Raw genomic sequence first — 288358 nt, forward strand, 5'->3', positions numbered from 1 at the left:
GAATAAAGGGACGCCTTTCTGCGTTGCACGGCGGCTTGGCGGCTCGGTGACTCGCTCACAGGCAACGTGGACTGTTTCGTTTGCGGTTCTGCAGACCAGGTGGGACATCTTCATTATTTTACCTCAGTATTGGAAGTTGAACAGGATTGCCTTTCAAACATTTGCTAGTATTTGTATATCATTTCAATTTTGCTACATTTAAAGGCATTATTTGTCTGGTCATCATGTTGAGAAGTGATTGAATGAGTACGCACAATGGCAATAGGTGGATTTGGCCAGGGGCTATTTATTTTCCACAGCTGAGGGTGAAGAGAACAGAAGAAAAATAACTCAATACAAAGCCCTCTTATCGTGGAGGAGGATGGCTGTCCAGCAGCACTGGCAAACAATGTGGGCTTAGTGCGAATACTGACTCACAAGGTGGGTGCAGGCTTATCCTCCCATACAGATGCAGGAAGTGCCTTTATACAGGGCGCTGATGAGGCACTAAGCAGCACATGCGATGACTGGTGAAGAACAGCAGCTGCTGCCATCCCGGTGAGTGTGGCCAGTGCTGTCCACAGTCTGCAGTACTTGTATGAGTAGAGCTGCTACTGTCCACGGGCCTACAGCGCCACAGGTCCTGCTGATGCAGCCGGAGAACTGATTGGATGGCATCAGGTGTCTCAGACACAAGGAGCAGCCCTCTGTGCACTTGTGCCACCCCTCCCGGTGTCATCGTCTCTCTTCTGAACAATGATGAAATCAAGTCCAATCAATGTCAGAAATCAAGTGTTGAGGATGCCCCCCCCCCCACTTTCTAAGGACAATCATTAGATCCACTCCTCCAACCACTCAGGTCCTCCTAATGACCCTCTTCTCTAATCAGCCTCATTCCTCCCCTCTCCCTTCAAGTGATCTACCCACACCTCCCCCAGTATCCAGGGTTATGACATCTTCAATAGCCACTGACATCGCCCTCAGTGTTTTCACTTTGGCCCCATATACCCGGCCTTGTACATTACTCCACTATAATAATGTTACAGAAGGAAACACTGCATCAGTGCCAAAAGAGAATATGCAGATGTTAGTAGCTAAGTTCAAGTGTTTTAATGTGTAGCCATATGAATTTGCCTCTGACGTCTCTGTTCAGATGAAATTGGACATAGATTGTTCACTCAGATTGTTCAATGGCATTACAACTGATTTTTGAGCAGGCAACTCTATATAAAGACCTACTTTAAGGGAAAAAAAAAACTCCAGGGGTAAAATTACATTGTTTCATGTCTTTCATGACTAAAAGGAAAAAAAAATATTTATAACAGCCCAAGGCTCTGGAAAAATGCCTCAGGCCATTTGAAAAAAAAGACAGTAAACACACACATAGGGTCTATGGGTGAGAACTTCAACTCCTCACAGTCTGTGCACCAGAGGCATATTGGATAAGCAAGGCAAAAAAAAAGAAAAATGTCTGCACACACTGATATTTTTGTAAACTGCAGCCAATGAAATTTTCACACTAGTGAATTCAGCCTGCCTTTCCATTCTGCTTCAGGGGAAAGGGATTCAGATACTGCACCTTCCAGGCTATTTAAAATTGTGACAGGAATTCCTTGTTAAGTGCTTTCATTGGAATATACTATATCCATCACCTAAACTTGAATACGTTGGATTGGTCATTGTGTGATTATTGAAGATTTAGGAATAGATTAATCTAGATAGGATAAACTAGACTTGTGAAACTCTAGTCTGTTTTCCAGCTTCACCTGAGCACACAGTTTCTTAATCCAGTGTTTTAATTCATTTGGAGAAATGGATTACCACCCTAAGGCCCCAAAGCATCACATCATATCACCTTCAGTCCCATCTGAGAGATTTACCTGTTTCTGTCCAAAAGGTGATCAAGGCATGTGAATGATCTTGATATCCTCGTGTTCTGTCCTCACAGTAAAAGTAACTTAACAGTAAACTTATTTTTTGAGGAATCAATTCATTGAGTGGACGCCTTCCAAATATAGGTTTCCATTTCTCAATCAGATAAGCACACTCAACATCTTGTGATTTTTTTTTGTTCAGTTTTTTTAGTATGTGTGTGATATTTACCCAGCAGAAGCATGGGGAATACTGTGATGTTCAAAAGAAGCAAAATCACGAGGACGGACTGACAGAAGTCCTGCATTTCCAATTAAGATAAAGTTTGTTCCTGTTTATATCTCCCCCGTGTACCTCATTTCAACACACTGAACAAAGCCGCTGCAGTCATCCACTGATATTGTAAAGAGCTCCAACTGATATATTTGATCATTTACTACATAGTCTTTTTTTGGTCTTAAATGCTTGCCAGACTGGAGCAACCAGCGTCAGAGAGAGAGAGCGGGCCTGAAATGTGATCCGTCGGAGGCGAACCCAATTAGCGCGCCATGGCGGCAGAAATGAACCCCGTAACAAAGATGAATACTTATGCTTCGGGATGATTGGATTAGCCCGCCATCCAGGAGCGGGAGCAGGAGCAGGCGGAGTGCTCGGTCGGGCCCTGAACTCCGCTGCCCGGTGCTCCGGGGCACGTCTGTAATGACGGCCACCACTCACCTGCTGGAGCTTAACCTCGTTCGGTCGGGGCTTTCATTTCTTCACAAAAAGCGGTGTCGTGGCGAGTGGTCCCCGCCCGGCGGGGTCACTGTGGGCGCTTTTTTTTGTTTTTTTTTTTCAGAAAGCCTAATACTGCAGCTATTTGGAGACGCCATGCAGAGCTTGTCCCTTGAATAAAGGCAGAGGTGAAAATTTCATGTTCACAAACCCAGAGGGGAATCACTGCCACGGTCTGTGGCGTTCAGAGGACCGGTATGGTAAACGTGTACCTCGGGTAAAACAGTCTGAGTTTCATTGAATAATGTGACAGAAACAGAGCCGATAGCTTCCTCTGTTTCCCATGATATTTCTTCATTCAATTGTATGCGATTCTGCAGTATTGAATGGAACTTTGTGAATATTTTCTTTGGCATTGCCTCACAAACTTAGAGCTAGGGCCTCTATCAGTATACTGGTTTCTATAAAAGTCAGTTACAGTAAGGTTTTTCAAAACACGTAGCGCCCTCATGATTTTATCCTATGTGGATTTAACAGAATGGCTCATTGCTGTTAGCTTTGTCTCTGGGCTTTTCATTTTCCATGTGCAGGTGTTTATTTTCAGTAACACAGAGTCCACACTTTAATTTAGAATCACAGTGTGATCATGCCTATGTTTTCATTGATTAATCAATGAAGCAAACTGAACCTCTTTCTTAAGGCGTTACTTGCCACAGGGCACATTACTGAAAATGAATGCATTAGTTGCCTAAGTTCCGAGTGACTGATGACCAAGTCCTTAAATGAAAATGGGACAATAATCATTCGTAACATGCAAATTTCTGTTTATGTCATGCAGTAGTATTCCCTTAAAAGACAAATCTCTCTGAGTGTGTATTTCAGATCAAAACACCTGGTTGAACTGTAGTTATGGATGGAGGAAAACCCATAATACACAGAGGGCTGACTGTAGGAAGCACTCTTCCACAGGAAGTGGAGATTTTGGGAGGCATGCTCAGTTCTTTGGCTGAACCAAAATCCTGCAAACACATAAGCCCTCTGGGGCAAGGAGGCTTGAAGGGGGGGTTAGAAGTGAAGGACAGCCTTATGGTTAGGAAGGTGTTTATTAATCTTCTCCAGATAGAATGCTTCCAGAGTCCCCCTGTTCATGAGACAAATGGCTGCAATTATGAAGGAAGACGTGCTGCTTCATTACACCGGCTGGGATATTGGTTTTCTGAGCTCCGTGTGCCGCGGCTCGGAGATCAAAATAATTAATCAAGTTTGAATAATAATAAAGTATGGCTCTTGATTAGTTCATTGACATTAGTAAATTGCTCCACAGCCCTAATCAGCTTGAGATGTGTAATCTGGGAACCTTTTTTATGCTGGCAAAGGTATGCAGCAGACTGCAGTTGCTCTGTGTGGTAATCAGACAATCTGAGTTCAGTTCATTCAAACACAGGATTGAGTGGCATTTGTATGGACACAATGCCATTGATATTGTCACATTAATTTGAAAGAAATTTGAAAGAATGTGCTCTACAGATAGTATTTTAAATACAAAAATAGAGAGGGACACATCACTGCTGTGTGATTCCCCTTCAGAATAGCTACTGTCTCCATGAGGCCATTAGGCAGTATACAGTAGATGTAGAAATTCTGTACGCTCTTTCAAAGCTTCTTGTTTTTGGTACATGTAAGACTGAAGTCAAGTGAAGTCAGACTTTTTTTTAGCTTTATTTATTCACATATTCTAACCAGCAATATCTAAGAGAAAATCATATGCCTCAGTTTTTCAAAAAAGTATTCAAGATGAAAAACTTTGAATCTCTTGGTTGCATAGGGCTGCACACCTTTAAATTAATACTTGGTGGAAGCACCTTTTGCTTTGATAACTGAAGTGAGTCTAATTGGATAAGTCTCTACCTACTTTGCACATCTAGATTTTGCAATTTTCTCCCATTCTTCTTTGCACTAGAGTTCGAGTTCACTTAAATTTGTGAGGGGGCCGCTCATGAACAGCTCTCTTTAGGTCAGTCCAAAGATTAATGTGGCTGGGATCAAGGCTCTGACTGGCCCATTCTAGGACATTGATCCTTCCTTTTTCACTTTTTCACTTCTGCACTATTCATTTTCCCCCTCTAACCTCTCCAGAGCTCCTGTCCCTGCTGAAGAGAAACAGCCCCATAGCATGATGCTACCATCACCATGCTTGGCAGTATATTGCGATTGTACTGTACATCGGGACTGTGTTATTAGACTAATCGACTGTTTTGCCTTTACACCAAACAACATTTGGAAGTAAGGACAAGTTCTACTTTAGTCTTGTCAGATCACATTACCTTTATTCCACACGGCAACAGGAGATCCACAGTGTCTCTTTGCGTAATTCAGATGAGACTGGGTCTCAGAATTGTGAAGAAAATATAAAATTGTTGCTATGTGGATATCGTGGCCAGTTCTTGCCATAAAGCACTGCAGCTCTTTCAGTTTTGCCGCTGGCATCATGGTGGCCCCACTGATGACTGATCTTGGAGGGACAGCCTGATCTAGGCAAGGTCCTGGTGGAACCATATTAAAGTAATTTCTTGATTATGGTTTTTACTGTGTTCCATGATATATTTAAGGCTTTTGATATCTTTTTTTATAAACCTTATCTGTACCCTTCAACAGTTTGATCCCGCAGGTGTTTTGGGAGCCCCATGTTGCTCATAGTTGTTTCTGTACTCTGGCCTGCACTAAGAAACAAGGACATGTGCTGATAAAACCTAAAGGAGCAGCTGATTTTAGCCTGACCTGATAAGAAGCACTTAAATTGGTCACAGGTGAAGTCTGTTAGCTTTGGGCATGGTTTGGATGGTGAATGGTTAGACCTGAGCACAGCTATTACAACTCCCATTATAAAGGGTGTGTAAATGTATGCCACCAAGGTATTTTAGTTTTTCTATTTTAAATTAATATTCAGAAATGTGATGCCTTTTTTACATTAAAATATAAACAGCAAAAACCATAAATTGTGAAAGGCTGTGTAGACTTTCTAGATCTGCTGTATAATGCATCATATCAGGGTATTACACATGCTAAAATGATTTGTTCTTCCTCTCACAATTTTCCCTCATTGGCAATGGAGAGATGCTTCAGACCAAAATTTGTGGACTGAATTGTGTTTGAAGTACATGACAGAAATATATACAGTTAGCGGGAGTGCAATGCACATACAGTGTTAAGTACTAGAAAACATAAAAACACCTCAGTTAAGGCCTTATTTGCTAAAACTGTACAGCAGAGTAAATCTTGCGCATTATCCAGTAAGCATCTCACAGATATCGCTTCAGTGATTTGGCAGGGTGTCAATGGGATTTAGTGTGGATAGCAAATAAGGGATTTGACCCACCCAGTGGTATTATCCCACAACATTTTCCTGGGCTCTTCGAAAATGACAGTGACAGTGTTGGTGACCGGGCTTAGAAAATGCTCATGGTCATGTCACTTGTTTCAGGTATTTTTGTGGAAAACCCTGATGCTATTGCAATAAATGTTTTGTCGTTATACGTTATAAAAAGTATGGAAGCAGCCTCAGGGCTGTGAATATAATAAATAATAAACTTTTAAGTTGAAATTTTAAAATCTCCATACTTATACTCCATATACCCAAGTAGTGTTTAATTAAGATTGCTTAAATTAATGGGTGGTGATGATGGATTTCAGGAGAATCCTTAGTCTCCATGTATGAGTTTACCCATTGCATATCTCCATTATCAACTTCATTTCCAACAGACGAGTGAAGAAAGGCAGCTATTGACTAATGAGTTACATCTGTAACGCTGAAAAGTTTAAATGCAGGTGTGTGACTGGGAATGTGTGCAGTTAATTTTGTACGTGTGAACCCTCTCTGTGGTCAGACAGCGGTCGGATTTGTGTAAGTTCCTTCGGCTGTTTTTTTTTGTTCTATGGGTGACGCACCGGCCAGCACAATATCAATTGGTTTTCATTGTGGATAATAAACCTGCAATTTGGTGTGGGCAACTTGAGTGCAGATATGATTATACCCTAACTGAATTTGCTCCCAAGCAGGACACAGTGATTCATTCTCTGTAGTCTCTTAATCCATCTCTGCACTTCATCCACCACTAAAATGCTCTTTTGTGTCACATGCCTACACTGTACCACACTCGTTTTTAGACCAGTATTGTAGGGCATACAGCAGTGGCGGATGGAGCCTTCAGAATCTGAGGTGGCAGTATACCTCACACATAATGGAAATCTGCATTTACTTCACTACAATGAAGTGAAAATATATCTCTCAATAAAGTACTCAACACTTTCTAATGTTCATAGGTAAACAATTTTATCAATTTCCTTTTGTGTTGTGCCTGTCATGGAGTCAGAACATAGCTAGCTAAATTGGCTACTAGATCGAATATCTTTACACATAGCAGTAAATTCAATTCAGTTTCGCAGTGTTTGGGTCTCTGTGCTCACTTTGGCAATTTGAAAGATGCTTAAATCCACATAGGCCATGTTTTCTTGTCTCTGTGGATTAGCAGGACTTTACAGGGGGAGTCTTGGTCTCATTTTTGTCAGCAGGAATGGGCTGAATTTCAGTCATTACTGCTAGCAAACATTAGCTGGGTAGTTCCTGCAAACCTCCACCTGCTTCCAGAATACCACTCGTTTGTACAGTTGCAGAGAAACCACAGACCTCTGCACTCCTAAATTATGTTTCCTTTTGTAACAGATGCCTACATGAGATTCTGAAAACAAGACACAAGTCCATAATATAAAATGCCTAAGATAAGACTAAAATACATGCAATTATGAATTAAATGTCTTGAAACTCGATTGATTTATATCTGTTTGTTATCTGTGTATTCTTTGACAGGTCGGTCATAAATCACACTGTGTACCATGATTCCTGTGGGGCTCACATTTTGAATACCACTGGTGTAGAAGAGAGAAATGGAGGCCTTGCACTTGTCTCAAGCCTCATCAATCTGGGTTCATTTTCTTTGCAAATTCTCAGGTCAGTCCCGGGTGTGGCAATCAGGTGGGCCATCCCCTGCTGTGGACTTCCCCTCTCGGCCGCCGTGAACGTTGCTCTCCTGAGTCACCCAGGTGTGAGGAGGCCTCCTGTCCACCCTCCCTGTCCTTTCCGAGGCGAGACACGGGTTTTGGATTAAAACGGCCGGATCGAAGACCGAAATGAGCTTTATTGATCTGGCGGGAAGCCAGCACTCCAGTGTGAACTTCTCCCACGACAGACCGAACAGCGCACGCAATAAAAATCGACGTTCACGACTTCTGAGAGCACCACGCAAGCCACGGTCAGCTCCCACAACAACAGCTCACTTCTCCCCGGAAACACATTTTTTTCAGTTCGTATTATATTATTAAGCAGCATTAGTCTGAGAGAATCCATACACAGCCAGCAGGAAATTAGGACATCAATGGTTATTAAGATGTTAGGGGGGTGGACGAGGCTAAGCCATTGTGCTTACAGAATATGATATATATATATATATATATATATATATATATATATATATTATATATTTAAAGGAAATAATGTTATGAGTCGACTGTTTGTGTGTCTGTGTATGATTTATTCTGTCAAGGTTTATCTTTCAGTGCAGAGAATTAATTAACTTTTAAGAAACAAAATTTAATGATCTGCTCAAACTGGCTGGGTACATACAACCGGTTTCCAGCACATAACGAACATTGTTTTTTTGTGCGTCACATTGTTATCCATGTGCTGTTGACTTAATCCAGCCTCCTGTGAAAGCACCACGTCAGTCTTTGTGTTAGGACACCATCCCAGTTTCTCTCGCACTAGACTGGTGTGATGGCTGCGCACTCCAGCCCACAGCTGAGTAACAGTGACATCACCCTCCTTGCTTTGTGACATCACAGCTCCTTGCAACCAGGGATCTGCTTGACAAAACTGAGGTTTCTGTTTTTGTAGTTCTGCTGCATTAGTGAGTACTTCTGACTCAGGAACACCAATAATGAGGAAAAACTATGTGAGTCAGTGAATCAGATGCAATTTACTGATGCTGCAAGATGAAATTGGGTAAAGTCTGTGTTTCTTTGAGTAGTTTTTTTGATCCGTTGTTTCCTGTACATTGCGAAACAGTGTAGGGGAAGTTTTTCCAAACTTCTGCTTATTGCTTGATGTATATTCCATGGCTCTAAATTATACACAGTCATTTTCATCCTCAGTATAGAGAAGTTTCACTGGGGAGATCGTGTTTTTGGAAAATTCCTGTTTGCAGCCCACAAATGATGTAGCCAGGGAATCTTAGAGAGAGAAATTGATATTTTCTCTTGAATTTGCAGTCCCTCCACAGATTCCTTGTGATGTGAATGAGCGAAAGGGATTGAAGTGAGTTTTAACAGAGCCTGTTGAGGCTATGATGGCAAGGTGAAAATGAGACTAACGCTCCAGACATCCCTGAAGGACTAACCCAATACCATACCTGTTTTGCTGTGGAGTACAGGGACTCCATAATCATCCTGAATCCTCTGACATTAACCCTCATGAACTCCTGCACAAACTGCACAGGATCGGCATTTTTGCTGCAAATATATGGCTAAGTATGGCTGAGCATTAGAAACTCACTAAAGACCAACAATCTCACACTACAGTAGCCATAGATGGAGTTTATCAGTTAGCCATATCTTTCTATTCGGACATTACACAACGCACTGCTTAAAATGAAGGCAACCTGAAGAACGGTGTGTTACCGTGTAGCAATAAAATGCACCGTTTTCCTGTTCACCCGGCTGTGCTTTGGAGTGACAGTCAGCGACCGCACCGGCGAGTTTTATTTGTTTGTTTATTTTGGGACTCACAGTTGACAGTATCAGTAATCCCCTTATCAGGCTTCCCTAAGACAAACAGTGCAATCCAAACAAGTGGGGCCGCCTGCAAAGCACTCTGCTCGCATTTAGCGGATCCCATGCAGGGGAAGATAAGGCCGGCAATCTGATAGCGCCCGACCGCTATCCCCCCCTCATCGGAAGGAAGCCCAGTACCCCCAGGATGTGTGGCCCGGTCATAAAAGTGAGAAGATATTCATTTTCTCTCAGACATGGGCAGCGGTGAGCTGCCGTGACACCTCCAAACTGGGGCCGACCTGCCCGGTGCCACACTGAGACCGGGCACTCAGCTAATGCACTGAAATAGCCAAGGTTCGAGATAAGAATGACAAATCACATAAGGGCTGGCTCCATTTTAACAGAGCGATGCCGAATCAACCTAATCATGAGATACGCATCTCTGAATCAATCCCTGGCTAATTCTTCCTCTAACGTTCATCACTCCTGATGGAAAAGTTGAAAGACGGTAGTGGAGTGACATTGTCTTACTGAAGAATCTCATACCACAATCTCTAACTTATGTAATCAAAGGGGCGCAGTAAATTATATGTGCTGATGTTCTGAGAAATGTACATTTCAGAAAAATATGTATCTTTAAATCTGAGAACACTTGCAGCCCCCAAATGTAAGTTCATCCACTTAAACAAAATATTGTTGCACTATGCTGAAACAGTGGATTGAAGGAGCTTGTTAGCCCTGTAATTATTTTATAATAAACTGCAATTAATCCAGTAGAGATGTAATACATGGGAACATGCATAATTTTTCCCTCTTGTGTGAATAATAGCTTTGGTCTATCGACTGTAATTCATACAAGTGCATGCACATAACATGTGTCTCCCTGCAACCTGACAGCCAAATATATGTTTTATCATTCTTGGACTCCCCTGAATCCTGCTGTACTTACATTTCTGAGCCTCATCCGCACTGTTGACAGACTTTTGCACTGTACATAGAGGACCTCTCATAGAAGAGCAAGGCATTGTGGGGCAGCGTAATAGGGGTGAATGCCGGGGACAGCTCCCCTCATGTAGAATGCATGATTGGCCGAGGGAGATTCCCTCGGGAGCCTCCGGGTAATGGCCACTTCAAGGGCTCAAAAAGAGGAGCGAAAAGGTCTAATGATGTGGCTACCTCTGAAGAAAGGGCCCTTCTCCTCCGGACTCTACAATGAGTGAAGGAGTCCCTTCAAAGAGCTCCGCTGGTGTCATTAAATGGTTTGTTTATAGGGAATGCCTTTTTATCCCGGATCAAACATAGCGGCAGTGGGGCTTAGTCATAGAAATACAGAACAAAAAAATGTCTCACATCACAGGTTCCATCCTTGAGTGCAGGCTTATCAATTATTACTGCACCATCCTGATACTGAAGCTCTTTGTCCGCGTCTGAAGCTTTGTGCTTGAATGGAAAGAAATGCTTCTTTGAAACACTGCTGTGCCCTCTGTTGCAGACAACAAAGGTGCAGAAAGCTTTTTAGTTTGGAAAAAAATATCCTACAAATATTGTAGATTCCTGTCCTTCCCCCAAAACAAGAAACGATAATGAATTCATGACACGAGCCTGATGATGTTTTGTAGTTTATGTCTGCGAGGGAGATGGGTGGTAATTAAGACAAGACATCAGAGTAAAACTGTGCTGCCAGTCTTTTTGTACTTGGACGCGTTCTGACCTTTCTCAGGCACATTTTACGTAACAGAGAACTGCAAATATATGCCAAAAAAGTCAGGAATCGTGCTGTCTCTGTGAATCAGTAATTGCTAAAAGATTGCTAACACCTTTAAATGCGGACAGGGGGGACAGAATGGGACCCACAACTGTACAGTTGGCACCACTTCCAGTGTTTACACACATAATATTTTCTTGCTATCTTACTCAGACGAAATGGCGTCATTCTGTCTGCCTTCTCTTTGCCCAATGTGGTGGATGCTCTCTGGCTGCTTTTCTGATATACCTGTCGCTGGTGTTTGTGCTAACCTTTCCTCCGCATCAGAGTGAGGAGCGGTGGTCTGCCGCACACTGTCTGCCAATGGACCGCTGAACTGGCTCCAGACGGCATGCTGCCCATTTCAGGGCAAGATGCTTATCTGCATCTTAGACTTTCACAAAATACCAAGCGGTTGTACTTGCCCTGATGTCAGAGAAAAGGGTTGAATATCTGAACAATATGGACTGATTTCCATTCCCTGTGTATTTCATGGCTTTTACTCTAACACCTCTCTGTTCCTATCTGTCCCCGCTCTGTAGAGCTGTAGTGCTCTCTTAAGAGGGCGATTTGAGCCTGACTTCATCTTGCTGACCTGACCTTGACCCACACACAGTTGTAGTGGTGTGCAGCCTTAGTGCAGCAACAGGACCTGTGACCAGAGTGCTGCAGATTTGTATTCTGGGTTGGGCATTGGTGCTTTGCCTTATAGGGAGCTTCACCTAAATCGCCCCCGTGAAATATTCAGTTCAGTAAATAGTAAACACGTGTCCAGGCTTCCTTTAGTAAGTATAGGGAGTTGCTCTTATGGCAGCAGCAGTGACATCGATAGGCAGAAAACCGTGTAGCCTTGGATAGCACAAATACTCTATGAAATGATGGTAACGCCAGCAAGGAAAGACCTACACGTCAGGTCAACTGCTTATGTCCGTGTGTGCGTGGGCGTGAGCTGTGCGGAGCTCGTGTGTTGGCGGTCCACGTACGGTTCTTCCACGAGGCAGAGCTGTCAGTCTGGTCCTGCACACAGGGCGTGCTGATGGACGGGCAGCAGGTGCTGGGCCATCCAGGGACCCACGGGGGGCATGGGGTGCTGTCGGTTCGCATCAGCGGGCCCCACTGCAGCCGCGGGCGTGAGTACCGCGGGACACCAGGGGAAAACACTACGGCGAGGAGGGTGTCGAAGCCGCAGTGCCTTTGGAACAAATGTACCGACGTTGAGGGAGATTATGTGGAAAAACCTTATGTGGACAATTACCTCTTTCGGGAGTCTTTCTCCAGCTTCCGGTAGACCATGAGGGCCAGGCTAACTTTTCTGCTCTACCCCCGTAACTTTAACAGGGACGTGGTAGAGATATGAGATGTGAGATGACTCAACCTCTGGGAAACTGATGAGACATAGAGCCGGCGGAAAGGGTCAAAGACGTGAGAGCGTTGATTAATCGCTCGTGTCTCAGAGGGCCCCCGGAGGCGCTCTGAAACATTTACTCAGCGAAGAGGCTTTTCGCTCTCACCCCACCGGCACACCCTCCCCCCTCCCCTCCCCTCCCCTCCCTCGGCCAGTAATTGCCCTTTCAGAAACGCATTAGCTCGAGACTGTTGTTTGTGGACAACCTGCAGCATGAAACCTTATCCAAACAGTTTCTCCTGTCGGCAGGGCCGCGGCCGCCTTGCACTGTTTACTCGTACCCGTGGATTGAAGTGCTGCCTTCACCTTTAACATGCTGGGTTTTTCTTCTCATTGACTTTTACGGTGCTAAGGCTGGGTTGTTTGGGGGGAGGGGGGGGGTTAAAGCTTGCAGCAAAGGCCACTAGTGTCATAAAAGGATCTGAAGTGCTGGGGGGGGGGGGGTTGGGAGTCTGCCGTTCCCCCCGTCTGGGATGACGAGACTCAGATGGAGATAGCGGGGTGCGAGGGGAGTTAGTCACGCTGACGGAGGGCCGCGGACGTCAGAGCTCCTGTCACACTCGCCCCGCGCCGGGCGGCAGCTGCCAGCATCGGCGGCGCCGGGGCTGCGGCGGTGATGGTGACGGGTCTTTATGCGATCGGAGCTGGCATCGGTGTGTGGGAGGCAGAGGGGCTTGTTTTCTGGGAGAAGGGAGGGGGGGAGGGAAAACAGCAAAACCCCCCTGTACTGTGGGTGCTGCTCCATGTTTCACGGTGGCCTCTCACACACATTCAGCTACAGACAGGCACCCCGTGGGGGAGTATTGGCGCTCATGGGACTCAATGGTCCTGGAACGGTGTGATATTACCTAACAACCTGCACCACTACACATCTCAGAAAAGTACTTCAGCGCTTATGAGAATTCAGTGTGCTGTTTAACAAGGCTCCAAACCTCTCTGATCTCCCTTTCCGGGACTTAATTTGGCCTGTTAGTGAAGCACCCCTGAAGGCTCACTACTGTGGGCACAAGTGACCCTTCCGGGATGTTTCCTGATGTTGTAAGGCTGGAGCTGGGTGACACCCAGAGAATGGCTTCGGTGTCACCCTCTCCCTCTCATCCACAGTGAAAATTCTAGACAGACAGGTGCACCTTATACTAAGATCTACAACACTGGAACTGAGGCCTATGTGACCCCCCCCCCACCCCCCCCCCCCGCCCCAGCCCCACTCAAATTTTGAGTATAGCTGTAATGTAGGCTGACTTCTTAAGTACTGCTGTATGCCTTGCTGAAAACCTCAAGGGATCCTAAAATTTCAGTGGAACCATGGGTAATCCATTTACTAACAGTCTGTGCTAACAAATATCCAATATCTTTCCAGCTCAACCAGCACAAGCCCACTAAAGTGTAGCACTTGAGGAAATTCTCCTCAGGTTCAATGCAGTTATCTACTTACCTGGCATGCAGTGGACCACCTGCCCGTAACATAGCACTGCAGTGTCTCTTATTGCTCTGAGTGAATTTCCATGGCCTCATGGAGAGGTGTGCATAATAATAATAAGGGCATTTAAAAACACACAGCAGAATGGAGGATCAGGGTGGGTAGGTGTTGTTTTGACACAAGGGCATAGGTTTTTTTTGTACAAATTTCCCATCGAACAGGGGAGCGCAGTGTAAAATTGGCAGCAATGGTCAGGGCAATTGTGACAGATTATTTCATGTTGCCGCTGCTTTGACATATGAGGAAATTACCGCGGTGCCGGCAGAGGGCTGACAGCAATCGATGTGTTATGGCAAAGGGAGTGGGGGTAGGGTCGGCAGCATCGCCGTATTTATTTATTCTCCTCGGGGAGCGGAGTGGATCTGCAACCACAGAATTTGATTGCGGCTCTCGTAAATGAGTTATCAATAAGTGAGGCTCGATTTGGAACAGAGGACAGGGAAGCAAACACTGGGAGCAGACAAACTTCTGGGTTTTATTGCCCCCTGGTAAAAGGCAGGCTGGGAGCGTGAAAGCAGAGGCAAGGTGACACCCCCCGCCGCCCCAGCGCACGGCTGCACGATCCTCATTCCAGCTCCACCGGGGGTCGCCTCTTCCTAGGATGAGTGACAGAAACCTGACCTGGCTGGAATGGTTCATAATATTCAGAGACCATATCCCAGCACTTTGTGGTAATGCAGGTCTCTATGTGGAGATGTGGAAAGTACTATTATTACATAGATAGGAATGGAAGTCAAAGTGAGTTTGCTTTATATAGGGCACCAAATGAAAAGCACAAGACAAAAACAATATCAAATCATACGGAAAACTGTAGAGCCACCTTCAGTCCAGACACTCCTGAATTTTAAGGGCTTTCTGGCACCCTGAACATCAGAACTGGAAAATGGAAGTCAAATTGGTTCAATCAAGACAACCATTAGTTACATCAAGTTGATGAGTGCCTGGAAGGAACAGAAAGCTGCAGACGCAGCTGCTTTGAGGACCAAAGCCGAGCACCAAATCAGCAGAACCCACAGCTAAGACCAACACCATGGCTAAACACTGAGTACAGTACTTTGACCCCTGACCTTATACCACCATTGGGGACTGTCAGACTTTTCTGGTTCTGTCATGGAAGTCAAATGTTGTGCCATTATAGCCTGCCATGAGATTTTCCCCCATTGTCATAAAGATAAGTGATGGTGGTTTTATAAGGCTTAGCTTTCAGCATTGCTCAGTTTAGCTCAAAGATGACATTTTACGGCAAATTTACGATTGGCTATGTCCCTCTGAGGCGCATTATGGGGAATTGGGAGGGGTGGAGCGACAGGTTGTGAGCGTGGATGGTACTTGGATGTGTGGGTGGAAGGGTGAATGCCTACAGGTGAGCAAATCAAATATAGCATGGAGTGGTGCATGCTGGGATTGATAGCCAGAGGGATTTTAAGGCAAGGGACCATTCATAACAGACAACTGAGACAGACAGAGCAATTGCTTTTTAGAAATGTGATCACCATTCCAATTGTAACATTACATGACAATTACACTTTCCATCTACTATGTAACACAATACTGGATGATTTTGACTGCTTCATTTACCTTTGTATAAATTGCAGGATAGATGTCGCTACAATCAGAAAGTGAGAGATTCCCATAAAGGATTACAATTCATATTGGCAGCTGAACTCTGCTGAAGGTCCAGGGCAACTGGCTCATCTTTTCTTTAAAAATATTTAGCGGTCATTAGCTAAATTATTCCTCAGTCATCAGATATTCCAAAGACTGGGAAACCGCATCTTTTGGAACAAAATGCATCTGACCAAAGTCACTGTGCCTTGCAGCTCTGTTTCTAATTATTTTATGAATGCATTTAAAGCAATTACAAATATGAGCAACAAGACACCAACGTCCTGGATAAATGTATTAAAACCCAATCCAGTCCTCATTTGCATCCTAATTTTCTGCTCTGATACTGAAATATGAGATCATGAATTATTATCATCTTCTTGAACCTCGAATGTGGATGTGTTCAATTCAGCACACAGCAGACACCAACATGCTTGTGTGTGCTTTTGGGGTGCAGGAACCAATGGAAGCCCTGTATACCACAGGGGGTTATGAGTGATGGATGACCCTGAGGCCAGCAGCAGCTGAGAGAGATTAGGGCGGAACAGCGCTTTATTGACATGGCAGTTACCGCATCAGACACCGGCATTGGTATCGATGAGAAAATTAGGGCTTTGAGCGCTTTCCCTCACGACCCACCGCTGGCATTACAAACCTGGGGGTGCTTCGGCGCTCTGAGCAAATCGGCGAGGGATCAAATCCCGCTGAAAATCCTTGCAGCTCTCGATCAATGTCCCAGTAGCCAAGGATTGCTCTTACCTGGAATCGGAGGGAGCGTGGGGGGAGGGGGTGTTTCTGACGGTATGGCCCAATCCTTCGGGAACTGGGGCTGGCTATATTGAGGTTGCTGGTATTTCAGGCAGAGTGACGGCCAGGGCTGTATTTGCGTCATGCTTTGATGGGAGGGGAATTAGACCCCTGTGTGTGGATGGAGTGCAGGGGTGAGGCGGCGGGAGACTGGAGGAAGCCTGGCTGTGGAAGGGATAGATTTCTTTGTCCTGGGCAGACAGTGGCAGAGGGGTGAATCCCTGGAGGACGAGCCATGGGAGAGGTGGAGCGAGGAGACCTTGAAAATGCCGCTGTTCTGCCACACAGCCCACAGGTCTGTGCCAATTTATAATTATTAAAACTACTGGGTCACTTAGCACACGCCCTATTCAGACATACTGACTTCTGATACACTCCAGAAAGTAACACCAGAGATAAAATCAACAGCCATTAGGTCCTGCAAAGTGTAACATTCCCATATTGCACATTTAAATACACCGCAATTAATCAGGAAGAAGCACTGTACAGTGTGTAAGAGGTTTTCTTAACTACACACTGGCATTCAGTTCCCAGTACCTTAAAGGGGCTCATACTCATTTTAGTTTTGTAGGCTGTAGTACTGGATCCTGGAGTTCCATATTCCTGAGGGTTTCAGAAATGCCCCATAACCAGCATCTCACTGACACCTGCAACGACAGGTAACATAAATGAGCAACTAACTGCATCCAGCAGTCAGCCAACTGACATTTTTTCCCCTTCACAGAATTGGAAAAAAATGACAAATACCCCCCAGAAAAGGTCACAAACAGAAAATAGCCTAGGACTGGGCTTTTCCAGCCTAATATTGTGACAAGTCAACTGATGCTGTGGCAGACTGCAGAACTGAGGGTTCTGGGAGGAACTACATGTCTGTGCCAATGGATGCGTCTAGCCAAAAAGACATCAGAGCCATGCCTCCTTACAGGCCCACTGGGGAGGCAACAAGCAGGATCTTCACTGACTAGTGACTTGCTGCAGCCGGTGCTAAGTGCGTGAGCAGGCCTGGTGCTGTCCGGGTGTTGCAAGAGAGTGCAGAGTGCTGGAAAGGTTTGTGGTGTTGTCATAGCATTCAAAGCGAATGTCAACTGCAAAGATACTTTGGTGAAGAAAAGATGAAAGTATGCCCTTCGTGAAATACCTATGCAAGTTTATCCCATGTCCCCTATTCAGCAGAGTGGATTACTCATTACTGAAGTACTCACTAAATTAGAGTGTAAAAGGCTTATTTAATGTGAAAGGACCCCCAAATTTTAACACACTTCTCTCTCTCTCTCTCTCTCTCTCACACACACACACACACACATATTGTGAAAACAATGGGGAAAATAACAAATATAGGATTACCCAACAAACTGTCACATGAATGATTTAATCAAATGGATGTAGCTTTGTGTGAAGTTTAGCCCAGGTGCCAACTGGCCCTATCCCCTCATGCATCTGTTTGGTGTGGCATCTCCTGTCACCATATTACAATGATGCATGTCACACCATGTGTGTTCAGTGGTTTAGTTCCTGTTGTTGGCTCTCTGTGCCACTGTACAATAAGCCAACACTATGCAATAGGTGATGTAACAGTTCTGAATAGTAATATACACCCCTTATCCCTTGTGGTTTGATTGTCATGATTTTATCACAGGTGTAACTGAGAATTAAGTGTATTGTACCCACTTTTTACCAGCCAAAGTAGTGATTTTGAATACACAGAACAAACCACCCACTTCAACATGCTCTGGCACTTTAGTCGCCTGATCCTGCGATAGAGATTCAATTAAATTATCTTTTTTTCCGATAATTACCCCTCCCCTGACATTGGCAGAGGTCGATTCCTGCTATCTGACTGCTTTGATTACAAATGACTGCAATTAGAACGACATCTTATCCTGACCCTCGGCTGCTTTTGGATCCCGTGAGAAGAACTTCTGATTTCCGACCACCTCACGCTCCCACCCCATTCCCTTATTGATACAGCAGGCCCTCATTACGTGTAATTAATGGCGAGTGATTAATTTCTCTCTCATTTTCTCTCGCTATCGCAGCCCCCCTCGGATTCTAGCGGAGCGCGAAGATCTTTAATAAACTCTGTGAGCAAACGGGAGTAGGAGTATGGCCCACTGTTCCCTGCGTAAAGGTCTGGTACGTGGAACCACTCCAGTGCAAACATAAGAGACGCAACTGACGAATTAACATTCCACAAGCTCCTTTGTTCGCAGTACTACGGATGAGCCAAAAGCCGACTCTTTCTAAGTCAAACAGTCACAAATAAATGCTTCCCAGTGGTGAAAATCCAAATAGTTTGTTGTATTTGAAAAACTAGCCTACTTGCTATAGTTCTTTTTCGCCCGCGGACCATCAAAAACAATCTTGTCATTGCACTGGTTGCATTATGGTTAATGCGCCTCAGGCACGGCGGAGCTCTGAGAGGGTCGAAATTATCATGAGGTATGTCAGAGCCGAGGCTTTTATTAGATTTTTTTTCTCGCAAAGGCAGGGCCAAAACCTTCAATGGGAAATCGAAACGTTAAGGCCACTGACTCTCGGCTATTATAGAAGACGATGACTGCAAAGCTCAGATAACTAGAGACGAGAAGTCACAAAAGCAAACAAAAGATAAGTTGTTTTTTGCCTTCTCTTTAAAAAACACTCATCTCAGCGATCAGAATTGTTGGCGTGAATTGCTATTCAACGAGCCGTCAGGGGCACACATACGCGTCTACCTTCTTTTTCTTTGTCCGTCCTGTCACTTATTCAGCTACAGTATCTTGCCTTCTGAATGAATGAAATTGCCATGCACTTTTCAAGACAGAAAGAAAATGCCAACTTGGTTGATTTTCCAGCCAGTCAGAGACAAACCGTCGATGTAAATATGAATAAATAATGCATATATTTTTATTCTGTTTTTTAACTGGTCTAAACTGACTGATTCAATGAAGAATCGGTCTTTCCGTCTATCTGAATCTCCCTTTCTTAAGTTAAAAAAGTTATTGGCAGAACGGTCTGACTACTTGGTGAATAAGTCAGGGTCTCCCAAAGCAAAACCATACCCCCAACCAAAAAAAAAAGAAACGCCATTATCCGTATCACGTGTCATTACCCGCGTCGCGGGTTCACATAGAGTGCTATGAGTATTATGAGCCGGTAAATAACGCGTGCGGTTATATTATTGGATAAGGTTAGCCATCGGGTATTATTTGTAATGCGTTAAAAGAGCGCAGCAAATTTATGTCATTCCAAATGGTTATACTTAACATCCAGATCATCTCAGCTATTTGTCAAAACTGTTACTTGGGTTTTTGCCTGCCTCCTACGGAGATTTCTTATTTCAGTGGTATGTTATAACATTGCGCCCTCCGTGGACAGCCACATGCCTCTTTCCTTCATCAAAACTGTTACATTCCGCTAGGATCCGGTGACAAGTGTATAAAAGGAATCTGCTACACAACAAACTGCGACATAGCAACATCATTAAATGTCCTGAGGCACAGGACCTTCGGGTTCAGTGCTCTTCTCTACTCCAACCACCTCAGACACGACAGATGCTGTCACTGTACAAATTTGTCATGTTTATGAAAAGATTACGAATTCGCGATTGCATTTGCTAATCATTTTCATTGGGCGTGGCAGTGCAATATCACGCAGAGGTATGTCGAAGGGGAAATATGAAAATAAACCCCATTTTGAGTGTAGGCCTGCATTAACGGCCGAACAACAGCGGCGTATTTCTACAGCTCATAATGACCTGTTCCTTTTCGAAGATCCTGAAGTATGAGGCAGGTTGCATCTGATCCCTGCTTGCATCTGGCCAAATGCGGGCATTTGTGGTTTATGATGCCACCTGGCGGTGTTTATTGACAGCTGCAACATTTTTTTCAGTCTCGAATGACTGCACATATAAAACAGAGTGATCTAATCGCTGAAATTTGGAGTAACATTTAATTTACATCCTTACAGCCCCCTTTATATCAAAACAAACCTTAAAATATTTTTCTTTATTTATAAATTTTCTCCAGCGCCTCCCGATTGACTTTCATCAATCATTTTCTGCTTTCTAACCCACACGCGTTTTCCCACGATTGCTGTGGCGCAGCATGAACAGAAGTTTAGAACTGCTGAATTTCTATATGGTTGCTTAATGGTTTTGCGGGGGCCTTGTTGCTTCGTGATATAGAAATTCGTTGTTATACCCAATACACCAGTCGCTAATATTATTTATCTACTGTCAGAATCCAACTGAATTATTTTGAAGTTATCTTTTAAGATACCATAATACTTCAGATTTTGCTAAAAGAGCCGATGGCACATCACAATAATCCGACTGATTCCATTGCATTTGATAATTATGTAAAATCGTCGTGGACTTCTGTCTTTTGCTGGAGTGTTTGTTTTCTGTTTTGGGTGCTCGAGATATTAAAACGCAATGTCACTAAATTGTGCCATCATTTGAAATCAAAATATTATTTTATGCGACACAAAGAACGATTAACGCACAAACGACCTATGCTGCTTCCGTAGCTTGACATAAAAAGCGAATTGAGCGTTTCTGGTGCGAGTTTGGACAACTGAAGACTAAAAAATGGGGTGCGGCTTTCGACTACTCGACACTCTATCACCTTGTTCTCTAATTTGTTGATTTAATCGGTTGCCAAGTAGGTCACTTTTGAACATGTCCACATAACGTGTCGCCTGGGTCACACAGTAAAGAGATGCAAACTTCAACAGATAACTAAAACATCGATAGAAACTATTCACACAAAACGGCAAAAATACAATGGATGCGGATTTGGGCTATGGGTTTTACGGAACGAGTTTAATAAAGTTAAATACCCCATATTAAAACTAATATGATTATTAAGTAATATAATTATTATAAAGCTAGTGTTTAAAGTGGAAATGTGGACATTAATATCAGTTCCAAATATTGTTTGTGTGTGTGGGGGGGAGTACTTTGTTTTGTAAGAACTGAAGAGAAGCAAATTCACAAAATGCCTGCTGGAGACTATTGAATCTATTTTATAGGGTAATAATAACGGCAGAGAAATTAGATCCGGTCGTATAAGAGTGCCATCTCCATTTACCATAATTTCCTCCAGAAGTATGATCTCAGTTGTATTTGCAGAGTAAGCGCAAAGACAGCGGGGTTTTTGAGAGAACTTCACGCACAACAGATTTTCTTTGCTTCGAATGACAGCATAATGTACATCAACCACTCATTGCTCACCCAGCCAATCAATGAAAGGTCAGGCGCGGAGACTAATTTTCTTACTGTCTCATACACTTTCCATAGCGTGTGAAGGAGCTGGTAGGAGCTTTTCAGTTGTGAAAAATAGAACAGTAATATTCGTAGTACACGCGGCTCCACAAACCAAAATGTCTTACAGTTTACACAAGCAAACTGAAAGAAAACAACAGATGTTTGAAAAAGCTGTTCCCGATGCATCTCATAAATGTAGAAATATGACGCTGTGCTTCGGCTTCGAAAGAAAAATACATACTTTAATATCTGAAAATGCCCACTTAAACATGTTCTGTTTTTGAAAGCATCGATCGTGGCACGTCCAAGGACGTTCCAGATAACTGACGAGATAAAGGAACTTCAGAGTTTGATTTCTATAATGAATTTTGTCAAGTGATTTCTCGACAGCACAGAATCACTGTACAAGCGACCAAAAACATTAAGTTCACATAAAAACCCAAATCCCTAACATTAACATATGACTTTCAGTCGAATAAAATGCTTTTTAGTGAGTCCTGTTCTTGCATGATATAAATTCCAAGAGCAGTTTACTGTCTACACGTGCCCCATTGGAAATAATGAAGAAATAAATTAACTGAAGGGAAAAGTAATCGCCCCTGATTGCGCTATCACAAACATGTCATCAACTTCAGTGACACGCCGCGCTTTGTCTGCATTGGCAATCCCCATGGGTGATAAAGAGAAAATGTACCGTCGCTCATATGGAGGAAGAATAAAAGGCATCTCCTAAACGACACATAAATTAGCGTAGCCATTAAAGGAGAGATGGTCAGTATTTCATGATGGATATGTTTGTTGCATTTTCTGATATGCATGTTTAGATATGCATTCTATGCCTTTTATCATTATTTAAAAAACAGGAAAGAGTCAAAGTTATACAATTGCTTTAATTGCGTTCATCGGTTTCTGCGCGGGGCATGCATGTATGCACTGAGTGTATTACTAACATATTACTCATCAGGTGACGATGAGACGATGAGTGCACCCCCCCCCCCCCCCCCCCGCCCCCCCGCGAGCCGAAGGGAGGGACTGTCATCCCCTTCCCCTCTCCTTCTGGGTGTCTGCGAGATAGCAGGAGGTATATAAATCTCCAGGTCGGGAGGGAAGATACAGACACTGGCGATTGGTAGACAGACGAGAATAAAAGACGAAACTTGAGACGTCGAAGCAATACAATCCAGTCGGCAAGACACCAACACCCGTTGTCTTAAAACCACCTGTAGCGCAAATCATTCTTCCAAAAGTAAGTAAAATTGCATTACATTTAGTACGTTATATCGTTTGATTTTGTTTTATTGTAATGTTTGATGGACGCTCGAATGTAGTATGTTGTGCAATAGCATGTTGCATTTTGGAACTTTTTGCACTTTTTATTTCTTTCGGGATAGTAAAATCTGAGTAGCAATCAACAGGTGCCTTGCTTCCAAACTTTGCTGAACTATCATAGCGAATGGTCAAAGTGAAACGTACATTTCAGTAACTTTTGTCCCTTTCCGGTCCATCTCCGATGGGTTTAACGAGATTGTGCGTGATGGAAATCAGCACCACGGACAGAGCTAAGTTGTTCACTGTCCCATTCCGCCGTTGAAACTTTTAACTTCTCTTTTGTTTTCCTTCGCAATCGTGCTTTATTTTGCCAGTGGTATGTCACAGTAAATGACAAGGGCGTCGGACTTCGTGAATAATCCTGTTGATTTTCGCGTTAAATTCGTTAGTTCTGAATTCGGTGAAGATCCATTTTGCAAGTTTTTGAAAAGCCATTTTAGCTTTTACTCGGATTATTAACTCAGTACAGTGCTTTTCGATAAATTGCTACTCTGTGCATTTAAAAATAACCCGATATGTTAGTCTCTGAAAGCACATTATCAGCGCGTAATTATATCAGCTGAAATAAGATAGTCATAAAATCCAGCTTGCCGACGCCACATATCCGGGAAGTAATATGCAACACCATACCATAGTACAACACCCTCCCGATTGCTTCATTTGGCGTGTAAAAGGCCGTGTTATTCGATCGAAAACATCAGACACCGAAAGTCTTTAAATCTACATACAACAAGGAAACTTAACCGATGCTGCTGTTGTTTGTCAGTCGTATTATAATTTGTGTGTTCCATGGCTCTGTGATGCTCTGATGTTTTTCAGCACTAATTAATTTTCCTCCACGGTCGCAGAGAAGGATTTATGTACATTTTCTAAGGAAAAAAAAACAAACAACGAAACCCCTGTTGTTGAACAATTACCATATATTAATGTTATGCATGCCTTCATTACGTTGCTTAACTTTTAATGTACTGATAGAGAAATTACACGACTGATAATTCAATTGAACGCGTAAAAATGTCTCTGACTTGGCGGTAGGCATAGGGAGCCTTTTGTGAGGCATGTGTTACCGTAAGGAAGAGATATCAGAGTAATGCAATTAGTTTTACACGGATGAAAAAAAACACAGGAGTTTCAGAGTTTAAAACGCCACTGTCATGTTACTAAGTAATAAGTTACTGGCATAAATCAGAAATAACAGTTCCTTGAAAGCTTCGGTGAAATTTTGGACATGCATACATGCATTTCTCAAGATGCCGCTTCATCGCATTAGATTTTTCCTTACATATACCTACGGGAGACTGCGGGCGATGTGGAAATTTAAGACGACAGTAATGCAATGCTCCTGCTGTCCTCATTACAGATGGCCGCAGTGCTGAAACCCTGGACCGTTCTGGTGGCCCTCGTCCTGTGCTTGCTTGTGTGTCTCGGCACCTTCGTTGACGCCTACCCGCCCAAACCGGAGAATCCCGGGGAGGACGCGTCCCCCGAAGAACAGGCTAAATATTACACCGCGCTCAGACACTACATCAACCTCATCACGAGACAGAGGTAAGCGGAACTAAACCAAAAAAATCAACGTCCATCACAGGACCCTCACCATCCTATTCCTTGTCGCTCAATAAAGTAATTTATGCCTGTTTAAAGGTCACGATAAGATTAGATGAGACTCATGCAGGAAGGTGGAATTCTTTGGAAGGATGAATTAAGCCTGTCAGGTTCTAGACTTAAAAGCATATTTGATTTGCCCATTAAAAGGACATCTGATAGCAAGAGGAAAAGCCAAGCGAAGTGCGGAAGCCAGGCTTCCAAGCGCATATTCCGCGCTATCTGGTTCTATTAATCAACATATGCATGGTGTTTTAATGAATCATTGAAAATATTCCGATGAATGCATGGACGTTCGTACTCCATAACCCAACGTGAAAGGGTTCTATAAGTTGGACAAAGGGATCTATATGTTAGTGATGTAATTATGTAAATTTTTATTTGTACCATTCTAAACGTCATGATCTATCAAAGATAAGATTTTAAATTGACAACTAGTTGTAAATGATTTCCTACATAGCAGCGGAGAAGTGTCCCTAAAAACAAGGTCCACAAGATGTTATCATTTATTTATTTATTTATTTATTTTTTGTCAAAGCTTTCTTTTTTGGTCTTTACAGGCAGTAAACCATTACCTGTAAATAAGACATAAATATAATTGCATAAATGAAAGTAATTGCATGACTAATGCCACTCACACACACACACATTATAGCAAAAGGCAAATAATTTTGCAAATGACCAGTGCAGTGCACATCAAAGGGATCCAAAATTCAACCCTTTAGTTTTCATACTGATGTCATTTGAGACAGACGTCGGAAAACAATCTGAACCCCTTCTGCGGTATTCTAGATTCCCATGAAAAAGTACTTGACAAACACCTCAGGGAACTGCCATACAGAAATCAATCCACCGAGAGAGCTGCAGTGGCCCACAGAGAGGCTTTTATATGGAAACATGAGGCCAGCCACTGCCAACAGAAACACAAGACCTCATTGCATCGCTACACTGATCTACATCTACTTGGGCACAGGTGTGACAGTCTCAGGCCATCCAAGACGCCTGCAGTGTGATGTATTGGCGGTGGGTCATTAACCTTGCTTTCAGCTACCTGTAGGAGGGAAGTGAAGAGGAAAATTGTCTCGGTATTGCAAAGTCCATACAAAGCGCATTTTATTTCTTTTCTTTTTCTTATGTGGAAGAAGTATCCAATCACAATGGTTGAATGGTCACGTTCATCATCTCCTCCGGGGATGGCAATTATTCCCGGCAAGGAAAAGTAGCTCTCGTTCATCCATTCCGAACTGACATTTACAACCATGTACCATTCTCGCAGAGGATCCTTTAACCACTATTTGATTGTTTGAGGCCATACCCTCACTCTGGTAGCAAACCCCAATGTTCATCTTTGTGGATTTATGTTATGGGTGGGAGTCTCCCATCATCGGAGGCCAAAATGTCAGACGATTGCCCTCCAAAGCGCCCGTGGGTCTCGATATTGACCGGTGAAAACACACAAAGCCATAATGAGTACCACAGTTTGCGCTGCAGTTATTAAAACCAATAACACCTGCAGGCGTTCTTATTGTCCGCTGTTATGGCTCCCCGCGTTACTGATGAGGTGTCTGCACGTGGCGGTAGGCTGGTAACAGCACCTCAGGGATCCCCGGGGTTATTCAGGAGCCGGAGAGAGAGAGAGACACCCCAACTGCGCGGGGGCGTGTGCACGCGGGCCTGACTAATGCACGGTAGACAGGTTCCGCTTTTTATTTTTTTTCGCATTACGCCCATTACCTTAATTTCCTGCGGCGGAGGCGCCTCTTACTCATAAAGGCGTGGAGGTGAGGATGAGACCCGCTGCGCCGAAGATTGCATCGATATCACTCGCTCCCTCACCCGAGGCCTCTCTGGCAGGAAACAGCGGGAGTCAGCAGCGGAGGCGATCGGGGGAAATGGCGGAGTCTGGAGTCTGATGCCTGCTAGTACATGAACGTGTGACTGTGGAGTCCATGCGCTCCGCGTCCCGGGCTATCGGGCTGCATCGCTCTGTTGATTTAGGTTAATTTTGTACCTCCATGCTCAGGACCCTGTTGAAGGAGGTGGCGGAGCATCAGCTGGATTTGAACCCGTTAGATTAGAATCTTCACAGCATATAAGAGCTATCATTACACTATGCTGCTTCTCTGGCGTGTCAACACCAGTGATCCAGTCACAGGTGGGAGACCTCGGAAGATTCGGTACTCGATGAAGCTGAGGCAATGTAGGCATCCCTGATGAGTGAAGGGTGTAATCACAGAACCGAGACAAAATTGAGGCAAACAACATGCATACACTTGCATGCGTTAGCAGTACATCAGTGGCACTTGAAACAAGCCTGAGGTTTTCCACGGGATGTTTATCTTGTATTGACATAGGTGTCCTTCTGGCTGCTCAAACCACAGCTCATTTGGAAGTTATGGGACACAATAACTATAATTTGTTTATACCAACATAGACATAGCAAGCAAATAGACGATACCTTGGAAGAAGCACATGGTATTTTGGCTGCATGGTCTGTTCAAACTACCTTGGACAGAGCTTTGTGCGATTTGAAAATGTATGCCAAAATATCAAGCTCTGTGAAAGCAATGGGGTTGATTACAGGGACAAAAAAAATTTAAAAGTAAAAGAGGCTCGAAAACACAATGTGAAAATGACTACATAACTTGAGAATGTTATGGTTTAAGGGACAGTATATTGGCTTACTATATAATTTTAAAGGTAGCGGGGATAGCTACAGCAGCGCAGCACTCGCCTGGCAAGGTGCAATGGCAGCATCTCCCGGCTTACGGTGCTGTCATCTTTAACACTGGCCAGCACCTTCCCCATTCCACATGGCATCTTGCATTGATGTCAGGCTCTTGGCCATTTTACGGCCGCTCATTTACAGATGCTATCAAAGGGCACCAGGAAGGCCGTAAATATCTTTAATCTTCAGATGATTCGATTGATGGTGCAGGAGCAGATACTGGAAGTGAGACATTCTGGACGTGGCTGTGCAGAGATAAAAGCTCCAGGAGGCTCCATAACCATCACAGCTGAGGGAAATAGAGCTGCCTAATGGCATTGTGTCCCACAGCCTGGGCTTTTGTCCCAGGTCTGCAGAGTCCGCTTTAATTTCATTTAGCTGGCTACCATCTAACAGTTCTGGTGCCTGCCTGTATGCCGACTGACGTCTTTCCCTGCACTGGTACCTGAAGTGCATACCCTCTTCGAAACACTCTTCACAGCAGTGAAGAAGCATCACTGTGCTTCACTGTTCGAGTGTGAAAATAATAAGCGCACTAGTGTGTGTTAAACCGCACTGATCTGGTTACCTCCTGAGGCAGTCTAAAATTTAGCAAAGTGGTTTTGTGCAGTGAGCGGCGTCCGCTAACTCATACCAGCTTGTCTTTTATGTCGGTGCCCACCTGAGATTGGGACAAATCATTGTGGGATTAAAAGAAACATGACGCCGTGATTCCAATTACTTCTGGATTCTGAAGCCCAAACTGGTGATCTGCAGTGAGAAAGCCCCTGTCAATAGGCAGGATTAGTGGGGCTTGTCGTTAAAACAGATATACCAGCCACAGGTTCACAGGGGAATGATTTTCAGGCCTTTTGATTAAATTATGACTTAAACCCTGGCAAAAGGGTGATTCATTATCTTTCGTATCCTAGTACTTAATGTTTAATTTTTAATCATTAATCATCTTTCAATTAGCTTGTTTGATCTTCAGGTTTCAGTAGCACATAAATGAGTCACCTTACTCTGCTGTTGTATGCCCTCAGTTTGATTTTAGCTGACATCTTCCACTTCTTCCAGTTAATCAGCATTTGGGAGTAATTGTGAAGATATGATTAAAATGCAAAAAACAAACAACCTTTAGGACTGAGAACAAGCAAATGTGACATTTTCTTATATTTCCATATCAAAAGATCACATGTTTTCTGTCAGCGATCTTTAAGACATCCACACTTCATTTCATTGAGCAGCACTATATGGTTTTAGAGGGATCTGAAACCTGTACTCAACAGCTTCTAACAGCAGTGATTTTTTTTTTTTTTTTTTTTTACCAGGTATGGCAAGAGGTCCACCCCCGAGGGCGTGATGTCCGAGCTGCTCTTCGGGGACAGTTCAGAGCACAACCAGAGATCAAGGTGAGCTGGACGGAGGAACCGATTTGTGAAGTGAGGAAACACGAAAATGCAGACCATTGCTGTTGTCATTACATTCTTATCCAATGATCCAAAAAATGAAAAACACAGTTGTAACTTGCAACGTGAAAGAGCGAGTGTGCTTCTTAGTGGCACTGAATATGCACAGCGTTCCATATTAATCAAAAGTGACACAAGTGACAGAATAGGGCTGAATTAATTCAGTACATTATTCAGGGCGAGCACAATGCAAGCCGACCTGTATCATCTTTCCTGGCGGTGCCAGGGGAGCGCGCCATCAGAGGTGCTCAGAATCCAGTTTTAAACAGTCAGAAACTGTCTGGTTAGTTTTCCTCTTCTAAAGCCGAGATGAAGCAGTACTGAAAGCGAGGCATCAAAACAAATGCCTCCTATTACATCTGGCTCGTAGCCTGTCTCGTCCTATTCATCGCAATTATTGAGGCCTCCCGGCCCTGTGACGGAGCTCTCCGGAGGGAGGGCAAGGGAGGGGGAGCTGTGGAACAGGACCATCGGCGCGTTAATTGGAAAATGGAGCAGCTCATGAATTTTTCACACGTTGCGCGAAGCTGCGACGGGGCCGATCCCCCAGCTGCTTCAGAGCGCGTCACATAGGCAATTGTCTTCGGAACATGACTCACTCCGAAACGTTTTAGGGGGCCCGTCCTTTGCCACTCTCGCCCTGAATGAGACATCAAGGAATGTCTGAGTGTCTCAGTCATACTGGTAGGATATTGGAAATGAAAAAGGGCTTGAGTTGAGGGAACCTGCTTGTTAAAGGGCACCCTAGTGCTGTGTTTTGGAAATGGCTGATGGTTTAACTTACGTCTTTTTAGAATGTATTTCTAACTGGAACTTAAAGTAGATATTAAGTTTTTTACAAATAGTCAATAAATACTTTACTTGATTTTATTTTATTCCATTCACCTCTAAAACTCTGTGTCTTTCAAGTATTGGAGTGTTTCAAAATCAGGTCAGGAATATGTTATTCCTTTTTCATCAGCTGCTGTGGAGATTCAGAGAATAGTTCACTTTTTAAATGATTTATATAACTTAGCTATAATTTAGTCTCTCCCCTCTTTGTTTCTATTCTCCTTTATTTGCAATGCCAATGCCCTTATTTGGGTCATATACTAACTACAACATTTGATAAAGAAGCTCTGACTTGTTCCTGGGGTTTGCAGTGTGTTTCAGTATTCATTCAGCTTTTGATTTTCCACAGTGCCTGTGGAGGACTTTGACTCACTGCACCATGGCAAAAGCCTGTACAGATAATTATGTGAACCCATCTGAAAGACATTATTGGATAAACTCAAGGGTTGAACTGTAGTTTCAGGCCACTCTTCTTCAGTGTGGGCTTACTGTATGTGCAGTGGTGAGCAGAGACACACGCTCCGAAAGTCTCCATCAATCCCTCTGTTCTCTCTTTCAGATATGATGACTCTTACATGTGGTGATCTCCTCCTGCCTTCCCCTCCGAAACCATGTCCCCGACCTCATCCCGATCTGGTGTTCCTGTCCTGGTGTCCCCTGCGCTGAGGGAGTCCAAAGATGGCCCCGGCAGCAGCTCCTTCACAGCCAATGACCATCTGTGGACCACGGCCTGCCACCTGACGCATGCAACCTCTGTCTGCCTCTCCCTCTCCGTCTCTCTCTCTGTCTTCCCCTTCATGGCTCTTATCTCATTGTAGCTCCTCTCTCAATAACTTTGCTTTCTGTCACACAAAGATAATTGTACATAATTTATTACTTAATAACGATAGAAAACTCAATCAACAAAAAAGGAGAAATCTTGTGTTCAAGCACACTGTGTCCAACTGAGAATATTCTTTTTTGTTTGCACTGTATAAATGCTTATGTGCAATTAAAGTCTGATGGATGATTCAGATGGAGAGGTCTCATGTGGTGCTTTGAAGTGTTCTCACACATTTTTCTGAAACATAAAAAAAGACTTCTGCAGTTGGTTTAAATTAAAATAGATGCACGGTGGCTTACAGAAAATGCTGGACTCTGTTTGGGTTTTTGAGAGTTCTAAAACAAATTTCAGAAGTATTGACCCACTATTGAAAAAAGGTAAGGTGCTCATTGTTTAATAAATGAACGGCAATTTTAATCAGAGTAAAATAAATCATTGAACTATATACTTAAGATATGCAAGGAATAAATATTTTGCTAAAGAATACCCAGGGTTGCCACACCCAAAACAACAACACCAAGATGAAAACAACAGCAACAAATGTAATAACAAGAAAAGCAACTTTTTTTAGAAATTGGTTCCATGAAGTTTTAAATAAATGGTGCCATGGTATAGAGTACCCTCTGGTGGAGAATAGCACAAATGACTACTATTTTTTCCTCATGGAAGTGATGTAAACCCTTTCATTTTCACAACACTCTCACAGCTATAGAATCTGCACTTTAATATGTTACAAAAAATAGTTCTGACAGCAAATATAAACAGTTAGAACCACCATTTCAGAGCTAGCTTTTATAATATACAGATCCCTGTAGATGATTAGCTCCCAGCAAGCATAGTTCCTGGAGGTTACACTCACTGGTCAATCCGTTATGCTGAAGCTAAAAACCAAATAGGTGAATGAAGACAGTTTAAAGTAGTCCTTCTTGTGTCTTTCCTCTTATTTAACAGTTTTTTTTTCAGTTTGGGAAAGCATACTGTGGTGCCAAACTTGTGATCATTTGTGACAGAGTAAACAGACATTTGTTGAAATGTGTAAGCTACAAAAGTGGCCCTGGATAAGTGTGTCTGCTAAGCAAATTAGCTAATGTGACCAATGTGATGTCATTGTGGGATGTTAGGGTAGCACTGTGACATAGTGGTAAGGAGCAGAGCTTACAACCAAAAGGTTGCTGGTTCAATTCCCTGCTGGGGCACTGCTATTGTACCCTGGGGCAAGGTACTTCACACACAATAACCTTAAGAAATATCCAGCTGTATAAATGGATAAAATTGTAACATATGTAAATCCCTCTGGATAAGAGCATGTGCTAAATGACAATAATGTAATGCAATGTAATGTGTTTCTAACTTCTTTGTTTGTTTCTAATCTTATTCAACAAGAATATTAATAATAATGATATATACATAATTATTTTGCAGACTCTGATCCATAGAAATCTAAAAAGCTATTATGACACAATTATTACAAGAATTGTTCTGCCATGATCACTATACTCTGCAACCATGGGGCAACTGAATGTCCCTTCCTGACGGGGTTGCTCCCCTCAGACATGATCCCTATCTGTGCTGTCTCTTAGTGGTGGAATGAACTCACCACGGGGGTCTGGACAGCGAAATCACTGGCCATCTTCCGACATAGACTGAAGACCCACCTCTTCAGACTGTATCTTGGTTCCACCTCAATGCCCGCCTCCTGCTGGCAGCTCCTACTTCTAGTACTTGCTGTTTAGTTTATGTGTAGTATTGTGAAATGTTTTGGATTCTGTAATGTAGTGACTGATATATGGTAGTATACTTGCCCTCCCTTATCTAGGCAAGTTGCACAAGTTAACTTAGGATAGGGCTTTAATAGTGTTATGCTCACACTCACTGGTCTAGAAGTGTTGTTAGCCTGTTCTGGCACTGTTGCTCATTCATCTTGAATGGATACACTTGTGTTCTCTTCTGCTAAAAGTTGCTCTGGATAAGAGCGTCTGCTAATAATGTAACGAATGTAATGTAATGAATTATATTACATGTATTACTTAAATATAACATATATTATAGTATGTCAGAACAATATGAATTAAATATTATTTTGAAAACAATTATTCATATAGATAATAGAATATATATAGAATTTATAAGCATTATTATCAATTATTACTGGTATAAATATTATTTGCAATAGAGCATTGCTGCTGGTAGGCCAGCAGATGTCAGTACTGTCAGAGGATCAGGGAACTTACACCCATCACATAGCTGGTGGTATGTGGTGCTCTACATATTCAACTAACATAGTTACATAAAGTATTGAATACGCAAATATGACTTTAAAAGGTACAAAATTACTGCTTATACACAAATTTATTTGTATGTGTTTTCTCCTCTTTCTTGCTCAGAACAAATGAAATCATTGCAGTGCATTATTTATCAAGATGCACAATACAGATTTTACAGTTTTCCCCACAGAGATTGTCATGGCCTCAGCTGTGAAAAGGAAATTAAGATAAATGTAGAACTGTAATGAGGGAGGCTTGTAAATGATGATTTGGCGTGGAGTTTAAACTTGTTTATAGACAGAACTGGATACCGCGTAGTGATACCATTAAGAATTGGTTCTACTTGGACAGTAGAACTACACAAAGACTTACCAGCGACGGCAGTGTGTATGGTAAGACTTTTAAATATTGGAAATCGGTGTACGTGTAAGTGTAGCCCTCACGCTATACGGGTGTATTACTGGAGAATCATTGGAATATGGGGACATACAACAGAAGCGAGGAGATGTGGGAGTCCTGCTTTATGTCACCACCTTGCTATACACTCAGATTTATTAGCACCAGTAATGCCAAAGTTATTTTCCTTTCCTCTTGCCTGGAGCTTTTGAAGTACGGACTCATATCCAGCACATAGAAAATCGCCCACTCTGTCTACCAACCCGGGCAGCTGTTCCTTTCCACGCATTGTTCCTCTTTTGTTTGCTGCGGTGGCTAGGTGTCTACAGTCGGATTAAATAAATACTTGAGTTCCCACGACAGCTCAGCGGTTCCTTGTTTTATGCTGCTATCCAATGTGTGTTCCTTGCCTTGGTGTTGACCCGACCTGTTGCTATTATGAGTCCCCTGATGTATATTGCGGAAGAACAAACTGAACATTACGGTGTTCGGTAGCCTGGCTATTGGCAGTCCTTTGATGGTGCGACCTGACACTGCCATAAAATCTTACCAGGCAGAAACTGATCACAGCTTTTAGATCCTGGCACAAGCATTACCCTCTAGAGCCGTAGCGCCTAAAACCGAAAGATCTGGGCTGCTAAATTGGCGTACCGTTTCAACATGCACGCTTCTGATTTCACCAGTATATAAACTAACTCCTGATGGCTGGTTTTAGTTCTAAATCATGGCTAAAACATGAAGCATGTATGCTTCTATGCTCCAGCAGCTAACACTGAGAGGGAGACCGTTAGCACACTGTCTGTGACCGTACGTGTTCTATCAGTGAAAGGAGTTCCTTCAAGTGTACCTCTAAAACGCTGAACCATTAATCCCTTGCTGCACTGTAGGTTGAACTTTAAACACAATGTTGCCACACTATCACAGTTATGCGTGCTTTTCAGATGTTCACAATGTCATGAATGTTCGTGCAACTTAAATGTGACTCATTAGAAATCTCCACGTCTCGTTTTGAAATTCAGCACATTCATCGGAGGGGAAACCGTTTAACGATTTCTTTAAAAGCTACCATGTCCTTAAAAAGCTACCTGAATCTTGTCCACTAGGAGTTTTCCTAGCATAATGTGGTAGCTAAACATTTTTGTTAATAACATCGGTTTACAGAGCTTTTAATCTCGCAAAAAATTCAAATCGATTCTGAACCCGCTTTCGCTGAGAAACGAAGTCTTAAGCACCAACGGGCCGCGTTTATTTTGTTTAGTGATAAATAAAATGTACTACATTTTGTGCACCCAAAACATACGCTTGCGGAATGCCGATGCAGCAAAATATAATAAAAAAGTAACGTAGAAATGACAATCATTTCTAGTTCCTCGGCCTCACTAATTACATTTGTGAAAAGGGAAATTTTGAAAAGTGAGGTTTAGGGACATGATGATTGTAATGATGATTTTTCATGTCAAAAGGTGATGGACTTCTTTAAAATTTGGCTGAAAATGCATCAGTTTATGAGGGGAAAAAACATAGTGTTGGTTGGATCAGAGTCTGAACTGATCGATGAAATAAATGAATGGTGCCTCACTTCAAACGATTTCAGATTGCTTAGGAAGCGATGTGCGGCCTAGCCTTCAACAGAGTCATTAAGAGTCTATTTCTAATTAAACCGATGAATGAATGGATACATTAATGCGCTGTGAGTTTACTTTAATTTGCTTTCATTTCAATGACTGATATCTTTTTTTCATTCGCCGTTCGAGTGTGCCCATATCATTGAAAATGTTCGCCAAAAACATTAAAATTTTTCTAACGAGATAACATACGATGTTTTTCATTGTTTGTTTTATTTGTTATTTACTACAGCCACTTTCTTTAAAGAGCCAAGATACGAAACGCTTGAGATTGGAGATCTAAGTGCTAATTTCTGTTCGGTGGGGTCCGCGCCAGAGCATAGGATGTGTTGCCGCTTTAAAGCTGCGCATTGGATGGACCGTGATTTGACATTTCAGTAGCGGCAGAGACCTCCAATTTAACCGAGACAACGACCGGACCACGAGACAGAACAGGTTAGTTTGCTAGATTGAATTTTTGTTTTAAATGTTTCTGATATCAGATTTATAATTATGTCGCACCCCGTGATGTTGCCGTTCATTTCTACGTTGCGGTTTCATTTATGCCTCTTTTATTCACTGTGCAATAGAGGTTTGCGAGGCTGGTATGGCATTGTATAGGTACTGTGGGCTATTGTCAGTCTTTTCTTTGCTTCGCTATCTCGAACGCCTTAAAAACGCGAAAAGGCAAAATGCGCGTCATTTGCTAAATTATGCGTATAGTTTCCGTTCAACATAGCGTGCAACGTATGTCAGATTCGATGGAAACACGGAGCTATTGTTTGTGGTGTCGAATTATTTGTGTGCTACAACGGAAGCTTGTTGAACGCTTCGGTATAACGCCGATGAGCATGTGGAACAATCGTCTTCTCGATTTAATTATCGTCCGCTGAAGCAGTAACTTTTAAAATATTACTACAGCACTAAGACGGCAATGAGATTACATTTTTTTTTTTACCGAATTAGTCATTACAGACTGTTTGCATTTATATGATTTGATTACAGTCACGAGGGTTGTAAATTTCTTTTGAGGATAAGGCTTATTAAATTATGACATACACACACGCTCGCGCACTACATAGAATGATTGTGATTAAGGGGATGTCACTGGTCAGTGAAAGTGAATGGTGTGATGACCTCTCAGAGAGAAATCGGTCTGAGACATGCGTCAGCTGTTACCACAGCCACCTCTCACTCAAACAATTGGGAGTCTGGTTCACCTCAGGTCTAATCATTCACGTAGCGCTCCACGGCGTTTCTGTGATGCTTTCATGTCCTACTGTAACAGATTTATTTATTTTTTTGTTATTTGTAACTCAATTCCTGCATGGAAAAGGACTGCTGTAGCCCAGAGATGTTTTGCGACTTGTCTTTCCTCAGAATGTCCCGACTGCGTCCATCAGGGTTGATGGGGAAAATGTTTAGATGTAACAGCACAGACGTTGAAATGAAATTGCAATTCAATTAATTTTTTTTTTTCCCTGAATTGCACGTTTCATCTCGATTTCCTTTTCAGGATACGGCTTATCAACTTGAAGGCTGGTCAACTGATAAAATCATTTAGAGCAATACTCAATTACTCAATTACCATGTTTGTGTTGTGTTGTTGTGTGTTTTTATTTATTTATTTAGTTTCATTATTGACTTATTAGCCGCAAAGTCTTACGTTAGCCTGAAATGCCATGTGTGCTGCTGGTATGTAGGGCACGGCTTTGAAATGGAGGCGCGTATCCTCCATGCTCTGCATAAGCTCATTTGGCTGCTCTGTCTTGTATACCACTGCTGTACCCCCCCCCCCCCCTTCTCTTTCTCCTGCTGTCTCTCCCTTCTCTCTTGGTTTCTCTTTCTCCTTCACACACTTTTTTTCTCCTCACACAGACGCATGAGCATCTGTGCATGGCCCCCCCCCCCCCCCTCAACCCCCAACCCCCAACCCCCCCCATGCCATGCCGCGGTGCGTTGCGCGCGCACACACACTCTGTGTGACGTGTGAGTCTGCGTGTGCATGATGAGCAGCCAGTATTCTACACTCCCCATCACACGTGCACACGCACACACGCACGTGTGTGTCATGCCGTATTGATTCACACCTCACATTCACGCGTTAATCTGTGAAGCCTGAGAAATCGGCACATTAACGTGTATGTTAATAGTGCGCTCCTGTGCTTATGCCATCATATATTTTTTGGGAGTCAATCCTCTTTTCTACAGTCCAGAACTACCGTCCCTTTCCATAATGCAAATCAAGAATAACTGCACTGCCACTTGGGTGGTCTGCAGGAAGGTTCTCATATGCAGGAGCAACATTCTTGTTGTATGTGTGTAACTGCTCTTAGGTATTCATTAAAGGGCTGGGCGTGGCCAGCGCTGATGATGGCTGGGGCTTTAACAGACAGGGTGGGGGGCTGTTTAAAAGGCAGATGGAGTCCGCCTTTCTCTGCACTGGTGAAACTGGAGGGAAGCAGATGGAACGCAGAGAACCGTGTGATGTTGTTAGGGGCCTGGCGTGATGTCACGGGCTCGGGGGATGCGGAGCATCCTAACCGGGGAGGAGGGGGCCCGGTCTCGGAGTGGACACAAACTCCACGGGGCCCTGGCCTGTGCTCAAACGGTTATGGGTTGCCCGAGCGATGCACGGCATCTAATTGCAATGCTGCCTGTATGAATGGGTAACACGTGAGATGCCAGTTGCCCTGATTTTGCGGGATTTCACAGTCCCCTGTAGGTTCGCGGTCCTTGAGGAGTTCTCTTGGTGATTAAAGTTTTCCTCTTCACAGGAACCTTTGGTGCGTTTGACAGCTGCGCGCAGAGCTGGGTTCAAAGCAGCCCTCTATCCAGATCCAAGCCGAGCAGCTGTGTAAGCTGTCGTTCTCTGGCGGGAGCATAAACCGCCCCTCTTCCAAAAAAAAGCCTTGCCAGGAAAACAGCCCGAAAAGGGGCTTCGGAGTCGAAAAACAAAATGATTTTTTAAAAAATTCATTCTTCCGTATGTTTTGCGTAGGACCTCCGTTTCTGCCGTGAGTGGAGGTGTGAAGAGAGGGGGCTGGAGAGTTCGTTATCATTTATAACGAATCCCGTTATGTTTGTGCTGCAGGTTGTTGTGCAGCACTCGTGTCTCTGCTGCCTAGCACTTCAGCTGATGAGTGGCACCAGCGCTCTTTGAGGGAGGCGCTCAGGCCTGCAGCTGTATGAACACAGCTCAGTCTCGGGTAAGAGCTGTGCCTGTGCTCCCTGCTCAAGGGGTAGCCATCACACAGCAGAGCGCTCCAGCTACATCCACAGGGCGAAATAAACTGGGGCCTTTTTCCATGAAGGGGCGGCAGCAGACTTGGCTTGAGCTTGCCCGGTCAGCATGGAAGGCTTAGAAAAGAAACCACCCTGTTTGGGCTGTTTTAGACTTTTCCCTAACAGCGAGTTGCCTGTTTTTTTGTCAGACCTGGTAGATGTGGTACATTTAAGGGAGGAAGTGAAGCCATGTTGCCCTTTGTGCAAATTGTGTACCAGGTTCTGGAAACCAGAAAAATGATCAAAACTTTGGAAAGTTTAATCTGATCGACGTTTTTACATCAGCTGATGCTGCACATCCACATCCAGGGCGGCACAGCATTCAGTGAATGTAAGTGTGAGATACTGTAGTAAAGAGGTAACAAAGGGTGTAGGCTGAGCGTAAGGTGCCTGCACAACATGTATTTTCAAAGTGGTCAATTTTAATGCTTTATTTCATCAAAATCATGCAGGTTTTTATCTACCTTAACAGCAGTGGACTGCATCATTATCAAATAAATGTGTCGATTCACCACTCTCATTAGGAAAGCTGCTCCGCTGCCTTCTTTTTGTGTGTAGTAGAAAGTGTTACTTGAACTGAACCTGAAATGTGAAATTGTTCGTGCAGTAAAAGCACGGCATTTATATTGAATATAGATGCTAAAATACTACAATTACAACGGTGGAAGAATCTTAGTTTAGCGTGTGTGACTGGAAGAAGAGCTATGCATTACACTGGGTGAATTTTACAGGAGGGCTTGCTGTATCGGGCACAGGCTCTGAGCACACGGTGTACCAGTGTGCTGCCTCGGGCTGATTGTTAAGTGGCTCCAGTCAAGCTATTTCCCCCAGGATCATGTCTGAGTGGCCTGAGCTTGGCCTAAGGGGGAACAAAGCCCTTCCCTGCTGTAAGGAGCGAGGCGTGCTCCCTCCCCCCACACCCATCCCTTGTTTTCATTCCTTCCCCCCTCAGGAGTAATTACTCCTGCCGGGGTGCAGGTGCTCCAATCAGCCGTGGCCGTCAGCAGGCAGGGGCGGGGCCTCCATTGTTCCCCCGCTTGTCGGGCTGTGTGGAGATTAATCGCCAGCGGAGTCCGTTGGGCAGCCGCAGTGGCGGGCCAAGAACCCCCCCTCTCCCCATACAAACACCACCACACACCCTGAAACACACCCCACCCCACCTCCCACAACCCAGCCATACCCATAAACACGGTGGCCGTTAAAGTGTGTGACGCACGGGATTGCCATGGCGACTGCCAGTCGGAGGTCGGACCGTGGGACTGCCTACGCTGTGGTCACAGTGAATTGCTTTCAGCAGGGTTGTTTTTTTTTTCTTTCTTTTTGCGGAGAACCCACTTGATCGAAGACAAGCCCCCACAGTGCACCACGTTCGATGCCATGGTTTGGAGGAGTCCCTAAAGCTTCGGTGGATGTTAGACATCACAGTTATGTTTGAATCCAAGTGAGAGGCCCACAGTTTGCCTGATGTGTTAGCTGCCTCATGGTTAGTGGTAGAGGGACAGAAATTAAGAATGGGTGAATTTGGGATGTGCTCCAGCACCATCATTCCAGCACTCATGGTAGATTGCGAGACTACATGAAACCATGGCAACAGCACAAAACAGTGGCATCTCAGAGAAGCTTATCAAAGCCAGTGTTTCTGCTTCCTGCATTGGAAAATTTGATAGAATGTCAAAATTTCAGTGTTTTCAGTGTTAAATTTTCAGTTGCTATACAGATTACCATCACTATTTCTATAGCTAAATTCAGACATTTTGGTTTATTTTGTTCATGCGTTCAGACCAGCATGAATATAGATATCTGCTAGGGACCAAATAACTACCCCTACCCCTACAAATTGCCTCATCCTTATCATAAGCCAGCAGTGTTTTTATTCTTTCTATTTAACAAGCAATAGCTCTCTAGCTACTCACTTAGTGTGTTCTTACTTCACTAAGAGAGCAGGCAGTAACACAAGAAGAACCCTAGGATATCAGATTAACCTGAAGTCAGTGGAGGGGAAGTGAAAGCAAGTGAAAGTTGCTCACTCTGGATTGGGCCACCCTCAAACAGGTGACTCAGCAGTATGCTCTGCCATTCCTTAGGGGAAGTACTGAGGGCGAGTGAGCAAAAATGCAATTTGGGAGGGAGCCGAGGTCTCGAGTGCAGCATGTGTGAAGAGCACCGCGGGCCTCAGAGTTTGGCAGTGAGCTAACACAGACTCTGCATGCTAACATAATGCAAGCTGTGCTGTCTTTGCCTTTGGTGTGGCTGTGTTTACAAAGAGACTCCCCTGAGAGACTTTTTTCAGCAATATTTTTGGTGCAGTCATCAGGCGATGGCATATTCTGAAATCTGGTGTTTTTCAGTACAGTACAGAGACATTGTATAAATATTCCAACACCTCGGGTGCATTAATATTCACGATGATAGGAAAAAAGACACTATAACAGCATACAAAGTACTGCATGTGAGTGCAGCGTAATCTATTCAATCTACTCTATCTGTAATACCAATGAGGACCTTCCTGCTCTTAGCTTAGCTAGATATTCATGAGGGAAAATTAGCCTGCAAGAGCTCCCTTAAAATGCTCACATGTAGCTGAAGCAGTTCTTGCAGTGTTGCAATGTTGTTTTAAAGTTGGTGCAATAATGTTGTTAATTATTTCCCAAACTCTCATATCCGCTCATATCCGCTCTCATGAGAAATGGAAATGAAGAGATGAAATCATGATTTTGCCCTCAGCAGTCTATATTAATATTTCTGCTGATGTTTAAAAAAACAAAAAAAAAAACTACTCTTCCCTCCTTGGCTTCTTATAGGCTTTACCGCTTGTTTACTGCTTGGTTTACTTTCAGAATGTGCTATACAGTCCCATACATGCAGATTCATTAATCAGTGGATTGATCGGTTTTGCCTGAATCCCGTTAGGGCTGGTAATTGGTTTCCACAGTTCCCTGGGAAAAGGTTCCCTATTTACTGATGCTGACAGAGTGTGTAAAGGAAGCCTCCATGCGGGTAGATCACAATGCCATCTGTGCAGTTGAAGGGCAGAGTCTCGTCCAAGTTGCGCTTTGAGGTGTCCCGGCTGCTGGGGTTAAGGAATTGTCATTGTTGCATGTTGGAGGAGGTGTGTGGTTATCTAGTGTGCCCTCTCTGTACAGTGCTGATGGAAGCGGTGGAAAGAAAACCACTTTAAGCCGAACAGACACATGAAGCAGCTGTCAGGGGTGGCTGAGCTGGAGAGGTTAATTGGCCACTGGAGCCCGAGAGTTTATTTTAAGTACAGATTGAAGGCTTTCATTATGAGCCGCTGATTTGGCCCTTAAGCTACTGTTCAGTCCAGTTCTGCAGTTCTGGTGTTCCCTCTGTGTCATGTGATTGGGATTAGTGTATACTTTTTTGCTTTCTGCAGCAGAAGCTCATACCGTAAGGGAAGTGGGAAATCTTGAAAAATGCCTGTTTCACAAAAACCTCAAAGAGAAACATCAAAACATCAAAGAACCAAATACCTGCGCATCTGTTTGCTCCCAAAAGCGGTTTATTCTGGTAGTGCACACAGACGACATTTCAGTCTTTGGGTCTTCATCAGGTTGTTTTTCAAATACATACATGCCATATGCTTGTAATCCACACGTGGTCACACGCATACATACAATGAGAGAAAAACCTATATGGATGAATTTTTAAACCATTTCTGAAACAACCTTTTTTTTGTATGTCTTCCTGTGTTCTGACATGCATGATTCCTGCATGTTGCCATGGAGATCTGGTAGAGAAATAAAAGGTGCCCGAGTGTTTTCTGGAACGTGACCGGATCCTTCTATGACGTAATGAGCAGAGGAGGAGACGTCAGTGAAGTCGCCTGGTGGGGCTCGAAAATCAGCGTCTGTTTGAGCATCGTACACGCTTTCAGGGCAACGTTTCGATGCAGCCGGAGGGCGTTAGTTGCTCACAGCACTAAAGTTGCTGGCAGTAGACAAAGTCAGACAGGGCGGGGATCACATCAGAGCGGTAGGTTACACTTGTAGAAATGGACGGTAATGCTGTTTAAGGAGGACACCTGTGAATACCTTTTTCTGCATCAGACTTACCGTGACTCACTTAACCCATTGCATGAACCATTCCGCCGTAAAGGCCTTATTAATCTATCACAGCTTCGAGTAAAGTTCTCTCATTTCCAGCTGGAGAGGGAGTCAGTAGACATCGGAGTCCCAGTCATCATTTCAGTCCTGTCATCCATGCGCCTATACCTCAGAATTCTTTGGGCTGGGCGTGACTGGCATGTCATGAGCAGTAGTCCCAGCAGAAGCCGTTTTGGGAACCAGCATTGAACAGTGTAAGTCGCTTGAAGGACACCAGAGATTTTGACGCGTCGCGCACTGTCCTTCCTTCTCTCAGAGCCGCTGAAACTCCTGGATTACAGCTGCTTTGTATTACTGCTCCAGACGAGACAATGTTTTGTTAGCGTGTCTCTCGTTGTATTGGACAGCACCCTGCGTTGCCTCGCGACAGCGATGCTTTGAACCGCTGGATTGTGTCTGCTTTCAAGCGGTGGGACATGAGGACGCTTGGCACTGAAGCTGGAGTAAATTGCCGGAGAGAGCTTCTCTGCCTATCTGAGCAGAGAGGTCATGTTCTCCTGGCTGCAGTCTGGACCCAGAGGAGTCCTGCTGTCCCTTATCTTCCTTGCAGTGTCGCTCTGTGTAATTGATTCAAGGGATCTTAATTGTTTCACAATGTCAGGGTGGCAATTGCAGTGGGAGCCTCTGAATTTTGATTAAAGGCCCGCTGCCAGCCTTGAGTTGATCGTGTGGTATGGCGATGAGGCCTGGTGTCCTAACTGCACTGTAGTCTTTATCACTGTAAAGTCTGCCTAGCAGTGCTGTGTCATTGCAACTACTGTAAATGTGAGAGTGGGCGGTTAATCGCCATTCTGCATGTCTACCCCACTCCTCGCCCCAGCTTTAGCATTACATGGCATTTAGCAGAAGCTCTTATCCAGAGCGACTTACGTAGGTTACCATTTTATACATGTTACCCATTTATACGGCTGGATATTTACTGAGACAATTCCGGGTTAAGTACCTTGCCCAAGGGTACAACAGCAGTGCCCCAGTGGGGAATTGAACCAGTAACCATTCAGTTATGAGACCTGCTCCTTACCACTACGCTCCACTGCTGCCCCCTTTACCATGACATACAACAAGTTATTTGTTTTAGTTGCGGCCCAGGGGACTCTGTAGGTATCCGGGCATCCCTGGTGTATAGGTGTATTCACAGTGGATTTTGTCCTGTTTCTCCGGATAGGAGGATGGGCGTACGGAGGGGGGGGGGGGGGGGGGGGGGGGGGGGTTGATACAACATGGGCACATGTAGGGGGCAGGCTTTAATTTAGGGAAGAAAGCAGGGGCTTCCATTGAGGCTAAGCAGGGGGGGAACTCCATTATACTGTGTAGATGCAATGAACAGAAGTTGTGCGCAGAATGGTTGTGGCTGTATCCTTTGATACAGCTGCAGCAGCATTGTTTAACTGGTTCATAGATTTAATATAGTGTATTGCAGATTCTAGATTTTATTGTATGACATGTTAAAAATGTTGAGAAAGAAACGGTGGGAAAACATATTTGTATGTAAACAACTTCATCATGAAGTTTACAATGTGTAGTGTGCATTGTAGTTTTCAATGGGCTGCCTGGTGTTTGTGTATCATTTCCCAGGGTAAACACAGCGGGTGTTTGGAGCTTCAGAGCGAATCGGAGGGACCTGTGCGTGGAATTAAAGGCTGATCCACTTAAATCGGAGCAATACTAAGCCCTCGCCTGCCAACGTGTCCAGGAGAGTTCCTTAGAGTTACAGTGCAAATCGCATTTTCATAATGAAATTCAATCTCAGGCAAAAGCCACAGGGATTTAACAGCGACAGAGGTTATATCATTTGTCAACCCTTAATTGCAGGTACCACCCCTCTTCTTTTGAAACTTCTTGTATGTGTGTGTGCGTGTGTGTGTGTGTTTGTGTGTGTGTGCGTGTATGTGTTTGTGTCTTCTTCTTCATCTCCCCTCGTTTTTGGTCTAATTTAGGGGTGTGGTCAAGCGTGACATGGCTTCCTGCTTTGAACTAGTATTTTCTTTGATTGGCAAACCTGTTATCATAAGAGAGATTGGCCTCTACATTCACCCAATTAGGGTCCCATCGCCCTTATTGCTGAATGTTTTGTCTCTTTTGGATGTTGCCCTAATGCTGTGCTTCTCCTATGTAAATAGGCAAATTTACATGTGATTCCCCAACTATATCAATAACCCCCTCATTATAGTGAAAACACATGCAGGAATGGAAAGTGAAATTTTCTATCCTGTGTTTTTGTGAAATGCAAATAGAAGATTACCGCCTTCCACTGCATAATGGCTATTTTTTGGTGGGGTTGCCATACTCTGTTTGTATAGATTTTACCTCCCATCATCCTCATTACACAATGCTGACAAATGAGATTTCAGGAAAATAAGCTGCTTGCAGACCCTGTAAATAAATGACAAAACAAGATGGCTAAATGGCTTAACACTACTAACTTGGATAGGAACCTATAGGACAACTTGAGAAAAAAAGTAGGGATTTAATCCCATCAAAAGAGGCAGGTTCCTGGTCCCCATCTCCCTGGCTTTAAGATAAGCCTCCTTTTAAATCAAGGTTCTTTAGAAATTCTGAACCGATGAATTGACATTCGAGTAAAAGCTGGTCTTGGGGGATGGTCAGCACTTTTAGGTACATAAAATTGCCGTTCAGGAGTTGTATGCCTACTGCTACGCACGTTAGTTCATTCATTTTTGAAAAATTTTATTGACATTGGCTCTGTGGTCCAGTAATGAAGAAAACTGTTGCCATGGTACAATAGCCTCTGACAGCTCCAGGGAAAAGGGAGCAGGATTCACTCCCAAGGGTGAACCTCATGGTTTTATCACTTTTAAAGAGGCAGGTTCCCTCCATTTCTCCTCTACCTCCAATCAGATGTAGTCTGTAAAAAGTGGAACCGTCAGCAGAATACCCCCTGAACACTCCCAGCCTCCTGGTCTTAGTGTCCCTCCCCCATCTCATTGTGTCTGGGCCCCCCACCCCATTCACTCATTAGAATCTCTATTTGTTACTAAAAGAGGCACACCCCCTGCCCCCCCCCCACTCTCTTGCTATAGCCCTTTTCACCTACATCAGTAGCAGTACCAGTAGCAACAGTCATTCTTTTCTCTTTTCTCAGGCTTCTCTTCTCTTTCTCTTTTTTTGGCAGGGAAATGGCGTTGGGGAAATTGTTTTGTTCTTATTTTTGTTTCCATCTGCACTCCCCCCAACCCCATTTGCATTTTAAGCATTGCCATGGCAACCTTAAGTTAGCAACCTTGGGTACCCCCTCATCCCCCCCTCCTGTTTCACTCTCCCTCTCTCCCTGCCCCTCTTCTTTCTTCCCTCTGCCTCTCTCCATAGTTTGTTTTTTATTATAAGGATTTAGTTGTAATATTAGAATTATAATATTATTCAAAATGTAAGAAGGTGTCAGAGAGGGTATTATAGTGTGAAAGAATACAAAAGAGTTGACCGTGCTTTGCTACTCCATTATGAATGCAGTCTATTTTGTGTTAAAAAATAAAAATGTATACATAGTTAAAAAAGTCCCTCAAAGCAATATCTTTTGTGTTATGCATGCCAGCAACCTTTTGAAATCTCACCACATTAAAAAATCACTCCAGCCGGATTTTAATCACAGGATGTTAGACGTCTGTTTACCTTGGCTGAACACCAATTAAAGCAGGCCTTGAGGCCTAGTATATGGCTTCTGAGCTCATTAAGTGGTACCCTCTGGAGCAGGTCGATATGAGTGATCCACGCTCAAACATTAGCCGTTCGTCTCCCTCAGTCCCGGCTGAGGATGGGAATACTGAACACCCATGTACTCACTCCGCTGCGGTGAGGCTTCGTGAGCTCCATGGCTGGTGGAGCTGTGTGCTGTACTTTCAACACACCAAGTGGTACGAGCCAATCAAACGACTTTGCTCACTGTAGCAAAACATTATCATTAGTGGGTCACTGAGAGCACATAATAGCTCGGCCAATTAGGGTTGCGTAAAGCCTCACTCTCCAGTCACTACTTAGATGCCATTAGGTGCTGAGCTGCTGTGTACTGTGTAGTATATGTTGTCTCAATTGTACACATTTACTGCATGCGGTACTGTTTGTGAGTGATAGGACGTGGTGGAGGATGTCACCCAAAGATGAGAGAGCAATGTTATGCAGGTCTTCTATCTTGCAACAGCCACTAGTTGTTGCAGGAGCCTGAACTGAGCCTAACCCTCCCTCGAGCAAGCCATGCATAAATCAGATGCACCACATACTGTACATACATACAAACATACATACATTCAGTATGTCTTCTCTGTCTTTGTCAGTTGTCTGTTGTCTGTATTCTGCGTCTGCAAGGCCAGATATATTCAACTGAGTGGTGGACTCAAGGGCCACACCTATGGCAGAGGTTATGCACTAATACTGGATGCACTACCATTTTATCTTGTAAGTGATACTGCAGTTGCATTTAAAACACATTTTTTTCAGCACAGAGGGTGAAAAAGCCAAAAGCTGAGGTTGTCAGGCAGCACGGGTGAGCAGAGTTGCTGGTGTAGTTATTCCATTCATATAGGAGTGCAGCCTCCTGGAGGTGATCTTTGCGCTTTTTGCTTGCAGCACTCATACATCAAAGGCAGCTTCTGCACTGCTTAGCTTACTGAGGTCTGCTGTGTTGACCTCATGCTGTACGTTTTTGCCACACAGGAAAGGAGAGGAAGTGAAATATGTGGCCAGCGAGGTGTAATGCAGGTAGGGCTGGGGATGTAAACCAATGCAGTTCCATATGCCTTTCAGATGTTGCACATCAAAAATAGCATGGCTCAGGTGCATGAGGAGGAAACAAACGGTCACCTTAAAGAAAGACCAGCCTGTATTTATAAAGAAACAACTTTTTCACCTGTGCCTCCATCCCTGTTGGTGCAATTGTATTAAAAAAAACAGAATTTATTGTTTATACAAACACTGGCTTTACTGCTGACACCTTGGGGCCCGGGAGCTGCTCATGGCTATTGGCGCGGGCGCGCACTCTCGATAAAATACCTGATGAGTCACCAGCCAGTTCCCTGTCTGCCCCGAGTCCTCATGAATCTGCAGGTGTTGATGTGTTGACTTCGACCTTCATTTCCACCTCTTAAAGAAGACTGACTCAACCACAATGACTGTGCGCCAAAAAAAAAAGATGACAAGATGTTCACAGAACTAGGGGGGAAAAAAAGCAGGCATGACACGGGAGGGGGAGAGAGAGCTCGGTTTTAGCTGGGGATGCGGCCACGGCTGCTGTGGGCTTTGGGAGTCAGGAAAGCGAGCTTCTCTCCCCTGGCACAAGGGAGGAACATAGAGGATGAATAAACGCAGCGGAGAGGTCTCGCTCCATCATGCTGAAGGCCTTTGCGGGCGGATGCCTCTGTCAGTGACTGATGCTCCTTCCCTCTCTTCCCAGCCTATGTGGAGTGCAGGACTGCTGCCGTCTTTATTCCTACCAGTCCCCGGGGAGGGCAGGCAGATATATTTCCACTTCTCTCTTCCTCTCTCTCTTTCTGTCCCCTTCCCTTTCACATATTCTCTTTCTCTGTCTCGGTGTGCCTCCTTTGGAAATTCTCTCTATCTCTACATCTGTCTCTGTCTCCCTGTCTCTCTGTTTATCTCTCTCTGTCTTTTTGTCTGTCTCTGTGTCTGTGTCTGTGTGTCTCTTTTTTCTCCCTTTCTCCCCCTCTTTCTATCCCCGGTGGAAAGTGCTGACGCCGTTCCAGTTGCATCTTGGTGGAGAGCGTGTGTGTGTGTGTGTGTGTGTGTGTACGCACACGCGTGTGTGTTGGGAGGGGTGTTGACAGAAGGTGCTAAAGAGAGATGGAGCTCGCTGGCTGCTGGGAAGGAGAAGTAGTAAATGAAAAACAAACAGAGGCGCTGCAGCCAGCTGAAAGCCTCTTACAGTGGTGGGTGGCAGCATTCCCAGCAGCAGTACCGCATGGGCAGCTGTGCCGTGTGCTCCAGCTTGAGGTCATGCGCTGTTGTTGTGCATGCGCTTGCAGTTGGGGCTGAGTGTGAAGCACCATTAGCGCAAGGTTCATTTACCCGGGATCGTCTGGGGTTAGTGACTTTCAGTGACGGATTTTAATTTCAGTCCAAGCAGACTATGATCTTTCGGTCCTTTTCAACAAACCCATCCAAACCCACAATATTGATGAACACAGCCATTTCATAGCAGTACACCAAGGGATTGTTGTAATACTCTATAGTTCATGTTTTGATTAGCGTGGTCAGGAATGAGCAAGGTAATTTTCTTAAAGTTGCCTCACTGCAACATTCTGCAGTTTCTCAGGGCTGGGTAAGATGAATTGTAAGATCAGAGAATATGTCATAAATACACATATTACAGTTTGAGCCCAATTCAGCTGATAGCGTAGTGTAGCTTCAGTTGTATTTTTAAATTTGCCACGCCTATTCAAATTGTACATCACCGTAACACTGTTCATTGTGCTTTGTATCAGCAAGCTATTATAATTGTTCTTGGTGGCCCCTGCAACATATGAGTCAGTTTCTAGCTGGCTATCACAATATATCCTATTCACCATGGGATTTTACAAGCCTTGAGGGAGTACCAACAGCTGATGAAAGATAGCTATCCAATGGCAGGTGCCAACAGGAAGCAGCCATTTTTCTGCAGCCAATTCCTGGTTTCCTGTTCAACAGGAAACCAGACCTTGTAACAAACCTGGTTTTCTGGTTTCCTGTGATTTCCTGTTGAACCACAAGGTGCAGTGAAAGAAAAGATGTGAGGGCCAAGCCAAAAGTACACACTCAACAGGAGCGTAGGATGAAGAATGCATTGAGCTGTGTCGAGAACTCAAGTGCTCATTTGATCCATCTGGAAATGTCCACTGCCCAAACAACGGAATCACAATAAGTGGAAAGAAATAGCCGGGTGGGTTGGAAAGAACGGTTAGCTCACATGAATGATTTAAGAGCTCAGTTTGGGGATATCAGATCATGACGGCCTTAAGTTTCATTTGCTAGAAAATGCGGTCGGGTATTGTTGTTGCTCTGCAGATGGTACAGCGTGTGTGATATTTCGTAAAGTAATTATGGTTAAGTACAAGGCATGCAGCATGAAGCCATATGGAGTGCAAACATGTGAAGTCTGTCTGCTGTCAAATCTAATCCTACCTCTGTGATGATCTCAGTTCAGATTTCATTGTTTTTCTCCTTTTGTCTCTCTCTCTGCCTCTCTCTCAACAGCTGACTCTGCCAGGTTTGGGATAAATTTCGGGAGCCCCAGGATTGCAACATGCCCGTGGCGTCTGCCAGCTCTGACCCTGGTGAGTAGGCCACCTCAACACCACCCAAACATTACATTATCTTTATTTAGCAGACGCTCTTATCTGGAACGACTTACATGTGTTACAGTTTTCACGTTATCCATTTATGCACGTGGATATTTACTGAGGCAATTGTGGTTTGAGTACCTTGCCCAAGGGAACAGCAGCAGCGCCCCAGTGGGGAATCAAACCAGCAACCTTTTGGTTACATGCGCTGCACCTTATCACTATGCTACACTGCTGCCCAAACACCACCAACACTTCCCCCACCCTCCCAGTCCACCCTTACTCTCAGCTATGTTTGAACCCGCGGGCCACCGCTGTCAGCACCTGCCGCTGATTAATGACTCTGCCCTGTGACATCCCCATTGGTGAGGAACGGGGAGAGCCGGGGGACGGTTTTTCACGTCGCGCGTTGTGTCACATCCCGACACTGCTAATGCGATTTAATGAGGCCGTCTAATGGAAGTCCAAATGGAGATTGAGCTCGCTCGGCCCGCGCCGCGAAGGCGTTACATTTATCACCGAGCTTCCACCGCGTGGCTACCATCCCTCATCGCATTTATGTGCTCTGAGCGTCTCAGCTCAGGGACGGTCGCAGAATTAGGCTCGCGAGCAAAGCTCTCATTTTTAAAAACTTTCGAGGAGACGGACGGGTGGGAACAGAGAAGGGTGAATGAGGACATTGCGAGGAAGACTCTTTCTAAGGAAGGATGGCAGTGAACACCGCAGGACATGCATAGGTTACAAACCAAACCTGGCGAGGAGCTTTATGCCAATACCCTGAATGGATCAGTTTTTTCCTCCCTGTTGATACATCTGTGCCTGCTGCAGTGTTCGACACATTTCTTTCCTGAGCGGGAGAGATAGTCAGGGAGAGAGCAATGGGTGGGGATGCACACAAAGACAGGCAGTGCATTGCTAAGGAGGTTTTGCAATGGTCTCTTTTTGCAATGTTTGCATGATCCTCTTCTTGCAACAGTCGTGGACACCTGCAGGATGGCTCAATACATCAGCAGCCCCTGGGGGACGCATGGCCAAGGTTTTTGACATTATTTAAGACAGGTCCTCCCATCAACTCTGCATCTACCTGAAAGTTTAAGTGCCTTATAGCCTGGATTGAATACCAGCAAGGGCTAGGAGGGAGACATGAACTGCCAGAGCAGAGAGAAAGGGGATGGGAAGGGAAGAGGGAAATAACAGTTGGACCATCTCAGTCAGTTTAAAGGTAATTAAACCCCGATCAATACGTGTTAAGTGGATGTCAGAACGGATAAAAGCTATATAGACACAATATCAAAATAAGACCCCTGCTGTGGTTTAATGGTATATGGTCTGATTAGGTTTTCCAGCACACATTGCTTTGCTACTTGGTACAATACCATAGTTGGGTTCATTGCAGATATAGTAAGGTCCCTGATGGAGTTATTCAGAGGGGGATGTTGCCTAGGATTCAGAAGTGGAAATTGATCCATCTAGTGCATCATTCTACATTCTGTATCACAGTTTGCTGCAAAATGTATAAACTATAAACCAATAAACACTGTGTAAGTTAATACAATGCGATATGATGATAATTCATTGGCTGTGTACCCCTAACTGTGTTTTTTTCTTATAAGGCAAAAGAAAGTAGATAGGCTTGGAGTTTGTTTGTTTATTTCAGAAGTTTTTCTTTCTCCATATTCCCCTTCACTTTCTGACAGCTCTCATTAATTATTCATTTTGGCTTTTCATTTAGATCCAGTGTGTTCAATGAAGTTCTGAAGAAGGGTGCCAGGAAGTAGCGACTAATTCTCTCAGCCTGTCACCTGAAATGTGTCAGCGCAGCATAATCACAGATGTTGAGTCTATGACTGCCTTTATACCCAGTGAAAAAGTTTGCTGCATTCTTTTTGTAGACCAGAGCTCCGGTCATCAGCAGAAGCATTCATGACCACCTGCTAACATGTTTGACCTTTTATTTGCCGCTGGCTGTCAGTTCATTGTATCTGTTTGATAACTGAGGTGGACAGCTCGAGAAGGTAGCATGTGGTGAACGGCAATGCTGACAGGGCGTTAAAGGAGTCCTGTGACAAATCTTGTGTTGGACTTGACCTTTTCTCCAGTTGATGTCTTTTTTTCTGGACGGGTTAGTCCATGGTATGTTCAGTTAACGCTAGGTGATTGAAGTCTTGCTAATGAGCGTCTGTGAAAGGGCTTGAGGGTTCCAAAGATGGGGGACTATTGGCACAGTGGATTCAAAGCTTATTGGTGTGGTTGTCCAATGGGCTTGGAAAGGTCACACGCAGTACATTTCCATACTTATTATACACTGTGTGCCGAACGATTACCTTGAAAATGCTACACCTTTGCGTTAGCTGCGTATGCATGCATGAACTTGACTGAGCCGCTGTCTTTACTAAAGCAGAGACAGCCAAATAGTCAATGGCTTTATGGAGGAGATGAGGATACTGTATTAGCATCTCAGCAGCGGAGAATCATTCTCAGTAAAAGGAAGCTGTAGACGGAGTACTGTCTACAGTAAGTTGCCCCAGGGCCAGGGTAAGGCCATCGATCCTGTAAAGCCATTCCCACATGGAAGACGTTGAATCAATACGGCCGGTCTCATTTTAAGCTCCCTCTTATTTTTTACAGGCTTCTTGGTCCTCCTGGTCAGCTTAAATCTTTTAAAACAACACGGCATTAATCATGAGGAGATGTCATTGAGCGAAGATGCCCGCAGCCAGCAGCTGTGTTTCATTTATATAGCTCGCAACCACTTTAAGATTACATTTCACAGTCTGACTGGGTGGTCATTGACAAGTAATGACTTTAATGTGTTAATGGGCTTTTAGCAAATGGCCGTTTCATAACAATTCACGATTTTTAAGAACATTTAGGGTAAACTGAGCATCATAGTGATTTAGATTAACTTTTTTGTGTCATGGTATTTGTTAACTTTTAAAATTTTTTTCATCCTTACATTCATTGAGAATTGAATTAAACACAGCTATAAGGAATCGTCTGAAGGCTCCAAAGTTGTCAGAGTAGAGCATTGAGCTTGGAGAGAGTTCTCAACCTCATCATTATCCATTAGAAGGTCATAGGGGGCATGACTGCCTTCCAGCTCGCAGTAAGAACAATTTGACTGCTTAACAACCCATAAAATACGATTTGTTACATGCTCATGTCATCGAGGGCAGTTCATTGAAGTGCAATGTGAAAGAGCGACCCTTCAAATGAACGTGCGCTAGCAGAGGATTTTAATGAGGTGACATCAGGTGGTAAACTGCCTGGTGCTCTGGAAATGTATATTTGGCAACATAGCCACACCTCTTCCCCTTTTGCAGTTAACCTCAGTTAATGTGACAAAATTAAACTGTGAAAATTGGAAGATGCAGAGCTCTCCTTGTTAGCTCCTTGTCACAAAATAGGTGCTCATTAAAGCGGCAGCCTAGATTTTAATTACCGCTGTCTCCTCTGTGTCTTGTCTCTGGGCATGACGGAGGGGTCGGCAATAGAATTAAGAATCCTCTGTGGAACAGTGGAGCTGAAAGCCCCCTCCAGCAAGGATAGGCACATTCAGGTCAGCCATCATGTTCCCACCCCACCATGTCACATTACAAAGGTAAGAGCTGGTGAAACCAACAGGGTTCAGCGAAAAGGCGGAGCTCTAGAGCTTGGGGAAGGTGATTGGTGGGGGGGGGTGTGAGGTCACAGTCAGTGGGCAAGAGGTCGAGGGCGTGGCCTTGTTTAGAACACTGCCTCCTGTGCCTGTGAGCAGATGGCCCCTCCTCAAGCAGCCCCACCCCTCCCCTTCCCACAGAAACACCGCGGAGGCTGCTGTCATTGACAGCATCGCGGCTCGCCTCTCCTCCACCAGCGCTCTCCCCCCCCCACCGTGGAGCTTTCCCTCAAGCACAGCCAGACAAGACGCCCAGTAGAGCCTGGCATCGGAGCTGTGAGGGGCTACACACAGAAAGAGAGAGACAAAGATATGGAGACAGTGAGAGATATTTCATAGGGGGAAAAAAGGACAAAAGGTAGGAGAAGAGAGAGGCATAAATGAATAAATGGGAATGAGAAAGAGAAAAAATAGAGAGAGAGACGTACACACACGTACACAGCGAGTAATACAGAGTGAGAGACAGAAGGGGAGACAGGGACACACACAGATTAGGGAGAGGCAGCCACAGCCAGAAAGACACGGAGATATACTGTGTGAGAAAACAGAGAAGAGCTCCGAGTCTCTCCATCCTCACCATTGCCACGCAGCACTGGGTCGGGACATGGCGGGCAGCCTCTTCCATAGGTTGTCCCTGGAGGAGGGGGGATCCTTGCTCTCCTGGGAGGAACCCGAACTCAAACCAAGTGGGGACGGTAAGAGTCTGGTGGGTTGGGTTTTGGGGGTAGGGGTGGGGCTGGGTGGGATGGAATGGGACGGGTGGAGGAGTGATTGCGAGCCTTGGAAAGTAGTATTTAATTTAGGGTTCTCCTCTCAGAACTTGTAACTCAGAAGGACATTTGGACTGTTAGACAAGCTGTGCATTGTATAACTGAAACCAGGCATTCCTCTGTGAAGAGACGGTAAGTTGTGTCTGAACTGTGAGAGAGAGAGAGAAGCAGGTACAGGGGCACAGACCACGGATATGGCTTTAGAAGATAGCAGATTGGCACACAAAGCTCCTGTGAAAAGGCCCGTTCATCTGCTGCACTGTGCTGGTGCCACTGCAATGGATACTTTTGAAACGTTTGTTAAATATAGGCTGCCCAGACAAGGGGCTACCCAACCGATAGTCATGGTCCCATCTTGTCATCATGGGCAATTGTGGGGCTGTGCTTTGTACTGCCTGCACAGCTGAATAAGGGCTCAGTCGGAAAACAGTCAGTTGGCATGTAAGGATGAAAATGGTGTTGTCTGATGTTGCTGAGCAAAATCACCAAAGTCTTCCTCTGTCCAGATGCGCATCCCACAATGTCACAGTGACTTTACAGGACAACGTGAAGGAAATATAAATTGCTGGTGGCTGCAAGTGTACAATTGCTGAATCAAAAAAACACACACACACACACACACACACTCACTCACTCCATCAAAGAGGGCCTGAAAATCAGACGAGAGAAGGCAAGCTGTCATTTTTGGCAACCGTTGGTGTTGTGGAGAATTCTATTTGCAACACATCGCTAAACAAAAAAATAAATTGATAATTACAGCCATTTTCAGCACAGTTGCAGTTGTCAACATTGAGTTATCACACGCTTGCTTGTCTTGTAGTGTTGAGAGTTTAAATAACCTTGGATTGAGAGGGTGTGACTTAGAGGTCTTAGTTCAGGGTTTATATTTGCCTGTAATTCCAGCCTCAGTGTAATGAGGCCAGTTGTTTAGCCGTTTAAATGCAAAGCTGTTTGCGAGAGAAAATGGCGTTTTTGCTTTTTTTTCAATAAGAATTTTCGAAGAATTCAATAGTTTTGATTAGCTAATGTATGACACATTTTTGAGCTCTGTTTATTGCCTAAACATATTTTTTTGTTCGACAGATTTAATATTCCATGTATACACTGTTTTTGTTTCAGTTTTAAGATCTTGGTAGATGGACCTTTTAAAGAAATCAATGAAATTGAAAAATCACAGCCTGCTCTTCTTCTGGCTTTGAGTGACGATACAAGGTCCCAGCATGCCTTGCTCAGTATTGTTAAAGGCATTGAATTACTATCACCATAGCAATGTTGCTGCTTACAAGACGTCAGTGCAAAGCTCCTAATAAGGTTTACTGTGGTCTTGAGAAAGAAGATGTACGGTATGTTCCAGTCCAGCTGCTTGGATCATAACACACATCACCAGTCGGCAGAGATAAAGTGAGAAGTGACAGTAACACATACTCTGTGCTTTCTGTACCACAGAATGGGTCATCTTAGGTGATCCTGGAGAATAGAACCTGTTGTCAGTTACAGGAACTTATCAGCCGAGGTGTTCCAGCTGCACTGTGGTCCTCCAACGGTCCCGCTTCTGAGAGAATAATAATGTAATTACTGCACTCGTTAAAAGTTGTTCATGCATGGGAGAACCCATAGAGAAAGGTTTTGGATCTTGACTGCTCGTAGGGTTCCTGCTTAGCCCAATTTTGGGATGCTTTGCTGCTGCAAGTTAGGTGTCATTGTTGCAGTGCTTTTTACTGACAGACTTTTTTACTGACTTGCCCCATGATCTCTGAACTGTCAGGTTTGTCAGTGCAGAAATACTGAACATTGTCCTCTTGTGACAAAATTGAACACCTCTTTTTCTTCAAAATAGAATCAGAGAATTTTGAAAAATAACTGCAACATAACTAGTATGTAACAGGATATTGTTCAGAAATTCTTTCACTGAGTTTGCCACTCAGGTTCTCTTTTATGGGTGCTGAATACAGCACCTGCAGTAAAACAGTATAAAAGACCATCAGTCTTTTGCCAGCTCTTATCAATAATTACTGGAGCTTATATGATTACTGGAGCTTATATGATTAGATGTGCCTCTTTTTCAGCCAATTGTACCCACATATTCATGTGTATTATTTTGAATCATTTCTGTAAGGCACAGAGGACTACCTTTTTTCTTTGTCATATCTCCGACTGGTCAATCGAATCACCGAAATGTCATCCGAAAATAACGCCCTTCTTTCTAAACGATGACCTTCAGCTGCTTGATTGAGTCTCCCAAAGTGCCTCGCTGTGTATTGTAAAGGCTTTCTTGTTCTGAATTGAATGACCTGTCGCCATAGCGATGTTGTACCTGAGGACACGCCACCGTGACGAGATGCGACGTAAGCCTGGCGTGAGCCCTGAGAGCAGGCTGTCACCGGCGCTGGAGAGCTGTCGGCGTTGCCTTCTCAGCCCTCGCGGTGGATTAACCGCTCCGAACGAAGCCTCGGTTTCCTATTAACGTCACAGAGGGGCGGCGGCCACCTCGGGCGGGCCCGGAGAGCTGAGTTTTGAGGGGCTGCGAGTTGAAGACTGCCCCGTTTTTTTTTTTTTCTTTCTTTCAGAGAGGCGAGCGCGCCCCGCTGCTCGCTCAAGCTGCCCGGCTGTCAGCGCTCGCGTTAAACAGAGTGACGGGCCGCTGCGTGTCTGCCGTCTGTTCGCTCTCGTCGTGCGGAGCGAGCTTGTAAAGGCCGTCCCTGGGAGCTCAGCCTGTCAGTCTCGCCCCCACGCGGAACCGCTCTGAAGACTCCGCTCGCGCTCACACACACACACACACACACACACACACATAGACACATACACATACACACACACACCTGCACACAATAAATACAGTACACAAGCACACACACCTACACATCTGGAGATGACAAATACATATAGAAAAGCAACACATATTTGCACAAAAACTACATAAATACACATATAACCATGCCCACTGGCATTCTCATACAATGTACAATGCTCACGCACAGTGAAATGTATAATCTATAGTAATATAACCCCAGCAATACCCTGAAGGAATATGAATCTCATTTCGTAGATTGATGCTGTTGTACCATGCATACAGACATGCAGTGAAACTGCATGCGAGAGATATTCAGGAGTTTGTACATTGCAGTAGTGTGGTGCAGAGATTTCTGGACTTCTGCTTGTAATAGTATATGTGCAGTAGGGATTGAGGCATTGTAAATTGACCCCACACAGGGTCTCTGAAGGAGTAAATACATTATCATAATAGTAAAACACATTCTATTTTCCTCTGCCTTGTCTTCTTTTTTATTGATTGAATTTGTATTGGAATGTAATGTGAGTGCTTCATGCAGGGGCCAGCTCCTTTTATAGATTTTTTCATTCGCTGTCAGGTGCGTATTTTTCAGACGCATGCTTTCGCACAAGATCGTATGTCTTGAACTGACCAGCTAACATGTCTTATAGAAAACGCAGTCATGCAGAAACTGGAGGCACATACAGAGGTGAGAAGTGTCGTTATTGGTATCATTTCAAAATATTCACAAGGTCTCAGGGAGGGAGATATTTCTGCCATGAGAAACTTGGCGGCTGCTCAAATGACCCAGCAACATCTAGTTTCCAACTTCCATGGCAGATCAATGTGATGCTGAATATTTTTCTGCATCCATGGCTGTATGAGAGTTTGAAGGGAAGCCTTCAGCTCTCCCCCAGAAACTGAATGCTAATTAATCGATAGTTTGTGTTAATTGTTAAAATGTTAAACATTTAAGGGCCCTCTGTCTTCAATCCAATTCAAATCTACCAATAGAAGATCAACTTTTATCAATTGCATACAAACCTGTTCATTGTTAATTGTTTGTTTGTGATTTCCAGATGCAGATGTGAAACCAGTCATTGGGTAATGGGCCACACCTGCCTAATCTAGCCTGCCTAAAGCACATTAAATATAGGTGTTTGGCTGCTGCTCGAGGCACTTCTGTGAGCAGCTTGTGGCTGTGGTGCTGCTTGTGCTAAAGACTGGGTTTCTTTGCTTTTTGTTTACTTTGTTTAATTACTGGATTTATTTGTAAGCTCGTTCCGTCTGTTCATTTTTTGGTGAGAAGCGTTGGCCGGCTTTGTAACAGTGGGGAAGCAATTTTAATTGAGACAATGGTCACCAACGAGGAGAAGCGCCAAGCTCACAGTGACCATATTGAACAAACAAAGAAATTATTATCACAGATTGTTTTGACTCATCACCAAGAGCTGGGCGAATCCATTGGTTCCAGCATCGCTTTATTCTGCACGTGTAGCCGCACGTGCGCTCTAAGCAGCCGGGTCGAACCGGCGGCCTCTGTAGTCGCGCGGCGGCGGGTTCAGGTGAGACGCAGTCTGCTCGCTACACGAAAGCCCCACATCCCTGGTGCAGAGGGCTAATCGAGCTTTCATAATCTCTCCACAGGGGCGTGACGTCAGCATGCGAAGCTTACTCATAGCCGCACGGAGCTCTGCTACAGGCACACTGGTGCAAAAACCGGCAACGGAGTTGTACAGCTTGTGGTGGCCATGTTGATCGTGGTTGGCAGTTTTACCTTGCTTTTTTATTAGCTGTAGATAACTGTAAAATTTCACAAATATGCACCCTGCAGCGATCCATACTTAACCATTGTTCCCTAAGAAATACCCAACCCTTTCAAATGTCTGTTTTACTGAGGGAATTTCAGAATTACTATAGGCCATTTCTTTTCCCCTTACACTCGCATCAAAGCATTGTGGATCTTTTTTATCTTCTTAATGAAGTCTAGTACACAACAGCTTTGATGGGTCCCTGAGGTGGTCCACAGTTACATGCTGGATAGTGAAATAACTGGGGTTGCAGCACACAAGGCAATAAAATAACTCCCCACTTGGTTGTGGCGTAAAAAGGAATTGTGGAATCGCATGGCTACCCCTAGGGTCATTCTTGATCTCGGCAACTATAAAAGTTCCTCTCCTTTTATTAGAGTAAATTATGCTCCTGCTCAATATTGTGTTGAGGCGAAATTATGTGCATATTTTTCTTTTTTTATGATCATGTGCAAAATGCAATATACCGTAGGCCCTACATTTATTTGTAATGACGTGACATAGCATTAAACTAGACTTTTTTTTCCATATTTCTATCATGGTTAACACGTATTGGCTATTCTGCAGTGCTGTGTGCTGTTGCTGCGCACCCCCCCCCCCGCCCCCCCCCGCCCCCTTGGATCACATTCATCTAAACCGATTGTCACAGTTGATTTATTACTGCGTTTAAAGCGCGTATAACTTCTCATTTGCAAATCAAATGGCCCTCTGTATGACGGCTTTGATCCCTCCCCAGCAGGCCGGAGGAGCAGGAGGGAAAATGCGGTGATACAGCAGCGTGTTCAGGGCCGGATTTAATGCATGCAGCTAACTCACCAGAAGGTAGATTTGACTGTAATTTCTTTAAAGTCCATGCTGGACCTTTGTACCATTTCATCTGCTGAATTTATTGTCCTGTAAGATGCCAGATTGTTGTCGAGTGAGACCTGTGTCAGATGAAAGATTTTCTGGGGAGGATGTGTGTGTCTGTTTGGGTGCGTTTGAGTGTGTGTGTACGTGCATGTGCATATATTTGTGTGAGAATGTGTGCATCTATGGAAGGGGGTAGAGAATCAGGATAAAGGTTAGGGAGTGGTGGGAACACCTAACCAGTTTACTGTGGTAATATAGTGATGATTATGGTGACTGGATTTAGTTTCTGGACTCCCAGTTCCTGAACCTGGTTAATTATCTGTGCAGTTGATTGGATTCAGGTAGTCAGCAGGCACTGCAGTCTCCTTCTGATGTCTGAGGGAGGAAGACCAGACATCCTTTGATGTCTCTCCCCTGTGTCCTAGGTGCACAGTGCCTGACTCTCTGTGGTTTAAGTCCCTGGAATATGCGGAAGGCACTCCTCCGACTGCACTAGTACACAATCCAGACCTCCAGATCTCTTAGTACACTTTAATTTGTCCCAGTGAAACTTGAGAAAATCCATGCCCACTTACAGCTGCTGACCTCTATGGATCAGCGAATACTAAATACTTGTCTTCCAGCAAAGATGTGGCTATAGACCTGTAAGTGAAGCCGTCATGAGCAATTATTGTGCTGCAGTATGGGATGTAATATTATTTGCCGGTTTGTTTGTTGGCTGCAGCAGTGGTTAAACAGGTGTGGGGCAGCCTGCCTCATGGGAAATTAAGAAAATCTGGAGGGAGTACAGCAGCAGTAAAGTGAGCTATATTCAGTTAGGTAGTCTGAAATGGGCAAGACGGAAGAAGCGCAAGCAGATTTCTGCTGTGGGCTTACTGCCGTTAGTCTGCATGGAAGCACCGGTGGTAGTCAGCACTATAGTCATAGGAGGAAGCTGCACTCATAAATCCTGACTGATCAGATATTTGCACAAAACATCACTAAGGACACAGTAAAAGGCCTCATTCCTGCTGTAAGAGGATGAAAAAAGTCTGAAAGAAGATGAATCATTGATGATTAGAAGAGAGCAGTGAATTTCCGTCAGCCAGTCATTGGTCTTTAACTCTGAATGGCTGGTCGCCGCTGATAAGGAGGTGATTTAAACATTAAGGTGAGGTGTCACTGACGATTCGTCGTGGGGACTAACATTCTTGTCGTGGAACACAGGTGAACAGAACGGAGGCTTCGTTCAAAGTCTGGAGGTCCGAGTTCATTCCAATTTCCGTGGCATTAAGCAGCCAGACACATGCTCCCTGGAGCGGTAGTCTGTCGCTGGGCCATTACCCCATTCTGCTTCCATAGCGGCATGTGCTAAGCATTGACCTAAATGGCTACCACTTGTGCTTGTAGCCATCTGCCTTCCATAGGAGCACCCCACCCGTAAGGCCAATGCGTCAGCGATCATGTGTGGCAGTAGGCTGCTACTGGAGATGAGATACAAGGTGTGACAGGCTTGAGAAGGAGTCTTCTTTTGATGCCAGCTTGCGTGCGCAGTGTGTTCGGAGATGGTGACGGCAATGCCTGCTCTGCGTCACCAACAGGATCGCGAGGCACTGGCTATAGCGTGGAGCTGTGGTGTGATTTTTTTTCCTCCGTCTTCTGAATCTCTCTGTCTCTCCCTCTCTCACTCTCTCTCTTTGTCTCTCAGTGTTGTGAAGGCATGTGTCAGCGTGAGTGAGGCAGAGGGGCAGGAGATGACTCTATCCGCCCATGATGTAGAAACACAGAGACAGGTTGGGGGAGAGAGAGGCGAGAGGAAGTCGCTATGAAGTTTTATGCACCGACTGTAATTACTTGGCTGCCACCCACTGCTGATGAGACTGTGCTGTCGGGCTTTTAATTTTCTCATTGCTGTGGCACCTTCCCTCTTTCTCTGAAAACAAAGCTGCCTAAAATGGCACGTCCCCATTCCAAATGCCGCATGCTATCCTTTTAATCAATCACACCTAGTCTTTCCTTGCCATCATTTACACATCAGACAGAACAGGAAAGAGTTATTTATATTTAGCATATTTATTCTGCAAAAATTAGAGGCAGGTTTTGTCTGCGTCAGTTGGTCCTGGTGGTTTTTCCCACTCCTTTTACTTATTAATTACTGGCATACACAAATGCCCATGTTTGCCCACATCATTTCTTTTACAGGGAAGCAGGACCAACATGCAGTTTGCATTCTTTAAAACAAACAGAATGAGCCTACAAAATGAACTGCATACTGATCCAGGATCTGTCCCAAGACATTTTCTGGAGATTGATCCAGGCAATTTGATAGGCAAGCTTTTTGCAATTCAGGTCATGGTTACCAAGGTGCTTTCTTGTTAGTATGAATAATAGAATTAATTAATCACCAAGCACTCATGATTTGAGAAGTAGCCTTGTTTCCAGGGAATACTTTTTGCAGAATCCTCAGTACTTTTAAAGCTCTCCCATAGACTTAGTACAACAATGATCAAGCGAGGTTTGCTTTGTAAACCAAATCATTACTAATAACTATGCCAATAAATGCCCAGAGAAGATAAAACTGTGATCTAAGTTGAGCTAGTTGTGATGCAGGCTGCGTTGGATTGGAATGCGTTGACTGTAGCCGGATTGCGGTTTGAAGTTTGAACGCTGAGCCAATGCTAAGCAGCAGGCGCCTGAAGTAGCTCAGGTTGCGTACGACACCAAGGGCACACCATTCAAAATACCTTTTGCTGCAGGCAGAAGTTCCACAGCGGGCATTCCTCTGTCAGCAATGTGTAAGAGGCAGAGGAGGAGGTGAAGGGAGGAAGAAAGCAAAGCAGACTGGGTGCAGCACACGTCAACAGGGCTTCCAGGTAGGGTGGACTGACGGCAGCAGACAGGTGGACGGGGTATAGCCATGAGGCTGTAGAGTAATGGAAGATGTGAAGACCCTGCTTTGCCTTGCTCGGCGTGAATATCTCACAGCTTCATCTGTGTGCATGGGAAAGGGAGGGTGCGTTTGTACTAGATGAGAGGGATAGACAGGCCAGCCGTGCTGTCTGCGCTTGGTTTCTAATTGTCTCCTATCTTCAAAAGGAGGGTGTTTCCCAGTTGCAGAGTGTGGTGAGCTGCAGAGTGTAGTGAGTTCCTTTCCCCTCGGCTTGGAGGAGCAGGAATGGGCCCCGCGTTCTCCACACTCTCTGCCAGGCTGGCGTAACGCCGGGCCCGTCTGGCCGTGCAAGGGAAGCAACATTGATGGATTCCTTCTTGGAGCGGTGCCCACGGTGATAACAGAGCAGGTGAAAGGAGTCAAGGGTAAAGAGACAGATATGAATAACGACGGTCTGACCTTGGCGGAGAGGGGCCGCGCTGTGATGTATCTGTCTCCGGCGTGGAGCCCGGCCCTGTGACGAGAGATCACGCAATTTGCTGGAGCGGTACGCTTTGATGAGTGCCGTTTGAACCCCCTCCGGTCACCATACACCCCATTTCTCCTGTATAACATGCCCTCAGAGCAGTCTTACAGGAAGAGATAATCACATTTAAGATGTGCCAGAGACAGAAGGCTTGTTTCTTTAGTTCCAATCCTGTGATGTCAAAGAAAAGGAGAAAAATCTTGTTGCCCTTAGACTCCATTAACCAGATTACATGCAATGAAGACCTTCATCTCCTGCCTCCCACCCATAAATTCATTCTGCAATCTTTCCATTGTTATATGAAATGTCAATAGGTTTGTTTCAGTTGATCAATCCAATTGTTTAATTGAATGTAATAAAGGAGTAGCCTTCTCAATGAAATCAACTTAGTGCTAACAAAGATGAAAAAATGGCTCAATTATAGAAAATGCATTGTAGAGTAGTATAAAAAGCAGCAAGAAAAATGACTGTATCGAGAAAAATCTAGATATGGATTATAATTGGCGTGGTTGCTGTGCGTTTGGGTACCATGCCAATTACAATGCATGCCACCCAGTGGCAATATAGTTGTTAGATTCATCCAGTAAGATGGTGCAGACTGGAAAAATACAGCAGTTAAATGCATAGGTAACAAGTCTATCCGTTGACAATCCTTGGGCAAGTTTAGCAGCTGGAGTGAAACTGCAAATTCTGGTGAGACAGCAAAGCAGGCCCTGATATAACTTTAGCTTTGCTGACATTTTAGTGGAAACGCAATTATGAAATAACAGTGAATTTCTGGATTCAGCACAATTACTTAATTCAAGAAGACTCTGTAGTGCTGTTCATGACGTGTTTAAATCCAATGTGCAATTAATAATCAAGATTCATCTTTGCCGCCACTGCCTCAGGCTAAAGCTGCTGGTATCCCAGGGAGGTAAATGTGATGCGCAACAATAAAATACCTTTAGGTATATAGCTGCAATTACATTAAATGAAGAACTCAATAACTGTAAATCAATAGAATCTCTTTTGCCCATTCAGGAATTGAACACTGTGGGAGTAGAAAAGCATTCTTCAATAATGTTAAACTGTAATGATAAATTTCACCCCATTTTATCCGCAAAGTGAAAACAGGTTAAAGGAAAGCTGCCATTGTTTCCCAGCAACGCTTTGCCAGTGATTTTCCAAAGCCATGCTCTATATCTCTCTGTATTTGGTTGGGCACAGATACCTCTCCCCCCCAGCCCACCACTTTCAACTCAGTACTAATACCATAGATATTATATATTGTGTATACCATACCATTTTTCGTAATGTCTATGTTATGACTAGATATTTAGCTTTTTCCTTACATCCTTTGTACTTCCCTATATAGGAGGTGAGTGGTAATAGGAGGCTCTGGTGCTATTTGTGTTCTGTTTTCTGTTTTTGCCACTTTAGGAATGTTTTTAATAATCCATCAGATCAGAACAGTTGCAGCTCCAATAGGGCTGGGAGTGTAGCATAGTGGTAATGAGTAGCGCTTGTAGCCGGAAAGTTGCTGGTTCGATTCCCCACTAGGATGCTGCTGCTGGACTCTTGGGCAAGGTACTTAACCTCAAATTGCTCCAGAAGTCACTCTGGCTAAGAGCATCTGCTAAATGACAATAAATTACATTTTCAGGGTGAAACACACCAAGCTGACTATCTAGGCAATGTGTAGAATATCTGTGGTAATGCAATATGTATGGGAAGCAGATGACAGTGTCCTTGGGAACACGTGTGAAAAGGTTTGTCCTCCCAGGAGAACCCTTTCAGAGTGTTGTGATCTCAGAGTTGCGTTGCCTCATTTGTGGTCATGAACAGCAGTGCAGAGTAGGTGTCAGGGCACTGGCCTCAGAGGTCAGGAGTTCACATCCTGGATGACCCTCTGCTGCTGCAGCTTTGAGCGAGGTGCTTAATCCAATTTGCTCCTTAAAAGATCAGCTCTGCAAGCAGGGTTAAACAATTATTGTTTTCAAATATGTTTGGTGCCTACATTGTTTGTTGGAAGTGTGTTAATATTGCACTTTGCCCTTGGAGAGGTCACTATATACTATTCTACTTCCTCAGTGAAAATGAGTCTCATGTTGGCCATAGGAGAGGATGTTCTGCCACAGATACATGCAAAATGAGGCTGCAGACTGACAACAAAAGGAATAAAAACAGCAGTCTCAAAAATAACCAAATACTTCTGCTTCACTTTTTCAATGACACATTTCCACAGCAGGCTTCTCTCAGAATGCAAAGAACAATCCAAAATCTAAGCTTCTGTGATTTTTTTAAAGGTGTTATGAAGCCAATTTCATCCATTTACCAAAAAACCTCATACATTGGAACCAAATGAGACACAAGACATTCATTAGAAATTTGAGTCTCTACATTCTTGTTTTGTAGGAAGGTTATTATTTTTTTTTTTGTGGGTGGAAATGAATGAACAGTAGTTTGAATAGTTAAGCACATACATAGAACAATTAAGGAACATGCCCACAAGGAAACATTTGAAAAAAAAAAACGAGCAAGTTCAAATCTTAATAAAGTCTACACAATTCTCAACCTACTTTAATATGCATATTGCTTTAATATACGAGGAGATCATATTTATTACCTTATCAGTTCACAAAAAACGAGTCTTTTTTGATTTCTGATGTGAGAACTCATAGGTTTAATACACATGTCCAATATCCTCACATGCTCACTCTGTTTTAAGGCTGGATGAACATGTAGGGCAGCCAAGAAATTTAAAAATCAAGGTCCAAACCTTACACTTATGCCACGGATATTTTTAGACTTACTCCAAGCCGTTCTCATTCCAAAGATCGATAGAATATACATGTGAGCATTAAACCAGTAGGGTAACAGCCAAATGCCGGTAGTGAATGCCCTTAAGGTATAGGCAGGAGTCACTTTGCAGAGATATTGTAGAGCTGTTCATCTCCACAGCAGGCTTCAGCTGGATCCAAGGGGACTTGGCACGGCAGGAAATTGTAGCAGTGAGCTCTGGCTGTGTGAGAAAATTCTGCTGGCTTCTTTTGCAGGAACTCTGCATCTTCCACGCCCAAATGCTCTACCTGTGTTCTCATTACATTACAGTACATTACTGGCATTTAGCAGATGCTCCTTTATTTTTACATGTTACCCATTTACACAGCTGGATTTTTTACTGAGGAAACTGTGGGTTAAGTACCTCGCCCAAGGGTACAACGGCAGGGTCACAGCAGGCAATTCAACCGGCGAGCTTTCGGTTATGAGCCTTGCTCCTTACCACTGTGCTACACTGCTGCTGTCCTTCTATGATACTGAATAGCCTGCTGTCCTTGCTAGCTCGGTTGCAATTAAGGAATTTGCAGCAGCTGCCTTTGATTACATGCTGCAGGGCTGCAGTCAAGGCCCTATTAAAGGGTTTGCATTGGATTTCAGGAGCGACGCTGTCTGGCCCTAATCATCCGCCTCTTTTACGAACGCATTATGTGTCTCGTCTCCTTGAGGGCCATTTCAAAAGCCGGGCATGCTTTTGCCATCAGTCACAAGGTCATATCGCAATGCCTTTTAGCTATTAAATGGGGGGAAGCTCACAGTATATTGTGCATACAGTGTAGTGCATGCCAGCTGATGAGAATTTAGGGTGTACTCTATATTTGAAAAGGAATGGAAATTGCTCTCCCATTTTCAAACTCTGTCAGGTATCTGACCGTGAAATTGCGGTTTGATGTGGAGGGCAGTGCAGAAGACCGCTTGTCGAAAAAGGATGTTTACCATGTGGAATCTGGATTACTGGGCAGGATACTGCTCCCTGTTCAGAGGTTCAGCAAACACTTTTTGGGAATTAGTTTAGAATAGTGTGCTGTGCAAATCCACTTCTCTCTATGTCATCTGCAAATTATGAAAATATAATTATGGATTTGGCTTGATGACACAAAAGTAAAAAGCTATTTTTGTTGGTTTAGTGACCTACAGTGGCAGTGGATCCTTGGCACTGATTGTTCATGACACTGATTGTGTTTGAACGAAAGGTAGGCTTTGGTTTTTAGCTTCATGAAGAGCATGCAGTAAGAATCCGCTTGCAACCACAGATTGTCACGCAGCATGTGAATTCAGCCTTAATTTGATTGTGTCATGAAACCTCTGACCAGTGAAACTACCCCATGAAGCTCCTCCCCTCCCAGGTCATTTCCTGTGCCAGCCCCTCTGTTTCCACTTCGCCTGACCAGTGATCTCCGACCCCGCTGCTCACAGGGAAACGTCCGCATCCTCCCACAGCCCTGGTGTTTGTGCCGCTGCTGGCTGTGTGGATGGGATGGTGAGAGTGCAGTCCTCAGCTAACCTGAGTGGAACCCACTTGGTCTGGTAGCTTCCATGTGTCTCTCAGTGCCAATGACGAAAATTGTAGGACTACCTTCTCAAAAATTGACTGGAAAAAGCAGTTGAAAATGCAATTTTGGCAAAAGCGGAGTAGGATCAAAACAGTCTATCCTGTAGGTCCTTTTTTTGCAGAGGTAGGAGAGCTAAAGGGTCCGTGCTGAAGATCCCTAATAGCTGCAGTACGGGCTAAACGGCTGACTCTGCCAAAACGAAGCAGCTCTTCTTCTTACAGGTCCCCAGGCAGTATCATTCAGCCCAATGCCGACATAATGCTCTCAAGCTGACTGTACACTCAGACACCCTCATTGCAACAGAGGCACAGTCTGAATGGTCTCTCCTCTCCTGTCTGTCTGCAGCCGTGCAGCAGGTCCTGGACACCCTGAGTGACAGCACCAGCTCCACCACCGCCAATGACCTGGACCTCATCTTTCTCAAGGGCATCATGGAGAGCCCGGTGGTGAGCCTGTCTGCTCCGACACCATGCAGCACTCCCACTCACACATCCAGCAGCTCTCAGACACACACTGCGCCCAGTCTAGCAGCACACTGTCGACACAAAGCGACTTAAAGGGCACCGAAGTCCATCTGAAGCATCATTGATTGAACTCGAAACATCCTGCAGAATTTGGGTTAGGATTTGGCCCTGCGAGACGCTGCTGCAAACAGTTTAGTGTTAAGTCAGGCTGAAGTGTTTTCTTTCCCTTTGAAAGACTGCTTGACGGGGTACTGAAGGCATCAGCTGCACGTCGTGAACAGGGAGGGATGAGATCTAATGGGGACAGCTGATGTCAAGAGTAGCCGAGTACCTCACAGGGAGGTGAAGTTCTTTTCTGTGAGATTTTTGGAGCTGACTGTTTTTGAGGAAGAAGAAAGACGGAAAGTCTTTGTGAGCTTCTTCCTGCTGAGTACCTGACTTCAGACTCTGTCAGAACAGCTGCCTTTTTTTGAAAAAATAAAAAAATAAAAATAAATAAATAAATAAATAAAAATGCTACTATCGTCAAGACTGTGGAAAACAATTTCAAAACAGGTAACAATAAAGCTCACTTCAATTTCAATGCAGCAGGAAAGTAATGCAGCAAGAAATAACCTGTTATCAATAAATTAGGCCTGTATATGAACATTACAAAAGATAGGGCAAAATTCACTGAATGTAATTACAAGGAGACACTGGGCTTTTTTCACAGTAATGAAATATTGCTGTATGCTGTTTCAACAAGACGATGATCAAATCAAAGATTCTTGCCATCACTTTATGACTATGAATGTGGTATATAACTGTACAGCGTGGTTAGGCCCCTGAAACACGCAGGATGCAAGACAACACACAAACTACTGTGGTAGAGCTGTTATTCATTTCAGATTTTTCATTTTATTTGTGTTACGAGAACCACTCCACAGTGTACAAATATCTTGCAGGTTAATATTCCTGATGATTGCATTGTAAAGTGTTTCAATCTATGAGGCATAACATAGGCAGGCTTGCTAGGGTTTCAGTTTGGTACTCCACTTGCAGTTGTGTAGAAATTACCAAATTAATTTCATTAAATGTCATTATGTAGATTAGAGGTCACATTAGATGTCCTCGAAGGCAAAAAAAAAAAAAAACGCTGCACAATTACAATCCCTGTGGACGCTGGCGGTTTTTCTTACCATGCTGTTTCTCATGAAAAAAGGTGAAACTATCGTGGAGATGAATAATTAATATTGACGCGTCTATTGTCCAAGGGAAGAAGACCTGAGTGTGCTCAGCCACCAGGAAGGGCAGGAGTGTCTCTACCACACCGATATGCAGTTCAGCACTTTCTCTTGTGAAAGTCTCAGTCCTGTTTGTGTCAGAGCCTTTGCCTGGATCTCTGTGGCTCAATTCATTGACTGAGGCACCCAGGGCCTTTGGCCTCATCCGTGGGGGTCTTCTGGTGGTATGCAGGGCTGTCTCTCTTGATAAACTGGTACACAGTGCACCCCTGTAACCCCTTTCCCCCTCTGCCGATGGACATGAAACAGCTGAAAATAAAAGAAAACAGAACAAAAAGGATTTTTTTTTTTTAGAAAAGAAAGCACCACAGACTATGAAGTCCTCTGTGTCTCTCCTCCTCTTTTTATTGGCAAGGCTCATTTAATGAGTAGATGTCTTTTTGCCCTGGGTGCTCAGCATGATGGGTAAAATGCTACGAGAAAGGAGGAGGTGGGGTGTGGACAGGGTTTGAAGAAGGGCAGGGAGCTGGGACCGGTTGTCAGAATCAGTGGACTGTGAGTCCTGTGCCTCTAATTAGCCTGGACACATGGCTAATACTCATGCAGCAGAACGCTGTGGCGGCCAGGGAGGCCCAACCCTAACAGATGTGGGCTGGGATTTGTCACAAGGGGCTGCACCTCCAGCAGCTCCAGAGCAGCAGTGAGCTACCGTCCCTCTCAGGACCTCATATACAAAGCTAGTTGACAGAGCTCTCCTGGGAACCTTAAGCTGTGGTCGGGCTCTCATTTGAATCTAAGTCTGTGACAGGGCCTCTGGAGGCAGGCTTTTTAAATTGGGAAAGCCTATTATATGATGGGGGGAGTGGGGGAGTCAAGGCAGTGGGCCCTGATTTGGGATTGTCCATTCTCCATCTGAACTCAAACTGGGACTGATTAAAAACTGTGTTTTAAATGGAGTCGTGTAATTGGAACTGTGTATGGGGAGGCCAATTAGTGGCTACGTGAGTGCAGGGTTCCAGTGGGGTCTCCGGCAGTTTTAAAAGCTTCTGGTGCTCACCAAAGCCAATTGGTCATGTTTGTGCAGACAAGCCAAGACACGCCTTTGCCCCAACATATGCAAATTGCAGCGTAATTTGGAAAAAGTGAAAATAATTGCATATGAATGTTCTTTCCAATGGTGCAGAATAAGAGACAAGAATCCATCTCAACCAGTGATGTTTGTTTCATTTTTTAGCTTTGGTGCAAGTACTGAAAAACTAAATGGCACTAAAACAAAACTGACAATATGATTTCGAGTTGCACTCTCAGAGGCTATGCAGTATAACCAGGAAGGTCTTCCCTAGGCAAACCGCATGCTGAATGAGGCATGCACCTGAGCAGGAAACTGCTGGTAGAGCTGCTCCAGGCAGGAGTCCCTGCTGACACCTCATTAAGCTCTTCAGAACATGACAGAAACGCCGCCTTTTCTGTAAGCATTGTCACACAAGCTGAACGGCCCCCTGGGTTAATTGACCCATCTGGTCGGAGTGTTGCCTCTTCACCCGTTGCAGTCCGATTGGATGATGGCCCGGCTGCGCGCGTATATTCTGGCTCCGTAGACCGAAACCACCTCCTCCAAACACCCCCCCCAGCCCCTTTCTTAATTTTGCGGGTGTCAGACGTCTGGACGCGAGGAGGCCCGCGAGAGCAGGTGACGCAGGGTAATTATGCGCGCGCACATGTCTGACGCCCCAGTGCACCAGGTGTTTTCGTCCCTCACCCCGCGTGGAAGCAGCCTGCCACTCGGCGGGAAAATCAGGGGTGACAGGGAGGCCAAAAATAGGCGGGCGAGGACACCTGTGTCCTGCCATTTGTAGCCAGGGGCTGGGAAAAGCGGGGCTAGAGGCGTCGCGCTTTGTTTGGCCCATGGGGGGGCACCAGGTGGTGGGAGCCGCCCCCTCCAGTAGCGGCGTAATCCCCCGGATTAGCAGACTCTGCCAGCTCCGGCATCCAGAGTGAGTCTTCTTGTCTGCGGGAGAATGCTATTTCTGCCTCTCACTCGATGCATGAGGCAGTACTGAAATGGCATTCTGCCATGTCCCTGAGTTCTTTCAGAACGCACAAACCTCGTCTGAACTTTTCCTGCACGCCTCTTTCGAGGCTCGAATCGATTGACTGTTTTTTTATGAGAGCTTCAAAGGGAACGAGTGCATTAATAGACTACCCAAAGAGAAAAGCCATGGACAGAAATTGAAAGGGACATAAGACCTAAGTTGTCCAGTAGATAAATGTGTTCTAAAGCAAACATTATTCGCAGTCTGGGAAGATTCACTCTATTTCGGCTTGGGATACCATTTCATAATGGTTCAGCCGCAGCATTGCTTACCCTTGATAGGATGAACTTTCTGAGCTGCAGTCCAATCACAACGACTGCATTTCCTCATTTTTCCCTTTTCCCACCTTTGTGTCAAGAGACATGTGTAACTGAGATGAAAATTACCAGATGCCTCGCCTTGAATGCAAGCATAGGGTATGGAAGGCAAGCTGATTTAGCAGGACCCACTCCAAGCAAAGGTGTCTTGACACGTGACCTAAGTGGGGACAGGTTAGGTGAGAGCAGGTCTTATGCTTCAGGTAGGAAAGACACCTATTTTCAGTTCATCTATTCTGGAACTGAAATTTTCCATACCAGGTGAAATCTCACCCACACTTTCATGTTTCTGCAACTCAGTCAGCAAAGTTCTCTGTATTTTTTTTTTTTTTTTTGCAGTCAACACCTTAATCCAGGGCAGATAACTGTTTTTCCACTAAGATATGACTCTGCTAAGTGATGATTCTGTCTTTTGTGGAGATGGCTTTCTGCTGGGGCAATTGAGGTAAATTGAATATTGAGGTACAATAATAGGCAGAATAAGTAGGTGAAAGAGGAGAGTCCCACTCAAAATTAAAACTGGTGACTGTACAAGTTCAGTACCAAACTGTTTGATGTGTCCCTGTGTGTATGTGAGAGAAGCTGAGATCACAGACATTCTATTTATTATTACCAGATATTCAGCTCTTTGTGCTTGACTTCAAAAGTCCTGTGTCTGCCATTGTTGAAGTTATCAGCATTCTTTCTGACTTACTATGAACATTCTTGGTTGAACATAGTTTAGAAAAGAATGTCCATACCTAGAATAGGACGACAGCACTGGAAATTCAGGATTGAATTTACAACGATCTGTAGTGGAACATGGACTTAGTATTAGTGCTTACAGAGGGGCTGTGTTTAGTGCTTAGCAGATGCCGCTGCATTGTAAGCATATATTCTGAATGTGAACAATGTCTTTATTAATTTGTTGTGTTTACGCTTATGGCTGGAAAATGACTGTAGGAGTACTGGAGAATGGATAATAGATAAAACGTCTATGCTGAGAGTGTAATGTCTGTGATGACAGGCCCAGGAGAGCCTGGAGGAGACCAGGCTGGAGGCGGTGCGGGACAACAACGTGGAGCTGGTGCAGGACATCCTGAGGGACCTGACCCCGTTCGCCCACAGGAGCCAGGCGGCCGCCGAGCTGGCCCGCATCCTCAGCGAGCCTCACTTCCAGGTGAGCGGCCGGACGCAGAGGCCACAGAAGCACGCACGCATTCTCGCGCGCACGCGCAGACACGGACGCAGAGGCACGGGCAGACTCAGACACACGTCCATGCATTATGCACTTGCACATGCATGAAACCGCATGCATTTGTAATGACTGCATGTAATGTAATGTAATGCGTTTACACATGCATGAGGGAGGCGTAGACACACACACACACACACACACACACACACACACACACTTTGTTACTTGTTGGCATTAATTATAATCTTCAAACAAAATCAGTTTTAATTAAAAATGTCTTGACACTTCATTTCCCTGATAGTTGATTTACTCTCCGCTTCAGCCAGCCTCTGCAGCCTAGCTGTAAATGAGGCAGGCAGAGGCAGGCGGCTGCAGAGAAGGGCCCTCTGTTCAGTGTCTGAAGGATAAATATGGTTTCAGTGCACGCCTGAGATTTCGGTCTGCCCGTGTGATCACTCCACAGTCCCTCCTGGAGACGCACGACTGCGTGGCCTCCAAAAGCTTCGAGACCCCGCCCCCCAGCCCATGCACATATATGGACGCCGCCCTCAGCAGCCAGCCGGTGCCCCCCGATGCTGTCCGGATGGTGGGCATACGCAAAGTGTCTGGAGAACACCTGGTATGAGCACCGTCTCTGTCAGTCTACTGGCTGATCATTCAAGTGGGCTGGTCATTAGATTGTTCTTATGAGACTTACGATACCTGCAGTGTTCATTTGTGTTATTTTACATAGTCTGGAACCCACTGATTCAGCTGCACACACTAGCCCAAAATACCATCATTGACCTTTAAATTGTGGATGTCTTCTCATTGCACATTTGCCAGGAACTGCAGAATATATAATTCCATGATTCACTAATGTTAGTCTAATCCTGATGCTCTCTATACGACAACATACTGCTAGATTAAATTACTTGGTGCTGCTTTCTTCAATAGCTTCCAGTGTTGTTGTTCACTTGCTATGATTGGCAGATGCATTGTGGGAACTCTTGTAATACAGTAGTCTTTGACAAAAAGAGTGAGTACAGGGCATGTATCCTCTGGTGAATCTCAAGTCAGAATGAGTATGAACTATTTCAATCACAGAGAAAGAAGTGATACAGGCACTTCAGTTCTTGCTAGGTGTTATTCAGACACAGGCACAGGCATGCACACACCCACACAAACATACACAGACCCTTATATTACCTTAAAAGGAGAGCACTCTCTTTGCTGGGGAAATATCCTGAACATTGCATAGTAGTCATTTGTCATTTTCTAACTTGCTGATACGTGCTGGATATCACCTTACTTGTGTAAAATAAAATCAAATCCTGGACAGGTAACTTTGGCCACATTGTATCATTGTTACATGTTATATACTTATGCTAGTCACTTACAAGTAATGAAATGAAATTCTTATAATTTATAACTTATAAATTATAACATATAATGGTAAGTGAGCATTTTCTGACTTGCACACTGGGGCAAAATGAATGAATAGCAAGCTCAACTCACATTATGTTGTGAGTGCATTGATCAGGTGAGCATTTGGACCCCAGCTTCCACGGTGCTTGTTTGCCACGGCAGGGGGTGACGTTCCGCGTGGAGAACGGGGAGCTGGTGATCGCCAGGATCCTGCACGGCGGCATGATCGACCAGCAGGGCCTGCTGCACGTGGGCGACATCATCAAGGAGGTCAACGGCAAGGAGGTGGGCAACGACCCCAAGGTCCTGCAGGAGATGCTGCAGGAGGCCAGCGGCAGCGTGGTGCTCAAGATCCTGCCCAGCTACCAGGAGCCGCACCCCCCGCGTCAGGCGAGTCACAGCCCGTGCCACCTACTTACAGCCCCACCCGCTTACATTCCCATTAACCTGTATCCATAGCTGGCTTAGGGAGGTTTTTCTCCTGAGCACTGATCCTGGATCAGTTTCAGTCTGTCTCATGAAGTCCCAGGTGAGTTTCTCTCATTTTGCTCGCAGACTGAATCTGTCTGCTCCTGTAACCTAGGCGGAGGCACAGTGCTGCCCTGCGCTGCCTGTTTGTGCAGCGAGGCTAGCGAGCTAATTTAATGGCACTCTGTAGGCTATTATTGCGGCTTCCAGGCAGTCTGCCACAGACGTGAGAGATCGCTACTGCTGCTGTCCAGTTGCATTAACCTCTGACCGCTCCAGAATGAATGGGTAGGGGCCTTGAAGTGGAGGCTAAGAGAACTCAGGATGTATCAGTGACCAGACTAATCAGAGAAGAAGCATTGCTCCGGCAAAAGCTGTTTGCTTTGCGGAGCGCGCACATAAGGCTTTCAATGTGTTTTAGATTATGTATACATCCTACAAACAGAGAAAGTGGTGTACACTGAAATTGGACTTATTCCCAGAAGACTTTACCCCTGATGGGTACAATTTGCGAAGGGCTTCAGTGGTGCCTTGCAAAGGTGTCACGTTCTATCAACTGGACCTCTCACAGCTGGCAATTTAACACCTCCCCTTTTCATAACCCATCAGAGACCCCCGGTCTGATGCAGGCCAGCCTTGTAAAAAGGGCACTTCAGGGAGGTCTCTAACATCTCCCCTCCCATTAACCAGTCCAAGAAGTAGGTTGTCAAGGTAACCGCATCCCCTGCCCTGTCTGTGCTTGAGCAGTTGTCAGATCGCTGGGAATACAGTCTGAGAGACACGTGTGACTTTCCCAATGGCTTACTCACCTGCCCTAGTTGCATGGAGAGGACAGAGGAGGGGGAGGGAGGTGAGCAGGAGAAAGGGGGTGGGGGGGGAGTGGGGTGGGGGAGGGGGGTCTAGTAGGAGCTGTGAAAGGGTGGCCCAGTTTGCTGGGTGGGTGGAGCAGAAGACTGCTGGGCAGTATCTCATTAATAACAGATGGGAAAAAAATATGTGAAATAAAGACAGCTTGTCCCCTACCAGGATTACATTGGTTACATTGATTTAGACAACGGGTTGCAATGGAGAGTATAGTCCGCATGACAATTCTAACTAGGGAGTTGGGGGGCCTGAAAAGGATAGCAGTGTATCTGGCTGGATTGGTTTGCAGGGCATTCTGGGAAACAGACAGCCTGCACCCTTCATCTGAGGCTGTCATGTCTCCACCATCTGCTGAGGTGGAGCAGGAATATATGAGCTGGACAGCTGCCTGTTTGGCCTTTTCAAGGAGCAGTTGCATGCTGTTCCAGCCTGTAAAAAAATCACCCCTTTATAATGAACCGCATCGTTTGTTTTTTTTTGGAATTACATTTGGATAATTCCGGAATGATAACAGAATGCAGTGCCAGATAGGGTCCTGAAGGAGCCACGGAGCTCCCTCCTCTCACAGTGTGCAGCCAGCGCTCCGTAGCCTGACGTGCCCATCTGCAGCAGCAAACGCCATCTGTGCAGACGCCCGCACCCCAGCGCAGAAGAGCCTGCGCAGACATCGGGCTGGCGGGGAAAAAGGTGCATTGTCCCCACCCACCCCTCAAGAAAGCTGTGTCCGATGGATGGGGCAGCAGTCTCGGCTCGCTCCCCAGCGCCGTGTCTCCTCCAGGCACTGGTTGTCATGGATACCATCCCTGGGAGCCTAGCACCGCCTGCCTTTTTTTTTTTTTTTTTTTTTTCCCTTTCGCCCTTTCATTTCCAGTATTTCGCCAAAGCGGATGGACAGGGACGGGACAGACAAGGGTGTCTCGGAATGACTGAGACAGTGATGTCATCGCTAGTATAGATCCGGGGGGGCGGCACAGACACATTGCAGGGGTGTCGGAGTCAGGAGAGAGGCTGGAAGAGGCTGGGTCGCCCTCAAAGGCCGGGGTTCTTCCACAGATATAGATCTGAGGAAAGGTTCCTCGGTCACAAATGTAACCTGACAGCCGGCAATTTCCTCAGCACTCCTCCATTTGCTCGTTAACTCTCTGAAATCGAAATTCCTTGAAGCTAAATTAATGCGATTCGTCTGCGAGACCCATTTTAATGGTGCCGATCTGCCGATCTCAATGATTCTCTTTTGTCCCCCGTGTGAATGGTTCACCTATTAGAGGGAAAAACGTGTCCACTGAATGTGATGGAAGTCAGCAGAAGGGGCTAATATTCTAGCCCCTTCTTTTCACAGCCATTTCTGAAGGTGTCATGGGAAAGTGCTGTGTTAAAACATCACAGTGTCAGTGTACTGAGGTCAATAAAGATTACAGTGCTGTGCTGTGGCCCCATTGCTCTTAAACATCAGATTAAAGCTAAATCTCAGGATCAATAGCAATGAACCTAGGAGCAACAAATGCATTGTCAAGGGACCGGCTTTGATTTGATTTGAAGAGCTAATGTTGGACCGAGGTAAGTCACTTAAAGGTGTGCAAGGAATGGTGATGGTATTGGTGGGTGTGTGGTGCTAGTGGGATCCTCATTCAATGTCATTTCAGTTTGGGATCATTCTAGATTTCGATGTGAACGGGACTCTGGTTGGGTGTGCTAACTCCAGAGGGCCTGTGTTCTGCCCCCCCCCCCCCATTCAACAGGTGTTTGTGAAGTGTCACTTTGACTATGACCCCGTCCACGACAACCTCATTCCCTGCAAGGAGGCGGGACTCAGGTTCAACAGTGGAGACATCCTGCAGATTGTTAACCAGGAGGACCTCAACTGGTGGCAGGTAGGACCCACCTGCACAGTTCTTTCTCAGCTGATCGGTGCTTCCATACCAAAACTAATGTATACAGATTGGCTGAGAAAGGTCAAGGTTCACATTCATGAAGACTATGAATAGTGAAAATAAAAATGACACTAAAATTACACTTTGGAAATTTAGAATAAGAATAAACGTTATTCGAGGTGTTGGCAGCTTCAGAGTTGGGAACATTGAAGTAATGACTTGAGAGTATATTTAAAAGAGCTGACAGTTTGATGACAATCCTTCCTGGAGTTCATAAATGGCAGAAAAAACTCAAGTAAATGTCTTTGAGGTTCATTGCGACAATGAATTAATAAAAAGATACTGATTAGATTGGACAGAGATTCTGTGTGACAGATTTAATTACTGAGTCAATCAAATCAAAAGCACCAAGAAAAGGTGCCTTTTCAGAATTGTAAGAGATGACAATCCTGCAAGACTTGGCAAGTATGTACTCTAGCTCTAAAAATATGTACACTGTCAATATAGTTTTAGACTGGTAGACTGGTAGAGACAGTAAATATATCACTATCAAATCAATTTTACAAAGTGCTCAGATGACACAGTTTGCTTCAGTTATGCTACTAAGAAGCGAAAGTACATCCCTTTATGTGTGTGTGTATATGCACTCATTTAATCATCTGCTGATCTGAAGGCCTAGTGTAGACATTTGTGGCAGTGATTGAAAAAGATAAAGCATGGAGATATGGAGATATCTCTATGCTATTATAATGTCCTCACAGTTGATCAGACACAGATTAGTTGACTGCTAAATAAAAAAAGAAATGGCTTTATTCACGCTTGTAATGCAGAATCAGTATGCATGTTCACAAACTTCCCATAGCTTTCCTAGCAATGACGTAAGGCGCAGTTTGCCTTCTCAGAGTTCGTCCCCATTTCCTCTCTGTTATGCACTGTCCGTTAATGAATGCACATCTCAGTGACACTTTTAGGCTAGAGTGAATTTAAAGCCTTAAACTTTACACTGAGAATGTGTATGTATATGCCCCCCGGTGTCAGTCTAGGATAAAAAGGCTGGGATAAAAATCTGTGCTGGTCTACGTGTTAAAATCTAGGGAGGGACTCACCCCTTTGTAGTATATCACAGATTTTGATAATCAATAAGTTTGTATGTGCACCAGCATGCTTGAAGGTCCTTCTCTGAAAAGAAATGCCACACAGATAGCTGGAAAGAAGTCATTGTATATTTTCAGGTGGTCATGTAGTTTGTGAGCATACGCACGTGGCCTCTCACATGAAGCAAGTCTCTGTAGCACCTCTGGAATTTATATTGTGCTAGATATAGTGTAGCTGTGATTTAGTTTAGCGTAAGGTTTATTGTCAACCTTTTCAATGTACGTGATGTGATATGTTCTCAGTAGGAGGTTGCGAGGCCTCTGTGCATGAGAGTCTGGTATCCCCTGTAGGCGTGCCATGTGGAGGGGGGCAGTGCAGGTCTCATCCCCAGTCAGCTGCTGGAGGAGAAGAGGAAGGCTTTCGTGAAGAGGGACCTGGAGCTTGCAGCGGCAGGTACTGCCGGGCCCGGTGGCGTGAGGTTGGGTTAACTGAGAGGAGAGCTCGGGACAGTCTTTATTAATCCTGTGTATCGATTTTTTTTTTTTTCCCTAACCTTGAATCTTTCAAAAAATATGAAAACCTGAGAACTGCCCTCCCACCAGATGCTGGCCTACAGTGATGTATTTATAAAAAGACTAAAAAAGACATTCATTTTTTTTTCTTCTTTCAACACATACAGTGCCCTCCAGAATTATTGGCACCCTTATTTAATATGAGTGAAAAAGGCTGATGAAAATTCCCCTTACTGTTTACCAAATGATGTTGTTACCAAAAATATATAGATTCCATATGAGCCCATTACCACAAGAAAAAAGGCGAGAGGTGACAGGTGATCACAAAATAACTTTTATTCCGAAAAACATGTGTGTCGTAGTTATTGGCACCCCCTCATTTAGTATTTTGTGCAACCCCCTTTTGCCAACAGAACAGCACTGAGACTTCTCTTGTAATGTTTTGTAAGACTTGAGAACACAGAAGAAGGCATTTTCGACCATTCCTCAATGCAGAATCTCTCCAGATCTTTCAGAGTCCTGGGTCTTCTCTTGTGCACTGTCTTCTTGAGCTCAACCCACAGGTTTTTAATTGGATTTAGGTCAGGGGACTGGGATGGCCATGGCAAAAGCTTGATTTTGTGTTCGTTTAACCATTTTTGAGTGGATTTTGATGTGTGCTTTGGATCGTTGTCCTACTGGAAGATCCAGCCACGACCAAGTTTTACCTTCTTGGCAGAGGCAGCCAGATTTTGATTTAAAATCAGCTGGTACTTCCTGGAATCCATAATGCCATGTATGCGAACAATGCTGCCAGGGCCTTTGGAAGAGAAACAGCCCCACAGCATCACAGATCCTCTACCATATTCAACGCTTGGTATTAGGTGCTTTTCTCTGTAGCCATCTTTATTTCTACGCCAAACCCACCTTGAGCGTTTGGAGTCAAAGAGCTCAATTTTGTTTCGTCTGCCCATAGCACCCTGTCCCAGTTAAAGTTCCAGTGGCGTCTTGCAAACTCCAAGCACTTTTGCTTGTGGCGAAAAGATAATTAATTAAATATGCATGGGATCATACTTCATTTACATTTCCTTAATTCAAATTTCTTGGGGTGCCAATAATTGTGACATGTGTGATTTTGTTTTAAAAATATATTTTTCACTAATGGTTGCAATGGTATATTTTCAATATAATATTAAGATAAAATGAATTTTTTATAAGCCTTTTCAATCATCTTTAGCAAGGGTGCCAATAATTCTGGAGGGCACTGTATACTCACAGGAAATATTCATTGTTGGAGGCAGAGTAGGAATTGACGCATCACTGTGATTATGCACATTATGCCTATAGACTGCGTATCTCGTGTAATTTCCACAGATATCTTGTACAAAATATGCACTGTAATATCAGTGACAACCCTGCATTGTAATATTAGCGGCAAAATGTATGCCTTCTATTTGACCACGTCAAGTTTTCACAAGGGTTAACGGGATCGAAACGGGTAGAGCGTTTCACTCGTGCTCGCATCCAGGATCAGCCAGCGGCCGTGGGACTGATTACTTTTAATTGCCTCGCAGGCAGGAGGTGGATTAATTTGGAGAGGCTGTCAGCCTGGCGGAATCGGTGGGTGGAGGGGGTGGGCGTGAATCAGCCAGCAGGCAAATGGCCGCGCTCTGCCGTGCTACGTTTTCCTTTCCCAGAATTTCGTGCCTCCGGGTACCAGAAGCAGATGGCTGCCCCGTCTGATCACAAGGAGCTGCTTGTGTCAGACAGTTTTGACAATGCGACTGTGCCATAAATCATACATTTTTGAGTGCGCATGAAATATTCTTAGAAATTGTCAAATACCTTTGTGAGTTTCTGTCTTGTGCCAGTTGGCAAACTCACATTTTTTAAATTGTATTAAGCCACATATCAAACATGTTTCTGAACCTCAACAAACCTACCACAGCAGCACAACTGTCAGTCAGGTTATATTTGCTGTATAGATCAGCAGGCCCTTTCAAACGCTGCCACCTAGTGGAGACTTCATGTCACTGTTTACCATGAAAATGCTGTGATGGGCAGTAGCATGAGCCACTTCCAGAAGAATACCCTGCAACTGGCAGCATAACTATCAGGACCTGACTCTCAGTGTTATTTATTTGCATTCCTGCGCCTGCTTTTGTGGCTGGTTGAGAGTTTTATTGTCTGTCTCCGTGAGTGTCATACCTATTATACCTGTTTGTCCCTGGCAGGGGCTCTCTGCACTGGTATGGGTGGGAAGAAGAAAAAGAAGATGATGTACCTGACAACTAAGAATGCAGGTTGGAATTTTCAGTTTATCATTGAGGCCACTGTGTCTTTTTTGAATCCAAGCATATTCTTAAAGGAAGTGATTTGCACAACTTGTGTGGAGGAATAGTAAGCCAACTGATGAGTCATTTAAAACGTTTATTTAAAGTTCTTATGTCATTTTCATTAAATAGTGGTGTGTCCATTTTAGTTTTTACACTTCTAAATGCTATGTATCAGTGTGCCAGGAGCTGTTAAATGAAAATAAGGGGTTTTTCCCCTCTCATTCTGTCTCTCTCTCTCTCTCTTTCTCTCACCCTCTCCCCCCATCCCTCTACCCTCTGTCTCTCTGTCAAGAGTTCGACCGGCACGAGCTCCTGATCTATGAGGAGGTGGCGAAAATGCCTCCATTTCGCAGGAAGACGCTGGTGCTGATTGGAGCTCAGGGTGTGGGGCGGCGCAGCCTGAAAAATAAGCTGCTGATCTCGGACCCGCTGCGCTACGGCACCACCATTCCCTGTGAGTGCAGCACGGCCCGCGTCTCTCTGACGCCCTGTGCACAGCACTGACAGCCCCCCTTCTGTGGCGCTCTCCAAACACACAGCATTACTCCAGGGAGAAATACAATCTGAACACTCAAATGTTCATCCCTTTAGATGCTTCTACATCATTAAAAAGATTGAGTATTACATTGCAATACTAATATCATAAAATTACATTACATTACATTCATTTGGTCATACTAATTGTTTTAAATGTGACAAATTCATATTTTTCTTAAGTTATTATTTACTGTGGTGGCATATAGTAATTTTTTTGAGAGTAATACTTACACAAACCCCTGCAACTTAAATTGTCTCATTTCTCAATTTAGTGGTCATGACATTTAAAAGGGCAGAAAAGACAGTGTTATGACATGAGGAGGCATTGTGTGTGTAGATCGATTTGTTTGGTCTTAAGTCTTAAGTGTGATCAGTCACTTAACTGGACCATAAGCTATAGTGTACCCTCCCCCCAGACACCTCCAGGAAGCCTAAATCGAACGAGAAGAGCGGGCAGATGTACTGCTTCGTGTCCCGTAGCGAGATGGAGTCAGACATCAAAAACGGCCGCTACCTGGAGCACGGCGAGTACGACGGAAACCTGTATGGCACCAAGATCAGCTCCATCCACGAGGTGGTGGAGGCGGGCCGGGTCTGCATCCTGGACGTTAACCCGCAGGTTTGTGTCATCGATCCCTGGGGGCTTCAACAAAGGGACTTCAGAAAGCCAAGAGAGGGTGAAGAGATTACACATTCTCAGCGACTCACAGATTTGAACCGTTCATGGTGTCACGCTGTGGAGATCTAAGTCTTTTCCTTGCTTCATCCAAAAAGCAGCAAAATAGTAAAAGACGGCTGTTCACAGTTTTATCCTTTGCAGGATATCCTTTACTTCAAATGAGTCTGCAGAGAGTTATGGAAAGGATTTATTTTCTTTATTATCTTCAGTTGAGTTCATGAGGGGGAAAAGTAACTCCTTTTAAAGTGTTCCATATGTTACAATTTTTAAAAAAAATGTAAATAATCCTAGTGGGCTGAATCATGTAATGAAAGAGATCCAGCTGAAATCATTTTCATGCAGTTTCATCATGCTATAGCAGCTGAGTCGATAAACATCAAGAAAAGCTGTTTTGTTTACGTTTTTAAATTTGTTTATGCTTGTTGCCTTTGCAAGACTAGTTTCTTGTTCCAAGAGCCGGAGTTTCCAAGTCAACATCCTTGAAATGGTTCTCACGCAGTGAATCATCACAAATGTGTGGAAGCAGACTCTGCAGGGAGTTTACTGAAATGTGCTGAAAAACATTTGATAAAAAGGCCAGTAAAATGTCAGGAACTTTTTCTGACTGGCGCATTCACACAGCATTACCGTGTAGTTATCAGCTGGTGTACAAAGCTTGTATGTTTGTGCAGACCCTACGTAAAGCAGTCCTAGTGTTAGTGACACTTCATGGAAATTTTACAGTTACTCAGGTCATGATTTTCAACTCAAGGAGGAATGGATCCAACACCTCTTCAAACTTCTGTGAAATGTAATTCAGCTGCCTCTGTGAATTGCATTTCAAGTTCAGTGTAATTCAGTTGCTTCAGTTCATTCAACATCAAATAGAGATGACATTTAACAGACCCTATAGTTCATCATGAACCAGGGTAATGCATATATTCTTCACCAATAACCTTAACCCAGAAATATGATCTAAGAATATCTCAGAATGTATCATCTTTATAACTCTCAAGTCTACCATCTTTCTCCTCTCCACAGGCACTCAAAGTTCTTCGGACGTCAGAGTTCCTTCCATTTGTGGTTTTCATTCAGGCGCCCGACTTTGAAGTCCTGAAGGCCATGAACCGGTCAGCCATCGAAGCTGGAATTGTCACCAAGCAGCTGACGGTGAGCACAGTACTGTCATTGCGGTAGATAGGCTAACAATAAAACCAAGTTGGAGCTTAAGTAATGAGTCATATCACTGTTGAATCAGTTGTACGTGTATATGTTGCCAATGCCACAGTGTCGATGTTCTGATGGTGGCTTACTCCCCCTTGCAGGATAGCGAGCTGAAGAGAACTGTGGATGAGAGCGGGAGGATCCAGCGGGCCTACGGCCATTACTTCGACCTCACCATCGTCAATGATAACCTAGAGGGTGCTTTCCGGAGCCTGAAGGCGTCGCTAGAGAGACAGGGGGCGCAGCAACAGTGGGTCCCAGTCAGCTGGGTCTTTTAGGACCAAGAGCTTATTAAGGAGGGTGAAAGAAGGGAGGGATGACGGAATCCGACTTGGTACAGTGCAAGCCTCAAAGACGGGGGAGCCTAAAGGACACTCACAGTTTCCTCACAAAAAGAAGTGATCTGGATACCGTAAAACCTCTGAAGATGATATTGCTCCCCCTAGTGGCTGGATGTCCAAATTACCAGTCATATCTGTCTTTCCCTCAGGATTTCACCCTCAGACTTTTGTATAAATTCCTTTTTCAGACCTGGTTTTTAATTGTATTTTTAATTTTGTAAACAAAGAACATAATTCTCTATATCTGTACCTTAGCAAGACGTATCAAAAGTAATTTGAGGTACAATTCAGTACAGTGAGTGAGTGGGTGTGAGTGTGTGTGTACATGTATGCGTGGCTTTGATTCATATTTATTTACAGATTGTAATGAATGCCATGTTGTAAAATTAGTCATGTCTCACTTGTTTCAAAGATGGGAACTTCTCAAGTTTTTTTTTTTTCTGAAGCTGCCAATACTTCTTCTAAAAAGCTTACATGAACTGTGTTAGTTTAGTCTTGAAATGGTCAAAATAAATACAGCATAACAATTGTACAACTCTGAAATGTGCTAGATTAGGACTTACTTTCATGCATGTGTAGCTGTAAATATACACAGACACACAAACACACATACATTATCCCATAATGTAAGGCTGAAAACATGAATTGTATTGGTGTGATGTCACAGACTTCACATACATGCTTTTCTCACCAAGACTACATTCTCTCTGTAAGATATTTTTTATTTCATTGACCAAATTAGTAATAACCCAGCACTCAAATTTCTCCCCTCATTAACAGCATAATATATGCGTGTCGACACATGACATCTATTTCAAACACATACACATGCATGCTCAAAACACAGCGGAATGGCAAAAGTAAATGTTAAGTAACAAGTCAGAAAAAATATACATTTTATTTGTATTTGTTGCTGGTACCTACCTTAGAAGGTTTGTTTTTATAATACCAAATCGTATGATCCCACCATGTCTGTGTACTCGTTTACAATGATTTTGATCTGTATAGTTTACAAAAAGTCTTTAGTCTCCACTGGTTTCTCTGTCATAAATGAGAATCCCTTCTCCTGCTAGTGTCAGGACTAACAATGATAACTTGTCACAGAGTTGTGTCATTTCTCTTGTCAGCCGAATTCTATTTTTATAACTAAACACTGCTTGTCATTTGGTTCTGAGACACCGTAGGGGTTTTAGAAACAAAACTAGCATCTGCGATTCTGTTTTGTATTGTTTACAGTAGTTGTTCTTTCTGCAAGGGGAGTATCTTGTGTTTTTCTGTATCACTACTAGGTGTAACACTGGTGTGACAAGGTTATGTATGAAATGTAGAGGTGTGGGTGTGTGTGTGAGAAACAGAAAGAGACAGAAAGAGAAGGAGACAAGGAGGTGAGCAGCAATGTTCTACTGTTGATGCCAACATCATGTTTAACTTTGGGGCGAGGGGGGCACAACTGGAAGACCAGGGGAGAGAGGGCAAGAGATGAGTCATTAAAGATTCTATTTAAATTCCACACTGATGCACAAGTGGTCTGGCAATATGTTTTGTCAGATATATGAAGGCTTTTTTTTCCTGCTTCAGACATCTGTTTTAGTTAATGACAATGTAATAGATATCAGCACTGCAAAAATAGTCAATTTTTAATCATTTAAGAATGTATGAGATAATTATAATTATTGTTTCTCATTAACATAGAATGTTTTTGTTGATTTTTCATTTTAGGAGCAATATTCCTTTGAAAATATTACAACATTTTATGGGTCTGTGTCTTTGCAGGGATAGTGAATGTATTACATGTTATTACTTGCAGAATCTTTAAAATATTGTGACATTAGAATTTCTGTGAAGGTCAGTAAGGTCTTCAGACTGTCCTGAACTTGCTTTATAAGTGGAGGATTTGATCATGTTACAAATACACTGAACACAAACGCCATCCTTATTTATCAAGCTTTCATACTTCTGAAAGCCTCATTTGTGAAGCATTCTTACTCTACTAAAAGCTACCAGTGTTTTCACACAAAGGATATCTTGTTGCTGTTTACAGGATATTTGGTCCATTTTGATAGGGTCAGTTAAAGTCATTGCCTCCCAGTGCTGTAATGATGGAGTAAGTTCAGTAAGGGATGGAATCAAATGGCCAAATTCTTGTGGAGATTTTCAGTTTTGTCCAAGACATTTAGTCATTTAATCATTATAAACACACACGCGCACACACACACACACACACACACACACACACACACACACACACACACACACACACACACACAAAGTGTATACAGGCAGGCACATATATATATATCATATACCCTTGTAGTGTTCCTGCATTGTCGGTATGCGTTTTAGGAAAGCAGCAATACAGTATATTTAATGATATAATAAGACGACACATGGCCCATCATTTTTGGTTCGTCATGTTACGTGTAAGTCATCCAGGGGTCTTGCTGACCATTTCCCTTTTTTAACTTTTAAACCTAAGAAACTTACCATTGATATTACGTGTCACACTTAAATCATTCTTATTGAACATAACAAAACTGCTACAGCATTCATTTGCCAGTTTGAGGGGATTTTTGCTTTTGATTTCATCAGTCTGCAGTTTCCAAGCCTTGCTTACATCATGTGGTTCTCTTCACCTCTCTTGTAAGATTCAAATTAAACTGTTATAATTTTACACTTAATTTCTTTAAATAATAATCAGTACATGGTTTTCTTCCTGCAACAATTTCCTCTGATTCAGGCAGTGCAAATTGAAACTTACTTTCAACAAAATAATCCTCTCACACAGTGGTGTCGTTAGGTCCGATCATTAGGGGCTATAGCCCCGAATATTTTAAGCCTAGCCCTGAATATTTTCTCCCTGAAAAAGGAGGTGTTTATAACAAAACAACAGACAGACTATGTAACAGAGCAGAACTTGACTTGTAGCGTCCGAAGGTGTGATAATGTTTATTTAATATAAAGGTAGATATAACCTCCCCAACCTACCGATGCCGATCTCCTTTCAAAAAAAGAGACAAGCCCCAGGCAAACTTGACTTAGCCCCCGATCTTTTCAATAGCTAGAACACATTTAAACATGACAAAACACAGCCACATATGACGATTGGTGACAAGGTTCCTCTGGCATGACTGAATGTGTCTGATGGTCTGGCTTTGCACTGCATCCAGCACTGACTCAACAGAGCACCTCCAGGATGCTTTGGCTCTGGTAAGTGCATTGTTGTGACCACGCCCAGGTCGCTCAATGAGTGGAAAATGATTCCCCTGAAGAAAAATTGACATTTCCATGATTCCAGTGCCACACTGGACACAAGCATTGGAGCAAATGGAGTATACACAAGATACTGAACTTATTCATCGAAAACCACCTTTGATCTGAATACGGGCTCAGAAGCAATGTGCCATAAGTGCCCCACTATTTGCTCTGTATTTGTTCTCATTTAGTAAAAAACAAACAAAAAAAAAGAACCAGAAGCATTTGTTGTGTTTTTAATGCCTCTCAGTGCGTTATGTTTCAAGCTGAGAAAATCAGTGTCTGTAACCACAGAAAGTTCATCCGTTTCACTGGCTGTTTGCAAACGCTTATTTTTCGGCTTCAGTTCCCAGTGCTATTTCATATTTTTCCTGAACCAATTTCAGTACACCCACGCACCAACTGTGCCTCCTTAAATAATTGCTTAAAAGAACAGAACGGGTGCACATTTCTGGTGTCATGCTCTCATAGTCCTCCCCATTTGGCTGCAAGCACCATTTTAATGCCATTTTCACAGCTGACTACAATCTGCGACTACCAAATAACTTTCGCTTACATGTTGTGTCTGTGAGAGTTAAGGAGGAGAGCACCACTCATTTTTCTTCATTTGGAGGGGTATGGGGGTTTGGGGGTTTTCTTGACTGTTGTCATAGTTTATGCCTTCTGCCTCTTTTCTAAGTCACATGGAGAGTAATTCAGGATACTTGTAATGTGACTAGTGAAAGGTGTTTTTTTAAATAAAGGCATTCATTTCCTTGAAAAAGATGAATTATGGAGAACAATGGAGAAATATCGGGCATAAAAATTGGGCATACACTTCAGTCAGCTATCCCAGTATACTTCTTCGGATTGTTGCAATTCACAGAAAGCTAGGGGTCCAAATACCACTGAAGGATTAGCCTGGGTGGCTTATTTGAGTGTCAATTCTCTAACTGAGAATTTATATGATTAATGAATTCTATTGTCCATGTCTATGCCTTATGGTATGAAATATCTTCACTTGAACAGTTCCAAAAGATTTAAAGATTAACCTTTGTTGATGGTACAATGAAATCACACAAACACGAAAAGCATCACTCCTTATGGAGACATGACGGTGCATCCGTCCCACGGCATTGCCCAACATGCGTTTCCATTGTGATAGTGTTCCTGCTGCGGGCTGCCCAACATCTCTGCTTATTTCCTCCTGATATGGTGAATCACCATTAAGACCTTGTTCCTTTGCTCTACCCCTCGATGCAATGACCATCACCAGAGGATTGCTATGATCCAAGCTCCATTGTGGCCTTGTACGCAAGTGTACTACTTTCCAGCCTCAGAACAGTAGAGAGCTGTATTCTGCTTGACCTTGGAAAATTCCTACATACAGTTAGAAATAACACAGAGGGCATGCAGTGATGCAGGGCAATTAAACAACACACACACAAGAACTTTCCAGTCAAAATGTCTGGTAATAATGCTCGCGCAAAACATAGCTATAACGAAGGCTATCCCTAAACAGGACATTTGTGTTTTGACAGGGAGTGATGATGGCACTCCACGGTTATGGGGGTTTAACTTTTGCAACAGTGCAAAGTGCTCATGTATGAGTTCAGCGAGCTGTACCCCAACTGGGCTACACTGGCTAAAATTGCCTGTGTTGTGCCTGTGTCAAGTGTGCCAGCAGAGAGGGGCTTCTCTCTGCAGAATCGAATTAAGATGGCGCTGCAAAGTTATCTGGAGGACGAGATAGTGACACGGCTTATGTGCAGAAGACTTTGCCGCAATGAAAAAAGGAGAAAATAAAATGTTACCTGGTAGCCTATAGGTTACATTTGATGCCATGTAGGCCTAGCCTTTTTTTAAACAGGCTACAGATGTTACATGTTACAGATGTTTTGTAATAGCCTATATTTTAGCGGCCAATGTTGAGGTTTTGCTCAATCGTTACTGTTCATTTTGCTTAATCATTCCTGTTCATTAAATAGTCAAACTGATTTGAGGTCGTTGTCTTTCTTTCGTCAACCTAGGTGTACAATACATTATATTTGCATTTGTAACATAGACCGTGATTGAAATGTGACCGGTAAGTTTCAAATTTGTCCGGTAAAATAAATTCTTTCCGGACACCAGACCGGCAAGAAAGAATATATTCCTTTCTGAAAGTTCAAGCAGTTTATACTAGATTATATCTTCATTTTCTAATCAGGTTGGCAGTTTTCACTGTTATAAATACAGTAAACACAAACATCAACTCAGATGTAGGATTGTAATATGACTGTTTCTCAGTTTTATGACTAACCTGGGCGTTTGGCTTTGCATTTTATCACTGAAAGGTTTCCCTTATTACTTGTGAATATCATATTGTGCATTTAGCTAAATACACTAGAATGGAGTAGAAGGTCTGCAGTGGAATTTCCCATTTTAAGGGTCTTTCATTCAGCTTTAGTTGAAATGTAGCTTTTGTGTTCGAGAGAAGGTAACAAATGTGTCCCCATGATTCTGACAGCTGACTCCATTTCAAGGTCTTCTTAAAATGGCCTGATTGTTTAAACTCAGTAGGAGGAGGAGCTGAAGGGAAGGGCAGACTGGAAACCCACTGTAAAATCAGGCAGTGAGGGTATTTTCCCTGGTTTACATATTCTCCAGTGCCATCCCCTTCCAGTTTTCCTGCCCCCCACCCCACCCACTGCCAAATCTCTTCCTCATGACCAGGATGTTGCTATAAAAAGCACCTTATCGCTCCATCTCTGTCTCCTTCTCAGCTGTGCCGAACTCTCTCCCTGCCTCCACAGATTACCTGCATCAGTCAGAACTGTCGGAGGATGTGGCCACTGCTGGTGGGTGCTCTCACAGCCTTGGTTGTCCTGGCCATGGTCCTCTTTATCCAATACTGCAGCGCCAGACCCACCATCTTCTCCCTGGAGTCTGTGCGGCCGCCCGGCCCACTGGTGACGGACCAAAAGAAGCGAGATGAGGTGCTGAAGAGAGGTAAGATTTTTTTTGGAATGTAGTGAGAGTGCATTCTGAAACAAACTTCTCATAACTACTAGTTTATTCCCAACCCCATATCAGACGCCTGCTGCTCTCCATAGAACCTCTGCACCATTGGATCTTTGATCTTATAACGGGTATAATAATACAAAGGAGATCTTCCTAGCTACCATCGTTTTGAAGTGATATTAATTTTTTTTTTTTAATTAAAAGTGATTTAATAAGAGCTTTCTGAATCACTAACAAGGATCAGTCACTTGATTTAGTTTGTTGTATCTTAATGAATTGCGGGCCTCTGGTCAAATTAACCAAAACACATATTGTCTATAACTTGGACTTACAAATTCAAGTGCTACTTTTATCAGTATTCTTACCCAAAAGCTGTCATTAATTTCACTGATCGCCAAACTCATGTGGCTGTGCCAATATCGCTAAATAATAATGTGCATACCAAGTTTGGCCCTCAGAATTTAAAATATAAAGTGAATTGATGCTGTTTGGATAGCAGATGGATTGGATACAGGCCTTAGCTTGTCTTTCTCAGGATTTCACAAGCATGATAAACTGCAGACACTTCAGTGTTATATAAGCATGATAAAATGATATTGACATTCCTAAGGCTGTTGTGCCCTGTGCATTTTTTTTCTTGAACATCTTCTTAATTGATTAACTACCCACATATAATATGCCAACAGGAAATCCCCACTCTGATCATAATGAGTTCTACTGTAGTTTCTCAGTCACACAACAATTTTGATGTCATTTAAACCACACACCACACAAAGAGACATTTAAAGGAAAAGATGTATTTTTTTCATTATTATTTTCAACTCCTGTTCAGCCCTAGATGGCCAGTGTACTAGCTTCTTAGACTCCTCTTTTCATTTTCTCCCCTACATTTTGGAAATATCCCATATTTTTTCTTCTTGTATTTCCCAATAAGGCACTATAATAGCAAAAGATAGCTTTGGATTTAAATGAAGACAGAGGCTAAGTCACAGTCTCATATTTTTTTTACAGATTTTCAAAACTAAATTAATTTTTGTTTCATGTTTTGAAAACCGCATGCTTTTCGTATCTGTAAAATGCATTTGTGAATTTCGCTGTCATATTATATTGCACTGTAAGTTTTGACTGATCCACAGGGCATACTCTCATAATGTACCATACCCTCCCCAGCGCCTTGTTAATTGTTTGTCCTGCCTTGTGACAAAACAGTGGCAGCACTGTTATTCTCCTATTGCAATGGACAGGTTTCCGGGTGGACCGAGTGCCACAGAATCCGGACGCCATTGTTATTGGCAGCGGGATCGGTGGACTGACAGCGGCCGCGGTTCTGGCGAAATCGGGGAAACGGATCCTGGTGCTGGAGCAGCACGACCAGGCGGGTGGCTGTTGCCACACCTTTGAGAATCAGGGCTTTGAGTTTGATGTTGGTAAGAAACATGAGTTTGGGTGAGCTCATCGTCCCAGAACTGACTGCTGCAGATACCCAAGTCAGAAAGACATATATAGACAGCTTGCTTTGATCTTTTATTACCATAAATAATTTAAAGAGGATGGTAATTAATCCAAAAAAGGTATGTCGATTTTTATTAAGTACTCCACTATGCAGTCCAATAGGGAGTCTTAAAAAAGCTTATAGCTTATATCCACAAGGTCAGAGGAATGTGCAGAACAGCAGTCCCTTCAAGAGTCCTTTTGATTGACATTGATACTGTTATACTTAGGCCATCCATAAATGTCTTCCAGCTGGACATGTCCTGTGATTGTGATTTTAGAAGGAAAGACAGTACTTGTTACACCACATTTGCGTTTCTCAATAAACCATTAAATCATCTCACCCCACAACATTTGCTGCATGTTATGTGCATATCATCATGCTGTTGCAATATTGCAGACAATGTTAGGGGAATGTTACATTACATTATATTATTGTCATTTAGCAGATGCTCTTATCCAGAGCAACTTGAGTAGGTTACAATTTTAGCCATTTATACAGCTGGATATTTATTGAGGCAATTGTGAGTTAAGGACCTTGCTCAAGGTGGCAACAGCAGTGCTCTAATGAGGAATTGAACCACCACCCTTTCAGTTACTAGCCCTGCTCCTTACTACTACACCACATGTTATGGGAATGTTATTGGTCATCAGCTCAAAGCCTCTTTGCAGGGATTCACTACCTGGGCCAGCTGCATGAAAACAGCTTGCAGAGGGTAGCCCTAGACCAGATCACCGAGGGCCAGCTGGACTTTGTGGAGCTGGAGCAGCACTTTGACACTGTGATCATCGGGGATGGTGACGAGCGCAGGGACTATCACATCCACTCCGGCAAGACCGAGATGGCCGAGAGCCTCAGACGGCAATTCCCAGATGACACAGGGGCCGTGGACGAGTTCATGAGGCTCATGAAGGTAAGACACGTACATGCACTGCTGTCGTTTGACATGAGCCAGGAGTCACGTAGATGTCAATATCCTGGGTACCTGCATTACAGTTTATATCATTCCATTCATACAGCCGCACACTTACAGTTAAAGAGGTTAAAGAGTATGAGGTTAATTTGAAACTGTGATGTCTTTTTTCCTTTCCTTTACCGTAGGAGATGTCCACACTGTTCACAATGCTTACAAGCCAGGAGATACATAGATGTCAATTTCCTGACTACCTGCATGATAGTTTATATCATTCCATTCATACAGCTGAATTTACTTTACTGACACAATTCAGATGAAAGAATATTAGAAATTGTAATGTCTACTCTTCCTTTAACCCAGGAGATGTCTACACTTTCCACAGTGCACTGTGGAGTAAATTTGAAGTCCCTCTGTAGTTTCTTACCTCTCTGTGACCACAGGTTTCAGCTCGCCATACCCCCCTGCTGGCTGCTCTGAAGATGATGCCGCTGAGACTGTCCCGCTTCCTAATCCGCACTGGCGTCCTCGGCCGCATCTCACCCGTGTTCCGTCTGGCTTCCACCAGCCACTCTGGCATGATGGCCACCCTCACCCAGAACAAAGATCTCCACGCCCTGTCTGCCTACCTCTTCTATGGTCAGTGAGTCAGACTGCGGGTAACCGCAATGCATCTTCACAGTTAATGATGTCATGGCAGGCGATTGGGTAATTCTCCTGCAGGTTAGTCATAGGCACTGCTGGGTGTGGTCACTGATTTGGAAAGCAAAATGTGGATAGAAATGGTCTTAGCTGAAATATAGCAAGAATTGCGGTGAGTCATGTTTTAAACAATAATATAAACTGTAACTGCAGTTAATAGAATCCAAGAAAAATATTTGAAAATGTATCACATTTGATTTGCAAAATTTGCTTCCCACTACAAACATTGTTGTAATATGAATTTAGGTGTTATAGAAATGTTGCTTTACACTTCGCACTGTATGACCAAAATGAAACATTTCGCAGTGTTTCTGGAGGACTCCTGGATATCTTAGAAATAATGAGGGGTTAATGTAAGAGTTGGGGTTAAATGAGCACATTTTATTTTGCTAGGTGAATATGAGGACTCTGCCACTTGTGAAGTTCAGATTGTTGCCTGATTCTGGTCCTGCAGGAGTTCCCCCTAAAGACTCCAGTTTCCTCATAAATGCCTTGCTGCTGCACCACTACAAGCGAGGGGCCTACTACCCCCGAGGAGGGGCCAGCGAGTTCGCCTTTAATATCATTCCGGTCATCCAGAAGGCAGGGGGTGCTGTGCTTGTCAGAGCCCCTGTGCGGAAAATTCTTGTGAACCAGGAGGGTACAGCATATGGTGAGCTTCTATTTTTCAATCTCTCATCCTATACACATACACACACATAGCACAATCTCCTTGTAGTTTATGGCAAACTGAAGCCATAAAGTAAACATGGAACAGATAATGGCTTTGACCTTTGACTCTGTGATGCTTGCCCAGGTGTAACCATTAGGAAAGGCCAGGAGGATGTCAAGGTGCTGGCCCCAGTGGTCATCTCCAATGCTGGTGTGTTCAACACCTTTGAGAGGTTCCTGCCTCCAGAGATACAGGCCAAAGCAGGTGAGTATTGCCTTGGAATTGATTGTTTCCTCTGAAGCCTTCTGCCTAAGAGACAATAGAGACCTATGACAATGGAAACAGGTTAAGAATCAGTACAATATACTCTGTGGATTACATTTAACTTCTGCAAGGACTATTACCGAAGACAGGGCTGCAGGATACAATTTTCAAAGTGCATCATAATGCAAAAATTATCATCAAACTCTTGGTTCCAATAGTGAATATCTGGTAGAAACATGTTTTACAACTAAGGGTAACATATTTTAGCACTGGGGCAAAAAAGAATTTTAGAATAGAAGACTGCATAATGACACTATAAATGTATACTGTTGGATGGCAAAACTTGAGAACTGGTGTGAAGTTCTCGTATATAAAGTGGTTGTTTTGTTGTTTGTGTCCTCAGAAATCCAGTCTCAGCTCAGCATGGTTCAGCACGGCATGGGTTCCTTTCTGGTCTTTGTGGGTCTTGATGGCACAAAGGAAGAGCTGGGTATTGTCTCTACCAACTTCTGGATGTACAAACACAATGACTTAGACCAACTGTAAGTCATTTATCCCAAAGCCTACCCCTGTAGGACTTCACTGTCACTGTAATGCATGAATGAATGTGTTTATTCTTATTTAGAAAGCATGTGTAGTTTGTGAAGAAGTTCATTTCATGCATTGCACAACAACCAGAATTAATCAAGAGCTCATTTTGATCTGCAATCCCTTGGCAGGCTCTGATGAAATATTTTGTTGGCATGTTCACCAGTGCATGTTCCCCAACTTCAACAGCAGGGGGCAGTGTCTATTCTCACATGGCCAGCAGCTTTGCCCCCAGCCTGCTAGTTCTCCTCCCCCTGCTAATTTGAAACAGTTATGCACTTGTTCTGTTTGCCTTCATATGCAAATGAGCTGAAGTGGCATTGCTGTTCTGTTCCCAGGATGGAACAGTACAGTTCCCTGAGCCGGGAGGAAGTGGCCAAGAACATTCCAATGATGTTCATCACATTCCCCTCAGCTAAGGACCCCACTGCCAGCATCAGGCACCCAGGTAGCTCAGCGCAACAAGTGATTCTGTTGAACGCTTATGTGCTCCAAGTCTGCTGGAGCACTATTATAATGTCTGGGGCTGTCTTATTGTGTCAAAGAGAACTTTTCTCTATGCACATACCTCAACTGCACCTCAAGGTCTTGTCTCCTGACCTTATTACATTACATTATTGGTATTTAGCAGATGATCTTATGCAGTATGACTTACATAGGTTTAATTTTTTCACATTACCCATTTATCCAGCTGGATATTTATTGAGGCAATTGTGGGTTAAGTACCTTGCCCAAGGGTACAACTGCAGTGCCCCAGCGGGGAATCAAACCGGCAACTTTTCAGTTATGAGTCCTACTCCTTACTACTATGCTACACTGCCGCCCTATTCATTTATCCAAAGCGACTTCCAGCACAAAAATAACAGATGTTTACCCATTCAAGCTGAATGTGCAACCTGACTAGGCAAGAGAAGCCAAGTGTGCTACCATACATCACAGATCACAGAACCCAAAACACATTGCAATACTACATGTAAAATAAATCGTCCTTTCTTGTCCTTCCATTTAGTCTCTTTAATTTCTGTGAATGCTGTCACACTGAGTTGTGCTGGTCAGCACTGAAGCTCTGTCCTCATGCAGTTCTGATATCTATGTTTACGCGGTTTATGGGTTCACAGTGTGTGTGGCACTGCAGTGTTAGCACCGTCTTCTTCACCCAGGGAAGTCCTGCATGACCCTGCTGACCATGGCCAAGTATGAGTGGTTTGAGGAGTGGAAGGACACTAAGATTAACAGGAGAGGGACAGACTACAAGGACCTCAAGATGAGCATCGCTGGCGCACTGCTGGACTGGGCCTTGGTTATTTTCCCCCAGCTCCGAGACAAGGTAGCCTGAGAGTGGGACACAGCGGAGCACAGGCTGTTGTAGATGGTTGGTAGAGGGAGCCATTGAGTGGTTCAGAACAGTGTAAATCCATAAATTTTTATGAATTATTTAATCTTAAAATGATGCCCCTCAAAAGAAAATTGTCAAGCTTTGCAAAGTACAGTATGGACATGCCATTGCAAATGAATTGTATTTAATTACTTGGCATTACAACTACAAGGAACGCAATCACAGGGCAATCAGAATGAGAGAGATTGAAAACGACAGTGGTAGCTGAAATGAGTATGCAGTACAGAAATGAAACTACTTGATTTGCTCTCTTTGCTGCTATTAGTTGTGATGCCAAGAAATTGTAATTATATTTCATCCCTAAAGCTATTTCCTACAATCAGCAACTTTTTGTTCACATAGTGCCCTTCCTCTGGGCACTTCTTATAAATAAGGAGTAAGGTTTACTAACATTTTAAGTTTCAATTGCCATCGCAAGTCCTTATCTGTATATTGAATATGTTAAGTTAGACGAACTCCATCTAGTTTTACCTTTTAATTGACCATCAAATAAGCAAGAGCGGCCAACATTGTTCCAACATTGTTCCTGTTATAAGCCATAAAGCTTCAGGTCTTCCACAAGATTTTTGGTCAGCAGATCCTCCTTTAAGACAAGATATTCTGCTGTCTGCCTGTGATCAACTGCAGCTTGGATGATTTAGTAATGCTGGATGACCTGCTATGCCGTTGTGTCTGTATAGGTTGTGTTCATGGATGCAGCCACCCCTCTAACCAACATGCATTACCTGGGTGCCCCGCAAGGGGAGATGTATGGGGCCGAGCACAACCTGGGCCGCTTCAGCCTAGAGACTGTGGCCAGGATGCGGGCCCAGACACCAGTCAAGAACCTCTACCTCACAGGTGCTTTTCTGTGCAGCTGAGTTGTGAGAAGCAGTGTCAATATTGCATGAGATTACTTTATTGTCATTTCGCAGACAAATTGTTACATGTTTTCCATTTATACAGCTGGATATTTTAATGAGGCAATTGTGGGTTAAGTATCCAAGGGTACAGCAGCAGTGCCCCAGCGGGGAATAGAACAAAACAACCTTTTGGTTACAAGCCTTACTACTATGCTACACTCCCGGCCCACATATGGCAGGAATAATTCCATACACGTCTGAGGGAATCTGTACCTGTGGGGTTTTTCTGGCGTTTGTGAGCTATGTTGCTGTGTTGCAGGCCAGGACGTGTTCTGTAATGGGATGGCGGGGGCGCTGCATGGCGGGCTTCTGTGTGCCTCGGCAGTCCTGGACCGCACCGTCTACATCGACCTGCTGGCGCTGAAGAAGCAGCTGAAGTGGCGAAAGGCCCGGAAACAGGCCTGAGAGGGCCCTGCTCCAGCTATCCACACCCCCACAAACACAGTACTTTAAAGAGGTCCTCCTGCAGCAAACACAGCTTGCCCGAGAAGGGGCCTACCGCACACAATCCCGAAGGGGGGGGGGGGGGGGGGCCCAGTTTGCAAGCTTTCTGTTGTTGTTCAAGTGTCTTGACAAATTGGGGGTGGGAAGGAGGGGGGTGTAAGATAGACATGTTCTCACACTTCTTAATCTGAAGAATCAAGGAAGTGGTGAACCTCCAAAAATGAGATAAACTCTCCACCCGTCTATTGTTAGGCCTGATAGTTGTTGAGCAGCATCTATGTACTCTTTATCTTATCTTTTACGCTGAAATCATTTGTGAACCTTCCATCCAGACTGTCAAGGTCAACATCTCAACATATGATTTGGGCCCTGATTCAGGTCTTAATATAAAGTGCCTTAATACCTTAATACCATATTATAACAAAATAAATATTACAACAGTCTTACAGTTTCTAATTATGGCAAAGTAAAACAAAATCAACTACACAGGGTACACCACAACAAACAGTAAGCTTACTGTTAGTCTTAATGGTTTTTTTGTAATCTAAATTATGTCAGTAATAATGAACCAGGGTCCATATACGTTAAATGACATTCGTAATGTGAACTATTTCATTTCATTTCAGTTCATTTTTTATTTCAGAGAACAGCGCTAGATACTCCTTAAACCATTAATACTGTGCTAGATGACAGATCAGCTTGACAATTCATGAGATGTAATTCGTGTGGCAAGATTTTGCTTCTTCATACTTCATTATGGCTGAAACCCAGCTTTGCAGTGATTGCCCAAGCACAGGCTGTTTAAGGTGTGGATAGGTAATGAGTAACAGAGGCAGCTAGCAGTAAATCCTTTGTGGTACCGGTTCCAAAGATGGAAATCTCTGATTTCTTTTATAGTGCTGTATAGCACAGCAATATCATCCAGGGACTTTGGTCACTCCTGCTTGTAACCAAGAATTCACAGCGGAGTACAGTCAGGCAATTATGTCTAAGAAGCTAGCCAACATGTGGTGAAAGCTGCCTGATCACATGATATTTTATCATGAACGGTTTTCAGCGTTGTGGCATATATTTAACTCAATTGACAAAAACACCTATGAAAAAAATGTGGGCATAATGTGTTGTTGCCTCAGAAATCATGGTCCATCAGGATTAATGCACTAAGCATATTTTTTTTCAGATGGCCTTGTTTCATAAACAGGTTCAGCAGCATCCATAGGAAACTGTACAATGACTATAACACTATTTATGACACTTTACTGAACAATATATTTACACAACATACAAAAAATGGTACCTTGAGAACAGGTACTACAGCATATATTTCAGTCCCATAACTGCACCACCCATCCCCATCCCAAAAAATCCATTTAAGGTACAGAAAGTGCTTTGTCTTAAATGTGCAGCTGAAGAACCCACTACATATGATGCAAACAGACTTTTCTGTGCTTCCAGAGCCTCTTCAGTTTTTCATATTTTTACAACAGAAATCCGGTCCCTGCTCCTCACTGCACCTGTGCATTCAAAAATTTGTTGCGACATGTGCTTGAGTGTCATGGAATGGGACAGTGGGGGGTGGCAAGGGCGGCGGCGTGGGGGGTGAGGGTGCGGCGGGACTCAGTGTATATTCTGTGTAGGCAGGTGGAAGGCCTTCAGGTAGGGGGAAGAGGTGTGGCTTCATTTCAACCTGCGAGGAGGGTGGAGGAAAAACAATGAGCATCCTGTGTCTAACTTAGAGTTACCAGTCTTGTGACTTTCTGAAGAATTTACGACGTTGGTGCCATTATCATTGTGGCACTGCTTGACTTGCCAGCTCCGGTTCAGGAGGGCTATGATCCACTATATTATATGATCTCACTTTATGCCTCTCATGCTTTCAAAACAAGGATGGGCAGCTATATTGGTTCAGTTTAGACATTTGTTGAATTAGCAGTTAGCCTGGCATATAATGATATAAAAGCCTACAGACATTTCTGTTATCTAGAACAGTGTTTCTCAACCCTACTCCTCGAGGCCCACTGTCCTGCATATCTATCCTTGCTGCTTGATTGCATCAGGTGTGCTCAGCTAATCAAAAGTGCTACTGATGAGTTCAGTCAGGTAGGTAGAGCAGGGAAAGATGGAAAACGTGCGGAGCAGGGGGGGGCCAGGAGCAGGATTGAGAATCAGTGATCTAGAACCAGCAGGGGTAAGAAACCCTCTTATGTTAAGGTTTGTGGATATGAGATGATGAAACCTCAGCTGGAGGCATGAAGAACACTGTGAAAGAGATCACCTGTTAAGGACATTTGCTCAGCCAATAAATAACAATAATGTAGTAGGCACAGCAGTGCAGCATGATGGTTGATAAATTTGTACCCAGGGGGACTCTGCACCCTTAGGGTTAGACACTTGACCTGAAATGCTCCCAGAAAAATCTAAACATTTAATTGGGTCAAGTGTAAAAGTATTCATATACTGGTGGCTCAGGGTTCCATTAAACAGGTTTTTCAAATTAGACAGAAAGTCTTAGATTATAGCAAAAATCAGAGATCTGAACTCTCACGTGAACACCACTGAAATAGGGTTTGCAAGGCCACTCAGATCTGGTCCTGGCGCATCATGTTCCAGCAGGTTTTCCATCTCTCTAAACTACTCACACTCAAAGAACTAGGCAAGAGGTAGCTTTGATTAAGGCAATGATTTCCTAGTGCCTTGAAAGAAGGTTTCTAGACACTCTGGCTCTCCAAGACAGGGGGTGTTGTAAAGTATAAAGGCCTGTTGTAAAGTAATCTAAGCTGGTACCTCAGCATAAGGTGGGGGTAGCCCAAAGATTTCGGTCGTGCTGTAGCGGGGTGGACTGTCATCGGCCGGGATGGGAATGACAAAGACGGAGGGGCGGTCAGGGTGGTCAAGCTGCTCCTCCCTGGCATTGTGGCAGGCCTTGCAGAGGGAAGTGCAGCAGAGCACCGCGATGCCAAATGTCACAAACGGTATGATGATCCTGGACAGATTAACATGGAGCGAGTGAGGCACATGCTGATCACCAATTGGTCAGGATATGTCACATGGGATGCGTAGCCCAATCATTGTGTGTTAGAAGAAAAACATGTTTTCTCACAGAACTGAGATGGGAAACTAATTAGAGTTTAAATAACTATTATAGGTATTTGTATGAGGTGGTTTTGTGCTCATGTGGAGTGAAGGATCACTAGATTTCACAGGTTTGGAACCACACCTGAGCAATACTGGTATAACTACAGTGTGTATATGTCATGTGTAATGGAACACAGGGAGGCATGCTGGGAGAAGGCACTTACTGTAAAAATGGAAAAACGTCATTCACCATTTCAAGGATTGCAGCAGGAACCTGTGCAGAGAGGATAGGACATTTTGAGTTGTGCTGTGTATTTGAAGACAGGCTAGCTTTCATCTAGTCTTACCTCAAGGGCTTCAGAACAAATAATGACACTTCAAAGACCTGTGGCAAGTGATTCAAGTTACTTTGCCTGGTTGTGAAGTTGATATAAATCACTGTCTTAGATCTGAGGGCTGGACACAGGAACCAAGACAATTTGAGTACAGGAGTGACATTAGGACTGTGACCCCATTTGACAGTTCTGATGCATGGTGTGTTGTGTCTAAACACTGAATTGGAATGAGAACAAGACCATCCAAACACCAAACCCATTTTTTGACCAGTAAAATTTACACCACAAGAAAGCCAACAAGCAATCCAAGTTTTGAGACTCAATCACTGTTACCAAGCTCAGTGAAGTTATTGACCCAAATTTTAAGATGTTAGAGTAGTTCTACAGAAATGGCCTACATTTGAGTTGCTATTTTGGCAACTACTCAATCATTTATGAGTATCTTGTAACAATGTTGTTCAGTGACGTGCGGAAGTGTTGTTTATCTAGGGTTATAAATGATAGCCACATCTAGGTCAAAAAGTGTGAAAAAGCAACTTTGGAAGGGAATATCACCTTAGCTGGTTCAGGACTTCAGATCAGTATATTCACTGGATTGTATTAGTAATTACCAGGTTAAATGATTTTATTCAAAAAAGTATATGTTTACATTTTGCATTTCCAGTTACTTGGACATAAATTCAAATGTAGATTCACCAACAGGTTGAGGCCCACTGGTGCAAATATACAGTACTGTAAGTACAAAATCAAGCAGACGTTGTTACATATCTCAGAGATGTAAATATTTGGATTAATATTTCAACATTTAGATGGTTGGGATAAAACCAATTGATGATGTTAACAGGTTACATAGAAGACATGGGTATAATTCCAGTTCAGTTCTGTCAGTTCAAGAAATGAACTGAAATTTAATTAATTTATTAAAAAACCTTCACAGAAAATGCTAGACAATATTCGGTTTATGAATTGGATTTCAATCGATTAGCTGAATTGACTGAGCAACATGTTACAAGAGCACGAACAGCTAATGTGACACTTTGACTTTTTATTGGTGGCTATAAGGAAATCTGGATGCCATTTTCCTACAAATTATTTTTATTAGAAGCACAAATCAATACCACTCATGTATGAAGTTACTTTAGATCTCCTATCTTAGATTATTAATCTACAGTCATAGTGATAGTGGATCAGATACAGCAATCTGTGTCGACAGACATGGTCAGGCCGAATGACTACAGATTAATCAATTCACTACAAAATGTAAGGATATAAAGGTTTCATCACTGGCTTTCTACCAAGACAGGATTCCTATTCCTAATGGTGTTTTTTTTAACCCACAGGTTACTAGTCGATATTTATGGTTATGATTTCAATGAAAGAATTAAGCTCTTGTTAAATAGAAAGAAAAATATATATATATATCTCTCTGTTACCTGAATATCTGAACACTGTACATATCTGGAATCTATCTATAACTGAAATCTGTATATATCTGGTACAGAATTCTGCCAACACCAAAACAGTCAAATCATTTAAATGAAAACAGATTAGCTGACAGCAAGTATAAGCCATTAGACAAATGCTTGTGTTGGTGGCCATTGTTTAGGCCTGAAAGTAATACACTAGATGACAGATGATGTAAAATCTGGTATATTCACAAAATGTTGTAAAAAAAACAGTGAGATGTTCTCCAGATATGTGACTTGAGGTCTACGTGTCTGCAACAGCAGGGTTAATATTATAAAGCCAGTACATGGCTTGAAGCTGAGGGCTTGGTGTAGGACATCACGTGAACAGCGGACGACTTCCATGAAAATCAGCAAACAGCACAAGTCCCTTCACATTCATTACTCCTGTGAACACATACGTCTTCACAAATGCCTGCCATGGCTTCAACACAATTAAACAGACTGTTTGACAAACCTTTTCCATCAAATAGTTCTGCCCATACCCTGCTAAATGAATAAATGTAAATGTAAAATGTAAATACCCATCAGGATAACAACAGCAGTATACCCAAGAATCACTGAAAATGCTGCTGGGGAGACATGGTAAAACTGTAGAAAATGTGCACTCCTTACCTGAGCTACTCCAGAATAGCAGATGTGCCGGTGGAACTGCGACTTGCTTCGGCAGATACACCTCAACAAACACAATCCTCAAGGAAGTGTCCGAATATGCGTGCTAATGTGTCTTATCTACACTCAGGTGAAGGGTGTAATATAGGAGTGAAAGCAGGAATGGGAGGTTTTACAGCCACTTCAGGGTATTTAAAGACACAGCAGCTGCCATGTACACACAGGGATAACATGTTACTTTACACAAATCAAATTATTATATATATATATATATATATATATATATACATTCATTCCTAGAAATGTACTGTAGGCAGTGTATGGTAGCAAAAACTCCAGCCATTGCATAAATTGGGTTTTAGATTTTAAAAATGCAAAACACTTTGAAAGGAAAACATTGGTTCAATCTGTTCCACTGTGATAAATCAAACATAAATTTGACTAAGTGGTGACATGCAAATTCATAATAATACAATAATACACTGTCGCTACCTAATCACAGTTATTGCTATTGTCTCTCTATCTCTCTCTCACACACACACACACACACACACACACACACACACACACACACACACACACACACACACACACACACACACTCACAGGGACAATTTAATTTTATTGGGTTTAAACAGTTCCAATGTTAGAGGGACAAATTTGGTTTCCCGACATTAACTTGCGGGTTCAAAGATTAACCCACGCCCTTCCTTTGGCAGGTGGGAGAGGCAGGAGAGAAATCCAATGACTGCAAGAGGAGCAAAATACGTCATATCGGTGATGGTGATGCTGTCATGCGTCAGATCGCGTTGCGCCATTGCTATGCAAAGGTCACAACCGGCCAGATTTACAAAGTGATTTCAGAGCGGTCAGCATTATTGATGGTTTTTAAGAATCCACCAAGGATTTAAAATATTAAAAAAGGTTGTCAACACAAACATGATTTCTCATTATACCTAAGGCAGCCTAAGACAGTTTCACATGCAATCAACTGCTGGGATTAAAAGGTGGATGGAGAATAAACTTCAGGCATAACACAGACAAAAATAATGGACAGACGCATCTCTATGTTTTTTACTTGCTGTAACATCTCCATTAGACTTAAGGCAGAAGTGTGCATTGAAAAAGTGCATACACATTTCAAATGTGTCATTTTTCATACTGGAACCCCTCAATTAATTCACTATATATATTACTCAAAAATAATACATTTCCAAACATAAGGTTTTAACCTGACTTTTGTGCATACAGCCAACAGTAGAAAATGTTACATCTTTGCTATAAATTCACATTTTACTAAACATACTTGTATATATAAATATTCATAAACTGAATTGTCATTACTCTCTATAAAATCCATATATTACTTTGTCTCGGTTTATCTCGTTTGAATTCACAGATGTATTGTTAGTAAATCAAAATGAAATAAAAGTAAAATACAGCAGATCTGATTTGAAAAAAAAAGGAATCACACTAAGTACTTGTTGTTACACCTGACATAATTTATGTGCTATCTGATAAAGGCGTATGTTAGTTGGAGGGCCTCGCATACGTGCCCTTACACAGTAACAGGGCATTGCACTCGTTCTCCATTCACACCTCAGGCATATGAAGCAAAAACTGAATCAAAACAATAGGTCTCACTGTAGCAGCAGCCTTCAGGGGCATTTCAATCCTCTGTGAGAAAACCATACACAGAGAAAGTAGTTGGTTGGGCTAAAGCATTCATAAATCTCCCCAGAAAGGGCTGCTTACTTGTTGTTGTACTTGTTGTACTTGGTGCATCCAACCAAACGTTTTCCCTGGGTTGCCTATTCAAACACTTTTTGACTTTTTTTCAGAGGGCTTCATTCACACTCCAGTTAGATATGAACACAAAATTATTACTGGATGCGGAACTGCTGATGATTTCTCAACGAATGGCCCTTTACTATGTAATATTATAGATAAGTATGCTATAGGTAAGACAAATTAACAATGAATACTGCTTTCAGAAGTAATATAAGCAACTATTTGCCAAGTACGATAGCCGTGTTCAGGATGTTTTCTCCAACTGACACTGTAATAATAGTGATGCTGAGATATAGCCAGACACAGAGCAGGACTTTGTGAGTCTCACAGGTGAACAGCTGGAATGTTGTAGACAAGGTGAACATATTGTAACTCTCGGCCGTCATAGTCTCTGTTTCTGGATTTCAGTTCACCTTGAGTCTTGATTATTTAACCAGTCCCTTTTTGGAAAGGAAGTCTGCCACAGGCATAAACTAGCTGCTTATCTACCTGGGAAAGCAGCTGCCATTATATATTATTCACAACTGGCATCTGCAGGCATATGTGAGGCATGCTGCTTAAAAGCTATTGGTTTAGACCCTTTCATGGAAGCTATTTGAACAGGACAGGACACAATGGGGACAAAAGTTCTCCCAAAGCCTGAGGGAGGCCCTTGATAGTTTGAGAAGAGATGTGTTGTGCTGTGAACAAAGGTGAGTTTGGGTCGGTGGGGGACGGGGTCGTTGACCGTAGACCTCTGGGTCCAGTTAGCACCTCTCGGTTCAGGAGCGGTTAGCTGATGGACTCCACGTAGTTCCCTGGGAAGTAGCCCTCTACCCCATTCAGCACGCCCTCGCACCAGCCGCTCTCATTCCTTTGGGTGACGTAGATGACATCACCCACCTTGAAGGCCAGGTCTCCGGGTTTTTCAGCATTGTAGCTGTACAATGCGACCACTGAGGAGAGGAAGAGAGGAGTGACACTGCACTTACGCAGACCATTGTCCTAGCACAGCCCACATCCTATCTAACTAAGAGCTGCTTTGCCCTTCAGTCTAAATAACACAGTTAGGTGTTACAGGGTTGTTACAGGGTTGCAGTGCAGAATTAGTAGTATGGTGCAGGGCTTGTAACTAAAAGGTTACTGGTTCAATTCCTGCTGGGATGCTGCTACTGTACCTTTGGACAAGGTACTTAACCCACAACTGCCTCAGTAAGTACCTTGCTGTTTAAATCGATAAAATAATGTAAATGATAATATAAAAAATGTAACAAATTTAAGTTGCTCTAGAAAGGAGCATCTGGTAAATGGCAATAATGTAATGTAGCATATTTGTCTTACTGATTTTTTTTGGTTTATGTTCCATGAAACTTTTTTGTACATGCAGCCTCAAAGAGTTTACACTGAAATCTCTCTTTACCCACAAACCTAAGAAACGAGGCACATTATGTGGCCAAACACTGACACACACCACCCTGCTGTGTGTAAAAATGCAGCAGTTTAAGAACCACTCAGCTTTCATTCTGTTACTGTCAGACCTTAATATCAGTTACACTCTGCCACTTCCTCATTTATCTGTAATTTAACCACAGTCTACCTCTATTGTGTGTCTTTCCCTATTTTCTCAACACAGATTTGACTGTTGGGACAGGAACGGCTGTAACATACTTGGTTATTTCTGCTTTACACTGGACACCAAACCAGGTTCTAAACTGTACCTTTCTCCAGATAGTTAGGAGGGGCAGCAGGGTCATAATCCACCGGAGGAGGGAGGGGCGGCATGATGTCGTCAAAGCCTCCCATGACATCCGGTGGAGGGGGTGGGGCATGGAACTCTAGGTCTGGAAGGCGGAACACTGACATGAAGGTCCAGTTCCACACTGACTGCCAGGGCCCACGGCTGACAGACAGCGGGCCATTGTCACATGCAGAATAAGTGTGCGCAAACCTTTCTCCATAAGAAACACGTAAACACGTCATACAAAAAAGCTTAACTTGACTCAGAATTCAAGCATATATTTCAGACATGAGGCAGCAGAAACAATGGCAGCATGCTAGCACAGCTCCTGGCCAGCCACTGCCTCGGCCAAAATTTAGCGCTGGATGACAGAGCTGACAGCCGAGGCACCATGACAGTCAGCACCCTGCGTGATACGCCCACTCACCCAGGTGCTGCAGGCGGGCAGGGAGGCTGGACAGAGGGCTCAGCGTAGCCAGGGGGGCTAGAGGTGGGGGGTATGGAGGGGGTGGGGGAATCATGACTGGGGGATGACCACAAGAAAGCACAGATGATTGACGGACCTCATATCCAACAGCGATCAAAACACAGGCATGGGGGTGGAAATTGGATTGTATGCTACTGATCTGTGTTTACACTGATTTGAGCTGGTCAGGGCAGGTCAGCTGTCAAGTCTGTTATGGTTAAAATACTGAGCATTTTTATTAGTTAATCATCTTTGCATGGCTGCAGGGGCCTTCTTCATTCAATTAAATACAGCTCCGCAAGGTCTGCTGAGCCATAACAATCTTACAAGTGGAGCACCAGCCTTCACCCGAATTAGTATGGAAATCCACAGCAAAGAGTGATTGCATGGAACAACCTTGGTACGTGGCTAACCAAGAACTTAATCCCAGGGTTGAACTGGGAGAGGCAGTGTTGCCTGTACTGCGGGTATCTCGGACGGCGATCAAAGGGCTAGAGGCCGGGGCGACACTGGGGCCTTACGTGAGTGGGACGAGGGGAGGCAGAGGGACAGAGTGTGCAGGGAGCGCGTGGAGGGCCCCAGACGGGCCCTGAGGGACCCCGAGCGCGAGCTGGGGGGGTGGCGCAGCCCCCGAGAGCGTTTGGAGCGCAGAGCCGTGCCTGAGAGGGAGATTCAGGTGAGCAGTCGCAGAAAACAAGCACTCAAATCAAAGAAATAAGCACAGTGCTTAGGCAAGTCAAGCAAAGCCCCCACAGTGAAACAGCAAATGACAGAATATGGACATATCAGTGATGGCCAGCTGTAGTGCCAGAGACATGTACTATACACTTCCTGGTTGGATCTATACATGTAATAAATTACATTGGATCAGTAACAGATTAAATAAGATAATGTCGACTTTGGGTCCATTTAAGTGCCTTTTCCCGGGGTCAGGGAATAATGTTTCAGCCTGGGTTTCCTGATCTTTTCATTCCCTCTGGAAAATCCACCATGTATAGTGCCTTCTGAATCTCAATTGTAAAAATACACTATAACAAATAAAATTTGATTGATTAACTGATTGATGTGGCTTATCCTAGACTACAATATTGTACCTGCTGTAAACCCATCACTTGGGAGAGGGGGTGGGGCTGGAAGTTCGAAGCCGTCGCTGACTGGAGGAGGTAAGGCAGCATCTGATATCGGGGGCGGGAATCCATTTTCCTCCGCCACTAAAGAAAAAAAAACCCACTGACATTATGTAATCTTGCACAACACACTGTTAATGGAAAGTTTTGTGGGAATGCTTTTCCTCTTCATTAGGAGAACCAAACGCGGGCACGGCTTTGTAAATGCTCACAAACAAATTAATCTTCCGAACCCAATTACAATAAATCTAAACCACATGCAGAGAAATTCCACTTAATTATGCAAAGCTGGCGTATCCTTAAATCCATTCCTACTTTTTTAATAACCAGACCCAAATTAATTAACATGAACTCTGTGACAATGTCTGAATGATAATTGCTGCTCGGACCAAAGCCAGCAGTTCTTTATTTGTGGTTTGCTACTTCTGCAATGAATAGGAATTTAAGGTTCTCGTCTCGCAGTCTTCCGCAAGGAGAAGTAGATCAATTTCATTTCCTCTGGTAAAAAAATGAAAGTCTTAGACACCAGAAAAGATGACTTGTCTTTGATGAAGGAACAAGAAAATCTAATTTTGTCTCAATGACCCTGAGAGAAAAGAACATTTCAAAACCATCTGGCTACATAATTTAACAGAGGAACATTTCTCATAGAGTTTGAGTACATGACATTTACCATTTCACTCTTCACAATCTAAGTTAAATGCACATCAATGATCCTCCACCCCACCTCTGTTGCCATGGGGTGCTCTGTTGCTAACATACTGTAAGATATTTTGTGCAACAAGGATTTGACATGTTTTGATCGCTGACCAGCTTGCCTTTAGAATATGCATACCATAAAAGTTCTTTAAATGTTACCATTTTACATTGCCACAGTACTTCAAATGCCAAAGAACTGATGGCTAATACAGCACTTCCTCATGAAAACAGGAGACGTGAGGAGTACTGTATTTGGGGCCACACAGGACTTCTCTTCAGAAGTTTATTTTTGGAGAGACCAAAAAGTTACAAGTCCAGCGTGTATAGGGGAACTGATTTATTTTTCTACAGTAGGCAGTCACCCATGACAGAGTACTGACCGGTTTCCAGGGGGGGTGCTGGGGGAGGAGGGGGGACAGAAGCCAGACTGGGGGGTGCCGGGGTGCTGGCTGTGGGGGGCGGAGGAGGGGGCGGAGGGATGTCCACAGAGATTGGCGGGGGAGGCGGTGGAGGGGGCATGTCAGTTTCCGTTGACGGTGGAGGCGGGGGAGGCGGGCTCTCCTCCATCAGGGTTGAGGCGATATCGGGCACCGTCCAGCTGGGCACCACTGGGGGCGCCACCGCTTTGCCAAAGCTGGACCTGTGAGGGAGACGCTGTTATGAAAAGATTCATTTCCCAAAAACACCAGACCTCAGGGTGCTCATGAAGAATGGGAGGTATGCTTAGGTTAAGTAATGCTGTGTGAGTGGAACTTCTCTGGATTAGTGCAGGGTGAGCAGCAGGGGTCACCCTAGCCCTGTTGCTGTGACCTACCCCACAGAGCGGTCATTGAGCGAGGAGAGGGACGGTCCTCGAGACATTGAGGGAGCGGTGGGACAGGGCACAGGTTCCGTGGGGCGTTTGCTTCGACTGCAGTGGCACAAAATACACACACATGCACACACACACAGATATACCCCCCACATCCACACAGACACACACGCGCACACACAAACACACACACAAATATTCAAATGTTTATGGTCTCTATAAGGGATGTACATTTTGATGTGCAATTAAAGAAATTTGTATTTTGTCACTGTATGAAGATTTGAACATATTCTTCAAAACCACTAAAAATACAAAATGATCAAAAATTTGAAATTATTGGAAGGTGCTTAGCTGACAGGAGCTGTTTTGCCAAAACTTTATCCTACATCTTCAGGGGACTAAGGAGGTTTACATCAGTAAATTTCATCTCTTTATTTATTTCTTAGTCATTCACCCTCTGCCATTTAAAAATGTTTTCTACAGCTCTGTCTGCTTCTGAGTAACAGTAATATGGACACTGCCCTTATCATAGCCCTTGTGCTGCATAATGTTACCACTCCTGCCAGTGGTCAGTGCATCTTCCTGTGCTGACTGTTGCCAGCGCATCAATGAGATTTTATCTCTGAGGCCACTAGCACACATATTCTGAATCACCCCTTGCACTCTGACATGAGCCCAGGACACTCTGAGACTTCAGCTACACTGACATTTACAGTAAGGAGCACAACTAACCCTCACCATGTTGCAACATTTTGAGATCACCTCTCAGAGTTTTTATGATCATCCATGAATGTTGATCTTTCAGGTATGATGTACATTTAGCTAGAGACAACAGTGGGAATGAGTGTAAGAGCTGTGGGCTTTTGATTAGCCACTGTGTCATATAATGAGTGAATCAGACCTGTGTTTTACAACACAGTTGTAAAGCAAAGATACATGATTTGAAAATGTGATTTTTTTTTAATTCATAAAAACTGATCATCGATAAAGAACAGTTAATTGCATTGGTTGCATATTTTGTAAAGTATTTGTTGATCATAAGTGGTGTAATAGGACAACAGATCCCTTTGTAGAATAGGACTGGGAAAAAAACACGGCATGCTAATTTTCCAGAGACTAAATTCATTTAGAGCACAACAGAACCCTGCCCAATTTCATATGCAAATCAGCTGTTTGATGTTCACATAAAGAGGAGGGTCAAGGGGTGTGGCATGGAGAAAGGAGGATGTAAACAGTATTAATCTACACTGAGCTGAGGGACTTGGCCTCCCACATTTTTCAGGGGCTGCTAGTGTAAACACAAATATTTACTCAAGCTTGCATTATCATTCGCATAATACATGAACCAGCCGGGGAAGCTACCCTGCTGTTGGTGATATCTTGCGCTTGGAGTTCAGCGGTGTTCCTGCGGTGGAATTACTCTGAACACAAGCAGGTTTGGGAATTTCGCAAGCTGCTGTATGCTGGAGATAGCCATAGAATTATTATTGTAATGCAATTATAATATAGTGTCAGGTGGGTGGCCACCCTACTGAGGAGGTGATATCTAAGAGGGGAGAGAGAATGGGAACTGCTGACCCAGGTTCAGGGGTTCACTGGGAGGGCGTCCTACACATACCTCAGAGTGCCACCTGCCTCCCGCATGCTTGGTTTGTGAGTCGCAGGCTCGGGTTTTCCCGTCTGCTTCCCAGATTCCTGGCAAGGGAACAAGAAGATGCAGTTTGAGGGAGCTCCATTTCAGCAACACTGCATGGCCGCAACATTACGCAGTTATGCAACTGTTTTTGCCCACGCTGTACTCTCTGCAGTGTGGTGCCAGTTTTGCTCAATATTCACTGTTAAATTATGTTGAAATAAAGCAGGTTGCTGTGTCTCCAAATACATTTCAGGATACACACATCCCTCGTGCAGTGGAAAAGAAAGGAAGAAGAGGAACTGATGTAAGCTTTTTCTGTTTAGATTTGTACTACTAGTTTGTTTCAGTTTTCAAAGAAACACCCTTGTCTGCTCTTAAACAGCGTTATACTGTACACCAAATAGAATCTTAGCTTTTCTGGAACTCACAGCTTTCAACTTCACCAGTAATTGTGCATTCTTTTAGTGCCCCTTTGGTTTTTCACTCCATAAATCTGAAGCCCCCTCCCCACCCCCCCACCCCCGCCTCCCCACCCATATTGCCCTCTGTGTGCCTGCACTGTAGATTGAGTTGTGGATTTGCATGCAGGCCTCGGTGCGATGGCTTGGCCTTGGCGATCTCTAATTGGTGCGTCTCTTTGCGGTTCCCACGCTGCAGCAAGACTGACGGTGGGGAGGTGTGAGTGTGTGTGTGTGAGTATGTGTGTGTATGTGTGTGTGTGTGGGGGGGGGGTGTCTCTCCTTGCCGACGGCTACGCTAAGTGCTAATTGAGGTCAGCTCACAGTGACAGACAGCTCTTCCTTGGAAGGCAGGAATGCGGTGGATTGTTGTTGGTGTTGCTCAGCTCCGCTCAGTTATGTTTCTCGCAAAGCAGCCGCAGATGCACAGAAGCACAGGGTGCGAGCTGTAAGCTACAGCTGCCAAAATGGGGACACAGCCGACACGCTGCATGCATCGCTTATTCTGAGGGGAAATCAGAGTCTTTGCACTGTACATCCATCACATCCATACGACTGCCAGCTCCACAGACAGTATAATATGGAGTGGGTAGATTCTGCATTTGTTCTCCTACATGATGGTGTGACCATTTTGGGTCTGCAAAGCTATAATTATACTATTGACACCTTAAAGTGTTATGTTCTTGTATTAAAATACAGGGGTGTTTTTTGTCAACTGTATTGGGTGACCTGAATCAGAAAAATGGATCTCTCTAATATGTTTTTTATTTAGATATTAAGTGTTCCACTTAATTATTTGGCATTACCTTGGTCCAAAATGACATACCTGTTCTTTCCTGCAATAGCACCCTACTAATTGAAAGAGTCTTTTTTAAGGAACCCCTCAAAAACGTGAGTTGCCCCAAATGTCTAATGTTAGCATAAAGGACTTCATTGTGTATAAAAGAATATCAGTTCTTGCCTACAACCAAATTTGGGTTAACCCAGGCCTTCATTCAAGCTTACCAAAATGTTTCGTGCTACAAATTTAGCTCAATGTTGCTTTGTTTTTCATATCACATTTTTCATTAATTTTAGCAACCACAGGACTCATGATGTTGCGTAAGTACTGAAAACAATAACTAACATAAATCATACTATTTCAGGACAAAGTGCATTGTGCTTAGATTGAATAATGGCCTATAATGATGCGGTGCTCCAAATCAAGCCTTTCAAATGATTGGCTTGATTTGGTCTCCATTTCCTCACACATAGACTGGGTGATGATTCCTGGGGCGTCTGAGAGTTAAAGCAAGGCATGACCCGGGTGCAGGATAAACCAGCGAAACCCCGCCCCTGACCAAACTCTCACCTTCATGCCATGCCCCAGGGTGTCTAGGGCTGAGTAGGTGATAGGGGTGCGAGAGTATTTCGGTTTGGGTTCCTGGCTGGCCACTGGCGGAATGATCTTGTGGTTGCGGGGTACCCTCTTCACTGCTGTGAACGCGCCGATCTCTCTTCGCGCCACTTTCTCACGGTGCATGTCCACCGTCTGGGCAAAAAAAAAAAAAAAAAAAAAAAAAACTTTGTTGTGTTAAAGGCAAGGAGGGTAAGAAAAGCACTTCCTTTATCCTACTGCAGTTTATCACCTTCTGCTTATCAGACCCTACAAGACATATTCTGCCTCTCCTCATTCCCCCTTTCAACCGGGTGTTCATCATTTTAACCCTCTTCCCCCATAATAAAGCAGGCAAATCAGGGGCTAAAAAGGCCTCTTTCTTTGCTACGCTGTTGTCGGGGTCCTTCCTGAAATCCCTCCAGACAATGAGGACCATCAATCAAGGTTAGTCTGTCCAGCAGAACACTGGCCTCTTATTCGGAGGCGCACAAAGCACAGGGGGCAGGGTCAGAGGTCACACTGCCACCCCATTACCCCAGGTGACCTAGTTAGAAATGCCGGGCACGAAGCGGGCAGGAATGCCAGGGAGAACTGCCAGTGAGACTGTGGGGAGGGGGGAGGGGGTGGGGGCAAAGCCTGAGATGGGGGATTGGGAGCTATTCTGCAGGCAAAGGGGCCCCACAAAAGACCCTGGAAGCAGGCCCAGAGAGAGTTTAATACACTGATCACAGGCACAGAGGGATGAAGGGGAGGGGTGGGGGAGGGGGGTGTTCACTGCCACTCCACTGCCTGCTGAATGGGCGATGTTCAGGCTGGCTGCCCGAATCTGCCCCTCTGCACCTTCGACAGGGAGCTGGCAGGAGCGCAAAATCAGATACTGTCTTTGTGGCAAAAACCGACATTTTCTTGTGCAGCCCACGGTGCTTGCTAAAACTGAACTGCTCCAACCCGACACACACACACACACATGGGGCACTCAAAGCAACCACTCGCTGTTGGGTTTAAGTGAACTTCCTTTTTCTCCCTGTGGATGCAGTTTCTCCCTGTTAATGCAGTCTCTTTCTGATAATGTCAGTGGCCAATTGATTTTTTTGTAAACATATTGACATTTATTTGCATTTACATTTACTATTAAAGATCTCACCCTGCAGGCGTGCTCCCCAATTGCATCCTGTCACTTAGATTGTAGGTACAACTGGACTCATCTGTGTCCATTATTAAATATTACAAAGTTGTGAAAACTGCACGAATGTCTCAAAAACTCAGAAATGACCAAAAAGGAATGCTTGCCTCAACACGTAATAAAGATTATCAACAGAATTTCTGAAACAATCTTTTAATCATCTTATCAGGCTCTTTAATTGAACATGGCAGGACGGGCCAAAGGTGGGTGATACAGAGGAAGGGTGTGGAGACTCCACACAGGAGAATCCCTGTGTTACCTGGGCAATAAGGTTGACAGAGGACTCCATCTGCTGCAGCTGACTGGTCTGTGCATCCAGCAGCTTGAGCACACTGCTGGCCAGGGTGTTGATCTGATAAGCCACGCTGGCCAGGGACTGCGTGGTGAGGGCCTTGGTCTCCTCTAGAGCCTTCCTGGGGTCGTCAACCTGGAGGAGAAGGAAACGGCGAGCACCCAGTTAGGGATTAAAAGACCTAGGGGGTGCTCTCTGCAAAATTATGTGTAGTTTTACTTAAAGTTTTTCTTCACTTGCATTTCTATCTCAAGGGTAGAAAATTATTTTGGGTTTTCTAGAACATCATTACATTTTTTACATTACTGTCATTTAGCAGACACTCTTATCCAGAGTGATTTATAATAGGTTACACTTTTTTACATGTTATCAATTTAAACAGCTGGATATTTACTGAAGCCCCTCCATCACTTCCAAGGTTATTTGGTCCCAGGAACAGATACGGAGCAGGTCACTTATCATGAACTAAACATCTGGGGACTTAGCAATTCTACCCAACAAAAACAGCTGTTTGGCAGGGCTAAACCTCGTCCTGGACTGCTAGAGATATTTCAAATTTTTCTCCCACTCAAACCTGTAATTACACCATTAGAAGAATTATTAAGATAAATGAATGCAGTTGGCCATCTGTTCCACTAAGGCAGTGAGGCACTCTGGGACACGTTATACTAAATAATTTGACCCATATTACCTCACAATTGAACAAGCACTATTCCAAAGCGATGTTTTATCAGCCACCATCTGCAAAGAGGGCAGCCTTTCAAGCTTTACATGTCTCAGCCACATCAGCAGAAAAAATAAACAACAGTAAAAACTATACTGCATGTGTGACCAGATTTTACCAATCTTCTGCACTCTTCACCATAAGGTAGCAGATATTTTTGTGTTGTATCCAAAATGAGTCTGTTGTGTCTGTGCTTGGGTTGTATACAGTATGGGTACTATATACAATTATAGTTCTAACATAATGCATAATGACTAATAATAAAGCATAGGAAACATAAAGAGAAAGAGGGAAAGATAAAGAGGGATCCATAAGTATGATAGTACACAAGTGAATGTTAGTTGAATGTAAGTCATCAGACCTCAGAGTCATTGTGGTTGTTTCTGTGGGGAACCTTGCAAAGGGCCAGGCTCTGTATTCTGGGATAACTCCTCCATTTCTATGTAGCAAGAGGCTTGCGGTAATCCTCCTCAATAGTGGATAAACGGGAAGGATTACCACGTTAACAGCGCTATGGACGTCAGGATGTCGTTGTTTCAACAGTGAAGTATCACCATTTCAAATGCCAGGAAAGGGAACAAGATGAGAAATTGAATGTGCTACTTCTCTGTCAGACAAAAAAAGCAAGTCATTTTGAGCATGCAAATGTACACTCTTCTTCATGTGGTTTCTGTCCAAAACACAAGTTGCAGTGTAGCCATGGTTACCCAGTTCCACTTTCAGAGTTATTGCGTTCTGTCACGTTATTTATTTATTTATTTATTTATTTATTGTGCAATGGTCATAAAAGCACTCCCAAAAATTGTTGACCCAATTAAAGGGTCCTTTGGATTGTTCTAATAAAAATAATATAGTCTACCTTACAAATTATCATTTAAAATATATAGGCAATGATTGCACAGGCAGATGCAAATATATTTTTCTCTGCCAGCTATGTACCGTTGACCGTAGGTATTCAAGGCATGAGAAAACCTTCACTCTGGATACGCACTTGCCAGAGTATGGTGGCTACTGTAAGTGAACCTGTAGTGAGTGGGAGTGTCAGTGTCAAGGGTGCCCAGGCATTCTGGTGTGCACCAGGTGACTATTTTGCATCTCCAAGCTGTACACAAAAAGCACTGAAAGCTGTCACTCTAGTTGGCACATTCAGTCACTGGCTGGAGCTTGTTTTTAACATACAGTATACAGTAAACTCACTTTGTGTATTAGGTCAACATTTTTAGCATTGACCTTGAGCAAAAAAAAAAAAAAAAAAAATACATGTGCACTACTATCCCCACTTTGCTCAAGGCCTTAGTGATGCTACAGTCCAGACATAAGCCCTACCCATGGCTTTGCTAATCCCAGAAAAGAGAGCAAAAAAATACAGTGGGCTATTTGCCTTTGTTCCCATAGATTCTAGGCCTGGTAATGGAACAGGATCTATGCTGAACTGTGGTCAGCTTATTTCCGATTTTGTTAATGCTTGGTGTGGACAGCTTAGTACTTCCTCTGGGTCTTCTCTTCTTTTGAAGCAACCCGTCGTGCTTTTGTGTAATCACAATGCAATGCCGGTGCATGTCATATTGCTACGCATAAAGAGACAAGTGTGCAGCCCCACATATAAGTGGAGAACTGAACACTGCTTTTGTACAATGGAAGGAGGTCGCACACATCACACTCATTTAGGACCATATCTGTTAGAAATCTAAAAAACACGTTCTGATAAGCTGCCAGAGCAGCCCCAGACATCGGAATGATAATGTGTCTGAAATGTGCTCTCCCCTGTGCCTGTCCTCTTATCTACCCATCCAACGATGCCCATTGAAATTTCAGTTCCCAAGGGGGGGCGTTGAATTATGAAATGTTTCCCACCCTGTTCTTATTATAACCATCACTTTCCCTACATCCTCACAACAGATGGGGATCCTTACGACAAAGAGGGTAATCCACTCTCAGATAATGGGGCACAAACAGCCGAAACAGGTTTAAAGGCTGGGGTGCCTGACTGTTACCCTGCTCCTGTCCCTTTCACACTTCTCCTTCAGGTTCCCCATTGCTGTTTACCGTGCACAAATGACTCTTGTTTCCTGTTATAAGAAAGTGAGACAGGAAGGATGTGTCACCACAAGCAGTTGCTCAGTGTCAGGGCTGTACCAAAGACACAGCCAAACAGGAAAGAAAGCCTCCAACATCCCCTTGAAGACATTGCTTCTTTCTACAGTAACTGAAAGCCATCACTCTGTGGGACACATTCAATTACTCCCTTGAGACGCAGCCGGGAGGGGATAGGTTCTTGAAACTAGACTGCAGCTACAGTCGCTGTTTTGCATGCTGCTCTAGTAGCGACTCAAGCTGTATTTCCCCACGGGGATCTCACTGAGGTTTCCAAAGCCGTATCATTCTCACGAGCGTCGACATCAATGAGCTTCATACAAGGTCTTGTGAAATCTGAACGTCAAATACTGCTTTCACAAACTGAGAAGTTGCCAGACGGACACTCATCTCTAACGAGCGCGACTCAGAGAGTGAGAGAAACTTTTGTCTATGGTGCCCCAACAGTGCGAACGGGTTTAGGGCTTAGCCTAGGGTACGTAATATACAGTAGAGGAAACGTGCATATAGGTTGTTGTGTTGTAATATGACTGTACACTACTGACTGTACTGTTTGCGTGACATTTTATTGAGTTTTTGTAATTGATTTTACATTCCCGACTGAGGACAGGATTAAACGTCAAAGCTGTGTTCACATTAAGTGGACATTCTCGGTATGTTTTATGAAACAAAACAGCCATGCCATTAAAAATCATCAGACACCATGTAAAAGTGAACATCACATTATTTTCGAAAAGAATGGCAGACACTTGCTTAAATTAGTTGTGATTCTGAAAGACTGAGGGAAGTGGTAATTGCCGTAGACGACACGTAGCCTACCTGGAGGTAGTTGCTTTCGCAGTAGTCGGCCACCTTGAGTAGGTTACTGTAGTTGTCGATCAGAGCCTTCCTCGCTGATGGAGCCTCCTGGAGAATATTCGTTATCTCCTCGCTACAGTTCTGGTCCTTCATCTTGACACCTTTTTGCTCCTGCCTCTCCGTGCTCCTCACAGTGCGGCGAGGCTTCTCAAGAGACTACCCGAGGGACACACAGCAGCACAAAAGCATCGCTTTGCAGAAGCGCAACCCACGGCGTCGGCTTCTGTCACTGATCGAGATAATGAAAAGAGAAGCAGTTAACCACCGGCTATTCAATTCGAAAAACAGCCTTTATAAGAAGTAGGGTTGTGCCCACGTAACGTTTTTTCATTCTTTCCGTTTAGAACTTCGTCGGCTTTGACGTTTGCGGTTTCGCGTCTGTGCAAGACAGCACAAAGACGCGCAAATCCACGATTTCCTATCAAAACATTTTAGCTGTTTTGACAGTGACCTAACTCAGTAAGTTCATTTGAAATCAGCACGCAACGTCTGTATACAGTAATTATGTAGCTGAATGTGTTGATTCAGTCAATTACTCGAAGCAGAGTATATAGATATACAGTTCTGCAATTAAGAAAAAAACATATTAATTAATAAACGCTAATTTAAAAATACGGGATCTTTCCTTAGGTAATATTTTACCATGTACATGCTTATTTCGCTGCAGTGTAGATTTTTCTTTCTTTCTTTCCTTTGCACAAGTTGGCCAAAAACGCCTAGTTGTTATAAAAAGCAATTTATTAGTTAAATGTTAACTGTAGGGAAAAGAACATCGATTTCAAAGCAAGTGCCTTTTGATATAAACACAAAATACATGTATCATCATGATAGCAAATTAAATATAAATGATACACACACACACACACATACATATATATATTTTTTTCAATATATATTAGTGCCACCTGCTGGTATACGTTTATCGTCTAGGGGCAAAATAAATTAGCGCTCTAGTTTGGGAAAATGAAAAACAAGATTGTGCACTGCAAAGGATGATCATATACTTTTAAACCCTATAGTTTGTGTTATAAATGGTGAATATTTTAGATCGATGGGTGATGCGCTCATAAGCAGTTTATTCGGTAGAGGCGATAAACAATATTGTGTATTCATATTTCGCTCGGTTTTATTTTCTATTGATGCCTTAAAGTCAAATGTATGGCAAACTACCATCAAACTAGCACCACGGCTTCTTCCTTCCTCTTACTAAAATGTCAACCTCTGTGCAGGTAACTACTGTGCGTGATTTTTGCTTCGTCCACGAGATGTCAGTCTTCCACTACACTTCAACAGTCTGGCAAAGGAATTTCAGTTGTGGTATGGAATTTAATTTCCAGCCAAACAAAATGAAATAATCTCAAGCAGCGCAACTATGACTGTAGTTTGTACTGTGGTTTTACAGAAATAAAATATAGTTACAGAAATTGTAATGCCACTGATCAACTTATGTCATTGAAAAGTAAGCTGTCAACGAAATCGTTACGTTTATTTTCCATGAAATGTTTTCTTTGAATGTATCACAACTGACTCACCGCCGTTCCTTATGGGCAAGGCCTCCTATCTGGGCTGCAGGAAGAGTGTTAAGACGGAGAATAGATGCTGCCCCTCTCCCCAATCAACAATCTAAGATGTCTGTGACACGGCTGAGATTTACAAAATGTGTTAATGGACTTAATCAGGAAACAGAACAGACAGTGTGTCAGCATAAAGAGTCCAGGTAAGACAGGATGAAAAAAAAATATATGTAGTGGTTGCTGCAAACGTGCAATCTCACTATGGCAGCGTTGCCAATTGTGCATATCAGCAGTAGGCATTCTTTCTCTCTCTTTGACATAGCATGAAAGAAACACATAGAATGAGCCTCATTCACAATTAACTGGCAAAAATACATTGACAAGAGCCTGATGAGGGTATTTTAAACAAATCAGGCCAACATACTTTTCTCTATTAACACAAGTTACCAAGTGCTAAGAAAGTTGATCGCAATACTGCCAGCTGTCTGTACAATCTATAAATTATGTAGAATATGAAGGAAACTGTCATCAAGTATGCAGTCAGTTCTACCAATAGACTGGGGTACATCCAGGCTGGGGTTGGTGGGGACAGACAGGAGAGCAATGGTGTGGCTCTGGATCATGTAAGTCAACCTATAAGATAACCTGCAGGTGGGCAAGCAAAATCATCAATGAGGGAGCAGTGTGAATGAGGCCAGAGTACCACAGCTCCAAAACATATAGTATAGGCTGTGACTGGTTGCCAGTGCAGGCATATGAGGAGATGAAGAGGTGGGAATAGAGAAGACAGAATACTGGATGAGCTGACCTGATTATTAGCCAATCAGATACCATTTGGCGACATGTTAAAAGTGCTGTGCTGTCAACACTTGCACGCATATGTTTGTGAAAGTGCATATGTCTGAAATATGCTCCTGAGCTTCAACACTGTTGTACATAATTTATCTGCATATAACTGATCAAAAAAAAAAAAAAATACATTGTACGTCAATGACAAGCAGTCTTCCATTTGAATAATAAAATGAGACGTAGCTGGTCTTCAGTGAAAAGGAGACAACCCAATGTGGCATGAGTCTGGTTTACTTTTGCTGTTAGGGAAAAGAAGTCTCACTTCTCTTTGGCATACATATTTTATTTCTCCATAAGGAAAAGAAGCAAGAAATAAGTAACACTGGCTGTGGATGGGGTGAAAATACATAAGCCAAATATAATACTGTCAGCTATTTTCCTAAGCTGTCTTGGATGAAGGGTAGATTTGTTGGATGGTGTATGAAGCTATCTCATTCTTTCTGTGAGCTGTTTACTCAGATAGCTGATACCCCATTTAAGCCCCAACCTTGCTGGCCACCTCTGACTGAATCTAAACCAATGGGATCAAGGTTGCTGTCTCAAACAACTCGACGCTGACTAATTGTTTAGGAGCCAGTGAGTCTGACACTTTGAACTTTGAGGGAACTATGAGGGTGTCATAGAAATAAGTTTCAGATTCCTCATCACATTGAAGGTGAGAATGTCAGCCACACATTTTTGGTAACATTTCTCTACTGTGTGTTTCTATGTTACAGCATTACAGAAATGTGGAGTGAAACTTAGGCATTAGCCGGGTAAAGCATGATGAATGCAAAGTTCTGGGTTAGTGTCCTGGGGGTCTGCGGCTTTCTCATTTGACTTCATCCTTTGACTTGCTTCCCTTATTCCACTAATTGAGGTTCCAAATGAAGATTTGGGAGGAGAATTATTAGACAGCAAACCCAATCAACAAGCCTGTCCCCATCCTCAAGTATAAAAAACTCCCACTCCCCACTTCCTTTTCATGCCAGATGTTCACCACATCTCTTCTCCACCTCATCTCCTCCTTATTTTTATGTCTATGTATGATATCCAATGGGGGGGGTCAACAAACTTAGCTCATGGCAAAGTGTGACCCCTTCCTTGGACTCCAAGCCAATGAACTGCACCCCCTATTCCCTCATCAACAGCAATGCTTCTTATTATATTAAAATTGATACCTACTCAACTATCTTAATTGTACAGTGTTTGAAACTACATGTGCGTTCCAGGAGACTTGAAGAATTTCCAGAACATTTGGAAACGTGCTGGACTTTGGCCCTCCATGGCCACGATCCTCTGCTAGAACATATTGTTCCCGTAATATCCCCCCCCCCCCCCCCCCCCAATATAATGTCGTGGTGATGCTGGAAAATAGTTGTTCATCAGTTCAGTGAGAACATTATGCTGTGGACTATTCCAAGGTACAGAGATCAAGGTACGAAAAGCATCTTAGAGCAGACCGAAATCTGAGCCTTGTGGTGTTTGGCACTGTACATTCTTTCAGCAAAGTCTAATGTGCTCACAACATAAATAAGTATAACCATAAATCGTCCAACTTCAAACTACACATGGAAATAGGTTCTTATTGAAAAGTTCAAAAATATGTTGCAATATGGGAGAAGGTAGATGGGGGAAAAAAAAAAAGTTCTGAAACCTAATATTGAAAACGTGTAGCATGAGGAATCTGTGAATTGCAGATTCTAATGAGGTATTTGCAGGACTAGTTTTACTGCTAATAACGCTGACAAATGAGGGGAACACATGAGCCATAACTTTACAAAGCGTTTGGGAATGCACAGAGAGTACGTGTTGAAAATGCTTTAAATGCAGTTGTCTTAAACCCAGCTATAATAAATCTTTTCATTCTAGCTGACTGATGTGATGAATCATCTTTTTGTTTTATTTATTTAGTGTTTTTTTTTCCCTAGGGCTGTGGCAAAATGAAATCCAGGGCTGACTCAAAGGCAGATGTGCCCAATCCTCGTCCTGGAAGTCTCGTCCCAAAAGCTTTTCATCCTGAACCCTCAGGTTTAATGGTACCTCTCTGTGTCTTGATTAAACCACTGTTCTATTATATTCCGATGCTGGTGAACAGCTCCTAGCGATGGTTTCAAAATGATCAAACACATACCTCACAGGGACCATATAATATATCTAGGTCTATTTTGAGCTGGTAATCAATTTTAGGTTTCCTTTGGGGGAAAAAAAAAGCTACGGTGTAATTAAAAATGAAGCCCCAGGGTCACACCCAGCATGTTCCGAATGAATGACCCCTACAAAGCTGGTTAAACCAAACATTCTGCCCGGGCTTTTATTTTATATTTCTCACTTTGGGTGCCCTGCTCCACAATCATTTCAGGAAAGCTTCTCCTAACCTAGTACTATGTAGTCGGTCTTCTAAAGCAGAAGACGTAGACCAAGAAACATAGAAGCCATGGGTCAAACAAGGATGAGAAAATTCTCCATCTTCTGTTAAGTGCAAAGCTGTATCTGTATCTAAAGTGACAAAAAAATAACTGTACTAATTATCTGATTAAACATTTTATGCACACATTTCTGGGGACACATTGTAAGAATCTGCACTATTAAACACAAGTTTTTAGGCTAAGGACTAGATATGATGCAGTATCTTGTGCTACAGTGCTTCTCCCTCAATTGCTTTAAAAGATTACATTTGAGCTCTTGTGTACAAGAAGACAATTGCTATCTCCCAATGATCCCTGAGGTTAGGATTACTACAGTTCACATTTCATTTTTTTTTATGGGAGCTTTGTGAGATGGGACTCCAGCTCCCAGCTCATCATGTAAGATCACTATCTAATGAGTAATCATTCTAATGTGGGAAATACTGTAGGTTGACCCTGAATTTTACTGGAATCGATTTAGCCATTTTGTTTCTGTCCTGAGCTGGGGAAGTAGCGCAGTGATTTTTTTTTTTACTTTGGAGCAGAATAGGATTTTGGGTACACTCCAAGTGGGGCACTGCTATTTTTCTGTTGCCAATATCAGCTTAGATTGACCCTGTAAAGACCCTGGGTGCCTGGGTAACATAGTAGCAAATAAATCTGATATGCTGTAGTGACATGACATACCAATGCATAAAATGCAACATTGTAATATTATAATTTTGACTCAATTTGGAGTGGGCAGAGCTGGGTTTAGGCTGGCCTGAGACTGAATGTGGGTGAAAATAAACAAGTGAGTATGCTGATGAGTGCTTTCAGAGTTCTTGCCGGATTGTTGGCTGGTATCACTCTCCTGATCCTACAGCTCTGTTTGTCTGTTTGCTTGCCTCTTTTGGGGGGGGGAATACGAGCCCTCCCAAAAGAATACTGTTTTTCAAGGAAAAATCATGCCATTTGATAATTATCTTTTGTGGAAATGAAATAGTGGCACACTTGGCTGCCATTCCAGAAGGAACTCCCTTCACAGCAGGGCAAACACCTGCGATTGCACCACTCATGCTAGATTTCAAGATGAGAACCCAGAGTTAACTTTTAGTTTGAATGGGGTCATTTTCTTTGGTAAACGAACTGATTTGAGTGGATCTCACCCATGTAGTGCTTTGTAAAATATCAGTTCACCCCCCTCCTTTGTTTTTGAGGACTGTAGGGCAGTGTCGGCTCCATGAGAAAATAGAGAGGGGTGCACTTGAAATTCACGGGAGGCACAAAATGACATAGCTTAAAAAAATGTAATAAATACTATGTAGACATCGGGATATAAGGAGACAACTGGGGGTGCCCTCAGGTCCGTCTGGGGGTGCACCCCTAAACACCCCCATAGCGCTGGCCCCGCTGCAGGGGTTTGCAATGCTTAGGTGTGGTTTTTTTATTACTATTATGATGATAGATGGATTGAACATAAACGTATACCAATACATTTGACAGAAACTATAGGTCTAAGGAATGGAGTGCCAGACATTTGACTTAGATTTATTAAGTACTAATTTATTTTGCATGGTTCAAAGGAAGTACAGCTATAGTTCTGTTCAGAAAAGACTATGGCTGGTTTCGATCCTCGAGTGCAAAGCTCTTCTATCATGCTGCTAGGTGAAAAGGTTACTAATTGAATCATTGTCCACTGAAGCATGTGTGTTTAATGTTCCAGCATGCTGTTCTGCCTGTTGTGTTAATGCATGGCAACATTTGTTTTGCCCCTCTGCTCCTCTGTGTACACCAGCTCATAGGCCCCATTCATAAACCCCAAATGTCTGTACATCCAAAGATGGGTGAAAGATGTTTAACATAAGGCTTTCCCGACTGAAATGACCAAAGAAACTGGTCGCATGGTGTTACCCTTGCCACATGGTAACGTTTTCAACATCCAAAGTACTGCTAGATAACAGCTTTGAACTCCCATATCAAAGAAACTCTATGCTGCTGTCAAAGCGAATCGCTTGGACAAAGATTCCATATTTGAAATGCAAATGTCAATGGAAAGCCTTTCATGATGCCATGATCGTTTCTGCAAAATGAGCCTTGGGAGAGTCCTTTATGCTCTGCGACGAAGACCATGCAGAACGCGGGAGTTCATTTTTTTTACTGTGAGACTTGATTGTGAAGAAGTGATTGATGTGCTGGCACAATTTATTGTATTTCAGCACCGTTGTATTTCAGCTGTAGTCTCATAAGTAAGTCAAGTGAATCAAATATAGATGTGAGTTTGATGTTACAAAAATGCTGTCTCAAAGTCACTTCCACGCTAGGGGAATATACTGTGTGTGTTGGATGGATGGACCTTTTTAAGCGCTATTATGTGGCCTGCGTATCGAAGGACAATACTAATACAGGGCCAAGATGTGGTCTTTTGCTTGAGTAACCATTTTTAATAATATATTTTGCTATTAACATTACAATGGTTGTGTTGCTTAATCTGGTGCTCTCTCATGTCATCTTGTCTATTGTTCATGCAGCAGCAGATTTCTCTCGCAGAAGCAGATAGCAGTTGCTGTTTTTAAATGAGCTGTAAACGTGTAGCAATTTGTCCACAGCCAGCAGTCAACATAATAACTGAGCTTCTCCCTCTGCATACAGTGAGGTAGTTTAATTTCATGCAGAGTGAGAATTCATCAACCATGTTGAAGAGCTAGCCACTGGAATGCTGGGTAATAATCTGTTGAAGATTTAAACTGGTCTTGCAAAACAGACAATTGAACATTTTTGGCAGCCAGCCAAGTAGCATCTGGATCCTGTTAAATAAAATAAACCGAATAATAATCCAGGCTGCATGGAAGAGCCAAATATTTGATGTGTAACAAAAACCAGTTTTTCAAAATGGCCATTCCTTATGGATTTCCTTATTGTTTTGTTTCTTTGCTATTATATGAGTACTTGAAAGGAGAGCCAAGTCATCTAGCTTTGCTATGGACAGAAATGACTGCATTTGCTCAGAGTACACAAACAGCCGGGTCGCCTGTGAGGCGTTCTTATGTGCACATTGCCTCCACTGCTGTTCCCTCTGTGGACAACAATTTCAGTTAATTAAACTTTTTCATTATTATTATTTTTGAACATGAGCTTCAGATAAAATGGATGCAATACCCATGTTTTTTTAGACTGATGTTTTGGTAAATTTCTCATAAAATCCCATAATGTCCTCCTTTAGGAAAAGACATTGTAATCGTTGCTGTCCAGTCGTGTTACCTTACATGCTTAATGGTCTGAATTTGTGCTATTGATGAATCCCTGGGAGTAGGTTTTGATTGCATCCAGACACATCACCTTTTGCTCCTCTGTAAAATGCTTGTTTTGGACTTTTTCGGTGTTGTATTATTACAGCACAGATGTGGGATTGGACAAAGACAAATCAAGATGGCCACTCACTTCCCTGTGTTAAGCAGATGGTCACATGTATAATTTGTGGCTCTGTCCAGTGCCCAACCAGCCTGTGACCTCAGGGCATGGTATACTGTAATCCCTGACAAGTATGCTGCAAAGCTGCAAACTGATCTGCCTTGGCCAGGCTCACAGCCTAAGTGTAAAAGCAAAAGTGTTATGCTCACATTTGTTAAACCTTGCTGATCTGGTCTAGCACTACAAAAACCATCCCAAGGTGCTCTGAGGTCTAACTCATCAGTTTGATACACCGAAAGGCATGAAAACGCATTGAAAATGCTCACTTCACTTTACCTTTCATCTCCACAAGAGACCAGTTGCGACAAATTAATATGGGAGTAAAATAAACTAGATCAGATGCTGCTGGATTAGCTGCAGGCCAGCAGCTAGTGTCAGTGAGGGGGAGCACATGAACAAAGTGTCTGAGAATTTCAATGTGCTGTATTAGACCTTTGCACAACACCTGCGAGTGTGCATGTTTATTTTTGCCCCAGTGAGTGTCGGCTACCAGATTCATAAAAAACATACTCTACGGTTTAGCACTGATGGATAACCTTAAAGCAGAACTGCCCTGCACTCCCCTAGTGTGGCAACCACCTGGCCACAAAAAGGGAGACTGAGTTACTGGAACTTAATACACTAGACTAGACTAGACTTCCACCTTTATCTCTAATTTGAACAGAATTATACTGTTTTCAGCAGGACAGGCTGATAGTGTTGCCAAACAAAAATCCAAGCTATGCATCCCTGGATTTATAAAGATGGCTTTGTTTAGAGTTTCATGCTGTCTCACATCATGATTGGTCAGACCACTATTATTAGTTGGAGAGCAGAATGCCCATATCTACCTAAAGAGGCCAAGCCTCTTTAGAGGTAAAGGAAATGTATGCTCTTCTGTGATGTCCACATCATATTCCCTGTTCTCCATTCCAAAGCTGAGGGCGTTGGATTAAGGATACACATTGTGGTCTGAATGGAGAACGCGTGTAGGGCCCTACATAACCAGTGTCTTTCATAAAAATGTTCAGGTCAGGACTGGAGGATGATAAGGAGGGGGGGGTCTGTGACCATGAAGAAATTCAAGGAGACAGACAGTGATCCATTGCAATAAATGGACCCATCCTATCAGGATAAGGTGCAGTAAAAGCAAGTGATTTGTTTCCGCCAACACTACCGTGCAGTTGCCCAGCTCCCAAAAACGGCGTGAAGCACCGATAAACGCCACTGCCGCGTGAGCGATGAAGTGGCAGCGGCTGGGCCCTAAGGCGCAGGAATGTGCGGAGGAAAGACCCCTTCATCCGACGCCTCCTTATCCCAGACTCCCTCTTATCCGCGCCAGCCAGAGCGATCGTAGGTGGGCGCCGGAGGCTCGTGGGTTAGCCGTCTGTGCCCAGAAACATATGCGCCGCTCGCCTCACATGCAAGGCCTTAGCCTGCTGCTGTGGGAAATTTAAAGGCAGAAAAAAAAGCCCACTCCCTACTGTCTTTCTGTGACTCCTCAGCGGTTCTGTGTCAAATGCTCCCGAGTTGCAGCGCTGTTCGCATTAGCAGTGGCGCTGTGAGGAGGCTGTGCTGTGAGGGAAACGCTATCGGACGTGTCAGCCGGGCCATCTGACAGTGAGCCGAGGAAATGCGTCTCAGCGCTCACCGCTTCAGCCCGAGACGCCTGGCTTCACCAACCAAATTTTATTCCAGAGGCTGGATCACAAGAAGGAGTGACATGAAATAGGGAGTGCTAGCAGGTCCTGCATCCTGGACTGCTCCTGTGGGTATGGGACAGCTGTTGTTTTCCACTTCGCTCTTCCAGCAACAAATTCTTGTCGGTACAACTAGCTGAGAAGTCTGTGACCCTGAGAAAGCTGAGAAACGAAGCGTGCCACAACTCTCCGTGCCAGCGTGGATCCATGTCTTGGAGTCACCTGAAGTGTGCGTTAACAGCCTTTGCATCCCTGCATTGCAACCCTTTTCAGCTGCTTCCATCCATTCCAATACACGTGGCAGTCAAACGGAATTACTCACCACGTATAAGACTGAAACTCAGCGCTCGACAATGCATTTTGAGCCCAGCTGCTGAGTTGATCTGAAGCCTCTCCTGATGTGAGCGCAGCAGAGTTATCACTGTTCTGGCAGCGTGAGGGTGTGGCTCAAGGAGGTGGAGGAAATTGAGGTTTATGAGCTGGCGATCACAGTCACCAGGCTGGAATTCCTTTAAAATCCTCTGGGACCGGAGAGCAGCCAAGGCACGTGAGCAGAATCCCAGGGAACCTACAAAAGCGCCGAACGGTTCTGAACACCGTGCGGGATGCATCGCCACAGGACCCCGTCTGGCAGCACGCCAAGCAAGTGTGAAGCTTTCATTAAAACATAAGGGGGATCCGCAAAGATATTAAAGAAATGATTTGTTGTGTGGATGATGTAATTAATGGTGCTATATATATTTATATATATTTTTAAATTTATATAATAAGTCTTCTATGCTTATCTTTCAAGATGGTAATTCTTTCCCACCACTAGTGTACAACCATGAGATATGGGTGTATAGTGTGTGATTTTCTGAAAACATAACCCTTTGTTATTAAATTTTTAATCTTGTTTCATTTGAAGATAGGTATAGAATGATATGAAGCAGTCTATCATCCTACCCCAGACGAGTCACTTACCCCCTCCCCATTCCATCCTATTGTTTGTTTATATATAAATATATATATAAAATACATTAAGGGTAAGAGTAATAATTTAGATTTATAAACTGCACTCTCCCTTTGTCTACCAACGACAACATATTTGCTTTAATTAACTTCTCTCCCCTGTTATCAAGGGGCCCTCCATTTTATTAGACACCCATGTGATTTAAACACCCCAGTTTGATTGGTTAATAGTGGATCCTGGATTCACCCTCCATGAACCTTATATCCCTTTAAGGGGAGAGCCAGTTATTAGATGGCCACTCTTCAATGCTGCCACTCACTCTTGGCCCCTCTCTCATGCCTGTCACTTACAGCGTTATTAAAAACAGCTGGGGTGAGTTCCAGATCTGCAAAGATTTGAGTTCAAACACACACCAAGGGCAAAGGCAATATGCTGTACTTGCTGTCAGAGGGAATACTACATTGTCAGATCATAAAGTGTGTTTTATCTCGGGATCCTCATGACATGTCAAGCAATCAGTCGATTGCAAAAAGAATATGAGTGAGTGTGGAAATGAGCATGTTTTTTTTTTTTTTTTTTTGTTATTCTCAACCGTGGCTGTGCTGGTCACTGTGTTCCTTGTCGCAGTTGCCGAGCTGTGGTTCCGGAATGCGGTGCTGGTCCAAGATAAAGTAAGTCTCTCTGCCCCACTGTGCTTGATAACAATGGCCTCCCTGATTAAAAGGCACCTAGGGTGGTTCTATGAGAACATGCAACCCAGGGAAAGTGTCTGATCGGATGTTCCCTAGGGTACGTTTTCAGACATTGATTTTCTCGGAAACTTAAAATAAATTTCATGCCACAATTAGATAAATCCTTATGATAATTGTAAGGTGAAGTACTATGTGTAATGAAACAGACTGGGATCCAGGTGCAGTTAAGGGGTTTAAATCACAGAATCCAAAAACGTGGTCAGGGACGAAACAGGTCAGCAATGGGAAGCAGCAGTATACCAATCCAAATCCAAAAAACACAAGCAAGGTCCAAAGAACAGGTGAGGGGTTAAAACACAGGAATCACACAAGAGAACAGCAGACAGCAGGCTTGGTAAAGTCACAGGAAACAATACCTCAGAATGAGGCAACTGAAACGGAGTCCTTAAATAGCCAGGGCTTGATTGAGGAATGGGTCACAGGTATGCTTGATGAGTGGGTGTGGTTGAGCCAGGCTGAACTGGGCGTGGCTGAGTTGGCTGACTGGGAGGGGGTGACACTATGTGTCTTTTCAATAAGAACATTTCAAGTGGGCAAAGAACACAGCTCCTGTCTGCATAGTACAGTCCCTGACTGCACTACAGCACACATTTCTGGCACGTTATCCCATTAATTTAGAAGTGACCATGTAAACTGATACTTCACAGTGTTATTCTGATGTTTTTGAAATGTGCTCACTTTAGTCCCTTTCTTCACTGTACCTCTGACTCAACTGTACTCCACAGAATACCCCCCCCCCCACACACACACACACACGTGTGTGCGCAAGTGCACACACACGCGCGCATGCATGCGCGCATGCACACACGCATGCACACACGCATGCACACACGCACACACGCACACACGCGCGCACACACACACACACACACATATACACGCTTTCATTTGTCACTGTCTTCTTTCCAGTCCACAGTTAGAGATTGTAAACACGTCACTGAGCATGGGAGCGAATCCCCATCGTTCACTAGCAATGGTGTGAAGTGGTTTTCCTAAATGTCACAGAAACAGATGAGACTACTGGAAACCCTCCACTCAGTGCTCCTATTGGCAAGACTAGCCAGACCAGGGAGACTTGTACATGCAGGCAGGTACAGAGGGAGGGATGGAGGAAGAGGGAAAGGGAGGGGGAGAGAGAGAGAGAGCGAGAGAGAGAGAGAGAGACTGTAAAAGAGTATATTGGCTCTATAGTGAACTGGCAAGGGGAAGGCTGCATTAAGTGTGGGTTGGCTTAAGCCGACACTTAAAAGGAGCCGGTGGAGACCGATCTGCATTTGAGAGACGGAGTGAGAGGCGTGAGGGACAGGAAATCCGCCCGGGGGACAACTGATGGACCGACACAGGAGCAAGGCTTGCACATCACGTTTCACCAGATTCTCTTTCACCCCCGCTGGTTCTCTTCTCCCCGGTGTGAGGAACGGAGACGGCATGTTTCAGGCAGGGCTGCTGCTGCTGCCCCTCTTGGGGGCTGCCTGTGCCTTGCCTGCCAGCTGGCTGCCCGGTGACTACCCCAGCACCGAGGCTGGAGCCAGGCTGTTCGCGGACGCCTACAACAGCACGGCCGAGGAGGTCTTCTTCAGCAGCACCAGCGCCAGCTGGACGTACAACACCAACCTGACCGACCACAACTCCAAACGACAGGTAAGAGGGGGGAGATCCTCTGTTCCTCAGTCTGCCCTGCGCACAAGCAGCACTAGCACAGTTTCTGATATCTGTCTGCCTGGAAGTACAGAGAGGTGTAAAAGGCTGGGGGGGAGTGAAAAGTAAGATTTAGATCACTGCTACAACATTGCTAACATGCTGATTGTGCCTGGAGTTTGTCAGTAGATAATGGGAATTCAGATGGAGAGGTCACTGAACTCCATACTGGCAACAAATGGAGTTGTGTTCTCAGCTGTTGGTATCTCAGTTTGCACTTTTTTCTTTGCGTGCTGAAACTGTCTTAAGATGTGAAGCCTAAGTTTTGATTACCTTTGTAAATCATGCTCTATCAAAGGCAATGCAAAAAATGTGCAATAGCAAATATTGTGATTGATGGATTGATGGATGGTTGGATGGATGCAAGAATAGATGGGTGGATGGATTGAAATACACAAAATGGTGTGTCTGGTGTGTCAGTCTGATGGACTGACAACCACAAAATCTTGGGTTCACTGCTGTAGTGCCTTGAGGAAGGTACTCAATCTCAGTTGCTTTAGTCAGTATCCAGCTGTACACATGATTAATATGTAAGTTGAGTAATTCGCCCCTGGACAAAAAAAAAAAAAAAAAACATCTGCTAAGCAAATGAATAAGGTGATGCAATGGGAAGGGAGTTGTGTGTGGAGCCCGCTATGCCTTTCAGACCCTCTGCTAGAACTACAGAATGACATGAGTATATTGCTGAAATAGAGACGTGCAAAGATGCGTCTGCATCCTATTACTCTGACCGCCAAGTCGATGGGATTGCATGTTTGCTGTCGCTACACACAAGGCATAGTAATGTGCACCATGTCAATCACGCTCAAGCGCCGCACATCTTTTCCTGACAGATTCCATACTGCCTGTCCAGTTCAGGCTATGTTTACAACCCCCTCCGCCCCACAGGAAACAGAGAATCAACATAAACCTTTGCCAGATGTGACTGGGTAGGACTACAGGGAGTTTTTGGGAGATAAAAGTCAGCCAAGCTGCCCTTGTTATGAAGCCCTCGGAGGAAAACAGGGACAGGCACGCGGAAGACCCCTGCGCCTCCCGAGTACCCGGCCACCACTCCCACGCCAGGCATTGAGCACATCTGCGCCGCGCCAGAAAGCCGCAGTTAACGGTCTTCACATACCGTTTCCCAATGATGTCTGCGTTAGATGCTGAGAAAGCAGGCAGTGTGTTGTGATGGTATTGTCGCTGTTCCTTTCACTTCAAAGCACCAGTGATTCAGTTCTACATTATGTGCGGATAATTGGGACCAATGCTTCTGTGGAAACAGCCAGGAATTAGAAAAGTATCGTTATATTTACTAAGTAGGTAAATATAAAAGTAAATAGTAATAACAGTATAATAGTAAATAGTGCCCACATTGATGTTACCAACTCAGTCTCATCTGAATTCTAGAACATATGTTCAATTTAAGTATACAGTAAAAATGCACTGATAGATTTCTAATGTAATATGTATTCAACTATAATCCACCTACATTGGATTTTACTAATATCTTCATATTTTATCTACATATAAGTGATAGTAAAACTGATAATCTTACCACATAATTACTCTTCAGTTTCATTCAAATTACTGGTGGTAAGTACCAGTTTTTAACAAGAATTCTCCTAGTAAATATTAATAACAGTATTGATGTTAAGTAATTACTCATTAGTTTCATCAGAGGAACTTAAAATATCTTGCAATATCAAATTGTTATTTGAAGTTACTGGTAAATATTCCCTTTTCTGGATTTTCAAACACATAGTTTTTGTTTTCATAAGGGTGTTGTAAGGATACATATTTATCACAGAAATTATGTCCTGTCTGAGACAGCGGACATTGCAGTGAAAATCACAAAGCACTGTTTATGGTCCTCAACAGACCTTGTGTTTCTCAGAACGATAAATTGAATTCATTGGGTGAGCGTGGACCAAATCAGTGTTTCCATTCCAGAGAATGTGTAACGCTAGCAGGGCACCGGGAGTTCATCTCTGTCCCTCTGATGTCTGCACCTTCTCTCTACTTGCGGTTTGCCTTCATGTGATGATGCACGGGACAGCACTGGGCTCCATGTGTGAGCTAAATTAAATGAACGCATCCAGATGGTTTGCCGTGCCCTTCGCTGGAAACGGGTCCACGGATAGGAAAGCGTCGCACCGCCGCTTCGCTTCCACATTATGTGCAGAGAACCGAAGCTGTGAAACTGCACACACACACACACAAAATAAAACCTGCGCTAAGCACAGAAAATCAGTAAGCCAGAAATGATGAAAGCGATGTTGAGCGTGCTGTCACTGCTGGCCAAGCCTAACTAATGCCCGATTCATATTTTTAAGGGTTCATCCAGAAGTCTTTCCTGGTGGGATTTTTTTTTTCTCCTGCAATATGGCAAGGTGTTCTGGGAGGCAGAATTATATTGTCTGTTGGGATTCTTGTTTGGATCTCTTGTATTTGTTTATCTCATTATCGATTTACTCCTCACCACCCCAACACAGAATCTCATAGACATTTGCCTGTGCATCAGTCAGGGCTGTTGGCCCAAGCAGGACCAGGGTGATGGGCCCAACAGCTGAAACTGTTGAAACGAGTCACGAGGGTTATACATCATCTTCTAGAAATAGGATCTACTGGCACTCTGCAATCAGTGGGCGCGGTTACTGAGGCTGGGCCTGCCACCTCTTAAAAAGAGGGTACACCTAATGTGAAACAGTATTACTTCCAAAATACAGGGAAACTCTTCCTAATGGCAAAATATGTTGCATTTGTTGGAAAACGCAGTACAACAATAGTGGTGACAGAATATATCTAAAATAAAATCCATATTGCTGCATACATGAAAGCGTAACAATTTGTACACTTCCTACTATAATCTTCTTTGCATGTTTGCCTATGCAGATATTGTTTATGTTTGGATTTTATCTCCTAACAGTTTCATACATTAATATGCTTTTCAAATTACTCTTATGCAAGGGCCTGTGGATTGCAGTAGAACCAAATGCATCCACCACAAGGGCAGGGCAGAATACCATATTGCAGAATACCATCATACATATCCATGCTTACTGTAAACATATTCCTCATTGGGGTAGCAGTAAGCAACAATAAGGACAGGGAACCAATATTGTTCTAAATGAGTGCCCCCTGGAAATCCAGGTTCTGTTTTTTTTTTTTGGTTCTAGCTCAGGTCTTAAACTGAGTTTAGTCCACCCTCCACATCATGGAAGTGTGATAAGGTCTCAGTCAATGAGGGTCAGGAGAACCAGGAAATTTGGGTATGTCAACAAAAACATCTGTACTGGGCTCTGTCATTCTGTCAAGTCAGGTAACAGCAAGTGCTGTATGATCAGTGTGTCCCCTTTGGTTATGCAGTCTGAGAGACTCTGTGCACGTCAACCTGCTCAAAAAGTGCAGGCTCATCCATCTGATACATCCTGGTACCTCCATCACAAGATGTGATACTGCCTGAGTTTGACATCTTCGGGACAGTGATGTGCAATTAAATAGGCAGTGGGAACCTTTCTTCTTGCTAGGCACCTACAGGAATGTTAATACCCTCAGGAGGCTATGAGCTTGCTTAACAGAAACAAATGAGTTTCATTGTTTAATATACTATAATTAACCACAGGACATCATGATCTGCATTTAACATCTCATCTGAAAAATGTTAAACATTAAAGACATTTTTCACAGCTCCCTTTTAAAATAAACCAGTAGCAGCTCTTTCTGGAGCATTTGTGGCGTGATGGGATCTATTATTAACAAAGCCAGAAGTGAAAACAGGTCACTTTCCAAACAGGTTATTTGAAAGGTTGAACACATTTTTTCACAGCTCAGTTTGAAAATAAATCAGGAGCTCTTACTATAGCAACTGCAGTGTGATAGGCAGCATTGTGGTGTAGAGGTGTCGAACAGGGCTTGTAACATTGGTGATTTGATTCCCAGGTGAAATCATTACTGTTTTAGCTGTGAGCAAGCTACTTAGCCTCAAATTAAAATTTAATCAAATTAAATTTATTACCCATCTTCAGTGCTCCTATCCACTGAAGCACCACTCTACAAAAATGGACTCATGCTAGCTGTTTGCAAGGCATCAAACATTTCCTTTACTCACCTCAGTCTCCTAGGCTGCCTGCCAGAGATTCTCATTTCCTGTGGTTGGGTGCTGGAGGGAAACGAATGAACCATGTCCTCACCTCCTGCCCCCACACAGGTAGAGGCCTCGCTGCAGAGGCAGGCCTTTACAGAGGCCTGGGGAAAGAAGGCCAAGGAGCTCTTCAGCGACGCCCTGGTGGACAGTTTCTCCGACCCCCTTCTGAAGAAGCAGATCAAGAGGATCAACATCCTGGGAGCAGCCAACCTGCCTGAGGAGGAGAGAGAGAGGGTGAGCGCTCACAAAGACAACTGCCCAGTCAACAGAGGGTCTCCTCTGTACCTGCCCTCTCATTGCTCCATGAGAACAAATATAAGGCCTCGCCCACAGATCAACTGACTACTGATTCCTTGATTCCTTGAATAGCACTATAGCATAGTGGGCTTTTAACTCAAAGATTCAATTTACAGTGGTGGTGTTGTTGGGGCATTACTTAACCTGAATCGTTTCATTAAATATTAGTACATCCACAAATATAAACTATGGATAAATCTAAGCGGTGCAGTTAAGTTCATATTCCCTTTACAGAATGTATTGCAATAGTCATAGCATGCTCCTCTGCAATTAGAGGAGGTACTCCAGTTAGTCCCTGCAAAGATCACTCAGTGAAACATGCTTTCCAAAACATACATGTCAGAATATTTTCCCAACCTGGACTGTAACAAGCTGACTTGATCTTTCAGCTGAACAGTATTCTCAGTAGCATGAGCAACATCTATTCCACCGCCAAGGTGTGTCCACCAGGAAAGACGGAGGACTGTTGGTCTTTGGAGCCCGGTGAGTCTAGTATTTTCTTTGGAATCAATTTCTCTTTCCCAAACAAAAGCTTCATTTTCCCCAAAACTGGAACCAGCTTGCTGGATTATCTCTTTTTTCAAAATTCCAGGACTTGCCTCATTTGTCCCATTGCACCTAGAAGTGCAGGGACTCGATTTCAGAGTTGCTTTGTGCAGCTGCCCAGCATACTGCTGTTGTGTCATGTATGAAAGAAACAGGGGAGGAATTGTTCAACAATTACTGGTCCCTTCTGTCAGAGCTAAATGTTAATGCAGCAAAATTATATTCTAAACAAAGCAGACTTTGACCTTGTTGCAGCGAAATTCCATTTTGACATTTGTTCAGTTTCTTCACCAGGGTTCAATTAATCAACAGCATTGTATTGAGCGTTGTTTTACATTTCTGAATGCTAGCCAGCTGTTTTTGAGAAACTTGACACCCTTTGCTAAACACCAAATAGGGGAAAAATTCCATCAGCAGTTGAGTGCATAATCACAGTTCTGTCATATCTCTTCAATGAAAGAGTTGATTATTACTTTAGGGCTTCTCGTTCATAATGTGAGTATGTATTACGCGCAGAAAATGCAGCCAGAAGTGGCTTAACAGTATTTACTTAAATGTGGCAATCTTCCCTCCAGTTTCAGGCTGAGCGCTATGGCCCCAGGTTTGAAATGGGTCATCTACCAACAATGTTTGTGAGCTCATGGTGATGGAAAAAATGGGCTTTGTCTCACCAGGGGTAGGGATGTGGAGGTTGTACAGCATGTCCACCTCACAAGGCTCTCTGCACTCTCTGACTTATGAGGTGCCAGCAAGTTGCTTCAATGACATCACTAGAGTAGCACCCTTCCTCCTGTTAGAGCCTACTTCATTGTGGTGTGCTGTGGGTTTTTGCAGAATGTTAAAGAGATGCAGTGGCACGTGTGTGTATTGGAGGATTGAGTTTGCCTTGCCCTCTGCTCCCGTATGATTGTACAGGTTGATTTGGTGAGATGACCACAATGCATGTACAATGTTAAAAACATGAGTTAATAACTATTACCTAAATTACAAACTAAATTCAAGCTATCTAATTTTGACAACTGGTTTTAAAACTAAGCAATGTTGGCTAAATAATACATATAGGCTTCAGAATTCATTGTCATGCACACATGGTGTCATCCCACTCCTCACAAAAACAGGCTGCATCAATTCAAACCTGGACATGAAAAAAAGTTGAATGAATGATAAGCTACTTGACCTTAAGGTGAAAACCAGTTTCAATTAACTGTATAAATTTCCTCAATTTCTTTCCCTCAAACAGTCCCTTTCAAACAGTGTCAAAGTAAACACTGTGAGGATGACGGAAACATTGAGCAACCAACCGCTCCCTTGGGCGTTATATTGTAGAGCATTTAAAATGATGAAGATAACCCCTGCCGTGGGCTGTTTTTTTAACCATCTGGCAGTCTTCAGCTTGCTGCTGTTCCGTGGGCTTTCTTTAGAAACACACACTGCATTGTTGGTTTCTGTTTTTTCATCCCTGGCCTGCACAACAATTTAATATACCCCCAGAGTGAGCGGCTCCTCTTTACACTACAATTACCCACCTGTTCATTCACCCCAGCTGAGCGCTAATATATTTTTATGTGTCTACAACACTCCCCTGCTCAGCCCATCTGAGAGTACATCACAGAAGCCTCCAGCCCCACCCTTTAGTCACATGGCTCAAGGTAGACAGGTGATCCGATTTCATACTGTTGATTGAGTCAGATTACTGTCTGAGTTGAGCTGCCCGGGATGAAACTGATACGATTGCTTGTTCTGGGGAATGATCCTGCAAACCGGGGAGTGGGAGAACACTTGGACTGTCTCTCCATTTTAAATGACATTCCTATTTCTCATAATAGAATTCAATTATATTTGATTGACTGATGTCTGAATAGATGCATTGATTGTAGACTTCATGAGTGAATGCATTTCTACTAGTAAGGTAGACGTTTTCATGCCTAATCACATACAGCATTCATACAGATACACACATTGGAGGGAGGGAACAATTCTGTGAGAAAAGGGTTGTAACAGGCATTTTATTTCAGGCAGTCCTTCCAGGAGGCCTTGTACAGTGCACAAAGAATCCATATTTTGCCCAAGCTCACCCTGCCTGCCTGACCTGACTTGGACTCTGGCCTCGTCCCTACAGACCTGATGGAAATGATGGCGACCTCGCGGAGCTACAAGAAGCTCCTGTACGCGTGGGAGGGCTGGCACAACAGCTCGGGAGTGCCCCTCAAGCAGCTCTATCCAGAGTTTGTGAAGCTCAGCAACCAGGCCACCCGCATGGACGGTGAGACCGACGCGGCGCCTCGGAGAGGGGAAGTGCCGGAACAGAAAGGGCAGAAATACCTCTGGGGTTGAGGGTCATTTACATTACATAACATTACTTTACAGTACATGCATTTAGCAAACAGTCATATCCAGAGCAACTTCCAGCACAAGACCTCACTCTCTGTCACTGTACCCTTTTCAGCCAGAGGCTTCAGGTCAAGTTCCACTTTAGGATGCCAGCCTGCACGATTTTATAATAAATTGTATCTCAGTCTCATCACCCCCTATAATTCGTCAAAGTACCTGTGAAGATACTAATTTCCTGGGTTGAAAACCGCTGCTTTAATGTAATAACACATTGCAAGACTAAATTCAGATCAAACCACAGTATTCAAAATGAGCTGATGTTTGGTGACTGCCAATACAACTTGTCAGTAATAGGTCAGTGTAACTAAGCCTTAGCAGCATTCATTTGGATACTAGTATTTTTGAAGTTTTGTTGTTATTAAATGGCCTTTCAGGCAACCAATAGGGTCTTCAGTTTTCCACATAGAGGGTCCCCAGTTTCACTTTGGCAAAACCAGCTTTATACATAAACCTATGTTGACCTAGTATCTCTGTGTATCACAGTATCTAAAAAGCAAATACTTCTATGACATATCCATACACTGATCACTACTTCCATAAGGAGGGAAACACTGCAGCTAATGTCAAGCTTACAAACAGGTATCTTTTCAATGTCTTTTTAATGCATTTATCTTGTAACTTTAATCATAAAATCATACATGGTCATCATACACAAAGAATAGTAAGCTACATGCAGGATGATAAAATACTATTATTACCTCCTGATCCGCTCAGTTTATCCTTGAAAGGATGTAGATCCCAGGAATTAAATCAGGCTCCTTTATTTACTTCCTGGTAACAACTGACGGAGAGAATTTCTCATTGTAGAGAGGCTGGCCGACACTTCTCCCATAAATGAGCTGAAAAAGAGCGAGGATTAAATAAAACCAATAACTTATTTTAAAACCCAAACAGACAAAGAAACCAGCCTATGCAAACCAAAAGCAGGGACAAAATGAGCCCTTCCCCCCTGTTCTCTACTCACACCTGTATTTCATCAGGCTTCAATGAGTAAGGTGTATCTTGTTAGCCAATTGACTGGTTCCCTTAACAAATTGCCAACATGTGCCAATGATTGACACACAATTGATAATTAGCTTCTAAGGAGAGGTGCTGAAAGCTCTCCTTCACAGCCATAATATTGTAAATTGACAAGACTTCAGACTGTACTTGCCAGGAAATGGCATTATGAGTATGTCTGAGGGACAGATGTCACACAGAGGTATGTGCGTCCTTGCGTATGTGCTCCATACGCTCTGTCCTTCCCAGGTTTTGCAGACACAGGTGCATACTGGCGGTCCTGGTATGAATCACCGTCCTTCCAGGATGACCTGGAGCAGCTGTACAGGCAGGTTGAGCCCCTCTACAAGAACCTGCACGCCTTTGTCCGTCGCAGACTCTACCAGCACTATGGCCCCAAGTACATCAACCTCAGAGGACCCATCCCTGCCCACCTGCTGGGTAGGCCAGCTCCTTCATGACACAGCAATAGATTTCAGTAAATGTCAATATATATTAAAATACCAGGAAAAAAAATATATAAGTAATATAATAAATTGTGTCACATTATGTGTTTCAACATATGTGTGTCACATAAAAGAGAAAAAAAAAAGTTTCAGTTGCAGGGGAACTAGGTTTGTAGCCAGAAGGGTGCAGGTTTGAGTCATGGGTAGGAAATACATGTTGTTCTATTGAGCATGGTGCTTAACCTCGCCATTGTCGATATGTAACATTTGTCAAGTGTTTGCTAATATATGCTACAGTATGCAGTAATAGTTGAGATTTTTACAAACTTTTGGGAGTTATTTAGGGTATGGCCAGTACCCCTGCTGGTCTCCAGAGTCACTTTAATTAATTTCTCCAGGAAATATGTGGGCACAAACATGGAACAACATCTATGACATGATGATCCCCTTCCCGGAAAAGCCCAATGTGGATGTGACAAATGCCATGAAGGAACAGGTGAGCCTGCTTAACATTTCTATTGCACTATTGTACTACACTCACCTGAAAGTGTCAGTATGGACCTTACAAAATAAACACCATTTTTTTTTTATGTTTTATGTTTAAATACAATATTATGATATTTTAAATTATATTTTGCTTACTACAGATTACTATCCTAATCAGTATTGTATTATGTTGATAATGTATTTGCTCCTCCAAAGTAAATTGCATAATTACATACATAAAATGACAAATAGATTCATTAGCTCATCTTTCCTAATTATCAGACGAACTCTGGAATGAGCTTCCTCTTTTTATCCAACACAAAGTTTTTCTCTCCCCATGGTCCTAGAATTGGAACGCCACCCACATGTTCAAGGTGTCCGAGGAGTTCTTCACTTCCCTGGGTTTGATCGCGATGCCACAGAAGTTCTGGGAAGAATCCATGCTGGAAAAGCCTGCAGATGGCCGGGAAGTGGTCTGCCATGCCTCTGCCTGGGACTTCTACAACCGCGAAGACTTCAGGTGAGAAGGGCCTAGGGTAGGGATTTGTATAGGATGCGGGTCTTCAAAGGTGTTTTGGCTCTGCTGTAATTTACACCCCATGGGATTATTGGTTGGCAATTTCCTGGGGCACTGGTTCCTTCACATGCAGGATCAAGCAGTGCACCATGGTGACCATGGAGCAACTCTTCACCGTGCACCACGAAATGGGCCACATCCAGTACTACCTCCAGTACAAGGACCAGCCTGTCAGCTTCCGTCGGGGTGCCAACCCGGGCTTCCACGAGGCCATTGGGGATGTCCTGGCTCTGTCCGTCTCCACCCCAAAGCACCTGAAAGAGATTGGCCTGCTCAGCACCCTGACTGAAGACCCAGGTGCAGACATCAGCCTCTGTTGGTCCCAGCTCTGATGTTGTTTTCTTTTCCCCTTTTAAGTTTAGCTTCCATTTGCATGTGATTTTTGTTTTCTTGCAGATAGTGACATCAACTACCTGCTGAAGATGGCCCTGGGGAAAATGGCCTTCCTGCCGTTTGGGTACCTCATTGACCAGTGGAGGTGGGGCGTGTTCAGTGGCCGCACACCACCTGAGCGCTACAATGCAGAGTGGTGGTATCTGAGGTAGGCCTCTAGGCAGATGCCTGTGTTTATTTTTGGTTTCGGAAAGCAGGGAATGGAAACATTACACTCCACAAAACTGTATGATGATAGATATCACCAATGCACCCCTCTCTGGTGTTAACTGCCACATGAATTGTTGATGACAGTTAGACATGGATGGCAGAGTTTGATGTGCCTGGTGCTGTGTGTTGATAAGACGCCCCAAGTATGGTCACACAGGTTTCTTTGTTCACTCTCTCCCTCCAAGAACCAAATACCAAGGAATCTGCCCTCCAACCCCACGATCTGAGGAGCATTTTGACGCAGGGGCCAAATACCACATTCCGGGAAACACACCATACATCAGGTGGGGTTTCTCCCTAATAAACTTCCTTGCCTGCTGTCACTGTGCAGCAATTACCTTTTGGGATTCTTATTTAAAAAAAAAAAACACACACACAAAATATAAAAACCAATGTGCTCCCAACTTCTGTGTTAAACGGCATAGTCCCAGCCCCATACGTTATAACATGTTTTCTTCTACTTAAACTTTGCATGCCTTTATAATGTAATTAGCTAGTAGTTTGGGGTTAAAAAATAATAGTGGGGTTCAGTGCAATACAGGGCACCTGTCTACAGAGCATCTCATCCATTCCTGTGGCTCTCTGTGTCTCTATAGATACTTTGTGAGCTTCATCCTCCAGTTCCAGTTCCATGAAAGGCTATGCCAGGCGGCCAATCACACAGGACTGCTGCACAAATGTGACATCTACCGTTCCAAGGCAGCAGGAGACATTTTAGCGTACGTACTGGGGAGATTCTCGTTGGGGTCTGGGGTCAAAAAGCTTACTGAGCGCGCCTCCTACAGCAGCCTTATAGTGAAGTCAGAATCAGAGTTGAGCTAACATTTTAGGTCATTCCGGTAAAACACACTGAAAATATACAGGCAGGTAAAATGTTGCAGCGATGCATGCTCTCAAGTGTGTCTTTTGGTTGGTTTGATGAAGGAAAGTTCTCAGCGTGGGCTCCTCCAAACCTTGGCCAGACGTGCTGCAGGAGGCCCTGGGGACAAACAAGATGGATGCTGGCCCTCTCATGAACTACTTCAGCCCCATCACCCAGTGGCTGCAGGAGCAGAACAAGGGAGAGACCCTGGGGTGGCCCGACTTCGAGTGGAGACCGCCAATACCAGAAGACTACCCCGAGGGCATCGGTAGGAGAACTGCAGAGGCCTAGTTACCCTGCAACATTCTGTCAATGCTAGCCATTCAACAACCAGACATGCCCTGCAGCTAGCCTGGGGTGGAATACTGTGGTTGTCACTGTGAATTCTTGACAGAAGTTTTTTATCCTGCCAAATATTCTCTATCAGTAGCAACAAGATATCTGACTCTGTACTGTACCAAATTTACCTATTTTTCTGTTGTAATATTAAAGGAAAAAAATTCTGGCCTTTCCTTTGGCGAACTTCAATTTCTATCTTCAGAGCTAATTTGTTCAACAATTCAAGTTCAACAATAGCGACCAGAGCTTCTTAGTCAGACCAGTAGAGATTACAGGGTGTGTGGTGTCCCTAGTAGTCTCTGATTTCACATCCTTGATTGAAAAGGCAGGTATAAAGATTATTAAAGATGAGTCTGGCTTCAGGTGATCAGCCCATTCACCAAAATAACCCACCTGGTCTGTCATGTGATTTGTTTGCAGTCATAGTTCAAAGCCAGTCAGAGAGAAAGAGGGTGCTTGTATGTGAGGTAAACATAATGACAGGCGTGATACTGTTCAAAAAAGGGATTCAAAGAAGCACTGTTTCAAAAATCAGTCCAATCAAACCACACACTTCCAGGACTATTCAACTGAAGCTCAGATACATGCAATGTATCGGTACTGTAGGATACATGTTGTTTATCTCATACTTTGAATTTTACAGATAAATCACCTTTCAGTACACCTCATTATTCTGCTCCACTGTGCTTTTCAAGCTACACCAATTATTGTATTTACTTTGTGTTGAAAGGATAAGAACAAAATAGCTGCTCCACTGCCTTTTGGGATGTTTCCCTTGTTCTTCCCTTTCAGATTTATAACAGGACACTCAGGTCCTGTCTGCCATGGTGAGTCAGTACTGTGATGAATGGTGATTGGTCCCTAGTCATGAATCACTGGAGGCTGGGCTGTAGACAGGGCTGTAGACAACTTGTGTTCTCACTGCAGTGAAAAGGGATTGTGATAAGGTTTTTAGTGCCGAAAAACAGGAAGTTCATAGCACTGTTCAGACAGCAACGTTAGTGGTAGAGCATATGCTCTGTATCAGCTCCTCCCTCTCAGCTTGTTTTGATGTGTTTGTCCACTCAGATCCAAACTATTAGCCAAGTGTCAGGATTCATCACTTACTGTTATCTTGTGCAGTCTCCAGCAGAGACCTCTTGATTATATTAGCTTGTGCAATATTCCCATTTATAATCAAACAACCTATTTATGAGGACATAGCTACTGCAACACAATACCAAATAAGCCTAACCGAGCCTCTTGGGATATTTGTTCTGCAGGAAGCTAAAAAATTGTTTATATACAACAATTTGAGCATTGTACAATGTGGAAACCCATGTGATTTTAACTCCACAAATGGGCTGAAGGCTTAAAGAGGGGCTTAGATTAAACACAACACTGTAGCACAGCATTCATTAACAACTGATCATCCAACTACACTGAAAATTCTTTAAGCCTAGCTTTTACAGTTTATTTTGCAGTTTCCTCTTTTTTTTCAAACTTCAACCTTGAAAGAGGCAAGTGTTTCTCAAAGCTGGTCTGTCATGAGAAAAGCTGTCAAATCCTAAGAGCCAGACAGCAGCTCTTTGTTAATTTACATGCAGCAGTCTGAATAAAAAATTCTTTTTCTTTATTTTTCTCAGATTGTCCTGTTTTGTAGAAATTTGATGCACACATGTTACACAAGTCATGCTACTTGAACATGTTAACATCAATGCAAATCTATGCTTCAGTATTTAGCTCTTTAATTTACAGTTAGGTAGGTATGCATATCGAAAAGGAAGGTTAGCTGTAGAGAAATCTCCATTTCCTTCCCACAAGAATGTCATGCTCTGAAATCAGGTAGCAACATATTACCACTGTCATGCATGAGTGAAGAATGGATTTCTCTGCACTTTTTTCCTATGACAATATTAGCCTTCAAATCATGTGCAAGTGGCTATCATGACCCATTCAAGCAAATAATTTTTAGAAAAATGTTGATATTCCTTAAAGTTTCTGCATACATCTTCTCACTGTTTTCCCTTTTACCTTCAATCCCCAATATACACTGTAAAAGTGAGGTCCCATCCCTCAGGCCTGTTAGCACAGAGCTAGCGTTCTGCTAAAATTCACTTCAAATCCCATGCAGCAGCAACTGTCTTGACATACAAACAGAACACTATACAGTACAGGCAGTGCATTTTTGGAGACTGTGTGTTATTGCATTTATATGATCACACACCTATTCCAAAGAATGAGTCACAGCATCACTGTTTTAAGCAATGCAAGGTGAACAATAGTTTCTGGGTTCATATGAAGGTTAGCTGAAATTAAGAAACAATGAAAGCATTTTAGTTTAGCTAATGTTCCTAGTTAATAAAACAAATGAAGAGCAGTTCATCATGGATGCTTTCTACAGTGAAGGTAAGGAACAGTATGGTAGGTATTCCAAGTTATGAACATTCTAAGGGAACATGCAAAAGTTATGGTACCTTGCACATCCATTTCCCCTACCTCCTCTTCTTTTTCCCTCCAGATAAGATTGCAGACGAAGTCGATGCCAAAAACTTCCTAGCTGAGTTCAACAGCACTGCTGAGACGGTGTGGAATACCTACATTGAGGCCTCCTGGAAATACGAGAGCAACATCTCTGAGCACAACAAGCAGGTCATGGTAAGGGCCTACCCAGCTGCTTCAGTCCAACCTGTCATTTACCATCAGGCTTACAGTTGAACTCACCTCTGACCAAACAATCTCAACAGCCCCTCACAAACAAGCTGTCACATCAAATAGACACTGGGCACAATCAAACTGATGCATCTTCTCACAAAAAGTTCATTGAGAGCAAAAAAAAAAAAACACACATTTGAAAGCATTTCTAAAAATACTGTATTGTTGTGGGTTATGTTGATATATGCCTGTGGAAACCATCAATAATTGTGTGATTATTTAATATGTGATATAAGAGTTATGTTACCACAGCTCTGGGCCTTTGCGCAGTTGACAAGGTGGCTATGACAGGGAAGAGCGTTTAGTTTGCTTAAAACAGAGGTCACTGCTGGAAATCATTACAACTCCTCGCCGTGTCCACTAACATCAAACCATTAAAAAAACGCATTTCCCCTACAGCTGCAAAAGAAATTGGAAATGTCCAATCACACGCTCACATATGGGCTTAAGGCACGGGAGTTTGATCCCACTGACTTCCAGGACCGGTCCTTGAAACGCATCCTGAACAAGATGAAGGACATCCACAGTGCAGGACTTCCTGAGCAGGAACTGAAAACGGTGAGCATTTGTCACACTGTACCCCCACTGACCCGACATGAGCAGCTTTTGATCTAACCAGAAAATCACCAAGTAAAAAAACAAATCACTTGGATTTTAAGTTATGAGCCAAGCACAGGCCCCCTGAGAGGGGTAATGCCATGCCCGCATAATAGGTTTTACAGTTATAATGGTTACAGGAAAAGGAGTTGTTCTCACATGGCCAAAACATGGTCTAAATGTGCGTCCCAGCTGTCAGAAATCTGCAGCCCTTATGCTTTCATATCTATTTCTTTCTGCAGCTTGTTAACACCTGGAACACAGGTGATTAAACCCAGTCAACAGTCATGATTTAGAGATTAATACCTTATTAATCAGAATGGATCTCCAGTGGCCACCACCAAATAAAGGAGACTTGACCAAGGTCCTGTGTGCACTTAACCACTAAATTGAAAGAATTATTTTCTTGGATATATATTCTTCCTTGATTCTGAGATTATTATTGGTTAGAAAAAAGACATAGGGAAAACCTGTTGGATCATAGCCCTGCAGTATCGTAAATTAGTAGCCATGGTGCCAAAAAAAGTAGACATGAAATACAGGACTATATAAAACATACATGACAAAAATGCTGCTGCTTCTGGTTATAGCTGTGAACATGCCTTAGAATTACAATGTCCTTGATTTTATTAAATGCATTTGATTATAGTCAGAATACCCCTGATTTTCTCTCAGTACAACAGTCTAGTGGCTACCATGGAGACAAAGTACAGTGTGGCCGAAGTGTGTCGAAAAAATGGATCCTGCCATCCTCTGGAACCAGGTCAGGTCAAACACTCATGGGGCTTTGAAATGTTCTTCCACCACAGATACTGCTTAACAAAATAAATGTCAGAAACTGAATTTCGATAGGACATTTTTAAATGGTCACCATATGAGGATAAAAGAATGGGCCATCCTAGCTTCCACAGACTGGAACAGCATTATGCCCTGGCCTTTTTAAATAAATAACCTTGAACATGAACATGTAATGGCAGTCACTTGAGCAATAAATGTCTTTAGGAAAGACCGCAATTCATTCACCCACCCGAAACAGATGTCCACTCAAAGTGCTGTAGCTACAATGATAATTGCAATGTTAAATCACTTTACATGATAATTCTGTAGCAATGTCATAGACTTTTAGTGTTCTCTGTGTCATGCTGCAGACCTCAATAAGATACTGGCTGAGTCCAGGGACTACAAGGAGCTGCTGTTTGTCTGGCAGGGCTGGCGCAATGTCTCTGGCAAGGCTATCCGTCAGGACTACCTGAGATACGTAGAGCTTGCTAACAAGGCTGCCAGGCTCAATGGTGAGGTTTGAGAAATGTTCCATAGATTTGAAAGCAGACACAGTGTGGAATGCAGGCACAAGCGACTAATGGCGGTGACAACTGCACCGCCAAGTGAACACAATAATGCTCAATGCAGCAATGTTGGTCTAACATTAGAGAAATGTGACATATACAATATGAGATGTGTCTCATGTCCCACCTTTACAAATTTACGGTCCGATCACATCACTTCCAGTTCCAGTCCATTCCAATTTGACTGCCACCAGATGCAATCAGTTGCTATCCCACAACCCCACAATCCAGAGCACTCTTGTTCTCCCTGGCAGGTCACTCTGACAATGGGGCCTCCTGGCGCTCTGTGTATGAGACGCCCACGCTGGAGCAGGACCTGGAACGGCTCTGGAAGGAGCTGGAGCCCCTCTACCTCAACCTACATTCTTACGTGCGCCGGGCACTGTACAAGAAATATGGACCCAGACATGTCAACTTGCGGGCCCCAATCCCCGCACACCTGTTGGGTAAGGACGATCAATGAGCTGTTGCAACAAAAGCATAAGAAGCGAAGCAGACACAACAATCTCAGTCTAATGAAGGCTGCCACTCTATGGACTGAATTCTGAGGAGCATACGTGTGGATGGGTCTGTTGCTATTTCAGCGTAGTCGACTGGCTGTGCCTTGGGAACCTGCAGGATTTAGGCCTTGCAGAAACCAGGCAGTGAGATGACTTGATGAGCAATAATGGGAAAAAATGTGGGTGACAGAATGTAGTAGAATGTAGGTGAATATAGTTAGAGCTGAGATCAGAGAAAGTAAGCCACTGACTGAGGCACTCTTTCTGAAGCAAAAAAGTAATTATTTGCAGTGCTATGTCTGAACAGCAATGATTTTTTTCACCTGCCAGGTAATATGTGGGCTCAGTCTTGGTCGAATATATATGACCTGTTGACCCCCTACCCTGATGCCATCCAAGTGGATGCCACACCCGCAATGGTTTCCAAGGTAAATCAGATACATTGGACACATTGGAGTGACAATAATGGAAATTAAAGACGGGTCAATAATTGAAGTGTGTCAACTTTTCAGGGCTGGGATGCCAAGCGGATGTTTGAGGAGTCGGACCACTTTTTCACCTCCCTTGGCCTTCTGCCTATGCCTCCCGAGTTCTGGAACCAGTCCATGCTGGAGAAACCAGCAGATGGGCGCAAGGTGGTCTGCCACGCCTCTGCCTGGGACTTCTACAATCGCAAGGACTTCAGGTGCAGAGCAGGGCCCAACCTAATCCAACACCCCTCTACCTCTCTGCATCTGAACCCAACTACCACACAATGTTTTCACAGCAATTTTGGTAACATTATTGGAATTCTAATGATTGGCTGATTCATGATGAATTTGATAAGCACTGTCTCATGGTTATACAGGTGCTTTGTGTTCTCTGGCGGTTTTCCTCAACAGGATCAAGCAGTGCACGGTGGTGACCATGTATGACCTTGTCACCGTGCACCATGAGATGGGCCATGTGCAGTACTTCCTGCAGTACAGGGACCAGCCCCTGTCCTTCCGGGACGGTGCCAACCCGGGCTTCCATGAGGCCATCGGGGACGTGCTCGCCCTCTCTGTTTCCACCCCTAAGCACCTACACAGCATCGGCCTTCTGGACAAGGCGGAGAACAACCCTGGTAAGCTCATCACCATCAGCACAGCTACCTTCAGCTTTCTCACCTTTATTCACTGTGGGAAGCCTTGGCTGCCCAGTGTGTAGTAGAGTCACTCTAAGCAGATTCTTCCCACAAGCACTGATCTGGGCTTAGCCCTCAAAACTGTTGATCTCGCCTGAGTTATTTTAAGGAAGAAGCTGAACCTGATCTAGGGCCATTGTAATCTAACAACAAATCCAACTATGCAACTATGGTTCACTAGGGTTAGTGTAGTGTATGTTTGAGTCAAGTCCATTACTTGTTGTCTCACAGTAGCAAATAAAATAGATGAAATTATTGACATTTGTCACTAGCCCACCAACATCCACTGATCATTGCATGAACACTGCAGAATTCACTAATTTCTTCCCCCATCTTAGACTGTAATATGTGTTATAGCTAATGTTCCAAATTCTATTGAAGCACTGCCCCCTTTTGTTCAAAATGGGAATTACACCAATATAAGCCACACATTAGGACAACTTCCACCAAATCTTCTCCACATTTTATACTTGTTTTTCTTGCAAAATTCTACATTGATTGCATTATTGCATGTTTTTGAACAGTCATTCTAATTGTACCTAAAATGTACTCCTCAAAAATGGCAGCATAAACATGAAAATATGCCCTGACATCCTACTATTTTTGGTGACAGAGAGTGACATCAACTACCTGATGAAAACTGCCCTGGACAAAATTGCCTTCCTGCCCTTTGGCTACCTGATGGACCAATGGCGGTGGAAGGTTTTCGATGGCCGGATCTCCGAGGGGGAGTATAACAAGGAGTGGTGGAACCTCAGGTGAGACTCCTACCTTCCCACTCTTCTCAGTTTGTTCACACACCCAACCAAAGTCGGTCCTGTTCAGTAAATTATAAATTGTTAAGATAATATGCTGATCTTCATTCTATTCACCCCAAACCAACTCATACAATTTAAAATGGAATCAGTTGTACATATTGTCCAAGTTACTGAATTATTTCACTGTTCCCACTTGGCCCTTATGTCCTCTCTGCCCTCCTGGCCCTTCAGAATTAAATATCAGGGAGTGTGTCCACCCACAGCCCGCAGTGAGGATGACTTTGACCCTGGAGCCAAGTACCACGTCCCTGCCAACGTACCCTATGTCAGGTATGAGTGCATGACTCCTGTACTCCTGTAGGTGCAGTACCCAGCATTGCTCATGTACACAGGGCTCAAGGCAAAGTTTCCATAATGACCATTGTGACAATGAGCTCAGTCTGGTGGTCATGCTTCAGTTGTGATCCAGTTGCTATCCAGCTGTGAAAGCTAAATGTACAGCAGATGGAACACATGGGTCGTATGTTAATGAAATAGTCTATAGGTGAACACCGCTCTGTACCTCCAATGTCAGCAGAAGGACTTCTCTGTCATCCAGGTACTTTATCAGCTACATCATCCAGTTCCAGTTCCACAAGGCTCTGTGCAAGGCCGCCAATCACAGTGGCCCATTCCACCGCTGTGACATCTACCAGTCCAAAGAGGCTGGGAAGCTGTTAGGGTGAGAACCGTTGCTTTATATAGCATATTATCACCATGATGACATAGCCACAAGTAGCTGAGTGTTCTGTCCTGCTTTGAATAGGTTTCTCGATGCCTTCACATGGATTTGTAAACTAATTTAAGCTATGTAATACAATGCACTGTACACTAATGTTTAATTTCCCATTTTGTTTGAGTTCTACCTGCTGTGTTTAAAAAAGTTAATATATGTAGTGCTATTAAACATGCAAAATTCAGTGTTTAATATATTCAGTCTTTAAAAGTATGGACTTTATAACTAACCCTAACTGTGCTTTTCCAAGCAGGAATGTTATGAAATTGGGCTCCAGCAAACCATGGCCTGAGGCCATGACCTTGCTCACTGGTCAGCCCCACATGTCTGCCCTGCCATTGGTCGAGTACTTTAAGCCTCTCATCAACTGGCTGGAGAGGGAGAACAAGAAGAACGGGGACATCCTAGGCTGGCCCGAGTATGACTGGATGCCATCAAGTGAGTGCTAACTCTTAATCCCATTGATCCCGAGGACCTGTTGCACATTATGGCTGACACCTTCACCGAATCGTCTGACATTCTACATTGGTCCGGCTTGTTTATTAGTCAGTCTAGAAAGGTTTGAACTGGCCATTCACTCATAAAGCAGGATCTCACTTCATATACAGTACTGCAAGAAGAAACATTGTGAGATGACAAAGCAAAGCGGGTAGCCTCGGTGCAACTCTTGCCATCGTAACCCATCTGCACACAATGTCTCTGTTGTCTCCAGGTGAAGAGATAGGCCCAGGTCTGGCTCCCACTCTGACCACAACCCCCTCCGCCAGGGAGGGGAAGGTGGACTTCCTGGGGATGAGTCTGGACAGCGCAGCTGCAGCGGCGGGGCAGTGGATCCTGCTCGTCCTGGGCCTGGTCTTCCTCATCACCACTATCTACATGTGCTGCAAGAACAAGAGGGCCAGCAAACACAAGTCCTCCTCCATTCTGGAGTTGGGCACAAAATGAGAGACTTCCTTCCCCTCTCTCCCTGGACACTAGTGTGTAGGACACTGTGGCCAAAGTTGGGCTTTGTGACGGACTAAGACATTTGAGTTTACTGCTTTGTTTACGGTTGAGCAAATCTTTGCTATGGAGGGCACCACTGTTGTGCCTATTGGTTAGACTCAAATCTTAATAGAAGTTATTTCAAAATGCTGAAGAAGCACTCAACCAATATAATTTGATATGCTGTTGGGCTACCACACTACCAAACTACTTATTGAATAGACAGGACCTACTTCAGTGTATTCTGTTTGAATTTATTTAGGTCTGAAACAGCATGGAAAAAGATTTCATCATTAAATTTTGAATATATAATAATATCTTTCATGGACCAACTGTCCATGGATACCTTCAGAATCTATTCCTCTGCTAAGCCAGTTGAGTTATTCAAAGGCCAAAAATGCTAAATGCAAACTCCATCAGTAATGACTTCATCAATGTCACAACTAAACAGTTCAGTGTACTCATGTTCATCATTTCATAAGAAAGCACATATCAAATTATAGTGTTTTGGTGAAGTGCTTCTTTAGGTTATTGTTGAATAATTGTTAAGCCTACTTTGCCCTTCACTACTGAACACCTGTGTCTTTTTGTATGTGTTTTTTGTCTGCGACATTATTTTGTCTGTCCTTTACATTTTTTAGTGAGGTACATTTTGATTTTGGTTGATTATGCAACAGTGAACAGTTTTGTAATTTATTTATAGTATCTGGAGGTGGAAAAAAATGCTAAAATCATTTCATTGTCAAGTCAGACAATTATGTATGCAGTTTTTTAAATTATTTGATTCCATTTGTAAACTTACAGGTTTGTCCTTTATAGAACTAAAAAAATGGATGTAAGATCTGTCTCTTTGTATTTATTTGAAGAAATGGATGTAACGTGTGTAGTAATCATTCCAACACAAGTTTCAGTGTAACAATTCCTACATTTTTTATGTAAATGTAAATGACCTGGTAATAATGTACAGTATAGGCTTCATATGATCTAGTCCTTATATAATTCAACACTCCTGTACCCATAGTACAATGGGTTCCATTAATGGCAGTTTGGGACCAGCTTGGGCACCAACAGTAATTAAGAAAATTCCCTATACTTTATACGAAATAGTCATATAAAAGACAACGGTTCTACTTTTGTTGTCATTTTACAAAATACATACCTACATTGAGAGAGTGAAAAGTCACTTTATTTGATATTTATCAAGCTTTTCTGTTTGCGCCAGAAAAGGCCTGTCTGTAGAACAATAAAACATAGCTACAATTATGCCAGTTTCCCTTTTAGACATTTCCATGAAAACCTGAGCACCAGAAACAGGAGAAAAAGTAAGGTGTACGCAGCGTAGCATAAGAAAATAGCCTGCAGGGCGTACGTGGACTCAGGATCGGAGAGCTGGCGCTGGCGCCCTAGCCGCAGGTAGACCCCCAGTCTGATCTCTGCGGCAAGCTTGCCCTGCAGCCAGCAGTGGTAGGAGCCCTTATCTGTCAGCTTCACTGGGCGGAAGTGGAGGTGGTGTCCGGCGTCAATGTAGACCCGAGCTGTCTTGTTGAGGCCCTCCATGTACTGTGCCCGGTACAGCGGCACCTGCCCCCGGTCCCAGGCCACTGCATAGTGAGGCTTGGCCCCGGGGCAGGCCAGAACAAGCGGCGAGTCCACCGGGTGGTTGTGGTAGTAGACGGGCACCCGTGACGCCACTTCGTCATACCCGAGGAACTCCATGAGGGTCTTGCGCTCCACGTTCACCGCGGGCTCCGGCGGGCACGGGTAGTGGCAGCCGCGCACTGCCAGCTCCGCCCCCTTCTCCCCTCTGCCCAGCCGGAAGCGGTGCGGCACTGCGGAGGAGCCACAGGGGGCCACCCCAGGGGAGGATCGCATGTAGCGGACGTGCAGGTAGTCACTCTGGAGGTAGCACAATCCCACGCGGGTCTGCTCGCCTCGCACGCCGCAGCGGTCGCACACCGACCACGGCCAGAAACTGGTGAACACCTGGTACGGCCCAAGCCGGCCTATCCGTGCTGGCTGCTTGTGCTTTGGTGCTGGGACACCAGGCTTCTGGTGGAATGAGATCCGCCGGGCCTGTTGCACATCCACGTCATAGCCATAGAAAAACTGCCCTGAGCTGGTCCCGCACACGTAGTGTCCCGTGTCTGCCTCCTGGGCCCGGAAGATGAGGAGACTGAAGAGGCGAATGGAAAAACGACTCCGCAGGACAGTCCCGTGGCCCACCTGGGATGAATCCACCACGGAAGTGCCATCAAAGTCGGTCAGGACTCTAGTCTTGTTGCTGCCCAGGTGTTTCTGATAGTACCAGACCACGGAGTGGGCCTCCTCGGGTTTACAGCGGCAGGGAAGCTCGATGGTCATGTCCTCCAAGTACGCCGCACTTTCAAATGCCAAGAAAGCAGGACAGGCCTTCTTGGCAAATATGTCCTCCTTATCTTCTGGGGCCTCATAGGCAGACAGAAGTATGGGCATCCCAAGGCACAACTGTAACAGCAACAGTTGCATAGCAGCCCTCATGATCCATCTGTAACTTCTGGAAACATTCAGGCTGCCTGGGTGTAATGGACAGTGAATGAGCTTTTCAGCTTGTTATTATGAAGGAAGTCATTTAGAATGTTCAGTTAGTTCTACAGTCGGAATGTCTCACACAGAGGAGATTCCAAAGTCACCATGGAAATCACTGTAATTTCACTCTTACTTCACAGTGTGTGCTGTGTCATAAAAGGTTCCACTTTGAATTTTACAAGGCTACAATACGTTTTTTTTTTTAATACAACACTTTCCATTTAAGTCGTATTACAAAGCAATATCAATAGTATAAATTCAATCCTGTAACTGTAAAAGTCTGACAATATAGATAGGTTTAGAGTTGATATGGACACTTACAGTGTTGAATTAACACCACTGATTTTGCTGTGAGTTATCCTTGATGACAAAATAACCCTAATACGCATGACCTAACACATCTAAAAGGCTGCCCCTAATTAAATATACTGACATATATGAAAATCTGATTTTCTACAGTAAAATGATGGCTTTGTATGCTTAGCTGTGGGGCATGCAATCCAACACTTGTTCTAGGCCATTTTTAAGGTAGAGGGCATACTTCTCACTTAAGACACTCAACTTGAACACCATAGAGTTGCATTAAAGCTTTCAGTTTTTCTTCTACATTCTCCCACTCTGTAGTCTCATTGTGCTTTGGTAAGACTTTGTCTCCCTCAATGCCCGGCAACTCTGTGCACTGTTCATCTGTGGTTAAAGGAATGCCATCACCCACAATGCCCAGCAGCCTGCGGAAGAGCTGCAGACACCTGTTCCACTCCTCCTGGCTTAAGAAGGACACGTTTAGGCCAAAGCGGCCCGTCTGGGACATCCCCTCCAGGACTGCCACCACTGCGGTCACGTCCCCAGGCTGGAGACATTCTGATAGGACCGAGAGGAACTCGCCAAGGAGGCCGAACCCAATCTCTGCACTGAAGATCCGCCGGAGACCTTCCCCGCCCAGCGAGATCAGCAGGCGGTACCGGTCCGGCGCGCTTCCGCCGAACCTGCGCCAGTCACGGCTGAACTCTGCCGCTGTCCTCGGGTGGAGCTCAGACACCTTAGAGAGGGAAGGTCACATTCAAAATGAATGGTGGGGATCCCAAAGCAAGGGTAAAGATCCGTCATTCATGTGCAGTATACAATAGACTTAAGAATAAAAACTGTGACCACACTTTTGACTGGAACTGCATATGACTGGCAGCCTCATTCAATGTAGACAGTATAATATTCACAGCTGACAGTACATTAACCAGAATCTGAATCCCTGTATGTAACATTCACCTCACAAGCGAACGAATGTCTGAAGCACTTCCTTGACAAACCTCAATCACATCACAGAAAGCGCTGCCCTGCTGCTTGGTACCAGCTGCAATGGCATTCCATGGCTGCTTGCGTGGGGCTCCGGCCTTATCCTTTTTGTCCAGAGGTTTCAGGTGGGACGCCAACACTATGTCCCTAAAGGGGACAAAACAGAAATACCATTAATTTAGTATCTGAAACATTCGCAGCGTGCAAAGAGCCTCCAATCACTGCACAAACACAAAACTTACTAATTTTCTTCAGAAAATTCTTCAGACTGTATCCCAATGTACCATAAAGTTAATTAAATTGTGACAAAACTATAGTTTGCAATTGATGAAACATAACGCGGAGTAACATCCAAAGTATTCACTGTCAGGAAGCTCACCTAAACTCCTCATACGAGCCAACATTCTGATGGATGGCACGAAACTTCGCATCATTTTCTCTACGGTATTTCTTGTCTGCCGCCAGCGCAGACTGCAGTTCCTTCTCCAGTGCTGAAAAATTAATGACATCGGAATCCTCCATTCTGGATAGCATAACGATAACCGAAGGCGTCGTTAGTGGGGACAACTTCTGCTACTTCATCCAAAACCGACGGAGATTAAAAAAAACAAAAAAAAAAACAACAGGTCAGATCTTTCACATATACGACTCTGTAACTGATATAATGCTATCAAATTAGTGAAACCCAAGAGACGAGACTAGTTAAGCGCAAACGATAGATTACCACGATGATTGATTAACTTTACAATGAAATTACACTCATAGATGCAGAGAACACTTGTACATAACATGTCATGATCATAAGTTTGTAAGTTTTCTCTGCAACAGCGAACTTAGCAAGTTAGCCACAGCTCCTGTCAGCACCACATGCATAGCAACGTCGATGCCAGGAAAACATCATTACACGGAGTAATTGGCAACAACAGATTTATACCTACATGTGTGGCATCTAAATAACGTCTAGGTAAAGAACTTTATACGAAGATTAGCTAACGTTAGCAAAAGGAAGGGAGAAGGCATTTAAATCCCTACCTCTCGGTCTCCAAACTCATTAACGTTCCTGTTTAGGACGCGTCTCCATGGCAATGATCCCCCCTCCCCCTATTTGAAAGACCAGGCTACAAGGCGCTTCCTCCTTTACGCAGTGTTAACGTTACACCAGAGACATGTAGAGGCAATCTATTAACATTCCCTTAGTGGGGGTGATCCACTAACATGCTTTAATGCACATGTTCATTTTATTTAGATGTGCTGATGATATACAATCTGATTCTTTAAAAGTGCATCACAAACGGTCTATTCTGCTGCAACTCTACTGCGCTGCTAGTATTTGCTGCTAACTTCCGGGAACTATTGAGAGGCTCCACGATCCGCCACTGCTGTAAAAAAAAAAGTCTATTGGAGAGAACGGAGATGACGCGACTCTCTCTCTATATGGCTCTGCCTTACACTGCACAGCCTATATAACTAAGAGCTCTGCTATCAAATGTGTAGGAGAGCTATGCACGTAGGGCCTATAATACGTTTTTGACACGCAATCCATCCATCCACATAGTTGATATTTTTTACGACGGCACAACCAATCAGTTCTATCAGGAAAACGTATTCCCATAAAACAAGAAAAAACTGTAGGCCTACTGCGTATGTTGCAAAACTATATGTGATGGTGTAAGGAAATGCTGTTTCTGTGGCGCTGGTGTTCTGTCACCTTACCTGAGATTCTGAGAAACTTCACAAAGCGCTGATCTATTTTACATGCTCTTATTTATTCAAAGCAAACAATAACCAAGTCGACTATTTGTCCAGGCCAGAGACTAAAGACCAGCATGTGTAACATCAAGGACCGTTTCAATACAACATGAAAATAAACTGTATTTTTCTGTGGACAATGGTCCACATTCACAATAATCACAGTGTGATTTGTCCTTAACTCTAAGAAATTTGAGCCAGTGTTAGGTTTTCTCATTTCTCACAGTATACCATGAAATGAAAAAAAATGATAATTTCTCAGTCATTCATTATGGTTATACCACCATAATAAATTGAGCATTGTTTGAGAAAGTTTAGAGCAAGTTCCTTTTATGAATTAAAAGGACACAATAGACTACAAATATAGTCTGTCAGACAGCCTACCATACATTAAGATAGAAGACATTAAAGTTCTGAATTCAAACATTATAATGGTCCTTTCATTCAAAACATACCTATAAATGGTGCAAATATATATGTGTGGTGCTGATGCAAAATGGCCAATAGAACATATGTAGGAGGAAAAGACTATGCAGTAAAATTTGATGGGAAAGTGACTAGAGATTCACCTGTTACCTCCAGGGAAGTCCAGAAGATTCCCTGCTAGAGTGGATTCAGTTTCTGTATGTGGTTAATGGAGAAAGGAACACCTTATTTATGAATGACAAGTGCTGTCCTATGGGTCCTCTGTTTTGTTATCCCAGACAGGATATGACATGCACTTATACTCTGTTCTGGATACCTTTTAACACACTGTGCAGGAGTTATACTATACAACCTTGTGTTGCACTCTAAGACCAATTAGTCAATAGGACCTGACCTATCTCCTCAAATACACAACTTTAGCTGTAAACACGCATTCCTCACGTTTACCTCATTTTAAGCCTATTCAAAGAATTCATTAAAAAGTGTATAGTCACAGTCATTCTTCTCAATTATGATTTCTCGAATCTCTATTACTTGTCTTGTGATCAGACCTGCTCTGGTAATACTTTTAACCACTAGGTGGCACAAAAAGGAAACTTTTTGTTGGAAACGCGCTGCTGTGCGTAGAATACACTCAGCATTTAATGGTACTGACCATCTGAGACTAAGGCCACAATGAACATATTACAGTACTCAGCTGAAACGTACTTCCCCCATGACTCCTATACCTTGAAGACACAGCTACATACACCCAAGTGCACACACCTACAAACAACTTTTACTAAAGCTGATGGCTGATTGTAACTGAATTCATGATTTATAAATATCTCAGAGCCATAATGTGATAATGTGGCCCTACTGATGAGTTTGTAGGTCACAGCTATGGTGTCATTCCGGTTCTGGTGTAGAGGTTTCTGATAAGGATACAGTACATCTAAATGAAATGTGTAGTGTCCTAGGGTCAACGGCATTAATCCACTGGCAGAATCACTCCTCACAGGAAATCTAGGAAGTAGAGGCTCTAATCGCTAAACAAAAATAATCACACTCAAGCTACATTGTTACATTAAAATTTTAATACTTTTCATCTTCAAAATGATTCTTAAAAGAGGACAATAGACCTATTGTATGTAAGGCAATAATCATACTGTGAATCAGGAAAACCAAAGTGTCATCTATTCTAAAACAAACACACCCAGATAAAGCATTGCATGAAAATGCATGCCTTCAAAAGCAAAAACTTAACAGCTTTAGTACTACCAGACAAGGATAATCCCATGCCATATCTTGCAAAGTAAAATAGACAACTTTACATTAAAATTACTTCAATCAGAATACGTTGAGATATTTTCAATTTGGTTTATAACATAACAGCAATGGTAATAATGTGGTAAAACCAAAACATTTTTCATTAACACCAGCAAGAAAAATGCTTGGCACTTGGGATCAGTAGTAACACACTCTGAAAATATCCATGTCATTACAAAATCACTGGACATGCCAAACTTGTTGACATTCCTTTTTGTTAAGTAAAATCATGTAAAAAACAACTTCCAGGGATCATATAGGTGTCTTAAAAACATTGAAATGTAATATATACACAGGAATATGTATGTATTACATAGGACAAGTAAGATGTAGGCAAGATAAGGTCATCTTTCAAGACAAAAAATTTGTTTCATACCACAACAATATTTTTTTCCTTCAAAGATTCCATACATGGGAGCCCAAAATTGGATATATTCCTATTAGCCTTAGTCAGACAAAGAGACACAAGGCAGATAATGGAAGCCCTGCCTCTTTGTAAATCTGGGACTTCATCAAACACACACAAGGGTTCCCTTTCAAAGTCATGCACCTACTTGGTTCACAGTGCCTGTGCCTGACAAAAGTCCTTTGCTTCGTCTTTGCTTTGAATCAATCTAATGTGTCAAGCCTCATACCTCATATCAAGGGAGAAAGCCTCTCTAGTTATTTTTTATCGGGTTGTTTGCAGATTCATATTATTAATGCCAGAATGAGAAATCATTACAACCTAAAGAAATGAATAACTGAATTGAAGTGTGACAAGAGGGAGAATTGGTAGGTGTTTTTTAGTAAGTGTCCTTTAGTAGACAGTGTACTGTCTTGAGTTTCTCTCCTGTGTGCCAGAGCACATGTGCATAGCCCTGAAGAATCCCTGGAATCTTAGTCTATAAACATTTTGATCATTTCAGGTGTGCATACTGTAAATATCATGCTGAAGATTTTCTATTGCTGGCCTCTGCGCATCAGACCCCTCCATCTGATCCAGAATGAAGCTGTCTGCCTAATCTTCAACCAACCAAAAGGCTCTCATGTCTTTTCTCTTGGCTGGCTATGTGTTGTGGCTCAGAAGAAATTCTATACTCTAGTTCTAGCCACCCAAATAATCACTTTTCTGGCACAGATTCCAAACCCACATCTATTCAGAATACAGCTAGGCTCTTCATACTCATAAGTTAGTAGCTGTAAAATGGATTGCAAATTAAGCATAAAAGATAAGCTTTGTACCTCAAGCTTTTGCAGCAGTATAAGTTAAGCTGATACAAGCCTGTGATGTTTAAGGTTGTGCTGTGTAAGATTAAGGCTGTATGCCTTCTAACAGCACTTAATCCCATTGTGTCAATGTTTCGTACAATGACACTATATTTCAAGGACAGCACTAATTTTTTAGCATCCTTGCGCTAATTGTCCAACCCCATTGAATGCAATTTTATAGGTTGCTCTTGATGAGAGCATCTGCCAAATGACTAAATGCTAATGTTATGGAAATGTCTTAAAAGTGCTTACTTCCCAAGGTTCTCAAGGTTCCCATCAAAAGTGATGGATAACTCCGCACAATGTTAAGCTCATGAGAAATAGTGGGGAACTGCAATGGCCCTCAAGGGATAATTCATCAATACTTGGCACATCCTTTAAACAAATTCCTCATGATTTACTTCTTATTAGAATCACCATACAGTTTGGTTGCTATAACAATTTTGCATTGAGGGAATAAATCTTTCAGTTTTGAGACACATCACAAAATTCTTTTCTGGTATCTGAATCCTTAACTACATTAACTATGAACAATGAAAATTTGATTTGTTTTATCAGAATATATTTTTTAAAATTGCTGGCCTGCGGCCAATTATGAAAGAGATTTCTAACCCAGCTATGAATCAGTTTTGTCCGGCCATCTACTTTAATGTTTATGTTCGACATGCAAACCAGTCATTCTTTCCAGCCTCCTTCAATTAATTTTTACATGATATGTTTTCAGCCACAGAGTCTTCATTTTCTTGAGGTTGTTTGGGATTCTCAGGGACAGCTTCACTCACACCGACTTCCTCCTTAATCTCTTCACAGTCCCTCTCGGTGTCGACATTGGCTTCATTACCCTCCTCTCCAATGGCTTCTTCTCTGTTGGAGTAAGTGTTCATGACCCCTGGAGCACAAAGGTGTGTGAAAAATGAACCACTTGAAAACTTTCAATCATAATAAATAGTTAACCATTAAGGCATTAGATTAAGACATGCCTTGTACACACATGCATGTGTCAAAACACTCAGCGACAATTTATTTTAGGCACACTTTGCCAGACAGTGTTGATGGGATATGAATGTATTAATAATGATTTTTTTCCCATTAAAGGTGGTATGCAAGCCACTTGTGATTGCCATCTAGGGTATTATTGTCTGTGAAGATTTGGAGTTTTTTTAATTGGTTGATTTTGGGATTTAGCTTTATAAAAACTGACTTCCACTCATTTTCTGATCTGCAGTCATTCTGACCACCTTGGTCTTTGTATATATATGCAAACAAAAACCATTGATATTAGAATCTCTCTAACTATCCACTATTATTGTGTTTGTAAAATCATTTGAGTAATTTCTGAAATTTGAATGGACCTCTTGTAATAGAAGAAATAGATCATCATTAATATAGTCATACCCTGATCCTCTGGCTTTATTTGCACAATTAGTTAATTTAGTTAATTTGTAGCTTTACAAACTGATGAATTTCCCACATTACACAGCAGTGGAATATTTAAGCACAGGTGTAATAGACCATTATGTTAAAAATACCAAACCGAGTAAATGATTGGGCTAATTGGAAAATTAAGAGAAATGTTCAAAATTCGGAATGCCCAGTGTATCTACTCAAGCTGTCTAATGAGAATCTGTAGTAAATTTATAATTTACACTGATCATGCCACTAAAGTACAGTGTTACTTTGCAACAAGCACCAATGTCCGATGTGTTCGCTCCTCTGAAAAGAGGCGGGTACTAACATGCACTTCTGTCTTCCCTCTGAACTTCCAGATGTGGGTTGGATCTTCTCCCCGCACCCATATGACAGATGACGGCTGGCAGCAGTAAAAGGAGCATCAGCATCAGTGCTGCTGATACTCCAGAGATGATTGGCAGGACCAGGGAAGCTGAGGGTGAAGAAGAGCCACAACACAAGGTCTCTCACTGACCAGCGCAGATGCAAATGGCTTAAAATCAAGTCTGTTAAAACTATATATGCCAAATCAAAACGTGTACCTGCCTATAAGCATTACATGGTACTCCTGGAAAAAAAAAAAAAAAATCACCGACAACTTCCACCTTGTTTGTATAAAAATCTGCTTTGATTATTCAAAATGAAAACAAAAATTATGGGAAAGGTTCAATTTGTATAATAAACCACATAAACCCTCAGAAAAACTCCATTTAAGAGTTATCTATAGAAGTTGTCAACTAGCTTGTGGTATCATTGCAATATCTTGTGCGTTTCTTTTGTTGTTGTTGATATGTCACGGTACATAGGCAAAAGCCAGTTAGCTACATTACCTCAGTTTGCTAGATTCAGTTGGGCCTGTGTAGCTATACAGTCACTCCAAAGTGTTTTGAACATGTTCAAATTAATGACTGGGTGTGTATTAAGTTATTGGTGAGCACTGGACAGACACCATATTTTTACATATAGTGCTTTTGTTCTTGCTCTTACTGAGTGGAGGCACTGCCATTTAATGCCATTTAATATCATTACCAATTATGTCAATAGCATTCAACTGAAACAGGTTATCCTTTATCCATTGCTATCAATACATAATCATAGATTGTAATATTTTAACATTTAGTCTAGAATGTCTGGAGGCAACCATGCTTAATTATTGGGGATCAAAAGGGGGCATGATCTATGAATAACCCTATATGCTACAGCAGAACCCAGGGCCCCAACATTGTATACTCTATAGAAATTGGTCATTGTCTATGGTAGGGTGTTAAGTAAGTAAATAATTAAAATTACATTTTGAGGATAATGCATCTTTCATTATCCATATCAAAACTCCCCTCCACTAGCCTAGACCAGCGTTTCCCAAACCTCTCCTGGACGACCCCTTTCCTGCATGTTTTAGATCTCTCCCTGCTCCAACACACAAAATTCTAGCTAATTTCAGCTTTGAGGAAACAGTGATTTAATGTTAAAAATATAGCAAATGCTAACTGAAAACTATGAGAAGCGTAATAATGCTGATGAAAACATAAACCATGTAACGTAACACGCGCACCACATAGCATAAAAATAAGTTATGTACGAAAAGGTTAAATACGAGCTAGCATGCATAGCTAACATCACAACAGTGTAAAAGATGGACCGCGGTAAATGGTCAAAAGTGTGGCTTCACTTTAGAAAAGAAAACGATAAGGCAAAGTGAAATGCATGTAGGGAGCTAATTAGCTGCAAGTCAGGTTGCATATCAAACATTTAAGGCAGCATGGCATCGATCTGAAAGACTGTAGTGTTTGATGTCTTGCGATAAGCAAGAATAAGCAGAATCGGAATCGATAAGCAGAATCAGAATCGGAATTGGAATCGATAAAATTCAAAAGATACCCAGCCCTAGTTGACTGTATATCATAAAAGAATGAAAGACTGTCTACAAGCTTTCTCTAAGATACATGCACACATCTTTCCAATAGTGAAATCTTTCGCTCTCAATGTTGGCTCCTTACCTCTGACCATTAGGGGTAGCTGCTCACTCTGTGGGGAGCTGAACTTGCGGGTGGAAACTGTGGTCTCATAAATGCAGCTGTAATTCCCCTGGTGGAAAAATTCCGCAGCAGGAAACAGGAAGGAGGCAGAGTGATTGACAGCAGCCTGAATCTCAGTCCTATTGGACCCTGTGAATGTCAGGTGGAAGACGCCTCCTGGGTACTGTGGTGGGGTGGAGCAGGTGATGGTGAAACTGTGGCCCATGATCACCTCTGGCCCCTGGTAACCCCAGATCATTCCTCCTGCAGTATCACTGAGGGAGATGTTGGGCTGCAGTAGGACCACTACAAGAGAATTATGACATGAAGGGAGGTATCTCAACATGTAAATATCTGTTCACACACACACACATATACACATCTGTGTGTGTAGTTCCTTACCTATCACAGAGAAACTGGCAGAGTCACTGTTGGGAGAGGTGAAGAGGCGTTCCAGTGCTCTTAACTGATACTGGCAGCGGTAAGCCCCCTCATGAATAAAGTTCGCTGCAGTAATGGTGAAGGTGGCAGAATTGTAACTGGAACGTTTTGTGTCTCTGTAGGACCCTGAGACCTTCTGCAGCACAAATGTACCACCAGAGTGCACTGTAGTGATGGAGCAGGTGATGTCAACACTGCCACCCCAGGTAACCTCTCTGGCACTGAGGGAGATGCGTGGCTGTGGCAGGTTCACTAGAGAGAGAGAGTCTGACATTTAGTCATGTAAGAAATATTACTCTTTCACCTTAACATGTTAAATGCAATTCACACAGACAGAATTGTTAAAGACTAGAAGTGATGAGGAAAATCAAAATTCTTGGATGAAAAATTTTCAGCTATTATTCCCAGACATTAAAGAGGCATAGAAAAAAACAGGTGTAGTTTGAAAAAACAAATACTGGACACAAATCAGAAAAAGACGCTATACAATAGGCTACAAACATGAGAGAAGACAACACATGGGTCAAATAATTCTGAGTGAATCTGAACAAGATTCAACTGTCATTGCACCTACTTATACTTTACCCATAAAAAAGTAAGTATTCCCTGATCCTGAAAAGGCAGCACATTTGCACCGCAGTAGAAACTGATAAATCAGCCTATAATTAGAATTCACCTGCTTTTCAAAGTTTTTTTCATCTAAATAAATGTAATTCTCTGTTATGGATCATTCAGGGTTATTTCAGGTGCCTATATAGTTCCTTACCGATCACAGCAATACTGACAGAATCACTCTGAGGAGAGCTGTAGGGGCGATCAGATACCCTTGTCTTATACTGACAGTTGTATGTCCCATGGTGAACAAAGTCGACCGCACGAAAAGTGAAGGTGGCCGAGTTGGGGCTGGCGTTCCTTGTCTCTGTGAGTGAGCCTGAGACCTTCTGTAGGACAAATGTACCACCAGAGTGCACTGTACTGATGGAGCAGGTGATGGCAACACTGCCACCCCAGGGAACCTCTCTGGCACTGAGTGAGATGCTTGGCTTTGGTAGGCTCACTAGAGATAGAGAGATCACAACTCAGTCTTGGAAGAGATATTCCTGTTATAATGCCATATACTATAAACATTTACTGAGAATTTTGGCTATAAAGGAAAAAAATCCTTGATTTGTCAGAGTTGTTAGTACTTCCTTCCACTGAAAACAAGGTACTGAATGATTATTGCACTTCATCAGGAATAAAGAGCTTTATAGCCAAACTCATTGGCATGGTTACCAAGCATTGCCATCACCAGTGCAACTTCAACAATGCACAACAAAGTAACAGTCAAGTATTATTCAGAAAAGCATCTCTCATCAAAGACCTACTGCAGGACACTTTTCACAGAGAAGAACAACCATAAAATAAATATGGATGGCAGATGTCATACAGCATGTGTGCATTTTCTTCCTTACCTGTAACAGAGAAACTAACAGAGTCACTATCAGGAGAGGTGAAGAGGCGTTCTGATAGCCTTATCTGATACTGGCAGCGGTAAGCCCCCTCATGAATAAAGTTCGCTGCAGTAATGGTGAAGGTGGCAGAATTGTAACTGGAACTTTTTGTGTCTCTGTAGGACCCTGAGACCTTCTGCAGCACAAATGTACCACCAGAGTGCACTGTAGTGATGGAGCAGGTGATGTCAACACTGTGACCCCAAGTAACTTCTCGTGCACTGACAGAGATTCTTGGCTTTGGTAGGCTCACTAGAGGTAGAGAGAACACAATTCATTCTTTGAAGACATATTCCTGTTATAATGTCATATACAAGAAACATCTAGTGAAAATCTGGGCTTTAAAGGGAAAAAAATCCTTAATTTGTCAGAATTGTTAGTCCTTCCTTCCACTGAAAACAAGATGCTGAATTATTATTGCACTTCATCAGGAATAAAGAGATGGATGGCGAAATTCATGAGCATGGTTGGTTACCAAGCACTGCCATCACCAGTGCAACTACAACAATGTCCAACAAAGTATCAGTCAAGTATTATTCAGTAAAGCTTTAATCAAAGACCTACTGCAGAATACTTTTCACAGAGCAAAACAGCCATAGTTCTAATAACATAAATACAGATGGCAGCTTCCATACAGCATGTGTGCAATTTCTTCCTTACCTGTAACAGAGAAACTGGCAGAGTCACTGTTGGGAGAGGTGAAGAGGTGTTCCAGTGCTCTTATCTGATACTGACAGCGGTAAGCCCCCTCATGAATAAAGTTCACTGCAGTAATGGTGAAGGTGGCAGAATTGGAACTGGAACTTTTTGTATCTCTGTAGGATCCTGATACCTTCTGCAGGACAAATGTACCAAAAGACTTCTCTGTTATGGTGGAGCAGGTGATGTCAACACTGTGACCCCAGGTAACCTCTCTGGCACTGACAGAGATGCTTGGCTTTGGTAGGTTCACTAGAAAAACAGACCTCATAATTCAGTAATGACAAAAATATCATCCTTTCATCTTCATAAATTAAATGCATTTTAGACTGACACAAATTGTTTCAGAGTTTGCAGGCATACTGTATATTGCAATACAAATGTGATTTTCCCCTGATGAGTCATCCAATTGACATATTTAATATATGTAATAAAGATATATTAAGGGCCATGCAAAAATCAAGTTGATTTCATAAAGAGTCATGAAATTTACTCATTTGTTCAACTTCTTCTGCTAAGTGCATAACATGCATGTTTCTGTAGAAGACTGACAATTACGAGAAGGGTTGAGTTGGTTGCTGAAAAAGGGAACCAAAACTGTAGTTATAAAGGGTTTCACATGCACACACCCTGTAAAACATATGAACAGTGGAAAAAATCCGGCACAGTGTACTGTTATATGCCCACACCCCTGTCTTTGCTACCGAAAGCCTGGAAGAACTGCACTCTGAAATATATCAACATACCTTCATATTATTATTTACATTTATTTTGAGTAAGGAATTAATTGTACACTGGCACTCATGTTCAGATTCAAATGTTCAACACAAATTTAAATACCTGGAATTCAAGCTGGTTTAAATTCAAGTTAAAGGGTATGTTACATATTGAACTTTTCAGATATAGATATTCAGTATTCATATTATTATTAATTCAGAACCAGGATGGGTGTGTCTTTTAGTAGCAAAGTGCATAGAACAATTACAGATATATCTTACCATTAACAAAGATACTGTTCCATTACAAAATGTGCCCTTAGAACAACTGTATTGTGCGTAGCAATGACCACTGACATATAGAAGATGTTCAATGTCTTGCAGTTGAAATAAACTGCATTTCAATATCTGAACCTCCTATTATCTTAAGAAAAAATTTAAGTTTCACTTCTTATATGCAATAAGCAATATACATATTCTTTAGCTACAATTACGCTGACTTTAAGAACTATTAACGAAGGCTAATTCAGTGCTGTCATCAACTGAAATGAGTGTTAATGAGTGAGCTGAATAAGCGACACCCTTACCTGAACAGACAACACCAGCATCTTCACCATGACTGCAGTCTTCATTCCCAAACCCATTATTTGAGCACTCTGTTAGGAAGGACTCATCACCTTTACAAGCAACATTATCCAGCCAAGTGGGCTCACTCCCCTGGCCAAACTGGGAACCTTTTGAGGCAAACACAGCATTCCCGCAGCCCAGCTGTCTACAGACCACTGCAGCATCATTCATATCCCAGTCGTCATCACACACAGTTCCCCATTGGCCATTGTGATTGATCTCCACTCTCCCAGAGCAGCTGTTGTTCCCGTTAACCAGTAGGATCTGACGACCACCTAAAAGTCACCAAGATAATTAGTCCGGACAGGACCAGGGTCTTTCACATGTTTGACTCTCATGTCTCACAAGTCTTATCTTATAAGGAAGCTGTATTTTACACCAGCAGAAGAAGGATAAGCATAGGTCTATTCCTGCTGCTAATGCTCAGAATTAGTCAGTTGGTAAGTAACAGGCCAGTATTATGATAAGGTAATGTGAAATAGACAGGTTGCCACCAGTTCCCAAAAAAAGCAACTGTAGCCCTGTAACTCCTTGTGAAACTTTTCTGCATATATCAGGTATTTGACCCTGCTTGTTTCATTACTTTCAGTTGTTCACAATAAGCAGTGTATTATTTGGCATTACTGTGCCACATCTTAGAATGATTTCCTTTCATGACTGTGCCATGACTTCAATTGTGGTGGTGGTTTACAGAAAACCATTCCAATACACTTCTTATGACAGCAAATTTGAGTCAGACATAACAAGATTTTCAAGAATTCCATGCTTCAAATTAAGTCTAGTTTTAGAAATATTAAATAATGTTCATTTAGTCACGTCACCCTGGTTTCACCCTCCAGAGTGAGTATTAGGTGAGCGCATCCCCCAAACTAAGACAGAGAGACTCCCTTACCTGAACAGACAACACCAGCATCTTCACTATGACTGCAGTCTTCATTCCCAAACCCACGGTGTGAGCACTGTGTGAGGAAGGACTCACTGCCTTTACAAGCAACATCATCCATCCAGGTGGGCTCATCCCCCCGACCAAAGTGGGCGCTATGTGGAGCAGACACAGCACTCCCACAGCCCAGCTGTCTACAGACCACTGCAGCATCATTCAGATCCCAGCTGTCATCACACACAGTTCCCCACTGCCCGCTGTAATAGACTTCAACTCTCCCAGAGCAGCGACCATTCCCATTAACCAGTCGGATTGGAGCACCACCTAAAAGTCACAAAGAGAGATACACTAATAAGGACCAGGGTCGATCAGAGGGTTGACATAGGGAAGATCTAAAAATCACAGAAGAAAATGCTGTTGGAGATTAAATTAGTCTTCCCAGTTGTAATGATAACATGAAAGACTTAATACAGTGAGTAGTGTGAAACATTAAAGAATAATGAAGCTAATACCCATGTGAAATGTGAGTTCAAAGATTTGGTAGAAAATGTCAGTTTTCCTCTTAATCTTAGGCAGAATTCACACCCTTCTTGCATGCATTCACCATGGCCCCTACAAATATGCTGATTTGACAGAGCAAGATTTCTATTAACACAGATGTATGGGCTCACAGCCCTTCCCAGCAGGACCAAAACGGGCATTTAGGCAGACTTTCCCCGCTGACAAGTCTGAAGGCCTGCTCCGCATACCTATTGATATCATTGATATCATTACCTGGCCATAGTGCACAGCGCATAAAGTCACTTAGCATGTATTTTGCCAGCTGTGTGTTGTATATTGAATGGAAAAAGGGTACATCCTCTAGGTGACTGCTTATGTTGTCTGTTGTTGCATTGTCAAACTGCAGGGTATTTTGAAATGTGTTCATTGTTCAGTCCGTATAGAAACATTGCATGTAAAGCTGCATAATATACAAATTTAAACTGACTCTCATCTCTCCACAAGAACTGGAGTTGTTTCCTCTAAATTGAGTGTATTTGAATTGAATTGATTAAACCAAGCAAGAAACTGGAGTGGTCAATTTTTGTGCATTTTGGATGTTAAATGATTCACATGAAATTCCATTTGAATACAACTTGACATTGCAAGCCTTTTACCTAAAACCAATTGTTCGGCAACACAGTTTTGAGGTGGTTTCTGATGACTTTTTGCAAATCAGCAGACTCAGCAAAGTAAAGGTTGTTTTACAATGTACTTCTTACCATGAATGTGTATGTCAGCTAGAAATACAATATCAACTGTCTGACATTATAAAACACCAGCACATAAAAGACTAAATACAAAGTATTTTATATATTGTCAGTTGATACTGACAATATTTTAAAGTGAAATTATGATTTGGCAGTTTTCCCATGTCTCACCCATCCTGATTTCCTTTGTCCTTTTGATTCTGGTGACCAATGATGGCTTACATCTGTTTCAAAATGGTATTAACCTACCAAGCAGTGCGGGGAATAGATCCCCCTTATCCTCAATCGATCAACAGCCCCTCCACACTGGCTACACAACTGCAGTAAGCTTCTTCTGTACACTAGCTGCAATTAAATTTACATTTAGTGATATCAGCAGCTAGGGCGAATCTAAGGTGAGAAAGTCTCCAAGACTAAGAAAAAGTAAATCCCTTACCTGAACAGACAATGCCAGCACCTTTACTAAGACTGCAGTTTACAGACTCAAACCCACGGTGTGAGCACTCTGTGAGGAAGGACTCATCGCCTTTACAAGAAACATCCAGCCAGATGGGTTCACTCCCCTGGCCAAAGTGGGCCCCACCAAATGTAGACACAGCAGTCCCACAGCCCAGCTGTCTACAGACCACTGCAGCATCTTTCAGATCCCAACTGTTGTCACAAAGGGTTCCCCACCGGCCATTGTGGTAGACCTCCACTCTCCCAGAACAGCTGTCAGTCCCATTAACCAGTCGAATCTGAGGACCACCTAAAAGTCAGAGAGAAAGACTGGTAAGGCCCAGGGTCTTCAACTTCACTCGAGGTTGGGAAAATCTAAAAGCTACTGAGGTAAATACTGATAAGAATTCAGTTAGTCTTCACAGTTGTAATGATGACATTAAAGACATTAAAGAATAATGCAACTAAAACCAATGTGAGATGTCAGTTCAAACATTTTTTGTAGGAAATGTCTGTTGAAAAAATGGAATCTTTTCCCTCTCGCTTCAGTCTTACGCAGATTTCACACACTCCTTGCATGCATTCGCCATGGCCTCTGCAAATATGCTGATTTGTTGAAGCAAGATTCATTGCACTTGTGTTAGCATGTAGTCATATAACAAGGTTAATAAGTCAAGTGAAAAATAAAAGGACCTTTGCAAAGGAAATTGCAATTTTTGCAATATTTAAGTTTACTCCATATATGTGAGCATTAGTTGAGCAAGTCTCCAAAACTAAGAGAAAGCGACTCCCTTACCTGAACAGACTACTCCGGCATCTTGATGATGACCACAGCTTTCATTCCCAAACCCATCATGTGAGCACTCTGTGAGGAAGGACTCATCACCTTTACAAGCAACATTATCCAGCCAGGTGGGCTCATCCCCCCAACCAAAGTGGGCACTCTGTGGAGCAAACACAGCATTCCCGCAGCCCAGCTGTCTACAGACCACTGCAGCATCTTTCAGATCCCAGTTTTTGTCACACACAGTTCCCCACAGGCCATTGTGATTGATCTCCACTCTCCCAGAGCAGCTGTTGTTCCCATTAACCAGTCGGATCTGAGGACCACCTGAAAGTCAAAGAGAGAAAGAGCTATAATAGGGACCTGCCTCTTTCAGACATTTGACCTGAGGAAGACATAAAAGTCGCAGAAGAAAATATTAAAACCATACTTGCATGCATAAATAGAGCGACCGATATGTTTGTTTTGATGTATATTATATTTATAAAAATACATATATCACATTCTAAATATTGGCCAAGTTAGCCAGAGTTGTTAAACAAAAGGATCGTACTTCATTTAATGAAGTGTTGTCCTACTGTGTTGCAAGACCTCACAAATTACGAAAAACATACCCACTCTACAAAGACACGTCTCCTGATTGCTAATCAGGTCTAAGAATCTATCATTCTAATACCCTCTTGTTGAGGTTCCCAAACTAAGTAAAAGTGACTCCCTTACCTGAACAGACAACAGCAGCATCTTCACTATGACTGCAGGTGTCATTCCTAAACCCACGGTGTGAGCAGTCCAAGAGGAAAGACTCATCACCTTCACAAGCAAGTTCAGCCATCCAGGTAGGCTCACTCCCCTGGCCAAAGTGGACACTTTGTGGAGCAGACACAGCACTCCCACAGCCCAGCTGTCTACAGACCACTGCAGCATCCTTCAGATCCCAGCTATCATCGCACAGGGATCCCCAAAGGCCATTGTAATTGACTTCAACTCTGCCAGAGCAGTGACTGTGCCCATTAACCAGTCGGATCTGAGGACCACCTAAATGTCACAAAGTTTACGTGTTTAATGGTTACGTGGCCAAAATGCATAGTACAGAGTCAGTCAATTGACAGCTACTTACTCAGCTACCTGTGGTGTGTTGGATGAAAGGTACATGCTCTAAGTGACTGATTTTGTTGTAAATTGCTGCATTGTTAATTTTTTTAAAATGTTTTGAAATATGTTTGGTCTGCATGGTAACATTGCAGGTGGAGTCTAGTGTCACACACCACAAAACAGAGACTTGATTAGCTATCTGCCTCTGTCGAGGTGCAATGAATACAATAGCAATGCTCCACTGGGAAATCAATCAAACAACCTTTGGCTTACAAGCCCTATTCCTTACCATTGCACCACACAGTTGAATATTTGTTAAAAATAAACTTCTCTGGAATGGTCTGATTTTGTGTAAGTTATACAATGATATTTGAATGAAACTTAAATTGCAATCCCTTCACAAAAAATTGTTGAGCAACATAGCCTTAAGGTGTTTTCTGATTACTTGTTTGCAACTCACTGAGAAGATCAGGAAAAAAGTTGTTTTGCAATGTACTCTTTACCAATTAATGTGTGCATTAGCTAACAATAAACATAACATTAATGAATTCTGTGCTGACGTAGCATAGCAACAGTACGCAATACATAATGCAATTTCAAGAAGACATGTGATAGTCAAATATTTTTGATACATATTGTCACTTGATAGTGACAACATATTAGTAACATTATCATAGTGCCACTTATAGTGTGCCTGGAAGTATTGAACGAAGTTATTAGCAGTAAAATGTGGCACATGCCCGAGGATGCAGGAATTAGCTAGTGGGACTCTGTCCCATTTCTCTTGGAGTGTGGAGAAGCATGCTCCACTTCAAGGGACACTGGAGAATTTTGGATACACATCATCCCAGCTCATTCCACAAAGGTTCACTGAGGTCAACTGAGAGCACATATGTATATGTTCTTCTTATGCCAATGATGTTAATTTTTTCACCAGCTAAATAAGGACACAAATAAGCCTATTCCTGCTGTCAATGCAGTCACCTCTGAATTAGCAGGAAAAGCAGCAAATGACAGCCCAGTGCAACTGAGCTGCCATCAGTTTTAAAAATCAACTCTGATCAACTGATAAACATTTCCACATAGATATAACACATTAATTTGTCACCTGTTCACATAAATTAGTGGATTGGCGTGGTTGTTCCACACCTGCTAAGGATCATTAGGGTGGTTTACACAAAACCATGATCAATTGCTTAAGAGGACCTGGCTCCAGTGCTAGCAGGTCCACCTAAGGTGCTGCTAACATCAATATGGTTTTGTTGTGTTTATGCATATTGTTGAGGCCAATCAATGATGTCCTTATCTTAGTCAGGTGTATTGACCTGTGGTCTCACAGATAGTAGCCTATGAATGCCTAACTGTGTTTGGCTGTAGTGCCTTGTCAGGTTAGAAACATCAAACTGTGAATGTTCTGAAAAGCTTTCAACTGCACATTGAGTTAATCCAGGCTCCGACATATGTCAACGTTTCCAAAATGCGCTGTAGGATACGTTCTCTTTTTTCTTTCAAAAACAGAGAAAGTGGTTTGCTTACCTAAGCAGATGACACCAGCGTCTTCACCATGACCACAGTCATGTGATCCAAATGTAGGGTGTGAGCACTGTGTGAGGAAGGACTCATTGCCTTTACAACCAACATCATCCAGCCAGATGTTTCCACTCCCCTGGCCAAAGTGGGCACTCTGTGGAGCAGACACCGCACTCCCACAGCCCAGTTGTCTACAGACTACTGCAGCATCATTCAGATCCCAGCTGTCATCACACACAGTTCCCCACTGCCCATCATGGTAGATCTCCACTCTCCCAGAGCAGCGGCCATTGCCATTTGCCAGTCGTATCAGCGGGTGATCTGCAAGTTGCAGCAGACAGTATTGATAAAGATTAATTTATTCTTCACCATGGTAAGGCACGAAAGACTTAGTCAAAACTAACCCCAACTGATACCAAAGTAAATGATTACTTCAAACATTTTACAGGAAGTGCTAGTTGAGTGTGACTCTTTGTGAATGGTTAGTTAAAAGTGCCTCCTCCTCTCACTGCAAATTCTTGTGCAATAATATCAGGCTTAAACTTTCATGAATAAATAGCATGTATTTACTAGGATGAGACCTCTGGTACATATTTACCTCAGTATATACCATAGCCCCTAATTTCAACCTAAAGCAAGGTGCTGTACCATACAAGCGCAAGCTTATTGGCAATTTCGACTGGTGCTTCTATTAATATTTCACTACAGCCACCATTGCTGCTGAACTGAGATTGAGGATGATGAATGTGTTGCACATGCCTCCTGAAGTTATAGACCTGAGTGACCTGGAACATGTGTAGGGACTAATGATGGTTTTTATTATTATAAACTCTTACTTATTCCATTTCTATAGGCAGTCTTTCCAAAAACACAGAATGTTGTGGGTTATGGGCGGGACTATTTTGCGGTTGATTTGTACTCTGTAAGGGTAAAATATTGCCATAGACATTCAAGAAAAAGATTTCACCTGCAAGCTTCCACGAAAGCATATGCGCATAACTTGTATAATGGTGAAATCTTTTACCCTTGCTATTAGCGCCTTACCTCTGACCATTAGTGGCAACAGTTCACTCTGTGGGGAACTGAAGTTGCGGGTGGAAACTGTGGTCTCATAAACACAGCTGTAATTCCCCTGGTGGGAAAATTCCGCAGCAGGAAACAGGAAAGAGGCAGAGTGACCGACAGCAGCCTGAGTCTCAGTCCTACTGGACCCTGTGAATGTCAGGTGGAAGATGCCTCCTGGGTACTGTGGTAGAGTGGAGCAGGTGATGGTGAAACTGTGGCCCCTGATCACCTCTGGCTCCTGGAGGTCCCAGGTCACCCCTCCTCGGTGTACCCTGATGGAGATGCTGGGCTGCCATAGGACCACTGGAAGAGAATTGGCGTCAGTATTAAGAGAAATGATAATATACTCATAATCGCTGAAGATGGTGGACTTTAATACACCTCAATGATTCTTGGGCACAGCTGCCTAACTTGATAAAAACTTGGTGCATAAGCTACCCAACCTATAAATTACTACAGTTAGCAGGCAGCTAATGCTATACTAAGGTTGGTAATTTATTTCAGTTTTTATTGTGGCTTTGCTTGCTTTAAAAGTAATACTGGTTAAGGAACTGCCTGACCATTTGAAGAATTTAGCAGTGATTGGCTGATGACCACAGCCACCTGCTCCCTGTGAATGCCCTCAGTTGACTGAACTACACTATTTAAAAATAACTCGCCATTAGCTTAAATAAGTAACAACACACTTGCTGCATGTCTGGTGTGCATTTTTGTCCTTACCTGTAACAGAGAAACTGGCAGAGTCACTGTTGGGAGAGGTGAAGAGGCGTTCCAATGGTCTAATCTGATACTGGCAGTGGTAAGCCCCCTCATGGACAAAGTCAACTGCAGTAATGGTGAAGGTGGCAGAAGTGGAACTTGAATTTTTTGTATCTCTGTAGGACCCTGAGACCTTCTGCAGCACAAATGTACCACCAGAGTGCACTGTAGTGATGGAGCAGGTGATGTCAACACTGTGACCCCAGGTAACCTCTCTGGCACTGACAGAGATGTGTGGCTTCGGTAGGCTCACTAGAAAAAGACAGCTTTCAATTTAGTCATGAAAGAGGTCATCATTCTTTCTCCGTTATGCAATATTTAAATGTTTTTCACAATGAAAGTAGTGTCCAACTTTTTAGGATTTTTCTAGAATTTTAGGAGAAATCCTAAAATTATCATTCAGGTTTCTCCAAAAAATACACAGAGCAAAGAGAATAAATGATGAGGAAACTCCAGATTCTTAAATTCTTTGTTAAAAACATTTTGCCTATCATTACAGGCAAGGGTGTAGGTTTGCATATGGATGGTAGGGACATGTCCCCTACCAATATTTTGGGAGGACAGAATTGTCCCTACCAATATTTGAGCGAACTTGTTCGCATTATCTTTGGAGTGAAGTCATGTTAGATAATTCCAATGTGCCCTCGGTTGTTGTGTCCCTACCAATGTTGAGACTAAACCTACACCCTTGATTACAGGACATTCAAGAGGATGGATAGGCTTAGAGAACAGGTGCGCATAGGCAAAAAAAAAAAAAAAAACTAAACTGGAAACCAAGCATGAAAAGACAAGAAACATCACAAGATTTACAGCAGATAAGACAATTAATATGAGAAAATTAATATGAATGAATCAAAGCACAATATTCAATCATCATTATATCTACTTATATTTTACACCTTCAAAAGTAAACATTTGTTGAACAGGGAATGAAAGCACATTTGCTACACAACAGAAATTACTTTTCCTAAAATTATAATCAACATGCTTTTTAATATTGTTCTGATCTAAATAAATGTAAATTTCAATATGGATCATTTGGGGTTATCTCAGCTGGATGTATAGTTGCTTACCTCTCACAGAGAAACTGACAGAGTCACTATGAGGAGAGCTGAAGGGGCGATCGGATACCCTTGTCTTATACTGACAGTGGTAAGCCCCCTCATGAACAAAGTTCACAGCAGCGATGGTGAAGGTGGTTGAATTGATGGTTGCATTCCTTGTCTCTGAGAATGACCCTGAGAGTTTCTGCAGTACAAATGTACCACCAGAGTGCACTGTACTGATGGAGCAAGTGATGTCAACACTGTGACCCCAGGTAACCTCTCTGGTACTCACAGAGATGTGTGGCTTTGGTAGGCTCACTAAAGAAAGAGAGGTCACGATTCAGTCAGGTAAGAGATATTTCTGTTCTAATGCTATAAGTTATAAACATTTACTCAGAATTTCAGGCTTGAAAGGGAAAAGTCCTGAATGTGCTGTATATGTCAGTCTTGTGAGCATTCTATATTGCTGGAAACCCTGGCATGTTTACCAAGCATTGCCGTCAAAACTGGAAATTTGACAAGGCAAATTTTCTCAGGGTAAAACACAAGTAGATCAAATAACAGGAATACAAAGGGTAGATTAATTAGTATGATATATCATGACAGGCATAGATGCTTCTGCAAGCTGACATTCAGGGCAAACGTGTGACTGTGCAAATATTACTTATTGATGTAACAGAGTTCTCAGGTCCACCTGCTGCATGTCAAGTATGAATTTTCTTCCTCACCTATGACAGAGAAACTGACAGTGTCACTGTTGGGAGAGGTGAAGAGGCGTTCTGATACTCTTGTCTGATATTGGCAGCGGTAAACCCCCGCATGAACAAAGTTCGCTGCAGTGATGGTGAAGGTGGCAGAATTGGAACTGGAACTTTTTGTGTCTCTGTAGGACCCTGAGACCTTCTGCAGGACAAATGTACCACCAGAGTGCACTGTACTGATGGAGCAGGTGATGTCAACACTGCCACCCCAGGTAACCTCTCTGGCACTGAGGGAGACACTTGGCTTTGGCAAGCTCACTACAGAAATAGTCAGAAATTTAGTCATATAAGATATATATTTTACCAGGAAGTATATGCATTTCAAAATGACAATTGTTTCAGATTTTTTATGCAAATCTTGAAATTATTCAATGACATTGAATGACTTCTTGAAGAATAAACAGTACAAAGAAAAAGGAAAATTCCAAATTCTGAGATGAAAACATATTGGCTATTATTACAATAGATTCAAGAGAGGAACTGGGTATAGACAACAGGTGTAAGACGTAAAAAGTAAACTATATACTGGACACAATGTAAATAAAGCCAAGACACATTTCAAGAATTAGATAAGACAACAGACAGAATGAATCAGACACAAAATTCAGCTGACTTTATAGCTACTGACAGTTTTCACAGTGAAACATATGTATTCACTGGGTCAGTAAAGGCGGCGCATTTGCACAAGAGAAATCGAACAATCGCTTTCTGTATAATTATAATTCACAGCCTTTTCAAAGTTCTTCTAATCTAATTAAGTGTAAATTTCAATATGGATCATTTGGGGTTATCTCAGCTGGACGTGGAGTTTCTTACCTCTCACAGAGAAACTGACAGAGTCACTATGAGGAGAGCTGAAGGGGCGATCAGATACCCTTGTCTTATACTGACAGCGGTAAGCCCCCTCATGAACAAAGTTCACAGCAGTGATGGTGAAGGTGGCAGAGTTGATGGTGGCATTCCTTGTCTCTGAGAATGACCCTGAGACCTTCTGCAGGACAAATGTACCACCAGAGTGCACTGTAGTGATGGAGCAGGTGATGGCAACACTGCCACCCCAGGTAACCTCTCTGGCACTGGTAGAGATGTGTGGCTTTGGTAGGCTCACTACAGAAAGAGAGGTCATGATTTAGTCGAGATATTTTTGTTATAATGCTATATGTTATAAATATCTGCTCAGCATTTTAGGTTCTAAAGTAAAAATAATTGTCGTGTATGTGTCTAAACAGAACATGCTTTACACTGAAAACAAGGTACTGAATGATTATTACTTTGTATGAGGAATCAGGTGCAGCTGGAAGGCTAGTATCTTGGGTATGGTTACCAAACATTTCTATAAAAACTGCAATTTCAACAAGGCACAATCACTAAATATATCAAAATATTTCATTCAGTAAAGCATCTTTCATCAAAGAACTACTGAGCAATACTTTTCACTGTGCAAAAAAACAGACATAGTTCTAATAACAAAAATCCAGATTGAAGGTGAATCAGTATGGCCCATAATGGCATACACAGATGCTACTGAAAATTTACATTTTGGGGCAATGAGTTACTGTCATTTTATTCCTGATTAGTTTCCACCTGCCATGTCAATTTTCTTCCTTACCTGTAACAGAGAAACCTACAGAGTCACTGTTGGGAGAGGTGAAGAGGTGTTCCAGTGCTCTTAACTGATACTGGCAGTGGTAAGCCCCCTCATGAATAAAGTTCACTGCAGTAATAGTGAAGGTAGCAGAAGTGGAACTGGAACTTTTAGTGTCATTGTAAGATCCTGAGAGCTTCTGCAGGACAAATGTACCACCAGAGTGCACTGTACTGATGGAGCAGGTGATGTCAACACTGCCACCCCAGGTAACCTCTCTGGCACTGAGGGAGATGCTTGGCTTCGTTAGGTTCACTAGAGAAAAAGAACTCACAGTTTAGTCATGAAAGAGATATTCTTTCACTTTTATAAGATAAATGAATTTTACAATGATTCATTTGTTTGACTTTTTAGGAAAATACTGAAATTATCACTCAAGGCCCTCTCCTCAGGAGTGTGAATGTAACCTGATAGTGTTGCAAAAGACATGCCTCGAGTGTTCACCGATGGAGACAAGCTACTTAGCTTTTGCTAAACAGGGAAATGTGGAGTGCTGTAAATAGGCATAGACATACAAAAAGAGCGTGTAGATACAGTGATATATTTTATGGTAGATCTGAGTGCTGCTTGGGGCTAGTTACTGAGATCTGTCACACAGTGCACTTCCAAAATGTGAACAGTAAGAAAATATACATAACTTTCGTTAGTATTGACATCAACATTGTTTAAATTGACATGAATGATTTATCAATGGTCCTAAAAACCCCTCAAGCCTATTGAAGAACACAGACAGCTTGATCCCAAGATTGTCTCTGCATCATGTGCAGTCAGATGGCAAATGTGTGTCTGTCATGGATACAACAATTCAGAGATTGTATAGAAAAAAGCCAAATACAGCCAAAGCTAAAATATATTAAAATAAATGCTGTGATAAAAATGGTTTCCCCAAAGGGGTCACAAAATTTAAATATATGATAAATGTGAGCCCTATTAAGTGCCGTGCAAAAATCGTATTTATTTCACAACCAGTGATTATATTAACCAATTTACTTAACTCCTGTTAAGTGCTTAGTTTGCCTGTCTATGAAGACATACTTATGGGAAGGGCTGAACTGGGTGCTGAGAAAAGTAACCAAATCTGTAGTTATACACTGCTTCACACACACACACACACACACACCCTGTATACTTATTTGTAAAATGCATGAACAGCATAAAATACCAGGGTAAAGTGTACTACTGTCGGCCTGCAGCCTCACTGCTTTTACTACTGAAAGCCTGAAAGGACACACAGGGCTGTTCTCTGAAAATATCAAACCTTCAAATTTCTATCCAACTGCATTCTGAGTTAGAGATAATATTTTATTTTACATGGTTAGATTTTAAGATATGCAACTGTAAGATATGTAACAAAATGTTACATATCTTACAGCTGAAATATAATTTATTTAGTTGTATGGACTATCTGGACCTCTTATTAATCTATAAAACTGTTTCACACATTCTATTTGATAAACCATATATTTGTTCTTTACCTACAGTTGAGTTATTTTATTTATATGTGATTAAATTACCTGAACAAATGACACCAGCATCTTCACCATGACCACAGTTATGTGATCCAAACCCACGGTGTGAGCACTGTGTGAGGAAGGACTCACTGCCTTTACAACCAACGTCATCCAGCCAAATTTCCTCTCTCCCCTGGCCAAAGCGCGCACCCTGTGGAGCAGACACAGCACCCCCACAGCCCAGCTGTCTACAGACCACTGCAGCATCATTCAGATCCCAGCTGTCATCACACACAGTTCCCCACTGCCCGCTGTAATAGACTTCCACTCTCCCAGAGCAGCAACTGTTCCCATTAACCAGTCGGATCTGAGCATTACCTGAAAGGGAAAGGGATTGGGATTGATAAGGACCAGCATCTTTCAGAAGTTTCAATTTCAATTCAATTCAAATTCAATTTTTATGAACATATTAGTGCTTACTCTCCCCATTTCCCATTTGAAATATTTCCCCTTTAGGGAATTCTTGGTTAAAGGGATTCCTTTTCCTAAATAAGATACCTTTTCAAGATGTCTTTCTAACTACAGCCAAAAATGTCAGGTCACAAGCAAGGACTCAGGCGCGGACCACGAGAACTCCAGAATCCAGGCGTTTATAAACAGACTCGAACAAACAGGCAGTCCAAAACAGGCAGGGTCAAAATACCAGGAAGGCAGTCCAAACACAGTCAGGAATCAAAGCCGGGGACAGGCAGGGTCAAACCAGGAAGTCAGGAAGATCAGGTGAACAGGGCAGGACAGCAGGCAGGAGCAAGGTCGAAGAGCAGGCAGGGTCGATTCGCGGAACAGCAATCAGGCAGAAACCACGGCGGGAACAAGACAGGTAAAGGCACACTGCAACGAACTGGCAACAAGACAGAGACAAGCAGGGGAGATATAGGGCTGGGCTGATGAGGAGATGGGAAGCAGGTGTGTAAGCAGGCAGGAGGGGATGATCGGGTGGGCGGAGACAGGGCGGAGAGTGGGGCAGGGCTAGAACACAAGGAAAACAAAAGCACATGGACAGGGAAAAACAAAACACAATAGCTAGGGGGCGGGAGCACTGACAAAAAATGTCAGGGCTCAGGCACGGACTCAGACACAGACCACACGTGCTCAGATTTCAAGCGTTTATTAAATGAATTGTCAGACAAGAAGGCAATCGTGAAACAGGCAGGGTCAAAACTAGGCAGGCAGTCCAAGGGCAAAACACGATCAAAACAGGAACAGGCAGGGTCTAACCGTGAAGGCAGGCAGATCAGGCAATTAGGGCAGAACAGCAGGCAGAGACGAAGCTGAAGAGCAGGCAAGGCCAAAAAAAAAAAAAAAAACCACAAGCAGGAGTGAGACAAGCAAAAACACTGTAACAAACTGGCAAACAAAAGACAGACACAAGCAGGGTAGATATAGGGCTGGGCTGATGAGGTGATGGGAAGCAAGTGCGCAGGCAGGCAGGTGGAGATGATCACAGTAACCAGGTGGGCGGAGACAGGGCGGAGAGCGGGGCAGGGCTAGAATACAAGGAAAAACAACAAACAAAAGCACGTGGACCACAATGACAGATGGGGAGAACATAAACACAACAGCTAGGGGGCCGGAGTACTGACAAAAAAATTATCTATGCATCCATTTAAATGGTCAGAGCAAAATTCCTATGAAACAGAGTTGCATAATAAATTAATTGTATAAATAATACATATAAACCGAATCTCACCTAATCTGTCAGAATTGTGTTTCACTTATTCTGCCCATATACCTAGCTATATAATTCTAGGCATTGTAACAGAAACAGGGGAGTGGTGGTAGAAGGGCATGTTCCTGAAGAGAGGCTCTGTTCCCTTGCAGACTGGAGCCAGCCATGCACCTGCTGCCAATGAACGCTCTGAACGCAATGAACGGCTGAACGGCTTATGTAAGGCTCAATCTCTCAATGGATGTGAAATACCATTGAGGGAAAAGTGTGGAGACAATAAGTAGTGACTGGACTGAGCTGACTATTGAAACTGTGTACTGAATAACTTTGTATGAGAACTTTGTATTGATGTTTGACCCTGGATTGTGTTTGACTACACTCTTGCCTGCTGATTTGGATTTGTTTGCTGCACTGGGAACCAGCCTAGCTGGCCAGTAATAGACAGGGACTGAGGGAGGTGCAGGTAGGCTCTTAATGGAGTTAGAATTGTTTTTTCTTTTTCTTTTTTTTTTTTTGCTGTTTTGTGGTGTTGCTGTGAGCAGTGCATACCTGTCACAATAAAAGTCCTACAGTCCTTTTTGTATTCCACTGTGTTTGGTCTTTCACTTTATTACACAACTCTATGCCTCACCTCTGGTCCCATCACAGTAAACTAAAATAATAAAAAAAATAAAAATTATTCTTACATAAGAATACAATTTGGGACTTATATTTTTATAGCAAACCATTAAAATTTAGAATGATCTATTTTTGGTTTATAAGGATTTGTCTTATAAAATGCCATTAAAGTGAAATTTGCCATTTCAGTTCCTCTTCATTTACATTTACATTTATTCATTTGGCAGACACTTTTATCCAAAGCGACTTACATAGGTTACAGTTCTTTACAATGTTATCCATTTATACAGCTGGATATTTACTGAGGCAACTGTGGGTTAAGTACCTTGCCCAAGGGTACAGCAGCAGTGTCCTCCTCTACCAAAAAGCAAACTGTTGGGAAACACAGCCTTGATGTATACCAAAATAAAAGTAATTTTGCAAACTACTTCATACATTGACTATGCGTTAGTCAACTAATATAAGAATAAATGTAAAATCTATGAGCTGTGTGCTGATGCAGCATAGAACCAGAACATCACATATAATGCAACCTTAAGAGAACATCTTGCCATTATTTCATTTACAATTATTTTGTCATATTATTTTAAGACATTTTGTAATTATCTTCTGGGGCTACCATGTCCCACCAAGGTAGTCTGTGTATTATGTTTTATTAATGGTAGCGCACTACTCCTTGCTGTTATTTTAATGTTTCTCTCTGCCAGGTTGTACTACCTCCCTTTAATGCAGAACTGGCCTGGGAAAGGACTCACTATTCATGTGCTATCCAGAAACAGCAATATGTGTATATGTATATATATTCTCATTTTACCCCTGTTACTTGAAAGAAATCACCCTATAAAACAGAAAATTTATTTGTTTTCAGTGCTGTATGTCTCTGGTAAATACCAAAATACATTTGTTGTAAAGGGACTTTTTGTACCCAGGCCGCTTGATTCTTAAACCACTCTACTTTCCAAACAAAATCCTTACAGCAACATACATTCTATATATCTGCAATGATACACTGACCTTGTTAAAGAAAAGGATCATATACAGTACCATCAAATACACCTACGTTTCAGGACCTTACAAAATTTTAAAATTGTACCTAGTCTACAGGGACAGCACTCCTGATTGCTTATTATGTTTAAGAATTTATCGTTCCAATAACCTTTCGTTGAGAGCAGTCAATTTTGATTCACACGAATAAAGTTAATAAATCAAGTGACAATTATAGGACATTTAAGAAAATAAACAGTTAATATTCAGGATTACACCTTATATGCTGTAATCAAAATATTTACACATTACATTCAATTAAATTTACTTCATGGACTGCTAATAAATGTTCATTTAGTAATTTCACCTATTAGAATGAGTCTTAGTTGAGCAAATTTTCAAACACTGACTTCCTTACCTGAACAGTTAATGCCAGCACCTTCACTATGACTACAGTTTTGAGTCCCAAACTCTTGTAGTGTGCACTCTACAAGGAGGGATTCATTTCCTTTACAAGCAAGATCAACTGGCCAGGTGAGTGCAGTTGTTTGGCCAAAGTGGGCACTCTGTGGAGCAGACAAAGCACTCCCACAGCCAAGCTGGTTACAGACCACTGCAGCATCATTCAGATCCCAGTCATCACCACACACAGTTCTCCACAGGCCATTGTGATAGACCTCCACTCTCCCAGAGCAGCTGCTGTTCCCATTAACCACTCTGATCTCAGGACCACCTAAAAAGCACAGTGGGAAAGACATGATAAAGTCCAGCGTCTTTCAGAAGTTTGACTTGAGAAAGGTCTAAAAGAAAAAAAACAACAAAAAAACAAAAAAACAAAATACTGATGCATAAGCACGGCACAGGAATATACTGATGAGGATTAAATTTGTCTTCACAGTTGTAATGATGATATTAAAAACTTAATAAGAAATGCAACTAATACCAAGGTGAGAATTCAAACATTTTGTCAGAAGTGTCAGTTGAAGAAAGTTAATCTTTTCCCTTTCCAATTTTTCTTGAGCAGATACATTAACTATAGCCAGATTGTAAACATACATGTTTAAAAGCAACATAGTTTGCAGTTTAAAAACTGTAGATTTTTCTGTGGAATCCCAAGGTCAGCATTGGTTCCACAAATCCATTGATACCATTACCTGGTCATAGTGCACAGTACAGAAACACTTAACATGTAGGTAGCCAGCCAGTGGGGTGTGTTGGATGGAAAATGGGTCACTGATTATGTAGTAAATTATCACTCTCTCAAACTGTAGAATGTTTTCATGTTGTCTGCGTTGTTTGGTCTGTATGGTAACATTACATGTATGGACAAGAGCAGTCAAGGTTGAGTTTGCAAAGGAAATAATAACTCCTTGTCTACAATTAAGTTTAGTGTAAGAGCTCATTTAATGTATGTTCATTTAGTGATGTCACCCACTAGAGTTTGCATTACCCGAGCAAGTCTTCCTGACAAAGAGAAAGTGACACCCTTACCTGAACAGATAACACCAACATCTTGACCATGATTACAATTTTCATTCCCAAACCCATTATGTGAGCACTCTGTGAGGAAGGACTCATTCCCTTTACAAGCAACATTGTCCAGCCAGGTGGGCTCACTCCCCTGGCCAAAGCGGGAACTTTTTGGTACAAACAGAGCATTCCCACAGCCCAGCTGTCTACAGACCACTGCAGCATTATTCAGATCCCAGCCGTTATGACACACAGTTCCCCACAGGCCATAGTGATAGACCTCCAGTCTCCCAGAGCAGCGATCTTTCCCATTGACCAGTCGGATCTGTGGACCGCCTAAAAATCACAGATAGAAAGAGACTGATAAGGACCAGGGTCTTTCACGAGTTGGACCTGGGGAGGGTCTGCCAGTTTGCCAATACAGCATGCATAAAGTACCTTTAACTAAACACAAAACAGAAACTTTGGTAATAAACTTATGTTTTATGATAAAAGGGTCACAATTTAAAGTCTATTGTATTATAGGATAGTGTGTAATTAAATACACCTCTGTTGCAGGATTGCAAGTCTCACAATAACTCTTACCTGAACAGACCACACCAACAGCTTCACTATAACCACAATTTTCAGTTCTGAACCCTTGGTGTGAGCACTCTGTGAGGAAGGACTCATTTCCTTTACAAGCAACATCGTGCAGCCAATTGGTTTCACTCTCCTGGTCAAATTGAGGAAGTATTAAAGGGGACACAGCACTCCCACAGCCAAGCTGTCTACAGACCACTGCAGTATCATTCATATCCCAGTCATCATCACACACAGTTCCCCACTGGCCATCGTGGTAGACCTCCACTTTTCCAGAGCAGCTGCTGTTCCCATTAACCAGTCGGATATGAGCACCTTCTAAAAGTCACAGAAGAAAAGAGACTGATAAGGACCAGCATTTATCAGAACCTTGCCCTGGGAAAGATTGAAAAGTCACAGAAGAAAATACTGACGAGGATTCAGCTTGTCTTAACAGTTGTAAGGATGACTTTAAAAACTTTAAGTAATGCAACTAATAGCAAGGTCAAATGCCAGTTCACACTTTTTTAGGACGTGTTAGTTCAAGAAAGGGAATGTCCTCCATTTCCCCTAAATCTTAGGCAAATTTTATAGCCCTCTTTACATGTATTCAGTATGGCCACATTTTCCTTACGTTACTAAAACAATGTACCTTACTAAAATTTGATGCATGGGTCAACTGAACACAAAATTCGAACTTCAGTGATAAAAATTTGTAAAAAAAAAATTGTAAAAAAATTTGAAACAAAAAGGGTCACTCTCATTAATGTTTATTGTTTGACATTGTTTTGTTTTGTTTTGTTTTATAATATGAAATTAAACAGGGCTGTAGCTGTGTGGAAACACAAGTAAATACCATGTTATTAATTGATAAGAGCTTAATCTGTTTCTGCTTTAAAAACTTCGAATGATGAGCTGGTAATGCAATTCTGGTTAAAGTGATTATGCTTCCTAAATAAGTGCCCTTTTCAATGTATCTGTCTAATCCATAACCAACAAGTTAACTCCAATCTTACAGCTGACTGGTCATAGCAAGTTTCTTGCTAAAAATATCCTTAATTTATCTCTGGCTCTTTCTTCTCTTTTCCTTAATGAGCACTGGATTAGTGACAACAGCTGCAAATCAGAGAGTTAGCTGTTTGCTTCTGCTGAGGTATAATGAGATGAGGTATAATGAGATGACTCTGTGAAGTCATTAAGTACAGTATTCTCTTAGCAGACAATCTCATTCATAGAGACCTATATAGAACACATATCATGTGGCTGGATATTAACTGAAGTAAAATGGGTCAACTACCTTGCTCAAGTGCACAACAGCAGTGCCCCTATAAGGAATCATTCCAGCAACCTTTGGGTTATACGCCCTGTTCTTTACCACTACACCACAATATACTTTTGGAAGACAAGGAAATTCCAAAATTTGAAATGTTCCACTTTTGTGTGTTATGGATGCAAGCTGTAAATGTAATCAAAATCAGCACTGCAATCTACCCACCAAAAAACAGTTTCAGTTGCATGTACAAAATGATATAGTGATTGCAAACTATATTTTTAAATGTACATATAAATAATTTTAATAACATTTTTTGGACAACAACATTATATATTACATTGACAAACATAGTGACAAATATAAGACCTTTGCAAAAGAAGCACATATTCATGTCAATATTCATGTTTTGCTCCCTCTGTGCAATGAACTAAATATTACTGGTAATTCCTTACCTACAATTAAGCTTACATAAGTAACATTGAATACCTTTAATGGACACACTTATATTCTGTTGTGCTGGAAGTTGCTCTGGATAAGAGCATCTTCTAAATGCATGTAATGTAATGTAATGTAATGCAATAATGGTTCATTTAGTAATGTCACTCACAAGAGTGATTGTTAATTGAGAAGGTCTCCCAAACTAAGAGAAAGTGACCGTCTTACCTGAACAGATAACACCAACATCTTGACCATGATTACAATTTTCATTCCCAAACCCATTATGTGAGCACTCTGTGAGGAAGGACTCATTCCCTTTGCATGCAACATTATCCAGCCAAGTGGGCTCACTCCCCTGGCCAAACTGGGAACCTTTTGAAGCAAACGCAGCATTCCCACAGCCCAGCTGTCTACAGACCACTGCAGCATCATTCAGATCCCAGTTTTTATCACACACAGTTCCCCACAGGCCATAGTGATAGACCTCCACTCTCCCAGAGCAGCGACCCTTCCCATTAACCAGTCGGATCTCAGGACCACCTAAAAATCACAGATAGAAAGAGACTGATAAGGACCAGCGTCTTTCACAAGTTTGACCAGGGGGAGATCTAAAATGTGCAGAAGAAAATACTGATAAAGATTTATTTAGTTGCGATAGCTTTACCAATGATATTTATGATTACACGAGAAATGCAAGTAATAGAAATGTGGAGAGTTCAAAAATACTGTATGAAGTGTCAGTTGAAGAAAGGGCATTTTTTTCTTTTCAATTTCCAAACCTCCTTACACGCATCACTATGGCCAGATCTTATGATTGTAGCCATCAGTATTAACACAATTTAGTTTACTACTACATTAAGGATGAATTACAATTGATTACACACAACATTTATGAATATGATATTAATGGTTTAGCTTTCACTTCACTTCACCTTTAGAAACTTTGATTAATGATCACGCAACACATTCTCTCTTGATGGGCTTACATTTTCTAAATAAGCTTCTTTTTTTAAATTTGTCAAGAAGCTATCTGTGCAACTATGTGGATTTGTCAGAGCAACATCATCATCATAGCGTTCCTAGCCAGGACCCAATAGTGCACTTAGATACACTGTCCACATGACAAAGTCTGAAGGCATGGTCCTTGCATCTGTTGATAGCACTACCTGGGCATGGTGCACAGCGCAGAAACAGTCACTTAACATGTAGCTACCGGCTTCATGTGGTGTACTGGATGGAAACTGGGTGAATACTCTGGGTGACTGATTATGTTGTTTAAGGTCACATTGTCAAATCTGAAATACGTTGTCTGCATTGTTTGCTCTGTATGGTCACATTTTATGTAGGGACTAGAATTGCATAATAGACACATTTAAATTGATTCTCATCACTATATAGCTGCCTATGTAATTCACCATCTATTTTGACAGAATTTTAGATAAAAGTAAAACTACTTTCAGAGTAGAGTAGAGTATATTTTTACCTCCTTTACCATCCTTGAATCTAGAAGAGTCTGCTTTTATGAGTAAAGGATATAAAATACCATTGGAACAAAATTGTTGGGCAACACAGCTTTGAGGTGTTTTCTGATGATTTTCTTACAAATCAGCAAACAGACCAAAATAAAGGTTACTTTACAAAATAGTCATTATTAATGAATGTGTTTATCAGCCAAGTAAACATATAATATCAGTTAACTGTGTACTGATGAAGAGGAAAAGAGAAAGTGACTCACTTACCTGAACAGATAACACTGGCAGCTTCATTAACACTACAGTTTCCATTACCAGACCAATTGTGTGAGCACTCTGCAAGAAAGGACTCGTCACCATTACAAACAACGTCATCCAGCCAGATGGGCTCACCCTCCTGGCGAAATTGGGAAAATATTGCAGTAGACACAGCAGTCCCACAGCCCAGCTGTCTACAGACCACTGCAGCATCACTCACATCCCAGTCATCATCACACACAGTTCCCCACAGGCCATCGTGGTAGACCTCCACTCTCCCAGAGCAGCTATTGTTCCCATTGACCAGTCGGATCTGAAGACCACCTAAAAGTCACAGAGGGACAGAGACTGATAATGACCAGGCTCTTTCACAAGTTTGAATTGGGGAAGATGTAAAAGTTGCATAAGAAAATACTGAGGATTTGAGTTGTCTTTACATTCGTAATGATGACTTTAACAACTTAACAAGTAATGCAGCTGATGAAAGTAGTTCAAACATTTTGAAGGAAATTTCAGTTAAGGACAGAGCAAACTTCCCTCATTCTGAGGCAAATCTTACACCCTCTCCACATGCATTCACAATGGCCAGATCTTCTGATTGCAGACATCAGTATTAAAACTGATGCATCAATGCATGTAATGTAAATGTATGTAATGTAAAAACAATTGCTAATACATGATACATGAAGTACCACTCACTGAACAAGAAACTGGAATATTATTAATAAAAATGTTAAATTCTATCATTTGATTTGTTATATCCTGAATAATATGTAATGAATCAGAGCTGTGGCCTGATGGAAACATGTAAAAAGTAAAAAGTGATTAGAGCTTACTCTCTTCATTTGTCCTTTAGAGGTTTTAATTGATAAGTAAGAAATTCAGAGTGAACAATTCAAGAATCTGGAATATATGTTAAGGATGTAACTTATAAAATGTCACAGGAATAAAACTTGACATTACAATGACCTTTCCAAAAACAAATGGTTGGGTTTTGACATTGGCAGAAAGATAATGATCTCCCATTCTGAAAAGAGTTTCTTCGTGAAAATACTGGCCATTTTTGGCTCTTTCCTCACTTTTCCTTCCACTTTTCTCACATATATATTGGATTAATGACAACAGCCACAAATCAGAGACTTGATTAGCTATCTGCCTCTACTGAGATATAATGACTACGAAGAGCACATCAGAAACCATAACCCAAGGTCACTTGATATCTGTTAGTGACTAACTGCCACTGATCAACCTCTGTAAAAATGTTAAGTACAGTATTTGCTCAGCAGACACTCACATTCAGGGAGAACTACATATAATACATTTTATGCAGTGGAATATTTACTGAAGTGATATGAGTTAAGCATATTGCTCAAAGGCACAATAGCAGTGCCCCACCAGGGAATCAATCCAACATCCTGCAATGTTTGATTCATAAGCACCATTTCTATTAACAACACTGTTCAATATCCTTATTGAAGAAAAAAACAAACAAACAAAAATTTGGAATGTCCAATTTTTGTTTGTGTAAAAAGGCAGCAAAGTTATTATTATTATTTTGGTTTTATTATGTTTTTTTCATGACAATTTTAATAGTCTGCTGTTTTTATTCATCATTTTCTTTGATATGCAAACATAATGCAAATACCTCTGTTACATGACCTTACAAATTCTCAAAAATATATTTAGCCTACAAACAAAGCACTCCTGATTGCTAGTCATGGGTAAAAATCTATCATTCTAACAGCCTTTTTTGATAGCAATCAAAACTGAGGCCAGCATACATGGTTCTTAAATCAACTGATAAACACAGGACCTTTGCAAAGACAATAAAGTCAATATGTCGATTTTCTCTTTACTGGCAGCAAACAAAATATTTATTCCTTACCTACAACCTAATTTACTGAAGGAACTATTTATAAGTTAATTTAATGATATCACACACTAGACTGAGTTTTAGTTGAATAAGTCTCCCAAACTAAGAGAAAGTGACTCCCTTACCTGAACAGACTACGCCAGCATCTTGCTGATGACCGCAGTTTTCATTCCCAAACCCACGGTGTGAGCACTGTGTGAGGGATGACTCACTGCCTTTACAAGCAACATTATCCAGCCAGGTGGGCTCTCTCCCCTGGCCAAATATGGCACTTTGTGGAGCAGACACAGCACTCCCACAGCCCAGCTGTCTACAGACCACTGAAGCATCTTTCAGATCCCAGTTGTTATCACACACAGTTCCCCACAGGCCATTGTAATTGATCTCCACTCTCCCAGAGCAATTATTGTTGCCATTAACCAGTCGGATCTGAGGACCACCTGAAGGTCAGAGATGCAAAGAAAATACTGATGAGGATTCAGTTAGTCTTCATAGTAATGACAGCATAACAGACTTAATAAGGAATGGAACTAATACAAGTGTGGAATGTGAGTTATGTATTTATTATAAGGTATCTTTTCACTTTCCCCACAATCTTAGGTACATTTTGGGTCTTCTTTGCATGCATTCAGGATGGCCAGATCTTCTGATTGTACACATAATTGTAGTTAAATTGCAGTAAGTATTTGTTAAATGCCATACTGTACCATTGACTACATATAAAACTGAAACTTCAGAAATAAAAGCAAGTATGTTTGATAAAATTAAATTTGTAGTCAATTAACTGTTTGCTGATATGGCATAGTGCCAGAACATAACACAGAGTGCAACCTTCAATGATGTGTAATGGAATGCACTGTCCATACACTAAAGTGACAATAATGCAGCGTCACTTTCAGTGTGCCTGTAAATAATTCTCCAAGTCATCAGGAAAATCATAAATTCTCTTTTCTATTAGATGTGCTGACATGTCATTGAATTAACATGGAATTGATAGCTTTGATATGTTGATTAACAATTTATTTGACACCAAGAGGACTGATCAACTGGAGATTATCTGTGAAAGTAACAGGCTAAGGAAGCAAGAGTGGCCACCACTGGAGGTGCACCTGGGTCAATCAATCATGAAAGACCTAGGCCCAACACACACCAATCGGCCAAAATTTTAATAGTTAAATGAACAAAACATAAAGTAATTTCTCTATATTTGATGAGTGGTGTCAAGCTGTACTCCTCAAATAAAAGTTTAAACACAAGACAATTTTTAAACAGAATTGCTACCTGTAGTTGGTTATTTGAGACAGTATAAACTGTCACTTGCTGCCTGGTTGGAAAAATTGAGCATATTTCATCAAAAGCACTTCTACTGTGGGACATTAGATATTATGAAAATATACCTGGCCTACAAAGGCAGCTTTCCTGATTGTTTCTCATAATTAAGAATCTATCATTCTTGTGACTTTATTGAGAGACATAACAAAGTTGTAAAATATAGCCATAGAAACACCTAGTCAAAAAACATAGTCAACATCCAGATTTACTTGTATTATAGGTAGTGAACAAAATATTTATTCCTTACCTACAACTGAATTTACTGAAGGAACTACTTAAAGGGTTCATTTAGTAATGTCATCCACGGAGTGAGTTTTAGTTGAGTGAGTCCGAAGACAAAAAGGAAATGACTCCCTCACCTGAACAGATAACACCAGCATCTTGATGATGACCACAGTTTTCAATCCCAAACCCATTATGTGAGCACTGTGTGAGGAAGGATTCATTGCCTGAACAACCAACGTCATCCAGCCAGATGTTTCCACTCCCCTGACCAAAGTGGGCACTCTGTGGAGCAGACACAGCACTCCCACAGCCCAGCTGTCTACAGACCACTGCAGCATCATTTAGATCCCAGCTGTCATCACACACAGTTCCCCACTGGCCATCATAATAGACCTCCACTCTCCCAGAGCAGCTGTTGTTCCCATTAAGCAGTTGGATCTGAGCACCACCTATAAGTCACACAGGGGAAGAGACTGATAAGGACCAGGGTATTTCAGAAGTTTGACTTAAGGAATATCTAAAAGTTGCATAAAAAATACTGAAGAGGATTATATCTGTCTTTGCAGATGTAACAATGGCAATAAAGAATTATAGCAACTAATACCAACGTGGAATAAGAGTTCACACACTTTGTAGAAAGTGTCAGCTCAAGCAAGAACATCTTTTTCCTTTCCCCTCATTCTTACTGAAATATTACACTCTCTTTGCTTGCATGCATTATGGCCAGATCTTCTGAAGATTCTGATTGAATATTAAAACCACATAGTTAACTAATATGTGATAGAAGAAGTACCATTAAGTAAACACAAAACTGGAACTTCATCAATAAAAATGAGCTGATGTTTAACATTGGTTACTTTAGTTAAAATTTATTGATATGTTGACATGTTGATAGGTAACAATTATAAGATGGATTTCACTAGATCTTATGGAAACAAAATACGTTCCATTTATGCACATTTTAAGGACTAGAGCTAACTCGCTTCAGCTCCAGTTTAGAATCTCTGATTGATTATAAGGCAGTGCATCCTTGGTTAAAGGAATTAAACTAAAAAGTAAAACTCCTTTTCAAAATGTGTTTACAAACATGGCCATCAAGCTAGCTATGCAAGTATGCTGACTGGTCAGAGGAAAATTTCTTTGTAGGTGAGTCCATCTGAGGTACTGCTGACATCAATATGGCTTTGATGTGTCCGTGTCGATAAACACTCTGTCATTTGATCTGCCAATGGGAGTGTGTAGCCTCTTGATAAAACCTGCAGTTTCTAATGGAGTGGACCTGGCACTGTGAAAACAACCATTAGGATTGATAATGATGAAGTCTTCATTTTAGAAGAAGTGTTTGGATGCAGTGTTTGAATGTATGTCTTGCAATGTTAGAAGTTTCAAGTTGCAAACACTCAAAACAGTGTTCAGCTCTGCATTGACTTAATCCAGCCTCAAACATATGACATTTCACAAAGGTGTTCTTGGATACATGTTCTCTTTTTTCCTCTATAAAGTAAAGAAATTCACATGCTTACCTAAACAAATGACACTGGCATCTTCACCATGACCACAGTTGTGTAATCCAAACCCACGGTATGAGCATTGTGTGAGGGAGGACTCACTGCCTTTACAAGCAACATCATCGATCCAGATTTTTCCACTCCCCTGGCCAAAGTGGGCACTATGTGGAGCAGACACAGCACTCCCACAGCCCAGCTGTCTACAGACTACTGCAGCATCTTTCATATCCCAATCATCATCACACACAGTTCCCCACCGGTCATCATGGTAGATCTCCACTCTCCCAGAGCAGTGACCATTCCCATTGACCAGTCGTATCAGCGGGTGGTCTACAAGTCATAGAAAAAAATATTTTTGAGGATTCAGTTAGTATCCATAGTTGTATGATGTCAAAGATTTACACAATTAATAACACAACTGATACCAAAAATGGAATATGAGTTCAAACACTCAAACACATTCTTATGCAAAAAGAGTAAATTTTCATAAATACATTTCTGTGAATAAATTGCTTCATGAATACATTGCATGCATTTACCAGGATAAGACCTCAGGTACATACCAATGCCCTCTACATACCATAGCCCCTAATTTTGACCAATGCAAGGTGCTATACAATACAGCAGTGACCTGACCAGTATGTGGGGTATGATGTAAATAGCAGGCTATTTAGAGCACAGGCATCATTATGGATTAGATGTAGATTACCCATCTATACTCCACCCGGGATGCACAGTGTGAGCTGCAAAACCTTTTGCAATACCAACCTAGCCTCACAATTCTATGCAAATTTTATTTCACATTTGAAGAGGATTAAAACTCTGTGAATGGTGTTAGATATGTTTTATTGTTTTAATCTCTTAAAACGATTTTTATATAACGTATGTGTTATTTTAAAAATCTGTGTGTTATGGATAGGATTATTTCACAGTGCATTTGCAATCTCTAAATTGTATAAAATACAAAGTTTCAAAACATATTCCAGATATTGATATTGTGCATGTTGATTTCTCAGGGAACTGTATCAAAATATGTGGTAGACACTCCAGTGATATACTGCACCTACAAGCTACCTCAAAGACATATTCAAATAGTTATATTTGTTTAAAAAATCTCTACCTCCACGTTGGCTCCTCACCACTGACCATTACAGGCAGCAGTTCACTGTACAGTTTAGACCAACCCAAAGACAATATTCAGCTGGAACAAAGATTCAAAAACCAATATTCGGTGGACGAAGGAGGAAAAGACATGTGTGCTGCCATCCAAACGCTTCAGTATGAAAGGATCAAAAATTTACCCCAAAAAAGTAAATTGGCTTCAAACTTATGTCCTTAATGAAAATGATATTGATAATTTTAATATGATGTTAATAAATTCTCAACATAATCTCAAAAACCTACAAGCTCTCTCTGAAACATTTTCACAAACACATTCTGTTCAGGACATGTTTGATGTTCTCTTTTTGTTAGAAAATTAGCATACACCAATCTATCTTTTAAATTCACATCGCTTCTTTGTACTTTATACTTTAATACTTTATATTAACGGATAATCCGAAAGGTCTTGCACAGAGGGTTGCTATACCAAATGTGTCAATGTTTTTGTTTTTGATAGTTGTCCATTTAATGAGCTTGAAGTATACATAGTATAAAATATGCTTTTTGTGTTTTAGAAAAATAGGTCATGCGTTGTTTTACTTAGTGCCAGTTCACATGCTTCTCTTTCTTTATTATATTACATCTAATACAGTGGATCCTGTGTAAATATGTTAACCTTTGCATAATAGTATAAATTATATTAGAATTGTCTTCATATGGTGTCATTCACTTATATTAGAGTGGACACTCTGAAGGTCCTGTGAGATTGAAAGCTCAGTGAAGTACAGTCAATAATTGTGACTGTTTTCCAGGTATCACAGTGTGATGCTTTCCAAGGATCCTCTCCAAAACAAGAGGCATTACAAAAATTGATATTACCGCAGCAATGCTGCATTGACTGGACTGAGCTTCAACATGAAAGAACCAAAATTCCCCATAAGAACACATTCATCTGCTTTTCAATGTTATATCTTTGATCAATTCAAATTCAAATTTTGAATTGAAATAAAAAATACCACCTTGATTGTGACTCAGTCTTCTAAGATCACCTTGAAAACTGACACCACAGGTGTGCAGAGGGGAATCCTGGAACATTGGCTGTTTGTATGCACCCTTTCAAAAACACAGTGCATTTTTTTTGAGGACAGGATTATTTTGAGGTGTATTGGCAATCTGTGAATGTCAAGAAATGGTATTTTTTTTAAAGAATTTTAAATTCTCAACTAAAACCAATAAAACACTAGCCTAATGGATCTCATTATTTTTCTGCCAGACGTTTGACTTAGACATCTCTGCACTCGATTGACATTTATGAGAAGAGCTGGGTTGGGTGCTAAGAAATGTAACCGCAACTGCAGTTATACAGTTTCACACACACACACACCCTGAATACAAGTTGTAAAATGCACGAACAGTGCAAAAACCCAGGGTAAAGTGTACTACTGTTGTGTACTGCTGCATTTGTTACTTACAGCCTGAAAGGAAACCGAGAGCTGTTCTCTGAAAAATATCAATGCTGTACCTCTTTATTGCTATTTATGGTTCCTGGTACTCTCACATCTGGACAACTATAACTCCCCTTTTGCTTGTCTTCTTGCCTGTGCAATCAAATGCCTGTAGCTAATCCTGAACGCAGCTGCATGACTTGCCTATAACCTCCCTAAACACAGTCAAGTCACACCCCTATTCACCTCATTTTACTGGTGTCCTGTTTATTGCTTAAATGGGCATCAAACCTAAATGCTGGCATACAGGACAATGAATGGGATTATACTGCTGATCAATCTTCAAACCCTATACACCAGCCTGATTACTCCACTCTACAACCTTGGGGCAACTGACTGTCCCCTCCTGGTGGGATCACTCCTCCCAGCCAGGAATGAACTTCACACTGTGGTCAGGACAGCAGAATCACTGGCAGCAGAATCAATCTTCTGTTGCAGAATGATGCATCTTGGCTCCCCTTCAATCTCCACCCCTCAGCACCTGCCACTTGTACTACTTGTATTATTTGCTGCTTATTTACTTCTATTGTTGCAAGGAGTTATGGATATTGTGATTTAATAAGTTGTTCAAGCATTGTGTTAAATGACTTCTCATGGTCTTCTACATTAGCAAAAGTTAACATGGTGCTTAATGGTGTTGTGCATGCACTCGCAGGTCTAGGACTTTTGTTAACCTGGTCTGTCATACAACTAGGATGATGCACTTCTCTTCTCCTCTGCTGGAAGTTGCAAGTAGTGTAATGTAATGTAATTTGACTGTATATCTAAATTGAAATATAAACCTTTTCCTATTAAGGTCAATGACCATTTGAAAATGAACCCCAGGTAAAGTGGAACCACATCAAAATGTATTCCAGAAAACATCATTGTGCTTACATTTACACTTTGCATTTATTACTTGCATTAATTTTCCAAGATGAGACCTAAGGTACATAATGACCCCTTCCACATATCATAGCCCCTAATTTTGACTCAGCAATGGATGTTTAATTATTTGGATTTACATTCCTATTAAAATTACATGTTAATATTAATATTGACAACATGCGAGCTATGATTTGCTCGGAGGCCAGAACAAGGTTTTCCCTGAATCACTCACTGCTTTGAGGACCAGGGTTACTGAATTCAAGCAACACAATTATCACTGGCTGTGATTCTTTAAACCCTTAGGTCACACCACACAGAAATTTAGATTTAAATGTATGCATTTGCAGTGGAAAGTAATGCAATTTCTCATTCATAGTCACAACTTCCAAATCAACACCCTGATATTCTTCTTTATCCATTGGTGAGTCTGCGAATGGGGTTAAGGCCATTACCATGTAGGCAGCATTTTTGGTTACTATGGCCATTACTTTCGATAGCTGTTGCAAAGATATTCTCTACAGTATGTGCAACTGGAAAATACTAAGCAAACATGACACTCTAGAGTGTAGTCCATAATGTAATAGCCTGCTAATGAAGAAACTCATGAGTCTGTTTGACCATAGATGAGTAGTGATGATGATGGTTTCTGTGTGATGATGGTTTCTGTGTTTGAAACTAAGTTAACAAAGTTCCACCCACCGACTGCATGTGGGTCAGGTCAAAAAGCAAGATACCTTGAAAAGCATTTTGGTTGTGTTTGATTGTGTATTATTTGTTTAATTAATGTGAATACATTTTTCATCACTTAATTAGGGATCTATTTAATGTCTGACCAATTGCCTGCCTGCCTCATCCACGTTTATGCTGCACTACAAGAACATACATGTAGGCATTAAAAAAATGCATTAAAGGTGATTGTCGATTAAAAAGACTTAATTATGTTCCCGCTGATCACTTGGAATTGGCCTGACATTTGAATTAGAACTGTCCAATGAATTTCAGTTTTTCATTGGAAGTGATCCCAAATCTGGCTAATACAGATGCTTGAACGTGACCTGAAGGACATGTTGAACTATCACACTGGCAATAAGGTGTGTAAGAACACATTTTATATTTGATCCGATCTACATCTAGGTACCATACAGCGAAGAATGTATGCTAGTAGGACAGAGATTTGTAGAGCAAGGATACCAAAGTATATGTAATAAAGTAACAAGAACAATGGGACACAGAGAAAAGAACAGCCCACAATATGACAACACTAGTGAGCTATACAGATGAATTGCTCATAGCCATAACAGGGAGCTGATCATCCCTCTTCTTACTGTAGGTAGAACTGTATGGAGCTGTCATTGGCTGGCATCATATTAGCTACATATGATTCATATATGATGTCTGTAAAACAGATAATTGTAGCTAATTATGCAAGGCAACTCCAGTCATAATGTTTTTTTCAGATTACCAGTATATTTTTTTCAATTGACCTTTTTTCAGATTCCTTTCTGGGAATAATCACTAAAGACTGTAACAGCAGTGGTGTATGTATTGCAGATTTACGCATATAATATATCCCTTTAGGTTATTTTAATGTTTAACATTAATTGTTTTATTTAAAGAAAAACAGCATTTGGAAAATGCCCATTGTTAACATCTCTTTACAAGTTGAATTGGGACACTCAGACCTATGACCAGGTTAAAACGTTAAATAGTTCACTTTTAGCATGTGAGGCCTCGTAATTCTCGATAGAATCTTAGACAGCGTAAGCAGTGGAAAGCCCAATATCTGAGCTGCATTTCTTTCATTGGTCTTTTGACTATTTTCATCAGTAGAAAGTATCTTTATTTTAACTGCCATGTCAACTGGTGCCCAGGGAGCACTGTATTCAAATTCTAACATGCTTTTAATTGAATTATGTGCTACTGTTCTCCACTGAATAACTTTCTACAGTACATGTGGTGGGTGAGGTGAAATTCAAGCTTGATTTTGATAAGAGGAGTTTTTAAGCAGTGTATGTAGAGGTATGACTTCAGCCCAGTGTTCGATCAGAGTGCATTCTAGTAATCACTATCTAATTTTGTTCTCGCTAGTCAGAAACCTTAATAGGTGCAAGAAGGCAAAATTAATCATTCTGTTAGGAAAAACCTATTACCTGCTGAAAAAGGATCACGATGTAGTGGGAGCATGATGATGTCATTAAGTTATCACAGTATTGTGAGTTATTGGGATTTATGGTCTAAGAAGTTGTGGCCCATTATTGATTGACAGTGTTTGGGTGCAATAACTGTTACTAACACCCCAGATGGTTAGCAACAGTGTGCTGACTTAGTCCTATTTCCAACATACAAATGATATAAAGGTGCTATTAATAAATGGGTATTCTGATTCTTTTCTGTATTTATCTTTCTTGGTTCTACCAGGCATTCAAATGGTAAAATCACTTCATCACCTGTGCACACAACTGATTGCATTATTCAAATACAGTTGAGTGTATCACAGCCAGACATGAATAATCAATGACTCATAATCAGACACCAAAGACATTCAGTAAATATGCAATACCTGTATAATTGTATTTTTTCAATCCATAAAGAGAGTTTGGATGGATGCCTTTGATTCTCAGAAAACATCTGTGCCAAGCACCATTCTAAATATCAGCCATCTTAACTCCAATTTTGTTTAACAATAAGGTAACATTTTTCCCACACACTTCCTTTTGGTTGACTTAAGAAATGTAAATATGCATTGTCTACAAAGACAGCTGCTTCATTGTAAATTATATTAAAAAGTACAGTACAAATATTTCTGACGGCTACAAATGAGTTTAATCAGTCATACTAACATTCAGTAGTAAAAAAAAAAAACTACATTAAAACTTAAGAACACTATAAGTTATATCTCATACTTCAAAATCAACATATTGACTATATCACAATATATATTCAGAGAAAATTATACCAAGAGAAAATGACCCACTTACCTGAACAGATGACACCAGCATCTTTAGCATGTGTACAGTTATGTGATCCAAACCCAGGGTGTGAGCACTCTGTGAGGGAGGACTCACTGCCTAAACAATTAATGTTGTCTAGCGAGATGTTTCCATTCCCCTGGCCAAAGTGGGCACTACCTACAGCTGATACAGCATTCCCACAGTCCAGCTGTCTACAGACTACTGCAGCATCATTCAGATCCCAGTCATCATCACAGACAGTTCCCCACAGGCCATCATGGTAGATCTCCACTCTCCCAGAGCAGTTGTTGTTCCCATTCACCAGTCGGATTTGAGCATCATCTAAAAGTCACAGAAGGAAAGAGATCAGAAAGGACAGAAGTTCTCTACAAGTCCAGGTAAGGAACAGTTATGCAAAACTATTGACTGTAAGTGCCAGTAAACAGAATCCACTTACCTATTGTTAAACAGATGCTCAGAAGGTGAACTGTTGGAAGGAAATAAGGAAAAAGTAAGCACCCTCTGGTATTTGCACATTTGCCTGTTCAGATGACTGGTCAGTATTACCTCATTTAAAATCAAAAACCTTCATGCCATGGGCTTTTGGGCACACATTACTCGTTATGTTGAGAGTAGCCAGTTATAGTTTTTTGTGTGCATTGTGTGTGTGATTTTAACAATAATATCACATACTTTCGCAAACATTGCAAACAAACAGCCATGGGTGATGCAATAATGGTGCGATATCACCAGCTAAACTACACTTGCATTTACATTTACATTAATTAACTTTGATCCAAAGCGACTTACAAGTAGGGATGCACCGAATCCAAACTTCGATTTCGGATTCGGCCGAATATTCTCGTTTTTTAAGGGGTTCTGATGCGGCCGAACCTTATACCGTTTCATCGATCGAACCGAACCCTACGTACCTCGACGTAATGAGAGTGGATGCAAGTGATGATGGAAACCTATTTGCATTTGGCGGTGCAGTATAGACGGACAGTAAAAATGGAAGTCGCAACCAAAAAACGTATTGTGTGGAAATATTTCAGGTCAAAAGAAGGACATTCAAGTAGAGCCATATGCACAATTTGTGAAGCTGATTTGTCTCGTGCTGACAAGGACCCTAAACAATTCCCGAAACATCGCATGGGACGAACTGCACCGCAACAGCTCAGAAACAGCCACATCAGATGCGGAAACGGAGATCGCCGCTTTCTTTAGCGAACCTCTAATTTCCCGGACAGAGGATCCACCGACTGTCTGCTTATGTTTGTAAAAATCCATTGGGTGTAGTAAGAGCCATATTGAATGTTGTTCAAAATACCCTTGGTCTCATATGGATGGGAAGCTACTGAATTTTATGCATAATAAAAATTCCTCAGCAATAAACATCTATACTTTTTCAAAATGCATTTGATGTAGTAAGGACCGCATGAAGTATTCTTAAAAAAAGACCTGGTTTCAGATCTTTATCTGACACAGACGGGAAGCTATTGAATTTTGTGTATCATAGAAATTCCTTAAAAATGTTATCTTTTCAAAACTCATTGGCTGTACTAAGAGCCACATTGAGTGTTAAAATAAGCTTTGTTTGAGGTCTCTATCTTATATGGATGGGAAGCTATTAGCCTACATTTCCTGTATGATAAAAACTCTTTAAAAATATGAATACTTTAATTTTCAAGAATCCATTGGGTGTAGTAAGAACCAAATTGAGCTCTCTTTAAAATACACTCGGTGTCAGATATATGTGTATATATATATTCTTTTTTTAAATTTCACTGAGTCTAGTGAGACCCACATTTCTCACCCTTATGAATGCACTTCGTTTGAGATCTCCATCTCATATTGCTGGGAACCTATTGAATTTTGGGTATAATAAAAAATATAGAAATATAAAAATGGGTAGTTTGATGATGGTCCCTTAAAATCGAACGGTTTTTTTTGTTAGTAAATGCAAAATCCTAGCAAAAGTTATAGGTAGCCCACTCTTTTTTACTATAATTAAAAATGATAACTGCAATAAACATTTATCTGTGATTATTTATTCTACGGTTGTTCTTGGTGTTTACTGCATTTTTTTGTGTGTAACTGAAATGAGTGGGATTCGGAATCGGTATTGGGTCAAGCCCTAAAAATCAAGATTCGGTGCATCCCTACTTACAAGTGAGTCAGAGTACTACACAAGCAAAAAGCCATATAAGGAGTCAACAATAACTACAGGACTAACACAATATTAGAAACTAGCACTAGTTAGTGACCTAACCACATGGTCGTGACCACGCTTAAAATGTCTTCCATGTCCACTCAAATCAAAGCAGTCAGCAATGCATGCTTTAGAATAAGAAAAAAAAAAAAAAAAACTTCAGCCAGTGTTCAGCCATGTTTCATTTTGAGCATTGTCAAGACATTTCAGACAGGGTCATTTGCCCAAACTAGCACCAGCTAGCAATATGCTACTTCTAACATTAGCATGCCTGTGTCACGTCTGTTACGCTGGCTGCATCACTAACTACATTTCAGAGGCCCTGAAATCGAGTCTTGACGGCTGATGTGAAACAAGCGTGTGACAAGCTTAGCAGAAAAAAGGTGTGATCAACGTTCAACTTGGAGAGCTTCTGCCTCCTAAATACTACTGTTTGAGACTGAACACACTGATTGCCCAGCTGTTTGTTTCAGTTGTCTATAAAAGTTTTAAATTTTCAAGACCCACCTTTCAGGAGCTAAGCACTTCCTATGGAATGTAACAATATATAAGAATACGTAGAGAAATTCATGAGGTTAACAGTGACACAATATTTTGGTGCGTTGTAAAAAGTCATTGGAGGATTTACAATTGATTTTTGAATGGATATGACGGACTGAAAGAATTTGGCATTGAAATAAGTGAGTGTAGGTTCCAATATCCCAAATGATCTAAATGGCCCCATGTCAAATTTACCGAATGACGAATAATCTGTACATCTGACATCGGTTCAGAACTGATGTCCTTAAGCCAACAGGAACTATCAAAATTGCCATGCACACCTACAATGCAGCGTCAAGGTTTGGGCCCAAGTTATTAGTTTGATTTTGACAGTTCATATATAATGACTAAAGAGATATAAACTATGAAAAGGCTATGTCATAAAACGCAAGCATTATCATCTCCATCATTTATAAATCCCAGAAGTAAGCTCCTTGTATAGAGTAAGGAAGGAAACTGAACTCACCATATGCTACAACCAGAAAAAGTCCCAGCATCCTTGTTCTGATGGAATCCCCTAAAGGAAGGCCACAGTGGTATGCAGGCTGTGTTGACCTGAGACTCTACCCCTGAGAACAGAAGAAAGGACTGAGAAAAAACAGAAAGTGTGAGAGTTCTTATGCAGCCTGTAAACTGAAAGAATCACATGTGGCCCCTCTTGCACTCTTCCACCCTCCAACATACAGCTTGTAGTGGCACTTCCTTATTTCTTCTATTATGAAGTTTCCCCTTTAGAACAAGCTAAGACCAGTATTCACACTATATGTTTACAATAACTGTTTGTGTTTGCAGTGTGAGGAGCTGCCTAGGAAACTGAAAACTGAAAATATGCATTTTGCAATTCTTCAGTGTGTTTTACAAGTGTGTTGTATGTTTAGTATGTTTAGTATGTTTTGTATGTTTTATGGCATGTGTTGTAAGAAGCTTTGGCAATGAATGGCTTCTGAACTCTCTTTTAGGATGGAATTGGATTGTATTGTAAAGGTTACTCCCTTTTTTGAAATGATTAAAACACAATCATTTAAGAGCTTAAAACCAAAAATAATAGATAACCTCTCAAACTGATACATTCTGGTAGAAGACACAAGAGCATGAAAGAGAAGGGTTAGTCTGTTTCTAGATGTTGAGTGACTAGGGTCCTGGGGTGCACTAGAGAGGGTTTTCAGAGTGTCGGTTCACAGTGAAGGACAAGCTTATGTAAATGCAATAAAATAATGATTGCTTTCAGCAAAGCTGGAACTTTCAGACCAATAGCAGCAAATGCCTTTGAAGGCACAAAGAAAGCACAAGCGAGCTGCTGAGTTTGTACTGCAGTCTGATGCAAATAAGGGTGTGGTCTGGTGAAAAGTGGCATTTGCATGCTAACGTAGTGCTTATGGTATAACATCTTCAACAACCACCCCTTAAACAAAGCGCAGGACATTTCAGTGCAAAACCAGCAGCACACAGCCCATTTGTGGAATTAATACTTGTACAATGCAACGCAAGGCAGAGACCCCATACACTGTGAATGATCATGCGTTTTGTATTCCATCAAGGATCAACATGAAATGCATACTGATGCAAAGTCACAGATGATAAGTATTTGTGACACTACTCATTTAAAAATGGTGAGATCTTTGCGCTGTTTTGCACTGGGGTGACATGTAACCACAGAGCTGTCAAAGTATGCCCTCCAGTGTGCAGCATTTATTCATACGATGGCCTAAACAAGGCCCTTAAAAGGAGGACAACTCTCTTGTGCTGTTAATGGGTGTGGCCAAAACTATTTGGTATCTAAACTACACCAATGCATGTGGTGCAAAGTGTATGAGGGCTGGGATTACTTCTTTAAAAAGGGTGTGACAAAGGTGTGTCTGTGCTCTGCCCAGTCAAGAGGCCAGCATTGTTATTTACGCAGATCTTGGCACAGCACATCATCATTTTAAATCATTGTAAAAATAATTAAAATGAATAAATTAATAATAAAGTCAAAGTTAGCACACCTGGTATAAGGCAGCTTTAAAAACTGTCAATTTATTTTCATTAATTGTAAAAAATCCACTAAATCCAGTGTCCTCCTACCCCCATACTTCATCTTTGACAAACTCTGCTAATATAGGTTGGCTCGATATTGGTTAATGATTTCACACTTATTAACAGATCAGGAGTCAATCCAGAGCAAATTCTGGACCAAGGATACTAATAATGAGACAAATAAGACAAAGGTCCAGTGTAATTACAGTGTGATTTTGCTTGCACTCTCAATTTAAGCCAGTGTTATGCTTTCTCAGTTGTCACCCTACATTGTTTATTCAGTGCTTGCAGAAATAAAAGAAATATAGACAGGACTGATTGAAAAATGTAATATATTTGCTTAAATTCATAATTACAATTTAAGGACAAAATGTCTCACAGTAAGAATCTTGGCTTAGGTCTTTATTTGCTCATTGTAAATGAAGATGCAGATCCACTATGGTCACATCATAAAAAAAGAGTAGGTGGAAGAGGAGTTATTTAAAAATACATTATTATTATTTAAATACATTAATGATGTATTTATAGCATAAACAATACTACCAATCTTCTCATTTTTTTTCTGAAAAGAGGTGATCATGTGCATAAATACATACACACACAACACACAAAGTTATAGTACACAGACAATATCGTACTTAAAGGATGCTCTATAGCAGCGTTTCCAAGACCTCTCCTGGAGGACCCCTTGTCCTGCATGTTTTAGATCTCTCCCTGCTCCAACACAGCTGATTTAAATGATCAACTTGTTATCTGATCATTTCAATCAGCTGTGTTGGAGCAGGGAGAGATCTAAAACATGCAGGACAAGGGGTCCTCTAGGAGAGGTTTGGGAAACACTGCTCTATAGGACTACAGATTAAAAGGCAATACCTGGATAGCTTTCCCCACCAGTGAATACACAAGTAATCCTTTCAATCTCTTCATGCTCTGAAGCATAGCCTACTGTAGTTACTCTGTCACTGAATCTGAACAAATTATAATTGAACTATGATTATCAAAATTATTTTCTCTGTTTCTAAATCATTCATTTAATAAGGGCTATAACAACAGGATAATTTTTAAGAGCATTGTATGAGAAAGTTTAGTCTTTGTTGTGAATTAAAGGAATACAAGAGACCTGCAATATTCTCTGTAGGGCAGTATAGTCTATCATACATAATACAGGAGAAATGACAGTTCAGAATTCAAACATTGTAATGGCTCTTTTATTCACACTCTATGTATCCAGCTGCTGCAATATAGCACATCTGGTGTTGATTGTCTCCAGTTTTCCCTGACAGGACAGAGCCCCCGTGAGATAAATAATGTCCGTAGATCAGAAGACTGTTCCTTTGTTTCTCAGATTACCTCAGCGATTCACAACTGATGCTGACTAAAATAAACTGTCTCACTCTGTGAGACATTGTGAGACATTTCAACCAATAAGACCTGACCTATCTCCTCAAATATACAGCTTTACCTGTAAACATGCATTCCTCATATTTACATCATATTAAGCTTATTCAGAGAATTCATTAATTATTGCATAGTCACAGTCATTGCACTGTCATTCTCCTCAATACTGGTTTCTTTCTCAATTACCTGTCTTGTAATCAGCTCTGTACTGGCAATACTTTTAACCACTAGGTGGCACAAAATGAACACTGGTCTTGAAATCCACTGCTGTGCTTAACATACAGTCAGCATTTAATAGTACTGAGTTTCTGAGACATAGCACACAAAGCGTAAATTACAGTACACACTGTAACTGAATAACAGGAAGTGTTCCCCCGCTCCTACACCACAAAGACACAGCTACCTACACCCAAGTACTACCTTCAGTCAACTTTTACTAAAGCTGATAGTTGATGGTAAATGAATTAATGACTTTGAGGGTATACTATTTTCCAGGATATTCATTGTTCATATTACCTGTTTGATAATCTACATCAATAATATTTTTGGATCATGTGACAGTGATGTGGCCCTATTGATATAAGTCTGTAGGTCATGGCTATGATGTCCATTCTGTTCTGGTGTAGAGGTTCTGATAAGGATACAGTAGATCTGCATGAAATGTGCAGTGGTTGTGTAACACTCCTAGGGTCAACAGCATTAATCCAATGGCAGAATCACTCCTCACATGAAATGTAGGGAGCAGAGACTCATAAATGATCACAAAACAAAAATAATCACTCCCAAACTACATTAGAAATAGCACACTCTGCATCTTTAATCTGCTTTTTAAAAAAAAAGGACATAGGCCTATTGTGAAGCAACACGCATATTGTGAATCAGGCAAATCAAAATTGTCATCAAACTTAAAACAACCGTATATAAACAATGCACTGAATGAACTAAGAGGAAATCAGATTATATTTCCATTAAAGGAATGAATCAGTGAATAATCGTGATGGAGGGGGCCTGAGGAGTCCCGTTAACTCTAGCACGCACGTTATGATTTTTTTAAAGTAAAAAGCGTGCAGACTGTGAATGTAATATTGTCTCTTTTGTTTGGCCTCCCAGCAAGTGCTATCACATGTCTCAAGGTGATCCAGCCTGCAGGTGCTTGTCTGCTCTAAGACCAACCAAAACAGTGTCATGCCTCTCAGGCTCAGGCAAAATTCAAAACTCCATCCATTTTCTAGCACGGACTAACAGTTTGACTGTGCAGAATATGCCTGGGCTCCCTGTACTCAGACACCTCCCCCCACTAAAATGAATGTACTTTAAGTATACAATGTGAAATGTGTTTAAAGTTAGTAATGTCAATAAAGTTTTCATTTAATTTATTTTTTTAAATTGCTGGGCTGCAGCCTATTGTGAAAGAGATTTCTCACCCTGCTATGAATCACTTTTGCCTGGGTATCTGCCCTAAGGTTTATGTTCTTCTAGAGAACCAGTCTTTCTTTCCAGCCCCCCTCGTTTGATTTTGACACAATATAGTTTTGAGCGACAGTCTTCATTTGCTTGAGATTGTTTATAATTGTTATAGTCAGCTTCATTCCCACAATCTTCCTCCTAAATTTCTTCATACTCTTTCTAGGTATTGGCATAGATGTCTTGTTGTGTCTCCCCATTGGCTTCCTCTCTGTTGGAGTAAGTGTTCATGGCCCCTGGAACACAAATGTGTGTGAATAATGGATCAATTCAACACTCATACTTAATTCCTTGAAGCTGGGTAGATATGATGTGTGTGTTCCACTCTGTTACTCCAGCTTAATTGGCTATAGGCCTACCCTTTCACACATGTGCGTTTCCCAAATTACAGAGCTGTGAAATATTTTAGTACAGGCTGTGTGTGCAATCCTCAACTGCAATGTCTTATTAAATTATTATTACTATGAAATTATTAAAATCACCAAACCAAGTAAACAAGGGGGCTAATTAGAAAATTAAGAGAAGAGCCTGCAGCAAAAAAAGGGATGCACAAGGGAACTGCCTAGAGGTATACATTTTAATTTAAGTGCCACAGGCACTCGTGTCAGATGTATTTTCTCCCCTGTAATGAGGTGGGTACTAACATTCATTGCTGTCTTCCTTCTGAACTTGCAGTTGGTTAGGTCTTCTGCCCAAGTACACATGAAAGGTGACGAGTGGCACCAGCAGACAGAGCAGCATTCCTGCTGGCACTAAGCAGCGCGTTGCGACGACCGGGGGGGCTGGGGGAGAAGAAAAGCCACAACAGAAGGCCTCTCACTGACTGGCACAGCCACATCCAAAAATCAACTATTCATACTGTGACCGAGTAACGGGTACCTAGTAAACTTTTTTCCAATGAAAGGAATTGGTTTACCCCCTGGACTGGACTTCAGACAGCCTGATCCTGATTTTGCTGTGGATCATTCAGTGTACAGACTGAGTGTATATTGAGTATATATTGAGTGCTCACAGTGTACATCGATAGTTGTATATGCTGTCATCAAGTGTATGTTGATGGAATTTAAATTTTTTTGGATATCCAGGTATCATTTTTTATGTAAAATGGTACAGTAGGTAGACAAAGTAATGGAAATACCTAACAAAAATGGACTTTGAACTAATTCATTATTAAAAATGAGTCTTCACATGTGTTTCATATTGATGTCATTAATAACTGCCAGCTTCTTTCTGCTATCTGTTATTAAAGATGTTTTGAAATTAAAACTTCAATATTAGAGTTTCTTAAGCAACAGGAGCGATCTAACAGATTTTGAAAGAGATCAGATAGTTGGTGCCTATATTGCGGGTGCATCAGTCACATTAAACAAGGAAGAACTGCGTCCGAAAAAGCAACAGTGGTCTCAAGCCGAGGCTAACAGAAAGGGATGGACACACACTTAACAGGATAGTTGCTAAAAATCATAATGTGTCCATATAAATTACCACAGTAATAAATCATGAACCAGCCTCACCAAAAACTGTCCATTATGGGTTGCACAAGGGCTGTAGGGCTACCAGATATACCAGAACAGTGTTATGTTTGGAGAAAGTCAACCCATTTTCCCAACTGTTAAACATGGTAGTGGGTCTGTTATGGTACTGGCAGCCATCTCATGGTCTGGATCGTGAAGCAATTCTAAGCATCCAGGTGCACTCTATGGTGCAAACATTGTTTCCTCGGGATATTGCCATATTCAAAGATGATAACACCCCCCTACACAGTGAGAAATGGATTCAAGAATGGTTTCATGTACACCAGGGTGAAGTCGAACACATTCCATGGCCTCCCCAGTCACCTAATGTAAACATCATCTAGTAAACATCATCTACAGTGTAAGTTCAGGAACTTAGAGCACAAAGTATTTTTCCAACTTCTTCATCTCTCAAAGAAGTGATGCATTTCCTTCCTGAAGAATGGTCCAATATGCCACTACAGACAGTTCAAAACTTGTATAACAGCATTTTCTACTTCCCACATTTGTCTGTTGAAGGAAAAAATTATAATGACACTTTGAGGATTATGTATATTTTTATTGACTGTCACAGCTCCCCTCCACTAGCACCAGCAATCGGGAGTTGACTATATATCAAAAACTTGTGATGGACACTAAGGTGATAGACTTCACCTGCAAGCTTGCTCTAAAATAATCATATAGCTTTGAAATGGTGAAAACTACTGGCCTCCATGTTGGCTCCTTACCTCTGACCATTAGGGGCAGCAGTTCACTCTGTGGGGAGCTGAAGTTGCGGGTGGAAACTGTGGTCTCATAAACGCAGCCGTAATTCCCCTGGTGGGAAAATTCCGCAGCAGGAAACAGGAAGGAGGCAGAGTGATTGACAGAAACTTGAGTCTCGTTGCTATTAGATCCTGTGAATGTCAGGTGGAAGACGCCTCCTGGGTACTGCGGTGGGGTGGAGCAGGTGATGGTGAAACTGTGGCCCATGATCACCTCTGGCTCCTGGTGACCCCGGATCATTCCTCCTGCAGTATCACTGAGGGAGATGTTGGGCTGCAGTAGGACCACTACAAGAGAATTGATATAAATACTAAGAGAAATGTATCAACATGTAAATGTCAGTTCATATACAAACATACAAAATTCTTAGTTTTTCACCTGTCACAGAGAAACTATTCAAGTCACTATGATGAGGTCTGAAGCTGTAAGCCCCATGTTGAACCAAAAATAAATGTGGATAGCAGATAAACAGTATGGCACAAAATAGCATGAATACATACTACTGGAAATTAACATTCAGGACAAATATGATACTGTAAATAGTGATTTTATCAGTTTTATATTTAGGCCTGATTAGTTTGGATTTTGCTTCTTACCTACGACGGAGAAACTGACAGAATCACTTTGAGGAGAGCTGAAGGGGCGATCAGATACCCTTGTCTTATACTGACAGTTGTAGACCCCATGGTGAACAAAGTCGACCGCAGGAAAGGTGAAGGTGGCAGAGTTGGGACTGGCATTCCTTGTCTCTGTGAGTGAGCCTGAGACCTTCTGCAGGACAAATGTACCACCAGAGTGCTCTGTACTGATGGAGCAGGTGATGTCAACACTGCGACCCCAAGTAGCCTCTCTGGCACTGAGGGAGATGCGTGGCTGTGGCAGGTTCACTAGACAGAGAGAGTCTGAACTTTAGTTATGTAAGAAATATTACTCTTTCACCCTAACATGTTAAATAAAGTTGACTTTGACTTTTGACTTTGACTAAATGCAGTTCACAAAGACAGAATTGTTAAAGACAAGCAGTGATGAGGAAAATCAAAATTCTTGGATGAAAATTTTTCAGCTATTATTCCCAGACATTAAAGAGGCATAGAAAAAACAGGTGTAGTTTGAAAAAACAAATACTGGACACAAATCAGAAAAAGACGCTATACAATAGGCTACAAACATGAAAGAAGACAACACATGGGTCAAATAATTCTGAGTGAATCAAAACAAGATTCAACTGTCATTGCACCTACTTATACTTTACACATAAAAAGTAAGTATTCCCTGATCCTGAAAAGACAGCACATTTGCACCACAGTAGAAACTGATAAATCAGCCTATAATTAGAATTCACCTGCTTTTCAAAGTTTGTTTTTTCATCTAAATAAATGTAATTCTCCGGTATGGATCACTCAGGGTTATTTCAGGTGCCTATATAGTTCCTTACCGATCACAGCAATACTGACAGAATCACTTTGAGGAGAGCTGAAGGGCCGATCAGATACCCTTGTCTTATACTGACAGTTGTATGCCCCATGGTGAACAAAGTCAACTGCAGGAAAGGTGAAGGTGGCAGAGTTGGGGCTGGCGTTCCTTGTCTCTGTGAGTGAGCCTGATACCTTCTGCAGGACAAATGTACCACCAGAGTGCACTGTACTGATGGAGCAGGTGATGTCAACACTGTGACCCCAGGTAACCTCTCTGGCACTGAGGGAGATTCTTGGCTTTGGTAGGCTCACTATGGAAAGAGAGGTCACAATTCAGTCTTGGAAGAGATATGCCTGTTATAATGCCATATAGTATAAACATTTACTGAGAATTTTGGCTAGTAAGGAAAACCTGTAATTTGTCAGAATTATTAGTACTTCCTTCCACTGAAAACAAGACGCTGAATGATTATTGCACTTCATCAAGAACAAAGTGCTGGATAGCCAAATTCATAGGCACGATTACCAAGCATTGCCATCACCAGTGCAACTTCAACAATGTACAACAAAGTAACAGTCAAGTATAATTCAGCAAAGCATCTCTCATCAAAGACCTACTGCAGGATACTTTTCACAGAGCAAAACAGCCATAGTTCTAATAATATAAATACAGATGGCAGCTGACAAACAGCATGTGTGCAATTTCTTCCTTACCTGTAACAGAGAAACTGACTGGGTCACTGTTGGGAGAGGTGAAGAGGTGTTCTGATAGTCTTATCTGATACTGACAGCGGTAAGCCCCCTCATGACTAAAGTTCACTGCAGTAATGGTGAAGGTGGCAGAAGTGGAACTGGAACTTTTTGTATCTCTGTAGGACCCTGACACTTTCTGCAGCACAAATATACCAGCAGAGTGCACTGTAGTGATGGAGCAGGTGATGTCAACACTGTGACCCCAGGTAACCTCTCTGGCACTGACAGAGATGCTTGGCTTTGGTAGGCTGACTAGAGAAAGAGAGGTCATGATTTAGTCACAAAAGAAACAACATGTTTTGCCTTTACAGATTAAATCCATTTTAGAATTGTTTAGATAGAATTGTCTCAGACGTTTTAGAAAAATCCCCAAATGATCATTCAATGTTCTCCAAATAAACAAATAATGGAAGTGGAAGCCTGAAGAAGCGCAGTTTTTAGATCAAAGTATTTACTCGAAATTACAGGATATTCAAAGAGAAACTATGGGCATAGAAAACAAGTGGGAAAAAACTCTGTGTGCTTGATACAAAGTTGTGTGGCACTGAAGGAGAGCCATGGTTTTGTAGGCTCACAAGACAGGAAGAGCTTTAAATTCATAAATGCAGAAAATATTCACTGTGTCAGAAAGACACAAATGTATGCGGCTAAGACAATGAAACAATGACACAATGAAAAAAAGTGAAAATGCTGGAATCCAGGAAGGTCACTGCACAGCCTTATTAAAACCACAGTGTGTTCCTGGTTAACTGCACAATTATTTTGTGCTGCATTTACAATCTGTAAATGACAAAAATGCAAAAAACTGGATTTTGATAATGATGTTGTGTGAATGGATATAAATAAATGGTGAACAAACTAACTTGCAGCTTGAAAAATAATTCTTTGTGGCACGTGACTGCATCAGAGGATTGCACCTCTCACCTCAGTGCTCCTATGTTAGTACAAACATTGCCATGGTGAAATGAATGACCATGGAATATAATTTGCAAGTCCAAAGACAGCGTTGCATGAAAGACAAAAATGGGCACAGAAATAATGAACACTAAAGTGATAGACTTTACCTCTAAGTCCTGGCTAAACCATATTCACATCATTTTCTAATGGTGAAATTTCTTAGCTTCCATGTCGGCTCCTTACCTCTGACCATTAGGAGCAGCAGTTCACTCTGTGGGGAGCTGAAGTTGCGGGTGGAAACTGTGGTCTCATAAACGCAGCTGTAATTCCCCTGGTGGGAAAATCCCGCAGCAGGAAACAGGAAGGAGGCAGAGTGACCGACAGCAGCCTGAGTCTCAGTCCTATTAGATCCTGTGAATGTCAGGTGGAAGAAGCCTCCTGGGTACTGTGGTGGGGTGGAGCAGGTGATGGTGAAATTCTGGCCCCTGATCACCTCTGGCCCCTGCTGACCCCAGATCATTCCTCCTCCAGGTGCACTGAGGGAGATGTTGGGTTGCAGTAGGACCACTAAAAGAGAACCGGTCTAAGTATTAAGCAAAGTAATAGCATGTTAAATGCATTTTCCAAATACTGATTTGACTGATTTGAAAATTTCTAAAGACTGGCATTATGGAAATGAGGAACATTAACTATTTAAATGTAGCATTTACAAAAGCAAAGTGTTTGCGGGTTATGGATGAGATTATTCTGTAGTGCACTTTATATTTGTACAGCAAATTGCAGGAAAATGATATAACATAGAGTATTTATTAAATATAAATATTGAACATCTTTAAATTTGCCTGAATAAATAATGAACATACAATATGTGAAACAGATGTGATAGACACTGAGGTGACAGACATCAACTGTAAGCTCTCTCGAAAATGTATGCATGAAAGTTTGCAATGGTAGATAGTACTGTCCTCCATGTTGGCTCCTTACCTCTGACCATTACGGGCAGCAGTTCACTCTGTGGGGAGCTGAAGTTGCGGGTGGAAACTGTGGTCTCATAAACGCAGCTGTAATTCCCCTGGTGGGAAAATCCCGCAGCAGGAAACAGGAAGGAGGCAGAGTGATTGACAGCAACCTGAGTCTCAGTCCTATTAGATCCTGTGAATGTCAGGTGGAAGACGCCTCCTGGGTACTGTGGTGGGGTGGAGCAGGTGATGGTGAAATTCTGGCCCCACATCACCTCTGATCCCTGATGACCCCAGATTATTCCTCCTACAGGAGCACTGAAGGAGATGTTGGGTTGCAGGAGGACCACTGGAAGAGAATTGGTGTAAATATGAAGAGAAAGACATCAACATATAAATATCTGGACACATACATGCAGGCACACACACACAGACACACACACACTTCTGTGTGCATAGTTGCTTACCTGTCACAGAGAAACTGACAGAGTCACTATGAGGAGAGCTGAAGGGGCGATCAGATACCCTTGTCTTATACTGACAGTTGTATGCCCCATGGTGAACAAAGTCAACCGCAGGAAAGGTGAAGGTTGTGGAGTTGGGGCTGGCACTCCTTGTCTCTGTGAGTGAGCCTGAGACCTTCTGCAGGACAAATGTACCACCAGAGTGCACTGTACTGATGGAGCAGGTGATGGCAACACTGCCACCCCAGGAAACCTCTCTGGATCTGACAGAGATTCTTGGCTTTGGTAGGCTCACTATAAAAAGAGAGGTCACAATTCAGTCTTGGAAGAGATATTCCTGTTATAATGCCATAAACTATAAACATTTGCTGAGAATTTTGGCTATTAAGGAAAACCTGTAATTTGTCAGAATTAATAGTACTTCCTTCCACTGAAAACAAGATACTGAATGATTATCGCACTTCATTAGGAATAAAGAGCTTTATAGCCAAACTCATTGGCATGGTTACCAAGCATTGCCATCACCATTGCAACTTCAACAATGCACAACAAAGTAACAGTCAAGTATTATTCAGTAAAGCTTTAATCAAAGACCTACTGCAGAATACTTTTCACAGAGCAAAACAGCCATAGTTCTAATAACATAAATACAGATGGCACCTTCCATACAGCATGTCTGCATTTTCTTCCTTACCTGTAACAGAGAAACTGACAGAGTCACTGTTGGGAGAGGTGAAGAGGCGTTCCAGTGCTGTTATCTGATACTGACAGCGGTAAGCCCCTTCATGAATAAAGTTCACTGCAGTAATGGTGAAGTTGGCAGAAGTGGAATTGGAACTTTTTGTATCTCTGTAGGACCCTGAGACCTTTTGCAGGACAAACGTGCCACCGGAGTGCACTGTAGTGATGGAGCAGGTGATGTCAACACTGCCACCCCAGGTAACCTCTCTGGCACTGAGGGAGATGTGTGGCTTTGGCAAGTTCACTAGACAGAGAGAGTCTGAACTTTAGTTATGTAAGAAATATTACTCTTTCACCTTAACATGTTAAATGCAGTTCACAAAGACAGAATTGTTAAAGAAGAAAAGCAGTGATGAGGAAAATCAAAATTCTTGTATGAAAATTTTTCAGCTATTATTTCCAGACATTAAAGAGGCATAGAAAAAAACAGGTGTAGCTTGAAAAAACAAATACTGGACACAAATCAGAAAAAGACTCTATACAATAGGCTACAAACATGAGAGAAGACAACACATGGGTCAAATAATTCTGAGTGAATCAAAACAAGATTCAACTGTCATTGCACCTACTTATAATTTACACATAAAAAGTAAGTATTCCCTGATCCTGAAAAGACAGCACATTTGCACCACAGTAGAAACTGATAAATCAGCCTATAATTAGAATTCACCTGCTTTTCAAAGTTTTTTTTTTCATCTAAATATATGTAATTCTCTGTTATGGATCATTCAGGGTTATTTCAGGTGCCTATATAGTTCCTTACCGATCACAGCAATACTGACAGAGTCACTATGAGGAGAGCTGAAGGGCCGATCAGATACCCTTGTCTTATACTGACAGTTGTATGCCCCATGGTGAACAAAGTCAACTGCAGGAAAGGTGAAGGTGGCAGAGTTGGGGCTGGCGTTCCTTGTCTCTGTGAGTGAGCCTGAGACCTTCTGCAGGACAAATGTACCACCAGAGTGCACTGTACTGATGGAGCAGGTGATGGCAACACTGCCACCCCAGGGGACCTCTCTGGCACTGACAGAGATTCTTGGCTTTGGTAGGCTCACTAGAGATAGAGAGATCACAACTCAGTCTTGGGAGAGATATTCCTGTTATAATGCCATATACGATAAACATTTACTGAGGATTTTGGCTTTAAAGGAAAAAAAAAACCCTTAATTTGTCAGAATTGTTAGTACTTCCTTCCACTGAAAACAAGATGCTGAATGATTATTGCACTTCATCAGGAATAAAGTGCTGGATAGCCAAATTCATGGGCATGGTTACCAAGCATAGCAATCACCAGTGTAACTTCAACAATGCAAAAAAAATATATATCATATATGTATATATATATATATATATATATATATATATATATCAGTCAAGTATTATTCAGTAAAGTATCGCTTGTATTAGACCTATTGCAGAATACTTTACAAAAAGAAAAACAGACATAGTTCTAATAACATAAATACAGATGGCAGCTGCCATACAGCATGTCTGCATTTTCTTCCTTACCTGTAACAGAGAAACTAACAGAGTCACTGTTGGGAGAGGTGAAGAGGCGTTCCAGTGCTGTTATTTGATACTGACAGCGGTAAGCCCCCTCATGAATAAAGTTCGCTGCAGTAATGGTGAAGGTGGCAGAATTGGAACTGGAACTTTTTGTGACTCTGTAGGACCCTGACACCTTCTGCAGCACAAATGTACCACCAGAGTGCACTGTAGTGATGGAGCAGGTGATGGCAACGCTGCCACCCCAGGTAACCTCTCTGGCACTGAGGGAGATGCGTGGCTTTGGCAGGTTCACTAGACAGAGAGAGTCTCAAATTTAGTTATGTAAGAAATATTACTCTTTCACCCTGACATGTTAAATGCAGTTCACAAACACAGAATTGTTACAGAAGAAAAGAAGTGATGAGGATAAACAAAATTCTTGGATGAAAAATTTTCAGCTGTTATTACTGGATTTTAAAGAGACAGAAAAATAACAGGTGTAATTTGAGAAAACAAATACTGGACACAAAGCAGAAAAAGACACAACACATTAGGCTACAAAAAGAAGAGATGACATCACATGGGTCAAATAATTCTGAGTGAATCTGAACAAGTTTCAACTGTCATTGCACCTACTAATATTTCACACAGTAAAAGTAAGTAATCCCTGACCACGAACAGACAGCACATTTGCAGTAAAGTACAAATTTTGAAATCACCCTATAACTAGAATTCACCTGCTTTTTAATTTTTTTTCATCTAAATAAATGCAGTTGCCTTTTATGGATCATTCAGGGTAATCCCAGGTGCATAGAGTTCCTTACCTATCACAGAGAAACTGACAGAATCACTTTGAGGAGAGCTGAAGGGGCGATCAGATACCCTTGTCTTATACTGACAGTTGTACGCCCCATGGTGAACAAAGTCAACCGCAGGAAAGGTGAAGGTGGCAGAGTTGGGGCTGGCGTTCCTTGTCTCTGTGAGTGAGCCTGAGACCTTCTGCAGGACAAATGTACCACCAGAGTGCACTGTACTGATGGAGCAGGTGATGTCAACACTGCCACCCCAGGTAACCTCTCTGGCACTGACAGAGATTCTTGGCTTTGGTAGGCTCACTAGAGATAGAGAGATCACAACTCAGTCTTGGAAGAGATATGCCTGTTATAATGCCATATACTATAAACATTTACTGAGAATTTTGGCTTTAAAGAAAAAAAAACCCTTAATTTGTCAGAGTTGTTAGTACTTCCTTCCACTGAAAACAAGATGCTGAATGATTATTGCACTTCCTCAGGAATAAAGTGCTGGATAGCCGAATTCATGGGCACGGTTACCAAGCATTGCCATCACCAGTGCAACTTCAACAATGCAAAAAAAAAAATTACATATATATCAGTCAAGTATTATTCAGTAAAGTATCGCTTGTATTAGACCTATTGCAGAATACTTTACAAAAAGAAAAACAGACATAGTTCTAATAACATAAATACAGATGGCAGCTGCCATACAGCATGTGTGCATTTTCTTCCTTACCTGTAACAGAGAAACTAACAGAGTCACTGTTGGGAGAGGTGAAGAGGCGTTCCAGTGCTGTTATCTGATACTGGCAGCGGTAAGCCCCCTCATGAATAAAGTTCACTGCAGTAATGGTGAAGTTGGCAGAAGTGGAACTGGAACTTTTTGTATCTCTGTAGGACCCTGAGACCTTTTGCAGGACAAATGTACCACCAGAGTGCACTGTACTGATGGAGCAGGTGATGTCAACACTGTGACCCCAGGTAACCTCTCTGGCACTGAGGGAGATGCGTGGCTTTGGTAGGCTCACTAGAGAAAGAGAGGTCATGATTTATTCATGTAAGCAACATCATGTACAGTATTACATTTACGATTACAAATCTATTTTAGAATTGTTTAGATAGAATTGTTTCAGATGTTTTAGAAAAATCCCCAAATGATCATTCAAATTGAAAAGAGAATAACTGAGGAAGCCGACATTTTGCCGGCATTTACACCAAAATACAGGACATTCAAAGGGAAAATATGGGCATAGAAAACAACACAAATTAAATTACTTGATACAAAGTAGTTTGGTACTGAGGACTATTGTGCATGGTTTTGTAGGTTCGTGAGAAAGTAAAAGCATGAAATTCATAAAAGCAGAAAATATTCATTGTATCAGAAAGACATAATTGTATGAGTCTAAGACAACGAAACAATGACAAAATGAAATAGAATGAAAAAGAGGATTGCATTTCTCACCTCAGTCCTCCTTTGCAAGTTCAAACCTTGCCATGGTGAAAGGAACTATCATGGTATGTAATTTGCAAGTCTAAAAACAGAGTTGCATGAAAGGGAAAATGGGCATAGAAAGTACTATACGCTTGTGCGATAGTGTTCACCTGTAAGCCCTGGCTAAACCATATTCACATCATTTTCTAATGGTGAAATTTCTTGGCTTCCATGTTGGCTCCTTACCTCTGACCATTAGGGGCAGCAGTTCACTCTGTGGGGAGCTGAAGTTGCGGGTGGAAACTGTGGTCTCATAAACGCAGCTGTAATTCCCCTGGTGGGAAAATTCCGCAGCAGGAAACAGGAAGGAGGCAGAGTGATTGACAGCAACCTGAGTCTCAGTCCTATTAGATCCTGTGAATGTCAGGTGGAAGACGCCTCCTGGGTACTGTGGTGGGGTGGAGCAGGTGATGGTGAAATTATGGCCCCAGATCACCTCTGATCCCTGGTGACCCCAGATTATTCCTCCTACAGGAGCACTGAAGGAGATGTTGGGTTGCAGGAGGACCACTGAAAAAGAACCGGTCTAAGTATTAAAGGGGAGTAATCGCATGTTAAATGCATTTTCCAATTATTCATTTGACTGATCTGAAAATTTCTAAACTCAGCAATCAGGTTTTTCCACCAAAAAATGATGAAAAGAACCTCTTATGATCACTAACAAATCTGAGAGGAAACAACATTTTACCATTCAAGAGAAAAATCAAAGAAAGTACTGTACACAACAGGAGTGTATAAAAAGACATATGTATTCAGGAAAAGCCAGGGAATTTCACAAAAGAACAATGGAAGAGACAATAGATACTCCACAAAGTTATTTGCGCTCATCAAAAGTTGATATTATTCTGGGGTAATGACACAAAGGTCAACATTCAAAGGATGAAAAAGACATTTCCACCATGATCCCAAAGCCTCAGGATAAAAGGATCAAAATTTCCCCTAAAAATAACATTCAACAAGTATTAAAGAGCTATACCATTAACCATTTGATGTTCAAATGTCAAACTAAAATAAAACATAAATTCACATTGTGCTGAAAAATCTTGCTTATCACAGAATCTTTAAGATGGCCTTGAAAACTGATCTCACGGAAAAAAACTGGCATAATGGCATTGAGGAAAATTGACCACTTAAATGCAGCCTTTGCAAAAACCAAGTGTATGCAAATTATGGATGATATTATCATGCAGTTCACTTCACATTTGTACTGTAAATTACAACAAAATACATAACATGTGGTATTTATCGAAAATTAACAATCTAAAAATAATCAACATACAGTATGTGAAAAAGATGTGGTAGACACTGAGGTGAGAGACTTCACCTGTGAGCTCTCTCGAAAATGTATTCATAAAAGTTTGTAATGGTGGAATCTACTGGACACCATGTTGGCTCCTTACCTCCGACCATTAGGGGCAGCAGTTCACTCTGTGGGGAGCTGAAGTTGCGGGTGGAAACTGTGGTCTCATAAACGCAGCTGTAATTCCCCTGGTGAGAAAATTCCGCAGCAGGAAACAGGAAGGAGGCAGAGTGACCGACAGCAGCCTGAGTCTCAGTCCTATTGGACCCTGTGAGTGTCAGGTGGAAGACGCCTCCTGGGTACTGTGGTGGAGTGGAGCAGGTGATGGTGAAATTATGGCCCCAGATCACCTCTGATCCCTGGTGACCCCAGATAATTCCTCCTCCAGGAGTACTGAGGGAGATGTTGGGTTGCAGGAGGACCACTGGAAGAGAATTGGTGTCAACAGACAAAATTAAGAATAATCAATGCATATTTAAATATCTGCCCCCTGACAGAATCAGAGGAGTTATGAGAGGAGCTGAAGGGGCGATCAGATGCCCTTGTCTTATACTGACAGTTGTATGCCCCATGATGAACAAAGTCAACCGCAGGAAAGGTGAAGGTGGCAGAGTTGGGGCTGGCGTTCCTTGTCTCTGTGAGTGAGCCTGATACCTTCTGCAGGACAAATGTACCACCAGAGTGCACTGTACTGATGGAGCAGGTGATGTCAACATTGTGAACCCAGGTAACCTCTCTGGCACTGACAGAGATTCTTGGCTTTGGTAGGCTCTTTATAAAAAGAGAGGTCACAATTCAGTGTTGAAAGAGGTGTTGCTGTTATAATGCCATATACTAGAAACATATACTGAGAATTTTGGCTATTAATAAAAACCTGTAACCTGTTTGTCAGAATTGTTAGTAGTTCCTTCCACTGAAAAAAAGATGCTGAATGATTATTGCACTTCAGGGGAACGGTTACCAAGCATTGGCATGACTAGTGCAACTATACACTATATGGACAAATGTATTTGGCCACACCTGTTTTTCAGCCCCTTATCTACAGTGAAGGGCAATCTTAATGCCTCAGCATACCAAGACATTTTGGACAACGCTATGCTTCCAACTTTGTGGCAACAGTTTGGGGAAGGCCCTTTTCCATTCCAACATGACTGTGCCCCAGTGCGCAAAGCAAGGACTATGAAGACATGGTTTGATGAGTTCGGTGTGGAAGAACTTGACTGGCCCTCACAGAGCCCTGACCTCAACCCCATCGAGCACCTTTGGGATGAACTGGAACGGAGATTGTGAGCCAGGCCTTCTCGTCCAACGTCAGTGCCTGACCTGATAAATGCTCTACAGAATGAATGGGCACAAATTCCCACCGAAACACTCCAAAATCTTGTGGAAAGCCTTCCAAGAAGAGTGGAAGCTTTTATAGCTGCAAAAGGGGGACCAACCATGAATCCAGGATTCAAAACACACTTTCTAACCCACACAGACTGTATTTCTTCCCTCAATCCCCCTTCTCCCCCGCACCCTGGTGATCTCTCTGCAGATGGCTTTGAAAATCACTTCAACCAATAGATTAAACCAACATTGAAAACTCACCACATCCCTCATCTCTCTCTACTTCCTCTTTTTCCTCCCTCCCACTTGCCACCCTTTCTCTGTCTAAATTCTCTCCACTTCTTTGGGGTCATCTAATTGCTTTCAGGCACCCTGTGATTCATGAAGCACTTGAGAGTTGTATGGATGATGTCAGTGGAGTAGTGTCTACCCTCCAGTGAGGACCAGCTGTGCTGTAGTGCACCACGAGGGCAAACAGGACATACAGCTGATAGCTGCATGCGAGCATAATGTAGGATTGCATTCATCTTGTCTTGGTGCTCCTATTCATGCACAAAAATTATAATGATGACCCTCTTATACAATTGGAAATTCCAAATTTATATCTCAGAATTCATTTTAAAAAGTTTATTTCACAAGGAATGATCTCATCAACTCATTTGCACAACTTCCCCTGGCAAGGGCTGAACTTACACACCTCTGTAGAAGACTAAGAGTTATGGGAAGGGTTGATTTTGATGCTGAGAAATGTAGCCACAACTGCAGTTATAAACTGTTTCACACGCACACACCCAGCCTTATTTGTAAAACGCATAAACAGCATAAAATACCACGGTATAGTGTACTACTGTCGGCCTGCAGCCTCGCTGCCTTTACTACTGAAAGCCTGAGAGGACACACAGGGCTGTTCTCTGAAAAATATCAATACTGTACCTTCACATTATTATTCAAATATGTATTTAATTAAAATGAACAAATTTTATGTAATGTCAAGCACTATATGAAAATAAAGCATGGATGAGCTTCATGTAGAGATAATGATATGCTATATTATTTCTAATATGGACAAGAAGGCTATTTAAGTAAGTTTGAACATTATCAAGAAACAGCCGTTAATAATACACTTTGTTTACCCTACTACAAACATGATATTCATACTTTTGTTCTCTTATGGTTCCAATACCTCCATCTTAAGATTTTCATGAACAACTGTAAATAACATGAGTGTTGGAACCAAAAACATGCAAAGATGTAAAATACCCCCAAAATATTCATTAAGGACTCTTCCTCTGATGTCAAATGTAGATTTACACAGGACAATGAACACCTGCATCTACTGATGTGATATAAATTGACCTCAAATGAGGAACATTAAAAGAGCAGATAAAATGTGAAATAGCATAAAATTAAGGAATTTGCATTTCCAATGTGACATTGCCCTATTTCAAATGCTTTTGTGAGGGTAATGCTGTATATAATTCATGTTGCAAGGTACTTTGTCACTCAAAGCTAGTAAATACTTGTGATAAAAATACATATTAAACAAATATACAAATGTGAACGATTTAAAATCCCCAGCATCATATTTAACATACAGTCAATATATTCTCATGATTGCACTCACCTATGGTGATGTCAATGGAGTTGCTACGAGAAGAGCTGATGGGCTGGCTCCCTGGTATTCTGTACAGGCAGCTATAGCTGCCCTGGTGTGAGGTGTTCACGTTAGACACAGTCAGCACCACGCTGGTGTCTGTAGATTGATTAATCTGGGCCACTGGAGTTCGAGCACTGCCTTTATACAGGTGGAACTCAATGGGAGGACAAACACCAGGGGGGGCAGTGCATCTAAACTGAACTTCATCTCCAGGTGAGAAGGTGGAATAGGAGGAGATTTGGGAGAGCATGGGTTTTGATATATGATCTGTTGGATAAAAAAGATGCTCATGTACTTACTTCATAGACGTATAAAAGACGCATTACAAAGTCAATGTATCAACTGTATCACAATACATATTGAGAGAATATTAGACCAAGAGAACAAGACTCCCTTACCTGAACAGACAACACCAGCATCTTCTCCATGATCGCAGTTATGTGATCCAAACTTAGGGTGTGAGCACTGTGTGAGGTAGGACTCACTGCCTGAACAATTAATGTTGTCTAGCCAGATGTTTCCACTCCCCTGGCCAAAGTGGGCACTACCTACAGCTGACACAGCACTCCCACAATCCAGCTGTCTACAGACCACTGCAGCATCACTCAGATCCCAGCTGTAATCACACACAGTTCCCCACTGGCTGCTGTAATAGACCTCCAATCTCCCAGAGCAGCTACAATTCCCACCGACCAGACGGATCTGAGGACCTTCTAAAAGTCACAGAGAGAAAGAGATTGATAAAGAACAAGGTCTTTGAAGAGTTTGACTTGGGGAAGATCTAATAGTTTGTCAATACAGGAGGGGATCACAATAAAAGTCACAGTATAAAATACTAGAGAAGAGGAAACAGGGAACCAGTGGTGGGATTTCCCAACAGTATGTGGAGAAGAGGAGGAAGCAGGGACCCACAGCTCCCATACCTAGCCAGGATGTCCGCTTGGACAGTACCTCACACTGGCAAATAATGTGTGTGAAGAAGGGAAGATGCAGCATTCCTGGGTTGCACAGGAACACCCAAAGTGATGTGCAAAAAGTGTAATGTACACCTCTGTTTCACAGCACAGAAGAACTGCTTTTTGAAGTTTCACATGAAATGAAATCTCATTACATGAAGTACATGAAATAACACGACACATTACATGATACAAACCTACGCCTGTATCAAATCCAATATGTAAATATGTTTCAAGTCTTTTTCTGTTTTTGCTTAATGATGTGTTGACATTTTTTAAAAGATTTTGTGATTTTTATACTGCTCTCTGAGCATTGTCTTATGATCTGTGAATTCATAATTTTCTCTATGATTTTGTACCGCTGCTGCACAAAGTTGCCCTTAGGCAACGAAAAAATATTTTGGGGTGGGGTGGGGTGGGGGTTGGTTTCCAAAAATAAAAAAATACGTTTTATCAATAAAATGTCCCAAAATGAACCAAGAAATGGTGTGGAATCACTTTTATCATGTACCATCAAAATGTGTGCAGTAGAGGGTTGAAGAGCTATGTCTTTAACCATTTGAAGTTCAAAGTCAAACCAAAATGAAACATAAATTCACATTGTATGGAAAAATCTTGATTATCACAAGATCTTTTAAGATAGCCTTGAAAACTGACACCATAAAAAAGACTGGCATAATGGCATTGAGGAAAATTGACTGTTTAAATGCAGCCCTTACAAAATCCAAGAGTTTGCAGGGTAGGGATGACATTCTGTAGTGCACTTCACATCTGTACTGTAAATTACAAGAAAATATATAACACAGGGAATTCATTTAATATCAATATCGATCATCATTAAATTTGCCTGAATAGATAATCAGCATATAGTATGTGAAAAAGTGATAGAGAATGAGGTGATAGGCTTCACCTGTAAGCTCTCTGGAAGATGTATTCATAAAAGTTTGTAATGGTGGAAAGTACTGGCCTCCATGTCGGCTCCTTACCTCTGACCATTAGGGGCAGCAGTTCACTCTGTGGGGAGCTGAAGTTGAGGGTGGAAACTGTGGTCTCATAAACGCAGCTGTAATTCCCCTGGTGGGAAAATTCCGCGGCAGGAAACAGGAAGGAGGCAGAGTGATTGACAGCAGCCTGAGTCTCGTTGCTATTCGATCCTGTGAATGTCAGGTGGAAGACGCCTCCTGGGTACTGTGGTGGGGTGGAGCAGGTGATGGTGAAGTTATAGCCCCAGATCACCTCTGACTCTGGGTGACCCCAGATCATTCCTCCTCCAGGTGCACTGAGAGAAATGTTGGGTTGCAGGAGGACCACTGGAAGAGAATTGGTATCAACTTTGAATATTATGAGTTATCAATCCATATTTAAATATGTTGTACCCCCCCAAACACACACACACACAAACATGTACACGCACGCACACACACACTTCTGTGTGCGTTGTTGCTTACCTATCACAGTGAATCTGACAGAATCACTATGAGGTGAGCTGAAGGGGCGATCAGATACCCTTGTCTTATACTGACAGTTGTATGCCCCATGGTGAACAAAGTCAACCGCAGGAAAGGTGAAGGTGGCAGAGTTGGAGCTGCCATTCCTTGTCTCTGTGAGTGAGCCCTGAGAGTTTCTTCAGGACAAATGTACCACCAGAGTGCACTGTACTGATGGAGTCAACACTGTGACCCCAGGTAACCTCTCTGGCACTCACAGAAATTCCTGGCTTTGGTAGGCTCACTATAGAAATAGAGCTCACAATTTGGTCATGTAAGCAACATCATGGTTTACCTTTACAGATTAAATCCATTTTGGAATTGTTTAGATAGAATTGTTTCAGACGTTTTAGAAAAATCCCCGAGTGATCATTCAATTTTATCCAAAAAAAAAGGAGTATTAGAAAGATCATACCTGATAAGCCCACAGTTTGTAGACGATAGTATTTACACTAAATACAGGACATTCAAAGAGAAAATATGAGCATAGAATAAAAAAGTTATACTTGATACAATGTCATTTGGCACCGAGGAATATGTATGGTTTTGTAGGCTCTGGAGAAACAAAAAGCCTGAAATTGATATTTGAGGAAAATATTCATTGTGTGTTAGAAAAACAGAATTGTATGAGTCTAAGACAATGAAACAATGATACAATGAAAAAGAATGAGAACACCTGAAAGATCTGGAAGATCACTGCACAGCCTTTCCAAAAACAGGGAAATCTTGGCGACCCTGCTCGTATGTGTTTAAATTTTAATTGTTTAATTGTTAAAGTCTTGTTTCCTTTTACATACTCTGTCCTGGCATCCTTTTTGGTGGGTGGATTCCAAAAGGGTAAAGAACCAGTTGGGGGTTCAGGGGCAAGCTAGCACCACTCCTGACACAACCATGGAATATAATTTGCAAGTCCAAAAAAAGCATTGCATGAAAAAAAAAATGGGCATAGAAAGTATGAACACTACAGTGACAGACTTCACCTGTTAGCCCAGCCAAAACCATAATCGCATCATTTTCCAATGGTGGAATTTCTTAAGTTCCATGTTAGCTCCTTACCTGTGACCATTACAGACAGCAGTTCACTCTGTGGGGAGCTGAAGCTGCGGGTGGAAACTGTGGTCTCATAAACGCAGCTGTAATTCCCCTGGTGGGAAAATTCCGCAGCAGGAAACGGGAAAGAGGCAGAGTGATTGACAGCAGCCTGAGTCTCGTTGCTATTCGATCCTGTGAATGTCAGGTGGAAGATGCCTCCTGGGTACTGTGGGGGGGTGGAGCAGGTGATGGTGAAATTATGGCCCCACATCACCTCTGGCCCCTGGTGACCCCAGATCATTCCTCCTGCAGGATCACTGAGGGAGATGTTGGGCTGCAGTAGGACCACTACAAGAGAATTGGTATCAACAGTCAAAATTAAGAATAATGAATGCATATTTAAATATCAGCACACCTCCCTGAACACAGCCACACACTTGTGTGCATAGTTGCTTACCTATCACAGAGAAACTGACAGAATCACTTTGAGGAGAGCTGAAGGGGCGATCAGATACCCTTGTCTTATACTGACAGTGGTATGCCCCATGGTGAACAAAGTCAACCGCAGGAAAGGTGAAGGTGGCAGAGTTGGGGCTGGCATTCCTTGTCTCTGTGAGTGAGCCTGAGACCTTCTGCAGGACAAATGTACCACCAGAGTGCACTGTACTGATGGAGCAGGTGATGTCAACACTGCCACCCCAGGTAACCTCTCTGGCACTGAGGGAGATGTGTGGCTGTGGCAGTTTCACTAGAGAGAGAGTCTGAACTTTAGTTATGTAAGAGATATCATTCTTTACCTCTATCACATCAGGTATTATGTGTTGCTGGACGTCCAAAACCTTGGGTTTGGTTAAATCATTGCCATCAAAAGTGAAACTTTGAAGCCCACAATTAATAAAGAAAACAGTGAAGTGTTATTCATGAAGCATCTTTCATCAAAGAACTACTGCAGAATGCTTTTCACAGAGTGAAACAGAGAAGCCATTTTAAAAACATATACAAATAGCAGCAGATTACTGCAGGTAAGTGCCCCAAGTGTGACTTCTGCTAAGCCTTCCTTTTAAGATTCAAAACACACTTTCTAACCCACACAGACCCCACAAGCAATGATCTCATTAACTCATTTGCTCAACTTCCTCTGACAAGGGCTTAACTTACATGACTCTGCAGAAGACTGAGAGTTATGGGAAGGGTTGATTTGATGCTGAGAAATGTAGCCACAACTGCAGTTATAAACTGTTTCACACGCACACACCCCGCCTTAATTGTAAAATGCATAAACAGCATAAAATACCGGGTTAAAGTGTACTACTGTCGGCCTGCAGCCTCGCTGCTTTTACTACTGAAAGACTGAAAGGACACACATATCACTATTCAAATATGTTTTTAATTATAAATCTGAAAATGAACCACAGATCAGCTTCATGTAGATATAATGATATGGTATAATGTTTCTAATATGGATAAGCAGGCTGTTTAAGCAGGTTTGAACATTCTCCACACAGGAAACATCTATTAATAATATACTTTGTTTACCCTGCTAAAACCACCATATTTATACTTAATTATACTTAATTATATTATTTTTTGAACAACTACATGCAACTACATTCCTTGCAGCAGTCCCAAGCTCCATCTTTAGAATTTCATGAACAGATATAAATAACATGACTGTTGGAACCAAAAACATGCAAAGATGTAAAATACCCCAAAAATATTCATTAAGGACTTTTCCTTAGAGGTCAGTTGTGATTTACACAGGAAAATGAACACCTGTATCTACTAATTTGATATAAATTGACCTCAAATGAGGAACATTAAAAGAGCAAATAAAATTTGAAATTATATGAAATTAATGAATGTGCATTTCCAATGTGACACTGCCCCATTTCAAGTGTTTTTGTGAGGGTAATGCTGTATATCATTCATGTTGCAAGGTACTTTGTCACTCAGAGCTAGTAAATACTTGGGATAAAAATACATGTTACACAAATATACAAATGTGAATGATTTAAAATCCCCAGCATCATATTTAACATACAGTCAATATATTCTCATGATTGCACTCACCAATGGTGATGTCAATGGAGCTGCTACGAGGAGAGCTGACGGGCTGGCTCCCTGGTATTCTGTACAGACAGCTATAGCTGCCCTGGTGTGAGGTGTCCACGTTAGACACAGTCAGCACCACACTGGACTGTGTGGACTGACTCCTCTGGACCAGTGGAGTTCCAGCACTGCCTTTATACAAGTGGAACTCAATAGGACAAACACCAGGGGGGGCGATGCATTTAAACTTAACAACTTCTCCAGGAGAGAGGGTGGAATAGGAGGAGACTCGGGAGAGGGTGGGTTTTGACATCTGACCTATTGAATAAAAAAGATGCTCATGTACTCACTTTATAGATGTGTGTATTAATGTGAATAAAAGTTTACGAAAATGCTCTTTTGGGATATTATTTATATTTGCTTGACACTACTGAAGATAAGAAATGCACACATGACATGCAGCAGGTGGAAACTAATTAGTTTCAATATATCAACTGTATCACCATACATATTGAGAGAATATTACACCAAGAGAAAGAGACTCCCTTACCTGAACAGACAACACCAGCGTCTTCGCTGTGGCCACAGTTATGCGATTCAAACCCACGGTGTGAGCAGCCTGTGAGGGAGGACTCACTGCCTGAACAACCAACATCATCCAACCAGATGTTTCCACTCCCCTGACCAAAGTGGGCACTACCTACAGCTGATACAGCAGTCCCACAGCCCAGCTGTCTACAGACCACTGCAGCATCATTCAGATCCCAGCCATCATCACACACAGTTCCCCACTGGCTGCTGTGATAGACCTCCAACCTCCCAGAGCAACGACCATTCCCACTGACCAGTCGGATCTGAGGATCATCTAAAAGTTACAGGGAGAAAGAGACTGATGAGGACCAAGGTCTTTCATGAGTTTGTCCTGGGGAAGATCTAACAGTTTGCCAATTCAGGAGGGGATCTAAAAATAACAGCATAAAATACTGGAGGATTAGTTCTCCACAGTTGCAAGCTACCAAAGTCTTAAACATTGCTAACAAAATGGAATATGAGCTCAAACACCCCCAAACCTTGTGCAACATGACCAGGATTGCACTTATATGAATTACTAGCATGTATATTTCAAGATATGACCTCAGCCACATACTGACCCCTCCTACGTACCATTCAGTGATAGATGCTAATTTAAACAAATGTAAGCTCACTTGCAATTGTCACCGGTGCCCCTATTAATATTTCATATCAGTATGGACAATTTTGAATTGTTGTTGACCAAAGTTATGAAAGAGGTCTTGGCTCCACTGCTAGTAGGCCCCCCTCATGTTTTTCTGATACCATGTTATTCTGTTGAGTCAATGTTGGTGCTCATTAAGCCCATGTATGCTTATCTGCCCGTGTAGCAGAGCTGAAGTGATTAGCTCGAGTTAGTCCTGCGTAAAGCCTTAGGTAGCGGTTAGCAGACAGCCGAGCGGTTGCAGCGGCTACGTCACTTCCCCGAGACCTGGTTAAGTACCGTTGTTGCCAACAGGTTAATGGCAATTTGCCTTTAGCTCAACTGGTAACGACGTTGGCAGCGAGCAGTGAGAACCTTGGTTCGAAACCCGCTCGCTCACCGACCCACGTAACATATTAAACATAACGCAAGATACCACCCATTACACCCGGCAAGTGATAACCGGACAGCTGCATCTTTACTACTGAACAGCTTAACTGGGGGCTGTTTTGACATACCATTTCTTATGCAGTGGACTTGGCACTGCAAAACAGGGGATAGAACTGGCTTTGGGGATGGAAGTTAAAACTGGAAATACACTAAATTTTCCTGAGAACAGAACTGACAAAACAAAACAAAACAAAATGAATTTTCAATATCCTTGAATAAAAACTTACATAGTTGCTTCCCAGTCAGTAACTTCTTAGTCAGTTCTTTTATTATTGACAACACAATGTTATCGTGAGCAAAACAGTGTTTGTGAAATTCCGAAAGATCACTTTGCAAACGTTCGAAGTGTGAATGACTGGGACAGACCAGTAAATACATTCTGTTGCCATCTAGTAATGTATATGTGACGTTGAACTTGCTGGTGCTGCTTGCCAGTTCACATTTGTTTTCAGGATGTGATGCCTCATTAATTCTTCATAGAACTTTAGAATATGTAGTTTGTAGGAATTCCTAATATCTGAGATGCATTTCCATCATTGGTTTTATGATGTAAAATACAAAGAAGGTATTTTTTTTTTGGTAGAAAGTAGCTTTCTTTTTTCTTGCCATGTCAACCAGCATCCAGGCACTCAGCCAAACCGCACAATTACTGTTATTATTCTTTACGTACAATTACGCTAACCTTAAGAATTTAAGGTTATCAACAAAGGCTAATTTAGTGGTGTTACTGTCTAGAATGAGTGTTGAGAATGAGTAGAGCAAGTTGAGAAAGAGACTCTTTTACCTGAACAGATGACACCAGCATCTTCACCATGACCACAGTTATGTGTCCCAAACCCATGGTGTGAGCAGTCTGTGAGGGAGGACTCACTGCCTGTACAACCAATGTCATCCATCCAGATTTTTCCACTCCCCTGGCCAAAGTGGGCACTCTGTGGAGCAGACACAGCAGTCCCACAATCCAGCTGTCTACAGACCACTGCAGCATCATTCAGATCCCAGTCGTCATCACACACAGTTCCCCACTGGTCGCTGTGATAGACCTCCACTCTCCCAGAGCAGCAACTGTTCCCATCAACCAATCTGACCTGAACTCCATCTCAAAGTCAAAGGCAGAAAGAGATCAATAAGGACACAAGTTTTCCACGAGTTAAAATAAAGAAATTAAGTAAACTCGGTAAACAGAATTCACTTACCAGCTAGTAAACTGATGCTCAGAAGGTGAACTGTTGGAAGGAAACAAGGAAAAACTAAGAAACTATTGCATTGTGCACATTGTCTGATGTCCTCATTCAGATAAGTTTAAGGCACAAAAGGCAATCTTGTACAGATGAGTGGTTAACATGAACTTGTTTAATTGTAAAACCCTTAATGCCATGGTTCTACCTAAACTGTTTGCCACACACAATTTTGCATGTTCACAGTATCCAGTTATATCTTTTTGGGCATGTTATGAGCATAATTGTAATTACAATATCAGATACTTTTCTGCAGAAAAACTGCAAACAGCTAGTCAAAGTCAACGTAATGATTTTGTGATATCAGGTAAACTAACACTGGTTAGCATGCTTGTCTTAACTGTGCTGAAAATGCCATCCATGTCCACTCAAGTCAAAGCAGTCAACAATACACACACTCAAATAAGGTGAAAATCTTTGACCAGCATTCTGTCACATTTCATTCTGGGCCATCTCAAGATACTGTATCTCAAGGAGGATCAGTTGTCCAAACTAGCACCAGCTAGCAATAAGCCCTTACTAACATTAGCTTGCTTGTGTTATTACCATTATGCTGGCTGCATCACTGGCTACATTTCAGAGGTATTGGAATCGAGTCTTGAGAGCTGAGCTAGGGCACTGCTGCTGTACCCTTGGGCAAGGTACTTAACCCACAATTGCCTCAGTAAATATTCAGCTGTATAAATGGATAAAACTGAATCTGCTAAATGACAATAATGTAATGTAATACAGACAGTATGTTTTGTATCACTCGGTGATTAATGAAATATTAGACCTTGATTTGAATTCTTGTTCAGCACTGTTAATCTTGCCAATCAGCTTTAAAAAGTAAAGTTTTTATAAAATAATGCTTTGAATGTTTTTTTGAAATACGTTTGTGTGACAGTGCTGATGTAGCCAGTTTAGTCTTTTGATTGTGATCTGTGTAAGTAGACAGCAGGTCATAGCAGAATTTTTTAATTGTAATTTCAGCAGTAATTTGTTTGCAAAAACATCACATAAATAAGTTGGTGTATTATCACATAAATTAACTTGGTGCTTAACAACATGCCCCTGTGCCTCAAAACATGCCCTTCTGTGTTCAAATAAGCAGAATTGTATTTTCCTTGTGTCTCAGAGAAATGCTATCCCACTGTACGATTTGCACTGTCAAAACAGAGGTACGTGGAACCAAGTTTATATTGAGCAGTCTGGGCCTGACTGATGTGATCTGGCTGATCACATAGTATAGTTTGATTTTGCCAGTCAATATAATGACTAAAGAGAGATTAACCATAAGCATAATAAAATGCCAGTATTTTTATTCCCTTCATTTATGTATCTCAGGAGTAAACTTCTCGTATAGTGTAAGGAGGGAAACCAAACTCACCACATGCTACGACCAGGAAAAGTTCCAACATCCTGGTCTTGTTGAAATCTGCCAGAGGAAGGCCACCGTGGTACACAGGCTAAACGGACCTGAGACTCTGCCACTGAGAAGAGAGGAAAGCAATGAGAAAAGCAGCAAATGACAGAGTTCTTATGCAGTGAGATATTTGCAATTCTTCACTCAGCCACACTTCAATACACAGCTTTTAGTGACACTTCCTTATTCCTTGTATTTTGAAGTTTCCCCTTTAGTGCAGAGACCAATATATGCACTATATGTTTACAGTAGCTGCTTGTGTTTGTGGTGGTAGAGGATGTTAAAATAAAAAATACCCATTTTGTGATGTTTACATGCATTTTATGTTTGAATAAAATACTGAAACGTGTTATAAGCAGCAATGGCAATGAATGGCTTCCAAGTGCTTTATCAGGATGGAATTGCATTGTGTTGTACAAGTTACTCCCTATTTTGTTTGAAACGATGAAAATACAATCACTTACGCACTTAATAACCACATTTGACAGTGCTGTGAGTGCTGCTGAAACTGACTCATTCTGGTTGAAGACACAAGAGCATGAAAGAAAAAGGGGCAGTCTGTTTCTGAATGTTGAGGGTTGAGGATTCCATGGTGTGCTGGAGAGTCTTACCTTTTTTATACAGCATTTTATACAGTTGGACCACATTGAAGAACAGGCCCGTTTAAATGCATCAATAGACAGATGAAAGATAGATGCCTTTCAGGGAAGCTGGAACTGTCAGCCTGCAAATGCTTTTGAACACTGACATAGTGAGCATTGGTTAACTATCCAGGTTGTCCTGCAAAGGTCGAGGACCAGAGCTCTTAAGGTATAACACCCTCATCCACCATCTCTCAACGTAAACACAAGACATTTCAATGCAAAATGGCAGCGCAGTCTATTTGTGAAATTAATACACACAATGCAATGTGAGTCAGAGAACATGTACACTGTTAAGATACAGTCAGCATTGTAGTGGTACTGATTTTCTGAGACCTAGGACACAAAGCATACATTACAGTACACACTGCATTAGGAATAATAGGAAGTGTTCCCCCATAGCTCCTATACCACAAAGACACAGCTACCTACACCCAAGTACTACCTTCAGTCAACTTTTACTAAAGCTGATAGTTGATGGTAAATGAATTAATGACTTTGAGGGTATACTATTTATTCATTAATTCATTCCTTTATTTAATCCAATGGCAGAATCAGTCCTCACATGAAATGTAGGAAGCAGAGACTCATAAATGATCACAAAACAAAAATAATCACTCCAAAACTACATAAGAATTAGCACACTCTGCATCTTTAATCTGATTTTTAAAAAAGGACATAGGCCTATTGTGAAGCAATAAGCATACTGTGAATCAGGCAATTCAAAATTGTCATCAAACTTTAAACAAGCATATGCAACCAATGCACTGAAAGAACTAACAGAAAATCAGATTATATTTCCATTAAGGGAATGAATCAGCAAATAATCATGATGGAGGGAGCCTGAGGAGTCCCCTTAAGTATGGTACACACATTATGATTTTTTAAAATAAAAAGCATGCAAACTGTGAATGTAATATTGTCTCTTCTGTTTGGCCTCCCAGCAAGTGCTATCAAATGTCTCAAGGTGATCCAGCCTGCAGGTGCTTGTCTGCTCTAAGACCAACCAAAACAGTGTCAAGTCAGTGCTGTCAGCTGTCATGCTAGTAGCTGTAAAATGTATTGTAATTTAAGAATAAAAGAGATGTTTTTAAAGTTAGTAATGTAAATAAAGATTTCATTTGATTTATTTTTTTTAATTGCTGGGCTGCAGCCTATTGTGAAAGAGATTTCTCACCCAGATATGAATCACGTTTTGCTAATGGCCATCTGCCCTAAGGTTTATGTTCTTCTAGAGAACCAGTCTTTCTTTCCAGCCCCCCTCGTTTAATTTTGACACAATATAGTTTTGAGCGACAGTCTTCATTTGCTTGAGATTGTTTATAATTGTTATAGTCAGCTTCATTCCCACAATCTTCCTCCCAAATTTCTTCATACTCTTTCTAGGTATTGGCATAGATGTCTTGTTGTGTCTCCCCAATGGCTTCCTCTCTGTTGGAGTAAGTGTTCATGGCCCCTGGAACACAAAAGTGTGTGAACAATGGACCACTTTAACACTCATACTTAATTCCTTGAAGGTGGGTATACATAATGTCTGTGCTCCACTCTGGCTTAATTTGCTCAAGTAGTTTGTTGCTTGTATACCTTTTCACACATATGCATTTCCCAAACTTACGCAGCTGTGAAATATTTTATTACAGGTTTTGGGTGCAATCCTCAGCTGTAATGTCTTATTAAATTATTATTAATATTAAATTATTAAAATCACCAAACCAATTAAATAAGTGGGCTAATTAGAAAAGAAGAGCCTGCAGCAAAAAAGGGATGCACTAGGAAACTGCCTACAGGAATACATTTTCGTTTATATTAGTCATGTTGTTAAAGTACAGTACTATACTCTGCAACAGGCACTCGTGTCAGATGTATTTTCTCCCCTGTAATGAGGTGGGTACTAACATTCATTGCTGTCTTCCTTCTGAACTTGCAGTTGGTTAGGTCTTCTGCCCAAGTACACATGAAAGGTGACGAGTGGCACCAGCAGACAGAGCAGCATTCCTGCTGGCACTAAGCAGCGCGTTGCGACGACTGGGGGGGCTGGGGGAGAAGAAAAGCCACAACAGAAGGCCTCTCACTGACTGGCACAGCCATATCCAACAATCAACTATTCATACTGTGACCGAGTAACGAGTACCTAGTAAACTTTCTTCCAGTGAAAGGAATTGGTTTACCCCCTGGACTGGACTTCAGACAGCCTGATCCTGATTTTTCTGTGGATCATTCAGTGTACAGACTGAGTGTATGTTGAGTATATATTGAGTGCTCACAGTGTACATTGATAGTTGTATATACTGCCATCAAGTGTATGTTGATGGAATTTAAATAGATTTTTGGATGTCATGTCAAATGACTTGTAAAATGTTACAGTAGGTAGACAAAGTAATGGAAATACCTAACAAAAATGGACTCGTATTTTGAACTAATTCATTATTAAAAATGAGTTTTCACATGTGTTTCATATTGATGTCTTTAATAACTGCCAGTTTCTATCTGCTATCTGCTATTAAAGATGTTTTGTAATTAAAACTTCAATATTAGAATGAGCGATCTAACAGATTTTGAAAGAGATCAGATAGTTGCTGCCTGAATTGCAGGTGCATCAGTCAAATTAAAGAAGAAATAACTGCATCAGGATAAAGCAATAGTGGTCTCAAGTCAAGGCTCACAGAAAGGGATAGACACACACTTAACAGGATAGTTTCTAAAAATCACAAAGTGGCCTTATAAATTCAGTCTCATCAAAAACTGTCCATCATAGGTTTCACAAAGCTTATATATGGTAGGGCTGCCAGGACAGTGTTACATTTGGAGAAAGTCAAAGGATACTTTCAACCCATATTCCCAACTGTTAAACATGGTAGTGGGTCTGTTATAGTACTGGCAGCCATCTCATGGTCTGGATCGTGAAATAATTTTAAGCATCCAGGTGCACTCTATGGTGCAAACATTGTTTCCTCAGGATATTGCCATATTCAAAAATGATAACACCCCCCTACACAGTGTGAAATGGATTCAAGAATGGTTTCATATACATGAGGATGAAGTCGAACACCTTCCATGGCCTCCCCAGTCACCTAATGTAAACATCACCTAAGTTCAGGAACTTAGAGAACAAAACATTTTTCCACCTTCTCCATCTCTCAAAGACATACATTTCCTTCATGAAGAATGGTCCAATAAGCCACTAGAGCCATCTCAAAACTTGTATAACAGCATTCCAAGAAGGACTGATGCTGTTCTGAAGGCAAAAGCAAATATGTTGCTCGGTGGTCCATTCTTTTTCTACCTCCCACATTTATCTATTAAAGGTAAATAATTATAATGACACTTTGAGGATTATGTATATTTGTATTGACTGTAACAGCTCTCCACTAGCTCCAGCAATCAGAAGTTGACTATATATCAAAAAAAATGTGATGGACACTAAGGTGATAGACTTCACATAAAAATATAACATAGGGTATTTATCAAATATTAATATTGATCATCTTTAAATTGATAATCTTTAAATGTCCTTCACATCTTTATCACATAACAGTAAGTGAAAAAGATGTGATAGACACTGAGGTGATAGACCTCACTTGCAAGCTTGCTCTAAAATAATCATATAACTTTGAAATGGTGAAAACTACCGTGTTGGCTCCTTACCTCTGACCATTAGGGGCAGCAGTTCACTCTGTGGGGAGCTGAAGTTGCGGGTGGAAACTGTGGTCTCATAAACGCAGCTGTAATTCCCCTGGTGGGAAAATTCCGCAGCGGGAAACAGGAAGGAGGCAGAGTGATTGACAGCAGCCTGAGTCTCAGTGCTACTGGACCCTGTGAATGTCAAGTGGAAGACGCCTCCTGGGTACTGCGGTGGGGTGGAGCAGGTGATGGTGTAACTGCTGCCTCTGACCACCTCTCGCTCCTGGTGACCCCAGATCATTCCTCCTGCAGGATCACTGAGGGAGATGTTGGGTTGCAGGAGGACCACTACAGGAGAATTTATATAAATATTAAGAGAAATATATCAACATGTAAATGTCTGTTCATATACACACATACATAATTCTTGGTTTTTCACCTGGCACAGAGGATTTAATCAAGTCACTACAAGGAGATCTGAAGGGGTGCTAAGATTCCCATCTTTCATAGTGAAGGTGGTAAGGCCGATGTTAAACCAAAAATAAAAGTGAATAGAAGATAAATAGTATGGCACAAAATGGCATGAATACATGTTACTGGAAATTAACATTCAGAGAAAATATGGGACTGTAAATATAATTTAATCCATGTAATATTTAAGTCCTGAATAGTTTTCACTTACTGCATGTCCCATGTGGATTTTGCTACTTACCTATGACAGAGAAACTGACAGAATCACTGTGAGGAGAGCTGAAGGGCCGATCAGATACCCTTGTCTTATACTGACAGTTGTATGCCCCATGGTGAACAAAGTCAACTGCAGGAAAGGTGAAGGTGGCAGAGTTGGGGCTGGCGTTCCTTGTCTCTGTGAGTGACCCTGAGAGTTTCTGCAGGACAAATGTACCACCAGAGTGCACAGTACTGATGGAGCAGGTGATGGCAACACTGCCACCCCAGGTAACCTCTCTGGTACTGACAGAGATGCTTGGCTTTGGTAGGCTCACTAGAGAGAGAGAGATCACAACTCAGTCTTGGAAGAGATATTCCTGTTATAATGCCATATACTATAAACATTTACTGAGAATTTTGGCTTTGAATGAAAAAAACCCCTCAATTTGTCAGAATTGTTAGTACTTCCTTCCACTGAAAACAAGATGCTGAATGATTATTGCACTTCCTCAGGAATAAAGTGCTGGATAGCCAAATTCATGGGCATGGTTACCAAGCATAGCAATCACCAGTGCAACTTCAACAATGCAAAAAAAAGAAAAAATATATCATTCAAGTATTATTCAGTAAAGTATTGCTTGTCTTAGACCAGGGGTGGCCAACCCTCTCCTGGAGAGGCACTTTTCTTGCATGTTTTAGATCTCTCCCTGCTACAACACAGCTGATTCAAATGATCAACTCGTTATGAACTCCTGAAGCTGCTGAATAACAAACTGATCAATTGAATCAGCTGTGTTGGAGCAGGGAGAGATCTAAAACATGCAGGACGAGTGGCTCTCCAGGAGAGGGTTGGCCACTCTTGTCTTAGACCTATTGCAGAATACTTTACAAAGAGCAAAACAGGCATAGTTCTAATAACATAAATACAGATGGCAGCTGCCAAACAGCATGTCTGCATTTTCTTCCTTACCTGTAACAGAGAAACTAACAGAGTCACTGTTGGGAGAGGTGAAGAGGCGTTCCAGTGCTCTTAACTGATACTGACAGCGGTAAGCCCCTTCATGAATAAAGTTCGCTGCAGTAATGGTGAAGGTGGCAGAATTGGAACTGGAACTTTTTGTGTCTCTGTAGGACCCTGAGACCTTCTGCAGGACAAATGTGCCACCAGAGTGCACTGTAGTGATGGAGCAGGTGATGTCAACACTGTGACCCCAGGTAACCTCTCTGGCACTGAGGGAGATGCGTGGCTGTGGCAGGTTCACTAGACAGAGAGAGTCTGAAATTTAGTCATGTAAGAAATATTACTCGTTCATTTTAACATGTTAAATGCAATTCACAAAGACAGAATTGTTACAGAAGAAAAGAAGTGATGAGGAAAATCAAAATTCTTGGAGGAAAGTTTTCAGCTGTTATTACTGGAGTCTAAATAGACAGAAAAAAACAGGTGTAATTCAAGAAAACAAATATTGGACACAAAGCAGAAAAAGACACAACACATTAGGCTACAAAAAGAAGAGATGACATCACATGGGTCAAATATTTCTGAGTGAATCTGAACAAGTTTCAACTGTCACTGCACCTACTTATATTGTACACAGTAAAAGTATTCCCTGACCCTGAAAACAAACTACATTTGTAACACACTAGAAACTGATAAATCAGCCTATAACTAGAATTCACCTGCTTTTAAATTTTTTTTTAAACCAAATAAATGCAATTGCCTGTTGTGGATAATTCAGGGTCATCTCAGGTGCATATAGCTCCTTACCGATCACAGCAAAACTGACAGAATCACTTTGAGGAGAGCTGAAGGGGCGATCAGATACCCTTGTCTTATACTGACAGTTGTACGCCCCATGGTGAACAAAGTCAACCGCAGGAAAGGTGAAGGTGGCCGAGTTGGGGCTGGCGTTCCTTGTCTCTGTGAGTGAGCCTGAGACCTTCTGCAGGACAAATGTACCACTAGAGTGCACTGTACTGATGGAGCAGGTGATGGCAATACTGCCACCCCAGGTAACCTCTCTGGCACTGACAGAGATGCTTGGCTTTGGTAGGCTCACTAGAGAGAGAGAGATCACAACTCAGTCTTGGAAGAGATATTCCTGTTATAATGCCATATACTATAAACATTTACTGAGAATTTTGGCATTAAATGAAAAAAAACCCTCAATTTGTCAGAATTGTTAGTACTTCCTTCCACTGAAAACAAGATGCTGAATGATTATTGCACTTCCTCAGGAATAAAGTGCTGGATAGCCAAATTCATGGGCATGGTTACCAAGCATAGCAATCACCAGTGCAACTTCAACAATGCAAAAAAAAGAAAAAATATATCATTCAAGTATTATTCAGTAAAGTATTGCTTGTCTTAGACCAGGGGTGGCCAACCCTCTCCTGGAGAGGCACTTGTCTTGCATGTTTTAGATCTCTCCCTGCTACAATACAGCTGATTCAAATGATCAACTCGTTATGAACTCCTGAAGCTGCTGAATAACAAACTGATCAATTGAATCAGCTGTATTGGAGCAGGGAGAGATCTAAAACATGCAGGACAAGTGGCTCTCCAGGAGAGGGTTGGCCACTCTTGTCTTAGACCTATTGCAGAATACTTTACAAAGAGCAAAACAGGCATAGTTCTAATAACATAAATACAGATGGCAGCTGCCATACAACATGTCTGCATTTTCTTCCTTACCTGTAACAGAGAAACTAACAGAGTCACTGTTGGGAGAGGTGAAGAGGCGTTCCAGTGCTCTTAACTGATACTGACAGCGGTAAGCCCCTTCATGGATAAAGTTCGCTGCAGTAATGGTGAAGGTGGCAGAATTGGAACTGGAACTTTTTGTGTCTCTGTAGGACCCTGAGACCTTCTGCAGGACAAATGTGCCACCAGAGTGCACTGTAGTGATGGAGCAGGTGATGTCAACACTGTGACCCCAGGTAACCTCTCTGGCACTGAGGGAGATGCGTGGCTGTGGCAGGTTCACTAGACAGAGAGAGTCTGAAATTTAGTCATGTAAGAAATATTACTCATTCACTTTAACATGTTGAATGCAATTCACAAAGACAGAATTGTTACAGAAGAAAAGAAGTGATGAGGAAAATCAAAATTCCTGGAGGAAAAGTTTTCAGCTGTTATTACTGGAGTCTAAAGAGACAGAAAAAAACAGGTGTAATTCGAGAAAACAAATATTGGACACAAAGCAGAAAAAGACACAACACATTAGGCTACAAAAAGAAGAGATGACATCACATGGGTCAAATAATTCTGAGTGAATCTGAACAAGTTTCAACTGTCATTGCACCTACTTATATTGTACACAGTAAAAGTATTCCCTGACCCTGAAAATAAACCACATCTGTAACACACTAGAAACTGATAAATCAGCCTATAACTAGAATTCACCTGCTTTTAATTTTTTTTTTAAACCAAATAAATGCAATTGCCTGTTGTGGATAATTCAGGGTCATCTCAGGTGCATATAGCTCCTTACCGATCACAGCAAAACTGACAGAATCACTTTGAGGAGAGCTGAAGGGGCGATCAGATACCCTTGTCTTATACTGACAGTTGTATGCCCCATGGTGAACAAAGTCAACCGCAGGAAAGGTGAAGGTGGCCGAGTTGGGGCTGGCGTTCCTTGTCTCTGTGAGTGAGCCTGAGACCTTCTGCAGGACAAATGTACCACCAGAGTGCACTGTACTGATGGAGCAGGTGATGGCAACACTGCCACCCCAGGTAACCTCTCTGGCACTGACAGAGATGCTTGGCTTTGGTAGGCTCACTAGAGATAGACAGATCACAACTCAGTCTTGGAAGAGATATTCCTGTTATAATGCCATATACTAGAAACATTTACTGAAAATTTAGGCTTTAAATGAAAAAAACCCCTCAATTTGTCAGAATTGTTAGTACTTCTTTACACTGAAAAGAAGACACTGAATGAGTATTGCACTTCATTAGGAATAAAGAGCTGAATTCATGGGCACGATTACCAAGCACTACCATCACCAGTGCAACTTCAACAATGCAAAAAAAAGAAAAAATATATCATTCAAGTATTATTCAGTAAAGTATTGCTTGTCTTAGACCAGGGCTGGCCAACCCTCTCCTGGAGAGGCACTTGTCTTGCATGTTTTAGATCTCTCCCTGCTACAACACAGCTGATTCAAATGATCAACTCGTTATGAACTCCTGAAGCTGCTGAATAACAAACTGATCAATTGAATCAGTTGTATTGGAGCAGGGAGAGATCTAAAACATGCAGGACAAGTGGCTCTCCAGGAGAGGGTTGGCCACTCTTGTCTTAGACCTATTGCAGAATACTTTACAAAGAGCAAAACAGGCATAGTTCTAATAACATAAATACAGATGGCAGCTGCCATACAGCATGTCTGCATTTTCTTCCTTACCTGTAACAGAGAAACTAACTGAGTCACTGTTGGGAGAGGTGAAGAGGCGTTCCAGGGCTCTTAACTGATACTGACAGCGGTAAGCCCCTTCATGGATAAAGTTCGCTGCAGTAATGGTGAAGGTGGCAGAAATGGAACTGGAACTTTTTGTGTCTCTGTAGGACCCTGAGACCTTCTGCAGGACAAATGTGCCACCAGAGTGCACTGTAGTGATGGAGCAGGTGATGTCAACACTGTGACCCCAGGTAACCTCTCTGGCACTGAGGGAGATGCGTGGCTGTGGCAGGTTCACTAGACAGAGAGAGTCTGAAATTTAGTCATGTAAGAAATATTACTCGTTCACTTTAACATGTTAAATGCAATTCACAAAGACAGAATTGTTACAGAAGAAAAGAAGTGATGAGGAAAATCAAAATTCTTGGAGGAAAAGTTTTCAGCTGTTATTACTGGAGTCTAAAGAGACAGAAAAAAACAGGTGTAATTCGAGAAAACAAATATTGGACACAAAGCAGAAAAAGACACAACACATTAGGCTACAAAAAGAAGAGATGACATCACATGGGTCAAATAATTCTGAGTGAATCTGAACAAGTTTCAACTGTCATTGCACCTACTTATATTGTACACAGTAAAAGTATTCCCTGACCCTGAAAATAAACCACATCTGTAACACACTAGAAACTGATAAATCAGCCTATAACTAGAATTCACCTGCTTTTAATTTTTTTTTAAACCAAATAAATGCAATTGCCTGTTGTGGATAATTCAGGGTCATCTCAGGTGCATATAGCTCCTTACCGATCACAGCAAAACTGACAGAATCACTTTGAGGAGAGCTGAAGGGGCGATCAGATACCCTTGTCTTATACTGACAGTTGTATGCCCCATGGTGAACAAAGTCAACCGCAGGAAAGGTGAAGGTGGCCGAGTTGGGGCTGGCGTTCCTTGTCTCTGTGAGTGAGCCTGAGACCTTCTGTAGGACAAATGTACCACCAGAGTGCACTGTACTGATGGAGCAGGTGATGGCAACACTGCCACCCCAGGTAACCTCTCTGGTACTGACAGAGATGCTTGGCTTTGGTAGGCTCACTAGAGATAGACAGATCACAACTCAGTCTTGGAAGAGATATTCCTGTTATAATGCCATATACTATAAACATTTACTGAGAATTTTGGCTTTAAATGAAAAAAAACCCCTCAATTTGTCAGAATTGTTAGTACTTCCTTCCACTGAAAACAAGATGCTGAATGATTATTGCACTTCCTCAGGAATAAAGTGCTGGATAGCCAAATTCATGGGCATGGTTACCAAGCATAGCAATCACCAGTGCAACTTCAACAATGCAAAAAAAAGAAAAAATATATCATTCAAGTATTATTCAGTAAAGTATTGCTTGTCTTAGACCAGGGCTGGCCAACCCTCTCCTGGAGAGGCACTTGTCTTGCATGTTTTAGATCTCTCCCTGCTACAACACAGCTGATTCAAATGATCAACTCGTTATGAACTCCTGAAGCTGCTGAATAACAAACTGATCAATTGAATCAGTTGTATTGGAGCAGGGAGAGATCTAAAACATGCAGGACATGTGGCTCTCCAGGAGAGGGTTGGCCACTCTTGTCTTAGACCTATTGCAGAATACTTTACAAAGAGCAAAACAGGCATAGTTCTAATAACATAAATACAGATGGCAGCTGCCATACAACATGTCTGCATTTTCTTCCTTACCTGTAACAGAGAAACTAACTGAGTCACTGTTGGGAGAGGTGAAGAGGCGTTCCAGGGCTCTTAACTGATACTGACAGCGGTAAGCCCCTTCATGGATAAAGTTCGCTGCAGTAATGGTGAAGGTGGCAGAAATGGAACTGGAACTTTTTGTGTCTCTGTAGGACCCTGAGACCTTCTGCAGGACAAATGTGCCACCAGAGTGCACTGTAGTGATGGAGCAGGTGATGTCAACACTGTGACCCCAGGTAACCTCTCTGGCACTGAGGGAGATGCGTGGCTGTGGCAGGTTCACTAGACAGAGAGAGTCTGAAATTTAGTCATGTAAGAAATATTACTCGTTCACTTTAACATGTTAAATGCAATTCACAAAGACAGAATTGTTACAGAAGAAAAGAAGTGATGAGGAAAATCAAAATTCTTGGAGGAAAGTTTTCAGCTGTTATTACTGGAGTCTAAATAGACAGAAAAAAACAGGTGTAATTCGAGAAAACAAATATTGGACACAAAGCAGAAAAAGACACAACACATTAGGCTACAAAAAGAAGAGATGACATCACATGGGTCAAATAATTCTGAGTGAATCTGAACAAGTTTCAACTGTCATTGCACCTACTTATATTGTACACAGTAAAAGTATTCCCTGACCCTGAAAATAAACCACATCTGTAACACACTAGAAACTGATAAATCAGCCTATAACTAGAATTCACCTGCTTTTAATTTTTTTTTAAACCAAATAAATGCAATTGCCTGTTGTGGATAATTCAGGGTCATCTCAGGTGCATATAGCTCCTTACCGATCACAGCAAAACTGACAGAATCACTTTGAGGAGAGCTGAAGGGGCGATCAGATACCCTTGTCTTATACTGACAGTTGTATGCCCCATGGTGAACAAAGTCAACCGCAGGAAAGGTGAAGGTGGCCGAGTTGGGGCTGGCGTTCCTTGTCTCTGTGAGTGAGCCTGAGACCTTCTGCAGGACAAATGTACCACCAGAGTGCACTGTACTGATGGAGCAGGTGATGGCAACACTGCCACCCCAGGTAACCTCTCTGGTACTGACAGAGATGCTTGGCTTTGGTAGGCTCACTAGAGATAGACAGATCACAACTCAGTCTTGGAAGAGATATTCCTGTTATAATGCCATATACTATAAACATTTACTGAGAATTTTGGCTTTAAATGAAAAAAAAACCCCTCAATTTGTCAGAATTGTTAGTACTTCCTTCCACTGAAAACAAGATGCTGAATGATTATTGCACTTCCTCAGGAATAAAGTGCTGGATAGCCAAATTCATGGGCATGGTTACCAAGCATAGCAATCACCAGTGCAACTTCAACAATGCAAAAAAAAGAAAAAATATATCATTCAAGTATTATTCAGTAAAGTATTGCTTGTCTTAGACCAGGGCTGGCCAACCCTCTCCTGGAGAGGCACTTGTCTTGCATGTTTTAGATCTCTCCCTGCTACAACACAGCTGATTCAAATGATCAACTCGTTATGAACTCCTGAAGCTGCTGAATAACAAACTGATCAATTGAATCAGTTGTATTGGAGCAGGGAGAGATCTAAAACATGCAGGACAAGTGGCTCTCCAGGAGAGGGTTGGCCACTCTTGTCTTAGACCTATTGCAGAATACTTTACAAAGAGCAAAACAGGCATAGTTCTAATAACATAAATACAGATGGCAGCTGCCATACAACATGTCTGCATTTTCTTCCTTACCTGTAACAGAGAAACTAACTGAGTCACTGTTGGGAGAGGTGAAGAGGCGTTCCAGGGCTCTTAACTGATACTGACAGCGGTAAGCCCCTTCATGGATAAAGTTCGCTGCAGTAATGGTGAAGGTGGCAGAAATGGAACTGGAACTTTTTGTGTCTCTGTAGGACCCTGAGACCTTCTGCAGGACAAATGTGCCACCAGAGTGCACTGTAGTGATGGAGCAGGTGATGTCAACACTGTGACCCCAGGTAACCTCTCTGGCACTGAGGGAGATGCGTGGCTGTGGCAGGTTCACTAGACAGAGATAGTCTGAAATTTAGTCATGTAAGAAATATTACTCGTTCACTTTAACATGTTAAATGCAATTCACAAAGACAGAATTGTTACAGAAGAAAAGAAGTGATGAGGAAAATCAAAATTCTTGGAGGAAAGTTTTCAGCTGTTATTACTGGAGTCTAAATAGACAGAAAAAAACAGGTGTAATTCGAGAAAACAAATATTGGACACAAAGCAGAAAAAGACACAACACATTAGGCTACAAAAAGAAGAGATGACATCACATGGGTCAAATATTTCTGAGTGAATCTGAACAAGTTTCAACTGTCACTGCACCTACTTATATTGTACACAGTAAAAGTATTCCCTGACCCTGAAAACAAACTACATTTGTAACACACTAGAAACTGATAAATCAGCCTATAACTAGAATTCACCTGCTTTTAAATTTTTTTTAAACCAAATAAATGCAATTGCCTGTTGTGGATAATTCAGGGTCATCTCAGGTGCATATAGCTCCTTACCGATCACAGCAAAACTGACAGAATCACTTTGAGGAGAGCTGAAGGGGCGATCAGATACCCTTGTCTTATACTGACAGTTGTACGCCCCATGGTGAACAAAGTCAACCGCAGGAAAGGTGAAGGTGGCCGAGTTGGGGCTGGCGTTCCTTGTCTCTGTGAGTGAGCCTGAGACCTTCTGCAGGACAAATGTACCACCAGAGTGCACTGTACTGATGGAGCAGGTGATGGCAATACTGCCACCCCAGGTAACCTCTCTGGCACTGACAGAGATGCTTGGCTTTGGTAGGCTCACTAGAGAGAGAGAGATCACAACTCAGTCTTGGAAGAGATATTCCTGTTATAATGCCATATACTATAAACATTTACTGAGAATTTTGGCTTTAAATGAAAAAAAACCCTCAATTTGTCAAAATTGTTAGTACTTCCTTCCACTGAAAACAAGATGCTGAATGATTATTGCACTTCCTCAGGAATAAAGTGCTGGATAGCCAAATTCATGGGCATGGTTACCAAGCATAGCAATCACCAGTGCAACTTCAACAATGCAAAAAAAAGAAAAAATATATCATTCAAGTATTATTCAGTAAAGTATTGCTTGTCTTAGACCAGGGGTGGCCAACCCTCTCCTGGAGAGGCACTTGTCTTGCATGTTTTAGATCTCTCCCTGCTACAATACAGCTGATTCAAATGATCAACTCGTTATGAACTCCTGAAGCTGCTGAATAACAAACTGATCAATTGAATCAGCTGTGTTGGAGCAGGGAGAGATCTAAAACATGCAGGACAAGTGGCTCTCCAGGAGAGGGTTGGCCACTCTTGTCTTAGACCTATTGCAGAATACTTTACAAAGAGCAAAACAGGCATAGTTCTAATAACATAAATACAGATGGCAGCTGCCATACAACATGTCTGCATTTTCTTCCTTACCTGTAACAGAGAAACTAACAGAGTCACTGTTGGGAGAGGTGAAGAGGCGTTCCAGTGCTCTTAACTGATACTGACAGCGGTAAGCCCCTTCATGAATAAAGTTCGCTGCAGTAATGGTGAAGGTGGCAGAATTGGAACTGGAACTTTTTGTGTCTCTGTAGGACCCTGAGACCTTCTGCAGGACAAATGTGCCACCAGAGTGCACTGTAGTGATGGAGCAGGTGATGTCAACACTGTGACCCCAGGTAACCTCTCTGGCACTGAGGGAGATGCGTGGCTGTGGCAGGTTCACTAGACAGAGAGAGTCTGAAATTTAGTCATGTAAGAAATATTACTCGTTCACTTTAACATGTTAAATGCAATTCACAAAGACAGAATTGTTACAGAAGAAAGGAAGTGATGAGGAAAATCAAAATTCTTGGAGGAAAAGTTTTCAGCTGTTATTACTGGAGTCTAAAGAGACAGAAAAAAACAGGTGTAATTCGAGAAAACAAATATTGGACACAAAGCAGAAAAAGACACAACACATTAGGCTACAAAAAGAAGAGATGACATCACATGGGTCAAATAATTCTGAGTGAATCTGAACAAGGTTCAACTGTCATTGCACCTACTTATACTGTACACAGTAAAAGTATTCCCTGACCCTGAAAATAAACCACATTTGTAACACACTAGAAACTGATAAATCAGCCTATATCTAGAATTCACCTGCTTTTAATTTTTTTTAAACCAAATAAATGCAATTGCCTGTTGTGGATAATTCAGGGTCATCTCAGGTGCATATAGCTCCTTACCAGTCACAGCAAAACTGACAGAATCACTTTGAGGAGAGCTGAAGGGGCGATCAGAAACCCTCGTCTTATACTGACAGTTGTATGCCCCATGGTGAACAAAGTCAACTGCAGGAAAGGTGAAGGTGGCCGAGTTGGGGCTGGCGTTCCTTGTCTCTGTGAGTGAGCCTGAGACCTTCTGCAGGACAAATGTACCACCAGAGTGCACTGTACTGATGGAGCAGGTGATGGCAACACTGCCACCCCAGGTAACCTCTCTGGCACTGACAGAGATGCTTGGCTTTGGTAGGCTCACTAGAGATAGACAGATCACAACTCAGTCTTGGAAGAGATATTCCTGTTATAATGCCATATACTATAAACATTTACTGAGAATTTTGGCTTTAAATGAAAAAAAACCCTCAATTTGTCAGAATTGTTAGTACTTCCTTCCACTGAAAACAAGATGCTGAATGATTATTGCACTTCCTCAGGAATAAAGTGCTGGATAGCCAAATTCATGGGCATGGTTACCAAGCATAGCAATCACCAGTGCAACTTCAACAATGCAAAAAAAAAATATATATATCATTCAAGTATTATTCAGTAAAGTATTGCTTGTCTTAGACCAGGGGTGGCCAACCCTCTCCTGGAGAGGCACTTGTCATGCATGTTTTAGATCTCTCCCTGCTACAACACAGCTGATTCAAATGATCAACTCGTTACGAACTCCTGAAGCTGCTGAATAACAAACTGATCAATTGAATCAGCTGTGTTGGAGAAGGGAGAGATCTAAAATATGCAGGACAATTGGCTCTCCAGGAGAGGGTTGGCCACTCTTGTCTTAGACCTATTGCAGAATACTTTACAAAGAGCAAAACAGGCATAGTTCTAATAACATAAATACAGATGGCAGCTGCCATACAGCATGTCTGCATTTTCTTCCTTACCTGTAACAGAGAAACTAACAGAGTCACTGTTGGGAGAGGTGAAGAGGCGTTCCAGTGCTCTTAACTGATACTGACAGCGGTAAGCCCCTTCATGAATAAAGTTCGCTGCAGTAATGGTGAAGGTGGCAGAATTGGAACTGGAACTTTTTGTATCTCTGTAGGACCCTGAGACCTTCTGCAGGACAAATGTGCCACCAGAGTGCACTGTAGTGATGGAGCAGGTGATGTCAACACTGTGACCCCAGGTAACCTCTCTGGCACTGAGGGAGATGCGTGGCTGTGGCAGGTTCACTAGAGAGAGAGAGTCTTAAATTTAGTCATGTAAGAAATATTACTTGTTCACTTTAACATGTTAAATGCAATTCACAAAGACAGAATTGTTACAGAAGAAAAGAAGTGATGAGGAAAATCAAAATTCTTTGAGGAATAATTTTCAGCTGTTATCACTGGACTTTAAAGACACAGAAAAACACAGGTTTAATTTGAAAAAACAAATATTGGACACAAAGCAGAATGGTGGTGCTCATTAAACCCATGTATGCTTATGTGCGCTGCATCTGATGACCGGACAGCTGCATCTTTACTACTGAACAGCTGAATTGGGGGCTGTTTTGATCTACCATACACAACGCCATTTGAGTCAGTCAAGAGTTAATATTATTCTGGGGTAAAGATACAAAAGTCAACATTCAAAAGATGAAAGAGACCTTTCCACCATAGTCCCAAAGCTTCAGCAAAAAAGGATTAAAATTGCAGCCAAAAGTGAAATTCATCTGATTTTAAAGAGCTTTGACTTTCTCAACAAAGTATCCATAAAAGTCTGTAATGGTGGAAAGTACTGGCCTCCATGTTGGCTCCTTACCTCTGACCATTACGGGCAGCAGTTCACTCTGTGGGGAGCTGAAGTTGCGGGTGGAAACTGTGGTCTCATAAACGCAGCTGTAATTCTCCTGGTGGGAAAATTCCGCAGCAGGAAACAGGAAGGAGGCAGAGTGATAGACAGCAACCTGACTCTCAGTCCTATTGGACACAGTGAATGTCAGGTGGAAGACGCCTCCTGGGTACTGTGGTGGGGTGGAGCAGGTGATGGTGAAATTATGGCCCCACATCACCTCTGATCCCTGGTGACCCCAGATTAATCCTCCTACAGGAGCACTGAAGGAGATGTTGGGTTGCAGGAGGACCACTGAAAAAGAACCGGTCTAAGTATTAACGGAGAGTAATCGAATGTTAAATGCATTTTCCAATTACCGATTTGACTGATTTGAAATTTTTTTAACTTAGCAATCAGGTTTTTCAAATGAAAAACAACAGGGAAAAAAGAACGTCTTGTGAGCAATAACAGACATCTGAGAGGAAACACCTTTGCAGCTTACGTTCAAGAGAACAATCAGAGAAAGTACACAACAGGATTCTTATGAAAAGACATATGTATTCAGGAAAAGCCAGGAGATTCCACAATAAAACAACTGAAGAAACAGCAGATATCCCACAAAGCCATTTCAGTTCAGTCAAAACTTAATATTATTCTGGGTTGAAGATACAACAGTCAACATTCATTGGATGAAAAGGACAGTTCCACCACAGTCCCAAAGCTTCAGGAGAAAAGAATCAAAATTTCCCATAAAAATGAAACTCATCCAATTCTAAAGAGCTATGTCTTTAACCGTTTGACGTTCAAATGACGAACCAAGATAAACCATAAATTAACATTGTACAGAACCAACCTAATTATCACACAATCTTTTAAGATGGTCTTGAAAACTGATACCATGGAAAAGACTGGCATTATGGCATTGAGGGACACTGACTATTTAAATGCAGCCTTTTCAAAATCCAAGTGTTTGCGGGCTATGCCTGACATTATTCTGTAGTGCACTTCATATTTGTACAGCAATTTACAAGAAAATGTATAACATAGAGTATTTATTAAATATTAATATTGAACATCTTGATATTTTCCTAGAGAAATACTCAAAATGCAGTATGTGAAAAAGATGTGATAGACACTGAGATGACAGACTTCACCTGTAAGGTCTCTCAAAAATGTATTCATAAAAATGTGTAATACTGGAAAGTACCGGCCTCCATGTTGGCTCCTTACCTCTGACCATTACGGGCAGCAGTTCACTCTGTGGGGAGCTGAAGTTGCGGGTGGAAACTGTGGTCTCATAAACGCAGCTGTAATTCCCCTGGTGAGAAAATTCCGCAACAGGAAACAGGAAGGAGGCAGAGTGATAGACAGCAACCTGACTCTCAGTCCTATTGGACGCAGTGAATGTCAGGTGGAAGACGCCTCCTGGGTACTGTGGTGGGGTGGAGCAGGTGATGGTGAAATTATGGCCCCACATCACCTCTGCTCCCTGGTGACCCCAGATCATTCCTTCTACAGGAGCATTGAAGGAGATGTTGGGTTGCAGGAGGACCACTGAAAAAGAACCGGTCTAAGTATTAACGGAGAGTAATCAAATGTTAAATGCATTTTCCAATTACCGATTTGACTGATTTGAATTTTTTTTAACTTAGCAATCAGGTTTTTCAACTGAAAAACAACAGGGAAAAGAGAACGTCTTGTGAGCAATAACAGAAATCTGAGAGGAAACACCTTTGCAGCTTACATTCAAGAGAACAATCAGAGAAAGTACACAACAGCAGTTTCATGAAAAGACATATGTATTCAGGAAAAGCCAGGAGATTCCACAATAAAACAACTGAAGAAACAGCAGATATCCCACAAAGCCATTTCAGTTCAGTCAAAACTTAATATTATTCTGGGTTGAAGATACAAAAGTCAACATTCATTGGATGAAAAGGACAGTTCCACCACAGTCCCAAAGCTTCAGGAGAAAAGAATCAAAATTTCCCATAAAAATGAAACTCATCCAATTCTAAAGAGCTATGTCTTTAACCGTTTGACGTTCAAAGGACAAACCAGGATAAAACATAAATTAACATTGTACAGAACCAACCTGATTATCACACAATCTTTTAAGATGGCCTTGAAAACTGATACCATGGAAAAGACTGGCATTATGGCATTGAGGAACACTGACTATTTAAATGCAGGCTTTACAAAATCCAAGTGTTTGCGGGTTATGGATCTCATTATTCTGTAGTGCACTTCATATTTGTATAGCAATTTACAAGAAAATGTATGACATAGAGTATTTATTAAATATTAATATTAAACATCTTGATATTTTCCTAGAGAAATACTCAAAATGCAGTATATGAAAAATATGTGATAGACACTGAGATGGTAGACTTCACCTGTAAGGTCTCTCAAAAATGTATTCATAAAAATGTGTAACACTGGAAAGTACCGGCCTCCATGTTGGTTCCTTACCTCTGACCATTACGGGCAGCAGTTCACTCTGTGGGGAGCTGAAGTTGCGGGTGGAAACTGTGGTCTCATAAACGCAACTGTAATTCTCCTCGTGAGAAAATTCCGCAGCAGGAAACAGGAAGGAGGCAGAGTGATTGACAGCAACCTGACTCTCAGTCCTATTGGACGCAGTGAATGTCAGGTGGAAGACGCCTCCTGGGTACTGTGGTGGGGTGGAGCAGGTGATGGTGAAATTATGGCCCCACATCACCTCTGCTCCCTGGTGACCCCAGATCATTCCTTCTACAGGAGCATTGAAGGAGATGTTGGGTTGCAGGAGGACCACTGAAAAAGAACCGGTCTAAGTATTAACGGAGAGTAATCAAATGTTAAATGCATTTTCCAATTACCGATTTGACTGATTTGAATTTTTTTTAACTTAGCAATCAGGTTTTTCAACTGAAAAACAACAGGGAAAAGAGAACGTCTTGTGAGCAATAACAGAAATCTGAGAGGAAACACCTTTGCAGCTTACATTCAAGAGAACAATCAGAGAAAGTACACAACAGCAGTTTCATGAAAAGACATATGTATTCAGGACATATTCAGACATATGTATTTCATGAAAAGATATATGTATTCAGGAAAAGCCAGGAGATTCCACAATAAAACAACTGAAGAAACAGCAGATATCCCACAAAGCCATTTCAGTTCAGTCAAAACTTAATATTATTCTGGGTTGAAGATACAAAAGTCAACATTCATTGGATGAAAAGGACAGTTCCACCACAGTCCCAAAGCTTCAGGAGAAAAGAATCAAAATTTCCCATAAAAATGAAACTCATCCAATTCTAAAGAGCTATGTCTTTAACCGTTTGACGTTCAAAGGACAAACCAGGATAAAACATAAATTAACATTGTACAGAACCAACCTGATTATCACACAATCTTTTAAGATGGCCTTGAAAACTGATACCATGGAAAAGACTGGCATTATGGCATTGAGGAACACTGACTATTTAAATGCAGGCTTTACAAAATCCAAGTGTTTGCGGGTTATGGATCTCATTATTCTGTAGTGCACTTCATATTTGTATAGCAATTTACAAGAAAATGTATGACATAGAGTATTTATTAAATATTAATATTAAACATCTTGATATTTTCCTAGAGAAATACTCAAAATGCAGTATATGAAAAATATGTGATAGACACTGAGATGGTAGACTTCACCTGTAAGGTCTCTCAAAAATGTATTCATAAAAATGTGTAACACTGGAAAGTACCGGCCTCCATGTTGGTTCCTTACCTCTGACCATTACGGGCAGCAGTTCACTCTGTGGGGAGCTGAAGTTGCGGGTGGAAACTGTGGTCTCATAAACGCAACTGTAATTCTCCTCGTGAGAAAATTCCGCAGCAGGAAACAGGAAGGAGGCAGAGTGATTGACAGCAACCTGACTCTCAGTCCTATTGGACGCAGTGAATGTCAGGTGGAAGACGCCTCCTGGGTACTGTGGTGGGGTGGAGCAGGTGATGGTGAAATTATGGCCCCACATCACCTCTGCTCCCTGGTGACCCCAGATCATTCCTTCTACAGGAGCATTGAAGGAGATGTTGGGTTGCAGGAGGACCACTGAAAAAGAACCGGTCTAAGTATTAACGGAGAGTAATCAAATGTTAAATGCATTTTCCAATTACCGATTTGACTGATTTGAAATTTTTTTAACTTAGCGATCAGGTTTTTCAACTGAAAAACAACAGGGAAAAGAGAACGTCTTGTGAGCAATAACAGACATCTGAGAGGAAACACCTTTGCAGCTTACATTCAAGAGAACAATCAGAGAAAGTACACAACAGGATTCTTATGAAAAGACATATGTATTCAGGAAAAGCCAGGAGATTCCACAATAAAACAACTGAAGAAACAGCAGATATCCCACAAAGCCATTTCAGTTCAGTCAAAACTTAATATTATTCTGGGTTGAAGATACAACAGTCAACATTCATTGGATGAAAAGGACAGTTCCACCACAGTCCCAAAGCTTCAGGAGAAAAGAATCAAAATTTCCCATAAAAATGAAACTCATCCAATTCTAAAGAGCTATGTCTTTAACCGTTTGACGTTCAAATGACGAACCAAGATAAACCATAAATTAACATTGTACAGAACCAACCTAATTATCACACAATCTTTTAAGATGGTCTTGAAAACTGATACCATGGAAAAGACTGGCATTATGGCATTGAGGGACACTGACTATTTAAATGCAGCCTTTTCAAAATCCAAGTGTTTGCGGGCTATGCCTGACATTATTCTGTAGTGCACTTCATATTTGTACAGCAATTTACAAGAAAATGTATAACATAGAGTATTTATTAAATATTAATATTGAACATCTTGATATTTTCCTAGAGAAATACTCAAAATGCAGTATGTGAAAAAGATGTGATAGACACTGAGATGACAGACTTCACCTGTAAGGTCTCTCAAAAATGTATTCATAAAAATGTGTAATACTGGAAAGTACCGGCCTCCATGTTGGCTCCTTACCTCTGACCATTACGGGCAGCAGTTCACTCTGTGGGGAGCTGAAGTTGCGGGTGGAAACTGTGGTCTCATAAACGCAGCTGTAATTCCCCTGGTGAGAAAATTCCGCAACAGGAAACAGGAAGGAGGCAGAGTGATAGACAGCAACCTGACTCTCAGTCCTATTGGACGCAGTGAATGTCAGGTGGAAGACGCCTCCTGGGTACTGTGGTGGGGTGGAGCAGGTGATGGTGAAATTATGGCCCCACATCACCTCTGCTCCCTGGTGACCCCAGATCATTCCTTCTACAGGAGCATTGAAGGAGATGTTGGGTTGCAGGAGGACCACTGAAAAAGAACCGGTCTAAGTATTAACGGAGAGTAATCAAATGTTAAATGCATTTTCCAATTACCGATTTGACTGATTTGAATTTTTTTTAACTTAGCAATCAGGTTTTTCAACTGAAAAACAACAGGGAAAAGAGAACGTCTTGTGAGCAATAACAGACATCTGAGAGGAGACACCTTTGCAGCTTACATTCAAGAGAACAATCAGAGAAAGTACACAACAGCAGTTTCATGAAAAGACATATGTATTCAGGAAAAGCCAGGAGATTCCACAATAAAACAACTGAAGAAACAGCAGATATCCCACAAAGCCATTTCAGTTCAGTCAAAACTTAATATTATTCTGGGTTGAAGATACAAAAGTCAACATTCATTGGATGAAAAGGACAGTTCCACCACAGTCCCAAAGCTTCAGGAGAAAAGAATCAAAATTTCCCATAAAAATGAAACTCATCCAATTCTAAAGAGCTATGTCTTTAACCGTTTGACGTTCAAAGGACAAACCAGGATAAAACATAAATTAACATTGTACAGAACCAACCTGATTATCACACAATCTTTTAAGATGGCCTTGAAAACTGATACCATGGAAAAGACTGGCATTATGGCATTGAGGAACACTGACTATTTAAATGCAGGCTTTACAAAATCCAAGTGTTTGCGGGTTATGGATCTCATTATTCTGTAGTGCACTTCATATTTGTATAGCAATTTACAAGAAAATGTATGACATAGAGTATTTATTAAATATTAATATTAAACATCTTAATATTTTCCTAGAGAAATACTCAAAATGCAGTATATGAAAAAGATGTGATAGACACTGAGATGACAGACTTCACCTGCAAGCTCTCTCAAAAATGTATTCATAAAAGTCTGTAATGGTGGAAAGTACTGGCCTCCATGTTGGTTCCTTACCTCTGACCATTACGGGCAGCAGTTCACTCTGTGGGGAGCTGAAGTTGCGGGTGGAAACTGTGGTCTCATAAACGCAGCTGTAATTCCCCTGGTGAGAAAATTCCGCAGCAGGAAACAGGAAGGAGGCAGAGTGATTGACAGCAACCTGAGTCTCAGTCCTATTGGACGCAGTGAATGTCAGGTGGAAGACGCCTCTTGGGTACTGTGGTGGGGTGGAGCAGGTGATGGTGAAATTATGGCCCCACATCACCTCTGATCCCTGGTGACCCCAGATCATTCCTTCTACAGGGGCACTGAAGGAGATGTTGGGCTGCAGGAGGACCACTGGAAGAAAATTGATATCAACAGTCTATATTGACAATAAGCAATGCATATTTAAATATCTGCACCCCTCCCCCCCAAACACACACATATATATATATACACACACACACATACACACACTTCTGTGTGCATAGTTGCTTGCCTATCATAGAGAAACTGACAGAATCCTTATGAGGGGATCTGAAGGGGCGATCAAATACCCTTGTCTTATACTGACAGTGGTAAGCCCCATGGTGAACAAAGTTAACTTCAGGAAAGGTCAAGGTGGCAGACTGACAGGGCTGGCACTCCATGGGCCACATCAATGGTATGCATACGCACTAAGACCGTGCTGAGCACCTTTCTACACATAAATTGCCATTCATGAAAAGGCACTTGCATAATACTTGTGCATGGTCTCAAGGTGGCATACACAGAAAATCTGTAATATGCAGATTGGCGACACCAAGAGGAACGGTGATGCACGTAAACGGGTCTTGTGTCAATCATTGATGAGCGTTATCGCGCATGCATTGGTCCATGCGAAATACTGGTTTAACTGTAAACTGTGAACATGTCGGATATTATGGCAAAACTATGACTGCCAAGTTGCCATTATGATATTAACATTGTAATCGGGCCTTGAGGTCAAAAAAATTAAAACATCACAGATCACCATGTGTAATCAAACATTTTTAATGAGTACTCCCATATGATAGGCTCCTTTACAACGTATAAGCTTAAAGCATTCACAATCACTATGGCTGTGCTAGTGCTTTTAGAGGATATGGAGAATAACCTAATCCGGCATGAACGTGTGTTCAGGGACCAGGCAGACTTCTTCGTCAATGATGATGTATGGCTAATAAGTCGCTTTAGATTGCAAAGGGCCATTGTCCTCAGCCTCTGTGAGGAACTGGAGCCTCTTCTCCTCAGAGAAACGCAGAGAACCCATGCAATACCGGTTCATCTCCAAGTTCTAGCCACCTTGGGTTTACTCAACACCAGGACATTCCAGAAAGATCTTGCAGGCAGGTCGGGAATATCACAATCCTGTCTGAGCCGTATCATGCCCATAGTATGGGAAGGGATCACCCGGATTACTACAAGGTATATAAAGTTTCCATACACTGCAAAGGAACAGGCCAATATCAAAATGCAATTCGTTCTGACGTCTGGTTTTCCTAATGTAATCGTCACAATCGACTGCACTCGCATTGCAATATGGGCACCAGGACAGGATGAAGTTGTTTTTGTAAATCAAAAACACTTTCAACATCAATCTCTGCATTTCACTCAGATTTGCCTAGGATCTTTATATGTTAATTCGAATAAATTAAAGGCGTATCTCGGTCCACATAACAACAATTGTGACAGTGGACGTTAAGTGCATTCATGTGCACATAATCTCCCGCTAATCTGATTTACGCTCAGATTTATGAAGACAATCAGGCGTACGTGTTTGTTTGATAACTCTGACGAAAACCCTCCGTACACAAATCGTGGGATTTCGCATACGCATGGTCCTACGGCATGTTATACACAAAGATTGATACATATGTCCCCTTGTCTCTGTGAGTGACCCTGAGAGTTTCTCCAGGGCAAATGTACCACCAGAGTGCACAGTACTGATGGAGCAGGTGATGTCAACACTGTGACCCCACGTAACCTCTCTGGCACTGACAGAGATTCTTAGCTTTGGTAGGCTCAGTAAAAAAACATAGACTGCATTGTATTCATGTAACATATCATTCCTTTACCTCTATCACATCAGGCATTATGTGGTGCTGGAAGTCCAAGACCTTGGGTAAGGTTATAACACTGCCATCAACAGTGAAACTTTGAAACCCACAATCAATAAATATATTCGTCAGGTGTTATTCATAAAGCATCTCTCATCAATCAACTACTGCAGAATGCCTTTCACAGAGTAAAAGAGAAGCATTTTTCAAAAAGATATACAAATAGCAGCAGAATGTTACAAGTGCGACTTCTGCTAAGGTTTCCTGTTATGAAATCAAGGATCAAGACACACTTTCTAACCCATGCAGACTGATTTCTACCTTCTCTTCCCTCAATCCTCCATCTCCCCTACACCCCTCTGATCTCTCTGAAGATGAATCAACCAAAAGATTAGAAACATTAAAAGTTCCCTCCAGTCTCCACAGCCCTCATCTCTCTACTTCCTCTTTTTCCTCCCTCCCATTCGCTAGCCTTCTTCTGTCTAAATTCTCTCCACTTTCAGATGTTGATGTCGCTCATCTCTTTACATCACATCGACCTACCACCTGTGCCCTGGATCCCATTCCCTCACCACTCCTGCAGACTGTCATTCCCAGGATCCTACCATTCATCTCCAGTCTGATGAATCTGTCACTCTCCACAGACTTAGTGCCTGCTGCCTTCAAGAAGGCATCAGTAACACCATTGCTGAAGAAAAGGTCTCTGTACCCGCCTGCAGTTCTCTCTCCTTCCCTAAAACACTGGAACGAGCTATGGCTAACTAACTACCATTTTCATCCTCCCAGAACAACCTTCTTGACCTTTTTCAATCTGGCTTTAAGGCTGGACATTTGACACAGACTGCCCTATTCTCCTTTCCTGATGCTCTTCAATCAGCCAGAGCGCCTCACCAGTCATGATTCTTTTGGACCTTTCTGCAGCATGTGATGCAGTGGACCACACTCTGATTTTGTCTACCCTGGCTGTAGTGCACCACATGGGTTGCAGACAAAGGGAAAACAGCTGATAGCTGCATTTGAGCATAATTAGAGCAGAATTAGAATAGAATTAGAATTGGAATTAGAATAGAACATGAACACTTGTAAATAACAAGTGAAGTAAAATAAAAATAAAGTTTGGGAAGCAAAATTAATGGAAAGATGTACAATACCACCAAAAAATTCATTAAGGACTTTTCCATTGAAGTCAATTGTAGATTTACACAGGAAAATGAACACCTGTATATACTAATGTGTTGTAAATTGACCTCAAACGAGAAACATTAAAAGAGCAAATACAATTTGAAATTGCATGAAATGAATGAATTTGCATTTCATTCAATGAAATGTGCCATTTTTGCAATGTGGCACTGCCCTGTTTAAAGTGCTTTTTTGAGGGTTACGCTGTATATAATTCACGTAGCAAGGTACTTTGTCATTCAAAACTAGGAAATACTTGTCATAAAAATACATGTTAAAGAAATGTACAAATGCGAATGATTTAAAATCCCCAGCATCATATTTAACATACAGTCAATATATTCTCATGATTGCACTCACCTATGGTGATGTCAAGGGAGTTGCTACGAGGAGAGCTGACGGGCTGGCTCCCTGGTATTCTGTACAGACAGCTATAGCTGCCCTGGTGTGAGGTGTTCACGTTAGACACAGTCAGCACCACGCTGGTGTCTGTAGATTGATTCATGTGGGCCACTGGAGTTCCAGCACTGTATTCATATAAGTGGAACTCAAGAGGACAAACACCAGGGGGGGCAGTGCATTTAAATTCAACTTCATCTCCAGGTGAGAAGGTGGAATAGGTGGAGACTCGGGAGAGTGTGGGTTTTGATATATGACCTGTTGAATTAAAAAGATGTTTGTGTACTCACTTCATAGACGTGTGTATTAATGTAGATAATGTTTTAAAAGACTACAAAAACGCTCTTTTGGGATATTATTTATATTTGCCTGACATTACTGTAGGCAAGAAACAAAAAAAATGCGGCAGGTGGAAACTAATTAGGACTTAAATAAATGATGAATGAAAGAAGTACTACAAGATCAATATATCAACTGTATCACAATACATATTGGGAGAATATTAGACTAAGAGAACGAGATTCCCTTACCTGAACAGACAACACCAGCATCTTCATCATGATTGCAGTTATGTGATCCAAACTTAGGGTGTGAGCACTGTGTGAGGAAGGACTCACTGCCTGAACAATTAATGTTGTCTAGCCAGATGTTTCCACTCCCCTGGCCAAAGTGGGCTCTACCTACAGCTGATACAGCAGTCCCACAGCCCAGCTGTCTACAGACCACTGCAGCATCATTCAGATCCCAGCTGTCATCACACACAGTTCCCCACTTGCCGCTGTAATAGACCTCCACTCTCCCAGAGCAGCTACAATTCCCACTGACCAATTGGATCTGAGGACCATCTAAAAGTCACCCAGAGAAAGAGATTGATGAGGACCAAGGTCTTTGACGAGTTTGACTTGGGGAAAATCTAACAGTTTGCCAATACAGGAGGGGATCTAAAAGTCACAGTATAAAATACTAGAGGTGAGGAAACAGTTCACTACAGTTGTAAGGCATCAAAGTCTTTAACATTGCTAACAAAATGGAATATGAGCTCAAACGTCCCCAAACCTTGCACAATATGACCAGGTTTACACTTATATGAATTACTTGCATGTATTTTTCAGGATAAGACCTCAGCCACATACTGACCCCTTCTACGTACCATTCAGTGATAGAAGCTAATTTAAACAAATATAAGCTCACTTGCAATCATCACCGGTGCCCCTGTTAATATTTTGCATCAATATTGATCATTTTTAAAGTTACTAAAGAGGTCGTGGCTCCATTGATAGCAGGCCCACCTCAAATATTCAGATACCATCTCATTCTGTAGGGTCAATGAATGGTGGTGCTCATTAAACCCATGTATGCTTATCTGCTCTGCATCTGATGACCGGACAGCTGCATCTTTAATACTGAACAGCTGAATTGGGGGCTGTTTTGATTTACCATTCACAACGCCATTTGAGTCAAAAGTTAATATTATTCTGGGGTAAAGATAGAAAAGTCAACATTCAAAAGATGAAAGAGACCTTTCCACCATAGTCCCAAAGCTTCAACAAAAAAGGAATAAAATTACAGCCAAAAATGAAATTCATCTGATTTAAAGTGCATTGTCTTTCTCAACAAAGTATCCATAAAAGTTTGTAACGGTGGAAAGTACTGGCCTCCATGTTGGCTCCCTACCTCTGACCATTACGGGCAGCAGTTCACTCTGTGGGGAGCTGAAGTTGCGGGTGGAAACTGTGGTCTCATAAACGCAGCTGTAATTCCCCTGGTGGGAAAATTCCGCAGCAGGAATCAGGAAGAAGGCAGAGTGATTGACAGCAACCTGACTCTCAGTCTTATTGGACCCTGTGAATGTCAGGTGGAAGACGCCTCCTAGGTACTGTGGTGGGGTGGAGCAGGTGATGGTGAAATTATGGCCCCACATCACCTCTGATCCCTGGTGACCCCAGATTATTCCTTCTACAGGAGCACTGAAGGAGATGTTGGGTTGCAGGAGGACCACTGAAATAGAACCGGTCTAAGTATTATCGGAGAGTAATCGAATGTTAAATGCATTTTCCAATTACCGATTTGACTGATTTGAAATTTTTTTAACTTAGCAATCAGGTTTTTCAACTGAAAAACAACAGGGAAAAAAAGAACGTCTTGTGAGCAATAACAGACATCTGAGAGGAAACACCTTTGCAGCTTACGTTCAAGAGAAAAATCAGAGAAAGTACACAACAGGAGTCTTATGAAAAGACATATGTATTCAGGAAAAACCAGGAGATTCCACAATAAAACAACTGAAGAAACAGCAGATATCCCACAAAGCCATTTCAGTTCAGTCAAAACTTAATATTATTCTGGGTTAAAGATACAAAAGTCAACATTCATTGGATGAAAAGGACAGTTCCACCACAGTCCCAAAGCTTCAGGAGAAAAGAATCAAAATTTCCCATAAAAATGAAACTCATCCAATTCTAAAGAGCTATGTCTTTAACCGTTTGACGTTCAAAGGACAAATCAGGATAAAACATAAATTAACATTGTACAGAACCAACCTGATTATCACACAATCTTTTAAGATGGTCTTGAAAACTGATACCATGGAAAAGACTGGCATTATGGCATTGAGGAACACTGACTATTTAAATGCAGGCTCTACAAAATCCAAGTGTTTGCGGGCTATGCCTGACATTATTCTGTAGTGCACTTCATATTTGTACAGCAATTTACAAGAAAATGTATAACATAGAGTATTTATTAAATATTAATATTGAACATCTTGATATTTTCCTAGAGAAATACTCAAAATGCAGTATGTGAAAAAGATGTGATAGACACTGAGATGACAGACTTCACCTGTAAGGTCTCTCAAAAATGTATTCATAAAAATGTGTAATACTGGAAAGTACCGGCCTCCATGTTGGTTCCTTACCTCTGACCATTACGGGCAGCAGTTCACTCTGTGGGGAGCTGAAGTTGCGGGTGGAAACTGTGGTCTCATAAACGCAGCTGTAATTCCCCTGGTGAGAAAATTCCGCAACAGGAAACAGGAAGGAGGCAGAGTGATAGACAGCAACCTGACTCTCAGTCCTATTGGACACAGTGAATGTCAGGTGGAAGACGCCTCCTGGGTACTGTGGTGGGGTGGAGCAGGTGATGGTGAAATTATGGCCCCACATCACCTCTGCTCCCTGGTGACCCCAGATCATTCCTTCTACAGGATCATTGAAGGAGATGTTGGGTTGCAGGAGGACCACTGAAAAAGAACCGGTCTAAGTATTAACGGAGAGTAATCAAATGTTAAATGCATTTTCCAATTACCGATTTGACTGATTTGAAATTTTTTTAATTTAGCAATCAGGTTTTTCAACTGAAAAACAACAGGGAAAAGAAATCGTCTTGTGAGCAATAACAGAAATCTGAGGGGAAACACCTTTGCAGCTTACATTCAAGAGAACAATCAGAGAAAGTACACAACAGCAGTTTTATGAAAAGACATATGTATTCAGGAAAAGCCAGGAGATTCCACAATAAAACAACTGAAGAAACAGCAGATATCCCACAAAGCCATTTCAGTTCAGTCAAAACTTAATATTATTCTGGGTTGAAGATACAAAAGTCAACATTCATTGGATGAAAAGGACAGTTCCACCACAGTCCCAAAGCTTCAGGAGAAAAGAATCAAAATTTCCCATAAAAATGAAACTCATCCAATTCTAAAGAGCTATGTCTTTAACCGTTTGACGTTCAAAGGACAAACCAGGATAAAACATAAATTAACATTGTACAGAACCAACCTGATTATCACACAATCTTTTAAGATGGCCTTGAAAACTGATACCATGGAAAAGACTTGCATTATGGCATTGAGGAAAACTGACTATTTAAATGCAGGCTTTACAAAATCCAAGTGTTTGCGGGTTATGGATCTCATTATTCTGGAGTGCACTTTATATTTGTATAGCAATTTACAAGAAAATGTATGACATAGAGTATTTATTAAATATTAATATTGAACATCTGATATTTTCCTAGAGAAATACTCAAAATGCAGTATATGAAAAAGATGTGATAGACACTGAGATGACAGACTTCACCTGCAAGCTCTCTCAGGAATGTATTCATAAAAGTCTGTAATGGTGGAAAGTACTGGCCTCCATGTTGGCTCCTTACCTCTGACCATTAGGGGCAGCAGTTCACTCTGTGGGGAGCTGAAGTTGCGGGTGGAAACTGTGGTCACATAAACGCAGCTGTAATTCCCCTGGTGAGAAAATTCCGCAGCAGGAAACAGGAAGGAGGCAGAGTGATTGACAGCAACCTGAGTCTCAGTCCTATTGGACGCAGTGAATGTCAGGTGGAAGACGCCTCTTGGGTACTGTGGTGGGGTGGAGCAGGTGATGGTGAAATTATGGCCCCACATCACCTCTGATCCCTGGTGACCCCAGATTAATCCTCCTACAGGAGCACTGAAGGAGATGTTGGGTTGCAGGAGGACCACTGAAAAAGAACCGGTCTAAGTATTAACGGAGAGTAATCGAATGTTAAATGCATTTTCCAATTACCGATTTGACTGATTTGAAATTTTTTTAACTTAGCAATCAGGTTTTTCAACTGAAAAACAACAGGGAAAAAAGAACGTCTTGTGAGCAATAACAGAAATCTGAGAGGAAACACCTTTGCAGCTTACGTTCAAGAGAAAAATCAGAGAAAGTACACAACAGGAGTCTTATGAAAAGACATATGTGTTCAGGAAAAGCCAGGAGATTCCACAATAAAACAACTGAAGAAACAGCAGATATCACACAAAGCCATTTCAGTTCAGTCAAAACTTAATATTATTCTGGGTTGAAGATACAAAAGTCAACATTCATTGGATGAAAAGGACAGTTCCACCACAGTCCCAAAGCTTCAGGAGAAAAGAATCAAAATTTCCCATAAAAATGAAACTCATCCAATTCTAAAGAGCTATGTCTTTAACCGTTTGACGTTCAAATGACGAACCAAGATAAAACATAAATTAACATTGTACAGAACCAACCTAATTATCACACAATCTTTTAAGATGGTCTTGAAAACTGATACCATGGAAAAGACTGGCATTATGGCATTGAGGGACACTGACTATTTAAATGCAGCCTTTTCAAAATCCAAGTGTTTGCGGGTTATGTCTGACATTATTCTGTAGTGCACTTCATATTTGTACAGCAATTTACAAGAAAATGTATGACATAGAGTATTTATTAAATATTAATATTGAACATCTTGATATTTTCCTAGAGAAATACTCAAAATGCAGTATATGAAAAATATGTGATAGACACTGAGATGGTAGACTTCACCTGTAAGGTCTCTCAAAAATGTATTCATAAGAATGTGTAATACTGGAAAGTACCGGCCTCGATGTTGGTTCCTTACCTCTGACCATTACGGGCAGCAGTTCACTCTGTGGGGAGCTGAAGTTGCGGGTGGAAACTGTGGTCTCATAAACGCAACTGTAATTCTCCTCGTGAGAAAATTCCACAGCAGGAAACAGGAAGGAGGCAGAGTGATTGACAGCAACCTGACTCTCAGTCCTATTGGACGCAGTGAATGTCAGGTGGAAGACGCCTCCTGGGTACTGTGGTGGGGTGGAGCAGGTGATGGTGAAATTATGGCCCCACATCACCTCTGATCCCTGGTAACCCCAGATTATTCCTTCTACAGGAGCACTGAAGGAGATGTTGGGCTGCAGGAGGACCACTGAAAAAGAACCGGTCTAAGTATTAACGGAGAGTAATCGAATGTTAAATGCATTTTCCAATTACCGATTTGACTGATTTGAAATTTTTTTAACTTAGCAATCAGGTTTTTCAACTGAAAAACAACAGGGAAAAAAGAACGTCTTGTGAGCAATAACAGAAATCTGAGAGGAAACACCTTTGCAGCTTACGTTCAAGAGAAAAATCAGAGAAAGTACACAACAGGATTCTTATGAAAAGACATATGTATTCAGGAAAAGCCAGGAGATTCCACAATAAAACAACTGAAGAAACAGCAGATATCCCACAAAGTCATTTCAGTTCAGTCAAAACTTAATATTGTTCTGGGTTGAAGATACAAAAGTCAACATTCATTGGATGAAAAAGACAGTTCCACCACAGTCCCAAAGCTTCAGGAGAAAAGAATCAAAATTTCCCATAAAAATGAAACTCATCCAATTCTAAAGAGCTATGTCTTTAACCGTTTGACATTCAAATGACAAACCAAGATAAACCATAAATTAACATTGTACAGAACCAACCTAATTATCACACAATCTTTTAAGATGGTCTTGAAAACTGATACCATGGAAAAGACTGGCAATTTGGCATTGAGGGACACTGACTATTTAAATGCAGCCTTTTCAAAATCCAAGTGTTTGCGGGCTATGCCTGACATTATTCTGTAGTGCACTTCATATTTGTACAGCAATTTACAAGAAAATGTATAACATAGAGTATTTATTAAATATTAATATCGAACATCTTGATATTTTCCTAGAGAAATACTCAAAATGCAGTATATGAAAAATATGTGATAGACACTGAGATGGTAGACTTCACCTGTAAGGTCTCTCAAAAATGTATTCATAAAAATGTGTAACACTGGAAAGTACCGGCCTCGATGTTGGTTCCTTACCTCTGACCATTACGGGCAGCAGTTCACTCTGTGGGGAGCTGAAGTTGCGGGTGGAAACTGTGGTCTCATAAACGCAACTGTAATTCCCCTCGTGAGAAAATTCCGCAGCAGGAAATAGGAAGGAGGCAGAGTGATTGACAGCAACCTGACTCTCAGTCCTATTGGACGCAGTGAATGTCAGGTGGAAGACGCCTCCTGGGTACTGTGGTGGGGTGGAGCAGGTGATGGTGAAATTATGGCCCCACATCACCTCTGATCCCTGGTAACCCCAGATTATTCCTCCTACAGGAGCACTGAAGGAGATGTTGGGCTGCAGGAGGACCACTGAAAAAGAACCGGTCTAAGTATTAACGGAGAGTAATCGAATGTTAAATGCATTTTCCAATTACCGATTTGACTGATTTGAAATTTTTTTAACTTAGCAATCAGGTTTTTCAACTGAAAAACAACAGGGAAAAAAGAACGTCTTGTGAGCAATAACAGAAATCTGAGAGGAAACACCTTTGCAGCTTACGTTCAAGAGAAAAATCAGAGAAAGTACACAACAGGATTCTTATGAAAAGACATATGTATTCAGGAAAAGCCAGGAGATTCCACAATAAAACAACTGAAGAAACAGCAGATATCCCACAAAGCCATTTCAGTTCAGTCAAAACTTAATATTATTCTGGGTTGAAGATACAAAAGTCAACATTCATTGAATGAAAAGGACAGTTCCACCACAGTCCCAAAGCTTCAGGAGAAAAGAATCAAAATTTCCCATAAAAATGAACCTCATCCAATTCTAAAGAGCTAAGTCTTTAACCGTTTGACATTCAAATGACAAACCAAGATAAAACATAAATTAACATTGTACAGAACCAACCTGATTATCACATAATCTTTTAAGATGGTCTTGAAAACTGATACCATGGAAAAGACTGGCAATTTGGCATTGAGGGACACTGACTATTTAAATGCAGCCTTTTCAAAATCCAAGTGTTTGCGGGCTATGCCTGACATTATTCTGTAGTGCACTTCATATTTGTACAGCAATTTACAAGAAAATGTATAACATAGAGTATTTATTAAATATTAATATTGAACATCTTGATATTTTCCTAGAGAAATACTCAAAATGCAGTATATGAAAAATATGTGATAGACACTGAGATGGTAGACTTCACCTGTAAGGTCTCTCAAAAATGTATTCATAAGAATGTGTAATACTGGAAAGTACCGGCCTCGATGTTGGTTCCTTACCTCTGACCATTACGGGCAGCAGTTCACTCTGTGGGGAGCTGAAGTTGCGGGTGGAAACTGTGGTCTCATAAACGCAACTGTAATTCTCCTCGTGAGAAAATTCCGCAGCAGGAAACAGGAAGGAGGCAGAGTGATTGACAGCAACCTGACTCTCAGTCCTATTGGACGCAGTGAATGTCAGGTGGAAGACGCCTCCTGGGTACTGTGGCGGGGTGGAGCAGGTGATGGTGAAATTATGGCCCCACATCACCTCTGATCCCTGGTAACCCCAGATTATTCCTTCTACAGGAGCACTGAAGGAGATGTTGGGCTGCAGGAGGACCACTGAAAAAGAACCGGTCTAAGTATTAACGGAGAGTAATCGAATGTTAAATGCATTTTCCAATTACCGATTTGACTGATTTGAAATTTTTTAACTTAGCAATCAGGTTTTTCAACTGAAAAACAACAGGGAAAAAAGAACGTCTTGTGAGCAATAACAGAAATCTGAGAGGAAACACCTTTGCAGCTTACGTTCAAGAGAAAAATCAGAGAAAGTACACAACAGGAGTCTTATGAAAAGACATATGTATTCAGGAAAAGCCAGGAGATTCCACAATAAAACAACTGAAGAAACAGCAGATATCCCACAAAGCCATTTCAGTTCAGTCAAAACTTAATATTATTCTGGGTTGAAGATACAAAAGTCAACATTCATTGGATGAAAAGGACAGTTCCACCACAGTCCCAAAGCTTCAGGAGAAAAGAATCAAAATTTCCCATAAAAATGAAACTCATCCAATTCTAAAGAGCTATGTCTTTAACCATTTGATGTTCAAAGGACAAACCAGGATAAAACATAAATTAACATTGTACAGAACCAACCTGATTATCACACAATCTTTTAAGATGGCCTTGAAAACTGATACCATGGAAAAGACTGGCATTATGGCATTGAGGAACACTGACTATTTAAATGCAGCCTTTACAAAATCCAAGTGTTTGCGGGTTATGGATCTCATTATTCTGTAGTGCACTTCATATTTGTATAGCAATTTACAAGAAAATGTATAACATAGAGTATTTATTAAATATTAATATTGAACATCTTAATATTTTCCTAGAGAAATACTCAAAATGCAGTATATGAAAAAGATGTGATAGACACTGAGATGACAGACTTCACCTGCAAGCTCTCTCAGGAATGTATTCATAAAAGTCTGTAATGGTGGAAAGTACTGGCCTCCATGTTGGTTCCTTACCTCTTACCATTACGGGCAGCAGTTCACTCTGTGGGGAGCTGAAGTTGCGGGTGGAAACTGTGGTCTCATAAACGCAACTGTAATTCTCCTCGTGAGAAAATTCCGCAGCAGGAAACAGGAAGGAGGCAGAGTGATTGACAGCAGCCTGACTCTCAGTCCTATTGGACGCAGTGAATGTCAGGTGGAAGACGCCTCCTGGGTACTGTGGCGGGGTGGAGCAGGTGATGGTGAAATTATGGCCCCACATCACCTCTGATCCCTGGTAACCCCAGATTATTCCTTCTACAGGAGCACTGAAGGAGATGTTGGGCTGCAGGAGGACCACTGAAAATGAACCGGTCTAAGTATTAACGGAGAGTAATCGAATGTGAAATGCATTTTCCAATTACCGATTTGACTGATTTGAAATTTTTTTAACTTAGCAATCAGGTTTTTCAACTGAAAAACATCGGGGTGTTTGGGCTGCAGGAGGACCACTGGAAGAAAATTGACATCAACAGTCTATATTAACAATGAGCAATGCATATTTAAATATCTCCACCGCCCCCCCCCCCAGGAAAGGTCACGGGGGCAGACTGACAGGGCTGGCACTCCATGGGCCACATCAATGGTATCAATGGTGCATACGCACTAAAACCCTGCTGAGCACCTTTCGACACATAAATTGACATTCATGAAAAGGTACTTGCATAATACTTGTGCATAAAATCTGTAATATGCAGGTTGACAACACCAAGAGGAACTAACGGTGATGCAAGTAAACGGGTCTTGTGTCAATCATTGATGAGTGTTATCGCGCATGCATTGGTCCATGCGAAATACTGGTTTAACTGTAAACTGTGAACATGTCGGATACTATGGCAAAACTATGACTGCCAAGTTGCCATTATCATATTAACATTGTAATTGGGTCTTGAGGTCAAAAAAATTAAAACATCACAGATCACCATGTGTAATCAAACATTTTTAATGAGTACTCCCATATGATAGGCTCCTTTACAACGTATAAGCTTAAAGCATTCACAATCACTATGGCTGTGCTAGCGCTTTTAGAGGATATCGAGAATAACCTAATCCGGCATGAACGTGTGTTCAGGGACCAGGCAGACTTCTTTGCCAATGATGACGTATAGCTAATAAGTCACTTTAGATTGCAAAGGGCCGTTCCCCTCAGCTTCTGTGAGGAACTGGAGCCTCTTCTCCTCAGAGAAACGCAGAGAACCCATGCAGTACCGGTTCATCTCCAAGTTCTAGCCACCTTGGGTTTTCTCGACACCAGGACATTCCAAAAAGATCTTGCAGGCAGGTTGGGAATATCACAATCCTGTCTGAGCCGTATCATGCCCATAGTATGGGACGGGATCACCCGGATTACTACAAGGTATATAAAGTTTCTATACACTGCAAAGGAACAGGCCAATATCAAAATGCAATTCGTTCTGACGTCTGGTTTTCCGAATGTAATCGTCACAATCGACTGCACTCGCATTGCAATATGGGCACCAGGACAAGATGAAGTTGTTTTTGTAAATCAAAAACACTTTCAACATCAATCTCTGCATTTCACTCAGATTTACCTGGGATCTTTATATGTTAATTCGAATAAATTAAAGGCGTATCTCGGTCCACATAACAACAATTGTTACAGTGGACGTTAAGTGCGTTCATGTGCACATAATCTCCCGCTAATCTGATTTACACTCAGATTTATGAAGACAATCAGGCGTACGTGTTTGTTTGATAACTCTGACGAAAACCCTCCGTACACAAATTGTGGGATTTCGCATACGTATGGTCCTACGGCATGTTATACACAAAGATTGATACATATGGCCCCTTGTCTCTGTGAGTGACCCTGAGTGTTTCTCCAAGACAAATGTACCACCAGAGTGCACAGCACTGATGGAGCAGGTGATGTCAACACTGTGACCCCATGTAATCTCTCTGGCACTGACACAGATTCTTGGATTTGGTAGGCTCACTAAAAAAAACATAGACTGCATTGTATTCATGTAACATATCATTCCTTTACCTTTATCACATCAGGCATTATGTGGTGCTGGAAGTTCAAGATCTTGGGTAAGGTTATAACACTGCCATCAACAGTGAAACACACAATCAATAAATATATTCGTCAGGTGTTATTCATAAAGCATCTCTCATCAATCAACTACTGCAGAATGCCTTTCACAGAGTAAAAGAGAAGCAGTTTTTAAAAAAGATATACAAATAGCAGCAGAATGTTACAAGTGCGACTTCTGCTAAGGTTTCCTTTTATGAAATCAAAGATCAAGACACACTTTCTAACCCATGCAGACTGATTTCTACCTTCTCTTCCCTCAATCCTCCATCTCCCCTACACCCCTCTGATCTCTCTGCAGCTGAATCAACCAAAAGATTAGAAACATTAAAAGTTCCCTCCAGTCTCCACAGCCCTCATCTCTCTACTTCCTCTTTTTCCTCCCTCCCATTCGTTAGCCTTCCTCTGTCTAAATTCTCTCCACTTTCAGATGTTGATGTCGCTCATCTCTTTACATCACATCGACCTACCACCTGTGCCCTGGATCCCATTCCCTCACCACTCCTGCAGACTGTCATTCCCAGGATCCTACCATTCATCTCCGGTCTGATGAATCTGTTGCTCTCAAGGAGGCACGAGTCACACCCCTGCTGAAGAAACGGACTCTGTATCCGTCCGCTGTCTCGAACTATCGACCAGTCTCTCTCCTTCCCTATCTGTCTAAAACACTCGAATGAGCTGTCGCAAACTCACTATCCCTCTTTCCCTCCCAGAAGAACCTTTTTGACCTTTTTTAGTCTGGCTTCAAGGCTGGTCATTCGACACAGATTGCCCTATTCTCCATTACTGAGCCTCTTCAATCAGCCAGAGCATTCTCCTGCTCACCAGTCTTGATTCTTCAGGTCCTTTCTGCAGCCTTTGATACAGTGGACCACATTCTACTTCTGTCTACCCTGGCTACATTGGGGATCGCTGACACAGCTCTTCTTTGAGTTCATCTGACTGCCTTCAGGCACCCTGTGATTCATGAGGCAGTTGCGAGTTGTATGGATGATGTCAGTGGAGTAGCGTCTACCCTCCAGTGAGGACCAGCTGTGTTGTAGCTCAACACGAGGGCAAACACGAAAAACAGCTGGTAGCTGCATGCGAGCATAGTTTAGGATTGCATTTATCTTGCTTTGGTGCTCCTACTCATGCACAGAAATTATAATGATGAACCTCTCATGCAATTCATAAAAAAAGTTTATTTCACAAGTAATGATCTCATTAACTCATTTGCTCAACTTCCTCTGGCAAGGGCTTAAATTACACACCTCTGTAGAAGACTGAGAGTTATGGGAAGGGTTGATTTTGATGCTGAGAAATGTAGCCACAACTGTTTCACATGCACACACACCCTGCCTTATTTGTAAAATGCATGAACAGTATAAAATACCAGGGTAAAGTGTACTACTGTCGGTCCACAGCACTGCTGCCTTTACTACTGAAAGCCTGAGAGGACACACAGGGCTGTTCTCTGAAAAATATCAATACTGTACCTTCATATTGCTATTCAAACATGTTTTTAATTATAAATCAATAGGTTTATGTAAAGTCAAACACTATCTGAAAAGGAACCACAGATGAGCTTCGTGCAGAGATAATGATTTGCTATAATGTTTCTAATATGGACAAGCAGGCTATTTAAGCAGGTTTGAACATTCTCCACACAGGAAACAGCCATTAATAATACACTTTGTTTACCCTCCTAGAGCCATGATATTTATACTTTTGTTCCCTTATGCTTGTAGTATTTTTTGAACAACTACATTTTCCTTGCAGCAGTCCCAGTAACTCCATCTTTAGAATTTCATGAACAGATTTAAATAATATGAGTGTTAGAACCAAAAACAATACGTAAAGAAAATATTCATTAAGGACTTTTCCTTATAAGCCAATTGTGATTTACACAGGAAAATGAACACTTATATCTACTAATGTGATGTAAATTGACCTCAAACAAGGAACATTAAAAGAGCAAATACAATTTGAAATTGTATGAAATGAATGAATTTGCATTTCCAATGTGGCACTGCCCTGTTTAAAGTGCTTTTTTGAGGGTTACGCTGTATATAATTCATGTAGCAAAGTACTTTGTCATTCAAAGCTAGTAAATACTTGTGATAAAAATACATGTTAAAGAAATGTACAAATGTGAATGATTTAAAATCCCCAGCATCATATTTAACATACAGTCAATATATTCTCATGATTGCACTCATCAATGGTGATGTCAATGGAGTTGCTACGAGGAGAGCTGACGGGCTGGCTCCCTGGTATTCTGTACAGGCAGCTATAGCTGCCCTGGTGTGAGGTGTTCACGTTAGACACAGTCAGCACCACACTGGTCTGTGTGGATTGATTCATCTGGGCCACTGGAGTTCCAGCACTGTATCCATATAAGTGGAACTCAAGAGGACAAACAACAGGGGGGGGGGGGGGGGGGGGGTGATGCATTTAAACTGAACTTCATCTCCAGGTGAGAAGGTGGAATAGGTGGAGACTCGGGAGAGTGTAGGTTTTGATATATGACCTGTTGCATTAAAAAGATGTTTGTGTACTCACTTCATAGACGTGTGTATTAATGTAAATAATGCTTTAAAAGTTTACAAAAATGGTCTTTTGGGATATTATTTATTATTTTGCCTGAAACTACTGTAGGAAAGAAACAAAATGTAAACATGACATGCAGCAGGTGGAAACTAATTAGTACTAACATAAATGACTAATAAAAGTAATACTACAGGATCAATATATCAACAGTATCACAATACATATTGAAAGAATATTAGACTAAGAGAACGAGATTCCCTTACCTGAACAGACAACACCAGCATCTTCATCATGATTGCAGTTATGTGATCCAAATGTAGGGTGTGAGCACTGCGTGAGGAAGGACTCATTGCCTTTACAACCAACATCATCCAGCCAGATGTTTCCACTCCCCTGGCCAAAGTGGGCACTACCTACAGCTGACACAGCAGTCCCACAGCCCAGCTGCCTACAGACCACTGCAGCATCATTCATACCCCAGTCGTCATCACACACAGTTCCCCACTGGCCATTGTAATAGATCTCCACTCTCCCAGAGCAGCTACAATTCCCATTGACCAGTCGGAGGCGATCTAAAATTCATGGAATAAAATACTGGAGGAATCAGTTCTCCACGGCTGTAAGGTAAGGTGTAAGGTGTAAGTCTTACACATTGCTAACAAAATGCAATATGAGTTAAAACACCCCCAAATCTTGTGCAATGTGCCCAGATTTAAACTTACATGAATTACTTTCATGTATTTTTCAGGATAAGACCTCAGACACATACTGACCCCTTCTACGTACCATTCAGTGAAAGATTACCATTCACTGGCAATTGTTACTGGTGCCACTTTTAATATTTATATAGTATCAATTATATATAATATCAATATTGATTGATATAATATCATATATTGTGGTGCTCATGAAACCCATCTTATCTGCCTGGCAACTGATAACCGGAGAGCCGCATCTTTATCGCTGAATAGCTGGATTGGGAGCTGTTGTGACCTACCATTTCTGATGCTGCGGATTTGGCATTTCGAAACAGGGAATAGAACTGGCTTAGGGGATCAAAGTTAAAACTAGAAATACGCTAAATGAATTTCCAGTGTCCTTGAATACAAACTTAAATGATTGCTATCCAGTCAGTAACTTCTTAGTTAGTTCTTTTATTGCTGACATCACAATTGTGAGCAAAACAGCATTTGTGAAATTCCCAAAGATCACTGTACAAACTTTCTAAGTCAGAAAACTGGGACAGTCAGACCAGTAAATAGATCCTATTGCCATCCAGTAGCCCATGTGAGATAATGCTGAACTTGCTGGTGCCGCTTGCCAGTTCACATTTGTTTTCAGGGTGTGATGCTTTTATGATTGTTCATAGAACTTTAGAATATGTAGTCTGTAGGAATGCCTAATAACTGAGATGCATTTCCATCATAGGTTTTATGACATAAAACACAAAGGAGGTGTTTTTTTCAGTAGAAAGTATCTTTCTTTTTTCTTGCCATGTCATCCAGCATCCAGGCACTCAGCCAAACTGCACAATTACTTTTATTATTCTTTACGTACAATTACACTAACCTTAAGAATTTAGGCTTATCAACAAAGGCTAATTTAGTGGTGTTACTGTCTAGAATGAGTGTTGAGAATGAGTAGAGCAAGTTGAGAAAGAGACTCTTTTACCTGAACAGACGACACCAGCATCTTCACCATGACTACAGTCATGTGTCCCAAACCCACGGTGTGAGCAGTGCGTGAGGGAGGACTCACTGCCTGTACAACCAACGTCGTCCAGCCAGATTTTTCCACTCCCCTGGCCAAAGCGCACACCCTGTGGAGCAGATACAGCACTCCCACAATCCAGCTGTCTACAGACCACTGCAGCATCATTCAGATCCCACCTGTCATCACACACAGTTCCCCACTGCCCGCTGTAATAGACCTCCACTCTTCCAGAGCAGCGACTGTTCCCATTAACCAATCTGACCTGAACTCCATCTAAAAGTCACAGAGCAGAAAGAGATCAATAAGGACACAAGTTTTCCATGAGTTAACATAAGGAACTTAAGCAAACTCAGTAAACAGAAGTCACTTACCAGCTAGTAAACTGATGCTCAGAAGGTGAACTGTTGGAAGGAAACAAGGAAAAACTAAGAAACTATTGCATTGTGCACATTGTCTGATGTCCTCATTCAGATAAGGCACAAAAGGCAATCTTCTCATAAGCTTGTACAGATGAATGGTTAACATAAACTTGTTTAATTGTAAAACCCTTTATGTCAAGGTTCTACCTAAACTGTTTGTCACACACAATTTGCTACGTTCAGAGTATCCAGTTATAAATTCTTGTGCATGTTATGTGCATAATTTTATTTATTTTATTTATTGTATAAAACTACAACATCAGATTCTTTTCTGCAGAAAAACTGCAAACAGCTAATCAAAGTCACCACAGTGATTTGTGATTCAGCTAAACTAACACTGGTTAGCATGCTTGTCTTAACTCTGCTGAATATGTCATCCATGTCCACTCAAATCAAAGCAGTCAACAACACACACTTTCGAATAAGGTAAAAAAAAACTTCGACCAGCATTCTGTCACATTTCATTTTGAGCCATCTCATGATATCTCAAGTATGATCAGCTGTTTAAACTTGCACCAGGTTGCAATAAGCCCTTACTAACATTAGCTTGCTTGTGTTATTACCGTTACTGGCTGCATCACTGGCTACATTTCAGAGGTCTTGGAATCGAGCCTTGAGAGCTGAGTTAGGGCACTGCTACCGTACCCTTGGGCAAGGTACTTAACCCACAATTGCCTCAGTAAATATTCAGCTGTATAAATGGATAAAACTGTAACCTATCTGAATCTGCTAAATGACAATAATGTAATGTAATACAGACAGTATGGTTTGTATCATTCAGTGATTAGTGGAATATCAGGCCTTGATGTGAATTCCATCCTTGATCAGCAACTTAAATCTTGCCAATCAGCTTTAAAAATGTAAAGTTTTTATAAAATAATATTTTTAATGTTTTTTTAAAACACATTTGTGTGACACTGCTGCTGTAGCCTGTTTACAGTCTTTTGACTGTGATCTATGTAAGTAGATAGCAGGTCATAACAAAATTTTTTTATTGTAATTTCTTCAACAGTTATTTGCAAAAACAACAAAATATCCTGTGTAACTCAAAACATGCCCTTCTGTTTTCAAATAAGCAGAATTGTATTTTGCTTTACCACTGTAGTATTTGCACTGTAATACAGAGTTACATGGAGCCAAGTTTATACTGAGCAGTTGTTAGCGGTCTGGGCCTGACTGATGTGATCTGACTGATCACATAGTATAGTTTGATTTTGCTAGTCAATATGATGGCTAAAGTGAGAATAACCATAGGGGGCATATAAAATAAAATGCCAGTATTTTTATTCCCTTGATTTATGTGTCTCAGAAGTAAGCTTCTTGTAAGGAAGGAAACCAAACTCACCACATGCTACGACCTGGAAAAGTTCCGACATCCCGGTCTTGTTGAAATCTGCCGGAGGAAGGCCACCGTGGTACACAGGCTAAACGGACCTGAGACTCTGCCGCTGCGAAGAGAGGAAAGCAATGAGAAAAGCAGCAAGTGACAGAGTTCTTATGCAGTGAGATATTTGCAATTCTTCACTCAGCCACACTTCAATACACAGCTTTTAGTGACACTTCCTTATTCCTTGTATTTTGAAGTTTCCCCTTTAGTGCAGAGACCAATATATGCACTATATGTTTACAGTAGCTGCTTGTGTTTGTGGTGGTAGAGGATGTTAAAATAAAAAATACCCATTTTGTGATGTTTACATGCATTTTATGTTTCAATAAAATACTGAAACGTGTTATAAGCAGCAATGGCAATGAATGGCTTCCAAGTGCTTTATCAGGATGGAATTGCATTGTGTTGTACAAGTTACTACCTGTTTTGTTTGAAACGATGAAAATACAATCACTTACACACTTAATAACCACATTTGACAGTGCTGTGAGTGCTGCTGAAACTGACTCATTCTGGTTGAAGACACAAGAGCATGAAAGAAAAAGGGGCAGTCTGTTTCTGGATGTTGAGGGTTGAGGATTCCAAGGTGTGCTGGAGAGTCTTACCTTTTTTATACAGCATTTTATACAGTTGGACCACATTGAAGAACAGGCCCATTTAAATGCAGCAATAGACAGATGAAAGATAGATGCCTTTCAGAGAAGCTGGAACTGTCAGCCTGCAAATGCTTTTGAACACTGACATAGTGAGTAGTGAGAAACTCCCCTAACTATCCAGGTTGTCCTGCAAAGGTCGAGGACCAGAGCTCTTAAGGTATGACACCCTCATCCACCATCTCTCAACGTAAACACAAGACATTTCAATGCAAAATGGCAGCACAGTCTATTTGTGAAATTAATACACACAATGCAATGTGAGTCAGAGAACATGTGCACTGTTAAGATACAGTCAGCATTGTAGTGGTACTGATTTTCTGAGACCTAGGACACAAAGCATACATTACAGTACACACTGCATTGGGAATAATAGGAAGTGCTCCCCCATAGCTCCTATACCACAAAGACACAGCTACCTACACCCAAGTACACCCTTCCGTCAACTTTTAATAGACCTGATGGTTCGTTTAAATGGATTAATGACTTTGAGGGTATACTATTATTTATATTATTAATATTCATTAATTCATTCCTTTATTTAATCCAATGGCAGAATCAGTCCTCACATGAAATGTAGGAAGCCGAGACTCATAAATGATCACAAAACAAAAATAATCACTCCAAAACTACATTAGAATTAGCACACTCTGCATCTTTAATCTTATTTTTAAAAAAGGACATTTGTCTATTGTGAAGCAATAAGCATACTGTGAATCAGGCAATTCAAAATTGTCATCAAACTTTAAACAAGCATATGCAACCAATGCACTGAAAGAACTAACAGAAAATCAGATTATATTTCCATTAAGGGAATGAATCAGCAAATAATCATGATGGAGGGAGCCTGAGGAGTCCCCTTAAGTATGGTACACACATTATGATTTTTTAAAATAAAAAGCATGCAAACTGTGAATGTAATATTGTCTCTTCTGTTTGGCCTCCCAGCAAGTGCTATCAAATGTCTCAAGGTGATCCAGCCTGCAGGTGCTTGTCTGCTCTAAGACCAACCAAAACAGTGTCAAGTCAGTGCTGTCAGCTGTCATGCTAGTAGCTGTAAAATGTATTGTAATTTACGAATAAAAGAGATGTTTTTAAAGTTAGTAATGTAAATAAAGATTTCATTTGATTTATTTTTTTAAATTGCTGGGCTGCAGCCTATTGTGAAAGAGATTTCTCACCCAGATATGAATCACGTTTTGCTAATGGCCATCTGCCCTAAGGTTTATGTTCTTCTAGAGAACCAGTCTTTCTTTCCAGCCCCCCTCCTTTAATTTTGACACAATATAGTTTTGAGCGACAGTCTTCATTTGCTTGAGATTGTTTATAATTGTTATAGTCAGCTTCATTCCCACAATCTTCCTCCCAAATTTCTTCATACTCTTTCTAGGAATTGGCATAGATGTCTTGTTGTGTCTCCCCAATGGCTTCCTCTCTGTTGGAGTAAGTGTTCATGGCCCCTGAAACACAAAAGTGTGTGAATAATGGATCAATTCAACACTCATACTTAATTCCTTGAAGCTGGGTAGATATGATGTGTGTGTTCCACTCTGTTACTCCAGCTTAATTGGCTATAGGCCTACCCTTTCACACATGTGCGTTTCCCAAATTACAGAGCTGTGAAATATTTTAGTACAGGCTGTGTGTGCAATCCTCAACTGCAATGTCTTATTAAATTATTATTACTACTAAATTATTAAAATCACCAAACCAAGTAAATAAGGGGGCTAATTAGAAAATTAAGAGAAGAGCCTGCAGCAAAAAAAGGGATGCACAAGGGAACTGCCTAGAGGTATACATTTTAATTTAAGTGCCACAGGCACTCGTGTCAGATGTATTTTCTCCCCTGCAATGAGGTGGGTACTAACATTCATTGCTGTCTTCCTTCTGAACTTGCAGTTGGTTAGGTCTTCTGCCCAAGTACACATGAAAGGTGACGAGTGGCACCAGCAGACAGAGCAGCATTCCTGCTGGCACTAAGCAGCGCGTTGCGACGACCGGGGGAGCTGGGGGAGAAGAAAAGCCACAACAGAAGGCCTCTCACTGACTGGCACAGCCATATCCAACAATCAATTATTCATACTGTGACCGAGTAACGAGTACCTAGTAAACTTTCTTCCAGTGAAAGGAATTGGTTTACCCCCTGGACTGGACTTCAGACAGCCTGATCCTGATTTTGCTGTGGATCATTCAGTGTACAGACTGAGTGTATATTGAGTATATATTAAGTGTTCAGAGTGTACATTGATAGTTGTATATGGTGTCATAAAGAGTATGTTGATGGAATTTAAATAGGTTTTTGGATATCCAGGTATCATTTTTTTTGTAAAATGGTACAGTAGGTAGACAAAGTAATGGAAATACCTAACAAAAATGGACTTGTATTTTGAACTAATTCATTATTAAAAATGAGTCTTCACATGTGTTTCATATTGATGTCATTAATAACTGCCAGCTTCTTTCTGCTATCTGTTATTAAAGATGTTTTGAAAGTAAAACTTCAATATTAGAGTTTCCTAAGCAACATTGGTGATCTAACAGATTTTGAAAGAGATCAGATAGTTGGTGCCTGAATTGCTGGTGCATCAGTCACATGAAACAAGGAAGAACTGCGTCTGAAAAAGCAACAGTGGTCTCAAGCCGAGGCTCACAGAAAGGGATAGACACACACCTAACAGGATAGTTGCTAAAAATCATAAAGTGGTCATATAAATTACCACAGTAATAAATCATGAACCAGCCTCACCAAAAACTGTCCATTATGGGTTGCACAAAGCTTATATATGGTAGGGCTACCAGGACAGTGTTATGTTTGGAGAAAGTCAAAGGATGCCTTCAACCCATATTCCCAACTGTTAAACATGGTAGTGGGTCTGTTATGGTACTGGCAGCCATCTCATGGTCTGGATCGTGAAGCAATTCTAAGCATCCAGGTGCACTCTATGGTGCAAACATTGTTTCCTCGGGATATTGCCATATTCAAAGATGATAACGCCCCCCTACACAGTGCGAAATGGATTCAAGAGTGGTTTCATGTACACCAGGATGAAGTCGAACACATTCCATGGCCTCCCCAGTCACCTAATGTAAACATCATCTAGTAAACATCATCTACAGTGTAAGTTCAGGAACTTAGAGCACAAAGTATTTTTCCAACTTCTTCATCTCTCAAAGAAGTGATGCATTTCCTTCCTGAAGAATGGTCCAATATGCCACTACAGACAGTTCAAAACTTGTATAACAGCATTTTCTACTTCCCACATTTGTCTGTTGAAGGAAAAAATTATAATGACACTTTGAGGATTATGTATATTTTTATTGACTGTCACAGCTCCCCTCCACTAGCACCAGCAATCGGGAGTTGACTATATATCAAAAACTTGTGATGGACACTAAGGTGATAGACTTTACCTGCAAGCTTGCTCTAAAATAATCATATAGCTTTGAAATGGTGAAAACTACTGGCCTCCATGTTGGCTCCTTACCTCCGACCATTAGGGGCAGCAGTTCACTTTGTGGGGAGCTGAAGTTGCGGGTGGAAACTGTGGTCTCATAAACGCAGCTGTAATTCCCCTGGTGGGAAAATTCCGCAGCAGGAAACAGAAAGGAGGCAGAGTGATTGACAGCAACCTGAGTCTTGTTGCTATTCAATCCTGTGAATGTCAGGTGGAAGACGCCTCCTGGGTACTGTGGTGGGGTGGAGCAGGTGATGGTGAAACTGTGGCCCATGATCACCTCTGGCTCCTGGTGACCCCGGATCATTCCTCCTGCAGTATCACTGAGGGAGATGTTGGGCTGCAGTAGGACCACTACAAGAGAATTGATATAAATACTAAGAGAAATGTATCAACATGTAAATGTCAGTTCATATACACACATACAAAATTCTTAGTTTTTCACCTGTCACAGAGAAACTATTCAAGTCACTATGATGAGATCTGAAACCGTAAGCCCCATGTTGAACCAAAAATAAATGTGGATAGCAGATAAACAGTATGGCACAAAATAGCATAAATACATGCTACTGGAAATTAACATTCAGGGCAAATATGATACTGCAAATAGTGATTTTATCAGTTTTATATTTAGGCCTGATTAGTTTGGATTTTGCTTCTTACCTACGACAGAGAAACTGACAGAATCACTTTGAGGAGAGCTGAAGGGGCGATCAGATACCCTTGTCTTATACTGACAGTTGTATGCCCCATGGTGAACAAAGTCGACCGCAGGAAAGGTGAAGGTGGCAGAGTTGGGACTGGCATTCCTTGTCTCTGTGAGTGAGCCTGAGACCTTCTGCAGGACAAATGTACCACCAGAGTGCTCTGTACTGATGGAGCAGGTGATGTCAACACTGCCACCCCAGGTAACCTCTCTGGCACTGAGGGAGATGCTTGGCTTTGGCAAGTTCACTAGACAGAGAGAGTCTGAACTTTAGTTATGTAAGAAATATTACTCTTTCACCCTAACATGTTAAATAAAGTTGACTTTGACTTTTGACTTTGACTAAATGCAGTTCACAAAGACAGAATTGTTAAAGACAAGCAGTGATGAGGAAAATCAAAATTCTTGGATGAAAATTTTTCAGCTATTATTCCCAGACATTAAAGAGGCATAGAAAAAACAGGTGTAGTTTGAAAAAACAAATACTGGACACAAATCAGAAAAAGACACTATACAATAGGCTACAAACATGAGAGAAGACAACACATGGGTCAAATAATTCTGAGTGAATCTGAACAAGATTCAACTGTCATTGCACCTACTTATACTTTACACATAAAAAGTAAGTATTCCCTGATCCTGAAAAGACAGCACATTTGCACCACAGTAGAAACTGATAAATCAGCCTATAATTAGAATTCACCTGCTTTTCAAAGTTTTTTTTCATCTAAATAAATGTAATTCTCCGGTATGGATCATTCAGGGTTATTTCAGGTGCCTATATAGTTCCTTACCGATCACAGCAATACTGACAGAATCACTTTGAGGAGAGCTGAAGCGCCGATCAGATACCCTTGTCTTATACTGACAGTTGTATGCCCCATGGTGAACAAAGTCAACTGCAGGAAAGGTGAAGGTGGCAGAGTTGGGGCTGGCGTTCCTTGTCTCTGTGAGTGAGCCTGAGACCTTCTGCAGGACAAATGTACCACCAGAGTGCACTGTACTGATGGAGCAGGTGATGTCAACACTGTGACCCCAGGTAACCTCTCTGGCACTGAGGGAGATTCTTGGCTTTGGTAGGCTCACTATGGAAAGAGAGGTCACAATTCAGTCTTGGAAGAGATATGCCTGTTATAATGCCATATACTATAAACATTTACTGAGAATTTTGGCTATTAAGGAAAACCTGTAATTTGTCAGAATTATTAGTACTTCCTTCCACTGAAAACAAGATGCTAAATGATTATTGCACTTCATCAAGAATAAAGTGCTGGATAGCCAAATTCATAGGCACGATTACCAAGCACTACCATCACCAGTGCAACTTCAACAATGTACAACAAAGTAACAGTCAAGTATAATTCAGCAAAGCATCTCTCATCAAAGACCTACTGCAGGATACTTTTCACAGAGCAAAACAGGCATAGTTCTTATAACATAAATACAGATGGCAGCTGCCATATGTCATGTTTATATTTTCTTCCTTACCTGTAACAGAGAAACTGGCAGAGTCACTGTCGGGAGAAGTGAAGAGGCGTTCTGATAGCCTTATCTGATATTGACAGCGGTAAGCCCCCTCATGAATAAAGTTCACTGCAGTAATGCTAAAGGTGGCAGAATTGGAACTGGAACTTTTTGTATCTCTGTATGATCCTGAGACCTTCTGCAGGACAAATGTACCACCAGAGTGCACTGTAATGATGGAGCAGGTGATGTCAACACTGCCACCCCAGGTAACCTCTCTGGCACTGAGGGAGATGTGTGGCTGTGGCAGTTTCACTAGAGAGAGAGTCTGAACTTTAGTTATGCAAGAGATATCATTCTTTACCTCTATCACATCAGGTATTATGTGTTGCTGTAAGTCCAAAACCTTGGGTTTGGTTAAATCATTGCAATCAAAAGTGAAACTTTGAAGCCCACAATTAATAAAGAAAACAGTGAAGTGTTATTCATGAAGCATCTTTCATCAAAGAACTACTGCAGAATGCTTTTCACAGAGTGAAACAGAGAAGCCATTTTAAAAACATTTACAAATAGCAGCAGATTACTGCAGGTAAGTGTCCCAAGTGTGACTTCTGCTAAGCCTTCCTTTTAAGATTCAAAACACACTTTCTAACCCACACAGACCCCACAAGCAATGATCTCACTAACTCATTTGCTCAACTTCCTCTGACAAGGGCTTAACTTACATGACTCTGCAGAAGACTGAGAGTTATGGGAAGGGTTGATTTTGATGCTGAGAAATGTAGCCACAACTGCAGTTATAAACTGTTTCACACGCACACACCCCGCCTTAATTGTAAAATGCATAAACAGCATAAAATACCGGGTTAAAGTGTACTACTGTCGGCCTGCAGCCTCGCTGCTTTCACTACTGAAAGACTGAAAGGACACACATATCACTATTCAAATATGTTTTTAATTATAAATCTGAAAATGAACCACAGATCAGCTTCATGTAGATATAATGATATGGTATAATGTTTCTAATATGGATAAGCAGGCTGTTTAAGCAGGTTTGAACATTCTCCACACAGGAAACATCTATTAATAACATACTTTGTTTACCCTGCTAAAACCACCATATTTATACTTTTGTTCTCTTAATTATATTATTTTTTGAACAACTACATGCAACTACATTCCTTGCAGCAGTCCCAAGCTCCATCTTTAGAATTTCATGAACAGATATAAATAACATGAGTGTTGGAACCAAAAACATGCGAAGATGTAAAATACCCCAAAAATATTCATTAAGGACTTTTCCTTAGAAGTCAGTTGTGATTTACACAGGAAAATGAACACCTGTATCTTCTAATTTGATATAAATTGACCTCAAACAAGGAACATTAAAAGAGCAAATAAAATTCGAAATTACATGAAATTAATGAATGTGCATTTCCAATGTGACACTGCCCTATTTCAAGTGTTTTTGTGAGGGTAATGCTGTATATCATTCATGTTGCAAGGTACTTTGTCACTCAGAGCTAGTAAATACTTGTGATAAAAATACATGTTAAACAAATATACAAATGTGAACGATTTAAAATCCCCAGCATCATATTTAACATACAGTCAATATATTCTCATGATTGCACTCACCAATGGTGATGTCAATGGAGTTGCTACGAGGAGAGCTGACGGGCTGGCTCCCTGGTATTCTGTACAGACAGCTATAGCTGCCCTGGTGTGAGGTGTCCACATTAGACACAGTCAGCACCACACTGGACTGTGTGGACTGACTTGTCTGGACCACTGGAGTTCCAGTACTGCCTTTATACAAGTGGAACTCAAGAGGACAAACACCAGGGGGGGCGATGCATTTAAACTGAACAACTTCTCCAGGAGAGAGGGTGGAATAGGAGGAGACTCGGGAGAGGGAGGGGTTTGACATCTGACCTGTTGAATAAAAAAGATGCTCATGTACTCAATTTATAGATGTGTGTATTAATGTGAATAAAAGTTTACGAAAATGCTCTTTTGGGATATTATTTATATTTGCCTGATACTACTGTAGGTAAGAAACAAAATGCACACATGACATGCAGCAGGTGGAAACTAATTAGTTTCAATATATCAACTGTATCACCATACATATTGAGAGACTATTACACCAAGAGAAAGAGACTCCCTTACCTGAACAGACAACACCAGCATCTTCTCCATGATTACAGTTATGTGATCCAAATGTAGGGTGTGAGCAGTCTGTGAGGGAGGACTCACTGCCTGAACAACCAACGTCATCCAACAAGATGTTTCCACTCCCCTGGCCAAAGTGGGCACTACCTACAGCTGACACAGCTCTCCCACAATCCAGCTGCCTACAGACCACTGCAGCATCATTCATACCCCAGTCGTCATCACACACAGTTCCCCACTGGCCATTGTAATAGATCTCCACTCTCCCAGAGCAGCGACAATTCCCATTGACCAGTCGGAGGCGATCTAAAATTCATGGAATAAAATACTGGAGGAATCAGTTCTCCACGGCTGTAAGATAAGGTGTAAGGTGTAAGTCTTACACATTGCTAACAAAATGCAATATGAGTTAAAACACCCCCAAATCTTGTGCAATGTGCCCAGATTTAAACTTACATGAATTACTTGCATGTATTTTTCAGGATAAGACCTCAGACACATACTGACCCCTTCTACGTACCATTCAGTGAAAGATGTTAATTTAAACAAATGTAAGGTCACTGGCAATTGTTACTGGTGCCACTATTAATATTTATATAGTATCAATTATATATAATATCAATATTGATTGATATAATATCATATATTGCGGTGCTCATGAAACCCATCTTATCTGCCTGCCAACTGATAACCGGAGAGCCGCATCTTTATCGCTGAATAGCTGAATTGGGAGCTGTTGTGACCTACCATTTCTGATGCAGTGGATTTGGCATTTCGAAACAGGGAATAGAACTGGCTTAGGGGATCAAAGTTAAAACTAGAAATACGCTAAATGAATTTCCAATGTCCTTGAATACAAACTTAAATGATTGCTATCCAGTCAGTAACTTCTTAGTAAGTTCTTTTATTGCTGACATCACAATTGTGAGCAAAACAGCATTTGTGAAATTCCCAAAGATCACTGTACAAACTTTCTAAGTCAGAAAACTGGGACAGTCAGACCAGTAAATAGATCCTATTGCCATCCAGTAGCCCATGTGAGATAATGCTGAACTTGCTGGTGCTGCTTGCCAGTTCACATTTGTTTTCAGGGTGTGATGCTTTTATGATTGTTCATAGAACTTGTAGAATATGACATACTACAATAGAATTCCTACAGACTACATAGAATATGTAGTCTGTAGGAATGCCTAATATCTGAGATGCATTTCCATCATAGGTTTTATGACATAAAACACAAAGGAGGTGTTTTTTTCAGTAGAAAGTATCTTTCTTTTTTCTTGCCATGTCATCCAGCATCCAGGCACTCAGCCAAACTGCACAATTACTTTTATTATTCTTTACGTACAATTACACTAACCTTAAGAATTTAGGCTTATCAACAAAGGCTAATTTAGTGGTGTTACTGTCTAGAATGAGTGTTGAGAATGAGTAGAGCAAGTTGAGAAAGAGACTCTTTTACCTGAACAGACGACACCAGCATCTTCACCATGACTACAGTCATGTGTCCCAAACCCACGGTGTGAGCAGTGCGTGAGGGAGGACTCACTGCCTGTACAACCAACGTCGTCCAGCCAGATTTTTCCACTCCCCTGGCCAAAGTGGGCACTACCTACAGCTGACACAGCAGTCCCACAATCCTGGTGCCTACAGACCACTGCAGCATCATTGATACCCCAGTCGTCATCACACACAGTTCCCCACTGGCCATTGTAATAGATCTCCACTCTCCCAGAGCAGCGACAATTCCCACTGACCAGTCGGAGGCGATCTAAAATTCATGGAATAAAATACTGGAGGAATCAGTTCTCCACGGTTGTAAGGTAAGGTGTAAGGTGAAAGTCTTAAACATTGCTAACAAAATGCAATATGAGTTAAAACACCCCCAAATCTTGTGCAATGTGCCCAGATTTAAACTTACATGAATTACTTGCATGTATTTTTCAGGATAAGACCTCAGGCACATACTGACCCCTTCTACGTACCATTCAGTGAAAGATGTTAATTTAAACAAATGTAAGGTCACTGGCAATTGTTACTGGTGCCACTATTAATATTTAT

The 288358-nt window shown here is 42.0% G+C and overlaps 10 protein-coding genes across 11 annotated transcripts; 4 read left to right on the forward strand and 6 right to left on the reverse strand.

The window, feature by feature from the left end:
• The first annotated feature begins 22810 nt into the window (after nucleotides 1-22810).
• pyya (peptide YYa) lies at nucleotides 22811-30456 on the forward strand. Its single transcript, XM_036552010.1, has 4 exons — nucleotides 22811-22922; nucleotides 24366-24553; nucleotides 28649-28729; nucleotides 30177-30456. The coding sequence occupies exons 2-4, from the start codon at nucleotides 24366-24368 to the stop codon at nucleotides 30199-30201; spliced, it is 294 nt and encodes a 97-aa protein (XP_036407903.1). The 5' UTR covers nucleotides 22811-22922; the 3' UTR covers nucleotides 30202-30456.
• A 4619-nt stretch (nucleotides 30457-35075) lies between these two features.
• mpp2a (membrane protein, palmitoylated 2a (MAGUK p55 subfamily member 2)) lies at nucleotides 35076-84716 on the forward strand. The gene is made up of 13 exons (XM_036552004.1): nucleotides 35076-35160; nucleotides 49311-49390; nucleotides 67371-67471; nucleotides 72129-72281; nucleotides 72763-72918; nucleotides 73869-74096; nucleotides 76778-76909; nucleotides 78355-78457; nucleotides 80730-80798; nucleotides 81124-81285; nucleotides 81785-81987; nucleotides 83068-83196; nucleotides 83352-84716. Exons 2-13 carry the CDS (start codon nucleotides 49360-49362, stop codon nucleotides 83526-83528), a joined length of 1644 nt encoding a protein of 547 aa, XP_036407897.1. The 5' UTR covers nucleotides 35076-35160; nucleotides 49311-49359; the 3' UTR covers nucleotides 83529-84716.
• A 4931-nt stretch (nucleotides 84717-89647) lies between these two features.
• On the forward strand, nucleotides 89648-97139 carry LOC118793921 (all-trans-retinol 13,14-reductase-like). Its single transcript, XM_036552005.1, has 11 exons — nucleotides 89648-89813; nucleotides 91070-91252; nucleotides 91989-92230; nucleotides 92674-92869; nucleotides 93387-93584; nucleotides 93729-93848; nucleotides 94252-94390; nucleotides 94775-94884; nucleotides 95597-95763; nucleotides 96513-96672; nucleotides 96994-97139. Exons 1-11 carry the CDS (start codon nucleotides 89648-89650, stop codon nucleotides 97137-97139), a joined length of 1827 nt encoding a protein of 608 aa, XP_036407898.1.
• A 6905-nt stretch (nucleotides 97140-104044) lies between these two features.
• abi3a (ABI family, member 3a) lies at nucleotides 104045-118174 on the reverse strand. Of its 2 annotated transcripts, XM_036552006.1 has the most exons (11): nucleotides 117862-118174; nucleotides 114192-114359; nucleotides 112723-112902; nucleotides 110896-110972; nucleotides 109281-109376; nucleotides 108847-109106; nucleotides 107735-107851; nucleotides 107162-107299; nucleotides 106602-106697; nucleotides 106155-106277; nucleotides 104045-105392 (listed from the first exon to the last, which is right to left on the reverse strand). In XM_036552006.1, the coding sequence occupies exons 1-11, from the start codon at nucleotides 117991-117993 to the stop codon at nucleotides 105229-105231; spliced, it is 1551 nt and encodes a 516-aa protein (XP_036407899.1). In that variant the 5' UTR covers nucleotides 117994-118174; the 3' UTR covers nucleotides 104045-105228. The 2 variants fall into 2 exon arrangements, with proteins under 2 accessions (XP_036407899.1, XP_036407900.1); XM_036552007.1 differs by lacking the exons at nucleotides 106602-106697; nucleotides 107162-107299 and having other exon boundaries at nucleotides 117862-118173.
• Nucleotides 118175-136057: 17883 nt separating this feature from the next.
• LOC118793918 (angiotensin-converting enzyme-like) lies at nucleotides 136058-151762 on the forward strand. Its single transcript, XM_036552001.1, has 22 exons — nucleotides 136058-136090; nucleotides 138273-138416; nucleotides 139793-139984; nucleotides 140388-140485; nucleotides 140823-140995; nucleotides 141126-141349; nucleotides 141449-141593; nucleotides 141841-141939; nucleotides 142580-142785; nucleotides 145357-145493; nucleotides 145950-146108; nucleotides 146823-146910; nucleotides 147296-147439; nucleotides 147748-147939; nucleotides 148324-148421; nucleotides 148506-148678; nucleotides 148875-149098; nucleotides 149772-149916; nucleotides 150148-150246; nucleotides 150515-150637; nucleotides 150945-151129; nucleotides 151404-151762. The coding sequence occupies exons 2-22, from the start codon at nucleotides 138278-138280 to the stop codon at nucleotides 151634-151636; spliced, it is 3276 nt and encodes a 1091-aa protein (XP_036407894.1). The 5' UTR covers nucleotides 136058-136090; nucleotides 138273-138277; the 3' UTR covers nucleotides 151637-151762.
• A 1173-nt stretch (nucleotides 151763-152935) lies between these two features.
• On the reverse strand, nucleotides 152936-154147 carry LOC118794648 (Ig-like V-type domain-containing protein FAM187A). Its single transcript, XM_036552899.1, has one exon. The coding sequence runs from the start codon at nucleotides 154145-154147 to the stop codon at nucleotides 152936-152938; it is 1212 nt and encodes a 403-aa protein (XP_036408792.1).
• A 637-nt stretch (nucleotides 154148-154784) lies between these two features.
• On the reverse strand, nucleotides 154785-156052 carry ccdc103 (coiled-coil domain containing 103). The gene is made up of 3 exons (XM_036552900.1): nucleotides 155910-156052; nucleotides 155545-155677; nucleotides 154785-155279 (listed from the first exon to the last, which is right to left on the reverse strand). Exons 1-3 carry the CDS (start codon nucleotides 156050-156052, stop codon nucleotides 154785-154787), a joined length of 771 nt encoding a protein of 256 aa, XP_036408793.1.
• Nucleotides 156053-160962: 4910 nt separating this feature from the next.
• LOC118794650 (deleted in malignant brain tumors 1 protein) lies at nucleotides 160963-201482 on the reverse strand. Its single transcript, XM_036552901.1, has 27 exons — nucleotides 201398-201482; nucleotides 200775-200915; nucleotides 194165-194479; nucleotides 192776-193090; nucleotides 191210-191524; nucleotides 189347-189535; nucleotides 187707-188021; nucleotides 180575-180786; nucleotides 178187-178303; nucleotides 177280-177454; nucleotides 175467-175757; nucleotides 174726-175049; nucleotides 173688-174002; nucleotides 173103-173110; nucleotides 172411-172419; nucleotides 171780-172083; nucleotides 171072-171386; nucleotides 170274-170585; nucleotides 168597-168911; nucleotides 167665-167979; nucleotides 166323-166613; nucleotides 165624-165914; nucleotides 164936-165226; nucleotides 164131-164421; nucleotides 163711-164034; nucleotides 162057-162146; nucleotides 160963-161153 (listed from the first exon to the last, which is right to left on the reverse strand). The coding sequence occupies exons 1-27, from the start codon at nucleotides 201480-201482 to the stop codon at nucleotides 160963-160965; spliced, it is 6456 nt and encodes a 2151-aa protein (XP_036408794.1).
• Nucleotides 201483-225636: 24154 nt separating this feature from the next.
• LOC118794652 (leukocyte immunoglobulin-like receptor subfamily A member 2) lies at nucleotides 225637-231802 on the reverse strand. Its single transcript, XM_036552903.1, has 6 exons — nucleotides 231746-231802; nucleotides 230115-230163; nucleotides 229320-229616; nucleotides 227707-227859; nucleotides 227274-227597; nucleotides 225637-226040 (listed from the first exon to the last, which is right to left on the reverse strand). The coding sequence occupies exons 1-6, from the start codon at nucleotides 231800-231802 to the stop codon at nucleotides 225637-225639; spliced, it is 1284 nt and encodes a 427-aa protein (XP_036408796.1).
• Nucleotides 231803-235627: 3825 nt separating this feature from the next.
• Nucleotides 235628-277833, reverse strand: LOC118794654. Its single transcript, XM_036552905.1, has 32 exons — nucleotides 277803-277833; nucleotides 276084-276311; nucleotides 274589-274897; nucleotides 269714-270037; nucleotides 268473-268796; nucleotides 267231-267554; nucleotides 265989-266312; nucleotides 264747-265070; nucleotides 263513-263829; nucleotides 262263-262602; nucleotides 256966-257289; nucleotides 255724-256047; nucleotides 254482-254805; nucleotides 253194-253517; nucleotides 251952-252275; nucleotides 250710-251033; nucleotides 249867-250138; nucleotides 248941-249096; nucleotides 248144-248299; nucleotides 247256-247372; nucleotides 246420-246575; nucleotides 245530-245646; nucleotides 244675-244849; nucleotides 243805-244037; nucleotides 242968-243123; nucleotides 242088-242204; nucleotides 241231-241405; nucleotides 240362-240594; nucleotides 239506-239680; nucleotides 238579-238869; nucleotides 237891-238214; nucleotides 235628-235701 (listed from the first exon to the last, which is right to left on the reverse strand). Exons 1-32 carry the CDS (start codon nucleotides 277831-277833, stop codon nucleotides 235628-235630), a joined length of 7716 nt encoding a protein of 2571 aa, XP_036408798.1.
• Between the last annotated feature and the right edge of the window lie 10525 nt (nucleotides 277834-288358).

This window comes from Megalops cyprinoides, chromosome 19 (genome assembly GCF_013368585.1).
Source record: "Megalops cyprinoides isolate fMegCyp1 chromosome 19, fMegCyp1.pri, whole genome shotgun sequence".
NCBI lineage: Eukaryota > Metazoa > Chordata > Actinopteri > Elopiformes > Megalopidae > Megalops > Megalops cyprinoides.

Coding starts and splice junctions, on each gene's coding strand:
- abi3a (XM_036552006.1), bottom strand. CDS start 117,993: ATGAAGGACCAGAACTGTAGCGAGGAGATAACGAATATTCTCCAGGAG. Junction 109,107..109,280: donor CTCAATGACCGCTCTGTGGG/GTAGGTCACAGC, acceptor TCTCCCTCACAG/GTCCAGCTTTGGCAAAGCGG. Junction 106,278..106,601: donor TGCCCGCCTGCAGCACCTGG/GTGAGTGGGCGT, acceptor TCCGCCTTCCAG/ACCTAGAGTTCCATGCCCCA.
- LOC118794650 (XM_036552901.1), bottom strand. CDS start 201,482: ATGAAACGGTATAAGGTTCGGCCGCATCAGAACCCCTTAAAAAACGAG. Junction 180,787..187,706: donor TGTTGGTGTTATCTGTTCAG/GTAAGACGGTCA, acceptor TTTCCCTTTCAG/GTAATGCTCAGATCCGACTG. Junction 165,915..166,322: donor TGCCAGTTTCTCTGTTACAG/GTAAGGAAGAAA, acceptor CTCTACCTCTAG/TGAGCCTACCAAAGCCAAGA.
- pyya (XM_036552010.1), top strand. CDS start 24,366: ATGGCCGCAGTGCTGAAACCCTGGACCGTTCTGGTGGCCCTCGTCCTG. Junction 24,554..28,648: donor AACCTCATCACGAGACAGAG/GTAAGCGGAACT, acceptor TTTTTTTACCAG/GTATGGCAAGAGGTCCACCC. Junction 28,730..30,176: donor GAGCACAACCAGAGATCAAG/GTGAGCTGGACG, acceptor TCTCTCTTTCAG/ATATGATGACTCTTACATGT.
- LOC118793921 (XM_036552005.1), top strand. CDS start 89,648: ATGTGGCCACTGCTGGTGGGTGCTCTCACAGCCTTGGTTGTCCTGGCC. Junction 92,231..92,673: donor AGTTCATGAGGCTCATGAAG/GTAAGACACGTA, acceptor CTGTGACCACAG/GTTTCAGCTCGCCATACCCC. Junction 94,885..95,596: donor TGCCAGCATCAGGCACCCAG/GTAGCTCAGCGC, acceptor TTCTTCACCCAG/GGAAGTCCTGCATGACCCTG.
- LOC118794648 (XM_036552899.1), bottom strand. CDS start 154,147: ATGCCCATACTTCTGTCTGCCTATGAGGCCCCAGAAGATAAGGAGGAC.
- ccdc103 (XM_036552900.1), bottom strand. CDS start 156,052: ATGGAGGATTCCGATGTCATTAATTTTTCAGCACTGGAGAAGGAACTG. Junction 155,678..155,909: donor GGCTCGTATGAGGAGTTTAG/GTGAGCTTCCTG, acceptor TGTCCCCTTTAG/GGACATAGTGTTGGCGTCCC. Junction 155,280..155,544: donor CTTTCTGTGATGTGATTGAG/GTTTGTCAAGGA, acceptor TCCCTCTCTAAG/GTGTCTGAGCTCCACCCGAG.
- mpp2a (XM_036552004.1), top strand. CDS start 49,360: ATGCCCGTGGCGTCTGCCAGCTCTGACCCTG. Junction 80,799..81,123: donor CCTGACAACTAAGAATGCAG/GTTGGAATTTTC, acceptor CTCTCTGTCAAG/AGTTCGACCGGCACGAGCTC. Junction 83,197..83,351: donor TTGTCACCAAGCAGCTGACG/GTGAGCACAGTA, acceptor TCCCCCTTGCAG/GATAGCGAGCTGAAGAGAAC.
- LOC118793918 (XM_036552001.1), top strand. CDS start 138,278: ATGGAAATGATGGCGACCTCGCGGAGCTACAAGAAGCTCCTGTACGCG. Junction 141,940..142,579: donor GGAAACACACCATACATCAG/GTGGGGTTTCTC, acceptor GGTTTGATGAAG/GAAAGTTCTCAGCGTGGGCT. Junction 146,911..147,295: donor CTGCCATCCTCTGGAACCAG/GTCAGGTCAAAC, acceptor GTCATGCTGCAG/ACCTCAATAAGATACTGGCT.
- LOC118794652 (XM_036552903.1), bottom strand. CDS start 231,802: ATGGGTTTGGGACACATAACTGTGGTCATGGTGAAGATGCTGGTGTCA. Junction 230,164..231,745: donor TGCTGGTGTCATCTGTTCAG/GTAAAAGAGTCT, acceptor TGTAACTTTTAG/ATGATCCTCAGATCCGACTG. Junction 229,617..230,114: donor AATGGTCGTTGCTCTGGGAG/GTTGGAGGTCTA, acceptor TTTATTCAATAG/GTCAGATGTCAAAACCCACC.
- LOC118794654 (XM_036552905.1), bottom strand. CDS start 277,833: ATGTCGGAACTTTTCCAGGTCGTAGCATGTG. Junction 250,139..250,709: donor GCTGCCCGTAATGGTCAGAG/GTAAGGAGCCAA, acceptor CTCTCTCTCTAG/TGAACCTGCCACAGCCACGC. Junction 238,870..239,505: donor TGTTAGTTTCTCTGTTACAG/GTAAGGAAGAAA, acceptor CTCTCTCTCTAG/TGAGCCTACCAAAGCCAAGC.